This window comes from Pagrus major, chromosome 24, assembly GCF_040436345.1.
Source record: "Pagrus major chromosome 24, Pma_NU_1.0".
Lineage (NCBI taxonomy): Eukaryota > Metazoa > Chordata > Actinopteri > Spariformes > Sparidae > Pagrus > Pagrus major.
In genome coordinates, this window is record NC_133238.1 from 6,822,058 (window position 1) to 7,105,295 (window position 283,238).

General features: G+C 42.9%; 16 protein-coding genes and 1 long non-coding RNA gene across 31 annotated transcripts; 5 read left to right on the plus strand and 12 right to left on the minus strand.

Moving 5' to 3' along the window:
- Window positions 1–4,893: 4,893 nt before the first annotated feature.
- Window positions 4,894–48,236, minus strand: LOC141020451 (mitogen-activated protein kinase kinase kinase kinase 4-like). 9 transcript variants are annotated; one of them, XM_073495532.1, is made up of 32 exons: window positions 47,998–48,236; window positions 47,591–47,656; window positions 31,243–31,299; window positions 26,130–26,255; window positions 25,765–25,875; window positions 25,577–25,667; window positions 24,834–24,964; window positions 24,630–24,684; window positions 24,472–24,550; window positions 23,452–23,627; window positions 23,260–23,332; window positions 22,951–23,161; window positions 22,683–22,844; window positions 22,255–22,341; window positions 21,069–21,521; window positions 19,718–19,870; window positions 17,664–17,930; window positions 16,854–16,954; window positions 16,429–16,568; window positions 16,120–16,214; window positions 14,938–15,116; window positions 13,792–13,900; window positions 13,109–13,411; window positions 11,253–11,370; window positions 10,418–10,588; window positions 10,126–10,269; window positions 9,625–9,759; window positions 9,402–9,502; window positions 9,149–9,298; window positions 8,903–9,062; window positions 8,645–8,784; window positions 4,894–7,536 (listed from the first exon to the last, which is right to left on the minus strand). In XM_073495532.1, exons 1-32 carry the CDS (start codon window positions 48,052–48,054, stop codon window positions 7,453–7,455), a joined length of 4,485 nt encoding a protein of 1,494 aa, XP_073351633.1. In that variant the 5' UTR covers window positions 48,055–48,236; the 3' UTR covers window positions 4,894–7,452. The 9 variants fall into 9 exon arrangements, with proteins under 9 accessions (XP_073351633.1, XP_073351634.1, XP_073351637.1 ...); XM_073495533.1 differs by lacking the exon at window positions 21,069–21,521 and having other exon boundaries at window positions 16,441–16,568; XM_073495536.1 differs by lacking the exon at window positions 21,069–21,521 and having other exon boundaries at window positions 10,418–10,585; window positions 13,792–13,921; window positions 16,441–16,568.
- Window positions 48,237–51,896: 3,660 nt separating this feature from the next.
- On the minus strand, window positions 51,897–55,926 carry chst10 (carbohydrate sulfotransferase 10). Its single transcript, XM_073462269.1, has 6 exons — window positions 55,814–55,926; window positions 55,213–55,356; window positions 55,016–55,125; window positions 54,659–54,884; window positions 54,338–54,443; window positions 51,897–53,689 (listed from the first exon to the last, which is right to left on the minus strand). Exons 2-6 carry the CDS (start codon window positions 55,316–55,318, stop codon window positions 53,137–53,139), a joined length of 1,101 nt encoding a protein of 366 aa, XP_073318370.1. The 5' UTR covers window positions 55,319–55,356; window positions 55,814–55,926; the 3' UTR covers window positions 51,897–53,136.
- A 969-nt stretch (window positions 55,927–56,895) lies between these two features.
- rpl31 (ribosomal protein L31) lies at window positions 56,896–59,856 on the minus strand. The gene is made up of 5 exons (XM_073462460.1): window positions 59,776–59,856; window positions 59,141–59,244; window positions 58,598–58,723; window positions 57,055–57,167; window positions 56,896–56,967 (listed from the first exon to the last, which is right to left on the minus strand). The coding sequence occupies exons 2-5, from the start codon at window positions 59,242–59,244 to the stop codon at window positions 56,936–56,938; spliced, it is 375 nt and encodes a 124-aa protein (XP_073318561.1). The 5' UTR covers window positions 59,776–59,856; the 3' UTR covers window positions 56,896–56,935.
- Window positions 59,857–62,667: 2,811 nt separating this feature from the next.
- Window positions 62,668–73,770, minus strand: zc3h13 (zinc finger CCCH-type containing 13). Its single transcript, XM_073462561.1, has 20 exons — window positions 73,654–73,770; window positions 72,851–73,024; window positions 72,664–72,767; window positions 72,383–72,497; window positions 72,020–72,131; window positions 71,722–71,888; window positions 71,468–71,616; window positions 70,818–71,018; window positions 70,476–70,643; window positions 70,048–70,391; window positions 69,436–69,924; window positions 69,085–69,333; window positions 68,417–68,939; window positions 67,429–67,625; window positions 65,717–66,976; window positions 64,944–65,597; window positions 64,706–64,849; window positions 64,265–64,465; window positions 63,429–63,592; window positions 62,668–63,299 (listed from the first exon to the last, which is right to left on the minus strand). The coding sequence occupies exons 2-20, from the start codon at window positions 73,013–73,015 to the stop codon at window positions 63,075–63,077; spliced, it is 5,631 nt and encodes a 1,876-aa protein (XP_073318662.1). The 5' UTR covers window positions 73,016–73,024; window positions 73,654–73,770; the 3' UTR covers window positions 62,668–63,074.
- A 615-nt stretch (window positions 73,771–74,385) lies between these two features.
- Window positions 74,386–78,990, minus strand: cpb2 (carboxypeptidase B2 (plasma)). The gene is made up of 11 exons (XM_073462565.1): window positions 78,873–78,990; window positions 78,473–78,548; window positions 78,256–78,380; window positions 77,483–77,591; window positions 77,233–77,334; window positions 77,021–77,125; window positions 76,795–76,905; window positions 76,604–76,694; window positions 75,632–75,834; window positions 75,427–75,511; window positions 74,386–75,350 (listed from the first exon to the last, which is right to left on the minus strand). Exons 1-11 carry the CDS (start codon window positions 78,947–78,949, stop codon window positions 75,136–75,138), a joined length of 1,299 nt encoding a protein of 432 aa, XP_073318666.1. The 5' UTR covers window positions 78,950–78,990; the 3' UTR covers window positions 74,386–75,135.
- A 120-nt stretch (window positions 78,991–79,110) lies between these two features.
- alg11 (ALG11 alpha-1,2-mannosyltransferase) lies at window positions 79,111–82,936 on the plus strand. 2 transcript variants are annotated; one of them, XM_073462563.1, is made up of 5 exons: window positions 79,111–79,198; window positions 80,132–80,353; window positions 80,674–81,045; window positions 81,232–81,797; window positions 81,976–82,936. In XM_073462563.1, coding segments are annotated over exons 1-5 (1,446 nt in total). In that variant the 5' UTR covers window positions 79,111–79,196; the 3' UTR covers window positions 82,260–82,936. The 2 variants fall into 2 exon arrangements, with proteins under 2 accessions (XP_073318664.1, XP_073318663.1); XM_073462562.1 differs by lacking the exon at window positions 79,111–79,198 and adding an exon at window positions 79,307–79,387.
- A 390-nt stretch (window positions 82,937–83,326) lies between these two features.
- On the plus strand, window positions 83,327–86,157 carry spp2 (secreted phosphoprotein 2). Its single transcript, XM_073462152.1, has 6 exons — window positions 83,327–83,446; window positions 83,528–83,655; window positions 83,801–83,923; window positions 84,923–85,033; window positions 85,718–85,766; window positions 85,984–86,157. Exons 1-6 carry the CDS (start codon window positions 83,395–83,397, stop codon window positions 86,091–86,093), a joined length of 573 nt encoding a protein of 190 aa, XP_073318253.1. The 5' UTR covers window positions 83,327–83,394; the 3' UTR covers window positions 86,094–86,157.
- Window positions 86,158–86,555: 398 nt separating this feature from the next.
- raph1b (Ras association (RalGDS/AF-6) and pleckstrin homology domains 1b) lies at window positions 86,556–134,719 on the minus strand. Of its 6 annotated transcripts, none has more exons than XM_073462146.1 (18): window positions 134,478–134,719; window positions 120,191–120,274; window positions 107,284–107,403; window positions 106,845–106,950; window positions 106,494–106,688; window positions 104,969–105,402; window positions 104,124–104,195; window positions 102,350–102,424; window positions 98,171–98,248; window positions 95,549–95,708; window positions 95,068–95,189; window positions 94,662–94,727; window positions 94,420–94,563; window positions 93,652–93,762; window positions 92,346–92,444; window positions 92,101–92,221; window positions 91,642–91,778; window positions 86,556–91,271 (listed from the first exon to the last, which is right to left on the minus strand). In XM_073462146.1, exons 3-18 carry the CDS (start codon window positions 107,401–107,403, stop codon window positions 88,473–88,475), a joined length of 4,839 nt encoding a protein of 1,612 aa, XP_073318247.1. In that variant the 5' UTR covers window positions 120,191–120,274; window positions 134,478–134,719; the 3' UTR covers window positions 86,556–88,472. The 6 variants fall into 6 exon arrangements, with proteins under 6 accessions (XP_073318247.1, XP_073318249.1, XP_073318248.1 ...); XM_073462148.1 differs by lacking the exon at window positions 134,478–134,719 and adding an exon at window positions 134,065–134,137; XM_073462147.1 differs by lacking the exon at window positions 134,478–134,719 and adding an exon at window positions 133,803–133,870.
- LOC140991972 (uncharacterized) lies at window positions 94,446–101,600 on the plus strand. Its single transcript, XR_012177986.1, has 2 exons — window positions 94,446–94,532; window positions 95,515–101,600. It is a non-coding gene; the product is annotated as an uncharacterized lncRNA (long non-coding RNA).
- Window positions 134,720–136,625: 1,906 nt separating the features above from the next.
- Window positions 136,626–140,233, plus strand: LOC140992040 (uncharacterized). The gene is made up of 4 exons (XM_073462261.1): window positions 136,626–136,934; window positions 138,130–138,459; window positions 138,562–138,701; window positions 139,932–140,233. Exons 1-4 carry the CDS (start codon window positions 136,688–136,690, stop codon window positions 140,043–140,045), a joined length of 831 nt encoding a protein of 276 aa, XP_073318362.1. The 5' UTR covers window positions 136,626–136,687; the 3' UTR covers window positions 140,046–140,233.
- Window positions 140,234–140,958: 725 nt separating this feature from the next.
- Window positions 140,959–148,992, minus strand: fastkd2 (FAST kinase domains 2). The gene is made up of 12 exons (XM_073462625.1): window positions 148,851–148,992; window positions 147,881–148,499; window positions 147,679–147,785; window positions 147,420–147,528; window positions 146,285–146,408; window positions 145,934–146,073; window positions 145,574–145,746; window positions 144,374–144,537; window positions 143,922–144,158; window positions 143,640–143,730; window positions 141,810–141,921; window positions 140,959–141,232 (listed from the first exon to the last, which is right to left on the minus strand). The coding sequence occupies exons 2-12, from the start codon at window positions 148,493–148,495 to the stop codon at window positions 141,110–141,112; spliced, it is 1,995 nt and encodes a 664-aa protein (XP_073318726.1). The 5' UTR covers window positions 148,496–148,499; window positions 148,851–148,992; the 3' UTR covers window positions 140,959–141,109.
- A 260-nt stretch (window positions 148,993–149,252) lies between these two features.
- Window positions 149,253–152,072, plus strand: mdh1b (malate dehydrogenase 1B, NAD (soluble)). Its single transcript, XM_073462626.1, has 10 exons — window positions 149,253–149,274; window positions 149,366–149,478; window positions 149,552–149,686; window positions 149,763–149,905; window positions 149,996–150,164; window positions 150,248–150,596; window positions 150,734–150,875; window positions 151,448–151,623; window positions 151,732–151,871; window positions 152,003–152,072. The coding sequence occupies exons 1-10, from the start codon at window positions 149,253–149,255 to the stop codon at window positions 152,021–152,023; spliced, it is 1,410 nt and encodes a 469-aa protein (XP_073318727.1). The 3' UTR covers window positions 152,024–152,072.
- A 397-nt stretch (window positions 152,073–152,469) lies between these two features.
- On the minus strand, window positions 152,470–162,395 carry retreg2 (reticulophagy regulator family member 2). The gene is made up of 9 exons (XM_073462509.1): window positions 162,058–162,395; window positions 161,475–161,578; window positions 160,864–160,894; window positions 160,343–160,472; window positions 158,094–158,178; window positions 157,652–157,789; window positions 157,149–157,237; window positions 156,479–156,614; window positions 152,470–155,457 (listed from the first exon to the last, which is right to left on the minus strand). The coding sequence occupies exons 1-9, from the start codon at window positions 162,309–162,311 to the stop codon at window positions 154,673–154,675; spliced, it is 1,752 nt and encodes a 583-aa protein (XP_073318610.1). The 5' UTR covers window positions 162,312–162,395; the 3' UTR covers window positions 152,470–154,672.
- Window positions 162,396–163,506: 1,111 nt separating this feature from the next.
- On the minus strand, window positions 163,507–167,296 carry prkag3a (protein kinase, AMP-activated, gamma 3a non-catalytic subunit). Its single transcript, XM_073462511.1, has 13 exons — window positions 166,814–167,296; window positions 166,631–166,670; window positions 166,402–166,502; window positions 166,212–166,293; window positions 165,994–166,052; window positions 165,830–165,875; window positions 165,672–165,726; window positions 165,428–165,554; window positions 165,167–165,332; window positions 164,750–164,787; window positions 164,462–164,608; window positions 164,175–164,367; window positions 163,507–163,764 (listed from the first exon to the last, which is right to left on the minus strand). The coding sequence occupies exons 1-12, from the start codon at window positions 166,829–166,831 to the stop codon at window positions 164,251–164,253; spliced, it is 996 nt and encodes a 331-aa protein (XP_073318612.1). The 5' UTR covers window positions 166,832–167,296; the 3' UTR covers window positions 163,507–163,764; window positions 164,175–164,250.
- Window positions 167,297–167,370: 74 nt separating this feature from the next.
- cnppd1 (cyclin Pas1/PHO80 domain containing 1) lies at window positions 167,371–171,389 on the minus strand. The gene is made up of 8 exons (XM_073462510.1): window positions 171,215–171,389; window positions 170,528–170,630; window positions 170,264–170,345; window positions 170,056–170,176; window positions 169,816–169,944; window positions 169,675–169,736; window positions 169,464–169,581; window positions 167,371–169,366 (listed from the first exon to the last, which is right to left on the minus strand). Exons 1-8 carry the CDS (start codon window positions 171,275–171,277, stop codon window positions 168,719–168,721), a joined length of 1,326 nt encoding a protein of 441 aa, XP_073318611.1. The 5' UTR covers window positions 171,278–171,389; the 3' UTR covers window positions 167,371–168,718.
- A 389-nt stretch (window positions 171,390–171,778) lies between these two features.
- On the minus strand, window positions 171,779–181,329 carry abcb6a (ATP binding cassette subfamily B member 6 (LAN blood group) a). Its single transcript, XM_073462585.1, has 20 exons — window positions 181,046–181,329; window positions 180,065–180,588; window positions 178,434–178,574; window positions 178,107–178,296; window positions 177,558–177,650; window positions 177,195–177,387; window positions 176,972–177,093; window positions 176,752–176,861; window positions 176,569–176,634; window positions 175,603–175,728; window positions 174,995–175,071; window positions 174,753–174,816; window positions 174,572–174,657; window positions 174,408–174,465; window positions 174,183–174,287; window positions 173,578–173,752; window positions 173,274–173,386; window positions 173,076–173,170; window positions 172,886–172,954; window positions 171,779–172,795 (listed from the first exon to the last, which is right to left on the minus strand). The coding sequence occupies exons 2-20, from the start codon at window positions 180,578–180,580 to the stop codon at window positions 172,636–172,638; spliced, it is 2,559 nt and encodes an 852-aa protein (XP_073318686.1). The 5' UTR covers window positions 180,581–180,588; window positions 181,046–181,329; the 3' UTR covers window positions 171,779–172,635.
- A 16,732-nt stretch (window positions 181,330–198,061) lies between these two features.
- Window positions 198,062–262,541, minus strand: nrp2a (neuropilin 2a). The gene is made up of 18 exons (XM_073462428.1): window positions 261,745–262,541; window positions 252,788–252,965; window positions 241,344–241,525; window positions 233,391–233,621; window positions 231,760–231,915; window positions 230,988–231,157; window positions 229,789–229,944; window positions 222,669–222,813; window positions 220,089–220,264; window positions 219,187–219,366; window positions 218,951–219,095; window positions 212,906–212,986; window positions 212,586–212,690; window positions 208,780–209,045; window positions 208,059–208,155; window positions 206,331–206,363; window positions 201,216–201,284; window positions 198,062–200,445 (listed from the first exon to the last, which is right to left on the minus strand). The coding sequence occupies exons 1-18, from the start codon at window positions 261,818–261,820 to the stop codon at window positions 200,141–200,143; spliced, it is 2,751 nt and encodes a 916-aa protein (XP_073318529.1). The 5' UTR covers window positions 261,821–262,541; the 3' UTR covers window positions 198,062–200,140.
- Window positions 262,542–283,238: the final 20,697 nt, after the last annotated feature.

Below are 283,238 nucleotides of genomic sequence, written 5' to 3' on the forward strand. Positions count from 1 at the left end.
TTATTGATCCCCCAGAGGTGAAACTGGGACGTTACAGCAGCATCGATCAACAGATTATTATCGAATCATTGTTGGAGCTGTAATTTAAAGCAGCTACAAGGAACTTTGAATGTGTTTGTTGATTCTGGTGGTCCCCGTGGACAAAAGCAGCATGAGCACCACTGCCTGGTGTCTAAAGATCTTGATCTGGCTAGCACGTGCATTTGTTTTGAAAGTGAATGAAAGAAAGGATCAATGCATTTGATGCAAATGCAAAACAATTAATCAGTTATTAAAAAATCTAGATTAATCAACAGTGGAAATAATAGTTAGTTACAGGCAGTATACAATACAACACTGTGGCTACAGAGCAACCTCCACACCAGCGAACAGCCCAGTGTGATCCAGCCCCTAAGTTTGAAAAACCACCGGAGGGCAACATGTCTGCCAAGAGAAATATCCATTCAGAGAGATAAGGCTCAACATCCAGCAGAATGTATCTTGGCAGCCAGAAGTTAGCATGTAATCAAAAGCAACTAAAAGCAGCCCATGGTGTCAGTGTGTCTTTAGTGCGCGCTCTCTGTCGCCTCGCCAAATAAAATAACTATTCCTTCAGCTCGGCGGCTCGACAGGAAAACAACTGCCTGATTAAATAAGAATGTGCCCTGAGTCAGCTTGCAGAGTCAGATAAGGGTGATGAGGGGAGATACAACAGCTGACCAACTGCACAGTATCCAAACACACAGACAGAGGAGCGCTCTGTAGGCCATCTGTCCGAACAAACAGGTGTGTGTGCTGCTCCCGACAACTGCAGCGGCAACAGGATGATCGTTTTTCTCTGCAGACACAGATAAGGCCGAGCTGCAGGCTGCAATAATGGAGAGATTTGGAGGGGGGGGACAGCAGAGACGTACAAGATGTGTTTGTTGGGAATTCTTTGCAGCGTTGTTTTGATATCCTCCAGAGCTGCAACTATAAGTCCACTCGAAAACTTATATTCTGATTTAAGTCACAAATATCAACATTTGCTGGTACTGGCTTCTTATATATAAGGATGTGCTGCTTTTCTTAGTGATTTATGATTGTAAATGAAGAGTCTTTGGGCTTTTTTTTTGACATTTTAGAGACTTAAAAATGTATTTGTGAAAATAATTGGCACATTAATCAATAATGAATTATCGACCGATATGGACATATCACAGACAATTCACTAAAATTGTCACTCATAGCACAATCACAATATATGTCAAAATAAATGATAGATTTTAAAAAAAAAATGTTTGCATATCATTCAGCCACGCGGTTAAATCTACTCCGCACAAGTTCCTCAAACTCACGCCGGCCTGTTGAAATTGCTTGCTTTACTTGAACAACAGTCCAAAACCCAAAAATATTCAGTTTACCATCAGTTAAAACAAACAAAAACAAAAGAATGTACTCAAAATTGAAAGGCAACATTTGGGATATATTTTGCTTTAAAAATTGATATTTATGTGGATTTTATGTTTTTTAGCATTTAACCCATCTGGCAGGCTAAAACAAATGCTAAAAATGATTTGCATACATTATCCGACCCAGGTCTATGCAACAGAAGGAGACCTGCTGCCCTCATGACCTCTCTGACCTGTCCTCTGACCTCTGACCCCTGCGTTTCCACCGAACGCTGAAGAACAAACGAAAAAAAAGCCAGTATAGATTAATGTTGATGAAGGTGCTGTATCGAAGACTTGTTTCAGTTTGTTGAAGACGTTTCACCTCTCATGAACTCTGTGTGGGAGTGTCCTTACAGAGATGTTAAGGACACGTGCGAGCTCTGAGTTTCAGAGTCGTTAGGGCAAAGGCAACGGTTACAGTAATATATTACTTTTAGCGGTAACAGAATTATATAACTAATAATATTTCAGTAATATATTACTACATTTATGTCACGTTACGCGTTACAATCCACATTACTGACCGAAGTGAAGAGTTTATTGTTGTTTTTTTAAGAATCCATCCGCACCAACATGACCATATTAATATAGGCTGTGTGTTTAATACAGCCGAGCCTGTAAATTCTTTGTTCAGTCTCTGTGTGACTGAAATGAGCCTAATGATGAAGCCTGATCCTCCGAGTGAACTTTAATTTACATTCTTGAATCACATATGCCCATGTGTTCCTTGTTCTGTGGACTAAAATAAAAAATAATTTATCTTGTCATGTCATTATAGGCTACATTTTAGAAGGTATAGGTCTATTGTGTTTCACATGACTGAGCCTACAATTAAAAATATTTATTCCTATCTCATAATATATCAGACTGTGATCTTTTGTCTGCCTGCTGATCCCTGTGTCCAAGGACATTTGTTTATTTCAAAAGATCTCAGCTATTTAATTGTTCTATAGAGGTTATTTGGGCTTTTTTTTTAAGTAACTAAAAGTAGTTTAATAAGTAATTTACTACTCTAGCAGACAGTGATATTGTAACATATTACTTTAAAATAAAGGTAACAAGTAAGCATTTTGAAAGTAACTCATCATCTCATGGCAACACTCACCAGCTCGGTGTGCCTGCTGCACGTGTCATTCAAATCAATACTTATATATAATAGTGTGGAAAACTGAGCATACAGTATGTGTGGAGAGCTCAGCCAGATCATTAAAACCACAATAAATCGAAGAGTGACTTCTGATTTGTGCAAGTGAACTTTGCGACTGATAAAACTATGGGATGTGAGCCAGATGCAGAGGGGTTGCCTGAATTAGTTCAGCCCTAGGGCCCTTTTTTCAAAGTGATGGCAGCAGCCACATCTTCAGCCCACATTTTTCAAAGTTGATGGACAGAAGTTAAAGGAGAGGATGGAATAAGAGACAGCTGCTGCTGCTGCTGCTCACTCCTCCTCCCCCCCTGCCCATCATAAAGCCCTGAACCCCAGCCTGGACTGCTGCTGGTCTGATCCTCCTACACTATATACGCTGTCAGAGAGATGAACAGCAGACAGGTGGAACACACACAGACGGATCATCAGAGAACAGACAAACACTGGAAGCGTGTGTTTTTTTCTCTCAGGCCTCCTCCACTCCACAGCACGCAAACTCCATCCCCCCTCCTCTAAACACACCTTCACCTGTACTCAGAGTCAAACAGGTGATGAACAACACAGCAGCAGCCTCCGCCTGTTGAAGAGGGCTACCATCTACACAAACTATATTATGGATGTCGTGGGAGCGCGCAGGGGCGTGCACGGTCACTGCAAACCAACACCGTCACGACCTCTCTGCAGCTGTCACCCACACCAACCTGCAGCTCCTCCAGCTAACGGGTCCGCTCGGCCCGACGCCGCGCGGCGGTACTCACCCGGTCAGGTCCGCCGCTCGAGCCGCACGATTCGCCTTGTGATAAAAAATGAGCGAATGTTCCCCCATCACATACTGGCGACGCAAAACATCCGGCTGGATTGCAGCGTGACCCAGCCAAACTGCGTCAAGGCAGAGAGAGGAGCGAGGCGACTTCCGCTCGCAGCGTGTTTCAAAATAAAAGACAGCGAGTTACGGATAAAGAAATCCAGGTGGAACAGGACGGCGGCCTGCTTATGGGAGCTGCATTAAAAAATGACAGGAGGGTGTCCCTTAAAATACATTTCCTGTTTGAAAATGCATCATATATGTTTAATTAAGTTGAAGTTGATGCTTGTGACCCGTTGTTACACGTTTTACAAGTACGTTTTTGGCGTTAACCGGAAACTGTGTTGTGACGTATTAAGGCTAGTTTTACTGAACTGCTAATATTTGGGAGCGGGGTGGTAAATTAAGGTGCGCAATGGCGCCATCTTGTGGTGAAAAATATATGTTTTTGCTGCGTTTAAGTACAGATTTAATGATGTCGGAGGGGCACTGTGTCCACACTTTATTTATTTATTTATTTGTTTTTGTATTTATGTATTAACTTACTTCACTACTGAATGTGACTCAAAGTTGAAAAGCTCTATAATCTGAAATTAAGACCATTTATATTCGGTACAATGTTGTTAGAGGATTATAATTCAAACAAGGCAGTGTACCTAATGTAAAATTAAATAAATAATTAAATGATTATTTTACTGGAAATGTAAAATAATAAAATATGTATTTGTGCCCAAATAACTTGCCTTACTTATATCACTGAAACAGGTGCTTTGGAAGAAGAGAGTCCAGTTTGTCCAGTGAATGATTTAGTGGAAACTGAAAATTAGTATTGTTTTGTTTCATTTTGTCTCCTTTCATTGTAGTATTTAGTTTAATTATATAAAGGACGTGGTTGAGATCATGGATATGAATGTTTTCATTCCATCTGCTTTCATTCCATTATCATCACCCACTCATTGATCAGTAATGAGTGGAGATAATGATTTATTCATGTATCTATTTTTATATTCTGTCTTTCCCCCCGCCCACTGATTATGTGAATTTATGTGACTAGCCTGCTGGAAGTAGCAAGGAAACTGGTGTATCAATGTAAAGTTGACGAGCCACAAATGGATTGACACTTTCTTTCATTGAATTCAATTCATGCTCAGATACTGTACAATTTTGAGGTACTTGTACTTTACAAGTACTATTTCCATATCATGGCACAAAAAAATAAGTTATTAGCTTGTTAATAATAGACAGAGTAAAATGCTTCTTACACATACCGTTACAAAGTTCCTTATATTTTGATACTCTAAGTAGATTTAGCCAATAATAAGTAGCATTGCAAACACAGGACTTTTACTTGTTTTTCATTTTCCTTTACTTTTCAGTATATTTGCCTTCCAGACTTTTTACTGTCTCATGCAACTCCCAAAGTATTTAAAAACCTGAAACTTTTATATTCTCTTTATGCATAGTTGATTCAGACACTTGAAGGTATGCAAATGTCTTTAAAAAACTATTGCAAAGAATGACACCACACAGTAAATTACTTCTGATTTTATTCAATGGAAAAAAAGACCTTCAGGAAAATACAGTAATTCCCATAGTACACACAGAGAGGACATAAATTAGAGAGGCATGGCAGAGAGACGTTTGAGGGGAAACATGTCACCTGGCACCTGGGTGGTAGAAAACATTTGATCCACGCTGCCACACAGCCAGGGGCACACTGTGCACTATGCAGGATGTAGAGGATTCAGTGAAATGCCACACTAGAGACTTTGTGTAATTCGTAATGTGAGCAAAAGTTGATTATTCCTGTACACAAACGTCTAAATGATAGTACAAAAAGGGAATAATACAAAATACAAAACAGGGAAAAAACTGCCCTCAAAATAAACCATAAATATTTCATATCGATGCACATTGGTTTAACAAAACAATTGCTTCTTGTAAACATTTTCAACAAAAGGTGTGCATTACAATTTAAAAACCACTGCAGTCTCATACTTATCTGAAGGGTTACATAATAAAAATTGCAGAAACAAGACTAAAAACTAAGTCAGAGTTAAAAAATATGCCGCTTAGTTCATGCCGTCTGAAGTGGTTTTGTAACACTGCTATTAGAACGTGTGACTAGTTTTTTTTTTCTTTTCTGCCTTCATTGTGTTTCACAGATGATCAGACAGCGAAGGCGTCTCGTTGCCATATTCTGCAGCTCTGAGCGGGTCCCACCTCGGACAGTGAAGGTACGAACCTTACAGAGAGCAGAACTGGAGAGACGAATTTCATAGACACACAGGCGCAGGATGGATTCTACATTTTAACAGTGGAATGAGTCTAACATGAAGTGACAAACTAGTCTTGCCTTGTCAAGGAAGAAAAGTAAAAATGAAGACATAAAGTTCATATCCGGGATGGAATAATGATCCAGTTCGTGTTGTGTATTTGTCTTTTCAGTGAGTAAAAACTTACTGCCTGTCTGAAGCCCAAAACGGCAAAAAAGAGAGGTCCAATATTGAATCGTGTGGCTGGTTCAGATTCTTCCTACGGTATGCAAAATCCAAACTTCTTCACTTTTAACCTTCAGAGGATTTTGAGCAGCTTTAATCAGCTGGAGACCCTTCTAAGCAACCATTTAGCTAAATATTAAGCCACCGTCTCGTTTGAAATACAGAGTTGGATGATCGTACATGTCAGAGATGAGGCCGATTTCCTCCCCTTCGTGGAGTGTGATGTTCAAGGCTTCTTCTCAGCCCTCCAGCTCTATGCACACTTCATTCCCTTACCGTCACTTCTGCCCCCTGGCCTCCATGCTACCTTGATGGCCGACTGCTATTTCTGCATGTCTAATTCACAGTTTATCCTAGCCCTACTTATGACTGATGTTAAAGGAAAAATCCACCTGTATCTCACATTTCTGGGTCCATTTTGTAGTTGTGTTTTTATATTTCAAGTAGAACGACAGAATATGCAGAATTTGAGCCAGTGACAATGGGAAAAATGAGCATACACAAAGCCAGTTGACCAGAGACATTGCAACACTACATCACGATATGGAAAGCCCTAAAAAAATGACAGATTGATGGTAATCAGGTGGATTTTTCCTTTAAAACTCATCTATGGGTGTGTCCTGCATTCTTATGCTTTATTTATGTGCAGCAAATCACATAGAAAATATACAGTGTATGAAAAAACTGGGGCTAATTGTGTCATGCTGTCATAAACAGGGCTACTTCTGTCCGACATAACCTACATTAAGTGAGGCAATGTGGTAAGAAAGTGTCTGTAAAACCTGGGAGAGTTTGAAGCCCACAAGGTGGATGTAGTTAGTATGTACAAGGTGATATCCAGTACCCTGTATTTAATGGATATATTGAGAAGGTCCCTTAAAAAATCTTCACTTCAAGGAGGAGAAGGCAAAAAAGTGAAGACACAGAGGCAGATTTACAAGTCAAGCTTATGAGAGGGAAACTGTGGCGGTGAACTAGTGTTAAATGACATGCTTGACGTGAAAACCTACTGTGGTGGGAATAGGAGTTAGTTTTACCTGAACGGGACCCTGGACTAAACACAGCTACGGACAGCTACACTCGAGGTGTGGCACATACAGTATTCTTTGATACAGCAAATGGCCGCGTTTAAGCCCCCCCCCCCCAACATCCCGTCATTCACATGCTCAGTGTTTCCTCCGTTCACACAAGTACACGATGCAAAGTTTTACTATGACACATAAAGATTTAACCATCAACAGGCGACAGATCCCACGTCCTGGAGAGGAAGAGGAGGACGGGATCGGCTCAAAGTTTGGTCAGCGGGGGTGGGGGTGGGGGGTTGGGTTGAGACAAACTTGGAGGCTGGTGGAGGGTTTATGAATATACCTCCCCTGCCCCCAAAACACACACCGGCCCCTCGCTTCTTTTCGTGATTACAGTCCAATCCATTGTTTGTTTGCCTAAGCAGGTGAGAGGAGGCTGTTCTACCGTCGAGACGCTTCTCCAGCTCAGGCTCAAGGCTCGCCTCTTAATCATCGTTGTCAGTCATAGTCACAATCGTAATCTGTTGGTCTTGTCGCGTTGGCTGGTGCGGTGGGATGTCAACTACCAGCTCATAAGTGAAGTGCGTCCCAGGGTCATGAAATACACCTGGCTGGCACCTCCTTGGCGCACAGAGGCGAAGAAGACCTGACGGACAAGGGACAAAGGCAAAGATACATAACATAAATGGTGTTTGGTGGCGTTTCTGGTGCAGAGGGTTGTACACAAGGGGCCAAGATGGAGGCATTCAATAAAGGTTATAAGCCAGATGGTAGTGTCTAGGGTCTGCAGCGGGTCCCTCCAACATTTGTGGAATATACCTCGAATTTTAATTGACATACCAACAACAGCTCAGCCAGTGGTTAGCTTGTGTGTTTTGTTTGTTTTTTCTTATTGTTCAGCAACTCAGACAGCAACTTGTGCCTCTCTGCAGGTTGTCCTAGGCTCCTTGACAACTCAAAAATGGAGACTTTCAGATTCTTGTGCTTGGTATTCAAGGGTTGTAGCAGTGATTTACAGGAGCAGCTGCTCATGTTTCTAGTGAATAGGTTGCTAACACTGCAAAATCATCAATGTGTTGGAGGAATAAGATCAAAATGATAATCATAAGACAAACAACACAGCTGAAAACCAGCTGATATAGAGAGAAACCAAAGGAGGGAAGCAAGAAAGGAGGGGAGGAGGAAAGGAAAGAAGCAAGGATGTATGTATAGAGGGAAGTAGGGAAGCAAGGAGGGAAGGGGGAGGGGAAAATGAGGGAAGAAGAAGGGCAGGAAGCAAGAAAGGAAGCAGTTGGGATGATAAGAAGGATGGAAGGTAGGACGGAAGGAGGGAAGGAAGAAAAAAGGAAGGAAGGATGGAAGGAGGGAGGGAGGGAAAGGGGAGTGGAGCAAGAAAAAAAAGGATTGAGAAAAAGACGATTTAGGGAAGAAAGGGAGGCAGCATGGAGGGATGAAAGGAAGGCTGGAGAAGAGAAGGAAGGAGGAGAGAAGGGAGGAAAAGAAAGAAAGGAAGAAAGGCAGGGAAGAAAGGGAGGGGCAGGGACAGAAGAAAGGGAGGAAGGCAGGCAGGAAGGAGGGAGAGACCAGAGGAAGGAAGGAGGGAGGAAAGAAAGGAAGGAAGGAGGGAAAGAAAGAAGGGGGAGGGGAGAAAGGAAGAAAAGATAGAGGGAAAAAAGGGAAGGAAAAAGCAAGGAAGCAAGAAAGAAAGAAGGAAAGAAATAAAGAAGTTGAAGAAAGTTCTTCTGTGTTCTCACCTTGTCATTCCTCTCACAAAGGAACTTGAGTCTCTGGGCTCTCTTGTGCATGAAGACGCCGTCCAGGTGACCCGTCTCCACTGAGCGGATCTCTATGGCCTTCTCACCCCAGCCCATGATCTGGTTTGACCTAATGTAGGCTGCTCACACACAGGGGGGGGGACATAAGCGCATTAATAGAGATTCATTAGATAATAGACAAACTGAGCCGTTTGCTGGAATGAGTTCTACTGTCTTGTTTTTAATGGTGCCACTTACCCACTGAAGTTGGCATTTCTCCCCACTGCAGCACCACATCCTTGGTGATGCGTCCGTAGGTGTTGACGTAGACACCCTCGTCTTCGTAACACACCAGCAGCTCAATTCCATCAGTGTTGGGCAAGATGATGATGGCATGGCACTGAATGTGGGTCTGGATCTAAGGGAGAAAACAGAGAAATAGTTAAGAGAAGAAAGCAAGGTAAGGTAAAAACAAGGTAACATCAGACTGCACTAAGTACTTACATGCGTGGGCAGGTAGATGTCGTAGACGGCACCAGAGTCCACATCCACTGCGTGGAAGCCTGAGCAGGAGCCGTAGATGACCTTTAACCTCTGCCCTTCCTCCACCGTCAGGTCGACCAGCAGGGGCTTGTGCACCAGGTCACCGAAAGACTGAGACCAACCATAAACAAATAAGCTTATAGGGTCGACAAACACAGAAGTGAAACAAAAACAATCTGGTGGGTGTAACTCTACAACCTGAGACCATGCTTACCTTAAAGGCCATGAATTTGTGGTAGGGTTTGGGTGCCCAGGCGTACACCTCCACAGCATTCTTCAAGGCCAGCACCAAGAACTTAATCCTCTCGTACTTCACTGGAATAAAAAGTGAGTCATTCGTGAGTGATAGTAATGCTTAAATCAAAATCTGGTCAAGTTTAACCCTGTCTGTGTGTATTATTCATTTTCGGGAATCTTTGACAGACAAGACAACGTACCGACTTTGTAGTGGACGCAGCCCTCCAGGTCGCCCACGTTAACCCAACCCTGCTTCTTCTCCACCTCAGGGTCATTGTGCAAAATCTTGTTTCTCAGCCACGACAGGTAATATACTCGCAGCTTGTTCTTTTTACCTGCAGGAGGTGGAGATTGATTGAGAGAAAGCAGAAGAATGAAACATGGTTTTCACAGCTATATAGTCACAAATTATACCCTGTGGATTGCATATAAAATGAAAGTTTATAGCTGTCAGCGTTGCAAGTGTTTACAATTATGCATCAGTTTTCTGTCCCTCCTCAAAGATGAGTCAGACTGTGGTAACTGTCAGAAAATTAAAGATGAAGATGACAGATGTGACAGCAGCTCTCAATAGTCCAACGAATGAATCCACCCACCTATCATCCAAACCTTCGTCATTACTTCTGCATGATAAAGAATTTCTCAAAAAAAAAAAAAACAATGTTCGTGTTCAGCAACCAAAGGCAGCACGTGTACCGTACCTGATATGGTGACTAAAACATTGAGTCCCTCCAGGACATCCATCTGCTGGATGCGACGTCTATTGATCAGAGGGTAGACCTTCCCCTGACCGCTTCGGTCCAGTAGCATCAGACCGCTCTCTGTTCCCACCAGCAGATTCACTCCTGGGAAAGTCGTGCACAAAGAAATGAAACAGTCATATTTCAATTATTATAGCTGTTATTATTGTTGTGGTACATCTCCATGTATCCTCTATCTTTAAATCCATCAAAGCACTACTGATTCCTAACCAGACTGTTCAGATACACTTACCCCAGAGTGCAGCACACAGGATCTCAGAGTTGAACCTCTTCTTGTACTTGCGAATCTCTGGCGTGTCGCTTGGCGGGCGCGTGTTCACTGGGTTGACGTTGACCACCGAGCCTTTACGGGACGGGTCGGCCCTCAGCGGGTCTGCCAGCCGTCCGTCCTGCCCAAATCCTGCTAGAAGGGGCAGAGAGGTGGTCGGGGGTCAGGCTGGATGCTACCAAGTCATTAAATTATCTTCAACCATTTATAAAGGTCCCATATTATGCTCATTTTCAGTTTCATACTTTTATTTTGGGTGTCTACTAGAAATTGTTTACATGTTTTAATGTTCAAAAAACACATTATTTTTCTCATACTGTGCACTGTTGCAGTACCTCTATTCACCCTCTGTCTGAAGGCTCTGTTAGTGCCTGTCTTTTGAAGGCTCTCCCTGTGGCATCACAACTATTTAGTCCTGACATCTCATCAGAAGGCAGTGTATTGTGTGTTCTGATATTTTCTCAATATGTATTAATAACCTAGACGTGCTTTATAATCAAAAAAAGACATGGAAACCTAACTTTCTACAATATGAGACCTTCAACATCACTCTAATATATCCAACTACCCTGCAAATTCCCTTTGCATAACGCTGTAATATAACTATTTAAAACTTGACGCATCACCTTAGCTCATATGTTTCAACATTTTTTTTTCTTCACCAGTGCTGAAAAATATTTTAAATATGTGCGTGGGGAGGAGCCATTCTTAAAAAAAAGCATCCTTCTGTCACTGGGGAAATGAAACAGGCTACACTCAGGATTTTTTACTTATCGAGCTTGGTTAGTTGGTGACCTACCCATGTTGTTGAGGGAGCTGCCGCTGGATGGAGAGATCTGGAGAAGACGGGGGTCGATGAAGGGAGTGAAGGAGGAGGAAGACTTGTGTTTGGACATGGAGTTGCTTTCTGACTGGGACTGAGAGAGATATAAGACATTTAGAGTACAGAGCTTTTCAACTTGTACTTAACCGGCATAAAAAGCAATGGTTTCTCATTATCATTTGGCCCTAAGCATGACAAAGATTCATTATGTTGTAATTTATAAAACTCACTGTGACTGTTTTAATTACGACAGCAACAGGCTCCCTCAGTTTTGAACCTCTACCTCTGGGGGCTCATAAAACAGCATTTAGCTTATCTGAGTTCAATAAAACTACATTTTTACGACACAAACAACTGGGAATACATAGTTGGCACTGCCATTTAAGTTTATTACAAATCAAATGAAAAAGATGGCGTGCAGTTGTGTTAGTTGTTTTGAAGCCAACGAGGACAGAGATGTTAGAGAGAAAAACAACATGTGTAACAAGAATGAAATGTGTTGAGGGAAATGAGAAATGATCCAAACACCGGCTGCTGGGAAGTGTTAGATGAAAAAGCTGTTCCTAATAAAGCACAGAAGACGAAAGCAATTCCACCACCCAAGATGCATGTTGTTTACAACTCAGTCAAACTGCAAAAGAGGTATTAATCTAAATTAATCAACATGTAAAATAAATGTGATTTCTTCTCTTTAAGTAGGTCATGTGTGCTTGAGGACTTGCAGCGCATCCTGAATTTGGCACACTAAAAATTTTAATATATTATCACCTCTACCATCACACCATGCATGCCATCACCCAACACTGCTAAGACTACTCAAAGTGGTTCTAATGAGAGATGCTTGTTTGTAGTTCACCCCAAGAAGCTCCAGTTTAGCTTCGACCATGCCATGAACACGTTCTACCACCTGGAGGCGCCAGTGTTAGCAGCGACACAGTGCAGTGCAGTGAGGAAGGGAAGGGATGGAGGTTGCAGCCCAAACCAGGTGTGAGCCAAGCCAGAAGGGGGCAGAGGAGAGCCAGAGTGAAGCCAGATGGACACAGAGGGGGCAGGATAGGGCGTAGAAAGGCTCCGACCAACAATCAAGAATGGATGCCGAGTTTGTACAGGCTTAGAGATGGAGTTGTGTTGACTACAGAGATGGAATTACCCAATCCATCTTTATCTTTTATCTTTATCTTTTTATCTAAATAGCAGCTATTAACTTTAGTTTAATTATCTATAAATCTACCATTTATTAATAATGATTATCATAAATGTTACCATATTTTACCTTGCTTCACATCCAGAGGGTGGTGACGTAAACATTTATCAGTGACACTTCATCATACTTCCCTACAGTGGACAGCTTAAAGGGTAAGTTCACCCAAAAAAATTTAGTCATTATTTATTCACCCCCACAAAACATTTCTGCAGCCCCACAGAGAAAATGTTGCAGATTTACTAAACAACTGAAGTAGATGGGGACTTATATCAAAACGTAACATATTCCAAGTCTCTTTAAGCACCATGATCCCAAATTGATTTGAGAAGACATCATGGATTTGGGATCTCTGGGCTTCTGGAGACTTGGATTAGCCCTCTACTTCAGTTGTTCAGGTGAATGCTGCAACAAGACTTTCCTTTGGCATGGAGGTGAGTAGATATTGACTGAATTTATATTTTTGAGTGAACTGTTCCTTTAAGCAGTAAATCTTTTACCATCTTGGACTCAAACTAGATAAAGGACACCTGCTATTTGACTCCAATCTGTTCACCGCATGTCTAAGCCTGTACACTATGCAACAGTCCATTCCTCCATTGTTTGTCCGGGTGGTGTGAGGGCGACATACCTCGATGGCAGTGTACTTGTCCATGGGGTTCTGTGGGGACATGGCAGGACTGGCATGGCTAGATGATGAGGGGAAGGAGGAAGAGGAAGAGGAGGAGGAGGAAGGGATGGTTGTGGAAGAGGAAGGGGAGTGATGGCTCTGCTGGATAAGGTCTGGTAGGTGGTGTATGCGACCGGCAAAGCCGTTTTTCTCTGCCAGGCCGTGGCCAGGGTGTTGGGGCTGGCCGTGGCTGTGACCAGGGCCAGGCGAGGAAGAGGGGGATGAGGATGAGAGATTGACCAACCGCTTTATGTCAACCGTGCTCTGGAAGCAAGAACAGGCACACTTGGGCTCGAGCAAGCAGGTGGAGAGGAGGAGGAGATGTATGTTTGGCTGCTAACATGATTCCCATTTCAAAAACTGATCCTCTTATCCCAACAGCACACATGAGATTTTTTAACTCATCTTTGAAGACCGTATTGGCTAAATGCAATCTATAACTCACTGACGTACTAGATGAGAAATGTTAAATGAGAAGCATCAGGTCTATAATGAGAATAACATTAAAAAGGCTCAGTAATATACAAGAAGACAGAAGAAATGGTTGAGAATGAGTGGATAAACAACATGGACACTGGACAAATGATACTTCTATCAACTAGCTGAATATGCCTTCCATCAAATTCCCATCTCTTCCTCTTTACCTGTCTGATGACCAGTGTGCCATCCTTGCAGGGCGTAGAGGCTTGGTCGCTCTCCGAGTCCTCAACCAGCATGGTCTTGGCAGACTCCGTCTCCCCGTTACTCAGCCTCCTGCAGAAGCCATGAGGATATCTGATGTCCATAACCAAACCAGTGTTAACAGTCATGCAGAAAAGCCATGCAACATTGATGCCACAGACAATGCACAACATCTTAACATGTTTGAAGTTTAAATATGAAACTGAGGAGAAGTGACTGATTTATTAGAAAACAAAAGCAATCCAGTCACTCCAGATATGAGAAAATGCATCAAAAGAGGAGGGAAACATTAAAACCCTTTATTATAGTGGCTAAACTATTAAAAGACCAGTCATTCAAGCCAACATGTTTCTAGCTTTTTTTAAATGGCTGGTCTTTTAATGATGTAGCCACGATAATAAAGGGTTTTTAATATTTCCTTGCTTGTTTCATTATTTATTTTATTTGGAGCGCCTGAATTGCCTGTGGCTTTTGAAGAAGTATTCTTTTTCCCTTTTCAAAGACCCGACAGAATTTTTAGAGTAACCAGTCAGCAGACATTTCCTTTTTCCTGACTAATTATTTCTCAGAATGAAACATAAATAACAGACCTGGCAAAGGTTTGCATATGAACCGTAACTCATATGTGCCTATTAATATTTTGGGAGGACAGAATTGTCCCTACCATGATGTTTGGAGTGACAAGATAATTCCGATGTATGTCATGTGTATGGGCCATCAGTCCATTCCCCAAACATGGGTGAAAATATAGTCTTTCAAATGACTTACTGCCTTTCCTTATTGTCTGCACGGCACAGCACACATAGCGTACTTTTACACATACCAACACATTCCGTGTTTTATAAATAGCATGCATCATGCCAACAAAAAAGAGAATGGACACCAGGAGCTTTTTCACCATAAAGAGCAGTAAACTGTAGCCAGTAGCCACATAGATTTAAAATGAAAGCCATCTAGCTACCTAACATCACAGGCCTTTCCACTGAGGAAAATAATGTCAACTGTTGTTATTTAATCATGTTAACTAGCATTAACTTGCAAGCTAACCCTGACCCTTGCAACAGACTGTAGGTCCAACACTGAAACAGCATCATCACAGTTGTACCTACCCAGCCCTGGAATCCTCAGCTCCAGAAGTGGACTCCTCTCCCGCCTCCTGGTCCACCTCCTCGTCATCTTCTTCATCGGTGGTGCCCGACTCCTCGCTTGAGGAGGAGTAGTCGGTGACCTTGTGGGGAGGCCTCACGTCATCTACTGCGCGAAGCTCCTTGGCCAGAGCAGTCAGGTCCTAAGAAGAAAAGTAAGGAAGTGTTAGAGATGCTCCAGTCTTATACTTTTGGCAAAACTCAGGTTGTCTAGAATGATGCTTATTATGCACCAAAATTGGTGCATCAGTTAGATATAAATTAATTCTCCAAGAAATAATATCACCTAAGTGAATCATTGCATGACAGGCTCTCGTTTCTAGACAACCTGTAAAAAGCCTTGAAGTAATCCCTCCTCACTTCATATAAGATATACCTGCAGTGTCAGTTTGAAGAGCCCTGGGATAAAAACTAGGATTCGGTTAAGTGGCGTATTATTACGAAAATCAGGGAATAGTTGAATTGTTTTCTACTTTCTATTGTTTTTTCCCTTGCACAATCTCAATAATGCAGCCTTGTTAGGTCAGTCACGAGCAAAAAAGAGAGGAGGGATGCTTTCCTGACATGCTCAGCAAAGTGAATGGACCACATTTTATCCAACAACAAAGTCAGGTGAGATTAGGAGCAATTCTGGCAAGTACAAGGAAACAGAAGGTGTGTGTTTGCATTCAAATGTGCTTGCATTCAAATCCAGGCTCAGGAAGCTGCTGCACAGGGTTAACCCTTCTTGTGCCATCGATGACAAGCAATAAGGTAAGAAAGAACTGTGCAGGAGCAGGGAAAGATGCCAGCAGGAGGCGATCACATCACAGGCAGAAAGACGGAACTAAAAAGAATTACTGCATCAATCCTCACAAGGGAGAAACAGTTCTTTCATCACAAACCTTTATTGTATAATGCAATGAGTAGGGCAATGGTGCAAGCATAGCATAGGTGTGATTAAGTAATCTCATTTAATAGGCTTACCGCATCACCCTAAGAGGTTCCCCAACAATCAGGAACCATTGGATTCATGAGAAGTTGGACACACCAGGTGGTTGAATAATACGAGTAGTAGAAAATAGAGAAAGTGGAAATAAAGAAAACATGTTTCACCTATTCAGCATCAAACAAGATTAAGTGGCACTTTAGTGACAGTGGACTTACAGCTGGTCGACTAGGCCTGGCAAGGTTCTTTTCATCTTGTTTTTTGGAAACGTTTTCAGGCCGCTGGAGAGGCGACCCTTCGGATTTGGAGGAAGCTTTGGGGGAACAAAAGGAAGTAGCGTTAGCAAGGGGAAACAGAAGGAGACAGTTGGCTCTTCAATCTCGAATTGCCTGTGTAAAAACAGCAGAAATCCTACCACAGCATGAGCAGATAACACGGTAATGAGTAAAGAAGGTGTTACTGTAGTAATAATGATGACGTACTAATAAGCAGTTAGTAGGGTTAGTAAAATGTAGCCAGTACAGTACCAGGGGACTCACAGCGTGGCCTGAAGCGGTCACCAGGACTAGCCTGGGAGCCGGAGTTGGATGAGCCGGAAGAGCTGCCGCTGCCCGGCCGAGGCTGCAGTTTCTCCACTCGGTCCCACAGCGGGCGCTGCTCCACGTTACTGTTGTAACGAACAATGCTCCATTAACAAGGACAGTGAAAACACTATTCACTATAGAATTTTTTTGCCAATATTTGCTAAATGTATTACTTCTATATCAATATATTTAGATATATGCCAATATAACGTTTCTGGTATAATCTTACCAACCTGGATTGAATTGAATATTATCTGTAACAACTCAGAAATCTTGGGCCATGCATTTAAAAAAAAAAAAAACATAGCCCTAATATGCTGTTGTACAAAAACTACATAATCGAAACTAAAAATACATTTTTCACATACCTGCCAGCGTTCCTCTGTCCGCCCTGGTTGCCAGGCTGGGATGGCAGAGGGGACTCTCGGCGTGACAGCACTGGAGACCTGGATGTTGTCCTTACTGGGACCTGGAGGAGACAGATTTAAAGATCTTCACACATTGGCAGGTACGTGTGTGTCAAATAAACATAATCGACATCGACTGTACCTCATTAAAAAAAATAAATCAACAATAAAGGGGATAGAAATGTTTTAATTTGTTTTGATCATGATTGTTTCATGCTGGTGGGTGGAAAATCAAGCATTTTTTCAAGGAGGATTTTCAAATTTCAACAGTCACAATTAAGCATTTTCCAAACTTTCATGACTGTGTGCGAACCCTGAAAGAAAAATATACCTCTGCATGATTAAGCATTAGCTCCAATGGGAATGCCAGTGGAAATGACAAAAAGACTCAGTGACGGAAGAACATCTCCGACATCAGCACACGCAACACGCTAAGAACCAATTTAGGCCTGAGAATGTGGTTTTTTTTATTAATATTGTGCTAAATCATTACCGAGTTTTGAAATATGCAATGTTCAGAACCTTTTAATGTAATTTGTAGACCTAGAAATGCAAAGTTTCCTGGTTGAATTTTAATATAAACTAATAGTTGCACAACGATGTTCAATGGTAATGTTCAAGAAATGAGACCAAACACAACACAGCAGACACAAAAAGACAGGTTGTGGTTGAGCAGTATGATAAGTTAAGTGATTGGCATGAAAGGAAGTGAATGAGGGAGAGACAAGGTCGGGAAAGGAACGGGGTAGGGGGCCCTCATCAGCTCCTTACCTTGGGAGGTATCTCCTCGCTGCTGGCCTGGTGTTGGGCCTGAGGGTGGTGGAGGGGAGGTTGGGGCTGGGGGTCAGTGCGTGCGGGCGATGGGTGGTGGTGGTGGTGATGATGGGGGTCCTGGGAACGCAGGTGGAGTTGTGCAAAGCTAGAGGTCACGCCGCTGGGCTCGCTGAAGGACTGGGAGCGAGAGACCACGGGCGGAGGAGGAGGAGAGGGGGCGGCGCTGTTGCTGCTCTTTAGAGCAGCCAGGTGGGACCACTGGACCTTTTAGGGGGTGAGGGAGGGGGGAGCACAGAAGGAGGAGGAGGAGGAGGAGGAGTAGTAGGAGGAGGAGGAGGAGGGGGGAGGTGAAACAAGCAGACAACACAGTGAGACATGAGGGAAGATGTGTGTGGCTTTCACATACATGTGCTTAGATTGATACACATGCATACAGCAGACAGAGCACAACATGATATGATGATGTGTTTGAATTCGGATTCATTGTCTGGACTTCAGATTGATGTAAATGCTTAAAGGAATAGTTGAACATTTGGTTTTGATTTTGTACAAATGAAAAAAACAAGATACGATGTGTTTATTAGCAAGCTTTTGAGGTGCTCTTGGGCAGGTTTTGTTACCTTTGCACAAAACCAGGCAACCTGCCTCGCCCCGTTTTCAGTCTTTATGCTAAGCTAAGCTAACTAACGGCTCCAGTCTTATATTTGGCAGTGAGACATGAGCGTATCTCCCAGAATGTCAAACTATTCCTTTAACAATATTTGATTTTATTTATTTTTTTAGAAAAAGACATTGTGTAGTTAAACGTAAGTAATTCAACTGTATTAGTAGTTATTACTTTGCAAACCTATCATATGATTTAAGTGCCATAAAGTGGAAATGTCATTGATACATTTTAAACTGTTCAATGATGACCCTCAATGGTGGCCATTTTAAAACACCCAGCTCTAAATTCATATGGGCTTCCCTGTAGAGTTTAAAAAACAATTCACTCAGACTGGTCCCAGGCAACACAACAGAGATGTTTTCCGTTTTATATGCAAAAAGGGTTGCACATCTAGTGTACTAGTGATCGAGTGTGCACTTGGTATTTGCCTATAGAAAGAAAAATGTCAGGGGAAATGGAGGGAGTAGGGTTGGAATGGATCTTAAATGCTTTTGACACCTGATATTAACATGCATTTTTGTGAGTGTCAGTGGATTTCCTGCACACGTTACAAAGACGAAGATTATATCGGTAACTGTTTACCGTCGATAAAATGTTTAATAAATGTTGCGTAAATGTCGAAATCAGTTGAAACAGTATGTTTAAACAGCTCCTTAATATTGGCAGGTAACTTTTAGACATGGAAACAGACTGACAGTTTGTACAAGGAAAGAAAGAACTTAACCTTAATGCTGAATTTACAAGAAGACGCGTGATTTAGAATTTGCCACAGCTTTTTCTGCAAAGTTTGTTTCGTTTCTCCTCCCTCAACAACTCTCAAAACTGTGCTTTTTGTTGAGAGAGTGAGAGGATATTGTGGTTGCTAGTTCAGAGATGAAAATCAGTTGAAACAGACATCTGCTGCTAAACACCTGCTCGTTGGCAGATACGACAGCTCAAACACATCATTTGCATTACAGTGAACCAAATGGAAATCAAACATTGTGTTTTGTGTATATGAGAATCCTGTTGTGGCTTCTGCTTCTTCTTGCTTACCTAGATGTGAGTTGAGGAGGTGGCCTTTTAATGTGGCCGAGGATACATTGCTAAAAGAATGTGTTCTTACAGTACACGCATATCCCTGAGTGATTTAGCTACAATTTACAGATGCAATTATCTCTTTCCAAATATGTCATTAAGACATTGTTATAAACATTTTCATTGCTTAACTTTTTCGCCATCTAATTCTAGAAAGAAAGAAGATATCAGGGCTCAAATAAATTCCCTCTACAGCCCTCTGTTGCTAAGCTGTTTCACAAAACCCACAAGTACACAAATCCAACAGTGAGGGACAGAGAGAGCGTCAGGAGACAGAGGAAGAGGCAAGGGAGGAGGAAGGAGTTACCTGAGGCTCCATGGGCCGGTGCATGGCGGAGGCCTCAGAGGAGGAGCTGCCGTTGGAGAATGGTTCAGAGGAGCGGGGAGGCAGAGGGGGCTGCTTGGGAGGAGGGGCAGTCTGAGGGGAGCCCTGAATGTTCTTACGGTACCGCTCGTCGGCCTGGGATTAGGGGAATGGCACAGGATAGAGATGGAATGAGTGTCAGGTGAAACATTTAAATGACTGAAATAAAGTAGATAAAGGTCAAGTAGAAGGGAACCACTTCTGAGGGATTTTTAAGCCAGAATTAACTGCTTTCTCTTCTGATTCAAAATGGTTCCCATCTCCTTGTTTTTTCTAACATTACTGTCCCTTAGGAGTCTTTTATCATACTCAAAAACCTTCATATTTGACTGACAAAGACATCTGGTGACAGTGATACTAAACATGCTTGAAGCCCATTCAAGGCAGCCGTACAGACAAGTATATGTGCACAGACAAAGGTATAGACAGGACTTTTTAAAACACATTTGAGTGCTAAACGGAGGAAAAAAACATTGTTAATGACACGGAACAGCTCAGTCGATGACAGGAGAAACTGCTTTCGCATCCTGCATGTTAGTCTGGGCCTCAGCCGTCGTCATGCAATGGCCCAATCCACACACATCGATAGTCAGAACAGCCTAATTGAAGAATATTATAGGTAGGCCATTCAAGATCAAGAGAAATTCCTAGAAACTGTGGTTCTGTATTGTTCTGAGGAGAAAAACCTCTACGAGACAATGACTAAAGAGACAATTGACTTTTGTTTCTTCTGATAAGTCAGTGGATACAAGAATAAATATAGAATATTTTAATGGGGACACACAAATAAAAGATTTGAAAATGGAGCATAGAAATAGGTAATTTTGCTTATTTTTTCACTTTCTCCCAAACCTACAAATGTATTATTTCTCTTTCTCTTGCTCAGCCTGTTTAGAGTGACAGTTGAGACGATGGTTTTAGTAGTCGAGGAGACTAGCAACACTGCAAGTGAGAGCGAGCGCCAAGAAAGAGTGGAGGAGAACAGCCCGGTTTTATTCAGGACATAAAAAGGCTGGTTGCTGGTGGCTGCGAGTCTGTGGGTTTCCTTTCTCCACCATACCCCCTATTTGTTTCACCAAAGGGGTCTGGCTGAGAGGGCCTGCATGGTAACAAATGAGGTACTGCTTTGAATAACACAATAACAGAAAACGCCAAATTAAATTCATCTATTTTGGCTAAAAAGAAAAGCATTATTTGCTGCTCGCACCACCTCTATCATCATGGTCGCTGAGGCTGTTTGAAAACAAGCAAGAAGAAGCTGGAAAGAGCAGGCAGAGCCAAGGAGGAGGTTCACCTCTCTGATAGGCTGAGGGGGATGACTGACAGGCTCTGCGGACCTATCAGGCTCCAAACTTTCTGCCTGGGGAGGTTCAGAGTCAGTGGGGGTTTCAGTCTGAGGGGGGGTGGGGCTGGGACAGGCCTCATCAGAGTCAGTCGTCTCTGGCACCGCTGCCTGGGTTATTTCCGAGGGGACTGTCTGAAGGGCTCTGGAGGACTCATGAGCACCTTTTGCTACAGAAACAGCACTGTCGAGGACATGAGCTTGAGGGGTTGTGGGGAGGACTCTGTCAGGGGGAAGGGTGGAGGTCTGTGGAGGTTTGCTATGGTCTGAGGAGAGTTTGGTCTTATCGCCAGGCTGCTGTTTGGATTCGTGCTGGAGCGACAGCAGGTAGGCCTGCTCCTGCTGCAGGCGCTTATGGAGTCGCTCGGCCTTGCGTTGCTCCTCGAGCTCCCGCCACTTGAACTCCTATTGCAGAGTGTGGGGTTGATTCAAGGTGGTGAGAAGAGACGGAGCCTGACAATCTTAGGCTGATTAAAAATCAGTGCTCAATCTTTCAAATCCTTCTCTAAAAACACACTTATACAGACAGACTTTGGCAGCATTTGTCTGCTTTATAGTCCACTTACTCCATTTTATTTATATGCAATACTTTTTAATAGTATCTCTGGCGGTTGACTCTGAAGGTAACCTGACCTGTCTAATTAATGTTATGTAAAAAAATATTGCTTTTACTCCTTATGACAAGAATAATACAGGATACAGACTGAATGAAATTGACACACATTTTGGATTTGGTTCAAATAATACAGGATGTGATTTAAAATATGAAAAAAGATGCGCTGACCAAATGTAATGCAATGGTTTGTAATACAAGTGATTCAACAATTTGAGAATCTGAAGATGACTCTGATTTGCCCAGTTTTAAAATCAAACATGAACTCTCATAGTTAACTATGTTAAGTCCTTTACTGTGATGCCATCAATGATTTGTATGAAAAGTTTACATAAAAAAACTAAATCAAACTCCAGGAACACTAAAGCTAATTAATAACCACACTACTGAAATTAATCCTTAAGGAGAACATCAGGGATCATTTGCAATCCTGAACTATGTCTTAAGTGACTATAACAGGCAGCTATGGCAGAAGTAAACGTTAATAATATTCTTGATGCAGTATGTGGTGTCTGTGTGACTGACCAGCAGCATGGCCTGTTCACGGAGCAGCTGCTCCTGCAGCATCTCCAGGTGTCTCTGCTCCTCCTCCAGCTGACGTCTGATGTACTCCTGTCAATCACAGCAAAGCAAAGCAGCCAATGTTGTCAGTGGGCATCCAAAGAGACCAAATCATGAGTAGGAATACAATGCTGAGCTATACATCCCATTGCCGTTTCTGATGTTTTTGCCTTACATTTCTTGAGTGTCTCATTCGAATAACAATTTGTAAGTCTCACAGGAGACGTTAAAGGCAGCAGTGCACCACAGTCAACATTGTGGCAGGTGTGCAACCTGACTCCCCGACTGCAGAAGGATCTAACAAGGACACTATTTTTTTCCGCCACTGCACAGTTCAGCCCTTAGTGCATCCTTGCTTGATACATCAAAAAGTATATATATTTACAGCTGACCTGTTCACGATCATTCCTTCTCTTCTCATCCTCAGCACGCCGGCGTTCCTCCTCTTCTTTGCGTCGACGATCCATCTCTTCAATACGCCTCTTCTCCTCTTGCTCACGGCGACGCTGCTCACGCTCCTGTTGCCTCCTCATCTCCCGTTCACGTCGCTGTTGCTGCAGGGGGCACAAGACAAGAATGGTCAAAATTTCTCGACAAAAAAACAGATTTTAAGCAGTCTGGTCACATCTTTTGAAAGCTCCATGGTGAAAAAAAACCTACCTCCTCCAGCCTCCTCCTCTGCTCCTTCTGTTGCTCAATACGTTTCTGCCTTTCAGCCAGTAGTTGGCGCTTGTACTCCTCCTGCTCCCGGAGCTGCTGCTCCTGGAGGAGCTGCTGGCGACGGAGCGCCTCTGATCGCTCCTTGTTCTCCTGCTGCAGACGGATGAAGTCACGCCGCAGAGTCGACTCGCCTGGCACGTTGACAATGGAGCTGAATGATGGGAGGAAATGGGACAGAGCATTAGGTTAGATATAAGAGAGACTTTAGATACACTCATTTTAAGAAGTGCTGTCACTAATGGACCATACCTGGGCTCTCCCTCCTGCTCTGGGGGATCCTCTTCCTCCTCCTCACTGCCACTGTACTCATACTCTGTCTCATCTGTTTAAGAAATAAGAATCACTCTGAGTCAAAGAACTTCAGAAGAACACAAATTTGAAGGTTTCCAGGTTTTCTGTTATAATAAAACAAAAAAGAGAAGCACAGAGAGACATACGCACCCTTCTCTCCCCTCTTCTTCTTGGTACGGTCGATGTGGTCTTTGAGCTGAATGCGGACTTGCCTCTCGTTGGGCTGGTCTCGGATGAAGGGGTGCTTCAGGAGCTGCTCCGTCGGGGGGCGCTGCGTGTAGTTCTTCACCAGACAGCCCTCGATGAAACTAAAAAACTTTTTGGACCTGTGGGGATTGCAGAGGAAGAGCAAGGAGTCAACAGAGAAAAACAGTGCGTGGCAGGGAGGGTGACATATAAAAAGAGACAGCGGGTGCCAGACAAATATTTCAGCCATGGAAAGCTAGAGCACATCCAAGGATCCTAAGTAAAACGGACATTTCTGCAAACAAGCTCTGAGTCCAAATTAACAACAGTCCCTCCCTTCATGTCTCTGCAACACTCCAGAGGACAACAGACTCTGGTTTCTCTGTGTTCATTGAGGTTTATACATTTGGACAGGCAGCATTGAATCTTTCATCACATGTATACCATGAAAACTCTGAAATATGGGGCACAGTACAATGACATTATCGTCACAATTGCACCTGCTGCCATTAAGGTGTGGGTTCATTTCAATTTTGATTTAAAAAATGAAACAATCGAACAGCAAATAATCAATTTAATGCAAGATAATAATCTATCCATCTATAATAAAGTTGAAGCCGATCCATAACACAACTTAGGAACTAAACCATCTTAGCTCCGCCAGCTAAAAAATGTTAGAAGTTGTTTTTTTCTGCTGTGTGTGCCAGGAGAGGCTGAGCCTGCCAGAGCAGGTGTACCACAGATGTTCAGTTCAGCAGCAAAGCACAGAGGAAAGGTCAACCAAGCTCTGATTCAAGTCTCTGTAGCTGCCTTGCCTGGTGTCAGAGATAACTTCAAAATGCACAAGCGCACAGAAAGAGGCCAATCTATAGAAACAATATCTTAATATCCTGTGTTACGATTCATTAGGGTGTAAAGAGGATTGGAAAGGATAGAAATACTCACACATGTATGAAAACCACATCCTTTGTGGGTGGTACTCACCATTTTTTTGACTTGAGCCTGGGAGGAGGATTTCTTGGAATGAGGAAAAGCGCACGCATGGGGTGCATGTCACAAAGCGCTGGAAGAAGACACATACAAATCAATAAGAATTTAGAGACTAGTCAAACACACTAATATTAAGAAAAACTGCTACTCACGTGGTGCTCCTTCAGCCATTTCAATAGCTGTGATACCACAAGACCACAGATCACTCTGTGAAAGAAGAGGACGCTCATTAACCAAAGCCACACCAAGTACACATGCCCAGACAAATCAAGGTGCTCACAGGAATGATGCACCTGTTTAACACAAAAACATCATGTCAGGTTTTGAGTGCCTGAGACTTCTGCAGAGGCTCTTACCCTGTAGTCATATGTGGCATCTGGGTTCTCGTCACAAGCGATGACCTCAGGGGCCATCCAATAAGGGGTCCCGATGAAGGTGTTTCTCCTACCTACTGTCCGGTCCAGCTGAGCACTCACACCAAAGTCAACTAGAGAGAGTGATTAGAGTGACCATAGTCAGACATTTGCACCACTCTCATATTATGAAAATGAACTGAAAAAAGTCAACAACAGAATTTTGGTCACCAAAGCTTTAAAAGCCCATTTAAAAGCACATTTGTCTCCCTGTTTCTTTTTTCTTACAGCTTATAAGTGGATGGGGCTTAGTTGGGAAAACATGATATCACGTAAATCCTTGCTCCAATCAGAGTTTATGGAAATTTGGATCAAAATGTAAAGACAGTTGTGGGGTTGATTGCTTTTATTGTTGCCACTGTCACTCAAATCTAATCAAACCACACCCACACATAACTGAGCAAACTCTTTATATAATACCTAAATATTTTTTTCTTAGATTTTTGATAACTTAGTCATGAATACATAGAATATGAACAGGATTTGTCTCATCCCACAATCAAGTCACGAACACGGTTTCTGATTGACAACCAAAAATTTCACCAGGCTTCTCTAGAAGTTGTATACTTTCCTTAGGGATAGACCAAAATTGCACAATGAAACTGACAATGGATCCTCAGCAGCATGACAACTGTGATCTGACAAAAAGTTAGCAAACAACGGGAAAAATATGCGTTGCCACTCACCAAGTTTGACTTCGGCATTCTCTGTCAACAGGACGTTCTGGCCTTTGATGTCACGGTGGATGACGTGGTGGGCATGTAGGTGGGCAAGACCCTGAGGGGAAGGAGAGAGAAGGGAAGAAAGACACAGGACATGAGTAAGGCGAGGTGAGGCAAGGCGAGGCAAGGAGAGGAGAGGAGATAAGGCTCACCCTGAGGATCTCTCTGGAAATGTAGGCTATCCAGTCTTCCTTGAGCTGGTTCCCTTTGGTGTTCTTCACCAGGTCTGTGATCGAACCAGCTCCACAGAACTCCATCACCAACTAAAAAACCAGGTACAAAATATGAATGATCAGGAGAGAAGCCCATGATATCTGACCAAACAATAATAATCTTAATACAAAATATAAGGAGACCACAGTGGTATTAAAAAAAGAAGAAAATACTAGAGGGTTAGGGAGAAAAGAAAAATTGGAAATTGCATACAGCTTAAGATAACTGAAAAAGTAAAGTGGTTGGAAGAAATAATCATTGCAGCTAGTCATCCTCAATTTCTGGAATGGATTTGAGGGCTTACCCATAGCTGGTCGTCGTGCCCCGGGGGGCTCTTCTTAATGAAAGCACCATAGTAGGTGGCTATGTTTCGGTGGTGGGAATACTTCTTTAGCATATTGATCTCAAGTTTAATTTCCTCCTCTTCATCCTGGACACAAACAAACACAAACACATATGTTACAGAGGTACAAAAACACAAGTGGGTGTTTATGTTTTATGGTGAAAAATAATAATCGCTGTATGGGCATCATTGGTCATCATTTGGCCTCGATTGACATTTTATTTCAGATTAAAATCAATTCGCTTCCATACTTATGGGCATGGCAAGTGTCAAGCTGTGTGACAACGCCCTGGTGTTTTCATTTCAATCTGACCAGGCCTCATTCATGGAGCGTCTTGGACTCAGCTATATAACAATGCAGCAGGAGTCATCCATCTACTGGCAAATGATTCCTTTGTTTAGGGATTAATGATGCATGAGTGAGTCTCATTGCGACTTGATGTGTACAGTAGCCATTATCAGTAATCCCTTGTAAGGAAAACTAAATATACATTAGATCGATGGCAAATCCCCCACAGATATACATTAGTGTCGGGCTGACATTATCATAAATGGAGTTAAAGAGTCCAGCCCTGACTTACCTACAAAAACACAGTAAATATCATGTATACTGGGGAGTAGAATCACTTAATGAAAGTGTAATAAATCACCAGGAAATGGATGGCTTTAAAAATAAGCAACCTAAAAAATAGAAATGATAACCAAAGAAGGCCCTGAATGTACAGGGAAATCAGTGAGTTTAAAAGCTAAATCAATGCAGTGTTTAGCGTCTGTTGAAAATGGCCTCTAGTGCAAGCACAAGAAGTAAACCTGTCCAGTATCACATCTTGATAAAAAGGTCAAAGCTAGCTGCAGCGCTTGCTCCCTGCTTGCACCCAATAGCAACTTGACAATGATTAACAGTGACATACTAATTGAACACATGCAGGGATCAGCCCGCGAGTGGTTTGCTTTATGGTTACACAGCTTCTCCTATAGAAAGTACAGTGGGAGGAGGGGGATGGAAACCAAAGGTGGGGGTGGTTGAAGAGCATTATCACTGCAGACTACAATGTGTTGGGTTAACAGATTTTATTTCACTTATCATAAAACCACACAGAAAAACTGTGGTAAAATGAAAAGAAAGGTGATAATGCCATGTGTATGCATCACCAATAGCAAAATGGCAGTTGGCTGTCTATGCAGGCAGCCATACTGCTGCTGCATGACTCGTTTGAGTTGACGTAAGCCTTTCTGTTGTGCGCACCCCCAACTCCAGCCCTCCCCCTCTCTGCTGTGCAGCTGTTGGATTATCACACTCCCCGGCAGTGAAAGCCTCGCTGCCACAGGTCAGGTGGGGAGGTGAGGGAGAGAATGACACACTCATATGGTGATGTGTGTCAGAGAGAGAGAGACAGAGAGGAGGAGGAGGAGGTGTGGAGATTTGTCCACTGACAACACTGAGGATATGAAGGAAAACAATGTGTCAATGTACAATATACAATTATTAATCCGTGGTACTGGATCTCTACCACACTGTCGAGAGGTCTGGCAGCTACATAAGAACAAAGCCACTATCAGCACAAATCGTCCAGTCACCTTTGCACCAGAGGATTGGAGATGATTTTAATATAAAACATAATAGAGCCTAAGTACAAACGGCATCCATTTTTAGCTTCAGGGCTAAATGGCAGCACAGAGGAGGAGTGGAGGAGTGTTCGGATTTGGGAATGTGGAGCAGGGATGAGAATGTGGGTCAGAGTGACACTGGACAGGCAAGCGTGCCTGTAGATGAGCTCTACAGCCAGGACAGACGAGGAAGTGCATCATGGCTTACGAAACCTCAGTGACGATGATAATAAAATGTGGAAAACTACTTGGGTGTGATTAAGATACAATGAAGCCTTAATGGGCTGGCCCCACATGTTTTAGCACTATACACCAACTTTGAACATTAAAGCAGCTACAAGAAACTTTAATGTTGTGTTGATTCTAAGGGCCCCTGTGGACAAAAGTGGTAACGCATCACTACCTTGTGTCTTAAGATCTTTATCTGACTAGCACGTACATTTGTTTCAGAAGCAAGTGAAAGAAAGAAGCAACGTATTCTATTATTTGTATGCATTTGTATACTATTTTTCATTCTTAAACATAGCTGTTGATGAGGTACAGTATCTAATTCGGGCTATGCAAGATAACAATAACTGTAACATGATGGGGGTGAAACAAGAACTGTGTTTTAGTGCCGTACCACCAGACTACAGACTACTAAAAATAAATTTAAATTAATTAAATATCTGTAAAATTAGATTCTCCACGTACCTGTGCTTCCTTTTAATGACTACTAACAATCATTTTAATTACTGATGAGTCTGACTATTACTTTCATGAATAAATGATTGTAATATATTACATCAGAACATAGTGAAAAATTCAAAGGACAATTTCTCCAATTAAAAAGTTTCACAGTCTATACTACCGAATCACAATGTATGTTTACATAAAGGGTAAAAAAAAAAATGTGTTTTTACAATTACAATTTGTCTTTTTGTAATGATGTTCTTTGAAAGTGTATACATCCAATTCATCTAAAATGCATGTTCAATGCTGTCATAGCTTATCAATAACAACACTTTAACTAACATTAGATTGTAGACCTAATTTTCATGTGGGGCCACAGACTACGGAAAATGACAGCTTAAGTTAACTGAAATTAGCAGTTAGATATGACACTCTAGCAAAGCAACTCAACATAATATATGTATATATACACACATATATATATATACACACATATATATATATACACACATATATATACATATATACACACACATATACATATATACACACACATATACATATATACACACACACATATATACATATATACACACACACATATATACATATATACACACACACATATATACATATATATACACACATACATATATACATATATATATACATATATACATATATACATATATATACATATATACATATATATACATATATATACATATATACACATATATACATATATATACATATATATACATATATACACATATATATACATATATACATATATATACATATATATACATATATATATATATATAGATATAGATATAGATATATATCTTTAAATGTTGCAGTACAGCTTAAAATGGCAACACAAATAAACATAAACAAGTTTGCCATTTTCACATACATTTTCTACATGGATGTAACAGTTGTTGTTACCGTGATGTCACAGTGATTTGGTCTATAACCTCTGATAGTGCAGTTTAATGCAAATGTAATCAAAGTCAAACTGACTTTAGAAACACAGAGCGCCTTATCGGTTTATTGGTGGAGAAAACAATGATTCATTCAATGTTGTGCAGGTAATAAACATCTGGCTTACGATAGCTGGCTCTAGCCCTAGCGACTGTTAAAGGCACACACCAAATAATTATATACAGTGCTAAATAGAGTCAGCTCTGTAGGTGGTTGCAAAGCCACTGAAGATGCAGATAGGTGACAAATGACAGGAAATGATCATGAAGCGTCTCTGTGAGGTGTTGGGCCACCAAGAGCCTCCAGCGGAGCTTCAGTGCACCAGTGCAATGATTCTACAAATCTCTGAACTTCTACTTTGATTGACATCATTTTCACACTCATTAATTCAATCAGTGAGCCTGAAATAATTTTCATTTATTTTGTTTTTCAACAAATTTATTGACCTTTAATTTTAAATTAAAGGTCAATAAATAGTCTTAAATACTAAACAGTGGACTATTTCACTTTAAAATGAGAAACTACTGCAGAACTCATTTTCTAACGTATGGTAAAACCGGTTAAGCCTCAGTCTGTACCTGCTCCTATTGACACATGATTCCCATTAAACAGAAGCATTGTTGGTAATGGGTTACTACATGTCGAGAAGGCACACCTACAGCAGTATATTGTCACGCAGAAGAGGAAGCGGTTGGGCAACATTTTATTCGCAGGTTACACATGATAACGAATCAGACAAGTGTGTCAGTGTGACTCATCATGACGTAGCTTTATGTGAGGAGTGGCAGCAGGTGAGCAAGTTGGGGCATACGGCTTTCTGCTGTTGCGTCAGTAGCCTCTTTTAGCCTTCTCAGGGTTGTGTTGATCACAGTACCAGTGTATGGTGGTAAATGTGTCCTTATAAGGGTTGTGAGGCAGGGTTGAAATTTAACTGATGACTTTATATTTTGCTCCTCCAGGGAGATGAACTCCAGGCCGTGAGTGCAACCAGAATTCACTAGAAAAGCGCACGTTGTGTACAGACACACCCATATTCCTCCATCATTATTATGGCTGTGTGGGTGGGTTGGCCCTGCTGGCCTTCACTGCCACTCTGAAACCTTCTGCTTTGTGTTTCTGCACATGTGCACTGCGTGGTTGTGTGCGTCCTCTCGTCTGCAGACAGGACCTCCCACAGCTGAGGGCAGCCTGCTGGCCGCTAAATGACGCACTTCACTCAATAAGCATCCTGTTGCCTCTACCCTGCTGTTTATTATGGGGGGTGGGGGGTGGGGGGTGGGGGGGGGGGGTGTCATTACAGAGCATGGCATTTTCTCCTCTGTAAGCTTAAAAACATTTAGACGTCAGATCCAATGGAATGTCTACTAATTTTAATATCAACCAGACAAAGACCCAATTTATGATAGAATGAGGGGTGGGGGGTGGGAAACAACTCCTAACAAACAATAACACCCTAGCAACTAGCTCATAACTTCATGTATTTGAGTTGCAACAAAAAACTCAACAAACACCTGATGTTAATGATCTGTAAATAGAAAGACACAACGTACCAGTATATTTTTGGGGCCCATGTCATATGTGAAGCTAGTAACCAAAATGTGATTGAAAACAGGCTAAATTTGATAATTTCTCAGATGGGTAATTCTGATTGTCTTCGTCATTAGTGATGACAAGTTATCAAGCACTAATATTGTAATACAGCATATTATGGTGTGCCTTATTTGTCACTCATTGTACCCTTTGCACAGTGACTGCCATTCATTCTTACATTGTGACTTCAAGCTGAAATAATATTGTTTATCCTTACCTCCGTGACATCCATGACTTTGATGGCAGCCAGCTGTCCAGTCTTGACATGACGTCCCTGTGAAGAGACAAAAACAGAGGTGAGCGTTCACTCAGCTTGAAAAACTCATAGTAATCTTATTAACTGTCAAATGGGTAGAATGACCTGGGGAAATGTGTGCAATGTAACACAGAATGTAAAAGCATTTCAGTGCATTTCCTTGTAAGTAAAAAAAAAAACATAACTTTCTAAGTTATCAATTTGTATTTTTTGCATATGTAGGTCTGCACCTCACAATTAATCTGCACATTATTTTCTAAATCAATTATCTGTTTTCTCTCTGTTTATGACAGAAAATAATGGAGAATGTGCACCAATTTCCCAGAGCCAAGTGTCTTAAAATGTTTTTGTTTTGACTGATCACGTATCCAAAATAGGGTTGCAGCTTATACCGGTTTCAAGGTATACTGTAGTATATAAAAATGACGGTTCATGTACCGTGTACAGTTGCTTATATAGTATTGAATTCTACTGTATTAGTGTAATAAGTAAAAATAAATATATATTTAAAGTTTATGTTGACAATCATGTCTATCAGGACATATTATTTTGTGAAATTATAATAAAGTGCTTGGTCAACCAACAAACAAACCATCAAATTTAAAATGTTTTGCTTTTTTCTTTGACAAGAAATCATTTTAATCAATTATCACATTAGCTGAATTTTCTGTCAACTGACTAACAACTAATCACCTAATCGTTTCAGCTTTAAATAATATAAAAAAATGGTTAGCTGCATAGAGCTGAAACAATTAGCCGATTAATCAATCAGTCAATCAATAAAAAAACATCATCAATTTTGTTGTTAGATGTTGTTTGAAACATTGATCTTAAATCAGCTGCAGGGTGCCGCCAAGATTAATCTCACTTGTGAGATTGGGTGTAGCAGTGTCATCTGGAGGTCAAATCAATGAATCACTGATCACGGAGCATATTGGTAGCAGAATGGTAACTGCGCATGCCACCGCAATGTTGCCGTGTGAGTTCGAGCCAGGACCTTTGATGCATGTCATAACCTCATCTCTCTCTCCACATCTCCTCTAGGGATCTTAGCTATCACATTGGCAAAAACGGCCAACAAACCCACCCAAAATTCGGTGTTTTCAACTCCCAATATGTGAAGATTGGCTGCTTCTTTCTGCTATATGTCACTGTACACTAAATATCTTAGGGTTCAAGACTGTTGGCCAGATAACACAATCTATGTGAAAATGCCATTAATTTATATTTGATGATTTTTTACAATTCATTGACATTTTCTAAACAAAATCAAAAAAGAATCAAGAAAATAATTGACAAATTAACTGATAAAGAACATCATTTTTAGATGCTGCCATAACTGCATTAACTGATTTTGCTCATGCAAGAAAATTCAGATTATAATTCACAATTCACAATTAATTAACTGAAATCAATTGTTTAATTGTTTCCATCATCAAAGCGTACAATCTATATCCCACGGTTTAAGTAATCCTATTATTACAGTACATTCCACAGATGAGTATATTATTCCCAAGCTATAAAGTCGCAACATTCCCAGACTCCTCTGCTCTCCTAACACCATACTGCCACTCCTTACATAAACAAAGGACCGAAATAGAGGCCTCTACTCTACATCCATTCCTCCCATCCCCTACCCTGAGACATAAAACATGGGACATATTTGGGAGCTGGCCCCACTTGGTACGGGTATTCCCCTTCTGACGCTTTAAGACAACACTGCAGTGATAACGCTGCTGTGTCTCTGCTGGTCACTGCAGCAACTGTATCAGGGACACATACATCAATACCCTGCACAGACCTCGTGCACGGCTGCGGAAGGAAGAGGCATGCAAATGCACAGTCATACCGACTCAGACTCACATATGAACACCCCCACCAACACCATCATCTTAGCCAATGCATTCCATAGTCAATTGAAACTGTATGGATTATGACAATAAAAGCTATGCAGGCTTAGGGGCCCTCTCTTTTTACCGGGCAGGAGAGGGGGATGACAGAGACACTTTACAATGCCTTTAATCCTCTCCACTTTGATCCCATGGGTCGCCACTACAAAAACAACACTGAAACTGACATTATGACTGTCAGCTCCCCAGCTACTAGCGCCGATGCAGGCCGCACTACTAGGTTACTCGTCATGGGTGTTACACGAGGAACTCAGTAGTCAACCTCACTCAACACTTGCCTTAAGTGCAATTGGACTGTTTGTCAGTTGAAAACATGTAGAGACAGGATTTATTAATTAAACTATAGCTGCAACAATTGATCAATTAGTTGCTAACTATTGAATCTATTGCCAACTGATCTGATCGATTAATTGGTTTGAGGAATTTTTTTCTTTAAGAAAATATGGCAAGATTCCCTGATTTCAGCTTCTTAGATCTGGTTTGTTTCTGATGTCTTTCCTCCTCTGTTGAACTGAATATCTTTGGGTTGTGGAAAAATAAGGGAACGGGTCCTCGACTTGCCTTATCTATGGACTCAACTTGACTTACTTAACACAATCTGGGACTTGACTTGCCCAAGAAAAAATGACTTGGGACTTACTTGAACAAATGATCAAGTCAGTTGGTCCTAGTCTCAATGACTTGCTCTGAAGATGAAAACAGTCATGCGATGAGATCTCTTAAAATCTTATTTGTGAATAATATTGTGACGCCACAATGTTTGACTGAACATGTGATTGTAATTTTCCAGTAACTATTATTGACCTAAAACAATTAGTCAATTAATTAATCAATTAGCCTCCTAGTAAACGTATCAACAATGAAACAACCATGTACACAAGTTTTTGTATTACTATGTCAAAAGGAGGAGCGTCTTAAAAAAACTAATAAAAAGTTATTAACACGTTATTGCATGAATCACCATTTCACTTGTAGCTATAAAACCACAAATTATGAGTAAACACCACTGACTAATTGCCACCAGTTTTTCTCTTTTCTATTATGCCAGGAATCAATGATGATTACCACCCTCCGGCACACACTTACCACCAGGTGTAAACACCACACCTTCAGAAGTGAAATGGTCTTCATCATAAAAATGGGCCAAAAGGAGAGATCAGGAACCTAGGAATTCAGACACTATTTCTTCTCTGATCTCTAGCATCCCTCCGCTATTAGTACTGAATCTAATTCTGAAATGAATACTTTTTTGAGACAAAGCTTGCTTTGATCCAAGGACATATTCACATGGAGGCCATCCAGGTATTTGTGGGATACAGCTTACTCACTAATAGTGCCATTAATCTCTCGTTTTGGCTGTTAATAAACTAAAGCTGTTAATTCTTACAATTCTAGAGTTGACAGTGCCTGGATAAATGTAAAACCTTTGACAGCAACAAATGCCTGTCTACATTAATTCTATTGATGATTTATAGACCCAGGGGTTGGAATAGATACCAGGAGGTGAGGATATGAATGTGCCAACAGTTTTTTGCTATGATTTCCTTCTCTTTGAGCCTGAAGGATTTATGGTCGTATAAACCCAAACGTCTCTCAGCTTCTGGGTGGAGATAGGGTTATCTAGACCACAAGGTTATTGCATTTTGATACCACAAAACAACTGGGTTACACAACATTAGGACATGAGTAATGAAATGAGAGTCTGGATAATACATAAGTTTCTTGAGATGCTTTATCCCCCCCACACATCCATCCATTGTCACTGAAATGAGGAAAACACTGAGCTCCTGCTTTGGAGTTGACACAGTACCATACAAGTAATTACAAATGATGTGAATATGTATATTTTCAACAGAGTATGGAGAATAATGCCCATCATGTCATCTTTAAATAGATTGTTTTACCCAATCATAATAGTCTGAAACCTTTATTGTCACATATGACAAAGAAAAGCAGATACTCCTCACAACTGAGAGGCTTTATAATGGCTAGGTAATGTCATTTTAGCATGGCGAATAGCTGTGGCTGTAAATGTAGTTTTTCTGTGCCTTAAATCTTGACTAACTCTCTTTCATTACGTATCCTCTTACCAAATATTTGTTTACAATGTACTACAGCCTAGCTGACTGTACATTTTTAAGGTCAATATTGGGGCTGCATGACATGGTCAAAAAAATCATATTGTGATTACTTTGATGGATATTGTGATTGCAATATGATTCACAATGTGTGGAAATGGTCATCATCAGCATCACTGATTTTCATTTTCACTAAAAAAACTATTAAATCATGATGATGTGTCATTAGTTGGGGTCTTTACCAAACAAACATCTTTTCTAACATCTGGAGAACAAGATTTGTAGGGCAACTTTCGATTATACGTTGATCAGTTGTGCAACCTTAGTCAATAAAGTAGTTACTTATCTGCTGACATGTACACATCAACATTGGATTTTTGAACCCAATATCAATATTGAAATTAAATTTAAAAGAATCTGTTGCCAAAATATATCATTCAATATTCTTTTTTTAATTCACAACCCCACAGTTCCACCAGGCACTGAAACCATGCTCCTGACCTGAGTTTCAACATGGATCTGGCACTCCTTGGCTTTGGTAGGGAGGGGCTGGTTTCTACAATGACTACACTATTATTAACTTATTACAGATATTGGTGACCACATGCAGCCCTCTGAGCCATAAATTATGCCCTTCTCAATCATAAGGATGTTTAATCATCGAGCCCAACAGCTCATACAGGAAGACTTGCAGCATCCAATGACTGACTTAAGGAAAGAATAGAAGCATCTGACATATTGATGTGATGATCCTGCAGGGAACAAAATTCTTTGCCTGTCATAGTTGGCAAGAATAGTGACTGACCAGATATTTGCCTGTGACAGTGTGTTTTGATGCAATATAATGATGCAAATTGTTAGTATTCAAATCATTTGGCATTATTGTAAATAAAGACACTGGTTTATTCAGATCTGATCTCAGCGACAGTTACTGAACAAAAATCTTTCAAATGGAAAGTGATATATGGTAATATCTGTGCTAACTTGCCTCATGTAATCAAATCAGAACTGACTGACAACTTGACAACATCTTCTGCTCTCTGCATTCTAAAAGCCAAGTGTCCTATATATGGATAAAGCTTATGATTATTTTCATCATTGATTTAGATTATTTTTTAAATTTACTGATCAATTGTTCAATTGAGTCTAAAAATGTCAAAAAATAGAAAGAAAATTACCAGTTCAAAGAGCCATCAGTCAATTTTTCAAATGTCTTGTTTTGACTGACCAACAGTCAAAAACACAATCATTTTCAGTTACGACAATATTAGAGAGAGCTGTAAATCCTAACATTTTTTGAAGCAGGAAAAAGCAAATACATACCACTGACTAAAAGGATAACCTAACCCTTCAAACAGGCTTGGGTTGATCACAGGAGGGGCTGTAGCGAGGCCCTGAAGGGCCCCCTCGAAGCAGTGAGTGCTAGGCGTGGCTGTGGAGGGGTTATCTGAGGCACTGAGCTATCACTCAGCCCTCCCTGGCCTCCATCTCCACTCCTCCCATCACAGCTCCTCTTAACCATGGCCAGATGTGCTGCTGGCCTCTCTCCAGCTCAGCACTAAACCACTGACTGACTTATTGCCTTTAGAGTCAGGGACATTAAGTTAAAATCTACCCTAAAACTAAATGCACTATTCTATGAGAGCTCAATTAACAATGCTGTGAGAAGAAATCTCACTCAACACTAGAAACTCAATGTGAGGCTCTAAAAGGCTGCTCTATTAAACTAAGTGCTGACATAAGGGATTTGTAGAATTTGAACGTCCCCATTTAATGCACATTATTTCAAGAGCATGTATAAACCAGAAACTGTGCCTGTTAAAACACTGTAGGTGCTTTCATAATAGCTGCATTTTACTTTTACCTTTCGTGAACTAAAAAAGGTTCCTTCCGTTGTTGTCTACATTTCCATCGCGGTGTAGCAATTGAAATTTTAAGAAATTTCTTAAATCAATAGTGGATTAATCATTAATAATATATGAATATATGTTGGACATTTTTCCTTTAACAAACTGTTTTAACCACTGACATGATATATTGTTGATGTAAAATCAGAGTTGGCTACATTAGGAGATAAAAGAACAGATAAAGTAAACAAAGTTACTTGAATTTTAAATGAAATAACACAAAATAATGATTAATCATTAACGTCCCTATCGTGGTGTAAAGACCCGTGAAGATGAGGCAAATTAGTCCACTCATGTTATGAAAAAAAGACAGCTGTTTTTACAATCAATTTTTTCGCGTGACTATACAACAACAAAATCAACCTGGAAGTTGTCGCTGGTTCATTTTGTCGGATGCTTTCTTCAGTAACATCATGTTGATGTGTTGAAGCACTATGAACAAAAAAACAACTGGTTTGCGGCTGTAGATTTTAAAAAATGGTGGCTGAAATTAAATTGTGTGAGTACTCAACTTATTAAAAATGTTTTGCAACGCAAACCCCACTCCAAAGATTATGTACTTTTGGAAAGCACTAACCAGCTAGCAGGGACTTTTTTGGAGGTGAATAACGTCCGGGAACTTAATACAGACCCTGGTCCCTGCTATGGAAACGTTCCTTCAAAGTTTCCTAATCCCTGAGGAAAGTTCCTGCAGCGGAAACGCTGCTCATGTACACAATGCTTCACTATTCTGACTAGGAAAGGGACAAAATCTTGATACGGCAGTATATCATATTGCTTCCTCTTCTAAAATGATCATCGATTTTAATGAGCCATAGTTGAATCCTGCCTTTAAACATTATTCTGGCAGTCCGGCCTTTGGCCAGTTTATGGCCATTTTGTTGGACAGGACTCCATAAACTTTTTAATACGTTGTTCCATTTCAGTTCATGTCAACTTCATAGAAACTGACACCACAATGCAGTAAATGCATAAATAATTCCTGCACATTGCCTTTTTACTGGTATTTTGTATTCTTCAATTACACAGATCGCTACATCACTGTTATCATGGGCAACGTATGGTAAATCATATCATATAGTGAATTACTCTTTGATTCCCAGCTCTTTTACTAATTAAATTACTATTTATGTTTTAGTGTGGATTTTCACTTAACAGAAGTGAGCAGTAATGCTCAGCAGTAATGTTAGTAGTCTGCCCGCAGAGACGGTGTGGACAAAGGGGGAAGGACTGTTTCCCATACGGTTTTCCACATGGCTCGTATCTGCATTCACATTGACCAGAACACAAAGAACCTCTCTCTCCTTGCATCCTGCACATTAATGTAAGATCAATCACGTTGTTCACCAACAAGACTCTGGGCTCATGACGCCAATGACTGGACAACACGGTGCTGAAAATGAGCAACACGCTTTCTAACTAGCCATGTAGGTGCAAAACAAACTCTGTGTCATGTTATTAGTTCACACAGTGCGGGAGGGACAGACCTGCTGGCTGCCATGGTTTGGTTCTTTGAAAGGTCACTGGTGAGAGCGTGTGTGTGTGTTATGGGTTGTTAGCTGCTAGTGAAGCTGTGGTAATGAGGGCTGGATGACTGGCACAGGGTCATGCGTAGATCTGAGGTGACATTTGATCTGGCAGAATGAGTGGGTGGGTGGACAGAAGGTGATAAACAGGATAGTCACAACCTCCATCTACCTTGGGAAGCAGATGCAGCTAGTATGGACCTACACCTCTCACTACACACATCAGAAAGAAATGATCAATCAGCAGTAAGCAGCAGCACATGACATCCAGGGCTGTGCCTTGCCCCATGTCTCTCCAGGCTTTACCACTTTATACTGCTGCTGCATACCAGCACACTGACCCAGTTCTCACACAAGCACACACACACAACCTAAGCACTGTTGTCTTTGCTCCGGCACTCCCCAGAGAAGTAAGGATGGAAGTGGCAAAGACAAAGACAGAAACGGAGATGAGACTGGACAGAGAATAAGAGACAGAGAGTGAACGGAGAGATGAGGGGGGAAGCTGGGAAGTGGGAAGGACGACAACGCAGTGACAATGCACACGGAAAGCTGAATAAGAGTCTCAAACAGGAGGCCAGCTGATGTGGCTGTACGTCTATTGATCACAGTGCAGTAGTTGGCTGCTGTAAGGGATCAGAGATGCATGACAGGACTAGACAGGAATTTAAACATTTCAACAACATTTTGAAGGTTTAAAAATAAAACTCAGCTAGTTACCAAATGTGGCAAATTATGGCCGAAACATATAGGTACTAAGCATGCTTTTTGTTAACCATGACAGGGATACAAGCAAGCTGAGGAGTGGCTCGTAGGGTTCTGACACACCAATGTCGGGGCCGCACAGTGAGCAACTGCAGCCCTAGTTTTTCCAGTGTGTCCCACATCGTTGAGTGGGGTATCTCTGCAGACTGGATACTTTGAATGAGCGGGGCAACTGTCAATCATTTTTTGTCCAATCTTACAAGGCTTACAATCATCTGTCATTCAAAATGTATTTTCATGTATACGTCACCCAAACCAGCTATAAATCATTCTATAGAAGATAGATAAGCCACATTCATATGCCGTTCAACTCTGGCTAATGTAAAATTAGCTAATGTCCATTATAAGATAGGACTGGCTAACAGTTGCATGTAGCATTAACACAAATGGACATATCATTTGATTAACACAAGCTGGACAACATATCTTGATCTCTTTGAGTCTATGTAATAAGTTGGTATTTTTATTTATTGATGTATTTAATATGCATCTTGTAAAAAATTACAACAGCGTTTAGCCTGGCAGTTGCTCTTCCTCCCCATTCACCTATGAGGAAGATGGTTAGCTGAATTAAACCATGATTGATAGCTGGTTCAGGTGGCATATTGGTGAAATTCAGTTTTGATTGACAGGTGATTGTACGTCTCTGATTGGCCGAATAAAAAGATTGACAGTTGCCCTGCCCATTTAAAGTCTGATCTGCAGAGACACAAAGTTGAAATCGCTGGAACTGGTTGGCCCTTGCAGACTGTGCAAGTAGAATCGGCGGCCAAACCAGTCGTTGAGAGAAATCACTGATTTCACACTGAATCAGTGCACGAGTAGAGAAACAGAAAAAAGAAAAAGAAAGGGAAAAAAGAAAGGGGAAAATAGGGTGGGCTTGTAGCTGTAGCATGACTTCACCCATTTAGCGTAAATTTCTGATTTTTTCCACTCTGCCTCTACAAGAGTGCCATTTGCAACTTTTTAATCAGACATAGGGGGCTATCTTAGTGAAAGCGAAAGTTTCCCTGTGGAGAATAACGAATACAGACTACCGACATGTGGTGGTATGAAGAGTTATTACCTCTAACGCAGCTGTAGAACATACAAGTCAATCTGGACGTCGGCTATAGACTTTGCAGTGTGTTCAAGTGCGGCTTTTTGGCCGAGACACAGGTGACGCAAAAGTCAGTCTTCGTCGCCACTAGTTCTTTGATGTTGGTTAGGTGTGTCTGAGCCCTTAAAGAGAAGGAGAATTTCCTCCTGAGAAAACCCATCCCTTGATTTGGATTGAGGTGTTACATGAGGGATCTATTGGTCCCTGCGTATTAGCACATTAAAACAAGACATTTCTTTAGAAAATGTGATCTTGAGGAGAGAAGAGCTGTCAAGTAGACGCACTGAAGAAAGACAGGCAAGAGGCTGTCTCGGCTGCCAGCGCCTTTGTGTCTCATCTCAACGCCACTCGGGTAATGAGGTGGCTCAATGAGCTACACACAGACAGCGGCGTGAACGCACACACAGACACACACGGACCGACAGACACAGAGAGTTTTGTTCGGGCAGCGTGGCCAGTCAGGGGACGTTGTGGGTCTTGTGACACCCATTAGGGAGAGGGTCACTGTGAGGGACAAAAGAGATGCACACTGTGTTGGCCGGGGAGGCTGCAGAGTGAAGAGTGTGTGCTTGCGTGTGATATTTGCCGCTTTAACTTGAGCTTGAAATGTTTCACACATGCCTTTCAGCTATTTAAAAAGAGCACAAAACGAATGTAGTTGCTCGCCTGTGTGCTAACGCAGCGTGTGGATAATAGAAACAGAGAGTGACTGTGGGACAATATGGGACCGTGGCCCCTGCTGCAGCGTGGGTGACACATTCAACAGCCCCTGATTCTGACCTAAAATCCACACAGCCAATCAGCAACCAGGCTCCCAGGACCTTTACCAATGGGCCCTATACACGGGTCTTTCATGAGGAAAGTAGGCAAGTACTCAAGGTCCAGCAATGTCATCTAATCCAATGAACCAAGTCATTAGCTAATACGTTCATTACACTTAATGTGACTGGCAAAATAGTCAAAGGCCTACATTCCTACATATTAAATGGTAATCACAAGAATTCTGCTAGCAATCATTACAATTTGAGAGTAATTTCTATATTAATTCCATCCACATTTTCAATTAAGGTGGTCAGTGCAGATTAAATATTTTCAATACTATAGCAATACCAAAATGTTGCATTTAATTTCATGTAGAAACAAAACCAGTTATGTGTAATTCACACATAGTCCCAGCCCACCGCCTTTAATTATAGAAAAAAAATACGAAGTAGGTGAGAAATGTTTCAGTTCAGCACGGCTGCTCCCACACTGTCTGATGCTTCCTCTTCATTTACAACAAAAATACAGAAACCTCAAGTCTGTTGAAATATGTATGCAAATAAAGTAAGGCTGAGAGATTTATTTCCAGTTACCATTTTGGCTTCCAACGATTATGTAAACAACACGACTGAGATAAAACAATTATTGTGACGTTTTTCATTTCACAATGATGCTTTTGTTTAGCGCCAGTTCACCCCTATCTGAGTGGGAAATCAGCATCGGCCACCAGCCAAATGCTGGTAAATTATGAAATTGGTCAACACAAAACAATGATTTACTATTTAGTGGCTGGTAACTTTGATTTATTGGTCAATGGCTGGTAGATGTTCACATATTTATATATAAAAAAGCCCAAACTTGCTCTCAGCCAGGCTGTCCCAAAATTTCACCATTTTCTGACATGTTATAGACCAAGCAACTAATCGATTAATTGAGAAAATAAATGACAGAACAGTCAAAGATGAAAACTATCGTTGCTGCCCTGGACAAGTGATTATATATACATATTATACATTATATGCTGCATTATTGGTATAAGACAATTATCATTTTTATTTTTTTCCCAGTTGAATTATATTAAGTTCAATGAAATCCACAATTAAAACAAGTTTTTTCAATAAATGCATGATGTTTCTAAGTCAATGAGTAATTGTGTTAAATAATTATGGGATTATGATTTTTGCCATAATCAAGCAGCCCTAATTCAATGTGTTACCAAGTGGATCTGATTTACTGTTACTGTCAAATTTAATAAAAAGTTAATCGTCCAAGTGTAAAATATCTGCCACATTTCAGGAATCCCTGCCAAAATTCTTTGCTATGTGAGCATGTTAAAAATGAACAGTAGCCAAATTAGGAAAAAGATTGGTAATATTGCTGTACTTCAAATATTGATACTGACTGACCGATCCTGGTTCATTAACAGTGAAGGCTTAATAATTCAGCCCTGCTCTGTTTCAGGACTGAGGCTGGATACCCTACAGGCAGTGGCACAGGGGTCGATGAGGATTAAACTGTAGTCAGACATCACCTCCCACCCCCTCTATGGTGAGCTGATACATGGCATCGCCGAATTCAAATACAACCTGGAGCATCATTCACTTGTTAACAAACTGCATAAAGATTTCAGCACAAGCTTATTTTATAAAACCCACAATCCTCAGTTTCTTAATTTCTGAACAAACATTCAAAGCACCTTGCTTCTTTGATCACTGGTAACCACTGCCCTGAGGTAAGCACCAGTCTCACCCAGCGCCATATGGCACCGGTGGGCATTAAACAGATTGTATGATAGGTTCTGCTCCCTTCTCAGCAGCAGCCTACACCCCTTGAGCCCGTCAGGCATCACTGCTAGCCCCCCTGAGGACAGAGCTTCTTGTCCTGAGGGCAGGGGCGAGGCTGCCCCTATAGTTGGGGGAGAAAACAAAGGAAGGAGATGGAAGACGGTGCTGCTGAGCTACAGAAAGATACTCTAAGGTTCTCTTGTATTAGCTTGCTGACGGATATTTGTCTTATTACTGTAAGTGCAGTGCATGTGCACATAAAATATGAATCATCTTTCCATTTGGTGCTCGTGCTTTGGGGAGTATTCAGCCACATGACCCTGCTGGTGATTGCACCAAATACAGCCCCCAGTCTATTCACCATAGATTTTAATCCATTGAATAAACACACATGCATGCTCAATGAAACATAGGGACATGAGACGGTATGAAAATACTGGTGGGCAAAGCCATGGCACACCCCATGGATGCAAAGCAGGCGGGGAGGCAGGTCAGCAGGGCCCCTGGTGCCTCAGGCCTGACTATATATGGCAATTCTGTAGAGCAGAGGGGATCTTCCCTGCATACCACAAACAATTTCAGGAATTATGTCTTTTTCTAAGTTATCATTACTCTCCTCTTTTTTTTTAAATTCCTATATCCACAGTGCACCTGAGATAGTGTGCTGAGCCAGCTGGTTCAGTGCCAGCTGATAAAGAGGGAAGAGAAACTCAGAGAATCACTTTGTGCAGCACATGAGCAGTCCATTCAAAAAATGTGGCTATAAATGCATCGACCTTCATCTGAATGATCTATTGAAAAATATAAATCTTTTTAATACATTCCTTTTTCCGTGGATGCATGGAGAGTCAAAAATATTTCCATTTGGCAAGTAAATCTCTGCAGGCGATCTGCCACACTGACGGATAAATGTTTGTACCAAAACAGTCATGTAATTAAAAACTATGCTGAGAGTCTCAGACCATTTTGCTGTCATTTAGACAATTTAGAGTTTACCACACGCACGCACGCACACACACACACACATTCTTATTTTCCTTTGTTGAAATACATCAACCTACATCGGTCATTACTTTCTTGTTTTTTTAATACAGCATTTTTAATAATTAGATGCTCAAATGATATCAACATCCCCTTCATTTCTCCATAGAATTTAATTTTTTATGTAAACATTTACATTTTTACCTTCGCCAAAGAGGTTATGTTTTCACCCGTGTCTGTTTTTTTGGTTGGTTTGTCAGCAGGATTACACAAAAACTACTGAACGGATTTCAACGAAACTTAAAAGGAGGATGGGTCTTGGCCCAGAATGGACCCCATTAATTTGTGCAGGAATTTCTTCATACATTTTTTAAAACTGTGAGATCTATGAGTGAGTATCAATTTGATGCTATTGATGCTATTGAATCAAATCTGAAAATCAAACTGGAACTATGTTATTGGAATTGTATTGATTTAGGCAATACCCATTTCTAGTAATACGTCCACCGAATAATTATTTACAACAAACATGGAGGCCAATATATCAACATGAATCATCTTCTGGTTTATAGCACTGTTCTTGTGAGCCATTTTAAACATAAGTGAGGAATATGGCTGCAGATGCGATTTGAGAAATTCAGTTTGGTTCTTAATTCAAGAATGCAACTGCACTTTACTGGTAAAAAAAAAAATGTAAATGACGTGGTTAAAATGCTAGTATTGTAATAAATTGCAATAAATTCTTATTATGGCCTAGTTTTCAGAACAAGCATACAGCTACAGTACCTTTAAAATTGATAGATCACTTATGTTGATAAGACTGTACACCAGTGCATTCAATCTGTAAATAGATCCAAGCGTCCATTCTGTTTAGCTGGCTGCCCAAAGCAAAATAAAGTGATTTAAAAAGGGATTTTTTTTTTTATACCCATAACGTAATTTTCATTATGGCCGTCAGTCAGAATCTGCTGTGCTGTGTTTTCAGAAGTTGACTGTAATCTGGCACCTCTCCAGGGGCAACGGCTGCCCTCTTGGCAGAGAGTCCAGCTGGAGAGCCAGCAACACAGCATGACACACAAGAACCTTGACACGGCTTTTTGGGTCTTAGAGAACAGCTTGGTTCTTTAATTTTCTGCGGAAAGCTGCAAGTAGTGCAACACAGCAGAGATGCATAAACAGATTTTGGTGGAATCTGATCCTAGGCCAGCGGTGATAGGTCTTAATCAGGTCTATAGCTGCATGTTTTTTGAAATATATTAATACTGTGGCTGAAATTGGAGCAAATTTGTTTTTCTACCAACTCTATTTAACAAAAGTATCCAAAGTTCAGCTGTTCGAGAAGATGTTCTGATAAAATAGGGTCCACAATAGTCAAAATTGTGACTTAAATCAGGAGCTCTGACTCAAGGGATAAGTGAACAAGATTAGAGATCTGACCAGACATTTTAAACAGGCAGCTATGAACCAAAAAAGCTATTCTACATAGTGTCATAGAGAGGTTTTTATGATATCATCTGACATTAATTGATCAATACATTATAATTAGCTAACTGGGAAAGGCAAAAAGCTACAAACTAAATGAAAAAAACTGCACTTATACACTTGCAATTGTTGTGAAAACTAACTTTAAACTCAATATGTATCTAGATTAGACATTCTACTCCCCATAGTCCACCTTAAATGACAAAAAAGTCAAAGGAAAATGCCTCAAAGGAATCAAAAGTCACCACAAATCAAAGAGTAAAGAACGTTGGTCACATTGTGTTTTCTAAAAGGGCCTTGCAGTCTGTGACCAAGTGCTTGACAAAGCAGAAAAAAAGCCCTCAGAGGGAAAAGAAACTCCACCCCGTTTTCAGTTGGGGGGCTGTTGTGATTATTCAGTCGGTTGGCGTTTTGAAACCCCATGGACAAACTCCTCCTTTCTGTGGATCCGACTGACTGACGGACTGAGAGAGACCCAAAGAAACGAAGAGACAAACTCAGCTTTGTGAGAGTGGTGGGGCAGGTTCTGTCTGGAACTGGACAGCTGCTCTTCTACCAGTTGCAGCCACCCCCCCTCCCTCCCTCCACCACCACACTCCCACTGCACATGCTCACAGGCCACATGCTCATTCAACTGGTTAACATGACAGTCAATGCACCGATCGAAAAGAGGCTACTGCAGCACTGGGCTCCACTTTTGCTATAGACAGTTTGGCTTATCTCATGCGGACTGTTTACGACCGTGTCTTTGTGTCAACTGCAGGCTAATCTGACAGGCCCTCTCTTGTACGAGCTCCATTCCCACACAGCAGCACTGGCAAATAGAATTAGCATTGGACAGTGAATGGAGCGAGAGATTAAACTGGACAAAAAGAGGGGAGAAGCAGTAATTCTCTGTCCCATACGCCCGGCTCAAAACCATCTGGTGGGAAGATAGCACGCAAGCATCACACTTCCTAATGACAATCATCCGCTCCTTCTCTCCATGAGGCCTCGTTTCAGGTGGGGTGATCATATGAGCTCGCGCACGCACACAGATGGGTTCGCTCTGGGAATTGAGGCACAGGAGGAGGGGGGGAACCTGGAAGTTCACTGCACTTGGGGATTGAATGCAGGTCACTGGAGCACTGTGGGCTGTCAGAATTAAATACTCAGCTTAGCTTGCTGCTTAGTGCACAAGCAAATTGATGTTTTTTTTTTTTTGGCTAGCCTATTAACAGTCCGCGCCTTGGGAAACTAGATGTCTGCTTAACGTATAGGTATGTGGTTAAATGTCATTAAGGAGTGTGGCAGCAGGCAACAAAATGGAGCCTCCACTGACTAGCTAGCTGCAGCAATAACAACACAAGGAGGCCCATTACAACATTAATAGGCTGGGAAGGATGTCTCTCTAATCCAAGGCCATTCCCTTTAAACAGACTGACCACATCTTCCACTTCTACATTCGCCGTCTTTCTCTCTCTCCTTGGCAATGTCTTTCAACAGCCGCAATGTTAATTTTCTACAGAGAAATGTGACACCGAGAGCAGATGGCCCGGAGATGTGGGATTCCCATCCACTGAACTGAGAGAGTCCTGATTTGAACAGGATAGGAAATTAGGTTTTGTTAAAGAAGAAAAAAAAAAGAAGAATGAGCTGCAGACAGATACACTAGGCCAGCAGGATTATGACAGATATTGTTTCTCCATCCTCGCCTCCTTACCTACTTTTCAGTAAGGCAGGTGATGCAAGATCGGTGATGCATCAGACTGTAGACTGTCTGATTCACTCTTTACACACACCTCCCAGCTGAATAACACCCTGATCAGACTGATATACCAAAACAAGCTACTATTACCAGAAACACCATTACATCTCCCTATTTCCTTTTACTTGTGATGTGGTCTGATGGCAGCATTTTTGAGAGACGTGTCTTTTTCACTGTCACTTCCATTGTTCCCAGGCTTGATAAGGGGAGCAAAAAACACTGAGCACTGTGAATACAGGACAGGCCATGCACTGCGCCTCCAACCAACCTTGTATACTTGTCCATAGGTGCCATTTCCAACTACCTCCACCAATTCAAATATCCCAGCTGGATCCTGAAAAGACAAAGACAGAAGGACGATTCAGGGTAAATAAATAGCAGTGTTAATATTTTGTCTTTTTACACACAACATTGTCCAGTGTGAGCCAGCTGTTGCGCCCTGGTCTACCCTACATGCCAAATGCATCTCGAACAAAGGAAAACCAGACACTGGCAACACCTCGCTATGGCTCAGCGGTCATTTTCAATACTTCGGCTGTAACAAGAAGGGACACTGGAGAGCAGGTTAAAACTCGCCAATGCTAGTCTGACCGAAGGACGTGTGTTTAGTCGAGCAACGTGAAAATAAAAGATAGCAACGAGCAAAAAACATAGGCTCGGTTCGGCAGCACTCACCCGCAATGAAGCCAAGTCTATGTCTACTAGACTTTTAGCTGGAGAGTCGTTCGCCATCTTTCAAATAAAAAGCCGAGCTTTCCTTTGCGTGAACAAAAAATAGCGGCCGCTGTATCATTGGAGGGGACCTCGGCGTGTGAATGAGACAGAGGCCGTCGCGTATTCCTCTCTGTGGGCTCTGCTTGTTAGCAGCAAACGCTGGGATCTCTCTACTCCATGTTGAGGTGGCAGCAGCGGGCTCCCTGTCCGCTCTCTCCCAGCTCGTGCCACTGGCGTCAAGCTCGACCCAAGACGTCAACTTCCGCCTAGGCGTTTCAACATAAAAGCCTCGTTTTCAAAAACACTGACATGCATAATATCCTTAAACAAATACAGCAATTGTTCTTCTATGCATAGCCATATAATGTCTCATCAAAGTGTGCCTTCATTAACCAGTAGTGGAAGAAGTACTCAGATCTTTAACTTAAGTTGAGATAAAAGAAGAAGAAAATAGCAAAATTACACTTATTAATAATTATTCAACAAAATATACTTAAATGACCTAAAGTAAAAGTACTCAGTATGCACAATAGCCAATTGGCTTGGTGGTTTGTATGTTATATTACTGAATTACAATTGACGATGTATTTACATGTAAACATTGCTTACTGGTATATCAATTTTTAATTGTATTTAGTGCAACCAACCTGAATCTGTAAATCAATGAGGAATTAAAGATCTAGGATAAATGTAGTGGAGTATAAAGTAGCTATAATTATATACAAGTGCCTCAAAATTGTATTTAAGTACAATACTGAAATGTAAGACTACAATTACGTGTAGTTGGCCTTTGACAATTCTCAATTATAGCATATTGTTATGCATAAAAACACAATGAACGCACATGTTTGGGATGACTCTCGTGAAATTTGTGTCAGCCACCTTTCCTAATAAAAGGAATTGCAGTTGATGTTAAATGTTTTTTCATATAGTTTGTTGTTTTGAGGGCCTACAGGTCAAATCTTCCTTCCAAGTATATTTTATGTTGAAAGTACACCAGCTTGATTTCCGCTTTCCTCCTGCCCTCTCCGCTCTGACTTGACGCAGCCTCGATTGAGAACCGCACAAACACAGGAAGCCGGTCGGCTTCACGCAGAAAGAAAAGGGCTGGGCCTCGAAGCATAAAGCGTGGACACGGAGGTGATCTGTGATGCACCCTGCACACAGACTCTCCTCACCACCTGCACACCGCCCTGCGTGTTTTTATATATACAGTCACACCAGCAGGAGGGCCGCCGAGACAAATACAGGCAGACAGGAGGATAGGACCCCCCCCCTCCTCTCCCCTCCGCACAGCATCCTCATGGACATGCGCATGTTCGACTTCACTGTCAATATTGGTAATCATGGGTGTGGCAAGTGAGCAATCTGAGAAGTGATGTTGGGTATGTTAGTGCACTGGTTTCCTAAAGTGGAGTCTAGGGAGCAGCATGGCACAGAAGGAACAAATAAAATCACTTCATTATACTGGCTTATGATGTGAGAGGTTTCACTGTGTGCCCTCTTCAAATAGTGTTAAAAAGATCCAAACGTGTTTCTAGTTTCAGTGTTTTGCCTGGGATGTTTTGCATCACTCTCTGTGAAGATTTTTGATAATTACCTCCTTCATAATATTAAATTGGTTGGAGCTTAGTCCAAGCAGACTAGTCTCCAGCCTCAGCTTTCCACCAATGTATAGGATGCTGAATTCTTAAGGGAACCCAAAAATTTAAATTGAGTCATTATCTATTCACCACCATCCCGATGGAAGTTGTGGAAGTGTGAAGTTTTCGTGGTCCACAAAACCTTTTTGGAGCCTCACAGCCAGACAGTGTTGTAGCAACAAAAGGAGATGGGGGCTTGTTTTAAAACGTCTCTGGAAGCCCTGAGATCACAAATGATTTGACTTTTTTAAGCCTAAATCTTATTGTAGCTGCAAAGCTATTAAGTGTCCCCGTCTGAGAGCTTGACCATGAATCAAGGGTGTAAATAACGCATTTTCAAATCAATTGGGGATCTCAGGGCTTAGTTTAGCAGCTACGATAAGACATTAGCTTAAAAAGGAGTGTATATGATGTCTTTTCAATCAATTGCTTCTGGGGACTTGGATTACGCTGGATGAGCTGTATTTCATGTTTTTTTTAAGATTCAAAACGAGTCCCCATCTACTTCAGTTGTTTAGAAGAATACTGCAACACCGCTACTGTGAAGCTCCAGAAATGTTTTGTGGACTATGAAACTTCACCCAGCTTTCCATCAGCATGGGGATGAGTAGATAATGACTGAATTTTAATTTTTTAATGAACTTACCCTTTAAAGTCAGTAGTGCACCCAATGGTGCCACTTAAATCCACAGTCACCTCATTGATTCTGCACTTTCTTTTGGTATCGTTGAATACCATGTTTATGAATTAGTATATGGTGGAAATGCACTATATTCTGCAGTGGTCACATAAACAGAGGGCTTTTTGAAACCCAGTTACTCCCCAGCGTCATACAGCCGTGGAGGATATATGTTCAGCTGCAGTGTTTCTGTTATTTATCACCACTCTCAAACAGAAAGAGCTAATCTTTTGCTTAAACAAACTTCTACCCAACATTCAAACGACAGGACAGGACGAACCAGTCAGACAGGATGAGAGGTAACCTGGCAGAGGGCAGACAGATGCACACACACACACGAGCATCCAACACAAAGCCTTACTTGGGGCACTAAGTGTAATACTTGAGACACTTAACTAACGCTTAAGCTCTGTTAATCAACTTAAATCCATCCGCCATAATGTAAGCTTATACAGATGACCCTGATAATGTAATTCCTGGTCCACCCCGCACTGTCTTGAGATGTTTGTTGCCGACACGTGGCTGTGAAGTCATTATTTTGCCCTTATTCATATGGTTCAAGTGTCAATTGTGATGACATTTATCAGCTAGTTCCACAGGGAGTGTTGCCTCATCACTAAGCAGGGGTATTTTGAATGTTTTACTGCCACCTTGTGGATATTTGATATTATTGCAGCATCATACACAGCACATTTAAGCTGATCACAACAGGATGTGACATACAGTAGGTTTGCTGCACCTTTTCAGCACTCACATCGATTTGTTTGGGCTGCTTTTTTTATTGTCTATTCATCTGTTAACTATTTTCTTAATCTATTAGCTGTTTGGTGTATAAAATGTCAGGAAATGGTGCAAAATGTATGTTTCCCAAACCCTAAGAAGATGCCCTCAAATGCCTTGTTTTGTCCATAAAGCCAAGATATTCATTTTACTGTCATAGAGGAGGAAAGAAACCAGATAATGTTCACCTTTAAAAAGCTGGAATCAGAGAATATTGACTTTTTGTCCTTAAAAAATAACTCAAACCGATTATTGAGTTATATCATTGCTAATAGTTGGGCGATATATCGATATTATATCATTTTCATTATACTGTTCTTATTCTCTTACTTGCCTTTATCCACTTAGTCATTATATCCACGTTACTGATTATTTGTCAAAAATCTCATTGCGTTGATATTTTGTTTTAGTATAGTCATCCCTACAAAATTTTTACAACATCGATATTGATATATATATATATTATGTATCGTGACATAGTCATAAAATAATAGCCCTATGTTCAGCTTCTCAATTGTGACTCATTTTATATTTCTTTTTTAGCACTGCTCATTTTTGTTCCATCAAAATAAATATCGTAATAATTAAAAATATAGTATATAAATACCCAGCCCTAATCGACAGCTAATCAAGCAGTTGGTGCAGCTCTAGTGCAAACTCACACATATACACCAACACTTTTCTACTAGCAAAGATGAAAGATTGAAGCCTTTATGAGTCATGTATTCTCTCTAACAAAAGCAGCAAATTAAGAGCACTTTTTTTTCACATGAAACTTTATTACTAACTAGCGTTGCTCTTGTATTATGACCACCTGTCCAAAAGGTCACCAGGTGGGTGCATGGAGGCAGTACCGTCTTACAATTGAGACACTGTTCGCACCACCAGTCAGCAGGTTAATATTATAAATAGCAACATGTAATACAAATGTTGAGTCGCAAGTCATGTTAAGAACATTTACACAGTACGTCTCTGATAGAAAAATGACCCTTCAAAATACAGTGCCAGTTTCCTTCATTGTCCCAGTGCAGTGAACAGCTAAATAAATGCATTCAAAAGCATTTGATACCTTTTGTCAGTTTAAGTAAAGGCAGAGCAACCGGAACAATGGCTACAATATGGATCGGGGCATGACCAAGGGTGTCGTTTCAGTTTTCATTTTTGATGCTATTTCATGACATTTGAAGAGTAATTTACTGTCTTACGAGACATTAATATGTCTTGCATAAAGCCAAAATGTTAAAAAATGTAAAAAGTTACCACTGATGTGTAGCTCGTAAAAACATCAATGAAAACAATCATTTTCCAATCAGTTCCTATTATATTCATCTTCTTTACTCTCCTTGTCCAAAAAATTGAGCATCCCTGATACAGATGGTCCTCGCCTACATCTAGTGTGACAGCAAGGAGTACAGAAAAGACACGACATGTCGAAACGTGTAGCATTGTCCACAGCCTTCCTCGACAGGATGAATCATTAAACTGACGATCCATACAGTGCAGTATAATAGCTACATTACAGGTTAATGGGCCTGTATCCCTGGCGTTATGGAGTATACCTCGGACATACGAGGATAATTAAGTCATAAACATTAAATATAAAGATGACAAATGTGTCTCAATTTGAAGTGTACCTGTATTCGATCTTTATATTGACCTTTTTGCCCACACAAAATGGTAAACTGCTGCTTTTATCACCGCTGAATCTCATTATGCGACTGTGTGGCCTGCACTGACGTACCATCTTTTTGCAGCAACATTTTCAGTCTCCTTTCAGCATATTGTGACACTATAGATTTGCTAACTGCACGCTTACAGCTCCTCTTTTATAAATAGTGTTAATAGGCAGCGCCTTTCAGTCAAATACATAACAGTGAGCAATCTACTGCATACCAGCCTTTTAGGGCATTTCAGTCAGCTACGATACACCTCTGTGTCAGTCAAAGATGTTGAGAGGATTTTATATGAAAACAGGTCTTTTAGTCAGTGTTAATCATTTTAGTTCAGTAGAAAGTCTGGGCTCGGGTAACCAAACAGGTGGAAGTCGCCCTGGTAGCGTGCGTAGAGACGCCTGATGTCCCGCTTGCTGATGCCTGAGAAGTAGTGCTCCACCTTGGTCCTGTTGTAGCGGGTGATGCCTGGAGGAATGGCCGGGTACGACACCAGCCGATCGATGCCGGCTGCTTTGAGGATGTACGGGGCGTCCTGCTCCAGTGTTTCATGGTGGCCCACCGCGCTGTAGTGTATCTCGCATGGTGCGCACAAGTCCGCGTAAGTCACCCAGTGAATGATGTGCTCGCCGAATTGCCGGTCCAGGCGGCGACGCCCTTCCACGTCGCCCAAGTAACGGACAAAGTCTTCAAAGTGCAGGCCCGAGGCGGAGTGGTCGCTGTCACGATGGCTCTTTCGATACTTACGGATGATGGCTGGAGCGATGTCGTGCTTGTACCACGGCTCAAAGCGCGGGTTCTTCACAAACTTGTCCTTGAATGCAGAAATCAGGCGCTCAAAGGGATCTCTCACGATGAAGAACTTGAAGTAAGTGCTTAATCTGTTGGGACACAAAAGTTTATGAGAAAACAGTTGTAAAGGATGAAGATGTTGTCTTGCAATAGAGCTGCAAGGATTAGTCAGTCAGTTGAACGAAAATTAGTTTAAGGCACTGGAAAAAGTAAAGTCAGATTATGTGTAATGATATTGTGGAGTATTAACTTTGTACATTGACAGAATGGATGTTAAATAGTCCACTTTAGAGGGACATAAACAGACATTAAAACACAATGATGGAAAAGAAAGAGAGAAAAATGGCAGCTGACAATGTTTTAATAAAATGGTATTATCCAGATGGATTCTGTGAAGAGCTGTCACATTTCACTGCCTCATCATTTTATTAGAAAATCTGCTTCTTGTTTACACCGGCACATGCATGCCCAGTTTACGTGAATGGCTATGTGATGTTTTTTCAGGTGTGTTGGTATGGACAGAGATTATTTCTGAAACAGTGCTAAAACGCTCATCTGGACGGGGATCGTTTGTTTTAAACCCCTGCTTTCAAAAATATCTGTGTACATGTGGGATTAGGCCCATTTGAAAATGAAAATAATCATTATTTGCAGCCCTGCCAGCCAAAAGTTGTTGCTTTATCAGCAATTGTCATCCAGCCAACAGTCTACATTTATCAGAGCAACTCTATACCAACCTGTGAGTAATTTCCTGCGGCGTAAGTGAGGAGAGCCGGGGCAGGCCATTCTTCTCATGATCATGAACAAGGTTTTCTGGGATCTCCTCCACTGTGGGGAATGCTCCTGCCAATGTTAATAACAGAAGTCATCAACTGAGTTTACTAATTAAACAAAAAGAAGATGAGTCAATATTACAACATCATGTTTCACAAAGGTTTCATTAGATAATTAGAAGACTGATGTCATGCTTGGCCTGTGTGAGTATGGCCGAATCACAAATGGTATTTATCAGCTACTCCTTATCAGTACAGTCAACATGTGCAATGTCCCACACTTACCATTGAGCACAATGAGGACCTTCTTCCACTGTGTGTTTCCCACCTTAGGCGTCTGGCAGAACAAGATCTTGTGTTTGTCGCAGACAAATATGCGGTCCAGGACAAACTTGCTGATGGAAACGTGAGTCAAGTTCCTGAGGCTGCTGTTCTTGCATACAGTCGAGAGCAAGTCGATTCGCCTCTCAGCAACAGACTGCCAGTCTGACACTGTTGGTACGACTGAAGGCTGAAACACACACACACACAACACTAGTGTGACTGATAGCTTAGTTTTTCATCTGACTGTACAGAAAAAATTGAAGGTTTTAATGTTGAGTCAGGTGTGGAGGACATCTAGTAATAAACTGCATTAGTCACCTGATCAGATGGCTTTGGAGCTGGTTTTCCTGGGTTGGAAACCGAAATGGGTTTAACCACCTTGGTTCCTGGCACTGTCCAACTCTGACCACCAGCCCTCTCGCCATAGTCTGCAAATACATATTAAGAGTGGGCTGATCACATGAACCCCTACAACTGTCCGCCTTTTTCTAACAACATGAGAACTGACAGCTTACCATCCACAGCTCTGAAGCTGATGAACTTGCTGACGAACATCAGGATGAGCAGCACCCAGCCGCAAGCCCCAAGGAGCAGCCAGTGGTGCCGCATCGCTTCGCCCATCAGCCGACGGCCATGGAAACAGTGTGCGGCGCTCCCACCTGGACACACAGACAGCTGACTGAAGACTGTACTGGACGAGCTAGCTGTTAGCTTAAATATTTGCTGACTACACTGTATCTAACATCAACTACCGTGTTACGTTGATTACAAAAGCAAAATATCACCTAGCTAAATTACTGTAATACCTAACCAAGCTAGCGTGTTAAGTTTATATAGCGTTATGAGTTAGCTGGAGAGGTGTCATTGATTAGCTACTAAGTGGATGTTGTATATGGATAGCTACCAACAACTAGCATTAACGTATCCAAATAACTGTAATAAGCTAGCTAGCTAGCTGGTCAGTTAGTTAGCCAACCAGCTAGCCACACCTGTGTCCACCAGACAGTGAGTAGCCATGAAGAAGACAACTTCAGCAGTGCTAACGTTAATATTTCTAGTTGAAGTCAATTCAATACGTGGCAACCCGCACAGCACCAGAGCAGCTCCGTGTCTTACCTTGTTGTTTAGTTACAGCTAATTTACAGCTGGACAAACTCTGGAGGAAATGTTGGACGATGCCATCGCGTCTATCCTGCTGCTGCCTCCCTGTTCCTCACAACATCCGACTGCTCATAAATACGTAGCGCCCCCTGGTGACAGCACTGCAGCAACGCATGTTTACAGGGACACCCACCATAACAGTTTGTATTGGGCCTCTCCAGCTGTTTTAATTAATAGTGATGATACCATCAAAAAACAGATTATAAAGATGCTCCGTGCAGCCAGGATACTTCAGACTGCAGAAATACTCATTCTAATAAGAAAGATGGCCATATTTTCATTTTAATTAGTCAATCCCACACAGGTTTGAGTTTTAGTCATGTAAATGTCAGTTGTTTGTGGGCTGCAACATTAAAAGCATTATAACTGCACTTCTTTTCTTTCCATTTAACTAATGTGCTTGAGGATCAGATGCAATCCTTTCATTTTGTAATCATAATTTCAACAGCATATCCAGATAAAATGGGTCAAATGCAACTCATGCTTGTTGTGGTGCAACCGAGTATCATCTATTACTAAATCTTACAATTTTCCACATTATTGTAATATTTTAAATGAGCTGGCAAAGCTGCCATCCCATTTGTGTAAAAAAAAGTAATCAAAAAAACACCCTCTACTGTTACAGGGATAGGACGCAGACAATAATTAGGTACCAAGATAGCACCATCACAGTCAGAGAGAACATTCTAACACAGGATTTATTTGCCATAGAAAGAGACAAGGTCTGCCTGCCTTCCTGAAACACTTCCACCTTGAAATGGTAGAAGCAGTAAAATTAGTCTCAAAAAGCATGTCATTACAAACAATATCTGTTTGCAGGGAATGTGGCTACATTTAGAATTAATCAGACTGATGAAGAGCAAGTTTTCTCCAAACATCAATAGTTAACGAATTTAGGCATTGGAGCCCTGCAGTGTGCAACCTGTGTTTCATATACAAGCCTCTGCAATTATTATAAACATGAATCTAAAGTCAAGATGAGTAAAATATGACATTCAGTTAAGTGCAGAAAGAGAAATAAAGACACAAGACGGAGGTCATTTTATTTCATTTATTCCACTCGCAGAGGGAACAAATTTAGTTTTCATCAACATTGACTGTCTGCAGACCTGTAGGAGAAAGAGAGGGAAAGAATTAGTGAAATGTCTTTATTGCTTCAGTGGATGAATGACAACGTGAGTGAGTGCCGCATCTACCTTTGCAAGTGGTGACAGGAACGTATGTGACCAGGGTGTACAGTTTGTTGGGAGAGTCCTCGTCCTCATTACGCTTCCTTGACAGGCGTACGCGCATCCTGTATGGCACGTTCCTGCACAACAGATAACGTCATGGTTACCATTTTTACTAAATGCAAGCCATTGGATATGGTTCCACATCTGTGCACTGACCAGCAGATTTGTCATGGCTCCGACTTTATGTACATGTTGGAGTTTGTGTCAAAATATTTATACACGTTAATAGAGCTGCAATGAGTCGTCTATCAACTGGTTGATCAAGAAGCGAGAAATGAATTAATCCCCGACTATTTTGATCATCAATTAATTGTCTCAGTCATTTGTCCACACAAAAATGTCAAGCATTTGCTGGCTCCAGCTTCTTAAGTTTAAGGATTTGCTGCTTTTGTTTGTCATTTTCTTAGTAAATGAAGAGTCTTTGGGTTCTGAACCATCGGTTAGACAAAAGAAGCAACTTGAAGACATCACTTTCGGCTCTGGGAAATTGTCACAAATCAGTTCACATTTTAAAGACTAGGCAACTAATCGAAAAATCAGTAGATTGATTATGATAATATAGTTGCAGCCTTACATATCCTATTTTCAGAGTAAAGTAATGAAAATAGGATATCCAGTATATGCAGACAGCTGGGTACCACTGTTATTTCTCATCTTTTTTCCTTTGTGACGGTACTAAAACAGAATTAAGTGCTTACAACAGCTCACTCATAGTAAAAGGATCTGTCACTTAGTCCTTCGACCATCAGCACAGAATTCACAATAGTCACCAAGGATTTAGAAATTAATTCTAAGCATATGGTTACAAATGGTTTGTTTCTCAGTTACTTTTTTTTGTTTTGTACAAGCTGAGGGTAGAATTTCTCAAACCACATGTTGGAGCTTCATGTGGCACAGACATTACTATAGCACAGTCACTGCTTAAATCAGATTGTCTACTGCTACACTTGGAGAGGCGGGTTAATGTAGGAATATGGATTAGATAGAATAAGGTTAATCTACATTTTTGTCAACGGATTATGTGACAGTATTTAGTGAAAAACAAAACAGTATTAGGCTTCAAGACTTTATCAAGATGTGGACTTTCACACAGAAGAACTTGACTCATCTTATTACATTTTAAAAGAATCAGTTTTAAAGACCTTAAGTACCAGCATACAACCTTAAAAATCATTTGATTCTAACTGACAGTGCTACACACTTTAAGCAGCAGCTTACATCGTGTATAAAAGGGAAAAACTATAGTTCAATCAATGACTACTACAAAAAAAGGCACATTTTTGCTGTATTATGTCATCTCACAGAAACTCTGCACAAGCCATGCCCTTTCCACTGTCAAAGTAGCACAAGCAGGACAGCGTGCAGTCATTACTTTGGTTTGATAAAATGTAAATAAAAAAATAAGCTAACTATTATAGAATTTTATGACTTGATCAAGATCACCACTCAGTCCATGTTAGTTGTGCGCTTTTCCTCATGTGTGCGTACTAACAGTGCATCATCTCACCTGACACCCTTGCTCCACACTGCCTTGTTGAGGCGAGTGTCAATGCGGACATCAGGAGTTCCCATCTCCTTCACGGCGAACTTGCGGATCTCCTTGATGGCGCGGGGAGCCCTTTTCTTGAAACCACTGCAGGGGGGGGAGACAATGCCATTAATGATACAGAATGCAACAACTCCAAAACTGATAATTGTTTTGCCATTCATCACACAATACTGAAAACTTGTTGGTATTAGCTTTATGCACATTAAAGTGTATACTACTCTTCCCCTTAAGGGACTACTCATGTTGCTGTGAAACACTATTAACTTATGATACCAACTATGCTAGCAGCACTGCTAGCAACACTTTAGCATTGAAAACACTTATAAAAACCATCATATACCCACATAAGTCAGGTATGCAACTTAATTAGAAGGCATGAGATAGAATAACGGAACAAGAGTTAATTAAAAGCCTATAACGCCGTCTTTAAATAAAACAGTTGTGCACCAATGTCCCTGAATCAAGCATGTCCAGAGCAGTCAGTGTCCGTGCAGTACTTACATGCCATGGATGCGCTTGTGGATGTTGATGGTGTACTCTCTGGTCACAACCTCGTTGATGGCTGAACGCCCCTTCTTTTTCTCTCCTTTCTTGTTGGGGGCCATCTAATAACAACAAACGTGCATTACTGCTTGAGCATATTTTTTATCGTTACATAACCACTTCACCTGTTAACTTCGGAAAAACAACACCACCAGCTGCTTTGCTAGCAGGAACCAGGCACATTTTCTGATACACTCACGCCTAACGTTAGCACAAAGCTGGCTTGCTGTAACATAATTCAACGCAAGCTAACCTGCGGACTAAACGGTAGGATAAACTGAACTTACGTTAAAACAGCACTTCAGTCTAGTGCTAGTGCTTTAGGTTATAAGCTATGTCACAGTATGTCTTTCTCGCTCAGGCAAAATGTGAGCACTTAACAGCCGGGCAATATGCAGCCCATCGCTTGAGTCAACGCTACCATTCACCGCTTTTAACTATCTTTAAAGATGTTCAAACACATCAAAAACCTCAGATTAACGACAATGGAACACTATTATAAATGTATTGGTCATGTATGGTGTCAATTGTGGCTTTAATATCGCGGGATGGCGTTAGATTGTAGAAATATAATTCCCGTAAAAAATACTCACTTCGGCTCGTAGTTGAGACGGAAGTCGGAAGGACGGATCTAAAGCACAGGATTGTGGGTAAAGGAAACCGGTCCGTTTTATATGATGTTCGTCAACAACAAATATACGACTACTGGTTCCTCTTGTTATTACCTTGCCTTGTTCAACACACTCGCACTGTTATTATGTGTACTGATGAAGAGGACAGTGCGTGAGCTGAAAGAAATGTAAAATGAAATACACTCCCGACAAACTGGCTATTTAATATAATTTAGTGTACTTTTAGAACGATTATGATATGATGGGGACTCAGTGAGATGTATGCCTCTGTCAGTTTCTTTTGTTTAACATTATGTACTATGTAGTAATTAGTTTTTCTTTTGATCGAGTATGTCAGCTGCCTAAAATGTGGTATTTTTGTGATTAAGATAATATGTAGGATGGGGCACTGCACTTGTACAACATATGAAAAATATATTAACTCTTCGAACCAGTGTAGGACAGAACACAAGAGACATCCACCATTCACAGTATATGTATTTTTTTATTTTGTGTATTAGACTCAAGAGATGGTGTTCAACCTGCAATCAGACACCTAGGGCCTCATTTATAAAACAGACTTACAATGACTTGAACAGAAAACCATGTTTAAATAGTTATTTATAAAACCTTACTTTAACTTGGAAATGATCTTAACCCTAAGTAAAGTCTAGACTTGACTTAATAGATCTTCCTGCTGGTTATGTAGGGATATATGGGACACATATGCATCCAAGCCCGTGGTAGACTTTGAATGAGCTTTATTAAAAAAATATGCACACTCCCAAGAAGCGTGTGTAGCTTTGTTTTTCAACCTCAGTTCAGTCCACAGAAACATACGTGTTGTCTAGCAGTCTCCTCTACCATTGCTGTGATCTCGACTTCCAAAAAGTTACATTTTCTCTTTGGGTACATGCCTATTACTGGCGCTATATAAGAGGAAGTTGATTTGAGATTTATAGATCACAGGTGTGTAAGTTACAAACGGGTTTCTTAGAACCTGCTGAAGTGAGGTTTTTTGTTTCATGTATCGAACTTAAGAACACTGCTGGAAATAGTCTTGAGGCTAAGTATAAGTAAAATTCTGAGAACATTTTTATAAATGAGGCCCCTGCTCTATTTTTTGTAAGTCTTTCTCAAACAATATCTACAGCAGTGTATTGCTGCCATGCCAGAAAAACAAAGCACTGTCATGTTATAACGTAAAGTTTGTTATAACAAGATGTTTTTATGTTATTAGATATTTACATATGATTACATCATAAAACTTATTGTTTATAAAACATCTTATGTTATAACCTGATAACATATTGTTATAACAGAAAGGTGTCACGTTATAACATAACTTATATTGTCAAAACATGAAACGTTTCACGTTATATCACATGAAAATACCTTTTTGATGTGAATGTATGTTATGTGAATCACTGTCATAAGTTATCAAGATGAAACTTTCAGTGCTATAACAAGATAAATATCATATTGTACAATTATATTTCGTAATAATGTGAAAACATCTTGTTATAACAAACTTTTCACTTTGTAACGTGATACTGATCATTTTTTCTCTTTCTGACATGGCAGCAATAAGCTTCCGCAGCCATCAACCCTTAAAAAAGAATGCTCGATAGCTTACACTTTAAAAATGTTATTTTAAAGTTATTTTTGACAAATTTGCTGGACGTAGCACCATAATAATTCTTAATGAAGATTCATTAATAACAGGTAACAACCCTAAAATGGGTGTGGTTCTGTGTCATCACTTAACCTCAAAATGCAAAAGAGTGGCTATCGTCATAGATCTTGTTAATTTAATATGATAATCTAGCGCTACATTTGAACTCCTCCAGATTCCAAGTCGTCCTTATTTGACAAAATGCCTTTTCTTTTTAAAAATGTCATTCTAAATTTATTTTACAGTAAAAAAAACAAAATAAAAATACAGCGTTAAACCAGATATCATTATTTGCACATCTCAAAATTGAGTTGGAAAAAATAAATATGTAGTAAGAAAAGTGTTTTCCAACAACATAGAGTTGTGGTCTGACTTAAAGATGGCGGCTACATCAGAGCCCAATCTCTTCTTGTCTGTAATGTCACTTAGATTTCAAGTCACAGTTGCATGGGTGGGAGGAGGCATCATGTTGAATCCAGGGCTCTAAGATAACAGCCTTCCCCATTCTTATTAAGTTCTTTAAACTGGTCAGTGCATCACTGACGCTGGTTTGTCCATTGATTTTGTGTCCGAGCACAATCTGCTCTTTTCAAGTGTCAACTGCTGGACTAAGAGTGTTGATATAACCACATCCCAGAGGTTCAGTTTATCCACTTGTACCAGTCTTTTATTGTGACTCTGGACGGTCAACCACTGGAACACAAACGTGATGTGAGGTTGAAATTAATTATCTTTTCAGGCATTTTTTATCTAAGCAGCCTAGTGTCTTTTCCTATTGCGAACATTTTGGCTCCTTTTTGGATGGTGTTGGCTGGGGAGTTCCACATGGCAGTGTTGGAGATCTGGTACTCTGCAGTCTATAGTGTGCTCTGCACTCACTTCAGTTCATTTCAGAGAGACATTGCCAAACCATTCAAAACAAATACATCAAGCAATAATGTTTCCAATGACTGACAGATGTAACAAATTACATTCAATAAAGGAATAGTTTGGCAGTGCTTATTCATGAGAAACATTCAAGTCCCTGCAGGATGTTTCAGTGTCGTTGGTCAGTAACACTCAGCCGCAAATGCTACAGATTTGCTCAGCAGATATTCTGTGATATGGTGTAAACAAAACGATATTAATATCATCAAGAGTCACGTTATCAGAAGGCTGAATAGTCACTTCATACAAAGCAAAAGACCCGTTACAAAAAGTAACATCTAACCATTTAATGCACAGTTGTAGAAACCAAATGCACAATATATGAAAACAAAACATTAAACTTGGTTAGGCAGGTGAAACAGACAATTAAAAGCTGCTCTAAAACATTGTAATGCAGAAAAAAAAACATGAAGTCATTTTAGTTGCGTTTGAAGTTTCTTGTACATGGTTCATTACATACCTCCATAGGCTAGAATGTCCAGTAGTCTATGGCACAGCACTTGCAGATCCAAAATATGTAAAGCATCACTGAGTAAGATTCACAATGTTGCCGTTTTTCTTTATTCTCATGACTAAAAAGGCTAGGTATGTAATGACATGGGACAGAGTCTGGGGAAGAAGAAGGAAGGGCTTAGAAGTGTTCACTTTCATGTGTTTTGTCTGAATAAACCCATTTCTTTCAGGACACACACACCTCAGGCTGTGCAGTGCTGAGCTTACTACTACTACTACTACTACTACTACTACTACCAGCTGCAGCCACGTCGGCTGCTGGTGCTGACCCACCGTCAGACCTTTCTGGGCCTGAGGCCTGACCGGCCATGGTCCTTCTGAAGAGACGCATGCTCATCTGTAGCAGCTCGTTGTCTACCACAGGCGGAACGGGGTACTGCTTGGTGAGGCCCTGAGGAAGGAGAAGTAGATTTAAACCTCTCTCTTTCACATCTAAATGATGTCCAGAGAAAGCCAAGATTGGCAAAAAGTAATTGCAGTATTCAATTCATCGTCCTGACAGTGATTAAACGACATCTACCTTGTCATTTTTTAGCAGCTGCCGGCGTATGGCGAAGTCTCTACGGGCACACAGGGCCTTGCAGCAGGGCCCAAGGTTGCTCAGTAACCCTGCCCTCTCCACCCGCCTGTTGAGGGCTGCCATATTTAGAGCTCCCAGATCATGCTCAAACAGCTTTTCAGCATCTGGCAGGAGAGAGTAGACAGTATTTAAGGATAGATCACACAAAACAGACTTAACTCAACAACAAACTGTACAGTAATGGCAGGTATCATGATCCCCATTATGTTCAAAATGACTTGTTTTGCTGATTCAAACAATGTTATCATGTTACCAATTTAAAATAAATGAAAGAAAAAAGGGCAAGCGTTGATGTTATAAAGGCCACAAAGAAAAAAATCAATACTTTTAAAGTACAGTGAGTGAATTGCAAATGTTTGTGACAAATACAAGTCCAGGTTTCAGACAGCTTTTCAAAGCGCTTTCAAGTAACCTAAACCATCTTTATCATCACTTCTACATTGTAACTATAACTGCAATTGCCAAATTGCTGTCATGTATGTTGTCACTTTGTTTATTTTACCAGCTGTTTATATTAACTTTGATTGTATGTTATGATCGTGGTTATTTTGACACCAAGTAAACAAATATGTTTAAAATATTAGAATATTTTTGGTTTACATGAGTGATTGTGCTGATGACACATCATGATGGAAAACAAACATTTTGTAAGTATATATCAGAATTCAAGCATATTCCTCACCCTGAAAACATTATGGTTATAATTAAGCAAACTTTCAAGACTTCGCACAAACCCTGAATCAAAAATTTTAGGGTTCCATGATGTCAAAATTCACCTTTGGGGTCATCCAGCTCAGACTTGCACACCTCTTTGACCTGCTCCAGGAGCTCAGGCCCAGCAAGTCGCTTGGAGATGCCCGCCCTGAGAAGCACGGCCCCCGGGGTGAACCGGAGCAATGCTGCCCCTGCTGCCCGCGGTTCCTGCTTCTGCTTGGGCATCAGGCTGGACCAGTCCACATCAATCACATCCAGAGGTCCTGTCAGCACATAGATTAGGGGGTTAATTTTAAAAGGAAACACCTGTTTCTTAACAATCTTTCTGATTGTTTTCTTTTTTATATACATTTTAACATTTTCTGACAAGATTAAGCAGCTTTGGAATGAAACAATCAATCCTTCAATATATCATTCTTCAAATTAAAAAGAAAGGAATACAGAAATTAACTCGCATATAATTTCTATATGAATATTCTCCATAAAGAGGCATTTCCTCTTACCTGTGATTTTCTCATCATCTTGCTGATCCTCTTTTTTCTGGCTGTCAGCCAGAATTTCATCAAGCTCATCATCACTGATCGGTTCATACTCCTCTCCAACAGATGCAACAGACTGCCCATCGTCTTCTTTCCCATCATCATCTCCTGAGAACACAAAAGTTTTGTTTATATTAATATTGGAGATTTTGAAAGAAAAATGAAACACACGAAAAATGCATACAAGTTTTCATCTTCCTACCGTCGATGCTGTCCGTCTTCTCCAGCTCCCGCGGCTCTCCCATTAGATGGTGACTGTTGCTCGGTTTCTCCGGCTCTGGAGGGCTGAAGGCTTCTCTTGGCAGCAGAGGCTCATAGTCACCCCTGTCCTGTCTCATCATATCCCCTCGCAGGTCTCTCAGTTCCCCTCGTCCTGGAGCCCTGGGGTCGCCGTGGGGTGGTAGGTCCATCATCATCATCCTCTCCCTCTCTCGATCGCTGCCTCTGTCACCTCGGCTGTCTCTCTCCCGCTCCCTCTCTCGCTCTCTTTCCCGCTCTCGTTCATGCTGCTGGATGAGTCCTTCGGGGAGTAAGCGTTCCCTGTCCCTGATATCCCGCTCCCTCAGGAGAGGCTCGCGGCCAGGACGCATCAGTAGAGGCTCCCGTCCCCTGCTAGGCCAGTCCCTAGGTTCGGGCTCCCAGTCTCTCTGCTGTTGTAGGGGCTGTTGGAGGAGGAGTGGCTGCTGCTGCTGTTGCTGCTGCTGTGGCCTGAGGTCCTTTCGGTCTCGCTCCCGCTCAAAAGGCTCCCTATCTCTCTCCCGTTCTCGGCTGTCGTAGGAGCCGGCGCGGGACCTGGCCTGCCTCTCAGAGTCAGGAGAGCTGCGTCTGGAGCTGTGGCTGCGGGAATCCTGACGGTCTGCAAGACAACAGTAACAGATATGAGTCAGGCTCGGAGCAGTTTACAAAATGTTAATGGTTTTGTGTTGATAGATGTTCATATAAAGCAATTTAGCGTCGAAATATGTGTTTATCTACCTGAGGAGGTGCTGCGGCTGGGCTCTCCTCTCCTCAACTGGTCAATTCGAGACTTCCTCTCGGCCCCTGGTGGTTCATTCACGACCGCCCTTTCTCTCTCCCGCTCTCTCTCTCGCTCTCTTTCTCTCTCCCGCTCCCTTTCTCTCTCACGTTCACGGTCACGAGAGTTGGTGCCCTGCAGTCGGCCCCGACGGGATCGCGGACCTTGGGGGTCTTCTCTGTGGGCGGACTCGTTGGAGGGCGAACGCAGGCGTCTGGATGATGCACGGCTCTGGTTGCTTCCCATGCTGCTACTGCGTGCCTGCTCCGGTGGAGGTTTGCGGAGCAGAGGCTGGGACATGAGGGGCTGTGGAGTGAGAGTCTGTAGCAGCATCGGAGGATCCTGGGGGATTAGAGGGGCAATGGCAGGGGGGTTGCACCGGTCCCTGTCCCTGCCCGCCCTGGGACCTGCTCTCCTTAGAGGCTCAGCAGGAGCCCTCTCAGCAGGAGCCAGGGGAGCTTGTGTTTCAATTGGTGCTGGTCGGTCTGTGACCTCCTCATCTGACCAGTCACTGAAGTTGTCCATTTTGGACAGTGGAGACGGCTCTGTGTTGACTCCAGTTCCGCGGTTATCAGGCCTCATTGAGGGTGGCGGTGTCCGTGGGCCTCTCTTTCTCTTACTATGCGGCTGATGAGCTGATGAATCCTCGTCAGACACATCAGATTCTCCTCCTCGTGATCGTTTCCTCTTTCGTTCAAGTGCCTTCTTCTTGGCTCCTTTCCTGGGGGAGTATAAGGGTGGAGGTCCATCTGTAGAACTGCCAGTTGGCGGCTCGGGGTTGAAACGATCTCCTGCACCAGCCAAGGTGTTGACAGCGGCAACTTCCTCGTCTTTGCGACCCTTCTTTAAGCCCTTCCTCTGCGACTTGGTCTTCTTTTTGCCCTCCTCATGGGACTGGGAGCCAACGGTGTCTCTGTCTTCACTGGCAGTGACAGGAGGCGGAGGTGGCGTGGACTCTCGCTGGTCTCTGCCTCTGCTACGGGAGTCAGCGGAGGCGTCTGCAAGGTGCTCTCCACGCCTTTCGCCCCCTCTGCTGCGTTCCACGCGTGACTCCAGTTCCTCAAGGCGGTTGCGTACTTCCCTCTTGTCCCCGGCTCCTCTGCGCTCCTCATCCTTCCAGTGACCGGGCTTGTCATCAGATGAAAGAGTTCTTGGTGGAGAACGTAGCAAGGGCTCCTGGGGGCGCACCACCTGGCTCAGCAGACGATGCTTGTCACTACCTGCACATACACACAAAACAGTCACATAACCAGACTTTTAAAGCGTAAAAGCTCCTGGACTAACAGATGAGGCTCTTTTTGGAGGCATTTGCAATTATTAATGTGAAAGCAAAATATTATGAAAAGCAGCCCTTTGATACAATTGTCCTTAAATTTAAGACAAAGCTAATCTGGCAGGTCCAATGAAGAAAAAAACAATCCTTTCAACTAGGGTAAGAGTGCTGTGCCAAAAGGGTGAAAAAGAAAGTGCTTTTTATTTTAGTGTGCATTGTTCTAAAAATTATTTGACTTTAGTCTATTTCGTTTATTGGAATGCATGCAACCAAAAGACAAGAAATCAAGGTGAATTAATACCAAAGAGAAATAAAACCTAAAATGATTAACAGTGCAGTATATGAGATGCATTCCCCGTTTAATTAGGGGTGTGTCCTTTTCAGAAAGAATTTCCCTACTGTCAGATGGAGGCGGACACACTGGGCTGGGGAGGAGGGGCTGTGGGTGGAGCTTGGCCTGCCCTCGGCCAATCGGGCGCTCACTTTTGTCCTCTCCACTGTTGTAGCCATCGCTGTCTGCTGGACTGAGGTCTCGCGTCGCTCGCTTGGGCGAGGGTCGGGGGCTCGGGCTGCTCTCCACCCTGGTCCTCTTACGACTAAAGGGAGAGGGGAGGAGAATTATAACAAAAAAAATGTAGAAATATCATTGTTATTATTACTACAAACAAAAATGCCTATATTTAGCATTTTTTCTGATTATTGGAATCTGTGTTGTTTTAAATCTGTATTCTGATAAAACTACTTTGGCTCTCACGTAGCATGCAAAGTAACCTGTAACTAAAGTGATCGAATAAATGTAGTGGAGTAATTAATTATATATAAATATATATAGTACAATATTAGCCTTCATAATGTAGTGGAATGGAAGTATGAAGTAGCACAATATGGAAATATGCAAGTAAAGTACAAGAACCTCAAAACTGTAGTTAAAGGTGCAATACTTTAGAGATGTCCACCTGCTGAATTCATACTACAAATAGAGGGCAGCATATCACTGGAGTGACTGCTAGCTGCTGCGAACTGTAACTGCCATTAGCTATTTAGCTCAGTTAGCAGTGCAGCTAGCAGTCTGGACTGTGAGCTCAGAGCACCAGGGGAATGTTGGTGTTTAGCATGCTAACTTCTCTGCAACACAATACATAGAAGGTGATTACATCAAAAATAATTAAATAATTTTTGAATGTTTTCAACTAAAAATCTTACAGATTGCACCTTTAAGTACAGCCCTGCAGTAAATGTACTTACTTAGCCCTTAGCCATGAGCAGTGATGGAATATAACTATTAGTTCTTTGGCCAACGCATCAAAATCTCTTGCATTACTGGATAAAGCTAACAAGGAAGTAATATCTTGAAAGGAATAGTAGGTAGGTCAAATAAAATACATGCCTCAGCTTGCGGTCGTCCCGGTTGTCTCGAACGGACCGGTCGTCCCTGGTGTCCTCTCTCCTCTCCCGCCTCTCCTCTCGTCCTCTCTCTCGCTCCTCCCACTCCCGCTGCCTCTCCCGCTCCCGCTGCTCCCTCTCTCTCTCCCTCTCCCTCTCCCGCTCCTTCCTCTCCCTCTCTCGTTCCCTCTCTCGTTCCCTCTCCCGCTCCTCCCTCTCTCTCTCCCGCTCCTCGCGCTCCCTTTCCCTCTCTCGCTCTCTCTCCCTCTCCCGCTCTCTCTCCCTGGCACGCTCCCTCTCGGCCTCCCTCTCCTTCTCTCGCTCCTTTTCCTTCTCCCTCTCTCGCTCCCTGTCCTTCTCCCTTTCCCTCTCTCTGTCCCTCTCCCTTTCCCTCTCTCGCTCCCGGTCGCGGGCCCTGTCATCTCGTCTGTCTTCTGTTCTATCGTTCCTACGATCCTCCCTCCTCTCCTCCCTCTCAGACTCCTCGGATCTTCCCTGGTGTCTGTTGGGAGAGGCTGCTCTTTGATCTGGAAAAACAAAAAAATTAAAACGCGATAATAAGTAACTATAATACAACCGATATTTGTTTTTGATTGGCTGTGGATTCTTTTGATACATGTGCATTTTTGGTCTCAGTTCAGTTTTCAAAATGAAGCAATCCCTTCGGCCCACCTCTCTCTCGGTTGTCTCTGCGATCCCGCTCTCCGTGCCCTCCTCTCCTGTCGTAGGAGGAGTCTCTGGCCGGCTCTCCTCTCCTTTCAACCTCGTAGCGGTCTCGGTCTAAACCCCTCTCCGAGCTTCTCTCAGTGGCGCTGCGGTCCGTGCTCCTCTCGGCGCTCCGTTCACGCACCCCACTGCTCCGTGACTCCCAGTTGTCATGGCTGCTTTCCAGTTGGGAGCCCCGGGAGTTTCTGTTTGAGCCTGGTAGAAGAACAAACGAGAGAAAGGATGACATGACTGAAGAAAGGTACAGTGGTGGTATATAAGCTATAGGGCAAGTTTATATGTAATGTCAGTTCTTGCCTTTATCAGACGTTTCATTGGCACGCCCTCTCCCTCGTCCATTCCTCTCAGTTCTGTCCGTCCTGTTCTCCGTTCTTCCTTCAGCTCTCCCTCCATCTTCCCTTCCATGACCTCTTCCATAACTCCTATCCTCCTGAGCCGGTTCCTCCTTCCTGTGGGTGTCTGTCCTCTCCCTTTCCCTCTCCTTTTCCCGCTCCCTTTCCCTCTCCTTCTCCCGCTCCCTCTCTCTTTCCCGTTCACGGTCACGAATCTCCAGCGACTCTCGACTGGAGCGGGTCTCTGTCCTGCTCTCTCTGGAGTCCTTCACGTCCCTGTTGTCTCTGTGGTCACGAGAGTCTCTGGTTGTTTCCCTTCCTCGTTCACGAGCATCCCGTCGCTCGCGGGCCTCTCTGGTCTCTCTGTCATCGCGGGCGTCCCGTGAAGAGACCTGTTCGGAGTCGTAGTCCCGGTCGTCGCGGATGCTGTCCTTCTCTCGCTTGCTGCGGCTTTCTGTTAAAAAGAGAAACACAAAGCTTAAAAACCGATGCAAATAATTATATAAAATTTAATTAACAGAACAAAGAAACAAACAAGAGAAAAACACAAACAAATACAGTGATTACACAAAGTTACCATCTCTGCGCTCATGTCTACGCTCCTGGGCAGGCGGACTCCGCTCTCTTTCACCACGGCTCCTCTCGCGGCCCCTCGAGTGCCGCCGGCTAGGGCTCGACCGGTCAGATCGGCGGTGGGGCGAGGAGGCTTCGTGGGAGGCAGGAGGTGATCGGGAGCGCCGGGAGCTCGGAGGGGAGGGGGCGGAGGCCTGGGCTGCTGTGCTCCGGTGATAGGCGGGAGAGGAAGAACGACGCCGACGAGGAGACGGAGAGTGCCGCTGGGCAGAGGAACCCGAGTGGGATGAAGGGGAGTGGTGCCGGGGTGGCGTGGGGGTGCGCTGGCGCCGTGGGGGAGAGGGAGACCTGCAGTGACAAAGGAGGGTTATTATCCTGTATTCTCTGATTAAACTCTACTGATATGAGGAGGCATCATGCACATGTGCTAACCTGCGAGGAGGGGAGGCCAGTGCAGGGGCCTTATGGGACAAAGCTTTAGGCGAGGTGGATTTCTTCCTAGCTGAGGGAGAAGCGCCCCTAGAAGGTGATGACACGCTACCAGAACGCTCCTCTGAGGTGACTGACCGCTTGGCCTTGTGTGAACTGTCTGATCGGTCCCTATAAACAACACACGTTCAAAAGGATGAGCGTTAAAGACTGAAGAGAAATGATAAGCGTTGTCAGATACACCATTAGGACTGTCATCATAATGGCGATAACTCATGTACACATATTGTGCGATATTGTTATCTAGACAGTAAATTTTCAACCCACGTTACGTCCACACTGTACCTGCGTTTTTCCTTCTTCTCTTTGTGCTTTTCTGTATCTCGCCCCCGATCTTTCCCCTCCTTCTGCTTCTCCTCAGACTTCTCCTTGTTTTTGTGCTTGCCTTTGTGTTTCTTCCCCATCACAGGAAGGTCCAGAGGGACTGGCGGAGGAGGACTGGGGGTACGGGGCCCCTTCTTCTTACTGTGGCCCCCTTTAGAAGACCTGGTTAGATGAGGAAAGAAAACATCTGTTGATACATATATTAATAATAATAATATAATTCTAAGACTCTGTTTTACTGTAGATGTGCTATGATTGCATCATAACGTCAGTTCAATTAATTTTGTTTCAGAGACACTGCACAACTGCACATTGCCACCCAATGAACTGCCATTTTCGATAGAGGGAACTTATGTAAAAAATAGCCATGAATTTAGAAAAAAGACAACATCTTTTTCCTCCAGGTTCATCAAAACATGTTATGTATCAACTTTGGGGAAATGTGTTAAAAAAATGGCAGAAAAAGGTGTTTTGAACTAAGGGATCCAAGAAAAAAGTGCATATAATATATAGACATGTTGTGTTTCCTGCACACAATCAGTTCTAACTTTCCACCAGATGTCACTTTAGTCTAATGAGATTAAAAAACAAGCCCAGTCCCAGACTCCTACCTGGCAGATTCTGAAACAGGTGAGGACACGACCGCCTTCTTCTCTTTCTTCCCAGAGCCTGGGCCTTTGGTTGCACTTTTGTGTTTTGGGGATCCACTTGACTTCCTGGATGCGGGTGAATCTTTACTGCTTAACTCCTCTGGGGAGGCCTGAGGGACAGAAGATGACAGATCAGACTTAAATTCAAGTCAGATGCTAAAAACAGCTACTTGAGCAAAGGTAGCGGTGGCACAAATACTAAACTAGTGACTAACCTTTGACATGGCAGTGGCTCTTGTTTTGATGGGGGCCTCATCTTTCTTAATAACAATTTCCTCCCTCTTTTCCAAGTTCTCTTGCTCCAGTTTCATCAGCTCGCGTTGAATCTTCTGGCGCTTCATCTCTAAGGATAACTCGTAGTCGTAGTCACCGATATCTGAGTCTTAAAGTCAAACAAACAAAAATTTGTCAAGTCAATATTAATGTTCTTTAGTTCATTTCAAATAACATGAAATGGAGACAATCTGTAGCATGAAAAAATCCTTTAAACTTGAACAAAAGGAGCTATTGAACCTTCACGATTGGCTTCCCACTCTGTGGGCTCTTCTTCACTGGCTGGGGTGCGCTCTTTTGTGATCTTTATATCCTCCTTTTCCCTGCGTCGGCCTCTGGAGGAATCTCTCGGCTGTAGATGGACACACACACACACACACACACACACACACACACACAAGTTAGAAATATACCCACATTGAGCTTCTGCTTATTCAATCCATGCCGTTCCAGGTTTAAGAAATATTAATTCAGATTATACGTCAAAATTAGCTTCAGATTCAGGGTCAGCGGTGCCACCAAAGTCTTTATTTTAAAAAAAATCAGCCATCATTTATGACTATTACTTTAAACATGTAGAGACTAAAGGAGCAGATAACTCACTCTCACTGTGGGGGATGTGGGCTCGTCTAGGTCTCGCTTCAGGTTTTCTGGGTCAACATCCTGTCTTTTATTCTTCATCCTCTCCCGCAGATCACCTGTGGGTCTCTCGGCTGACCTGCTCCGTTAAGACGTTCAGAGATACACACAAGAAGCAACGTGTCAATAAAGAAAAACAGCAGTAGCGTTTTAAAGGAATCATGTGTCCCAAAACTGGAATGTCATACCTAAAATATCACACAGAAACTCTGATTCCCAAACTAAATTAAAGCAAGCCATCTTACCGACTAAAGCTAAATCCTTTGCCTCGTGGCTGAGTTCCATGTGTGTAGCGACAAGTGTTGCCGTAACTGCAATTACCTGTCTTCAGCCAGTTTCTACAATGACTCTGAAAGACACAAACATACAAGTCCGATCAGATGAAGGCACATCCAGTAAAGAGACCATATGAGCATTTTAGGTCATACATACATCAGCAGCATTACTCCCAGTACTGGGGCCGAGTCTTTCGAATACACTGGGCCGGCGGGAGGGGGCGGCGGGGTTGCTGGTGCTGCTGGTCGTGGTGCTGCTGCTGCTGCTGTCAGATATGGTTTTTGAATTCTCCACTGTTACCTTCCGCCTGATCTTGGACATTCTGCAGGACTGGACATATGACAGAGAATGCTTAGTTAAATATCTGTGAGTTATCATTTGTATCAATACAAATACACACACTAAGACTTGAGTTGAAATGTAAATTAAGTACTGATCAGAACTTTCTCCTCAGTTGTATGACTACACTGCATTCATTCATTCCATTCCATTGGGTCTGATCATTATAATATAGCAACTTTTCTGCAAGTTTTTAATTTCTACACTCGCCTGCCAGCAGGTTTAGCTCTCCTCTGGGTAGAGACACATCCAAAACATAGATGCATGCAATCGGCCTGTTGTTATCCGTGCAGCTGCTCGGCGCTTACTTCTAGCGAGCAGTCTTGCATGCTAGCTTGAGGCTAGCTAAAGTTCCGAGCCAACTTCGCGACTTTAAAGCCATTATTTAAGTATTTTGCATTCACAGGCGTGTATATGAGATTCAAATGTCAAATCGGTCATTGGCTGGCGTCAATTATTTTGTGCATGCCTCATGCTGGAAACAACAAGCGAACGGAGGCTAATGCTAAAGTTAGTTAACCAAAGAGCTAATGACTTCATGTTGTATCTTAGCGCGGGGCCTTCAAGACATCTTCACCGGCGTGCCTGCTAGTTAATGTGAACACAAAGAGACGTCTTACCCAAGATATAAATTCGGCGTCGCATCTACTTTAGTCCAGTGAGTGGATTCAGCACTTGTAGAAATAACAAGGCTTATTCTATAAAATCAAAGGCAGAAACTGCCCGGAGTGCCTTCATATTGGCGGAGGGGTGCGCATCATATGCCGTGTTCTTCTTCTCTGGTTTATTAAGGCGGTTTGTACTCCACTGCCATCTACCGGACATCTGCTGCACGCTTTTATTTTCCAGTGCCTCTCGTGCTGTAGCTAACAACCAAAACTTATTGATTAAAAGCCCTTTATCTGTAGATGGCAAATGAATAGTCGTGTTGGTAGTGATAACAGTGTTCGGTATTTATTTGGTTGTTTGAAAATGTATTGGCTCGCCAGGCGCTATATTGAAAGTTTAAACCGGAAGTGTCATTATTCTATTGTGTCTGCCTTGATACGGGCTTTTCACGCTGCATAGTCTCAGCCCAGGCTATCATTAGCTCTGAGTGCAGTGAGAAAAGCCCTGTAGTTTAACAAAGGGTTGCTTCTCACTTGCCTCCAGTATGCGGGTTTACAGTGAACAGGATACTACAGTGCACGTAAGCGATCTAACTGTGTAGTGTTGTAGTTGATCTTGTTGCCACCGGAGGGCGACAAATCCCACGATGATGATGGTAAATCGATTTCCGGGGAAACTCCTACAAAATAAAATTCCCCAAGTGGAAAAAACAACATAAGGTAAACAAACATAGCAAGGTAACATTTTTTCATTTTTATAACGCAGAGGTGTTTTATTAGATTTCATTACATTGTATATGCTTTGACAATATGGCGATAACCAAATGTATATTAGGACTACATCACTGTGATATACTCGCATGTAGTTCTCATATCAACACAGTATTAACACCACAAATAACACCACTATAACCTTAATATATTGCCAATATTAATAATTCACAGTGATGTAGTTCTCATTGGAACCACTTTCTACTTAAGTGTAGAAAGAATGGTAAATGGACTTGCATTTCTATAGCACTTTTTCCAGTCTACTGATTGCTCAAAGCAATACTTTACACACACTGATGGAGAGATTTGGGGTTCAGTATCTTGAGTAAGGATACTTTTATATGCAGCCGGGGATTCGAACCAGCGACCCTCTGATTACTGGACAACCGCTCTACCTCCTGAGTCACAGCCACCCCAAGTGTGCTACAGCACTACTATATGAACTCACTGGGTGATTTTTTACAGTTTCTTTTATAGTTTTTAGTCCACAAAGCTTAATCAATTAATAAATTGCAGATACTTTTCCATGCCATTTATATACTTATGTATGCATACACTCATGTTAAAGGAATGCTACAAAAACATCTCCTTAAAGCAAAAAATACCTTGAATAACTATCAGATTATACTTAAAGCAGTGATTAAAGGCTAGCTGATCTGATAGTGGTACAACAAAGTCTTTGTTAACAGGCATCACTTCAACTTTAATGTCAGGTGTGACTGCTTATAGAGTTCGAGGAGGACTTGTTGGCGCCTGTGTTTTCTCTATAACCTTGAGAGCGATGGTCTTCACAGCAGTCAGAGCTTCATTGCAGGCCTTGGGAATGTGAGACGGTGGCAGTAGAAAGCCATACCGGCCGCGATCCTGGAGCTCGAATGTGAAGGCGTATTTGATGCCGAGGTTGTATGCCCAGTCATCAGAACCACCAGGAGCCAAGTCTGGAGAGAATTACATCAATATATTTTGACTGATTCAAGTAAAGGTATTTTTTCTTTCAAAACAAGTCTCACTTACATATTGTCTTTGCTCCAGAACCATATCGATAGTTGTTCCTATAATATCTTCTAATTTTCTGGGCAGCTTCTTGGACCATCTCATACTTTAAAAAGAGAACATTTACACAAACATCCAGAAAGAGTTAAGAGTCTGTGTTTTATCTCAAGTTACAGGAATTGACACGTTGAGTTGGATGCTTGTTCCGTCCACTCAGACCACTCACCAGGTCTCTGTGGTTCTCTGCTTCCTCTAAGGTGCAGGAGTATGGGAAGAGCAGCATCTGAGAATAGGAGTGGATAGTGAGGTAAAGCTGAACTGTGTCCTTGTTCTTGCGCAGGAAGTCGGCCACAGCCTGGGTCTCTGGTTCTGACTCTGGGAATTCACCGCAGTAGATCTCAGTGCAAGGCTCATCAGAGGCCCCCTCCGCTGGAAGGAACACATCTCTGTATCTTATAGATGTTATGACACTCTCATATATGATAATGTGTATATTAATTTCTTTTGAAACTAAAGTATGGCAATACTTTACACTAAAGGACCTCAAAATAACCTCAATAACGACTTAATATCGCTACAAAATTTTCTTATTATTTCGAGATACCAAGACATCTTTTTGAGAAAGTTCCACATTTTGAGATTATAAATCAATATTTTGATATTATAAGTCATTATTTTCAGGAAAGTTGTATTCTTTTTGAGATACTAAGTCATTATTTTGAGACTCTTAGTAACTATTTTGAGATAAGTCATTATTTTGAGAAAGGTTCTCATTATTTGGGAATTCTAAGACATTATTTATAGACAAGTAAGTCACTATTTTGAGATACTTATTCATTATTTGTAAAATACTATGTCATTATTTTGAGATTATAAATCATGATTTTGAGATACTAGGTCATTTTTTTTCAGATACTAAGACATTACTCCGAGATGGGTAGGTCATTATTTCTGTAAGTTTCACTGTCTTTGAGATACTTAATATTTGAAAAATAATGAAACTTCCTCAAATAATTACTAAGTCATTATTTTGAGATTATATGACATTAATTTGAGAAAGTTTCACTGTGTTTGAGATAGTAAGCCATTACTTTGAGAAAGTTACTCATTATAAAAACTTACAGGATCTTTTTTTCTCCAATACATTGGAGGAAATGGGCTTCCATACACCGGACAGTAATGTGGGAGGAAGACTTACTGCACCAGTTGGCATCAAAGTTTCTGTTGAGGTCAACTCCGATGCAGCCGCTTCTCTTGCTGACGGAGCGGTTCTTCCTCCACATCCTGTTCTGAAACAAAAAAACAAAAATACAACAGGGACAGGTCATGAGTCCAGCTGAAATTCCTTCCTTTAGCACAGAATACCAGTTCTGTTTCATGCATTCTTACTGTTGTCCATGTGTACTCGTATCCATCAGGGTTCATAACAGGCAGGACATAGACATCCATGTTGTCCAGGATGTGAGTAATGTCTTGGTTTTGCCTGTAAAATGACAAAGACTGTGGGAGAAAGGAGGTTGATTTTAGTGTTAGACAACAGTGAAACTGACCTGATAGGAAACAAACACAAAAAAAGACATCTCCGGCCTGTTTATAACAGATTAAATGTACTCACGTGGCGTACAAACCATAAGCAGAAAGCAGGGGAGACCCACTCTCTGGCATGGATCCCACAGTCGATCCACATTGCTTTTTTGTTCGGCCTGTTATTCATAGACAACTGAGAAGGCAAGGGACGTCAGCATGCGGAGGGTATTATAGAATTCATGTCACAAGTCAGCTAAAACAAATAATTTGTGCAGCTTATCATGTGATGTGTGAGTGCACCTTCAGAACGTAGAGTGGTCGCTTCTCACTTGAGGAGCCAATGAGAATGACTTCGACTGTGCTGGGGTTGTCCTGTTGGGTCCTGTTTATCCAGTAATAGATCTACAATGGAGACAATGTACTTAAATGCAGTACTTCATGACATTCCAAAGCAATCCAGTCCTGTAATTAACCCTGTTAGTGAAGCTCAAAATTGGCCGTGAGAAGGAGTATTATCAATAAAAGCTGAATGTAATAAGGAAAAGCATACATCCTCCAGACTGTGATATCTCTCGTAGAAAGTTGCGCTGCTTCTTGGGTCGCCGGAGTCGTTCCTCGTCTGCATTTCAATCAACTCATTGGCGTTGGCCAGTAACACCCTAAAATAAAATCACAAAATGTCTATAAAGAATTGTACGCCTGCCATGAAATGCAATATAAAGCTCTGCAAGGAATACATGTATGTTTTCTGTATGTTTGAAAGTATAATAGTATAATTTGAAAAGTTTATTGTTATAACAAGATGTTTTTACAATGTTACAAAATAAAAACTGATCACATAACAAGAAACATTTCTTTTTATAACAATATACTATTTATCTTGTTATAACTGAAAACTTTTTACAGTTTAACTTATTTTTGTAACATAAAATGTTTCATGTTGTAATGCGATAACTTGTGTAGTTTTAGGCTTTTCTTGTTAAAACATTTGACTGTTTATGTTGTTATAATGTGAGACGTTTCATGTTATAAAGTAATAATAACATGTAAATAATAACAAAAATGTTTTTGTGAGAATATCTTGTCATAACCTGAAACATTCAATGTTAACACATTATAACGTGGAACATTTCACATCATAACAAGGTAAATATCATATTAACATAACAGTAAGTTAAGTAACATTAATATAAGTTTCTTGTTATAACATGAAAACATCTTGTTATAAAAATAAACTTTTCACATTAAAATACTACTGATCCATTTTTCTTTTTCTAAGTGTGGCAGCATTAAGCTTCCGTAGTTTTCATGCCACTAACATACTCATGAGTGATGGCGTGTGTCTGCAGCAGATCTCTGACGGTCTCTGAGCTGTTAGCAGGGACAAACAGGTGGACCTCGGTCTCTTCTTTGATGTACTGAGGTGCAGCCGGCTGCCATAAGGCTGTCTGGGAGAAAACATGTCAAATAATGATTCGTAGGAGGCCAAAAAAAACCCACAAAAACCAGAGCGACTTAATCACTGATAAAGATCTCCCACCTCATATTGTGTGGACACATTCTTCAAGATGTCCACTTGTTCTTGTGTTGTTGGCGTGATTGTTAGAATCTGGTCACTGAATAAAAAGAAAAGACATCAGCAAAAGGCATTGTCCTCCATGAATGATGCAGACACCTCTGGACCAATCAGACACACATTTGTCACACTGTTTTCACTATATTATCGACAGTGACAGACTGCAAAGGTGAAGTGTGTCATTCTTTGTGGTTGAGGTTTTGTTAAAATTGTGTCTGTTAAATAAGTGCCTTTGTTCAGATACCACAACATTCATGGTATACAAGCTTGTGTTTGCATAAGTGTGTCAGAAGATAGTTTCTTTGTGGACAACAGCAGATAACAAATCACTACAATTCCATTAAAATTTCACAAGTCAACTTACCGTGTTTCTGTGCAGTGTCCTGGCCTCAGGAGTTTGTCCAAATTCATCAAAACAAACAAAATCAAAAGAGTCTTCATGATGTCAGACTCACGACTATTAAAGACTGAGGTTTGTTCAGAATGTGGGGATAGGGAGACATTATTGATTCAAACAGTGTTTATTTAGAGTTAAACATTACTTTTTTTTGAAAGACGAGGGCATAGATCAGCCATCATAGCTGAGAGGGAACAGGCAGGTGGCTTGTGTTGCTTCAGCTATAAAATCAGTAACTTCAGTCATAGTATTTGTATAATTTACACAGGTCTGAATTAAGCAAGATTTTTCATGTGAGTATTCATCAACACAAGCTGTAAAAGTGAGTGCAGTAATACCTCCTCGCCGCTACGTGGCGCATGTAAATGTACCAGTAGCTGTAAAACAGAGCAGGAAACTTGAAAGGTGATGTGTTGTTACATTTCATTTGGCAAGATGTCGGGCCACGATCAGCTGGTCCACTGTTTGTGTGAAATAACAAGGTACAATATATTATATTTTATTATATTATACAGTTAGCTTGTTTTGTTTCATTAACGCTACATATTAGGTGCTGCTCGGGTAGTAGCTTTTACCAGACGTCAATATAGTGGTAACATTATAAAGAAAAACTTAGCTTACCTAGCAAACTTAGCTAACATTAAGCTAATTCGTTGCTTGTAGTCCTGTAGATAAATAAAAGGCTAATATGTTCCAGTTCCTTACTAAGAATAACAAGCTCTTTACTGTATGACTCAAATGTAGGCAAGTCTTTGTTTCTTAAACCTCGAAGGAACTATTCCTATAAATGTGAGCTTTTTATAGTGACTAAATTGATGTGTTATGTACATGTGTGATGCTAGTGATAAGCCATGTCACAATAATTTTCCTAACATACTTGGTTAGAGCTGGGGTTTTGCTATAATGTTTTCCTTTGATCATAAGAGTATTTCTAAGTATAATCTTTTAATTCTGACTCCAGAGCAGCCCTCCTCAAAGTCTCAGAAGCCAATCAATCTGTAACACATCTCACAAGCATTTATTTGTTTTTGTGTTTTTTGGCTTTCTCTAGGTTTCATATGAGTTATTTTGTGGGTTGCTTGCCTTTATTCTCTCCTCTGTCTCTTATCTCCCTCTTCCTACTTTTATTTTTCCATATAATCCCTCTGAAACCTTTTGTTTTTTATTAAATAAAATGTGCTTGCTGTTTCCTATAACTCACTGTGTTGTTCCTCTGCGTGTTCCAGGTTGCTGTGGAAGTTGCTGCTGCCCCTGGTGTTTCTGTGTGTGCTGCTGATCGCTGTCCTGGTCCTGCTGGTGCTGGCAGTGCGCCTCTGGCTTCAGAGCAGCAGGAACGCTCGGCGGGCAAGGGATGGCCGTCCCACGGTGGCCTTCTTCCACCCCTACTGCAATGCTGGTGGTGGGGGAGAAAGGGTGCTCTGGTGTGCGATCAGGGCTCTACAGAACAGGTAAAGCTGATGAATTCATTTTGATGACGTTTTTTTAGTTTATAGTTTGGTGTGTCCACTTTCCCTCACAGGTTACTGATTTACTGCATTTTCCAGTATTCTGTCACACAGTCTATTCAAACCTGGCTCTTTAGTAAAGTTAGTAAAGTTATTATAAACTTATTGGGTAATAATATTATAGCTAAATAATTCATAATAACAGATTCAAATAGAGTAGAGAGGAAAAATCAGTCAGGAATACAACCAAAACAATGTGTAGCACATAATACTTAATGGCATCAAAATACCCTGTTGCTTAAACTTAACCCACATCTGCACAGGTATGTGGACATCAACTTTGTGGTGTACACGGGGGACCTGGGTGTGACGGGCCAGCAGATTCTGGAAGGGGCGCGACGCCGTTTCAACATCGTGCTTCCCAGGCCCATTCAGTTTGTTTTCCTGAGGCACCGACTGCTCGTGGAGCCCGGCCTGTTTCCTCACTTCACCCTGCTGGGACAGAGCGTGGGCTCCATCTTCTTGGGATGGGAGGCGCTGACAGAGTTTGTCCCAGACCTGTACATCGACTCCATGGGCTACGCCTTCACTCTGCCCCTGTTTCGCTACTTGGGAGGCTGCAGCGTGGGTAGTTACGTTCACTATCCCACTATCAGCACTGACATGCTGTCTGTAGTGAGAGAAAGGAACCCCAGGTAATAGCTGCGTGTCTTAACGAATCCAAGTTGTCTAATATGGCTGTGTTAAAGAAAAAGTTGTGTGTGTTATGTGTTAAGACGTTTTAAGGCCCTCAGTTTCAGATATAGAACTGATAATGGGATTGATAACTAAAACCTGCTGCTAGCTAACCCCTCAAATAACACTAACTGCTGATGTCCTAGGTTCAACAACCCCGACTACGTCTCCAACAGTCTGTTCCTGAGTGCCTTCAAGGTGGTCTACTACTGCCTGTTCGCCCTGCTCTACGGCATGGCCGGCTCCTGCAGTGATCTCATCATGGTCAACTCCTCCTGGACTCTCGATCACATCCTGTCACTGTGGCGTGCTCCCAACCGCACCAGCGTGGTCTACCCACCCTGTGACGTCAGTGCGTTCCTGGACGTGCCGCTGGAGGAGGACGGGGACAGGAAGTGCCACTCAATCGTCTCCATCGGGCAGTTCAGGCCAGAGAAGGACCACCGGCTGCAGATCAAAGCTTTCAAGAAGGTGTTGGACAGGAGGAGGGAGGGGTTGGGGGGCAGGGAGGCGCTGAAGTTGGTTCTGATTGGTGGGTGCAGGGACCAGCAGGATGAAGACAGGGTGCTCATGTTGAGGGGGCTGTGCCAGGAGCTGGGTTTGGCTGACAGGGTGGAGTTTAAACTGAACATATCCTTCGAGGAACTAAAGAGAGAGATGGGGGAAGCCACAATCGGACTGCACACCATGTGGAACGAACACTTTGGAATAGGTAATTAATCAGTCTGACATACTGTCTAATTTTAAATTCCCATTTCTTCATCTCTTTTTGATTATAAAGCAGGTCTAGGTGCTATATAAATGCTGTGAAAGTATCAAATCGCTCAATCCACAGAGAAAAACCTTTATGATGATCCTTAAAGTGCATTTTCACTTCTTTCCCACTCTAGGCGTTGTGGAGTGTATGGCAGCAGGGAAGGTCATGCTGGCGCACAAGTCTGGCGGTCCCAAGTTGGACATCGTGGTACCTTTCGAGGGCGGCCAGACTGGCTTCCTGGCTGATGACGAGGAAAGTTACGCAGAGGCCATAGACAGGATCCTAGCGCTGCCGCCCGCCATGCGGCTGCAGATCAGGCGCAACGCACGTCAGTCTGTGGCTCGCTTCTCAGATCAGGAGTTTGAAGCATGCTTCCTCGCTGCTATGGAGCCTCTGATGGGAACACTTGAACGATGAGAGGGGGACTCATTGTTTGTGTATGTGTGTGTGTGTATAGTTATGGTGGATAGTTACTTTGAGCACCTTTTCTTTGATGCACTTAGGGCTGCATTCACACTGTACGACTGGGATTATATTGATGCACTTACTGCTCTCATGCTCACACAGGACGGTTGAAATTGTCCACACATGCTGACACCAAGCATAGTGTACATGAATTTGTTCTAAAAGCAGAAAAATTTAAAAACTCCCAAATAAGAAGACATAGTACATCACCGTAATCCGCTATAGGATGTTTTGAGTAAATGCTTTTCTTCTTTTTACTTTCTTATCATTCTTATAAAAACCCGTGCACAGTTGAGGTACATGGCCCCTATCAGAAACAATCTTTTAGAGGTGAATGCTAATCTGGTACGAATAGAATCTAATTCTGTCTATGGAGTAATGAATGCAGCTGCAGAAAACTGTGTAGTTGTGTTACACATGTATCTGTACATACTAGATTATCCTGTGAAATGACAGTTCAAGCTCTTGCGACATTTTTTTTTACAGGACACATTCCTTTGTCAGTAGTGTCAGTTTAATTAAAGAGATTATATTATATTTAATGTGGTGGTAACGCGACTAAATGTCATGTTCAAAATGTGAAGTATTTTTTATATCGATGATGAATGTAATAAAGATATGACGAGTAAGGGGTTGTTGTGTTGATATATGATATTTATTGATCTTGGAAAAAAAAACTTTAATCATCAAATCTGGGCAGAAATAATGAAACTAAAACCAGTGAATGCTTTGTATCTTTGTTGAATTGATTATCAAAATTGTTCCAGATTATTTTTGTCAGATGACCAATCAGTTAACTGACTAATTGTTTAAGCTCTCAGCATTCTAAACATTGAGAACCTAAAAAAATGTGGTTGCTGGTGATTCAGTGTCCCACATTTTTAATTCACCCTGGAATCAATAGTGCTGAACAAAGGTTAACAGCTATTGCGTGAAGGAAGCAGGACAGACAGCAGGGAGGGAGGGAGGTTTTTTTTAGGGGTTATTGAGGACATGAGGCGGTGCAAAGGGGTCAGGACGAAAGCTGAACATATTTAGAGAGGGGTAAAGGAAGAACTGAAGCTACTGAGGTTTGGTGCTATTCAAGATGAAGTCCTACGTGATTCTCTTGGCTCTTCTGCAGACTCTGGGCTGCTCAGGTGAGTGGTTCTCTGCGGATCACCTCATAGATAGATCCAGCAACTGGCTGACTTTTTTTTTTTACACATCCTTGTCCTTAGGAGTCCCATTGTACAACTCTGAACTGGAGTCCATGGCAAACAGGGGTCTTGGTGCAGCTCTGGCACAGGTTAACTCTGTGTATGCTGTCAGCCATCTTTACCGGGTCACTCGAGGCTCTGTCAGCAGGGTGAGTGCACATAAGATTTATTAACTTACATGTGTGTTATTTTGTAGCTAAACCTATTTTCCATTTTTTTAAACTGCCTTTTAAATGTAGCAGTCTTAGGGACGTGTTATTTGTGGGATTATGGCATATATCACATGTATTCCAGGTTGTTCCCATGGGCCTGAACACTGTTGACCTGCTCATGACATTTGGCATTAAAGAGACGGATTGTCTGAAGGCTTCCACGAGCGACCCCCAGACGTGTGCCTTCAAACCGGGCTTCTTTGTGGTGAGACACTTCAGGGTGGAAAAAATGAATTTAATCTGATGATGGTTTGTGTTACTTTGGTGCCACAGAGGTATAACACATGAAGAGAATGCAACGAACAGCATAAAGCTTAAAGAAAATCAGCTGAAGTACCTGAACACTTCTCTGAGAGGCAGTAGTGGAAGAAGTATTCAAATCCTCCACTTAGATGAAGGTGCTATTACCACAATGTGAAAATACTACACTGTAAGTGAAAGTCCTCTTAAAAGTGCATTCAAAACCTTACTTAAGTAAAAGTATTTAAGTATAATCAGCAAAATATACTTAAAGTATTAAAATCAAATGTACTTTTAGGATTAACATTATTAGTGCATTAATGTGTACACTGTAGATGTTTAAGATTGAGCTCAGTTTAACTATTTGATATACAGTTGGGTAGTTTAATCCACAGCAATTAATAATATTCTATCTGATCATCATGTGTTTGTAGCGTTGCTGTCCTGACGGTGCATTTTCCAGCTAATCCAAGACAGTTTTTAATAGTTGAGGAAGGAGACTTTTCTCAACACATAAAGGAACCAGTCATCCTTCAGTGTATCAGAAAAAATGTGATCCAACTAAAGCTGTCAGAGGAGGAATGTAGGAGTAAAAGTACAATATTTGCCTCTGAGATTTGGTGAAGTAGAAGTATAAAGTATTACAAAATAAATAATACTCAAGTACAGTACTTGAGTAAATGTACTTTATGACGCTCCCACACTGCTGTAAAAGGCCTGATATCCTAGTTGTGGGCAGGACACATGTTGACACAATGATGCAGCCCACTGTTTGCATTGGCACGAATCGACGGGAACAGAGTGTGTCGATCAAATCTGTTTTTCCAAGATGCAGTGACGTGACAGTGACGTGACAGTGACGTGTGATCCTAGTAAAACTAAATAAGCTGTAACAGATATTTACTTTATGCAAAATATAGAAAAAGCACCGCCCTCTCCCTTTTGCCCTCTTTCACTTCTCCAGCCAACGTTTTCCTGCGTCAGCCGGGTCCGAATGTTGGACACCTCAGCTCAGGTGGTTTCTCTCAGATGCGGCCGTGACAGTAGCTCCAGCTCCAGTGAGTCCAGTGAGGAGGTAAGGGCACATGAGGAAACTCATTTTTTTTTCATTTTCTGTTTTGAGACTCAGTATTAATAGTAATTATATTTGCTATTTTTATTTTTTTTTAAAGCTGCTAGTTACCAAACATTAACTTGAATTAAGACATTCATTTGGGAGTTTTCCAATAATCCTCACATTTGATTAGTTCACACTAACCATAATAAATAAACCCATACCATAAATTAGGACTGGGCAATATTGCTTTAAAATAATGCTATATACATATATACATGATAGCATGTATCATGATATATATACAGACGAGGACTAGACAACAAAATTAAATATAATATTTTTGACCAAATATCATGATATGGCTACTGTAGGGATGACTTTTAGTACTTTTTCACAAATAGTCATCAGTGATGTGGATGTCATGACTAAATGGGTAATAGCAGGTATTAGAACAAGTAGAACAGTCTGGTAAATTCAGAAAAATTACATCACTTTACTGTAATGTAGCCTTTAAAACCAGGAAAAGACCAAATTTATCGTTAACGTGATATGAGACTATGTCATCTTAGATTTTGGGTATCATTATATAACATCAATATATTGCCTTGCCCTAATGAAGGTAAAATGCTAAGCTTTCCAATGAATTTCAGTGTCCTGAGCTATATGGTGCATATGAATAATGTCAAGACTTTGATTCCACAGATATTCTCAAGAGGGAGACACCAGTTAACCATCCCATTTGCAAATAGAGGTAAATGCATGTTTTAACTAGTGATGGCACGATCGGTTACTTAAGTGTTTAACTCCTTGAGACTTTGAGACATGCTTTAGACCAAACTGCAACTTAAAAATTCACCAGGTATTTCTGTACTAAAGATAATGCTAATGATTTTTAAATAATCACAGGGCTTGCCTTTAGTTTTTTAGCATACATCCACTGCATGTCACTGACCAATGGCTTTCAACAGTTCCGGCTCCTCCTGCACCTCCTCCATCTGTCCAGCCTGGTCGGTCCCTCCACAGCCAGACAGTGGAAGTCCAGCCCAGAGGAGACACTTTCAGCAACTACCTGGTGTGAAGGTTCAACTTCAACATTCAGGTGCTAATCAGTTGACAAATTTGAATTAAAAACGTACTTTGCACATGATGTCTTTTTGTCTTTTTTTGTATTTAATTGGTTAAATGACAGAGCTGCTGGCAGATCAGTGAACCACATAAGAAAAACATTCTAATGATTCATGTTTTTTTGGAGTTCGTGTTTCAATCCCCATTATTTAAGTATTCTATCTGGCTACAAAAGACTCCAAAATGCTGTGTTACTCAGTGCTTAAGTTTTTTTTTTTTAAATGTAGGGCTGGATAAGACCACTAGAGGGAGTATAAGGTTCACTGACCAAACAAATATGATCCCATTTTAATCATTTGTGCTTAGACTGTGATGCTTTAAAGGCGTAACAATGAGTGTATTAGCTATAATGATCTTCCCAGCTACACCTCACCCAAACCATTTGAACAAATGAGGACTCTGAGACAGATTGAGGTCTGGTTTGAACATTTATATTGTGATTTTTCAGTTTAAATGCAAGAGGACACATTTACTCATCTGCAACCACTTTTCTTCATTTCACCTGGCCCCACATGTTCACATCAGCACATCAATAACTTACATACTGTACTGTAGTAAACATCCTGTTAAGGACAATGATATTCAGTTATAAGAAATGGTGGAGATCTCACCACCGTAGCTGAGTAGGACAAAAGAATAGCATGTTAAACTTGGCTCGTGTGGAAACGACCAATACCAGCCTCATGATAAGCTCAGTGAACCTGTGGATATAATGGTCATGTCAACCATTTTCACGACATTTCCACACTAGAACCAATTTGAAATATTAATGATATGTCATCCTGGCACACAAGGACGTGTTGAGATTGAGTTCCTTGAAGGACAGCACTAGCACCCTAAAAATTAAGGCATTGCTGCTAGAAATTAAAACCCTTCATGATCCACTCTGTAGGTACAAAATCAAGAGATAATCTCCGTGCACCACGGGTCGAAGCAGTAATGGCACCATAAAGAAACAACATACAACAGACACACGAAGTTGAAAACATTCAGTCTAATGCCAGTCAGATGATTTCTGTTATTGACTACATGATTCGATGCTCTGTACATTAACCAGACAAATGTATCTTTTTCAAACTGGGTATACTTCACATGACTGAATCCAATCTGTACATTCTACTTCCTGATTTGTAACACCATGTGACTTTAAGAAGGCGGCGGGGGGGGGGGGAACCGACAGTTAACGGAGTAGCAGCTGCGACTGTACAGACACAAACTGAAGGATAAGGTCCAAAAATCAAGCCAACGCACGGGGAAACTCACACACTCCACGAAGATACACCATCACAGGCCCTCCCCTCTTCATTTACAGAAGTCCATTAAATAAAAAGTGGATTTTATTTCCAGTTGCACAGTCCAGACTCCGCTGAACCTTTGGAAGAAATCTCCTTTCTGCTTTGACCTCTGTGCAAGACTTTGGGAATAAGGCTTCCTCATAGTGGTGAAACAGTCTAGAAATGTTTGAGATTTGAAAGTTTTTTTATTGTATTTTTTTTTATTACTGAATCATTGCCTTCATGTGTGTAATTCACGTTTTCAAATATGCCTTCCTCTATACATTCCATTGTGCCCTAATATCGTGTTCCTCTGTAGACTTTGTTGACCAGCTGTTAAAAGACAGACTCATAAAAAAATCCTTCCATTTATCAATCATTAAATAATTTTATATAAAAGCAAACCGAACCGTCCCCGCTCCACGAAGGCCTTCCCTAACTACTTCACCACCATATAATCATACATACATGCATGCACACGATGCATGTATGCATACGCAGTCTCTCTTTCTCACTCATGCACACACCAGCTTGTCCTTACATGAGGTCCATGCAGTACCAAAGCAGAAAGATCCTGATGTGTTTTTGTCTTGTTTTTTTTTTTTTGTCTCCAGTACGTGGCACAAACTTATGGCAAAGCGGATACATGGTTTGGCTCAGACCTGGATCCAGTAATATTTGCACAATTCTTATTAATGTTTATTTAAATCTGCTTGGTGTACCAGATGGGTGAGGTTTACCATACAGGATAATACAATGTCTTCCAGAGAGTTTAGACAATCACAGAAACTTTTCTGTGACCTCAAACTTACCTGCTCCAGTCTTAATTGTCCCAGTATTGTAGACCCCACAGACCCAGAATGCCAAGCATGATAAAAATAAGTAGCAAACACTAATTGATCATGGTCTGGTTTGGGTTTTAGTATATACACAGTCATCCATTTATCATTATGATCCCAAGAGGACAGAAGAATTCAGGAATTCGCTTATGAATGTTTGCTTCCATATATTCACTCATTGTCTATTCATCCATCTTTAACGTGTCCGGATCTCCAAGTTCAACACTCTCCAGTAAGTTTGGTGGTGTCCCCCCGTTTGGGTGGTGCAGGTGGGGGTCCTCTTCGTAGCGTTGCATAGCCTGAGATGTTTCCGGACATATAGCCGCCGTTTCCCCCGTTGCTTTGCTTTCCTTGGTCCAGCAGCAGCTCAGGGGGTGGTGGAGGCAGTGCCATGTCGTCCATAGTCCCCACAGGGTCCAACTTGCCCGTGAGACCGGCTGAGTTGAGAGAACCTTGGCGACCCACTGACTTTCGCTTCAGTGTCCGGTTGAGATCCTCCAAGAAATTTGGCTGGCCAGAGCTGCCCTTTGGGGAGGTTGGTGGAGGTGGTGAGAGTGGAGGGGGCTCTGGGGTGGTGTTACTGCGCCTCACGAGTGTGGGTGGAGGAGTCTTTTTCAGTGAGCTCTTCCCCCATGTTGAGTTGCTTACAAGGGAGACAGGCGGAGGAGGAGGAGGAGCCTGGGGCTGGGGGTTGACCACGGCTACCCTCGGAGGTCCCCCGCTGGGGGCATCACTACCAGGTGGCGGAGGAGGGGGGAAGAGCTCTGAGGCTGGCGGAGGAGGTGGGAAGTAGGCGCAATCAGGTGGTGGGGAGGGGAATTCTCCACTGGATTGCTTTACTTGGCTCACCTTGGCCTGGAGCGCCATGGGCAGGTTGGCCAGGTTGAGCTTGCCTGGTTTTGGGGGAGCAGGGGGTCCAGTTGAGGGGTCTTTGGAAGGGGATCCAGTAGAGGAGGAGCTGGGACATGGGGAGGAGGGAGGGGTGCCCTTTTGTGGGGCAAACTTGCTGAGCAAGTTTCTCCTGGATTCCTCGTAGGAAGCTGAGGAGTTGAACTTTACACTGGAGTTCCTCTGAGGAGTGGGAGGAGGTTTCTTGCCTCCTAAATTGAAGGAGGGGGAACTCCTCGTGGGGGAGCCCAGGTTTCCAGGAGGGAGGGGAGGAGGAGGTGGAGTTGGGCCCGTGACAGGAGCTGGGGGAGGTGGCGGAGGAGGAGGAGGAGGAGCAGGGAAGCCTGCATTGCTGTCTGGAGGAGGAGGAGGGAACTCTGGAGACTGCAGCTGTTGGCCACCTCCAGGCTGCCATTTTGGTTTAGTCTTGACTGCAGGTGGGGAGAGAGGGGCTTTGGGGCTTTCTGTGTTATTGGCTACTTGGGATGAGGCTCCTGGAAACTGACTTGCCAGTTGTTTCACCAAAGACATGGTCGGAGCCCCTCCCGTGGAGATGGATGTCGGCTTTGACAGGCTGTGCTGCTTGGGCAGAGTTGGAGGTGGATGACTGGAGGTGTGGCCTGCCTGGAGGCTAAACTGCTTCTTGAAGGGTGCAGGTGGAGGAGGGGGTGGAGGTGGTGGCGGGGTCGGGCCACCCAGGACAGCAGGAGGTGGGGCAGGAGGGAATGGGGAGACAGGTGACACTGGTTTAGGAGCAGTATGAGGGACAAAGCCTGGGGTGAAAGTTTTGGGTGGTGCTGGTGGCGGTGCAGGAGGGGGCGGGAACTGGGATGGCACTGGGAACTGCTGAGGAGGAGGAGGAGGTGGTGGCGGAGGTGGGGGTGGAGGAGGTGGAGGTGGTGGAGCGGGGGCAGGTGGTGGAGACTCCTCAAGGCCTCCGTTAGGAGAGAGGAGGTCCCGTGGTGGGCTGGGAAACCTTTCCTTCAGCACCTGCTTCAGCCCGTTAGTGTAAACGGGCTGGATCATGGGAGCAGGTTCAGGAGGGGGTGGAGGGGGAGGAGGGGGAGGAAATGCTACTCCGTTGGCCTGTGGAGCAAGTAGAGGTGCTGGGGGTGGAGGAATGAAGGCAGGGGGAAGTGCAGCTGGGCTGGGAGGTCCCAGCCGCAACACAGCCATAGCTGACCCAGGGGTTGGCATGGATGGTGGAGGGGGAGGAGGAGGTGGCGGTGGAGGCGGGACATTAGTCCTTGCCGCAATGTGATTCACATTGATTGGTTTCACCTGTGCTGCAGGTGGTGTTGGAGCCGGGGGGAGAACTTGCTGAGCTGTTGCATGGAGGTGAAGGGGAAGCTTGTGATTGCCACCCGGGAACGCCTTCTGGTTCTGCAGCCTGGTGATGGTGCTGTACTTGTACATGGTTGGAGCCGGTGAGTGGTGTGACACCATCTGAACTGGTGGTGGTGGAGGAGGGGGAGGCGGCGGAGGAGGAGGTGGGGGTGGAGGTGCCAGCTGTTCCTGCTGCGGGGGCATGTGGATGTAGTTGCTGCTGGTCTGTGACTGTTGTGGAGACTGTGGTGTTGGCTGAGGGCGCTGAGGCGGAGGCTGTGGGGCTTGTTGAGGAGACTGAGGCTGAGGAGGCATGTGCTGGAGTTGTGGCTGGGTCGGTGTCTGGGGGTGTGTTGACTGGTGCACAGGCTGTGGTGGGTACTGTTGGTAGTGCTGAGGCTGTGGTGGGTACTGTTGGTGGTGCTGAGGCTGTGGTGGGTGCTGTTGGTGGTGCTGAGGCTGTGGTGGGTGCTGTTGGTGGTACTGAGGCTGTGGTGGGTGCTGTTGGTGGTACTGAGGCTGTGGTGGGTGCTGTTGGTGGTACTGAGGCTGTGGTGGGTGCTGTTGGTGTGGCTGGGGCTGGGGCTGGGGCTGCTGCTGCTGCTGCGGTTGGGGCTGGGGCTGGGGCTGGTGCTGCAGCTGTTGCGGCGGCTGTTGCTGCGGCTGTTGCTGGGGCGGGGGCTGCACCTGAGGTTGGGGAGGTGGCGTCAGGGCTGGGTGATCAACTGAATGCTGGCTGTGATGTCGGTGACTGTGGGAGCCATGCGGCAGGGTGCCCGATCTGGATGCCTCCATCCTCATATGCTAGAAAGAGACCGTGTGTTAGATTAGTGGAGTCAAATTATTCTGTTTAAACCAGGTATTTTGCACACAGATTGGGCTACACTCACATTATTAGTGTTCTACTCTTAGTAGAATTAGATTCCACTGGTGGCTGTTTGGAATTGTTTTCAACTTGTGTGATCCAAACATTTCACACCACAGTGTTGTAAAATCAAAATTTGGAAAAAGATCGATATAATCATTTCCAAAATTCACAAAATGTTTTTATCTCACAAAATATTATGCTTCAATCCCTACTGGAATTAGTGAACATTTTCACTGAACCTCAGTAGATGCTTTGAATGTAAAAAAAGGACATTCTGTACAGCCCTACTTTGAAAGAAAGCCATACCTTGGTGTTTTCTTCAATCTGGGTACCTCTCTTCCAGGCCTCAGAAAAAATGGAGCTCACCACACTCTGGGACCGGCCATGAGATGAGCCTGTGTCCACCCCACTGTCAGAATGGCCTGAATGATTTGATTGGGACTCTGGAAGTGCACACAAATGACAGGAAGACATTCTGAGCAAAGTATAATTTATGTCAAGTATGAAATTATAGTTGTAAGTTCTTGAATTGAAACAGAAGAGCAGTATACTTTTATTTGAGGGAAGTCTAACACATGAGCTTTAAAGAAATAAAGATCAGGTCATTCTGTTTTTAACGTGTCTTTTTAAAAAGCCTCCATACTTAGTGGAATATTACCTGCTGGATGATCCCTTTTACATATGTAAATGTAAATAATCATGAACTAGATGCTCTATTCAAAATCTATTACACTTATTCTCTGCCTCATAAGACAATGAACTAACCAGGTATGCTGGCAGAACTGGAGCCTGATCGGATGCTGGAGGTAGAGAGCGAGGACCAATCGTAGGCCGCCTCTGTCCTCTTCATGGCCTCCTGGTAGTTCATATATAGTTGTTTCCCATACTACAAAGAAAACATACACAAGAATAGAATGTAGAAATGAACAAACACAGTTTCTCTTAGAAGTGTTAGAGAATTATTTTTGCAGACTAAACAACCCACAGCAGAACCTCGGGTCTAGACGCACCTTGGCGATGCGAATTCCGTTCACCCATTGGTGCAGGGTCCTGACATCATCACAGCACAGATACTTGATATACTGTGACTTCTTCTGGATTTGTGGATGCTGAAAAAAGAAGTAAATATGTATATTACCTTCCACCAATTCCTCACATCAGTGTTTTCTCTGTAATTGTTTTATAGCGGTGGTAGCAGGGGGTCATTTTTGGTATTTGTTCCACATCCATCCCTGTTGGTCTTAGTTTTGGTTCTAGTGCTTTAAGTGGTTGCAGCACTAATACTGTTCATATTTAGTTACTTGATCATGATTATAGAGCTACTTCTACACACCATGCCTTATGCTTTTTTGTTTGTTATTTCCGTCCTATTAAGCTGTGCTGATAATGTTCTTATGGTAAGTGTCCACAGGATCCATCATTTCCACGTTCCCATTCATTGTAAGCAGCCGTGCAATGCAATCTGGCAGTGTTGCATTACGTTTTGAGAGATGGGCATCACGTTGCCCGCTCCTTGTCTAGGCTGTTGTATGCAAATTAGGGCTCGCTGCCTCCGGAAAAATTTGAAAAACTATTGTGGAGTTAACAGCTTTGGCAACTAAATAGCTTATTTCTTGCATAAATGTCTTCAGAAACATATTTTAGTGAGCTATTTTGGGAATTTAAGAGAAAGTTTCCAAACGAGCTGCCATGTTGGTCCGGTTTGAAATACCAGACCAGGTGCAGCCAGGAGTGTTTGCAAGCCCAATGCCCTGGCGGACACGTACCATTACTGTGGTTGACCACCACTCCTAACTGAATGTGGAGGAACGGCCTCACATATCCACTTAAAAATGATTAAAGAATTATATGTGGTATGTAAGTAGCTGCAAGTTTTTGGGCATTAAGGCATCTTTTAAACAAAAGAGATTCCACTTATTAAATGGCAATCAACCTAAACAATTCTAAGTTGACTTTTTTGAAAGCAATTATGTGAAGTGGTTTTATGTTGTATAATGTTGCACTAGCTGTGAAAACAGATCTCCCTTTGAGACAATAAAATCTAGGTAGGTATTTTCTAATGGAAGGCTAATGGCAATAAATGCATTGAGAATGCCCGTTTGCTCTAGTAAGTCTCTGGGGACCATAAGAATAATTTCACATGTTCACACCGCTATTTCTAATCCATACATAGGGCGAGAAATTCACACTCCGTCAGTGTGCGTATTAACAGGCTACATATTTGTTGCCGTGAAAACACTTCCATGACATTTGCAGACAGATTTTAGGACAGAGAACACAACATTTCTCCACTAAGATATAGGAACAGTGCTTCACCTTCAGGGCCAGGCAGTAGTCGGTAGGAGCCTTGTATTTGCTGCGGTAGTCCTGGCCATAATACACGTTAACGTGGTCCAACTGGAGGAAGCACACAAGATCTCTAGATGCCTGCAGGGAGGGAGACAGAGGAGGATGGACTGAAACATGGTTGACTTTAAAAAGGGACTGAATGAAGCTGCTGCTCTGTACAAGGTGTTGAAGTCGTGTCTGTTTGAATTGACTAGATGTATAGAAACATGCAATGCAGTGGTTTAAACTACATATTAATGGTCTAAAAGTGTTTTTAGGACAAATGCTGTTTTTGTGATCGAATGAAATGGCTCTAAATGGGCTTTAAATATGTTATAATGTTTTAGAGGGTGATACACAGATCTAAATTAAATGTATAATGCTTTATTCACAGCCTGAGCTGGCACTGTAATGTATTGTAGGACGCAACCTACTTTTTAGCTTACACAAGACTGCAGGATTTAAATAAGGCAAGAAAGTAATGCAGCTACTGAATGCTAATGTGGTGGTACTGAAGACTGTGCAGAAAGTGTTACAGTTTGAAAATGACTTTGGAGGATGATGGTGCTAAAAATAGGGCACATGTGCACAACAAATCGTGCTGTTTCTGTTGTGTTCAAAGCAACCCGGCGCTATACAGGAAATACCATAGAGCAGACTGTGTGAATCTGGTTCTCATAACCCCAACCCAGATTTCTGTTCTCCATCTTCATTTCGTCGGAGTACCATGACTAGTGTGCCTAAAGCCTCACTGACCTTGGCTTTGCCTTTGGGGACGTAGTAGATTCCTGACGCCCTGAGGAGGAAGTAACGTTTCTTCCACGACTTCTTCCCATCCTCTTTCAGCCACAGGACACCCTCTATCTCTGGTACCGACACTGAGCCGCCACAGAAACACTCCTGATACACACACATGCACAGAAATTGACGTTAAAGTTTACCTTCTGAGTCCTGATTTGCATGAATGTTAGGAAAGTCAGTAGTTTACATAATCTTACCTCTAATAAAGCCTCCTTATTCCTGTCAGCCATTTCAGATGTCTCCTTCCGCCCCAACAAATAGTTCTGGAGATGATTGAGAGCAACAGTAAATAGAGGACAGGGATAGGAGGGAGGGGGGGAAGTGTTAAATCGGTGGCTCACCTCGTCTTATGTTAAATAAATTATTCACCTTTACTCGCTTTAGAGCTTTGACCTACTTCCATCCCTCCTACACAAACACACTCCCTTGTTCACTCTCTGGGCTGTGCAGGCACTAAGCATGCATAAACAATGTGTTTGTGTGTATAGCATATGCTTTCAGCATTTATACGCTGAATGCAGAGCGGCTACAGTGGGTATTGAGAAGATGATCCATCCTCGATCACCTGTAGTCTATGTGTGTATTGAGGTGTAAGACAGTCACCTGAGGGTTCTTGAAAAGAGCGTATTTCTCAATGCGCTCGATGAACATTAGCTTGTTGTGGCTGTCTCGGGTCCAGTTTAAAAGGTTCTCCACCAAGTTCTCGTGATCTTCAAAAATACGCTCTGAGAGAGAGAGACAAAGAGAAGGAGAGAGACGAGGGAGAAATGAAGATGAGATGCAGGATATGCACTTCTTTTGCTGATGTGCAAATATGCACTTAATTTCCTCCCTCCAGGGAGTTGTTTTTTGGGTGGGGCAGAACCTTTAACTGTGAGCCTGGTAATTAGCTTGAAGCCACAAACAGACACTAAGATCACAGATAATGATAACAGAGTACAGGTTTGTCACCCACATTGTTTACATTACTGTGCATTCAACCTTGTGCAAACCCTCCCATCTATTAGCCACCGGTGCAGAATAACCATAAACAATGTTTATTTGACTCAGGTGTGGTGGAAACAATCTGCAGCTGCTCCCTTACCCATCTGTAGCTCGTTGATGGTTTCCACAAGAGACCAGTCAGGGCTGTAGCCACAGTGGGACTTATCCAGCAGGCTGTCCAGCACCTGCCTGACTGTCTGCCGCTCATCCACCATCATGGTCTTGGAGCTCTCGTCTGACATGTGGACCCTGATCACCAGCTGAGGAAGAGGAGAAAGAGGAAGGAGAGTGTTTTTTTTTTTACAGTTCGGCTTGTTGTTTGTTTACCCATTTAAATTACATGCGGACATAATTTGCACTCCTGATCAAATGTTGCTTTATAAAAGAACCGGTATCGATTACGAATGTCAACAATGTGGGTAAACTGTTGCGTTAACCCTATGAAATTCTGTTGTAATAATCAGACACATTTCTTATAGAGTTTTGTTCAACATGTTATTCGTCAACTCTTATTTGGTGAGTTGTTGTAATGTTTAGTAGGATAATATTCATAGTGCACGGTGCAAATTTCCACACATTTAAGCAGCATTCAAAATACTATTTGGTTATTGAAGAATGTGATTAACGGTGTCCAACAGCTCTTCTATAATTGCAATATTTTTCAGACAATATTTAACCTTATGGGTTTGAGTAAACCAGTAGTTTTTATTTTTTAGACTTGTGGACTAATGTAAGTTTAAACTCCAGTTTAAATGTCTGGGAAATTAGTTGTAACAGCTAAGGATGTTCCTAACAAGGTAAAATGCATCATTTTGACATAATAATGGCATATGGATGGGCAATATATTGATATTATATCGTTATTGTGATATGACACTATATACTATCTTAGAATTTGGATGTTGATGTAATGTGATGTAGCGTAAGTGTTGTCTTTTGCTGGTTTCAAGGGCTGCATTAAGGTTAAGTGATGTAATTTTCGAAACTAACCAGACTTTGGGTATATGCAAGTATTAGAACGAAAGTACAAGTTAGTCATTATATCTACATTATTGCTGATTATTTATCAAAAATCTCGTCGTTAATATTTAGTAAAAGTACAAATAGTCATCCCTACAATACTGTCGCAATATTGATGTTGAGATATATGGTCAGTAATAGAGTAATATTTAATTTCTCCTAGCATTTTTTAAATGCTTTGGGGAGATTTCAAAAGATCATGTATGGTGTATATCACCATACATGATGTATATAATATCACTTAGCATACTGCAGCATGAAGCAGGAATCTCTGGAGACAAATGGGTGATTATTTTCACTCATTTCTTTGGAGGAAGCATACCCAAACGAACAAAACCCCCCAAAATTCATGTAATTCCTTAAAGGCCTCTGGAGCACAATTCACTTGGAACATTTGGCAATCGGCTAATTTTATATGGACATATTTCAAGGCACAATATTTTCCAGGAACAGTCCAACTCAAATCAAGCCACAATCTGGTTCGGAGTACTGAAGGGATGAAATCTGATCTTGTGCTTGTAAGTCTTGTTTTAAATACTTGGGGTCAGTACAGTCACAATGTTGCATATACACTAAATACTAAAATCTAATAATCTGGCAAAAGTTTTGCATCCATAGCCAACAAAGTCTCCCATAACAAGCAAGCTTAAACTAAGCTGTATAAGGCAAACACACACGTGCCAAATCCAGCCTCACACAACTGCAGCCCACATAAGACTTGTCCTGGTGTGAAACCAAATAAAGCCTTAAATTCCTTGACCTCCTGTTTGTGCCCTCCCACTAGGAGCCTGACACCCAATCAGCATGTGGGTACAGTTTACTGAACGGAAACTTGGACCAATGAGAATGCTGGGGGAGCTGTGAGACTAAGACATGGGGAGTCTGACCTACATTTCTCACAGGAGAGACCCCACAAACCCCCTCGTCTGGCAGCAAAAAAGTTTAATCAAACCAAAAATCCCACTGCTTGAAAAAAACTATGCCTCTGAAGCTTTTCACTAATTAAACTGTTTCAATGTCAAGAATCCAAAATATAGTAAAATGTTTGGCTGTGTAGACTGCTGACACAGACAGGACTAATAATTTAGCACATCACAGCATTCTGCTATGCTGGACAAAGATCTTTAATGTCCCAGCTGTACCAGCACTCTTTATCCTGTCGTATTGTATTCACTTGGAAGAGTGAAGTCGAGCCCTGTCCGTCGAAACACTATTGGGTCTCAACTATTCATTGCTTTCAAAAGGCCACCATTCTGTTGCTCTCATTCACAGAGACAGTTCATTCACTGCCGGAAACACTGGCAAAAAATGGCCTGCCTGTGGAGTCCCATGCCATCTTCCCAATGGACACGTCATGGCTTTCAATGGAGCAGGACGCCCCAGTTGTTCACCAAAATCCAGCACTCCTTTGGTTGGAATGGGTAAATAAGATGTTTTGTTTAGAATGTGTCTGCATTGTCTCGCAGACTCCCTTTCTGATTTCTTGCTCCCTCCCCGCTAGATACACACACATAATCAAACACTGCAATGACCTATTTTCTCCGCGCTTCACCGCCTCGCTGTGAATGAAGTTCACAAAGAAATGCAGTGTGCAGTGAATATGACAAGACAGCGATTATTATGAGTCAGAATGGTCTTTTAAAGGAGAAACTGAGTCAGTGAGTGAAAGCCTACGCGTACAAAAGGAAAAAGGTGGTCCTACCTTTTTGACCTGTGCCTCTTTGATTTTTTCGAGGGCGACTCGTATCCTCTCTGCCTTCAGTTTGGCAGCCTGCTCCTCCTAGATGGACAGACAGGAAAATGGTTAATATAGCTGTCAAACAATAAAAAAAAACACACATACACAGAAACCCTGACAACAACTAAGAAAGCTTTTCTGGTTTCATAACCTTGCCTCATCCTCTTCACGCATGTCTTTCATTACTCTCTGGCAGGAATAAGACATCATGCGCACACACAACTTCATTAAATAGTAAGCAGCCGTCTCAACCATTTAAATGCACAAGCCTCTGGCATGATGGCGCATGGTGTCATGTGCAAAACCTAATCCAATTCTTCCATGCTTTGGGTCGCTTACCTGCCCCCGCCAACAAGATGCCATCACCTCCATTCCGCAGGTTGCTTCCACGTGTGTACAGTGGGTGTGTTTTATCACTTTTGTGTGAATATTGGATCAATCCCTAATAAACACTGTGATAGCCAATGCTGCTATTGCGACATCGCTCCGGTGTTCCCTCAAATATGGCGCTCCATTTGCCGTCTATGGTTCCATATTGGATTCATATGGAGCTGCAGCGGCTTCCTTTGATCTCGCTATACAGCAGAAGGGAAACAATAGTAGAAGATCCCCGAAGGGCGAGAGGCTGCGGATGAGTGTGGGATCAGTTCAGAAAGCCTCTATGCCCTCCACTCAAAGATGCAACGATCTCCTGCAAAGATCATAGTCACATCTCAAGGGCAAAGATGAGAAAAATATCCAGATTCGTCCATAGTTAAAGACAAAAATGACATCTTTTTCAGTCGTCTTAACATAGCAAGATTTAGAAAAACAAAAAGAAAAAAAAATGTGTCCGCTTTCCACCGTTCACAGTGAGCTACTGGCATTTAAAAAAGCAGATAAGCTAGCCGAGACTTAGCTGTGACTTTGTGACAGCCCAGGTTCACAGACTTGCAGACATGTGCGCCCGAGACGAGCAGAACTTGACTAAAAACCCCAAGTGAGACAGTGGGGAGAACGCCCCTCCCCCTTCTACCATCCCACCCTCTCTTCCTGCTTCTCTCTCTCCCCCTTCTCCATCACTCTCTTCCTTCCTCTCTCTATACATCAGATGCAGGGGTCTGGGAGCGTGCCCAATCGATGGAGCATAATCCCCACGAAAATAGTAGAACAGGGGGGTCAGCCAACCAGCGAGCCCCGACTGCAAGACCCTGCTACCCTTTTGTCCAATCAGGACAAGGTGGGAGACTGTGACCGACACTGGCCCCTGAGCTAAACTACAGTGACAAGGACGGAGAGTGGAATTTGGGTGAATGAGAATCTGAGGTGCTGAATATTTGAAGTCATGTGCGTGTATACACAAGCATGTGTGTTAAAGTAGAGGGGGTGAGGGGTATTAACAACCCCAAGCCTCTTATCTCGAGAACCCCCATCCCCTCTCCTTGACCCAGACTACCTTTTCCACATGACCAGCTACAAGGCACATGCACATTAATACAATGAAGCCAACACTCTGTTTGGCCAACACATAGTGGCAGGCTTTTAGTCAGCAGAGTGTGTGTGACGGGGGAAGAGGTCACGGGGGTTGGGCAGATTACAGTCCAGAGTCAATCTGAGTCACACTGTAGGTTTTGCCCCATAATTGTCAGCATAGCCCCTCTCCCCTCCATTATTTCCTCACCACATGACACCTACACCCTGCTTTTTATTAGACATTAGTCTGATTCCTATTCCACAGGCGTTTTCCCTTCCACTTTCACACTGAGCCACACCAGAGCCAATTTTAAAAGGCTCTTCTGCCTAGCCTGGAAAAAAAATCTTGGCATCCTCTCCCTTTGATGTCTTTCCACCCTCTCTCTCTCCCTCTCTCCTCGCTTGTTCCCAAACATCCTGCACTCATTCAGTATTCTGATTTGCGAGCGAGGAGAGGGAGAGAATTTGTGAGTCCATGCGATCGCGGCTCCCTCGCTCCTATTCTCTGGTGAAAAGTGTAACACTAACGCATAAACTCCCTCACAGCCTGTACGCCGCCGGCAATCTATCCTCTCCCCGCATTTAAAAAACGCTCAAATGCTCTCTGTATACACAGACAGACTGAGAGCCGATATGCCAGAAACCAATAGCCTTGAAAGTTGAATTCATTCCATTGTTTTTGTAATACAAAGAGAAAGTAAGAAACTGCCCCTCCAAGATTTTTGGCTGTAAAATTTTCATGGACAGATGAATTGTGTGGATATTACTGTGAGAGTCAGCCAGCTAAATGTTGGCTTCTATCATATTCAAATAAATGGAGATCACGGAAAGAGTTTTGGAAGGAAATCTGCAATTTAATGCCAATGATCTCTCATGAGGATCTTTCAGTTTACTTTCACATGAATAGCACAAGACTAAAGTCTTTAACCTGGAAGGAGACCTGAAAATAATCAAAATCATTCTCCAGAATCTCCCACACCCATGCTTAAACGATTTGCATCATTTGTGCTTTGTTACATATTCAGCAAATGCTGGTTTTAAATCTCAATAGGACGTAAGGAACTGTGACCTGCATCATCCACCTCTATTGGAATCTCCCGCATTGCACTTGGAAAGCACTCTGTGCTGTGTAGCGACTACAATAAATCACAATCAACAGTGGCCAACTTTAAAACATAAACCGACACGCACATCTGATCAGCATAAGCTTTGCACGAGAGCCAAGGCTGCAACCAGCGCTTTTGCAGGGACAACTGACTGCTGCAGAGAGGTTTGAGGAAGTGTTGAGGAACTAACACATGATGGAGAAACAGATGTGACTGATACTGTATATTAAACAGCTGAACACAGAGGGCTCACATTCCAAATGTTTAATGTACATTTAATGCATCAAATAGCAAAGCGAATGCATTGACATTCCCCCTTAAAAGGAATAATTCACCCAAAAAAGTCATTATTATCTACTCATCACCATGCTGATGGAAAGTCAGGTTTCATAGTCCAAACAAAGACATGCAATGGCTCCATACAGCTCGTCCAGTGTAATCCAAGTCTCTGGAAGCCCCAAAATCCCAAACTGACTTGAAAAGAGGTTATTTACACTGTTTTTTAAGGCAAAAATCTTTGGTGTTGTTGCTAAGCTAAAAGCATTAGCATGCACTCCGTCTTAAGTGGATGCACGAGCTCAACCACGAGTCGATGGGGTTAAAGAAGAAAGAAGTTATTTTCTAATCAATTTGGTATCTCTGGGCTTCCGCAGACATTAATTACATCAGACAAGCGGTAAAGAGCCATTTTAAGGTTTTTTTGTTGTTTTACAAGATTGTAAAACAAGTTCACAGCTACTTCAGTTGTTTAGAAGAGAATGCTGCAACACTGTTTTGCTGTGAAGCTCCGGCAATGTTTTGTTTTATTTAACCACCCATTAAAAAACCCAAAGATATTTGATTTCTGATATCGATCAATATTGTTGTAGATTCATTCTCTTTTGACTAAGTAATTGATTAATCAACTAATCATTGCAGTTCTAATAACATAACTTCATAAAAAGTTGCTGTTCCCTGCACAAGCTTTCCTTTCTAAATGAAGATAGAGTGCAAATCAAAAGCAAACTGCAAGGAGAAAGAGAGGAAAATGTATGAAATGGAGACTAACTGGCAAAAGACTGCCTGCAAATCAGAAAGAAATGCTGAAGCAAATAGGACACAAACAATCAGCCTATATGCGTGGTACAGTATGTATAGGGTGGGTGTTGAAAAATAATACAGGGGCAAAATCCATTCTGATACGCTGTTGTGTTATAGTCTTGTAATTCAATTTTTTGGCATGTCAAATTTCTCTCAAATTGCCTCATTTATTTCTCTTAATTGTGCATTACTACATTTCCAAGAATTCTAATACAGCTCTCATTATAGGCCTGATCCTGTTGGAGAGGGTAACAGAGCTCTTCCAGTTGAGAAAAGCCAACGTCCCCTTTATTGGCTGAGAAGTTATTTTTCTGCCTCTTTTTTTTTATTAAGTAAACAAATAAATTGATATTCTGCAGCTGTTTTCTGACAGTCACTGAAGCATGGATTTTTCCACTTATACACATGCAAAGCAGAAGAGAGGCGCAGTGTGCACGGACATGAGATATCTGAAGAAGAAGAAGAAGAAGAAAAAGAAGAAGAAGCGAGTGTATGAGGAAGTCACCTTGGTCAGGAGGTGAGAAGGCTTTCCAGCTATGCTTTTCAGAATGAGCGAGGTTTCTCGGTCCAGATAGGAGTGCTTGGGTGAAGAGAGAAGAGGGGGATAAAAAGGGAGAGCAGAGGAACAGACAAAATGTAGAAAGGTCAGTGCCAGATGATTCTTGGAGGTTTATTAATTGCAGGTATTTTGATCTTTTTGTGTATAAAAGAAGCGTGGCAGAGAAGTTTCCATAAATGGAGTGCTCAGCATTTGTGGTTGTCATTAGCTGCAGCTGTGGGTAAAGAAGCAATGATTGTGAGAAGTACTGTAGATATGTACAGAGCAAACATGACTGTAATAGACTGGAATGTTCGAATACATAGTATACTGTGCATTCAGCTAACCTATAGTCTACAGCTACCTTCACAAACACACACGCAATCTCCCCTCCACACCAACCACACCTTTATGCTTATTGTGCATGCATTATACACAAACCAAAGGCTGCACACTATAGCTACCATCTCAATTATGATATTCCACCCATTAAAATGTAGTTAAAATTCTGTTGTAATTATTAGAGGCCCTGTTCAGACCTGTTATAATCATGTGTCCTGAGTGATCTGATCACAAGTGGGAAGCTCTTAGCACAGGCATAAATGCACCAAGAGATACAATCACTCCTGACCATGTCAGAGGTGGTCTGGGCCGCATGAGACCACATTCTTTTAGCAGTGAGTAAGCGAATGTGTCCGTGGCAACATAAAAGGATCGCCTACTCAACTGATGTCACCGGCGTAACAACAACGAGAAGCCACAACAACAGGCAGATTTAGCAACACGCTGTCAGATTGCCACATGGTTCACTAGAAACGGCAATGTCTCCAAACTCCCTTAAAAATCATTCAATTTTGAGTGTTGTTGAGTCAGGAGAAGCTTAAAAAAAATGCAAACAGCTACAGCAAATTCACTCTTGTCAGTCTTGGCAGTTTGGCATTAGATGCAATAGATGAGGTTGTTCCTTTCTTGTAAAAAGTATCAGTTTGTCGTGACGGCCCTGTACCAGCCCATCTGCTTCTGTGTCTAAGGTGCGTCTTATCCGCCAACATTTAGCAGCTGTTTGAAGACACCGTTTCAGATGATTTCACCATTTACACTGGAATTATAATAGAAGACTATCGTTATTATTGATGGTAAATGTGTTGAATTTTTAAACATAGAGTAACCAATTAGTGACCAATATAGGCTACATCTTTATCATCCCTGGAGAAGGACACCAGACTGCTGTAAAAAAGTGCACAATTTTGTGAGTTGTAGAGTTAGGAAAAACTTTTTGTTAAAAGCTCACCATAACAAAATCATAATTATTTGGGCCTTCTTTTAAATTTGGCAAATTTGATACATTAAGTTCTTTCTTTCTTTGTGTAAAAAACACTGGCCTTTTGTTCCAGAGATGCAAAGTCATATGAAGCACAGAAGTGAGATCTGATCATGTGGTCACTTGAGATGCAAGTTCAGATGTGTCAGGTGTGAACTGCTGACTGTCCAATTGTGGTTGGATCACTCAGGACAGATGTTAATACCAGGTTTGAACAGGGCCTTATTGACCTCTCATTTCAGCATTAATAGGCAACCTAAGGAAATCAAAATGATTTAAAAGTGACAATATTTCACATCTGTTTGAAGGTGGAAATGAACATTTCCTCAATACATGATTGCACTCCAAATGATTAACCTGCAGCCTTAAATGTGCAAAACGCACACATGCACACATACAATCTCACACTCTTGCACTTACAGTGGTCTGATCCATTTCACCCTCTCGTGAGGTGAAGTTAAGATGCCGTCTGGCCCGTCGCAGTGTAACATGCTGGGGGAATGTCAGGAGGTGCAGGCAAGGTGTGCGTGGACAGAGACCACAGGTATAGGAAAGGATGCAGACACAGATAATATGATCACATGCGGGGGGGACAGGGGACATGCAAGATACTGTGTTTAGGTGTCAACTTCTTCAGTCTTAACTGAAATACTATCTCACTTTCATGGTTTTACTTTCGTCTTCTTCTTTCTCTCGACTTTAGCTCTCCTAAAAGTTACCTAAACACACATATCTGTCATATTTACACACAGTAAATTGGTTAAGATCTTTGTCTCACAAAACAAAACTCTCAAATGCACCTTTGAGGACGCTTTGCTTTTGTTAGAGAATCAAGATGCTTGGGGAGTGAACAAAGGAATTTAGAAGTGGTAGATGTTAACATTGTAATCCACAGTTAGGAGCCTTATAGGAGATTACAATGTTTTCTTGAACACACCATCCAATGCAAAATACACGGGCAGTATTGTGCATCAACACATTTCAGGCATGCAATTTTGTTCAAATGGCATGCTCTGTGGTTAAACATGCAGGACCAGAGCCAGACTGAGGTCAATTCAGGGTTACTGAGATTTTCTTAGAAAATCGCCCCCCATAAAAGTTAATAATGCACAGCAGATTCACATTTTACTTACCTTTACATGGGAAATGTACACACAGTCTTTCGTACTGCGACTCACACACACTTTCTCATTAGCTGATAATACTAGGTCTACCTCTTGGACATCCTTGTTGTGTGGGTTTCCGTGTGTATTTCAGTGTCATACCTCTGTGCTGGTCTGGCTCTGTCCTTGCGTGCTCGGGCTGCTCTGGCCCTCCACCTCTCCACCCGCTGTCACTTTATCGATGTCCAGCGAGTCCATGCTGGATGCTGAGGCACATGCTGAGTTTACACTGGACCGCTGGGAAGGAGCTTCCTGCTCGCTGACTGCACCCACTGAGCCCGTCCTCCGGTGCTGTCCTCCGCTGCCGGACGATCCGGAAGAGGGCCGCCGCAGTGTGGTGGAGGAGAAAGAAGAGGAGGAGGAGGAGGAAGAAGAGGAAGAAGTCTGACGTGCCGCTTCATCCATGCTCAGAGAGGCCTTCTCCAGCTGAGAGGTAATGTCAGCCAGGGAGATGTTGGAGGCTGCAGGGCGGGTGCTGCTGCTGTTGCTTCGTACGGTGTTGGCTGGGGATGCCCGGGTACTGCTACTGGCACTTCCTGTTGGGGGGTTCGAAGTTTAAACACAGCTCAGATGGAAGAAGAAATGAATAGTAGATGGACAACATTTTAAACTACAACCCCGATTTAAGAAATGTTGGGATGCTGTGTAAAAACCAAACAAACTGTGTTCACTGAGAATAGTTTTAAAAAGAGTTCCTGAGCCCATTTAGCAATATCGTTTATACAATCATGTGTCTCACAAAGCAGTGGACCTTGCACCGTCTTTGCTTGTAAATTCACATTTCCATTAATTCTTCAGCCTTTCGTTGATGCCCCTTTCATACCCAATCATTATATTATCACCTGTTACCAGTTAACCCATACCTAACTGGTATGTTCTGAACAGGTGAGCATTCCACAACTTTCCCAGTCTTTCGTTGCCCCTGTGGCAACTTGTTTTAAACTTGTTGCTGACATCAAATTCAGAATACGCATATATTTACAAAAATCAATCAAGTATATATATTGTCTTTGTACTGTCTTCAATTGAGTTTTTGTGAAAAGGTGATAATAACATAATGTTTGTTTACACAGCATCCCAACATTTTCTGGAATCAGGGTTGTATATGTGATCATAAGATGTTTTTTTAGATTGACAAATTCTTAACATTACACTGCATTCATGACACACACACAGGCGATGGCAAAAAAAACAAAAAACTAGCCAAAGTGGTATAGTCATCGATCATGTATGCTAAAGACTACATTTTCCTGCTGAAAACAGGACGCTGCTAATTGTCTCCCCTCCTTCCTCCTCTGTATTATTACCCTGCATGTGTTTATTTTGTCTTTGGCTTTAGTGAAACATGTTGGAAGGGATTTTTCCCCCAATCAGCATTCTTCAACCATTGGAAACATGAGAAGAAGAGTGACATCTTCCTGTTTTATTCCAGAAAGCATTCCTCCTTTGTGTTCCATGTCCAACTATTATCCACTTATATGGAAAAAAGTAGAGTATGGCTGAAGATTCTACACAAAAGCCTTATTTGTTTACAATGAAAATATGAATGTTTAGTAATTGGTGGACTAATTGTTTTATTGTTAAAGTACAACAAGAAGCACCATCCAAAAAGCACATTATTCATTACCTCCACTGCTTCCCCCTCCACTGGTGCCTGTGTGCTTCGTACTGGCACTGCGCCCCCCAGGGGCCCGCTGCTGGCCTTTGCTTTGGCCACGAGATGTGGAATTTGGTTTGGAAATGGTATTGAGCTCCTGCTCGATGGAGCACAGGTCAGCCATCAGGGCGTCCAGGTCCACTGTGTCACCCTGGTTTAACGCCTCTGCAGGGAGCAACAGATCAGGCATAGAGGAAGAACAGAGAGCAGGCAGAGGGAAAGGGGCAAGGGATTAAAGATTTCATTTGTCTGATCTTTTTTGGATCTGTGCTGTTATTATACTGATCTGGACCACTGTCAATGAGACGAGAGAGGTCTCACCGTTTATGTTGTACATTGAGAAGCGGTAGGAGAAGTTGGCCATGTTTGTCTCCTGTCTGAGAGGAGGCTTCTGCAGCGCCTTCTGGGGCCTGCCATCATCCAGACTCTACAGAACACACACAGACACATACAATCAAAACATGAGGTGCACATATGCAAAACCCTCATTCTGATGTTACAGTCAATGTAGAGGATCTAAGCAACCATGTCTTCCTGCTAGACTCCTTGGTCACACACACTAGTGCAGACCTGCACAAATGCAAAATGTAAAGTGGTGGTGGGAGAGGAGTTGCTAGGATACAGTATAGGGAGACAGGATTAGCAGTGTTAAGGTTGCTATGGATACAGCCCCTTCCTTTCTGTCTGCTCTTCTACCTGTGTGAGTCTACATGTGCGTGTAACCAACCGCCCCCTCTTTTTTTTATGTGTGTGTTTTAACCTGTGTGAGCTTGTCCAGCTCGCCCAGCCAGGCTCCAAACATCTTGTCCAGGTCCTGGTCCTCCTTGTCGCTATCCTCCTCTGCTCCATGGTCCAGCTCATCATCTGACACCTGCTCCATCTACAAATACACACACACACACAGAAATAGAGGGAAGGGATTAGGAAATTGTCAGATGATTCTACACGTGTACACAAATTCACACGCCATCACATCACACCCACATAGCAGGAATGATCAAAAAGGAGGAAAAAAAAAAACCTTCAGCTCAGCTCATGCCAACCTCACTGCCTGTTACCATGACAACCGCTCATGGACCCCTAGCGGGCACCCTGCTCAGTGTAATCGTGGCCTGTAGTGTCTTGTGTGCTTGCTCACCGCTGACACACCCATCGTCTCCACCGCCAGCTAAATCTGAGAGAGAAGGACGCTGATGGACGTCAGGAGGTGCAGAACACCAATCAATATCGCCTAAACTGATGTACTTTCGGGATCTATAAATCTGTAGTAAATCACTACACCAGCAGCGTACCCGTGGAGAAGATATCAATCTAAGCACAGTGAACAGCACTAGCAGGTGGTATTGATGGCTGTATGAAAGATTTCCTCTGGCTATAAGGGGGTCAGTGTAGGGAGGCACAGCAAGCTGGTTATGAGAGCCCAGCTGTGTGCTGTCAAAGGTGATGACAGAGCTCCCTCTACTGGCCACATAGGAAAGTGATGTAACTGCAAGATACAGCTGTGCGCCTGGTTGACTGGATACAAGCAATCTAGTGATGCAACTGAACAGCTGATTGTCTCCAATACCAGTCAATTAATGAATTAGTCAAAAGAAAAATGATTGCCAACTAATAATGGCAACTATTTTGATAATCCATTAATTGTTTCAGTCACTTTTAAATCAAAAAATGTTAAACATTTGCCGGTTCAAGCTTCTTAAATGTTAGGATTTGTTGTTTTTCTTTGTCATTTGATAGCAAATAAAGAGTCTCTGGGTTTTGGGCTGTTGGTTGTACAAAAGCAACTATTTAAACATGTCACTTTTTCACAATTTTGACATTTTATAGACTAAACAATGAATCATGAAAATAATGAACAGATTTATCAATAATGAAAATAATCGTTCGTTGCAGCCCTACTTAATATTGACATTTTACATAGGTAGAAGAATTGAATTCTTATGGATATATATCAAATGATTAGGAATGACCAAACATCAGATATTCATGGATCTTTAGGAAGGTTTGCTTGCTTTCATTAAACAGACAAATAAAAAACTTTATAACTAATCCTATAGCACATTCAAACATGACAAGACACTGCAGATATAAATCAGTGTCAAGCCATCTAGTATAAAGTTAAAAAGCAATGAAAGAAAGAAAACTACCAGACCCTTTTCAGTCTATTCAAGGACACGCTTCAGTACAGACAAAGCACTAAATCCAAACATGAACATGGAGAAAACGGAGCAGACTTCAAGAACAGTGCAAAAACTAGTCTATTATACAATGTGTGTGACAATGTGTTGTGTCAGTGTGTGCTGACGTCCCTCCCCGTTTCTTCACAGTATTAAATTCTAGGTCAGCTAAACTGTTTTAGACAACCTGATATTAAACCAAGTGTGTCACACGGTCAACTTTTTATCTACTGTTTAATCAGCACCAGAGTGCATGGATCAACTGTACTTTTCCCCTAAGAGCGCTTCCATCTTGGTACACGCCAGTGCCCCCCCAATACAGTCCACTCAGATGGAATATTCCCGGGTAATCCCATTGATGTTTTCAGGGGGTGTCATTCCCACCCATTCACCACGCTCTATGGTGTCAGTCACTAGTGGGGACTGTACCAAACCAGGATTAACCCCCGTGGTGACCCCTGTTCTTTTGATCCAGCAAACTGTGTACGTGTGGCTTGATGTGTATATGTGTGGCTTTGTGTGTCTAAGCCTTTACTTACTTGAATACTTGAGAGCAATGTTGAGTCATGCTTTGTTGTTAGAGGGTGATAAAAGGCAGGTAATAAAGCAGGCAGTAGGTGAAAGGCAATAAAACAGGCTGCGTTTGGCAAAGTAAACAGCTATATGATAGTAAAAGCATTACAAATCAGTCAGCTGAGGACAAACGCACACACAGCAGCTGAGGGACGCTTGTTTCAGACCACAAGCAGTCATATTCCAGATAGTACATGTGCTCAGCTCCTTAGATTTAAGAAATATAATCTCGCAATGTCCCATCCCATCCCATCCTTTATGTCTCTACAACTGCTATTTCAAGCTACAGCTGCCACTCTTGTGTGTGTGTGTGTGTGTGTGTGTGTGTGTGATGGAGAGTTTTTACTGTTTTGGCATGCATATCAAACAGATGAGGAACATGGACTTGTCATCTTGTGGAGGAAGATGGAGTATGTAAACAAAAACAAGTCAACCGAATGTGCGTGTGGGCATGTGTGTGTGTGTGAAATTATATCCATGCAATCATGTGTGGGAGTCAGAGCAGGAAATGGCCAGGATGTGCAGAATTCCTAATTTCCCTCATGGCCTGTTCCTTGGCAGGAAACTCCAGCTGTCCTTCGGTTTATCCGTGCCACTTTACTGTGGAGGGGAGGGACTTGTGGGTGAGAGGAGGGTCCTTTAGGTTGACCCTGTGGTTTACCAGAAAATGAAAAAAGTATATAGTTTTTCATCACTGAAATTACATGGTGCCATATTACCGCCACAGAATTATTTGTCTGTTTTGCTACCCTCAAACGTGGCTCCATATGGGGCCCTTCGGTCACAGACATATCCATTTGGGGGTTCCCCAGCATGAAAAGGGTTGAGTGTCCTTGCTATAAGGCATGACATCATGCCTGGCTGGAGGCAGACAGGAAGAGGATATGGCTAAAATCAAATGAGCTTGCATTGTGTTTGCCAACACTCTCTGAGGTGCTTCCATATGTAAATACACCAGCCAGAAATGAGTCCAACTGCAGGACACTTTTAACAGCTGTGTTTAAACATCAACAAGCCTGCGGCCTTTCCCAAAAGTTAAACACACACACACTTTGCGAGTAGGTGCATACAGAAATGTGTATATGCTGAAGGTGCATATACAATGTAACTGCAAGAAGAATAAAAATGAAGCAAACTCACGAAAACAAAAAGCTCTTTGAAAATAGCCCTGCTGCTGTCATTCTAATGGAATCACAGCCTTGAAGGCAGATGATGCTGCAGGTTTAAGTGAATTACCACCTGAGGCCCTGCTTTTAAGCTTATGGAGCATGACCTGAGAGAGACACAGGGGTGTGTGTGTGTGTGTGTGTGTGTGTGTGTGTGTGTGTGTGTGTGTGTGTGTGTGTGTGTGTGTGTGTGTGTGTGTTTTCACAAATGGACTGCGACAGGGATCATCGCAAACCAAACGGCAGCCTTGGCCTTTTCCCCCCCTGATACTGCACGACCCCTCTCTGTTGTCTGAGCATGACCAGCACTCATCGGTCTCCTGTGACTGCCGGCTGGCACAGAGGTCTAGAGTGAAATGTTACAAGGTCAAAGGTCTTTCCGATGGAGTCTCTCATGCAGTTCCTGCTGATGCTGCAGTGCTGGCAAAAGGAGATGAGGAGTCAATGGAAGGGAAAGGAAGATGAAAAGTGTGTTCTGGGAAGACAAATCTTTCTAAATCTTAGAGAAAGCACAGTGGGCTTCTGGTGCTGAGGAAGATGAAGATGAAGTGCTGGAGGAGAAAGAGGAGGAGGACACGTCTATCTTTAGACTAAGTCGTTCATATCAGAGTGTCAAGAGGATTGGAAAAGGGAGTGGTATGAAGACTAGATGTTAAGTCGCTGAGAAGAAAAGTGTCGAATAGTCCTCTATAGTTCCTACTCCAAACAATGAACTCTGAGACAAATGGTATCCTGCTGAATATTAACTAAAATTAGGCTGTATGTCAACTCACAGGCTACAGATGTATTTGATCTGAATTATGCAAACTAATTATACTACTAATTTATAAAAAAATAAAGAGTACCATCACTTAAGGCAAGAAAACACAACCTTGTTGGTTTAAAAATGAACCCAGTGACTTCTTGTCACATGTTAGGTCACACCTCTTGGAATGAATGAATGCTGCCCGAGTGCTATTTTCACCCCACATGTGACAAACATATGTTGTCCCTCCAAGAGACGTTTTAAGCTCATTCACAGCATATTTATCCTCTTTGGAAGCACATTTTCAGCAGTTGATCCATCTCAAATATTAAGGACCAATAGACTTGTCCCAATAATAACATTATTGATTTATTGTACACATCTTTCTCATGAACTCATCAATACATGCACATGAACGATAATTTTTCGGACCTTCATATTGCACATTGTGTTTACATGCATTTTTGTTAACATAGCCCAGGAGTCCATTTTAATTATTGTTTTGGTTGTGATGTTTTATTTTATTTGATGTCTTATTTAATAGGATATTTTTATATTTATGTCACACCCCAATTCCAATGTCTGAATATTCTTAAAAATGTTAAATGTATTGCTCTTTGAAAGGGTACTTGATATCATTTATTGCAATTCTTTCTGGGACAATATATCATCAAACAAAAGTAGTTACCATGAAAGGCCTAGGGACCAACTTCAAATGCCTCTGTCACAGGCATTGGCTAGGGTATTCCCAAAATGTCTGTGGGTTGAGAGGAAACTCGAGCAACCAACAATTACACAAACTCCACACAAAACAAAGTGTGAGGCAACAGTGCTCACCAATAAAAAGAAAAGAGAAAGAAGTAGAGAGAGAGAGAGAGAGGCCCTGAGGAAAGGGAGAAAGACACGCAAATATCTGGGTGTGACGGAAAGATTAAGGGAGAGTGCTACATGACATCATAGGTCAGATTAGGTCACCATGGCTCGCTCCCTAATTCAGTTTGCATGATGGGAACAGAGCACAGTTGTTCATTTGGTTCACATTAAGTTGAAATCTGGCATGGACAACCACAACTTGGGTGATTCACCACACTCACTTAAGTAGCTGTACTCATGTTTTGGGTAGTTTGTGTATTGGTTAATACTGCAACTCACTTACTTTCCAGTCACTGTAGTCACAGTAGTGGGAAAGTGTATTCAAGAGAGTGCGTCACTTCCTGTGTGATTTGGCTTTCAGCCAGGTTGAGGGCTAAAAGACTTAGGTAATGTTTGGAAATGTCATATTTATATTTCGACGATTCATATGAAAGAATGATCATTATGAAAGAAAGTCCTGTTTATTGGACTGAATTTTAATTACCTTTGCGAAAATATATAAAAAAACATCTAAGTGAATGCATATAAGAGACAGGAAAACAGGCCCCCTCTATAATGCTGAAGCCATTCAGTGACTCTTTCAGCACCTCCTGCCTTGTTCCCAGCTGACATTCAAATGATGAATTGCTTCTGACATTAAATAAAATCCTTTCATATTTAAGTCACACAGGAAATAGGAGGGCTGGGTTGTGGAATATGACCTTAGCTGTGTAAACACTATTGTGGCCAGATACTCCTGCTGCGATGATGACTGAGTGGATGTTTCCATCAAGAACTTCAAAATAGACTATTTTGGGACCAAATACGACACATTTTGTGTGTGTGTGTGTGTGTGTGTGTGTGTGTGTGTGTGTGTGTGTGTGTGTGTGTGTGTGTGGGTGTTTTAGTGTGGTACTGTTGCAATGAGGATTGTGGAGGTTGATGGAACTGGGCGCTGGTCCTTTGGCTCTCATCATCTCCACCTTGGAAAAATGGTGAATTACACACAAACATCCAAAGCCACCTTGTCCTGCAAGCTATTTTCTTTTTCCCTTTACAAAAATAACTTGCAAATGTCTGACACCTCTCTCTAAAAATATTCCTGACACATCATACCATCAAATGAAAGCAAGCCAAAACAGAGATTGTTCAGGACTGGATATGGAGCTATAAAACAGCTTGGCAATTACAGAAACTCAGTGAACCATTATGAGGCCTGTGTAGAGCGTCATAGTGCAAATGTAGCGTGGGAATTCTTGAGAGTTTTGTGGGACACAAATGCTCACACTGACAGGAGTTGCCGGGGGCAGATGCAGACAGACAAAGCGCAAACAGAAAACATTTAGCATACCAACATGACTAGAAATAGCTCAAAACACAGTCATTCACCAGGTCAACGAGAGACAATTCAATTCATGTAATAATGCTCTGAGTGGGAAACTCTACCAGGCACACCGTAGCTACATAATATCTTTTAATAGCAAGCAAAGCCGCCGTTGTGTATAGACATATGTAAATACAAACACACAAATATTTTCATGTAAGTTCCCTGGTGAAAAATTTCCTGGGTAAAAACCAAGCATTTGTTGTGCCTGAAACTGCTGCTAATTTGAACATTTTTAATGACATGATTTCAAATAAAAAGAAAACTACATGTTAAGTTGCTGGGCTTGATTTACATAATGTTTTACATCACAGAGAACTTGGATTGCATTCTGACCTTGAAACATCATAATTAGCATGGTTCCTGTACGGCCCAAGACATAAAGGCTCTGCATCAACTCTGATTAAAACGGAACAGAACATCATTGGTACCCATCTATTGAGCATCAGCGATATTGGTGAGTTGAGGTGTATAAACATAGTCCAAAGGGTACAAAAAAACAACCCCCACCCAAGACACAGTCTGTTCACCCTCTGCTTTGCTCTCAAATACATAAAACGCACACATTTTCACCTCCTCTCTACTCCTGACCTCCTTTCCTTCTCTTTCTCATGTCAACCCATCATCTGGTACGAAACTGTGCTTCGAGCCTGACAGACTATGAATCACCTCTTACACATACTTGTGTCTGATTGTCATCATAAACCCGCAAGGTCTATAAACTCAAGCCATAAAACACACACTGAAATGCCAAGTGTCAAGCTATCGTAAGGATGTTCTGTGTCATAGCGAGGCCGTTTAAAGCCATTATACACTTAGGAGCTTGTCATGTGATCTGGTGTGCGGCTAGACAGCGAAAAGAAGGCGTCTGTCACGAATGAACATTTATTGCTGCTCTCACATGTTTAGTTTCACTGCCTTTGACACAAAAAACAGATACAATTTCATTGTAAATGTGCGGGCATGTAATAACGGTTATTTCCAGGCTCATGTTTTCAGCAAAGCCTGTGGTTATTCGCTCATTTCCGCTCCCATCCCTTTTTACCCCTCTTGCCTTGCCTTTTTTCCTGGTCAACTCCCTTCATGTATAGATGTTACACTGGGAGGGGAGCAATGGAGACCAGGAACTGACGTCAGTGTGTCAAATAGACATTTATGCAAGTCGAAAGACGAAACTGGCTAAAAGCTTGAGCTAGCGGCGCCAGTAAAAGAACTCTTTGAAGGGAGCAACTAGTCGGCTGCTGTCCAAAGTCTGACAGGGCGGGGCAGTCCACCTCAACTGACCTGTAGTGACCACTGATGTCTGACACAAAAAATTACATAATTCTGTGTGTGTGTGTGTGTGTGTGTGTGTGTGTGTGTGTGTGTGTGTGTGTCCTCCATGAGTGAGAGATGTGGGATGGATCCTTAAAGGTTAATAAAAAACAAGCTTGAGACAAGAAGAGCGGAGGTTTAAATTAGGGAGAAGGAAACAGGGAAGGGGGCAGGGAGCTTAAAGCTAAAAAAATACCCATATACACTACAAACCATCAATGGATGATTTTCAGAGACACACATGCTACACACTGTGTCTGCATTAGATTATTGTCAATTGAGGCTTGTGTCAGGTACTTCTCCGGGTATATTCACCAAATGCCAGAGCTAAATAATAAAGGCTGACCAATATATCTGTTGGCTGATATTATATATATCAGTCAATATTGGTCGATCACAGATATAAAAGTTGTAAAAGATGCTTGGTGTAATTTACAATTATTAAATTCACAGTGAGTTGTGCACTGATGGCATTTTAGACAATATAGTTTATTGTGAACTGTAAGATATCCAGCCTCCATTACTTATCATAATGTAACATTTCTTTTTTCTGTGCAGCTAGATTAGGCAATGATTACAGGATATTCACAGTGAATGTCAAATTGCACTAGTTTGGTCCCAAACACTGTAATTTAAATATTTTGTCAAAAGCCAACACAAAGTTGTTGTTATGCATGTTCTCTGAGGAGACTACATCTAAAAGCCTGTTCCCCCTCAAAGTAAAAGTCCCAAATTGGAGTTGAGCTGCAATAATTAATCAATTAATAGATTAGTTGTCAACTATTAAATTAATAGCTAACTATTTTAATAATCAATTCATTTCAATTCATAAAAACTTCTTCCAGCTTCTTAAATGTGAATATTTTCTGGTGTCTTTACTCCTCTATGACAGTAAACTGAATACACTGATCGACATTTATCACCATTTTATGACATTTTATAGACCAAACAACCAATCAAATAATCAAGTAAATAATCAACAGATTAACCTACAATGAAAATAATTGTTAGTTGCAGCCCTAGAAGTTTTCCTTGATAGTATCTATATTATTTTACAGCAGCAAAAAGCACTGCATCAAAATGAAAGTAAAAATGCTGCCAGCTCTGCTGTGGAGGGGATTCGTCAGCACTCGCACAAAAAAAAACATCAGATAGCAGCCATCTTCTGCAGACTACTACAACCATGGACGTGTGATTCTACAATGCTGCAATCAATGCAAGTCCCTATTTCATGATATCATCATTAACATTGTTATCAAAAAAATCCCCCTTAGTATCTTTGTTTTTAGATAATATCACCCACCCCCTAGTCAGTGTGCACTAATGTCGATACATTTTGTCCCAAAGAAGTCAAAAACAAAACATTAAAAAACTAGACACACGATGCATAAAAGAAGAAGAGAGCACTGAGGGGGAAGAGAGATGAGATGGGTAACAAAAAGGCCAGTGAGTAAGCAGGGGGACTGATGGAGGGAATGATGGATAGGTACAATAATGGCAGGGAGGGAGCCAGCTATTAGGTTGTGAATAAAGGAAAGGGCCTGATGGCCTAAACAACTGCTCCGGTGTCATTACTCAAGCGCGACCAACAGCCTGTGAGCAGCGGACGAACTCACACACAAACACACACATATGGTTCCACAGACACATACGAACTCACTCAAGCACAGCGTGACACAGAGATCCTCTCTGGCTTATACAGCCAATTAGGAAGGAGGGGCAGAGAAAAGGATGGGGGACAGAGAGAGGGGAGAAAGATGAGGAGGATGTCAGAGAGAGACAGATGGAGAGGGAGTCAGGGAGGGCGGGGGGAGGAAGCGGAGAGGGGAAGAGCAGCCAAAAACTGAGACGAGGGAAGAGAGTGAAAATGCATGGTCACACTGGTGGGCGGTAGGTGTGAGGACTCGCCATCTCACCAGCATCAGAGTGAGCCAAACTTCAGCTGCCCTGTATCTAGTTGAACAGTCATCGCCATGGCAACACACATGCACATCTTCACGTTGACAGCTGTGGACTGACATGAGGCTATCGCAAGGCTTCAGTGTGAGCTATGCCTGTATCCTCACTAATAACATTACCATAACATAATGATGTGATGTTTCCACATCCCTGCCTGCAGGGTGTCCATCTGCTTGTTCACAGAACCAAAGAGCAATCAGTTTGCATGGAATTCCAAAATTTCCCAATACTTCATGAGAATGGGAAAAAAATCAGAGGCGGTTGCTGGGCAAAATGGCCGACTACAATATAAAAGCAGGCTAGAAATCAAGCAGCACACAAGTTGGCATGTCTCCGTTCTTGTCTTATTTGTATCTCTCTCTCTGTTTCTGACCGTCCCCCTCCCTCCCCCTCACTTGCATGCAGACACAGAGAGGATGTGTCAGCTTCCCTGCTTCTCTGCAGGGCAGCAGTCCAAATGTGAAATCAATAGTCTTGTCCCTGCCCTCAGGAGATCGGGTTACATCCACACACGTACGTAGGTATATACACCCACACACATAAAGGGGCTCAGGTGGTCTGCTGCAGTGGCCTCACACACGCACACAGACAGAGTTTTAAACATGATGCAGCACTGCAGCAGCCGACAACAGAGGCTGACTGCTGAGAGGAACTCGCTACACATTAGAAACAGGCACTGCTTAAAAAAGATGAGAGGCCTGCTGCTCTGGTAAAAACATCAAGTTATAAAAAGAGCTTCAATGCTGAAGTATGTGAAATAAATGTACGTAAATTCTCAACTGATGGTTACTTTTTGTCGAATTGAAGTTTGTTGCATCGTCATGCAAGCCTTCACTTTGTACTCACCTGGTCAGGAATAAATGTGTGTGAATAAATATGTAGCCCTAAAACATGAAGAACCTGCTGGAACTTGTCGGGATAAATCGTTTGTGGTTGAAAAATAAACAGGAAGTAGCCATGGATTGTAAATTCTTAGGTATCAGTGTCACTTTAGATAAGGGCAACTGCATAGTTCATGTAGATAACTAAATTTCACAATCGTACCAATTGGAGAGACGATGTGACCTAGAATAATCCATTACTATTTCAGAGTTTTCATTACTTAAATGCTGTATATAGCAACAATTCTTTTTTGGACTTTTTCCAATGTCTTTTAAGAATTTTTAAGACCTTCAGATACCCTGCAAATAATTTCAGATTATTCATCTTTTAAACATATCTTTCACTCTTGAGTGAGAATCTAAGCATGATTTTTATATAGCTCATCTTCTGTCATCCTCTACTGTAAATAAATGAAATCATTATGCTGCCAACAGAATTTTCTCATCCTTTTGTGCTCGGTCTAGCGGAGCAGGAGTTTTACATCTGCCACCTGTCAGGGAATACAAAGTACAGTAGGTATAACATTCTGCACAAGGCAACACGTGCCCAAATACACACACACATGAATAACCCATGCATGAACAACACATTCTTACTGCAACAGGCCAACCGTGTGCTATGTGCTATACCTAAAGGCAAAGAGAAATACGCACACGTCTGCACACATGCCACTAGCAGCTGGGAAAGTCTTCCTCTGTTAGCGTACTACGTTTCTCATCTCCACCATTTGCTCAGTCCTTCGCCCCATAGCCCCTGCAGCTGGCTACTGATTGGCTTCTGCTGAAAAGCTTCTTGTTATCTATATTCAAAGCAACTGTCTGGGTGTGTGTTTGTGTCTCCCATCAAACAGACAAAAAACATGCCAGTCTGTTTCCTGCCACACCACCTCTAGCATTCCTGCTGTCCCAATACACTGCCATCCTGCCAACTTTTGGTTGCGCACACACACATAATTAAGTTTTTCTATAATTTCCCAAAAGGCCTTTGTGGTTGCAACTTGCAACAGTGTGCATGTCTTTGGGAGCAGCGTGGGAGATCGTTTCAAGGACAGTCCGTTTTAAGGATGCTCAATGCATTGATGAAACAGTTGCCATGACACCACATCACAGAACAATGACATGTGACCCGTAGCTCTGCACATGTGATGTACATGCTGAACAATATTGACGGCAAGTGTCAACGTTGGTAAGCATCTCCGCATGACAGATCCCTCCTTAACACACATGACACTGACACACACACACACACACACATCCAGCAACAAACCATTATAAACCTCTCTGACTGACACACAAGCATCAGTACTTCCTGGAACAGTTTAAGTCCAGGGGAGCAGGCTTCCTCCTCTCAGCCTCCGGCTTCCATCACCGCTGGGGTCCCAGTTTAAAACCCGGCTTCCTTCCTTCCACATCCCCACTGCTGGGCTTTTTACGCATCACTGATTTGTTTCCAAAGATGAAAATATCACAGTGTGTGTCTGGGCCTTTGTCCATTCACATTGTCACCCCATTAGTGTTTTCTCAAAATGTTTTGTTCAGACGTTCCTTTTCTAGTTGACAAGCTCTGCTTTACACCACTGCAAGCAGAGTGCACCTAACTGCCTCCAGATCATCTGAATTAATAACAAACATACATGATAGAAAACTAGTAGGCCAGTAGGCCATTTTATTAATTGAGTTTAGTTTATAAGGTGTTTACAAGGTTGCAATTTTAAGTTCTGGTTTCTTGCATTTTCTGTTGTTCTACCCCGAGGCTCTTACTACCTATGGCCATTATGATGCACTTTTTATTTCTATTTCCTCTAATTTGGAAGTTCAGAATGAAATTATCGGTCAAAATCTGACACTGACTGTGTTTACTGAGCGAAGGCTAAATATTAATGAGAAAAAAAATCTCATCTTTCCCTGCGAGTAGTCAATCTAAAATTGTGTATAGTATGTAATTAGTTAAAAAAGAAGTTGCTATCCCTTGGATGAATACAAGTGGAAACACTGAGACTCTTGGTTGCAAATTCAACACAGATCTGTGATGGTGAGAGAATAAAGGCTCACTGTGAGGAGCATCTCTTAGCTACAGACCACAGCCACGGTTCGCCCTCACATGGTTCTACTTTAGTCAGGAATTATCTCCTTCGGCGAGGAAGAGTCTCCCCTGACAAGATCCTCAGAGGCTCGACTCCCCTTTCATTTGGCTTTGATTTACAAGGCCTTCTGACGGAGGCTTTTGGTGGGGGGTGAAGCCTTTCCTCTCTGCTGTGGATTTACCCCTTTTTACTACAAACAACAAACACATAGATCCACACTGTCAACTGGAGATTCCACTTTCTGAAAAATGTGCAGCAGTGACATGACAGATGATAGCTTGTTGGAGCACATGATGCCTCAGACATGCGGGTCAGAGGCGCAGCAAAAAAAAAAAAAAGAGACCACCTTAAATAGAACATGTCTGGCAGCTTGCAACAGCACTTGTGTCAAAATAATAATCTTTGTGGCATTTGTTCATGGAAGGTTTTGCAAAGCCTCCTGGCAGCAACATTTTTCCTCTGCTCCAAATTTATTACCCACAGAAAGTAGCAATGGCACCATTAACTCATTCCAGTTTACAGGAACTCTTACCTCTGAAGTGGCTTTCCCTTCTTCCTACTGAGGTTAAAGGTCAGATGAAACCACCACTCCGGTCTGTGACTGGGCTCTTATCCCCTGGAAATGAAAAAAAGGGAGAACAAAATGATTCAGTCAGTGTCTATTTTTGTGATTATAGTAGCAGAAAACAATCCCTGTTTTGGCCACCTCATCCAAGGCCATTAGTCAGTGAAATAGCAAACTTATGGATCGCGTGTGCTCGTGTTCACCGCACTGCAGGGGCAGAATTCAGAGACTTGGCAGCTGGAGGAGAGCAGACCGATTTCACTGTCACAAGAATGCAGAGGATTAACTATGGAGGGTGCTTCAGCGAGAGACTTGACTACACACAGACAAAACTGACATGTACAGCCAGAAAGAAACTTATCGCAAAGCTCTGAAAGCAATCAAGCGCGGTTCTCCCCCTTCATTATAAACTCTCTTCATCATTACAGCAAGATTAAGAACGTGACATTTGAGCTGCAGAGGCCTTCTTCATTTTACTACAGAGCCTTTCAGATCCACACGCAAACTCACACACAGGCAGCTAGCATGGTAACCACCACAGGATAATAATTTCACAACATGAGTCAGAGCAGAAACTCAAACCTTGTCAAAACTCTTACTCGTGTATTCACTGTGACTCAACAATGCTGACCGGCATTAAACATTTCAGCAAATCATCAACTCATACACAACAGTGCTGACTCATACTGGCCTAACCTTGTTTTATCTAAAACAATCTGGATGCTGATTCATAGTCTGGTAATTAAACATAATTTGGGCATGTCACACACACAGGTTGGTTGTAGGTTACAACATGCTGAGCTGGCAGGTAAATATCAAAGCTACAATTTGGTCATAAGTGTGTACTGTGTGTGTGTGTGTGTGTAGGCAGCTGATGTTGTGGCTAACTACTAGGAAGCATTTCCCGCTGGCCTCAGCTGTTCCATCGTTTTTCTACATACCAACTGTTGTTCAGCCACAGCATGTGGCTCCTCTCTCGTGTGTGTGTGTGTGTTTTCACAGCAAACAGACTTCTTGTAACAGGGAGAGAGTGTCAGGAAGAGTAGTACTTTGTGTGTCATCCATATATGTGTCAAAAACACACAATTGCCTACTCAGATAACAGTTCACCGCGCCCCACCTCCCTCCCCATCTCTCTGGTGTAATTTGCACACAGTTAACGTGTGATATCACTCAGTCAACACAAGGCCATTGAACAGGTGTGGCTGTGACACATGGATCTGTGCAGCTGCAGCGAACACATTTGCTCCAGTCACAACAGCGCCAGGAGCCAGTGGGCAGCTGCTCCTGTGCTGAAAACAAAGGCAGGGCTGCGGCACATGCACAGACAAACATAACCAACATATAGATCTCCTCCACACAAGAAAAGGCTCTACTTCTTAAGAAAACTTAAGAAGGCTGAATTATTGTGCCTAGTTCTTGTCAACTTTTACAGAACAGCAATAGAAAGCATTCTGACTGGAAACATCACAGCCACAGTCTGTTCACCCTGCCTCCAGCTAGCAAAAAAATAGAGCAGTATCCGACGCCGCCCCACCAGACTACACTGCAGCTTCTTTCCTCAGGCTGTGAGACTCCTGAACTCATCATCAACACTTCACCATGAATAGTTTACTTTTGTGACTTGATTATTACTTATTCATAGATCAGCTTGCATAGTTTTCATTTGTTGTGTATGTAGCTTAAGGAAACAGAGACATCATTATACAATCTTGTGTTGAATAATGACAATTAGATTGATCTTAAATTTTGATTACAAATCCTTAAAATGGCACCCACTCCTCCCTCATTAATGTCTCCCACCTCACTGTATGTGCACTGAAGGCTTCATATTACCACATCACACTTGTGTATGCTGAATATTGGACCACGACTGGCTTCTAAACTATTTGTGATGTCACAAATCATGCTTTTTCAGTGAGCAAGGAAAACTTTCAATTTCAGCAATGAATGTGAAAACAGCCTTCCAGTGTCAAACTCATCACATACGTCATTCTACACAATGAAGCTCAATCATTCAACTCTAGGAACAAGACGAAAAACACATTTTTGAAACGGGTTGATGAAGTTGAATAATTATGCCAAAAGTAGTCAACACACCAATGCTTGTAGCCAATAGTGGCATTATTGCCTTTTGGAATATTCAGATTTTCCTGCAGCAACATTAGTTGTTGCATACAAATTGCATGGGTATGAGAAGAATAATTGCTTGCACAGTGAGAACACACAACTGCCCAAAAACATGCCCTGTGTATCACCGCCTTCAGAACACTTTCTGTTTCAACAGACTTTTTATGCGGCCTAGATTGGTGCCCCACTTCAACAACAGACCAAGGGGAAACACAGGCTCCTGTGTAGTGGACACAGGTGTGTCCTTGTCCACCCGCGCTTCCCCCATTTACAGCAATCCTTCAGCGCAACTCATTTCCTGTCGGGGCAGGAAGTGGGAAGGAGGGCAGGGCAGTGGGTGAGCAGGGGTGATGATGATGTCACAGCAGGAAAAGAAAGACAGGATTGTTGTAGGGGGAAGCACGTAATGAGTAAGCAGGCGTCAGGCAGAGCTAAACACACGATACAAGTGTACAAATCCCAAATATGTGGCTTTTTTCTACTAATCATAGTGTGAGAAGAACTTCCTGTGCTAGACTAATCATCCATCTATAAAAAGACACATACTGTAATATGGGTTTTACATGACCACATAACAGACTTGTCCCAAACTGACATTAAAGAACGGCAAAAATGACACACGATTCCCTACAAAGTTTCCTTGTTGCTCAGCATGACACACCAAATAAACTGGGTAGATTAGTGTACATTATGCCCCTCAGGCACTTGTGTCAGCCACATTCAAAGAAAATATACCTTTCATACTGATATTCGGTTATGTTTTTCATTCACATGGATTCCAGGTTTGGAAAAAGATTATACTGTAATCATCTGTTTGCCTTTTAATATGGTTTGACTTCCAGGAGAGAAATCTTTATTTTAAATTTCTATACTCATCATACCAGAAACATCTAATCTACTGTAAAATAAGATTACAAAATAAACTGTATCATTCTGATTCTCTAGTTTTGCTTAGTGATGCCAAATCTGATATAGTCGATGGGTATGAGCAATAATATACACCATAATAAATAGATTGAGTATTGGCCATATGTGCCCAATTCAAATTAAAAACATTTTCGTAGTCATTCTACACCGATATAATCAACATAAATGATGGCCAAAAACAAAGCTGACCTGGTTGGCCATTTTGACTAAAGCGTGACAGATATATTGGTTGGCCCATTTTATCAGCCTATATTGGCCTATTACAGAAATATCAGTATCGGCTAATATGTTGCACATTTAAAGTGTTTGATACCCACATTTGAGGGATCAGTGCAAAAAATGTGTTTATATCGGCTGATATATCGATATCAGAATATTTACTTCCTCATATCGGTATCGGCCCCAAAAATCCAGTATTGTCAGGCTCTAATTTAGACAATGGATCATGCTGATTATGTACTGTCTACCTACAGTATAGATATCACTAATCACTGCGCTACAGCAGCAGGCTACGGTCTGTGGGCTCTGAGAAGAGCGTGGATTTATAAAATCATTTATGATAAATGTTTATTTAGAAAGCTTTAGGAGGCCCACACAAGACCCATTGATTAGAACAACCAGAATTATAAGAGTAATACCTAGGTTGAAAAATAAGGGAATTTAGCTGTTCATTTGTACAAACAGTGGAAAATGTATTTAATTTTTGATGCAGATTGTACAGATTTTATGATTTTTTGTGTATACTGTGAAGATGTTTGAATTTCAATAGCTGTGTTTCTAAACTTGTGTCACACTTGGAAGGGACAACCTATCTGAACAGAAAAACATGAACATCTTTGCAGAATACAATTCAGTACAACACCTTACAAATGACTGCAACTACAGTTGAATTAAGGCATCTCTTCACATAATCTATCAGGTTACTGGAAATGGATTGCATTGAATGGTAGAAATGTATCTACACCCTTCGTAATCTCTATGGATTTGCATTGTGAATGTATTATTTGAATATGCCTCTAGACATTTTGGAAACACCAGGCAATCTGTAATGTTATGAGATCATAAAACTATTTACAATTTAACATTAAAATAACAGCCACCTCATAAAACACAGAGGGCAGTCTGCTATTAACCATGCATGCTCAAAATAGCAAAAACACTGTCATGGCGACGCAATACAGATAAATGATTAAAGATGCATTCCACTCATTCTTGTGTCACATGATAAGATAGCGTCTGGAAATGTGATATACTTCTACACTGTGTTTTAAGAGGAAATTACCAGTCAGCGCTATAAACTGGTGATCAACTCTGATTCACAACACATAATAGATATACTCCCTAAATCACCAATGATCTGTAGAACAATGGCTTGAGATTTATTGATCAGAAACACCCAACAGCTTCTTAATCTGGTTCAAGAACAAGATAAGGCCTTAGCAGTGACCCTGAGCGTTCTTGTAAGGGCATTGAGGTAAAGCATCAGTCATCTGATTGATGGTTCGCTACAAAGCAGATTCTCACTGAACAGGTGCATTAGTAATGATCAGTGCACTGCTTTTATACCAAGTCGAGTGCAACTCACAGTAGAAACAGCTTCTACCGGTACACAGTGGACTGCTACCTCTTTGGTGGTTCAGTGAAAATCAAAACAAAAGCTGTCTGAAAGGGCCTCGCTCAAAGTCTGTAACAAATTCAAGTTACACGTCACTTCATGGTTACACAAGAAACGTTGAACAATAAAGTCGTATCTAATCATTTCACATTCATGAATTTAAATATAGCTAGACATGGCTGTCTCCGCCACTGCGTGGTATAGCACGGCTCAACCTGACTCACATTCGGTACCAGGTACTGTTCTCGATTTAATTTTTCTGAGCAGACAGTGTGAGCGGGATCTTAATGATGCTGTGTGAAAGCTGCCGTGACATCATCTTCAACGCAACACAAACACAGGAACAATGGAGGATATTGAAGGGATGGTGTTCTTGATTGCTGGTACGTGGCTGTTTGTCACAGCAAGGAGACAAACTTTGTTTCAGAAAAGGCTGAAGATGTCAGGACCAAGAATGCTGAAAAAAAGAGAATTTGGGAAATTCTACATCAGAGCACAGACAGGATGACTCTGGTTGGTCCATGTCGCAAAACTGATGATTCTCTCTGACCAGTTTGTGGTCTGCAGTGTTGTCACTCCACCATTTAGCATTAGCTCAGCTTGCTTGGGACCTCGACCAAGGTGATGCCAAAAAAATACCAGGTACCATCCACATTAAAAAAAAAAAAAAAGGAAAACCAAAAAAAGGATACACCTGAACGAGTTGAGTCGAGTTGAGTCAAGACATATGATGCAAGGGAAAGGAGGCATCAGGAGGTGCTTTCCTGACAAATACTGGATTACACTTTAAGTGACTCACCCATGACTAATTTGAACACAACCACCCATATTGGCACTTAATTTCAATCAGCGTACTCAATGCATACAGACACCAAAGAGCAGCTTGGTCACCTGACAAGTAAGTCTCGTACAAAGGCTAAACAAACAACCTGCTCTTTATGAGCTTTACCCCACGGTGAAGGTGTTGTTGAACTGACCCTCCACTATCGTTTATCAAGTTTTCTATTCCTTGGAACAAAGTGAAGTCTGGTTGCGATTACAAGGAGCTGATCTCCTCTCCTTGGTGGGATTCTCCACGGTCTGTGCAGTGAGCGCCGGGCTCTGGAAAAACCACACATGGTGGGAATTATGGAATAATGCTGTGTCAGGAATGTTCCCACGATGGCCAGCAGGATCTGATGGAGGTCCCAGTGGCTGGCTTGTGGGGTTTATGGGTAATGTAACACACACATACAGAGTTACATGATCAAATGTCTCTTGTGTTAGTCTACGTTTGGACCTCCTCTTGTGTTGGATCAAAATAGTCCTTTGTGTGCGCACTGGTTTCATTTAACTGCTAAAGAAATCAACTCTCAAATCTCATCATTAGCACAGCTTGCTCACAGCTGATCAGCTTAAAGACTGAAATCTCACCTCTCATTTACACTGCTTCGCTCCAATAATCTCCCGTCGGGGACTATCTACAGCAGCGCAGGGTGAGGGGTCAAGCTGAGTGACCACAAATGTGCCCAGTGAAACCTCCCCATTGCCTAAAAGTCGGTCATGTTGCCAAACTCATGGGCAGATCTCAATTCGGTCACTGAGAGTGAAGTTGCGTGTGTGGCACGTGGGACGAAATAATCAGGAATCACTCGACAGTAAAGATCAGTGGAGCAGAGCGAGATTAGCAAGCTTCTCAGCCACTAACTTAACCCAGAGACTCAGTCAATAGAGGCTCGGGCTCCCTCACAGAGCTGCCAGGGTATTAGTCAATGAGATTTGGCAAGAGCAGCCACACAGGCACACACACTGTGCTATTTTGTGAGATTAAGCCTGCAGGTTTGAGTGACTGTCAAGGGATTCTCTGGCAAAAAAATGTGTCAATCTACTTCTACTGCGGCTGCTTTCACTTGTATTCTCTGTGTTGTAGGTCACAGAAACTCCAGATCCCTTCAGTGTCCTACATGAACCCTGATGTAAAAAAGGAAAAATGAAGCAGCCTGCCAACATCGGTCTGTACAGTAAATGCAGAGTGCTAGCTTGAAGCCAAGCATTGTGAGAAAAGTGCGACTACCAGACATTGGCAGAGGACGCAAGGAAACGAAGAATGACCTCAGTGTTTCCAAGCTGTCGTATTTCACATGACATCAGCTGCTCTGAAGAACATTTTATTGGTTCTCATAAACCTCTCTCTTCTGTCCTCTCCCCCCTTCAGCCAATACTTCTTTCCTCTCACCATTTCACATTTTTCACCCTCCTCCTCACAGGTGTTCTTTCACTTCCCCCAAGTCTTTGTTGTCAGCCAAGCTCTAGTGTGGGGTCACTACTGACATGGCGATGTGTGGTGACCCTTGTGGCTCTTGGCTTTCGATGTTATGAATGGGCAATGGGACAAGGGCAGGCTGCTTTTTGATCCCATCTCATTTCCCTTTCTTGAGGTTTCACTGCACGCTTAAGTACCGCCTTAATAGTGTAGCTACTTGAGCTGGGGTAACTTTCATGATTATGGGTGAGGGTGTAGTTAAAAGTCTGACGGGGGGAAAAGTAGGCTACAGTGCATATTTAATAGCAAAACAAGCCATTCCAGCCCCAGTTTCTGGTGTACTGCTAGTTTGTGGCTTGAACTGAACACAGAAACACTTGAAACAGTTGGAACATTTAAATAATGTAAGAGTGAGCCTGTTTTCGTCTTCATGCAGTGTAGCAGAGACCCTTCAATTGCTGCGATTCAGGAGGATGACAAATTCCAGTGTAGTAGGTTTGTGGAAGCCTTAGCTAATATATGCAAAAAATCGTACATTTTCCTATAAATAAATATGCAATTTCATATAATTTTGGCCAATTATTATCACCATAAATGTGTGCAAAAACTGGATAAGCTTAATGATAAAACTAGCTAAAGAACTCAACTCAGGACCAACTATGACCATTAGGTCCTGACCAAAACTTTACAGACAACGCCGGTGTTTCTTCCTCTTTGGATTAGGCATACAAGAAGCTGCAATGGCATATTTCTGTCCCAATGGCTTGGGTGCTGAGCCTAAACCCTTTAATGGTCGAGAAAAACCCTTCCTATAATCCAGCGCACGCTCAGGTCTGGAATTCATTTTCTATGCGTGGCAAGATATGGGTTTGTTCCAACAATACAGATACTGCCTTTGTAACCACACACACAAACAAGACACCCCCGACACAATACGATGCTAACCTCCTAAAAGAGACACCAGAAAAGAACACTGTAATCACTGCATCCTCGACTTTCTCTGATAGTCTTGTTATGCCACCATTGTTAGTGTATTCTAACCCTCGGTGGGTTTGACTGGAATGCAATATGGAGGTCAATGGTTGGAAAGCAACTGTACAAGCATAAACTCATCTAAACAGAGGCCATCTAAACATTTTGGGCCAAGAGGGAGGCATTTCACAGTGGGGTGAGGGAAAACATTTCACTTGGTTTGCATGTGTGTGTGTGTGTGTGTGTGTGTGTGTGTGTGTGCGTGTGTGTGTGTGTGCGTGCGTGCGTGTGTGTCTCAACGCCTTTGAATGATGGACTGCAAGTGTTACCAGAGACTGCAAAAAAAAGGCAAACAAACGCCATCAATCCTACACACACATAAACACACAGACACGCAAACTGCTGTTATGGTTCCATGAGAACTAGCTGAACTCTGCACAGTGCAGCGAGGACACAGGAAGTGGCTGTGCTGATGTTTATGCCTGGCTGTAATCCATTGCATGATCCGGCCATTTAATTTAATTTAATTCAATTAAGGACACAAAATAGCCCACATGAAAGCAATACAGAGAGTAGGAAATAAATCCACTTTCTCTTTCCATAACTACGCCTTACACCAGACGGATCATACATCACCCAGTCAATAGTGTATATTCTTTATACAGCAGCCGCACAAGCCAGACAGCACATGTATATTTCCTATGAGTTTGCACTTTCTGTGCTCTTAAAACTACCCTGTCTGAAGCACTCCTGCTTGCCTTAAGCATCTTGTGTTCATGTCAAAGACGCATTATCCATGGCTCGGCAATAAAGGCTGTCCATCCACGCAGACAGGCCGCCCCATCCATCAAGCCGTCCTGTGGGCTGTTGCGGTGGAGCTTTAGCTGGACTTTGCAGTGGATTACATAGGCAGGTGGGGTAGAGAAAGAAACATGACACCATAAATCACCTCCTCCACTGCTTGCTCTGCATTCTACTCACAGATACCTGATGCAGCTGCTGGAATTCAAACTGAGAATTCCCACTGGGATGAGATTCCCTTTTCCAACCTTGGGTACTAAGATCAGTTTCAAGGTGATTACCCAACTGTGTGTAACTTAACTTTAAAATAGGCGCGTAAAAACCAGCAATGAGCCTCAAGGCTTTGTGACAGTCACAGGTGTTGATCATTCTGTGACTGCATGATCAACGTGTGACAGAGAGTAGCAAGACAGGGCCCCCCATTTCCTGTCACGTGTGCTGTTAGGTTAACAAAGACTGATCCCCTACAACAGTGAATGGAACAGACCATCTGTAATACAGAAGGGGGGGGGGGGGGGGGGGGGGGGTGAGAATCAGCCACCTGCCATTGTCAAAGTCACACTGATTAATAGCTGCCTAAGCTGCTTACACAAAATGTACAGTGAAAGAGGTAGCAAACAAAAGGGACAATTAATGAATGAACAATACAGCTGGCTGCACATGTATCATAGCATAGCAGATCAGATCAAATATAGTAAAATAGGTCATGGAAAAGCTGCGTGTGGAGATAAAGACTGACAGACTAAGGTGGTTATGTAGCTTAATAGATGGATCAAGACCCTATTAATGACATTTGATGGATAAAATATCTCCTTGAAAAAATGCTTATAAAAGCTAAAACAGATCATGTTAAACTTTGGTGTCTGTGTCCCACAGTTTTCTACAGACACAAAACAATTTTAAAGAGAGAACAAACATCTCAAAGTAGCAGAGGCTACACTATACTAGTATAGTAGCACCAGTATATACCAGTATGCATTACTGCCACAACAAGAAAACATATCAGACAAGGAGTGCAACCATCACTTTTTCGCCACTTTAAGACTTGCACCTCATTCTCTCCACCTGCAAATTATAACCCACAACTAGATGCAACAAGTGCAGACCAGTTCCCTGACAGTTGTTAAAAGGTAATGTGGGAAATGTAGAATGGTAGACAAGACTGTTTGAGGGAAAATTACATTTCATCATAAATAACATGTTCAAAACTAGGGTTTGGCCAATAAACGATGCCATCGTCCATCTCTGATGGCTGGCAGTCAACCTTTGAGCCCTCTACCTTTGGAACATCGTGATCTTAAAAGCCTGCCAGGCTTTTGTTGCCGTCGATGCACTTCGTCTCCATGTACCGTTTATAATTTTCTTATAAACCTGTCTTTAAAAGTTACACAAACTTAAAATGCTCAGTTAGACTGGTGGCAGCAGTGTTTCTTTTAATTGTGCTGACGTTATTTGCACTATTGTCTTCTTAACTTAACTTACTCAGTGTTGCAGCGCTGATGGTGGTAACCAGTCATTGGAGGATGCTGTCAGAGCGACAATGGCAATCTGTGGTGACTATGGTGGTTAACTGATGAGGATTCTCCCTCCTCGCTTAAGCAAGTGGGCTTTTCTCCTATGGGACAGCCTTTCTGATACATTCAAAAATAGAAATTAGCCAACCACAAAAATCATCGCCCATGTTTCATTGTGGACATCGTCATATCCTAATTTGTTAGACATTGCCTAACCCTACTGAAAACAATGAATCAATAACTTCCAGCAATGTTGAAGCATCTAAGAGTGGCCTCTTCCTTTCAGAGTGTAAATCCCACCAGAACTGGCCTGTACTAAAAATGCATACACTCGTGATACTGCAAAGTGCTCCGGGAGAAACCGCTCACCCAATGGCACAGATATGAAAACTAACATAGGAAAGACATTCAATTGTAGGTCAATCTTTGCCATTTGTGTCTCTACTTGTCTTTATATAGCAGTGTGTGTGCGCCTGTGCGCTTCAGTGCACCTGCTGAACAAGGACCCAGATTGCCCTGAAAGGAGAGGAGGGTGCCCTCCTTCTGCCTACTTCGATCAGCAGCCAGAGGGTAGAGGCTGGGTTGTCCATATATCAGTGCTGTAGGATGATATGATGCACCTTCACATCTCTAGATCTTCATACATTTCATGATGGTGAGTACATACTGGATATACATGAGAGTTAAAGTCCATGTTTTTTTAATCCTTACTTCCTTACTTTAATCCTTAAATCAATCATCACAAAAGAAAACACTGTTTGTGGATCTCAAACAATTGATTTCCTGCCATATAGGGCACTGATATGAGTCTCACAGTATGCATGAAAAGGCTAACAGGAAGAGCAACACTCTGAAACAGTAGAGGTTTTGCAGGCTACAGGCGGGCTTGGTTAGCCCATTTGTCTTTGTTTCCAAATGGCAGGGGCAGCTGCCACCAAAGGTCAGCAAAATGTTACCAGAACAAGGCCCTATAGTGGCTGCGACCACGTGCCGGTGAGAAAAGAGTTGGGGACACACCCAAGTGGAATGACACAGAAGCTTTTTCTCTCGTTTTCACTCGTGCACACAACACACCCATAATGTGGCGTCTTGTTTGGCATCAAGGAGCCTGATGGAGCCTGTAGGCCTTTCTTTTTTAAGAGTTTACCCTCCACTCCCAAACCCAAAGCCAAGGTACCTCCTATCAATGGAAATATCAGGTTACACTCTACCCTCCGGCTCTCCATCAGGTAGTGTTGAAGGCTGCGTTTGAAGTGCCATCTTCCCCCTACCCTCCTTTACCCACCTACACCCCCCGGCTGTAACACAACCTGGGTAAACTTACACCATCGCCACCCCCAGACTTGTCTCGGTCTAGAACTTTTGTGCAGGAAAGTCTCGTGCCCAAGGACATGGGTGGATGGATGGATAGATGGGTGGATGTCAGACATGGCCCTGGCAACTCGCACGGCAGAGCCAGAAAAGTGCTGACAGACAGACAGAACATCACGCAGGACATGCTAATACGCAAACCAAGAATAGATTTCAAATCTCTCTTCTCTAATGCACACGGTCTTTGGGGATCATTCCCCAAGCCAGAATTTTTCTGACAACTGTTTTTCTCATCTGATCAACTACATCCCAAGGAAATCAAGCATACAAAAAAAGGATGAAAGGGAGCAGAGGGATGGAGGGAGGAAAGCAGAAGGGGTTTATTTCTTCCTTTCCTCTTTTGGCAAAACAAGACAGAGTGGGTGAATGAGAAAACCACGTTTCTGGTTATGTGTTTTGAACTGATGCTTTCTTCCAAAATATATTCCCCCTCTCTCCCTAGGTTCTCTCCTCAATAGCCTCAAGAAAGAAAGCTGGCAGTGAGGAACTCCTTACATGCGCTTTTAAACAGAGGTAGTGAAATGACACGCTCTTTTCTAACATATGTTTTACCTCCGTGGCTGGAAATTTAATCCATGACTGAGCTTTTTATGACTGAGCTGTACTGTCTGAAAGCAATGACTTCAGGACTATTAAGTCTACTGAGTGAATGTCTTGTATGACCCCGTTACATGATGTCCACTGTTTCCTTTTGAGTTGTTTGGGTGTTTGCATCAATGCCATCACAACATCTTCTTGTCCTTGGCATATTTACAGTACGTTTGTTATGAATGAGAGCGAATCAAACAGGTACTCGTTGAACTTAATTTCTGTGATATTGCTACAGCTACGACGACAATAATCCTGTTGGAATTCAACCACAGGGCAAAAATAAGCCTGAGAAAGTAGCCTCAAACTTCAAAAACAGACCAATCCCTCCATTTTCCCAACCAGATGATAATGAAGTTCTTACGAAACACATTCATAATGGAACACAGCACAGGAAACAGACGCAATGAAAATGCCCAAAAGGAACAAACACAAAATATCACTGGGTTTTCCAGATGTGCTTGTGGCATCACTCATGACAATAAGTACCAGTAAGACAGTGAAGTGAAATCTGACTCCACAGTCTTGCCATTTTTCCCTTTGCAAGACACATGACAAGCTTTAAGGCATGTGCCTGAGGGGAAGCGACCAGAAGGCCAGTAGTTATTTTCGACCCATTAACTGCACTGTAAGCGAATGGGTAGCATTGTTGTGGCACTGTCTCCATGCCCAGAATAATGTGCTCCTAGTCTATTGCTTTGAGGATGCAAATCAAGCGTGCCTTAAGGACACAGACGGTCTATTATAATGCCACTGTGGGGAATAAAGGCCGGGCCAAGTGGCTTCTTAGTGGCCTTTTTTTGAGCGAATACAGTTTGTTTTGTGTAGTCACCCCTTAATGGAAGTGTTGCCGTTAAAAAGCTGTCCGAGCCTGGCCGTCATAGTGTAAATAACACAGGCACAGGGAATGTTTACTGGGTGAAAACCTGGGCCCATATGGTAATCTGCCAGACAGTGGCATGGTGTGCAGCCCCTCTACAAATGACCTTTGAACCCCACTGTCAGTGAAGGGCCATTATCTTTCCAGTGTTAACGTCTGACTGCAAGCAAAGTCTGCATGGGGAGGAGTGTTCAAGCAATTTACAATCTTTCGGCTGTTTGTGAACCTCTAATTAGTCATTTGCGCCAGTAAAGCAGCAGCAGAATAAAAACACAATATGTCTTTGAGCTTTAACTTATCCACAAGGCTTAGCTTGGACAAAACAAAGCGAAAACGCGTCATAGTTTTTTGGGGGGGACATGTGCTAATTGTACGAGCTAAAGAGGATGCTAGCCTTAAATTGGGAATAGCCACTGGTCAAGCTGGCTACATGTTATCCGGCGGCGTCACCCAACAAAGGGAATTAAAACAGTGTTGCAGTGAACGAGGTGGCGAATAATGAACTCAACCCAACCACACTTAAGTACATCACCACCTACCTTATGGGCTCTTAATCACATAAAATGTGGCATTTAAAGAAATTCCCGGTGGGATATAAACATTAGCGCGAGCAAACCATCGGCCATTAAGCTGATAGCCTCCTCCCGTTAAACAGGGTGGAGACTATACATCTCTCTCTGTTCAGTTGGGCGCAGGGGAGGAAAATAAAGGTTGAAAAAATACCTCCAACCGGCTACGACACAGTCCAAACGCTAGGGTTTGGCAACATAACTAACAAATACATCATAACAATAGGCTCACGTTCAGTTGCCTCTCCCGTGAAGCTGCGGCTCTTTTTCCAAGTCGGCCCGAACGCTGCACGCCCTTTCTCCCCAAGAAAGGGATTGTTCAATGGCCGCATAGGGGGGACACAAGCCCCCCACTGACACAGCCACCACACCACAGACACCGCTTCTAACAGACAGCACAGTCACATCAGGCTGTTTCTTCATAACTGGCTGTCCTTTTCTTTAGGAAGTATGGTAAACATGCAGTACAGCTACTCCTGCGTCTCCTTTCCAGAGGACACAATCTAGGATGGGCTGCCTGTGTATGGCATACTGAACTGTATTCATGACTGACATTTTAAGTCTCTGAGTGTGCCTTCCCAAGAAAGGGAAAGGGGGCGTTAGAGAATTAAAACATGTCGGAATAGTAAAGAAGAATCTACTTACAGCCAAATGGGATTCACAAAGCGGGTCCTCTTTTCTCCTGTGTTCTCCAATGGCAGCCAGATATCCCTGTCCTCAGGGGGGGGGGGGAGGAAGGAAAACTCCTGATGTGATATGTGTAATTATCTGTTTCAAATAGGAATAAAGCTAAAAACTGTCCCTTGTCATGTTTTCACACGCTGCCTCGTCTAGATACACATTCCCAGTCTCTTTCCCATTCTTCTCTCCCTCCCGGAGCTGAGGAGGAGACACGCTGCGCGTCTCCGTCGTTTCCTGTCCAGCCCAGATCCCAAAGCTGCCTTCACTGCCTGTCGAAAATATCACATATTAGAAATGGTAACAGAGAAGAGGAAAGATCTCGGTAAATGTTAGATATCGGTTGGAAAGATAGAAGATGCCTCGTTGCCCGAGTTAATCAACTGACACATATTAGCGCAATATTTTGCTGATTAATCGGTACAAATGCCAATTGAATGCCCTATTTCGCCTGTTTATTTTGTCGTTTCAATGCAAACCTGACAAAATCGGAGTTTTGGAGGAGCAGTGAAGGCAGCATCAGCATCCAGTAGTTATTCCCTGTAGTCACTGGTAGTAGATTATTATTATTAATAATAATAACAATACTACTACTACAAATAATAATAATAATAATAAGTATGCTAAAAAATGCTAAAAAAAGATAATTTAAAAATGAAGGTAAAATATGTAATAAAAATAATAATAATAATAATCATAAAAAGATAAATAAATAAATGAATAAAACCTAGTAAGATGAGTGAAGCTGCACATTAACCACACTGGAGCTCTGCATGGATTCTTGCTGATGCTCACTTAAAGCCATCACCACAACCACCGCCAGACAAATGGGACTTCTTCCAGATTAGGAGATTACGTGTCATCCATATGGACACATGGAATTACTAACCCGTCAATCCCCCTCATCCATTTTTCTGAGTTAGAATTTACAAACATTTTTTGAAATGCTTTAATCCTCACTTCACAATCCCATGAATCTGTCACCATGTGTTGCCACACAAAGTAAATATTTTCTAGCCTTTCATGGTCTCTAATCCCTGCTCTAGGCTGTTAAAACTGCATACAACAGGACAGGGCATTGAGGCAAAATTAAATAATGTTGCAATTAGAGGACTGTAGCCAGTAGTTTTCTTCCTTTCCTGTAGCAGAATAACATGTTATCAACAGGCTGAACAAAATAAAGTGCTTTGTTGCCATCTAGTGGAATGAGAAAGCTAATGGTTAATCCACTCAACCCCATTTTGTGGCTGCAGACGTGGGTTTTTAAGTCAAAAATCAAAGATTCAGAACTTATGTCTCACTACACCATGGAAAGGAATTACCTTCTCTTACAGCACAAACACAGTACTGTTTTCTCTCACCTACATATATTAGTGTGTGAGTGTGACACACTCAGTGACTCATACAGTATAGATAGTTTCTTTAGCACATCTCCTTGACATGTTCTCTCTGCCTGTCAGCCTTTGGGCTACCTCTGTCTTTTTGTGAGGCAATGACACTTTCGCAGTCACACAAATGTCATTAATGTCTATTCGGTGCTCTTCATTGTGTCTAGTAAACCTTTCCACATGGCACACTGGGTCATTGCACTTCTGGTCACTCACTCCACCTCCAGCTGTGGTTGCAACATTATTCTTCACATGCTGCTCAAACACATACCATATCCCAGCAGAAAATACAAACATTTATGGCATGTATATTTTCTATAATCTAACTTGCAGTGCTCATTTGCACTTAATGTTAGTATTACAGCTTTTAACATCTGTGCACTATTCCTTCTGTGACCAAGGTCTTTGCTTTCATGCAAAAAAAATTGATTCTGGCAAAAACATTAACAAGTATTTACAAGCAAACAATACACATTTTTGTCTCTACATACAGACACAGTATAAAACACTACATTGAATATACAGCAGCTTCCAAAATACTCGACAGGAGCAGAACTGTCCTGCAATGACCTTTAAGTCTAAATAAATACATGAACCTGGTTTACAGTAACACAACTTCAGACCTCAAATGTCACAAAACTCTGGGACAGAATGGAAACTTCACAGGAGGAGGAGTCTATGTCACAGGATGTTTTCCTTCAAGAGAGGATGTGTAAGGTTCAGTCATTGCAGCACCGTGGGAGTGCTTCAATCAGAGGCAGATATGATGCATTACAGTCAGAAGAACGCATGCACGGAACCAGGGCTGATGATATCGGGGTGACAGATCAGATTTGTCTGCAGCGTACATTTAGTCTGAGGAACTTGAAGTTTTTAGGTGATGAGGAAAAGCCTCGAGGGCATCATTCTGCTGCTGGAGGCAAGTTCACACTCTCTGTGCAAAAGATCAAGATGAGTGCTCGCTGGGTGTTCATGATCCTTGTGTGCTGCAGATTGTCTCATGCCAGTCAGCCTCAGGGCGACCGCGGCTGCTTTGGTAAGTTCTACTGGAACACACAAATTCTTGCTTTTAGTGATTCATATGCTTGTTGTCAGTAGGCAATTTATTAATTTCAAACAAGGGCCACAGATTCTAACATCCGCAAACCTCAGTCAGATAAAGGATCATTGAGTCAGGCCGACTACAGGCTAAAATACTCAAATAAACAACCTCTCTGTCTCTGCACTTTCTCTACTAATAGTGAATGGAGAGTGGGGATGACAGGTTAACAAGGGGGATTGCATCATTTTGAAATGGCTTGTTTAAAATTAAAAAAAAAAACTACCTACTTACTCCAACTTTACCAAGCATATGTGGTTTCATATTCAGTGGGTTTTAACACTCTTGAGGTTAGCACCCTCAAAAGTAATGTAGTAAAACTTGAATAATAATGTGGGTGGATTATATAATAACTGTAGTGGTACTAGTAGATGTTCAGGGTGGGTATTGTCTTCTTGGGTTGACAGCTTTGGTTAGTTTAGGTACCTAAAATATGGAAAGTTGAGTCATAAGGACGAAAAATGTGTTCGTTTGTAGGGTATAGTGAAAATATTCTGATGCTATACACTTGATGCTGACTGAATATGTGTATTAACTGCTAGAGAAACATGTTTAATTTGTAAAAATACAAAAACAATTTTGGTTTATAGTGCAGAAGGCCTTCATTCAGACACGTATTCCGCGCAACAAATAGCACTAAATCACCTAAACCACAACCTTTTGAGTGACTCAAGTATGCCACTCACTCACATGGCAAATGCCTGCTTTTCAGGTGAAATGTGAGGCTGCTTAAAAGAGGTAAATGTGCTCAAGATGTGCTATTATTTAACAAATTCCAGTGGGGGTGGAGTTGCTGTGAAATGACAAGTTTGAGTTTCGAAGGCTGAATTCAAAGATAGTGGGATTAAATGCAAATAAATCAATCTTTGCTGGAGCTGTAGCCGTGACAAGCCATTTCCTTTGCAAAGGTGTTTGGTTATAGACATCCTGACTCAACTCACTGCAACAAGAAAACACTATCTTTCTCTAATTCAAAGTTTTGAAAAGTCACATTGGCGGTATATTTGCAAGCCTTTGTTCATAACAAATATTGAGAGATAGTAGATTTGAATGTGTGTGTGGAAGAGACATCCACTATCAGAAATCAGAATAAAATTGCAACCTGAATCATTTTCACATCTTTTCTCTCCAGAAAACCTGAGAACTGTCTGCGTATCTGCCGGAGTAAATGTATCCGTGCCATGTCCAAAGTTTAAAGCAGAAGAAGAAATGGTGACATACAAACTTCTTCAAAACGAAAAACTGATTTACAACGGTACATGCAACCATGGTGCACAAAACTGTGATGCACCGTACTTTGAGAATGTGGAACTGCATCACAACACAGATGACAAATCGGTCAGTTTCTTGCTCACTCAAGTGAATGCCAGCGACCATGGCCTCTACAGGTGTAAGAGGAAAGTCTCGTTCCCTCCTCCCTTTATAACAGAAGGAAGTGATTTGATCCTCGTACTTGTGAAAGGTAACTATTCCTTAAAACAAGTGCCATTCAGGGGCACATCTATAACTTTGTGTACACATTCAGTCCAGTCCACTGAATCCTTTCTGAATATGTTTCTTCCAGGACACCAATGCAATATAATCCCTGAGACTCCTTCAGCACAGAGAGAACAAAACTTTGGATTGCAATGGATTTTGATTTTGATTCTTGTAATTGTCAGCGTCTACAGCATAATTGTCACCGTAATCGCTATCTTCACCTGGGTAAGTTATTCTTCAAACACAAAAAAGCCTGAAATTTTGAGTTTGAAACTTACTTACTTAACACACAGTATTTAAACAGCACAGCAAACTTCATTTCAAATAAATTCTTTGACCTTTTGGATGTAGGAAACAGAGATATGGAATTGAGTCAGTGATTTGATGACTTTCATCTTGACTTGACAGAAAATAGATGACTTGATTGTCAGCTTGGAATTTAAAGACTTGTGATTTAACTTGAGATGTGGTGACTCCAGTGACTTGTCTGTGTTCATTTGATGTTTAATGTATTCTTTTTGTCTCGCCGTCAGTGAAACAGGGAGCAAATATTTTTTTGATTAAGAGGGAAATTAAAATATAAATACATTTGTATAAAGTTATTTGTGTACATACTCTCATATTGCATGAAGATCAATAACACATATCGTCAGATTGCCAAGAAACAAATCCAAATGATCTCTTATGCAAGACATTTTTGCATTAGGGCGGCACAGTAGTGGTTAGCACTGTAGCCTCACAGTGAAAGGGTGCTCGGATTGATTCTGTGTGGAGTTGTCATGCTCTCCCCCATGTCTGTGTGGGGTCCCTCCGGGTAGTCCAGCATCCTCCAATAGTCCACAGACATGCAGGTTAGGTTAGTTGGTGACTCTAAATTGCCCATAGGTGTGAGTGATTACTTTTCCTCTGTCAGAACTGGCAACCTGTCCATGGTGTAAACCGCCTCTTGTCCAGTGTCAGCTGAGTTCAGCTCCGACCCCTGCGACCCTGTAAATGTGCCCGTGCAGACAATAGATGGATGGATTGATCTATGCAGTAAATTTAGTGACAGTCTTGAAAGATGGTCACTTATGAATTTTGTTTTCCCCGTTTAATTTATACAGCTGGCTTTAATTTCTTTGATTCATTCAAAAATATTTAGAAAATTATCCATGTATGTATCCGTATCCATGTTTTCTAGAGCTGCAATGATATGAGATTTTAGTGGTACAATAACCATCTCAGATAATATCATGGTTCCACTGTATAAGGTTTTAGGCACTTGTTATTATTATTATTATTATTATTATTATTATTATTAACTGTCAATTTCCATACCACAGTATACCTTAAAACCAGTTTACCTTATTGTAAATATTTATTTCTCTTGGCCTTAAAATACTCAGTCAAGCCTAAAAATGTTGGTATTCTGAAATGTAAGCTTCACTTGTTTAACAGTCTTCACGTGTGTCACAGCTCAAGTTGAGGAAGACAGATTCCCAGAGTGACTACATGAACACCAAACCCAAACCAGCGAGGGACCGCAAGAAGAATCGAGGGATTCAAAATCCATTCCCACGACACTTCTGATTACCTGAGCATCATGGGATTACTTGCACACCTCTCATCATTACTTTATAGAAACATGGAGGGATCCCTGTCATATTTGCCCTAAATGGAACATTGTGCCTGAGGCTGTCTGCCAGTAATTTCAACAGAAGTAGCAAACCTTTTACAGTTGTATAGAAAAAAACAATAAAAAAAAAAAAAACATCTCAGCCAACAGTTTTGGTTTGCTCATTTCCTGTTTCACCTACTCACTGTCTCTGCCTGTCAAACACAATAAACTGTAGTTGGAACCCCTGCTTTTGTGGTCGAAACAGAAGGTGGTGTTGAAATGAGGGGATTCAACCACATGTAAAGAGTTCTCTCGCGCTGTAAACCTGTGTGATTGATTTGATCATGATAAAGAGAGACCACATTTTCAGAATGGAAAAAGAGCCGTTACAGGTTCAATCTCAAATGACCGATTAACATCACACTTCTCTCTTCAGTATGCACGCTCTTATTTCTAAGAAATCAGACTGTGTTCTCGGATAGTTACCATCACCGAGGATGATCAGAACCAGATATACAAGAGGGAGAGGCACGCTTCAAACAATAACAATCTGCACCGTTTCCTGTCTTCCTCCCTCTACTTCTTCTCCCTTCCTCATGCTTTCTGCAGATGTGGCTGGTTCAAAGGGTTTCTACGTTTACCTTGCTCACCTTGCAGTTTCTGTGCAGTTACTGCAAGTGCGCACACTGGTTTTATGAGTGTAATACAGCAGCCTGATCTTACTCATCAACTACCACAAGCATCAGCAAGATTAACATATTGTTTCTGTTAAGTTTTTCAAGCCGTTTTAGGGTCAGATGATTAAAAGCAAAAAGGCTCACGATAGCAGATTTTTCCCCTTTCTATAAAGTGACTCTTCCAGTGAAGAAAGACTCTTTCACAAACTTTACAAAACATACACATTCATTCAAATAATTAAATAAATTCATCCCTTCAAAGCTTCAACATGCACAACAAGATCATGACATTTGCACAGGTTGAGAGTCTACTGAGCCTGGTTTGGCTCTTGGCATCCATTAAACACTGACATCTGTCCTCAAGATCCCAGTTGCTCCATTTCTGGTTGTGTGTCTGATCTATGGCGTTCTGGAAAAATCTGTCTACTGAGCAACTCCATCCTCTTTTCCTCAGACATGGCGTGCATCACATGCTCCACTACCTGGAGAACAGGAGTAGAAATGTCAGTGAGTTATTGTCATGGAAGAACAAAATAATGGAAAAATAAATATTAATATTCTGAAGAAATGAGTGCATTGTTCATTGCAGCGGTCATCAAACCTGAAAATAACATGTGGCTGTATTATAAAGTTATGGAACGACTTTATAATAACCATCATTAAATAACAGTACATTAACAGTTAATTAAACTTTAGTTGATAGTTATTTCACGGTTAACAAATAATTAAATGCTTTATAAAACATTTATTAAGCAATAGTTTATTGAGTTGCAACTGATGTATAATAATTTGTAAATTGTTCATAAATAATGTGTAGTTCATCTATAAACATTATTCAGATGGCCATTATATGGTTGTAACTGATGTCTATAAATCTTTATATTGTATAAGAAATGGTTTACAAAGCATTCACTGTTTGTTAACAGTCAAATAACCATGAACTAGTTTAACTATAATTTTACCATTTATTGATGATGGTCATTATAAAGAGTTACCAACAACATCAGCATAACAGATTTTTTAATGTAGAAATATTAAATTATGATCTCTGAGTCTCACCAATACATTGTCATATCCCAGGCTGTTCAGATGACGAGTCATAGCAGCCAGAGGACCACGAGGGTGAGACGTACCATGGCAAAAAGGGTGTGGCGTGCAAATAACTGCAATTCTAGGACACCGAGACAAGGGTTTCTCATCTTAAAAAGGTCAAGGTTTGAATTAAGGTGCAGGTATGACAGCATGAAAGTTGAGGTTTCGTTATAAGAATGTCAAAAAATGTGAAACCTGAGCCGGAGACTCAGACTTGTGGCTTTCTTTTCACTGAGACAGTGCTGCGTTTGTAGTTTTGACTTCCTTTGACGCACACTTAGCGACAATCTGTACTCATAATTAAAATTTCAGTCACAGTTAAGAACACGCATTGTGCAACACAAACAACAAACTATTGAAATGTATTTCTACTATTTTTTTTGTTCGCCTCAGACTATCAGAACCATTTTGGTTGGAGTTGCACAGGCAAAATGCACCAGCAGACTGAATAACTGATTTAAAACAGAATATTTAACTAAACCCAGACTAAAGATCTAAGTGCAGAAATGAGAAAGACAGAGAAAGAAAGGTGAGTATGTACATGCTTTCTGGTCTTTCTGAGAGCAAGACTGGTGACTAAGGACGATCCGGCTCGGGTCACGAAACTCTGCAACGACTTAAACGCTACATTTGCTGAATGTGTCACTTCTTTTAAATCTCTTCCTAAAACAATCTTTTGTAAAAAAAACACAAACTTTTATCTCTATTTAAATCTTATTCTATAACTATTTATCTATATTTTATTTTTACTGTGTTATTGTAATTTATGTTTTGTGAAGCACTTTGTAAAATTGTCAAGGAAAGTGCTCTATGAATCAAGTGTATTGCTATTTTTATTTTTACATGAAATTAAATGGCTACTGAGGAGAATCTCTGTGAAGAGTTACACACCAATTAGCAAATTATCAACACATATTAATTCTGAATATTTAAAACATATACATCGCTGTAGTGCCCACATAGGCACATCGCCTCATGAAGTAACTTAAAGTAGAGGCTTTTGTGCTTAACACAGTACACAAGCCTTGTTTTATCTATCTTTTAATAAAAATCTAAAATTTTATGCCCTCAATGTCATGTCATTTTTTCCTTCAGGTATCCAACATGATATGAAACAGATAGTTTCGATATTGAGGCTAGAAATTCCAGTATCTTAACGACACACACAAATACATACAAAAGGACACCAAGAAGAAGACTTTTGTGCAATAAAGTACATATATTAACAAAAATCAAAATGGTAAAAACAGTAAATGCAAAGTTATATTCAAACTATTCCAAAGGTTGTTAATAAACTCAGTTAATATTTATTACATTTTATAACTTAAGTAAAAGTGGATAAACTTTTTATTTTTAATTTTTTGCACAAAATTTGAAAACAGAAAACAAATTTCTGTTTATGATTTTTTTAACACCTATTTTTCAACCTTGCTGCTCAGTAAAAGCAAGTGACTGATTTCTCAGCTCATCATTTAAAATAGTTCAAAATGGTATTCAAACTCTGTAGTACCAGTTATCAGTGTGGTGATCAATATAAGTGACAAACAGCCCTGCTTCTGCAGCACTATTTTATTTCATCTATTTAATCTGATTATATTTGGACACTCTTTATCATAACCACAGTATGCTGCATGACGACGTATACGATCATGGTGTGCGTCAATGCCCGACACTGACAGCGCAGAATGCCCAAACATCCTCCCCACCTTCTCTTACCAAACATGACATAAGCACAATAAATCAGAAAAAGAACGTGCTAGTAACATACCACTGCTGAAGCCGCTGCTGATAACTTACCTTTGACTGCTCTCTGCTGGAGAGCAAGCTTCTCCTGCACTCGCTTCAGTCACAGAGGGTTGGTTTGTCAGAGGTTTGGTGATCACACCATCTAAGAGTCAACACACACAAAGACGGGGCTAGCATCACAGTTTCCAAGACAGCCATTTTCTTTAAGTGAAAGATATTAGGGTCATCATCACAATGGGAAGAAAATAATTAGCCGCCTGTCTTGGCTTTTTTAACGAAGACTCATAAACATGACTCCAACTAAATTTCTGTCTTCCAAGATTCTGTCTTTACCTATGAGGTAAGAGTTCTCCACCACCACCATTTCCTCAAGAACTGTGTCTGCCTGGTCCCGCAAGACACTCCGCAGGCTCTGCAAGAGCCACGGCTTGTCTGATGGACTGCTGGGGGTGGGGTCGCCCAGGACAAACGGGGGGACAGTCAGGTGCTGAGGGAGCTGAGGACGGTCGAGACGGAGGCATATGTCCACCGTTCGAAACATTCTCTCATGGTTACTGAGATACCTGGGCACTGTAGCGAAACAGAGAAAGTTCAGATAGATGAAATTTGAACAGAAGATGAAACAAAAAGACAAAGACAAAAAGGTTTTGCCTATTTTTAACTCAGCTTCACTTCACATGAGCAGTCAAAAGAAAAAAGATGGAGGATAATAAGTCACAAAGAAGAAGAAGAAGACAGAATAGATTGGCAGGACCGTTCATGTGTGAGTGAGTCCACTATCTTGCCTGTAGTCTTAAAGTTCTCCAGTGTGCTGCTCTGCAGGAGTTGCTCCAGTGGTGCAGAGGGGAAGTGGCCCAGTAGACACAGGTGGTACACGGTCTTTAACAACTCAAACCCAGACATCCTGGGCAGATAGGAGACCAGAGCCCCAGTGAGACTATCCAGGAACCTGGAACAGCAACATGAGCGACAGACATGGAAATTATGCAACATCGACTGTTTGAAGAAAAAAATGATTACAGAGAAAAATTAGAAAAACTTTCAGAAACCAACAACCTGACAGTTCTACCTGCTTTCTGCATTGATTGGCCTTGAAATTCTTTTCTACACATCCTACTGCCTGACAAACTGCACTGCCAGGCTCTGTTTTGAAAATATATGGGACAATTGTGCATGTTGTTGTTCTCCCTTTTATCTCGATCGCGTGTCTTTAAACCATAGTAGAAGCAGAGTAGGGGTTTCACCATCTTCCAGGGTGCACAGAGAAAGGATGAAAATTTAAAGTTGAAACTCCAGCATAAAGAACTACTGTTTTTTCAGACTAAGGGTTTCAGCTTTTGGCGCCCTCATAGTTATCATGAAACACCTTACCATCATGATGATACTGATAAAGATCACACGCCACAATGCCTTGATCTATTGTATATAAAAGTTGTTTTCTCTGGGTTTTCCCCTCTTTCAACTGAATTGTACCAAACACTGCCTTTGCTTTATAATCCCCCATCTAAGGCCTTGTTCAGACTGCCAACCCAAATCTATTTAATTTGGGGATATCCAGATTGTTTTTAGATAGCCTGGATGGCAAACACAACCACATGATATGCGATTTGTCCAAATCCAAGACACATTTTGAGGTGGTTAACAATAAAATCCAACTGGGATTCAGATAAGTCTCAGTTTGAAAGCTGTGGCCGCTCAAATATATCACACAAACACATCGTCAAATCCAGAGTGACCGAAGTGCACCAGAGTGGCTGAGCTGCTACAACCAAAGTGGCATGCAAGGCTGGGAAAGCTGGTGATGATAGCTGGACACACAAATCTCATCTCCCAATCTGAACAAAGACGTAAGTAAGTTGAAAGACAGCAAATACAGCAGATTTAAAAACAGATGATGGCTTTATTGAGTTAACTTTATGCAAACTTGTGCATTAAGGGCCTGTGTATGAGTAGGATTTTCAGATGGAGACATATGAGCAACCTACTGTTGTCTTTGGTGCCGCAGATCATAGTTAAGAGAGGCGTACGCCTTGAGAACAGAGAGGAGGTCTCTCAGTGTCAGGGAGTCTGGATTGGCGATCACCTTCTCAGCAAACGCCTCCATAAAGGCAGTGGGACAGAAGAAAAGGTTCTCGAACGCAGATAGAAGGATGAGCAACTGAACGGAGAGGAGGAAAAGGGCATTAGCTGTCCAGAAACGAAGGCAAATATGACCTATATTATTACATAGAACAAATGCTTGTATGATATGATTACAGGCATGAAAGAGCAGTAAAATGTAAATTATGACTTCATATTTAACATTTCAGAAAAAGGGGTGAGAAAACAGTTGTCAGTTGCAGCACCTGTTTGTTGGACCATATGTCCATCATAGATGCGGCGTAGTCTGACATTTCAGTGAGCAGATCCATGTCTCTGTACAGCAGTTGCTTACAGGACAGCAGAAGTCTATATTGTCCGCCGAAGGGGATTACATTGAGGTTTTCTACCAGAGAGAACAGATGTGGAAGAGGAACAGAAGAGGGATAGCAGGTTGGTAGAGCTATAACACAAGACTATAACACAAAAGTTTAAAAGTTAATCTAACTGGATAACCACACACTCCTGCAAGCTCTGCAAAATACGGCAAGATGTTTTCCAATTTCTTGACGTCATTATAATTCATACAATTTTTATCTTGTCAGAAAATATTTTACCTTTGATCGTCTTACTGCAGACATCCAGTAGGGGTCTGGAATAAAAACCAATTGTGGCCATGGTGGAGATCATGTACAGGGTGTTGGGGAGGGTGAACTGGTCTGTCATTGATAAAGCTTTTCCCTGGAGGAAGCAGAGTGTAGAATGAATGCCAATGTGGAAATACATACAGTCAGCGATTTGTTAACTTTTAACAGTCCCCTATTTCCTAAAACCTAAATCCCCAAAGTCAAAGGTCCAGAACAGCTTAATTTCTAACTTGCATTATGATTCAGTGCCACATAAAATGTTTTATTTCCTGTGCCTTCACTTTGGCGCTTCACATTGCCCCTTTTGATAATAACCATGGTTTCAGATATATGACATACTGTTTCTGAAGAGTCCATTCTTGATAAGCAGCTTGTTTTCGCTGTCTATTTTCTCCACTTGTTGTGTCTCATCTTGTCTGTCGTGTGACTCAAATCATAATGCTTAACAAAATACACAGATTTGACTGGCTGAGAAGCATCTTGTGAGATTATTTAGAATGCAAGCAATTGGTGTGAGAGTTTCCTAGGCCACTAGTCCTGTAAAGGCTAAAAATGCTGCGCCGGTTGAAATACAAATGCTCCCTAAAAATGTAATAATCCTCAACAATCAATTAAAGGTCTGGTCTGGACAGGATGGTGTTTGGGTCTGGACCTGGACAGCAGTCCGCCTATAAGTGTTCTTCGGGGGGATGGAGAGGGATAATCCAATATTGTTATTGTTATGGTCATGACCCGAAGTTAAAAAGTACTGCAAAGTTATAATATAGCAAAATATAAATCACTGCTATGGGGTCACCACAGTGTTGAAGTGTTCTTATGCAAGATAATGAACCACAATTTGCTCCCAGTGGCTCCATTGGTGTGTGACTGCGCAAGAATAGTTATTGATGGCACCTTGCATGGTAGCCTCTGCCACCAGTGTATGGATGTGTGTGAATCGGTGAATGCTGACATGTGTTGTAAAGCACTTTGAGTGGCTGCTAAGACTAGAAAAGCACTATATAAATACACAAGAGTAAGCAATCATAATCCCGGATGATGTTAGAATCACATACACAGGGATTTGAACACCTAATATCGTCACAAACACGACTCATAAACCAACCTCTAGTTTGTGTTTGAGCTTCAGTGGGGCATCTTTCCCCATGACGCGCATCATGGTCTGGAGAAGCACAACATTCTTGATCCTGGGAAGACGGGCCTCGACTACCAGCCTGGGAAACAGCCACAACAAACAGCAATGCAAATCAGTCTGAAGAAGTGGTGATAAAAATTTAGTGATTCACAACAAAAAAAGGCCTCAAGTGTGTCAGATGATGCATTGCTTGCTTATTTTTGGCTAACGATCATTTAATCATCCTGACCTCATGCCTTTCTTGAGTGCAGCAACATTGGGGGTGCTCTCCTCTATATGATCCAGACAGGTGGCTAAGATGGAAAGGCCCTTCTCATCAAAGTCATTCAGTTTCTCCTGATAGAGGACAATAAAAACAACACAAAACGTTAAAAGATAATGCCGATTTTAAAACATGTTTGCTTGCTGTTAGACAATCTTTTACTGCCTACCTGGCTGGCTCGGAGGAAAGTATGGACCACACGGCTACGTTGGGGAACACCCAGTTTGACCATACATAGGAGAGAATGAGCAATGTCCTCGCTGCTCATGTAGCGCACACTCTTCATGGCCAGTTGCAGCAGCTTCTCAAATGCAGGATGTTCAAACATCAGCTGCAGCTCAAGGCGAGCCTGCTCGTTGGAGATCTTCTTGGTGGTGGACCGCATGTGGGTGAGGCAGTTGCTGACCTGTCTAAATGTGGGTGCGTACTGACAGGTGAGGTCTAACACCTCCGATGGGGAGCCACAGCGCATCAAGCGGTCATTGAAAGCGGACGACCACTGTCCTTGCCTTGTGGCATCAATTTGGCTCTCAGCGGGCTCCCTCTCTTCGAAGACCTCACTGTGATGACTATCGTGGGAGTAAAACCTCGCTGAACTGATAAGACTCCTAGCCAGGCATGTCTGACTTTGCCCTGTGCGCCAAATGTGTGCCAGCTGTTGACTGGAGGCAGACGCATCTGTGATTGACGGTGTCAACGGGAATCTGCCAAGATGCCAAAGAAACCTGCGGCTGCAAAAGTGCAGGCTCCGTCTCATGACCTCTTCTGTCACCCTGAGAGACATTGTTCTGTAATAAAAGGGTGAACATAACACGCTACGACGTCATTAATGTCAGCACGTCTCCTGTGTGGAGCAAATAGCTGCTAGCTAGCAAAACAAAGACGTCAGGTGTTAAGCTAATTAAAGTAATAGCAACTATTACTATTACTTTCACTATCCGACTGTCTCCACTTTACATTCCTGGCCGCATACACTGTTAAAATACCTAAGTAGTTAGTACAAATGATGTATAACAGAGTGCTACAACCAGGCTTCCAACAAGGTCAACAGACATCCTCCTTCAAGTTAAGAAAAAAATGACTAGCTTACATTAGCTAATGTCAGCCAACTAGCCTCCTACCTTATTTATTGTACTAACCGCGAGAGTAAATAGAAACAATTGTCCCAAAGTAACGCATAGTACCGACGGGACCATGTGATATTTGGCAGAAACAGCTGAGACACAGAGCTACATCAGATACATTACATGTTAGCTAGCGAGCACCACACGCTGCAGCTTTATGCTGTGTGCGTCGCCATATTCAGTCCCCCTGTCAACTTGACACAGCACGTACTTTCAAAATGTAATAAATAATGTTTTTTGCTAATATAAAATGTCTCAAAAATAATGTTTATGTTACGCTTAATAAAACCAACCTGTGACCTTTATCAATGATAGGTCTCACAGTCATCATAGCGGGTCCTGATGTTTTTTTAGTTTGGTGTTTCCTACACGGATTCAAATTAGCGCAACACACCCCGTTTCCTAGCAACAGACGCAATGGCAAAATTTGTGCTTGCTGGTGAAGTTTGACTTTACTTCTTTATCTTGTAGCATTTAACTGCATATGAAAACATCACATTTATGACTTTCTATGATTTCAACCTCTTTAGGGAAAGCAGACTGCCCACATTATGCGAAAGCGGAACTATTAGCAGACACTTTACATCGATCTCTGCCAAACTTCAGGGTCCATAAGATCTCCATCCTCCCAGATGAGTGGAAGGTAAGATTTTGTGCACTTTTTCTTATACTTATTTGTCATCTAATTCATGTGACATCTCACTGGTGTCTGTTAGGAATGGCTGGAGGCCACCTGCAACAGAAATGGCTGGAAACACGAGGAGTCTCCTTTGGTTTGGAGGGAACTGGTGGACCAAGGAGGGAAAGGGATGCTCCTAGGGGGGTTCAATGACTTCCTAGAGCATTGTCAGGTAGGCATACATTAGGTTTTCACTTCTTACCTTATACTTCCAAATGTGACAATTTCTTATATCAATGGTTGTGCAGGACTACTACAACATCACGTCAGACATGCCTACAGATATAATGCTGAGTGTTGCAGCAGAGAATCTTGAAACCAAGATGAAACTTATTGTAGAGGAGCAGCATCGTCTGAGTCTTATCAAACCCCTTCACATATGGATCAGCAGGTGGGTTGGTCAGAAAAACTTGAAACCAAAGAAAAAGAGGAATTTATGGGAAGGTTCCAAGTGTGTCAGCATTTTTCCAAACTTTTCCAGTGCTCTCAGCCCAGCCTGCCACTTCCTGATCCCAAATCTGCTCTCGGCTGAGGTGTTTCCCCATGTTTCTACAATCAGCCTCCACCTATTGGACCTGGACAGGAATGAGGAGGAATTGCAGCAGCTGAGGATGGAGACAGAGGACCTGGCACTACATCTGCTCCATCAAGTATAGGATTTTTAGTATTTTTTCCCCCTTTTTTTTAACTTCATCATAAGGAAAATAAAGCCATCTGATTTATTTATTAACAGGTTACCATTCACACAGACCTGGGACAGGCCTTCCAAGAAGCAGATGTCATTCTACTGCTGGATGAGTGTTGGTCTGATGGTACAAAGAATGAGAATGAGGAGGAAAAGAAGAAGAAAACGGTGAAGGGGATTTCAGACAGGTACAGAGAGTATGGACGACTCATCGACACAAGGGCCAACAAGGAGGTGAAGGTGATTGTGTCTGGTGACTCATTCGTCAACCTGAGATGCTCACTCCTTTTGGACAGCGCACGCTCCATCGACAGCCACCAGTTTGTCACCATGGCAACACAGCTGGAGAATGAAGCCAGAGCCATCATTGCAAAGAAGCTGAAAGTGAAGACATCAGGTAGCTTTTATAAACTCTCTCTCTCTCTCTCTGTCTCTCTCTCTGGTGAAACTGATTTACCTACTGTACATTCCCACTGCAGTTATGCATGATCACTTTCAGTGCAAGACAAATCATTTCTCCCTTTCCTGCTCTAGATGTGACAAATGTCCTTGTGTGGGGAAACATCAGTGGTAGTTTCTATGTTGACCTGCAGAGGGCGAAGGTTTTCAACTATGATGGGGCAATCAAAGGACCGGCTTTCTTCTCCCAACCCGTCGAAAAGATTCTTCATGAAAGGTTTGTAATAACCAGGGGTGTAAGAAATGATCAGGTCCTTTCTGAAGTAAAAATACAAATATATTATGTATATATATATTCACCCCAAGTTCACCAACATAAAAATAAAGGCTCCATACAGCCAGCTGTCAGATAAATGTAGTGGAGTAAAATGTACAATATGTTCCTCTGAGATGTAGTGAAGTAGAAGTATGAAGTTCCATTAAATGGAAATACTCAAGAAAGTAGTGCTTCAGATTCCTGGTTCAAAAGTATAGGTGGTTATTAGTATGCTTTATACACTGGACTCATATAGGCTTATCTCGTTGTGTTTACTTTTCTGCATGCTATTTACCGGTCAACTCCACCCACCGGGCACTTTGGCAGGCTAAACAAACAGAACATGATAAGCTCTGGCACTCATCTACCATCAAATTACAAAACTGCCTACCAAACTGCACCCTGCTGTGACTCAGCTCTGTGCCAGTGTTGATTGCACAATACATCTGACCAAGCAGTTTGACTGCTCTGATCAAGAGCATCCTGTGCTGGGATATGCCAAAAAAGCCAATAATCCTCCTTCTCTCTTCCAGGAAATGGTTGGAAACAGACTTTCAAGACTTGGTACGCTGTCAGCGTGCAGCTGTGGCTTCAAAGACCTGCCGTGCAGCTGACATGTCGCTTGCCAATGGGATTGTCACTGTCCTAAAAGCTTGGAATGGCATTTGTGGTCCAGATGAGGTCTTCTCTATGGGTGTACTCTGCCCAGGTGAAGATGCAGCCAAGCACAATGTGTGACAAAACTTTCAAATTCTAGCTGTGACTTTGACTGATCTAGCTAGAGTTGGAATGTAATAGTCTTTGGCTACTTGTGTAGGGTACTACGATCTCCCAGATGGCACCGTCCTCTCAGTTCCAGTCACCTTCATGGACGGCAAATGGTCCGTGCTATTTGATGTGACTGTTGGCGAGGAGTTGAAGGAGAGACTTCATCTTTCTGCAAGTGAACTCAGGCAGGTACGTAACAAGAATAACGAGGGATATTGTAGCATACATTTTCATAGCTACAATATGTTGTTACTACTTGAACATATGGTCTTTTCAAAAATGCCTCTAAAAAAGGTACAAAGCTGTGTTTTTTTCCCCAGGAAAAAGAACTTGGATCATAAAATTGCAGGAACCTTATGAATAAAGAAGACAGTTGATAGTCATTTAAAAGTGATGTGTTTTGTCGTAATTTTTTCTGTAAACCTAAATGAAATCACTTAAAACATAAACATAAACACAGGTTAGAAATTGATCAGCAGTTCCATTTGTAGAAAGTTAGATCTCCATATCTTCTTGATCAGGTATAGGAGCTATATAAATACTGTGAAAATATCAAAATGCTTAATGCTTACGAGTCATCAGGATTAGGAAAAAAAAGAAGCTGTCCCAGTGGAATGGACAGCAAAGGACAGTATAAGAAAAACAATGTGTTTTTTGAACATTAACATTTCTAATAAATATATGAATTACATGAAATAAAAATATAAACCTAGAAATAAGCATTATTTGGGACCTTTAAAACGATCAAAGTAAATAGTCCAGATAAATTTCAGTGCCACATCTCAAGTTTGTTTCAGTTTGTTCTTTTATTCTCTTACTTTCAACATGTGGAGTTGCAGTTTTATTTGACCAGTTTCATGTTAATATATCTTTTTCCCGCTCTGTGAAACTCATCCATAGCCGTTATATTTCTAGATGTAAAAGATCAAACTGAGTACTTTATGGAAAAAGGAGAAATTAGAAAATATATTCCTTTTTTTAAAATTGTACAGTTCAGTAAGTGCCTTTTTTATAGTTCAAGAAGCAATATTTTGAGCATATAACACACTACTACCATACACAAACTAGTCTGTTAATATCCTTCTCTAAATCTGCTGTCATCACTTGCCATTTACAGTTGGGCAGTCTCTAAAATTTGGACACATCAAAACTCGTATTCCCCTGGTTGGTAATTAAATATTAAACAAACTGAATTTAATGGGCTCGTTTAACCTGAAAACATTCAATTTTTTTTCTCACAAATTGTGCAGTACTTTGTCAGCTGACAAGGAGAACTTGAACAGAGTGCTGTTTTTACATGCAGAATATACACGTTCTTTTTAAGCATTTCTACACTATACACAAGGAGGCATTGACTGAAAAAAGTAAAGGTTAGTACAAATACAATGCACTACGACAAGTCGGGAAATGGACACATACTCTGCAATGCTATATTCAATTTGTACAACCCACCCCTGAGATTTGGATGCTGAGTGGTTTACAAAAGCAAAAGTGGCCTCTTTATACAGTCGAGCATAGTGCTAATTTCTTTCATGTCATGTCAACAATTTCCCCCAGCAGCGGCCAGATACAGCCCGTGTAATTTAACGATTTTCCTCCAAAAACGGAATAAAAATCTGCTCCAGTAAAAGTAACACTCTTTTGAAATCTGACCTCAAATATTGATCATGGTAAATACATGCGTGATGCATGGCATGCATGGACTTGTCGCGGCACATAGGAGGTTATTTGGTAAATATACATATCCCAGTGATGACTGTACATGTACAAATAGCTGTCTCCCAAGAAGCCTGTGTTTCTCAACAAAGATCAAGAATAAATTCAATTACATACGGACCAATTATATACGGATGTGTGAAATTAAATCCTATTCACAAATATGAGTAAAAACGAGGCATCAATCATAGAGGAAATTCAGGAAAACATTTCTTTTTATCTTGCCACATCAAAGTCACTTATGTGTATGGGTAAAGATCTACTACACGTCAACATCCAACAATGTCAAAAGTTTCCAATTCCAGGCAACAAGTGAAAGACCACTAATGACTGAATGCTTCTGTCCAAACTGGAACCTTAGAGACCTTGCAGGTAAGGATAAAGTGAAGGATAATACTATTGTTTTACTAACGCTAACTCTGGGAATACGTAACTACATTTCCAACTTGCACGTCCATGGTGTTGTCATTAAAACAATTATACAATCATTATGGGCAACAGAAAGGATTAAATTTACTTTTAACTCCCCCCTTGGCTGAACAATAAAGTTTCATCGACTGACTGTTAAATTAAATAATTTATAGCATATATTAATAATTATATAATCCAACATTTCAACTCTTCATAAGACCATCTAGATAAACATCTGCTTCTGAACGAAAACAAGGTGGAAGGTGAGCCAAGGTAGAAAATAAAGGCATCATTATTGTGACATCAGACTGAACGAGGAGAGATATTTCACTCCGCAGTGAGAAAATTTGCTTGCCAATTTATCAAACAAATAGATGATCGTGTAAAACCAGACATACACAATGACGTCTCTGTTGACCCAATCCAGTTCTGCCCTGAACCTGCTCTCACTGAACATGATGCTATCAGGCTAACAGGCAGAATAACACCACACAAACACTCTACCGTAAAAGCATTATTGATGATTTCATTATTGATGGGTGAATTTAAGTGTATAAATCAAAGCTGTGTCTTTGTGGATGCCACCTGGTAGTAGCTGATGATCCCGCTAATGTGATGGTCCTGGACTAGAAACAACTCAGGTACCGAGGCTGAACGCACCCTTGTAATGGTGAGGCTATGAAAGCAAAAACGCACCAAGTAATCTCAACCATCTGCCACACAATCATCGACCAACAGAATTAAACGCCAGACTCTTTGATAAATGTTTTGTATATAGCAGTATGTATGGATATAATGTAGTTCTAATGTACAAATAAAAACAAAACAGTTGGAGGTGGGGGCATGGGGAGGCAACAGGGAAGCTATGAGTGTGGTTGATGCTGAGGAGATGCAGGTGTCTCTGAAGCTCCTCCCACCACCTGTCTGTCAGAGCTGAGGTCCAGCTCCTCGTCCACCAGCTCCAGTTCACTTTGGTCCAGAAGCTCAAAGTCCTCTTCCTCGGTCGGAACTAGTGTGTCGTCGGGCATCTCCTCTTTCGTAATCTCCTCATCCAGGTCCTCGTCAGCTCCCAGCGCTCCTACTGTAGCAATTGTAGTGTTAGCAGTGACATCGGTGGGTTGGGTGGAGGTCTCCAGAACACCTGGTGGGGTTTCGGTGGGAAGGAACTCAGCCAAGGAGGGCTCCTCGCTGGCCTCGCTGGAGCGCAGCAGGGCTGACAGAGTGTTCTGCACCACAGTGGAGATCGCTGTGCTTACTATTTCCTCGCTCAAGGCTTCCAAGGAGCGCTGTGCACCCTGGGCTACTGCTCCCTCCTTCTCCTCTACCTCTTGCCTCCCCGCTTCCTCACCTGCAGCCGGCATGGGCAACATGCCCTCCTCACCCCCAGGTGGTCGTCCATGTCCGTTGAAGTGCGTGTTCACAAAGTGGAGCGGAGATGCTAGGTGCTGGATGAGGAGGCTGGCGGGGCTCAGTGGTTCTCCCTCTGATTGAGCACCAGCCTGGGCTCCGTCAGCCTGGCCGGGGCCTCGTAGAGGGAAGTGGAGCAGGTTATGCTCGATGGACGGAAACTCCTCAACTGAGGGAAACTCAGGGAGATCCCGCATGTATGGCTCCTCTGGGTCACTGTGTAAACTCTGCTGGTCCAGATCTGTAGTCGAGAAGAGACAGCAAATAAAATCTTACAGGCTGGCCACACAAGATGTTGTTTAGTGGCTGCATTTCTGAGCTGCTGCTGCTGCTGCTGCTGCCACTGCAGACATTAAAACTGTATTGAAACGCTGGTATGATGTCCATATGACTCTCTACAGGTCGTTTTCAGGTCTATTTTTGCTGTGAACCATGTGCGAGTTGAAACTGGCTAGACTCCGAATCTCTAGATGAAGCGACGCAGCAGCCACGCTTGACACGCGAGTGAGAAGGGCGACTCATGCATCCAGTGTGGCCAGTCAAACCTGTTAACATGGACGCCGAAATGAGAGGTAACGCCACACAGCAGCGTTGAACACACATCCAGTGTGTCCAGCCTGTAACTCAACTGGCTCAAGTATCTTAGCCAAATATAATAAACAAAACATTATACAAAGAACTTCAACGACTAGTAGATTAATCAAATAAAATTACAAAATTAATTGCCTGTTGGTTTCATAATTGATTAATCGTTTCGTCGTTTTTCAAGTTATAATGTCACACTTTATGCTTTGAGTCTTTGGGTTGTTGACTGTTGGTTGGACAAAAGAAGCAATTTGAAGATGCCACTCGGAGCTCTGGGAAATAGTTTTTTTGGCCTTTTATAGACTAAAAGATTAATACTGATACATCCAAACAAACCAAATGGTTTCTGGTGTTAAAAACAAGACAAAAAGCTGACAAGATGAACAGGTAAATATACCAGGAGGAAAGGGCAAATTATACAAGAGAGGAGGTAACTGCAGTAAATATTTCTTGTTTCATTTACTTGAGTGCAGACTTGAGCTGAAATTACTCACTTAAAAGAAGATCACTGATACATAGAACCAGTGAGGCATGAAAAGGGGAGAAGAACATCTGCATTCACAGACAAGAGCACTCTGTTATGAATACCTACTGGCTCCAGAGCTGAACTGACCCTGAAAAACAAATTCTGTATGAGCATAACATCAAGTGTGACTATGATACGTGTAATCATTTACCTTCAGACAAGTCAGTGAGCTGAGGAGTGGTGGCTCTGGACACTGAGAACCCTCCACTCTCCAAGATGGACGCCTCCTCGTCAGACAACTCTGAGTCTGTGATGGCCATCGCCAGAGCTGTGGTCTTCACATCCACCTGACCGACAAAACCGCAGCGTTATATCACTGCTAAAACACTAATGTATCATAATGGTTTTCATAATCGCTCTTATTTGAGCCTTGAGGCATCAAAATTTCATTATACACATATATCAACAGGCATGAACACACTGGACAATGGACTGTGACCTTCAAGGACTGAGGTTGACAGCAGTAAAGCAGTCTGGTGAAGTACGCTTTAGCTTACATTGTGCTCTGCAGGTCCTAATTCATTCCACAGACAAAGCACAGTGACCGAGGACCTGGCATGACATCAAAATTGGCAATTGTACTCATATAGCTATTTACTCACTACAGTTGCACTAATGGAATGTGGTAGTACTTGAAATATATTCCTTGAAGCCATTTACTACACCACACAGAGCACCCCTCCCATTCCAGCTAAAATAATAAAGCCAACACATTCTTTGCTATCCACTCTACGGCTGCTTCCTCTGCAATACACACACTCATAAAAGTCTACCTTATGTGTCAGTGTAATCTGGGTTTACTTTCAAGTGTGTGACTGTACCGTTGGGGCGAAACAGGACAGCTCCTCCTCGCTCTCACTCTCCGTTTCAGCTCTTGGCTCATCTCCCTCCTCCATCTCCTTCTTCACCTCTGTTAAAACACACATACATGCTTTTAAAATGTCATCCTAGAGAAGGAAAAGTATGAGAACTTAACAAGACGACACAACAGCAACAAATGACTAAGGATGGATACAAAGGCAGATGAAATCTAGGTACTAATAAAACCAAAAGAACTTATAATCACACTTGATATTCAGCACTGCTTTATTTGCATAATTATGTAACATGTCGCTATTCTTCCTGTGTTTGCATGGTTTTGTGTCTCAGTAAGAGGGAAAAGAAAGGTCATCGACACCCATTTAAAACTCAAGCTCCTTGTGGAACCCTTTCGTCTCTTGTGCCAGAGTCCTGGATCAATGTTACAAACACAAGCATGAATTTGATCTATTGCACACAAGTTAGGGCGATATCTATATCCCCAAGGTGTCACAGTAGCACTCACTCCTCTTGTCATGCTTGCGGTGCTCGGTGTCTCCCTTCATGCTGTAGTCCAATTTCATGAGGATTGGCTCCAAGCCCGTGTACATCCTCTGGATCAGTTCATGGTACACCACCAGCGGCCACAGCAGCACGCTCAGGACTGAACAGGTGCACAAACAGAACATTGACAACTTTACACTGCCCTGATTCTTCACAGTTGGCAAAGCACGATGTTGCAAATTTACACAGAGTCTATGTGATCTATGGAAGAGGTATGAGGAAATAGGGTTTAACAGGTGACGTAAAAATGGAATCCACCTGCTACAAAATATTATAATCCAAGCATGACCTATTAGCTAGACAATAAAATGTAATTACACCATTGACTGCTATAACTACCTATAATCACACACTGTTTGTCGCGACATGCACACTTTATGACAATTATTATGCAAGAGACTCACCTATAATATAGGAGATCATGATTCCTGGTACATAATGTCCCACCACGGCCAGTACAAAACAGCCACTGCACATCATCACACAGAACTAGGAGACAGAACGAGTAAGCAAAATTAGACAACTACACCTTCAAGCTGCAAATGGAAAAAAGGTGGTATCTGTGCAGGTGTGTGGTGCGTTTGTGTACAATAGATGGGAATGTCTGAATGAGATCTGGAAACTGCAGCACCTGCTGAGATCAGACAGTTTGCATCGTGCGTTGTAGAATCTGATACTTAGACTTACGTTTTTAGTCATTTGTTGTTCATTCAGCCATATTGTTAGAAATGCTGACTTTTACATTTTGTATTTAGCTGTGTATGCTTTCAGTGACCGGACGGGTGTACTACGAAAGAACTTTTGATGTAGCCAGACTATTTTTGCATGACCTGGCTCGACAAGCATCGTGACGGTAGTAATCAGCTTTCTTTGTTGATACAGTTTTTCTTCTTCATGTGCCTGTTCCCATGAAAAGGGGCATTCAGTGTGTCATTTGACTCTTCTTCCGCACAAAACGGACTGATCACGTTCGCCTGCTTCAGTCTGAGGAACAGGTTGTTATGAAGAGTATATAACAACAGCAACAGCGCTGACAAAACTTCGCCAATCGTGTAAATTCATAAATTAATATATTTATTTCAACACTCAATTGACTCTCACTGCCTGACAACTGCACATTCTCAATCCTCTTAAACTTTAAACCTGATACAGCATATTTAAATATTATACTCAAAAACTGCATTTAGGTCCGACACAGTCACACAATTTTCTAATCAGTTCTTTCAGCTGCAGTACCACGGACTAGGCAGCTAATCAGAAAATGAAACTTTGAATTAAATTTAACCATTACCTGAAGCAAATGGGGGGCAGAAAACGCTTTATGCATGGCTAACTGAATGCATGGAGGTCCCCATGGCAAAACATAACCTGATACATTCAGCTTGTGCTGCTGTAATTACACAGCATAATGCATTTCCTCAGCTGAGAATCTGTATCCACTCGGGTTGTAGTGCAGCAAAAATTACTATGTTGATCTAGCAGATTGAAAGAGACATCTTTCAGACATTGAAAACTCTGCCTTTAGCCTCTACATACCTTGCTAACCCATTAATCTTCCTTCGTAGTACAACCCTAAAGCACAAGCTGATTATAAATAAAGACACCAGATAGTCCAGACTGCATAAACCCATGCTTTACAGAGTTACACTTAAGAGACGAGGGATCAGATATCTGAACGGGGCACAAGCACTCCCTTAAAGATCTACAAGCACTCTCTTAAAGATCTTCATTCAGTGATGGCCACATGTGTTGACTGACTTGTTCTTTATTTTCTCTAGATTAACAGTGAATTTACAAGTACACTCTTTAGCCAAAAATACACATCTTTAGATTTATAGATTCTTTTCCATTGACCAGATTTGACATCAAAATACAAGTAGCTAGATGTTAACTGTTTAAATTAATGGCTTTAAAATCAAACTGTTAACCAGTATGTTACATTCTCAGTATGTATGCTTTTGAGTTGCCAAATAATTGCCAGAAGATTGTAGCTAGGTACTGTAGCTCATACAAATCAATTGACACCAAACCATGGAAACAATGATAAATGCAGTCATAATGGAATGGCTTCCTTATGCAGAAAAGTGGCCATTTACTTTTCTGTTATCTGCATAACTCATAAATGCATATACAAGCTGGATATTTGTCATTTATATGTGTAATCAAAGATATTGCCACATGTTCTTTCAAACTAATTTAGTTGCAAATGTCTGGATTTGGAAAATTATAAGACCCTTGGGGCAGAGGTGTGACTTCCAGAGGTAGAGGCAGCTCTGTGTAGGAGTGTGCGTTCAGTTGCACGCCATACTTCTTGCCTGACTTTCAACAACATCAAGTTTGCTCTGGCCTGCTCTCTCTCACAAAGAGTTTTACTTTTCTGCTGCGCTGGCTGCCTGCTCCAATCGCCATGAAAAAACCCTAAGCTTGCATTATCAATTTATTTATTTTTTAAAGGAATTCAGTTTCTAAAATTTTAGAAAAGCAGTATCCGGAAACACATATTTTTCCATTTTCTCTGTTTTTCTTTCTTCCATGCTTATCTAGACCTGGAAATCAGTGAAATCAAATTCCATACTGCATAGGAACCCTGCTGTTCATAATTCTTGTACATATCTTTCCTTGTGTTTCAGTGGGAAGAGACAAAGCACTGTACCTTGCCATGGTTTTGGTGTTTGTACTGTAACATCTCCTGCAGGTACAGGCAGCAAGTCAGGTAGCTCTCAGCCAGGTGGTGGCTGAGCTCAGGAATGCTGAGCAGACGCTGCTCCGTGCTCATTGTTTCACTGTATGTAAAAAAAACAACAAAAAAACCCACAAACAATCACGGGAAGACAGTGACAGAATCAGCACTTGTAAAGAACGGAAATCAGTACCTAAAAGTGCTTCAGACTGCACTTAAAGGATTGCAGGTGGATTTTGTGGTCATGTAATGACAGTGGAGTGAGGGAGACACACACAGACGAACACAAATACAACAGACTAAACTCGAGCGGAAGCCTGCAATTAGTTCTGATGATACTGTGTGACATGTGCAAGAAAATGCCATAAACATAAAGACAGGATGGATTTAACAGCTGCTCTTATTTTGAATTGCAACAGGATATGACGTCACAAGAATAATGACATTACTTCACAATATTAGGTAATCTTGTTTATCATGTACACACTACACACCTTTCTACAGGGTGAGCATCTGCATGTTGAACTGCAATGGAAGAGAAAAACACAATTAGCAGCACATCATGAAGCAATATTTTTTTATTAAACAAATGAAATCACAAGGTTTTCATTACCACAGGAGTGTATTTTGCCACATCTTACATGGTGGATATAATGCAGTGTGTTTTATTAAATGTTTATAGAATAATCAAGCAAATGTGGGATCTCGGAGCTTCTGTAGACTTGGATACAAGTTGTATGGAGCCATTTTTATTTTTGCTTGTTGTTTTTGTTTTAAAATAAGCCTTAAGTTTTCATTTTAGGGTGAGCTTTTCCTTTAATTGCAACAGGGTATTGGCATATTAGTGTGCCAATATAGCAATATCTGAATTTTTTTGAAAACTAATATCGGTATCGGCCCCAGTGGATCATGATCCACTCGATGTCTTCACTGGAAACCAAACCCCCTACCAGGATGGCGTTAAGGCAAGTTGAATAAAGTACTTAAGCAGACAAACAAACTGTGTAAACCTACAAAGGTGCTTTTTTTTTTTTTAATTTTTAGAGATTTCTTGTGTGACAAAGCCTGAAGACAAGATACAAACTACACAAAGGCCTGGGCTTACCAGTAATGATGGGCAGTTTGGGCTTCCATCTTTCCAGTAGCATAAGTCCCAGCAGGGACACACTCAACAGGAACAGAGGCCGCAGGGAGGTGGATGACAGGAGCCTGTGGAGACAGTTGGCTCATGTTCAACATATAAACATATGATATAACAAACATATATATGATGTCACGAAACTCACTTCCACATAAGACTCGATGAATACACCCACACAGCAGCTATGTTTACTGACAGCTGGTTAACGAGGCCTGGGCCACACAGCATGACATGAGTGTTTGTTAGGATTAAGCTGACCTAAAGCTAACAAGTGGAGCATGTCACGATGACTCTGGTTGTCCATTCGGTCAGCGCATTAATGTTTTTCCCAACAGTGTTAAATACATGACGCCAAATCTGTCGTGCTGAAAATTAAGTTTTGACTTGCTTACAAGCTGCGTTAGCATCGAGCTAAAGACGTGGGATTAGCTAGCTTATCCGTACATTCACTCGTAATAGCCTAGCCGACGTTAGCCAGCTGGCTAACGGTGTTCAATGCAACCTTATCGAGCTGTCAAAAAGGTGGAACACGTGATTCGACGTTTACCAGAATAAAGTGTTGAGTGTCAGGGCGACAGAGATGCTGTACAACGGCCTCTCCCAGACCAGCAGCCTCTGCACCCACAGCAGCAGGGGCTCATACTGCGATAGCCAGCCCTGAAGACGCTCACGCAGCCGGACGAGCTCCGGGTTTAGGTCCCCGCAAGCCTGCTCCGAGGTTCCTGCAGGGAACAGAGACTCCAGGCCGACCGAAGACGAGGTAACCGAGGGGCGTCTTCTGGCCTCCTCTCCGCTCGCCATGTTTCCCCCACTTTGTTATGTTGTTTTGGCTATCACGGGGTATATGGAAAGATCAGCGTCAAGCGTGACAGGCTTTAAAAAACCCAAACTTCCGGTTGCGACTGTCAAAATAAAATTGATTCCGTTTAGTGCAAGTACACAAGGTACCGGAGTGAAAAAGATGACTAGAGATTTATTTGGTGATTGGTTATATACGTTTTGGAAACTGAAATGGCAATTATGGAACCACAGATGTAAAGCCAAAACGGTCAAAAAAGGTTGTAGTTGTTTTTATGTTGTTTTGATAGTAGATAAATCAATATTTAGCATACATATTGTCATGGTTAATTAAACTAATGACTTATTTTACAAATAAGTTAATATTATGTAAAGATTAACATGATTAATAATTTAATTTGATTTGTTTGTTTTTTTACAAATATATATTTTTTAGGTTCTTAATCGTACTTTATTTTGAAGGCGATACAATTTCCGCCCTTTTTCTTAATAATTTCTGTAAACTTGATGTACCAATGACACAGATGGGCGGACGGATCTCGAGGCCCGTCACGGATGAGAAAAAAAAAAATATAGTCACGTGTTTCCTTGTTTACTGTATAGAGGGAATGGGGCTGAAGCCCAAGTGTACCACCGTGTGGCTGAGCATCCTGCTGCATGCATGAGATGCTGCATAAAACACTTAAGACTTGAAAATGAAAGCTCTCCAACATGTATGACCTCCCTTCACCAGTAACTACCATTACTGATCATTTATATTCTATATTTTGCTGTGTGTTGAGGTTTTATTCTTATTTTGTAATCTCTTCTGTATAAAAACTCGTAAAGGGACAGTTCATCTCTAAATCAAAAACACATCTCCTCTTACCTCTTGTGCTATTTATTCATCAAGACTGTTTTGCAGTGTAGAGAGGTCTGCCTTCCCTCAAATATAATGGAATTAGATGGCACTTGGCTTGTGGTGCTCAAAGCACCAAAAAACACATTTGAAAAACTTAACAGCAATGTCTGTTTTCAGAAATCATGACCCAGTTACCCACACTATTAATGTTAACATTTTGAGTAACTGGGTCATGTTTTCTGGAAAGAAACATTGCTGTTGATGTACATATACTTTTGATTTTGGGGTGAACTTTCCCTTTAAGCCATAGTCCACATTCTGTATTTCTCCAGGAACTGTACACTGAGCAGACCAGCAAGCTTTCATACAAATGTTTAATACAGAAACAAACAGTATTAAGAAAACATATATTGATCAATTTGATCAAATGTAGCCAATATGGACATTGTGCCGGAGACCTTTAAAGAGTCATTACAGTATCGCGGTCAGCTCACTGTCCATTATCGTGACATGAACACAGCGCATAGATCAGAGAGGACATTTCAATGTAAACAGCAGCACAGCCAGTGAACTCTCATCCCTTTCTGATCTCTCACTTCCCTGGCAGGTTGATTTCTGAAAGGCATAAACAGAAGATACTTAGCAACTATGATGAGCATCATGGGAAAATGTAGATGAAGCCAAGCAGCACATGCATGTCTGTGTGTTAGTGTGCTGGATTCATTTGCGCATAAGAGTGAAGCAATGTGAGAGCAGCATAAGTTAAAAAAAAAGACTAGTGAGGTTAAAGGAATAGTTCATCCAAAAGTGAAAATGCAGTCATTATCTGCTCAGCCGTGCCAATGGAAAGTCGGGAGATGTTTTGTGGTCCCAATCAGCATGGGGCTGAGTGGATAATGACTGAATATTCAATTTTGGGAGAACTTTTCCATAAAGCCCTCTGGGTGCTGGTAACTACTTAACAGGGAGGGTTGTTGTGGGGGAGATGGGGGCAGTTGGGGATGGAAAGAGGCTCTGGGGCCTACCTGGCTGGATACATGACCAGGACTCAAGCCTACACAGGTGGTAAAGGAGAGTAGGGGAACCCTCTGTCTCCTGGTGCTAGGACAAAAGGGCATCAATACCTGCAGGGGTTAAGACCATGGCCTGCAGCAGGTCAGACAGAGAGATGATGCCCTTCACCACGTCAGCCCTGTCCACCAGGACCAGCCGATGGACCTGTGATAAGCAGGAAAAGGACAGATAAAGAATGCTCACCTCTTATTCTCTGATGTTAGAAACAAATTGAAACTCTTTGGAAGAAAATATCTACCTCAGCTTTGACAATACGGTCTATGATGGTTTCCAAGGTTTCATCAGGGTAGCACTTGATTACTCCCTCAACATAACACATGCGCCTGTGAGCGGCTTCCTGCATAGTCATGTCCAGATTGTTGTAAGTCTTCTGGGCTGCTACATTCTGCCATGGAGCAAACACAGGTAGATACCTCAGTTTCTGAGCAGGTGTCAGCAAATAATGCTTCTATATGCAAGGATAATAAAATGAGTCCCACAAAGAAGCGTTAAGATGTTAGATTTCTTGTTTCTCTGCAGTACTTACAATCACATCGAATCTTGAGTAGAGTGACACCACTTTGCCTGTGAAAAGAAATTGTAGGATGCTGTAATATCTGTTTGAACACTTTTAATATTGATTAGATATTTTCTTCAATGTATTTAATTTGTAAACTGTAATACCCATCAATACTAATAAAGACAGCTCTATAATGTCTAAATGTCTACCTGTAGATTACCTGTCAACCGGTCACAATTTTGATAATCGATAAGTTTAAGTCATTTTTTAAGAAAGAAAACTCAAAATTCTTTGATTCCAGCTTCTTAAATGTGAATATTTTCTGGTTTATTTACTCCTGTATGATAGTAAACTGAATATCTTATTGGTTTGCTAGACCAAGCAACAAACTGGATGAGCAGATTAATGGACAATGAAAATAATCCTTTGTTGCAGGGCTTATACCTTGTTCGTCCACCACAGGTAAGGCCGACACCCGCCTTTCCACAAATATGGAGAGGGCGTCGTAGAGCGTTGCTGTTTGCTGAACAGTGGCGATGTTCCTGAACGTTCCAATCCCCAGCTCCTGGATCTGCTTCCCAAGGAACGCAGGCTTGGGAACTTTCTTCCCCTGAAAACACCCAAACACCACAGCAGAAGAACACTGATGCCACAGCCCCTTTTTGATGATGTCAGGTTGAATGAATGAGTGAAAAGCTCGCTCACAAATATGTGGAGGAACTTGAGGATTCGTTTGTGGGTCAGAATGTGCAGGACATTTCCAGACTGTGGATCGATGACCGGCAGCCTGTGGATCTTGTGTTTAAGTAAGGAATAGATGGCATCAAAGAGGCTGAGAGACGAGACAACAAAGGGATTTACTGTCTGGCAGGCTAGACAGGTTGAGTGGAATGTTACAGAGATAAAACGGCTTTAAAGATTTCATTTGAGCGTGTTGTGTTGCACTCACCTCGCCTCTGGAGAAATACTAATGAGGAAGTGATTGGAACACTGCAAGTAGACATCTAGATAGAGGAAGACAGACAGCTCTGATGGTAATCCACAGAGATGCACGCGCAAAGATACTATCATAGGTCTGTATTGTTCTTTTACTTTGAAATGAGTCACCTCTCCATGTCTCAATCTTGTGGCTCTCCAGCTCGTACATTTGAACCTTTAAAATGGAAATGTCAAGTTATGACAATAATTGCAGAAGAAGGAAAGATCAGATCAGTTATATAAATATTAATGTATGCATTAAACAGCTTGAACCGGAGTGTATTCATGCTCACCAGAGGGGACTTGTAATAGCAGTGGAGGATGTTGATGAAATCTGTAATAGTCAGCATTCCTGTGAGAGAAAAAGATGGATCCCTACATTTATTAATTTTTTTAATATTGTTTTTGTTGCATGTAATGGCTTATTAATGATTTTATTGAGCCATTTATTCATTTTGATTTTGGCAGTTTTAGTCCTCCACACGTCTCTGCTATTAATCGCTCGTCTTACCCACAAATCTCTGCAGCTTGCTGTCCCACAGAGGCGCAGCCCTCAAGCCATTTGCCACCAGTGCAAAAAAGGCTTTTTTCACCTTTCGGAAGTCATAAATTCACAGAGTGCAGGTTTACAAGCAAAAGATACACACACACATTCATCTGTTATATTTCCCATAGCAGATAGAGGAAGTATGAAGTCTTACTTGTAATGTGGTATCAAATATGACCAGTTTACAGCTGGTTGGAATGGCTTCGTAGCAGCAGTGGCTTTTCATGAAATTCATGTAGATGGTGGCATCAGCCTCTGTGAGAGAATCACGTTATTAAAATCTGGGTACTTCCTTCACCTCTGCGTACACGTGTTCACACAGCTCTGTTATTTCCAAAGACAGACCAAAACACACACACACACGCCAATTTTTCTAATCGTACCTTTGTCCTGTATTTCCTGCTTCTTTACTGGGAATGACACCTACGACACAGCCAAGCCAGACAGTCTTTACTTGACATTGTCACAATCATTTAAAAATCTACAAGACGTATCACTTCCACGGCTCCGGTAACACTTTAAACTCTTTCCCCCACTTATATATTCATTCTAAAGTAACAGTTCACCTGTGAGAGAGGCTCCATGATTCTCTTGTGTGTCCATGAAAAAGTCGTTTGCAAAGCAGCAAACTCAAACTCTTGGCGACTCTGCGTGGTTTGTTACCCTTTCCTACAAAGCAGTTGGGTCTATATTAGGAACTCTCCAGTGGTATGTGACGGGGAGGGGTAGAAGACGCTGGCGCAGGGCCCAGGGGGAGGGACACGCCACATTCTGCCAAAACCAGGCATCTGCTTCCTGTCTGTATCACACAACCATCATCACAATGCATTCATGGAGGTTTGAAGGAATGCGTTCAGGATGCATTCCCAATCTGTGTTACTGTCACTGCTGATCACAGTCATCTGCCACTATTTATTGGCTGCAGCGCACAAAGTGGACTTCTGTGGTAGAATTAACTCTTGGTCTATATGGAGTAAATGTCAAGGCTGCATACAGTCAAGGTCTTTACGAGAGGCTACACACACGAAGCATAGCGTCTGCTGTTAACATATGACGGCGGTGTGTTTTAATTCTCTCGGCTTCACGCGAGGTCGTTAACACAGACAATGATTAACAAACGTCATAAACAAATGCAGTCTTTATTCGCTCCTTTTCTACAGATTTGCATTTTTATTTTACACCATGTACAAAATTTTAAGGACTTTCGTGCTTCAAAGTGTATCAAATTCAAACGCTCAGAGCAATTCGTCAAAGGTTCAGTTACAAAGTAAACGTCCCGTGGACCGCGTGTAGCCGTGTACATAAAAAGTCATCGGTTCTTTTACGTTTTCCTCTGGTGACCTCGCAGCGATGATGGAGTGAAACAGTCCTGTAGCAATGGAAGTGGAGCCAGGTGTGCAAAATTCCAGACAAAGAAACACTGCTGTTAGCTTTCGACATGTTACACGTTATCTTAAAAAACTTCAAAAACACCAACCAGAGACTGACTGAACCCCCAGGAACACATCATTTTTATACAGACCTTCTTCCCCTCGGAGAACTTCTAGATTAATCTCTTAAATTTGGCTACACATTACCCTGTTACACAAGTGGCTTTGAGGTTATGTGACAGTCCACATAAAAACTGATGAATTCAGACTGTAAAAAAGAAGCAGCAGCTATAAAAAGAGAAGTTTCTTTTTGTCATTTCCGTGTGGTTGATAAGTTACACTGAGGTACGGAGATGGTGTCTGCGTTCAAACGGGTTCCTTTCTTGGAGGTTGACAAGGACAGGAGACGGCTCGTTTCACAAACAGTAACAAAAACTATCCGGTGTACAAAATCAGTGCTTGCTGCTCGCGTGTGACCGACGTAAAGCTCCTTGTGCGTGAAAGAAAAAATACATGGTAACAGTGAGCAAATGTGTTAAAGCCAAAATGTAGCAGGCGTGGTAAACTGGTTTAGTTCATTCTTCTCAACTTACTGCGAAACACTCAACTTCCAGATATGTTGTGAAACTCTCATACACTTTCATCAACCTGCCAAGTAGCTAACAGCTTTAATATAACGACAACTCAACACGCTCAACACAAGGGCCCTTCGTCACCATCTCACACGGCTGAATTTCTGAGCAAAGGTGGTAACAAAACGATTTGGTTTGCAGCCAAAAAGAAAAAAAAATTAAATAAAAAGAGAAACAAATCAAATTATTCTCGAATCCCTTCAGATCTTCCCTCTGCAGCAAAAACAAAGCAGGGCGTTAACTGAACACTATGGCATTGCAATTATGGCAAATGTATTCTGCGGGACTATAAGTGCATTCCCATCCTGTCAAAATGTTGCCTAGTAACTCTCGCCTTTGCACCTGTATTCTACATCTGGAAAAGTAAGAAAACATGACACAAAGCAGTTGATGAGTGATGAATTCAACGCTGGTTTAACTTCAAGAGTCCAGAACTACAGGTTGACAGCAGGGGGGGAGTCTGCAGTCTCTAGCCGGGCATGAGCAGAGCTTGGGCTTTGTCGACAGGTAATATAGACTCTGGATGGCAGGGTCCGAGCTGCACAGGGGGGAACACCCCCAGGCGAGAGTTCAGACTTGGTTCGGCCCCTCCAAGGAGGCTGGAGGCCAGCCATGGTGCGTGACGCTGATGGTTATCGAGAGGACCTTGCGTGCAAAGTGCTGAGGTGTTTCTGAGCCCACACTGAAGAGGAGGGAGGGTTGCAAGACAGCCAGGACAGAAGAAGGAGGCAGGAGACCAAGTCTGGGGAGCTTCCATGTCAGGATTAGTTTCAGGATGTGTGTGACCCATCGAGGCCAGGAGGGAGCCCCAGAGACACAACAACGATGTCTGTGAGGAAGCCGGCGGGGGGCTTTGTGCGTGGTGCTGGTCGGCTCCAAGCGCTCCGGTCTGGCGGTTCAGACTCTCGTTGGCCAGGATGCAACGGGGGACGTGCTGGGCTTCAGACGGGGCTGCGGGGTTTAGGTTGGAGGTCTGAATGTGGGCCGGGCTAATCTCTGGTTGAGGTGGAAGCAGGGACTGGCCGCTTCTGGAGAGACTGAGCTGGTGCAGCACAGCGCTGGTGGCAATGAGGCCAGCCACACTGGTGAGATAGACCAGGCCGAGCATACAGGATACCTGGAAACAGAATGAGGTTGAATCCGATTATGGAAGCCAATGTGATTACAAATCAAACATCCATTAGCACATAAAGATCTTCTCATATCCTCCTCACCTTAGTAAAGTGCTGGTAGATGGCTGTGAGGGCTTGACTCCACGCCGACTGCTCCAGTAGAACACAGAGGTCAGTGTAGGTGAACCAGCCGCGTTTCATCCCCTGCCGCTCCGCGATGCTGCAGAAGGAAGTACCCAGCATGCTTTGTCAAATTAAAGTCTTACGGACGTTATTTCAGCATGATGAAAGTTTAACACAGCTGACCACCTACCTGGTTTCCAGTTGACTTAGTATATCAAATAAGTCGTTTGGCTCCGTGAAGAGGCTCCACTCCTACAAGACACGACATGGGGGTTAGAACAGAGGCCATGAACCACACACACACACCCCGCGCAAACATGCACACACTCACAATGGCGTTCAAGAAGTTCATCTCCAGGTTATTGACAGTCTTGACGTCCAGCTTGCCCGCCGCTCCCCACTCGTCGTTGAACACCTCTTCTTCCTCTCCTTCGTCGTACAGGTACTTGCTGGCAACCATCTAAGGACACAAATATGTAACAATTACGAGCATCCATTCTAAAGCGAGCAGAGAACACGCTAGAAATAACACTGAGGCATTAAAGATGACCTTTGAACCGAACACACATACCATGGAGATCAGGAAGAGGTCAGAGGAGGAGATCTTTTGGAGGTATTCAGGGTTTCTATGTCGGAGCCTTTCTATGTAAACTAGAGCCAGCATCATGGCACACGGAGAGATGCAAGCCTCCCTGGAGACAAGAATAGATTTGTTTTTAAAGTGTTGTGACTGGCGGTGCCATGTTTCGATCTGTGCATACATAATACGAAGTACAAACCTGGAGACATGAGCAGCATACTTCTTCTGAAGCTTTCGGATCGGGCTTGGGGCAGACTTCTGGAAGATTTCGACAGCAATATCTGGAAGGGAGAAAGACAAAAGTGAACTCAAGTGATTATCCATTATCTAAAATCTCCTGACTGGCAGCAAGTCAGAAAGAAGGGCATGGACATCCGGTATTTCTTCTGAAGGAGCATCAGAGAGGAGCTTAGTTCTTGCTACTATTTAACTAACCCAGTTTGAAAGCTAAACTTTAACTCACCTGTAACAGGGCAAGATAGGGCATCTAGAGAAACGTCTTTGTCCAGGCCATAGTACAGTCGCTTCCTCACTCGTTCAGTCAACTTCTGGTGTGCAGGAAGAAACTGTACAAAACAATAACATAAGCTTCCTGATTAGCTGTAGCATTAGGGAACTAAGCTAGGTCAAGTCAGTTGGACAGCAATAAGCCAACCTAGCTGATTAACGTCGGCTGAAACGCTAACGTCACCAATATACTCAGCATTAACTTTATTTACAAAATGCTTCTATCAACATTAGTTACATGAGTTTGTCATTTAAATCCACTGTAACTCATACACTCTACTACACAACTTTAGCTAAGCTAACGTCGTGCCCGTAGCTGGTGAACGACGAAGTGAGTGTAGCTAACAGTTTAGCTAACAAACTACAAGCGTCAGCTAGTTATGCGAGTTAGTTCCGCTTTTTATTTTTCCCCCATCTAAAATATTTTAACGACACGTTGTTTAGTTTGAGTTAAAACACTTATCAACGTGACGTTAACTTAGCCAACACCAGACCGTAGCTAGGTAGTGTCCTGGGACATCATGTTCAAACAAGGGTACTGGCTAGCTGACATTGCTAAACACATCTACTTAGCTAACGTAATGCGCCTAGCGCTAGCTTCCGTGTTGTGTTGACCTAGCGTGGCCTTAACTCAAGAACATACCGTGAACTCCTGGAAGTCTGAAAACCGAAAGGTCTTCTCGTTAAATAAAGCGTCGAAATCCATATCTTCTATAGATCCAACATAAGTCAACCGTGTGTTTAAAAGGGCGACTGCTCGGCCTGGCTGCCCCGCCTGGCTAGTAGTGCTCAGCTAACAACACGCCCTGACCGCGACTGTCAGTCAGCTGTTTGCCTCTTTTTTTTCTCCAGACCAATACAGATGCTGGGGCCGGGAGGGGGCGCGCTGCAGGGCTGTTACACAACAGTTGTAAACTCCCATTGGCCAAAGGAGACAGTTATTTTTATCTCCCTGGTGGTGTCTATGAGTGGAAACTAGCTGTACTACACATATGCATGCTTTAATAATCCTGTCTGGATTAAAGTTAGCCACACGTTAACCAGGCTGCTGTCACTGGGGCCTGCTGATGCTGCATCTCTTCTCCTACATCAGTGATCATGAATGGAAACACTGTTGATTATGACAGAAGGTCCAGTTTAGTTTAGTGCTGTCTTAACATGATCTATCAGAACTGGACTGGAAACTGACCAAACTGGAACACAAGAGGAAGAAAAACCCCTTTATTTGCATCTTTCTATACAAGACAACAGAACATTTACAAAATGTAATAATCATGGACAACACCTGTGATGAGGTAGAAATAGACATCCAGCAAATTCATAGTCAGACACTGTGTATATGACTGCTTATAATTACATATTACAGTTAGTGAGAATAATGGTGGGTAGGCTGTTATGACTGCGTGGGCCATTAAATTTGATGGGATGCCTTTTTCCATGTTTTTCTATTGTCTTTAACTGCCGACGACAGGCAGACGGTGATCGTACGACCTTATGTAAATGTAAATCAATCGAAAACTGTTTTAAAAAACACGATTGCCAAGTAGTGTATTTCATTAGTCTTTCGACAGAAATGTAGAAAACACAATGATCTGACAAGCAGCACACCCGGCTTTACCTAAGTGATCAAAAGTATACAGAGGCTTACACGTTTATATAAAAAACATCACTTTAAATAACAGCAGAGCTCAGAAATCAACTACCAGAAACATAAAAAACAACAAAGCTGAATGAAATCCCTGACAGCTTTACACCAACCTGATGTCAGTCATGTGGTATTATTCAGTGGGCGACAGAATTCAACAAGATGCAGTGTTGAGGCTGTGATTAGATTATAAAAACTAATGTCTTTTGACGCAGTTGGACACTTATTAGTTTGTACCTTATTATCTTTACAAGCACCTTCCCTTATCTCCACGACTCGCCATTGCACATTCAGTTTGAAATTCCTTAAAATAAATAAAATGTTCACCTTAATGAGTGTTCCTCCACCTACTTCATTACAATAAAGAGGGGAATCAAAATGTAGAGTTCTCTTTTAAAACGAAGCACAAAGAAATACATTCAGTGGCCGTGGTGGCCCGAGGACGTGGACGGTGGCTGCAGCTTCTCAGACTTGCGGTCTTTGGACTCGGACTCCGACGAGGAGTCCGAGTCCTGGGCCTGCTGTTGGTTCATCCACATGTCTGCGTACAAGCCTCCCTTGAGTAGCAGTTCATCGTGTCTTTGGATGGAGAGAAAGTGAATCACTTGGTGTTCAGTTAAAAAAAAAAGAGGATTGACTGTATGACACTGGTGAAGAGGTCACACTTACCGTCCTCGCTCAGCAATCCGGCCCTCACTAATAACCAGAATCTGGTCTGCTCCGATTATGGTGGACAATCTTTTATATTAAAAAAAGGTTCAAACAACACTTTAGACAAAACCACTGATATCCTAAAACAAAGGGAATAGAAAAGAGAAACCTTTCAGAAATAAAAGCCTTTAGTAAATGCATCTCTTACCTGTGAGCTACAACAACTGTCGTACGATTGGCGCAGACTTTAGCCAATGAGGCCTGGATGTTGCGCTCCGTCTGTGTGTCTAGTGCAGATGTGGCCTGCAGAGAGACAGTTCATCAAGACAAGTTCAGACAAGTTCATCCAAATGTAAATCCAGTCCAGCTTCTGTCTGTACACAACCTCTCCTTTTTGTAATCTCACCTCATCCAGCAGGATGATCTGTGGTGCTTTCAGGATAGTTCGGGCGATAGCCACTCGTTGCTTCTCTCCTCCACTTAGCTTCAGACCTCTTTCACCCACCTGTGTATCATAACCTGCCAGAGATAAATACAGGTAAAAAAGGTTTGTGCGTTATAGAAGATCTTACAGATGCTCTGCCATTTGAGAGGACTTACATTTCATCAAATTATTTTGAACATACACAATATAGAGAATATAGCAAAACAAAAAAAATCCCTCTAAGTCATCGCTGCGACTCAAAAAATCACAATCATCTACAGCTTACCCTCAGGGAAGGTCATGATCTTATCATGTATATCAGCAGCTATAGCAGCCTCCTCCACCTCCTGGTCACTGGCAGAGATGCGGCCGTAGCGAATGTTGTTCTGGATGGTGTCGTTGAAAAGCACGGTGTCCTGGGGAACCACGCCGATATGAGCTCGCAGAGATACCTGCTTCACCTGAGGAGAGACGACAAAGGCGTAGTAATTACTCGTCCTGAGCGTGCCTGTAAACACACACAGCAGCATACAGCTATATTAAAGACATTGTAACTCGTGCTTTTATTGCTTTTGGTAATCTCTAGGGCAACATAACAAGGTGCTAATTTATGCTTCTAGTTGTTACATGACTTCATTTGCACATGGAATGATGTACAATGGCTTCTAAGGCATATGAGACCTTGCTAATTAGTTCTGGTGGCACTATGTAAAGCTTTCATTCTATGTTACTAATAGCTGTTATTACTGCATATGTATGCGGCTGCCAGTAGCTTCCAAAAACGGTGCTACATCTTTGTTTTAATTTGTTATCTTTCAGCCTTTTGTAGCGAAGCGTGTATCGTCTTGAACCTTGTCATCTCATGTACGAGTTCTGGAGGCAGACATTTACTTTTGATATATCCTGGCCATCGATGCGAATGCAGCCTCCCTGAACATCATAGAAACGGAAGATGAGTCGGATGATGGTGCTCTTTCCAGAGCCCGATGGTCCCACCTGGGGAGACGAAGAGAAACTTAAGATTGTAAAGTCCCAACAGAACACAGGCAGCTCAACTGTATGAGTGAGTAGAGGGCGAAATCTATCTTTTGAATTTAAATGGTTCCTTAGACTTACCAGGGCAACCGTCTGTCCTGGAAGTACAGTGAAGGAAACATCGTTGAGAATCTCCTTCCTGCAAAACAGTAAGACTTGTAAAATAAATGTGTCTACATAAATCGAGGTAACAACGTCACACAAGTCTGGTTCCAACCAGGCTAGATGATCAATAGTGAACCGACCCGTTTGTGTAGCTGAAGTAAACATTCTCAAACTCCACTTTTCCCAGTTTGTAGAGAAGATTTCCTGCATTTACTTCATCTTTCACCTGCACAAGAGAAAAAATACAGACAATATTAAGAAAAGTGACGATAAAACAGCACTTAAAGTTAAAGACCAAAGATTGGCAAGTTTTAAAAGTACCTCTTCGTCTTCTTCAAAAAGCTTGAACATGCTTTCCATGTCAATGAAAGAGTTCTGGATCATCCTGCAAAAAAATTGAGCCGACAGGGTAAAAGAATTAATCAGAAGCAAAGGAACAAAGTCAAATAATGACGCTCTGGGATTGTAGGACGGCTCGGATGCCATCCCAAAGCATCACTACTGTATTTTACTATGCTATCATCCATCTTAATGCATTTCAAGATGTTTCTACCTCTTCTTACCTGTAGTAGGTTCCAAACCAGTTGAGGGGGGTGTACAGCTGGATGATGTAGGTGCCAAAGAGAACAAAATCTCCAACCTAGAAAACACAAGCGGGCATCAGTGACAAAATCAGCTTGAGAGTGTCCTAACTGGCCGTGAGTAATGCTGCAGCATTTAGTTCATGAAGTTGAAGGGAGGAATTTTCAACACAATACCGTCTCCTTTTATTACAAAAACCTAAATAAGGTGCCAGCTGGCTTGAGGGCCACCAGGCAGTTTCTGGTAAGAAGACACAGCATCTCTACTTGCTGTTGGCTGTGATGTGTGTCATTTTCCAGTTGACAAACATCTAAATATCACAGAATAAAATGTGTGTTTTCTGCTTAAAAAGTAAAAACTTAGCAAGACAGGCTATCTTAGCAAACTCACCCATCTTATCCTAGTGTGGTTAAGTCTCCAGTTTGAGCGCACAGCAGATAGTTACATGGTTTGTTTACACGACGTAACAGAATGCATATTTAACGGATTGAATGTGGACAGCCAGCGTTGACACTGCGTCCCAACAGACGCTCGCATGCAGGGTTAGCATTGTTCAGAGTTATAAAAGGGATTTCAAAGTGACCCGTACCTGAAACCTTCCTTCCGTCACAAAGTAGGCACAGAGCAGGGAGCCGGCCAGCAGGCCTGATCCGATGATGAGGTTCTGTGTTTGGTTGAGGAAGGCCAGGGACGCCTGGGTCTTCCACTCTGACACCTAAAAACGGGAGGAGAAACATACAACTACTGATTTCTTTGTATAATAACAACATAGAGAGTGATATTGGGAGCCACAACAGAAGGCGAACTTCTTCACTACTCCTTCTGTAAATGCAGATTTGATAACGCCGAGAGCTGGACACTGACCTGTGATAGCACATGCCATCTTTTAAAAAGTGTGTTCTATCTTAAAACAACTGTGTGACATTAAACTTTTTCTTTTTCATGTTTTGAAACATAAATAATCATATCTCCTGGAGGGTTTAGCCATCTGCTGTGAGCAGATTGCTTCCACGCAGCACCTTGTGCAGCTTGCTGATGCTATCAATAACTAGACACAGACAGGAGCGAGCGATCCTCGAGGTTTGTTTTGACTTCTGTCAAGATGAGCAGATATTCTCCTCAAGGCAAAGATTATCTTCAGTATTCTGCTAAACTCAAACAGAAGAGGAAGTTGGGGACATTGTTGAGGCTGGGTTTCTTAGCACTGATTTGTTAAGTAGTTTTGTTAATCCGTTTTCAAGCAGGTCAATGATAAATGATCCAGGTTGTTAATAACAATTATTATCTACAGACAAGGTGTTTCAAGATACTGCTTCAAAGTGCTGATGACTGCAGAAGCTTGCTGCACTTTACTTAAAAAAATCAATTGCTAAACCAGCTGTTATCAGAATATTAACATTATGTTAGAATTGTAGTCTAACTAGGGCTGCAAAGAACAATTATTTTGACAATAAATTACTACTCATTGCAACTCTAAATCTAAGTAGTTGACTCGTCTCTGCGCAGAACAAAAAGAGGGTCAAAACAGACACTTGTCTCAATAACTCTTACTTACCTGATATTTCAAGATGGCATCCTCAAAACGGCCGACCTCGTAGTTCTCTGCATTGTAGTATTTCACCTATGGGACAGACAAAAGCAAAGAAAAAGATAAGTCCAACAATATTTGACATCTTGGATTAAATGAAACTTCTCGATGAACCAAAACGGCAGACGGGCAACAACATTTTTGACGTACCGTCTCGAAGTTTAACAACGAGTCCACAGCCTTCGACTTGGCGTTGTTGTCCTGCAGATTCATGTCTCGTCTGTACTTGGCTCTCCATTCAGTGATGATAATGGTCAGAGCTAGAGGAAATATTATCAGGCAATCAGAAATCTTTATGCTCGACTAATCATTTTATTTAACATTATGAAATAAATGAATAGAGCTCTGGATAGCTGTGGTTACTACTCACTGAGGTATAAGGCCATGCAGACGAAGACAATAAGGCCAAACCAGGCATTGAAATAAGTGACGAAGTAGATGATGGAGATGACGATATCAGCGATGGTTGGGAAGATGCTGAACACTATGTAGCTGTGGGGGGAAAAGGGACAATTGAGACAATTACTACTACATATCAGGAATATTCTGCTGAAATGCTGAATGTTCATATAAATATAACATTGCCATCCTACCTGAGCAGGCTGTTAATGGACGAGGTGCCGCGGTCGATGCTCCTCAGCACATCGCCGGTTTTGCGGCCCAGGTGCCAGCGCAGGGAGAGGGAGTGGAGGTGGGAAAAGAGGCGCACTTGAACCACGCGGTTAGTGTACTGTTGCACCCGGATCCACAGGAAGGAGCGCATGTTACTGACAAACCCTGAGGCACCTGGGAAGAGGAGCAGATAATGGTGAAAGTGGCAGATGAGCCACTCATGTGAAATGTGATATGAAACAGAAAATCAATGTGCTGGACTGCTTGTAGAGTATTTGTCTGTCGGTCTGTGAAAAGCAGACTCTCTAAATTACGCATCCACAACATGAATGAGATGGTCCTACCTGCCCCGCCGCCCTGCAAAAACTTGAGCAGGACATAAATACACACTGTGGTAGCCAGAGTTTTCCAGCTGCTGCCATCAGTCAGTTCATTCACTGAGGGAGGGACAAACACATAAAGTTAAATGAGAACAAAGGCTTGAAGGCTTTCTTGAATTGAAGATAAGGTGGATAAACAAGACGATAAACGAGACACGGAAAATTTGGAAGGTGTTGCCTGACGCCTGGGTGTTTTCTATTCGTCTGTCTGGCCCTCTGGCAGCATTACTATCAGGAGAAGGATGTCTTAGTTTTATCACATTGCACATCCCGAGGAACAGTATGCGTTTAATTTGTTGAATCTGTCTACAAGCTTCTCGGTGTGTATTCAAGCTTACGTGTCGCCGTGTTTTTATCTGGCTCTTGAGGCTTTTCAACCTGTGGCTCAAATTGAGCGAGTGAAAACCACTATTAGCTTGTGGCTCTGGCGTGTAGTTGCAGAAACAGGCCATTTAGCTCTGAAATAAATAAAACACTTGAGTCTACAGGGTTTGTTAAAAACAGGTCGCTCACCAATATTCTTGTAGTAAATGGGCACAAAGACATTAATGGCTCTCTCGACTCCGAGCAGCCCCAAACAGAAAACGACCAGGAGCTGGAGGACGATGTTGCTCCGGGGCCACATGTAGGGAACCAGGAGACGGACTTTCTTCCTGAAACCCTGCCAGGTGGACGGGTTCTCTTCTGTTCTGCCCAAAAGGCTCTGAGACGGAGACAATCGATAAGTACCAAACACACAGTAGCATAGTGTATAATAGTGGAATAGAGGGCATGTCTGAGGTGGTTAAACTTTTAAATATTGTTGGGAAATAAAAGTGTCACAGGTTTTAACTCCACTACCTGCCCACTGTTCTCCACGTCCCGCTCATCTTCATTTATCAGCAGCATGTATGGTCTCCGTGGCAACCCTGGAGCTTTGAGACCAATGAAGAAAAGCAGCCCGGTGCCAATGTAGCGCATCAGCCACAGAGCAAACTGGACCTGAGGGGTTCATAGGTAGAGAATATGAAACGAATTTGCAGTTAATCAGCATGTGACAGTGGAGGCATGTACATGTATGCTCATGAAACAACTGTGCATGAGGCAGTGACTCAGCTGATGACTGCATTAGATGAGTCATTAATTATTCAGTGGCCAAGCCTCTGAGTAAGTCCTATCAATATATCACCATACAAGTTACTGTTATATAATACACAATATTCACTCTATGCTCCTTTCAAAAGGGAACTTTAGACTGGGAGACTTATAACCAATATTTGGAACCAATATACATTGTATGTATTGATATTATGTTGTTACCATGATATAAGACTAAATATTGTCTTGGATTTTACATTTCGTTATATCATGATATGACATGATTGTTGTCTTTTCCTGGTTTAAAAGGCTGCATTACAGTAAAGAGATGTTATTTTCTGAACCTACCACACTTTTCTACTTGTTCTAACTCTTGTCTTTACCCACTTAGTTATTATATCCACATTACTATTGCGTATTAATCAAAAATCTCATTGTGCCAGATCTGCATCTTATACCCTTAGGGCCCCCCATGGATCATTGCAAAAACCATATACTGATATTTTCCTGTTTTCTTCTAGGTCACCATGGTGTAGAGGAGGTCTTGTATTCCTGGTGTTTATTTTATAAATGTATCTTTAACATTTCATAGTTTTGTTGTTGTATTTTTTTTAGTCCTGTATAGTTATATCTATTGTTATTAATGTTCATCTGTGTTGTTTCAATTGTGCTACATGAGTCACTGGTTTGTATGAAATGTGCTATGAAAATAAAGCCCAGTTGAAATAAGCTAAGTTGATTATTGACTCATCCCTTCATAACACTGAAAATGATGACTCACACTGAGTTAAATGCAGGATAAACAGTTAGAGGAGCACTACTGCATTATTACAAAACAAGTTAAGGACAGACCAAAATATACAAAGAACCCTGGAACACACAAACGTCAAGTCATGCTTACGTTTGTATAACCACAGAGTTGAGACTACTGCAACTGACTCAGCATGGGAGGGGCAAGATTTCTTGTCTCTTTTGATTGGTTAACAGAGTCACTTGAGGGATCTGAAAGTCAGACCGGGCAATGACTCGGCAAAAAAAAAAAGGCATGAGTGACATTGCTGTTGTTTTGCATTCCAGCCTGTCTCCCTCTGACAGCTGGGTGCGTAGTTTGTCATACTAGGAACCGGACCGGCTGCACTGCTTTGAGTTCAGTGAGTCAGAAGACACACCCAATTAATAGATAAGTAACCTTTGGCTGACTGGACTGTGAAAACCCACATCAACATCATAAAACACTGTATCCTTTTTGAGCTTAGGGGCACACTATCATTCTTAAATCAACATCAGATAAAGTTACTGAACTTAATCCTGAATAGATAAGAAGGGAGATTACCTGTATGACATGAGCTTCATGCTGGCATAGGGGAAAATACATGTACATCAATCATTCCTACCTGTTGTTGAGTGTTCTCTAAGCTCCACCACCAGTGAGGACTATACCAGGAGACGAAGGCCAAGTTCTCAGCTGAGAAAGCCACAGCCCAGAACAGCAGCAGGGCCGCGCTATGGCCCCTCGTTCGGTCCATCAGCAGGACCCTTCGTCTTTCCACCCGGAGCAGGGCTATGGCCCAGGCCCAGCCCCCGGCGGAGAACAGGCCATACAACACCACATAGCCTGGGAGCTCTCCTCCGCTGGCAGCCCGCCACACCATCCCACCTAGAGACTGGACCAGGAGAAGGATGGAGATGGCATGCTGGAAGCCGTAGAAGCGGGAGCGTGGGATGAACTTGGGCTCCATTGCCGTGCCATATTTCTGATAGAATATGCAGTGGATGGTGCCAAGGAAGAAGGCGATAGTGAGCAGGATGGTGGGGACCAGTGTGAAGTAGAAGCAAGGGGAGATGCCTTCATCCACCCAGGTGTGGGAGATGGAGGAATTGGCTTCACAGTAGCTCTGCATGAACACCATGGCTGCAGCTGGGGAAGGACAGATATGATTTATTTAGATACAATGCAATAACTGTGCAAGATCACATTTAACTACTTGTACTATGACTTACTATGACTGTAAACCAAGACAAACACAGTCTCAGATAAGAGCAGGTGAACCTTTCTTTTACAGCCTCTGCACCAACTGAGCTGGCTGCTTGGCTCTGCTATATTAGGCTGTGAACTTCAGTGACATCTTTAGTTGCTGGCTCATGGTTCACCATTGCACCTGTTTCAGCTGGTGGTTATAAATGACATTTGCCACACATTACCACAATGTCTGCCAAAAGGAGTGGGCAGAGCAGATACAGAGACATACCTGGAGATAGCTCAAATATCACACAGGGAGGCAAAAGGAAATTAACACTATTATTAACACTATTATAACATGTATTTCAGAGGCTCCAGACATAAAGTAACACACTGTTCTTATTTGAAACATTACCTTCTTTGCCGGGTGGTTTTTGTCAACTTCACAGGTATCTCCACAATGCACAGCCTCCACTTGTCAGCAACAGAGGTTACTCAGGAGAAGCTAGCAAGTCCAATAAACACTATTAGGTAGCTGTAAGCTAGCTTAGTCGGCTAAAGCTACACACAGCTTTCACATAAACGACAGATTAAAAACGTGACCGACTGGTGAGAGTATGCGCTAGCCTACATAGTTATCTAGGTGTCGGTCATTGCTGCTATCAACTGTGTGCGCATGCCGCTGCTGCTGTTGTCCTTGTTGCGCGCATGTTAAACAACGGATCGATGACTCGGCAATCGACGCTTTACACAACAGTGTTCGACTGCATGACCTGGCAGTCAGCGCCCCCTAGTGGATGGAAAGGGAAATGACATCCAAGACAGGAAGTTATGAGTGTGATCATTTATTTAGGTAAAAGCAATGACGTTACATTTAAATGTAAAAGTAACACCACAGTGTAAAAATAGTCCATCACAGATAAAGGTCTGCATTCACAATTTTACACTTTAAGTTGCTATTTCAAACAAAATATAGCCTCAGTGCTCATTATGCAGAATAGCTCACTCCACAGTGTTATGATTGTCATATATATGATATTTTAATATTTCTACTGATTCATTAACATGGAGCTAGCAATTTTAATGATGCCAAGGTGGAACTCATTTTTACTAGTCTCATAACTGTAGAAGTTTGGGTATGGAGTCACTGGAGTGCCGTAAAAATATAGGAAAATAAATAAATAGTATATAAAGATTGTCTTAAATGATTCACATTCATTTTCCCACATTCATTAATTTTTTTATGTCTCATTTATTATATTCCTCCTTTTATTTCCACATGCATTTTTTAAAATTTATTTTACAAAATTATTCTCTTACTTCCTTTTTTGGTACAAATGACTCCATAATTGGGTAGTGTATTCCATAATAATGCTTTCTGATCATGTGTTTTGAATAAAAGTTTTAACTTGTAAACATTTCTGTCAGGTAGTCTAATGGAGTAAAAAGAAAAGGACTGTATTTTCCTCTGAAATTGCCTTAGAGTCACATAAAATTGATAATTAATAGTAGGCCTTCCAAGGAAATTGTAAGTACATTACTTGAGCAAATGCACTTAGTTACATTTTACCACTGGAAATGAAATACGGTCAAGTCACAGTTTAATGAGCCATGCTAAAGCCATATGATCCAGTATAGCTTTAGTGGCACTGTTATTAAGCCAATTTATGTCACTTCCAATACTGTGCCACTTATTTTCAGGTCAAATGGCACTGACTAGGCATAGAAGAGCATCAACACTGGTACATCAGGGAGAGAGAGCCTGCAATTTTACAAGATGATCAGTAGATGGCACTAAATACTAAGGTATAGTCAGAGGAAACCACTGTAGAGAACAGACTCATGCACGAACAATAGTTAATAAAGAAAACCCCATGACTGTACAGACAGGTGGTGAGAAAAAACGACCCTGGAGATTGTACATAATAACAATGTAATCTAATGGCACGATATTAAGTGCGAGCAGTTTGTAATTTTACTGCTATATTAAGGCCAATGACTGAGTGATTAATGAATATAGCACTGAACCAAGCAACACAGCCCAAGTGTGCCTCCTCGACTGAAAAGAGTAATTTTCAAGTCAAAGGAACATAAAAAGAACACTGTCTTCCAGTGACGAGAGGCTTTAAGTTAAGAGCTTTTCCCGTCGAACTGTAAATTCAGGGTTTGGTACAAAGGCGGGAAGTGACTCAAAAGCCAGCTGTCGCATCTGTCCTTCCTATGAGGATGAATAAAAGACTCTTCAGAAAATGTGTATGTGTACCTGTATGTGAGGGAAGAAAAAATGGGAAGCATATCCTCATGGAGCGTTCATAAAGGAAGCGAATGAGCTTGTGATGTCTTGTGCGAGCATACACCCACACACACAGACACGTGCACGTACACACACACACACACACACACACACACAGGAATCAGGCTGGGATGGAAAAGGGGGCAAATCTTATCATTTAGAGCCTTCACAATGGGCATAAAGAGCTGCTAATCTGCTTCATCTCCCCGGCTCTTTTGTGTGAGTGGAAATGGACCTTCTGTCCATCGGTTGCTTGTCACCCCGCTCCTTTGTCTCACAGTGGATGTGATGGCCTGCCCATCACAACCCTCATTTCTCTCCCCTTTTGTGGGCGTCCCTACCTCAGCGCACAGACTCAGCTGGAGCCCTATAAGTCCTTTAGGTGGGTCTTTTCTTGTATTCAATCCCACCTTTCCTTTCACTCTCATTTATGCTTCTTTGTTCGCTTGAGGCTGCCGGACACATATGTATGGAGCAGGCAGGGATAAGACGGATGTGCATGCCAATCTAATCCCTTGATTCGGTGAGCAAAGAATATCGGTGGTGTTAGGAGTGCTACGTCCAATCTCATTAGTAGTAAGGGCGATCAATAAAGCTTTTGGTTTTGCTGAATGTAGTATTCACTGAAGGATCAGGCTTTGTGAATTCAGTTCTTAGCACAGGCTCACTGGCAGATGACCTTTGCAATGCCTTTAATACTCACAAATCACCCATGATCTATTGTGTGGAAGAGTTGCTACCAAGTGTGCAGACAAGCTGCTCATATAGAGAATACGGGCTGGCAGGCATCTACCTTTGTGTGTCTGTATAGCTTATCTGCCAGAACCAACCCACAGTTAAAATCGCAAACGCAATTTCCTGGAAAAAATGAGCGCCAAGTTCTTGGTTTAGACATCTGGTCTAGACTCTTCCTTTGGCCCACGTGCTGATGGCTGTCTGCAAAGGAAAAAGGAATACGCCATTCATGAAGTTTTCAACCCTGTTTCATCATTGTGGTCCTTGAGTGAATGGGGCACCTACAGATTTTGTAAGGAGGTACACACAACTAACAGATTTTCTGTTAAAGGTCCCGCGGAGTGGAAGATAACATGTCTTTTTGGACTGTCTGGGTGCTAAATAGACACTGAGAAAGTATCAAAATGCTCAAAGCGTTTATTCAGGAATTGTGCCTGTAATTGAGCTGTTAGGGTTTTCCTAAGATTGTGACACAACTATATAGTCATGGTGGCTGGTGCCTGCTCAGGCGTGTGAGGGCAGACCAATCAGAGCAGACTAGGTTTTTAAATGGGAGCCTTAAAGAGATGGAGCACTGAGACAGAGGTGCTGCAATAATGGACAGTGTGAGAAATAACGTATGACCCTGAATATTAGCACACTATGGGACCTATAAGGGACAGTAAAGAAGGAGATGCTCTTACGTTTTCACAATCTAAAGCCTTTGAAAGGGCGACAAGCTTCTCAGAACATGGGGTCGATGACCTCTAGCTTAAGAGATGTTTGAAAGAGCTTTTCACTCGGAAGGACTTTCCACTTGGCCCGCTGAGCTTGACATTGTATCTCTGAATTTGAACTTGAACTGTCCAACCCTGGCAGCCCACTGAGAGTAGTTCAGCCACATTTTTCCTGCTGTAAAGAGAACAGCACAGGGGGATAAGATCTCCTGTGAAACTGCTCTTTGCAAACACAAAGGGGGTCCCTCTACCGCTACCGCTGAACTGTACCCTTGCCACAGTCTTCTATATGTAGACAGACAGAGAGGCAGAGGGAGGTCGGAAGACAGAAGGTGTGTGAGAGGTAGTAGAGACGGACAAGTGAGGAGAGGGGGAGCGTGTGTGTGTGTGTGTGTGTGTGAGAGATAACATGTTCTAGAGAAAACCAGATTGACGCCCCGGTGCCGTCACTGTGTGGGCGAATCTGTCACAGATACAGAGGCAGATAGGCTGAGGCAGAGCGGTATTGTTAGAGAGGACACAGAGCCCCAGACTAACCCATCTACACACTTCAGGCACAATGGACTGGAAAACTAGCAGCACTAGCCTTTCTCTTGCATGCCATACACACATGGAAACACACACACCTTGCACGGATGGAATATAAATATGTGGATTTGGTCTTATGAACTACAAACTCTAGTTACTTTCATTTCTGTGTATAAAAGCAGTGATTTAAATGCCAAACCTGTTACGTCCTGAGTGGCACCTCTCTAAAATCTTCTTACAAAATCCCGCTTTGACCACTAGGGGCATTCCCACACCATAATAATGCCCGTGGCTCCAGATGAACAGAAAACTAATGGAACAAAAGTGGGTTAGTGTGTATCTGACGCAGTCAAAATTGATGGCAGACCTGTGCTTATACCGCACTAAACATTAGAATGATGGGTAAACATAAATATGAACTGGGAAGGAAGCACTTTAGATTGACTGCTATGCTGCACCAGTGACCATAGTATATCCATACTGGCTAAAACTCATGCTCTATGGATGGGAAAGCAAGCAACACACTTCTCCTGCACTGTACTCCTGCACTGAAATAAAAGTGGAGTAAAGGGAGTGTAAAGATGAATGGATATGACGTCTGTTTTAACATTCTTATGAGGAGAATGGGTTTGAAAACTCATTGATTATCATATAAAATAGTAATTGTATAAGCTTTTAATCCTCTGAATAATTTAGAGATGTACTATTACATTAATTGAAAGATTGTTAAGGGCAGGCATTCATTTATAATGAAGTCGATTAACAGTTTAAAATGACATAAAGGATACAAACATATTGAGAGATACAACAATTCAAACCACTGATCAAAACAAGTATATAAATACAGTTAATTCAAGATACAAGATACAAAAACAGGTTCAAACAGCAGCTGAATGGTTTATAATCATGGATTTGAATTCGCCGAATTGTATCAATTAATGTTAATTTTAAGGGTGCTTTGTAAACAGCACAGTCGGGGCACGGAGACTTAAAGCAGATCTTCCAATTTCACGACAAAGCGGAGGGATTTGCAGTGAAAGCCAGTCATTAGACAAAGTTCAATAAGGACCAGAGGACAAATGAAGCAGAGCAAATAAACACAATGGCAACTTTCCCAAAAGGGGACTTAGTAAAATTTCACAACACATTTCTATCACATCTCACAGACAGAGACAACCACCCAACTTTTATAAGCATTGCCAGAACTAAACCTAAGAGCAGAATGATAAATAGCATCCAGGAAGAAGAACACGTAGAATATTCTGGTTCTCCATAATGGGTGCAATGATAGGCCATTGTGACTGTTTTTCGAAAACCTGGCACCTATATTACCCACAATGCAACTTAGCCACTGAGTGTGACATCACTGGAGGCAATTTATCAGATTACACAAGTTTCCTCTGGAGCCACAAAAACCGTAATACTACTTTTTTCACATATGCAGTAGTACTAACACTTGTAAACACTATTTTAATGTGTGAAATTGTTTCCCTTTAAGGGTGGAGGCAGATGAATGCCTATAAATCACATCACCACAATCCATAACAGAGAGAAAGACAGATTTTATCTTATGACTGTAAATTCCTTGTTTCCTTTAACAGTGGAGATAAAAAAGTTATTGCTGTCATCATTTTTGTCTGCATTCGGAGCAAGTTTAAGATCATTGAGGGCAATTTTGAGAAAGTTAAAGGAGCGCAGCAGATTTTCTACAGCTAGGTGAGCAGAGTCGGCAATATAATACAAAATTCTATCATCCATCATCATTTTAAGGATGCCAGGAATATCACAGACATATCAAGATGTGCACAAATGCAGGATTGTTTCATCAAAAGCCAAAAAATAAACATAATTTACTACTGAAGTCACCTAAAAATAAACATGAAGTAAAGAAACTGCGTCATTTTACTGAGGCGTATTCTGAGTTGGTCCAATCTCCACAGCACAGGTTAAACAGTCGTCTGTTGCCCCCTCTTTACAGACACAGATTTGTGGATGTGGGGGTTGACACCACCATCAGTGACGGAGGCTTTGATGAGTGAATCCAGCTCCTCATGGCCTCCAATGGCCTGCTGCAAATGTCGTGAGGTTGATGCGTCTGACCTTCAGATACTTTGATGAAACTTCTGCCAAATCCTCAACCCTAGAGCGAGCCACACTGGATTCAGCACGACCATGGCTGCTTCTGGACGTCACAGGTCTGTCAGAACTGCATCCTCAGTAAAAACTCTTGTTTGGTAGGTTAGGGCTACTTCTGCAGAAACTAAAACTGACTTCTTTGAGGAGCTAATTGCAACTTTTAACACATAGCTGGTCCGGGCTCAGTAAAACCGCTGCACTGTGTAACCCCAACAGAGACAATCATCTCTGGCCAAGATCCTGAACACAAAAAAGGGCAAAATAATGAAGCTGTGAGCAGATGAAAGAACAAAGAAATCAGATCAGATGGTTCGCTTGGTGCCTGACTTACACCACTGTGCAACAACAAAGAGAGGGGACTGCTACTTAGCCAACATCACAATTAGAAACTGAACAAAACACAATTCTTCTTAAACCTAAGGGATTAAACCAAAATGATCAACTCATAATAATGATACAATTTAAGCCCTGGGTCAGAACGAAAAACACGAAGCTGGAAAAATAAATATCTTAAATGAATGTTGATGTGAGGAGACGCTGCCTCTGAGAGGACGTGGAAGGGGAACATTTTTTTTGCCACTGGTTGGACGGGAGCAGCTGATTGTAATGAGGCCTCCTGAAAAAAGGAATAAGAGCATGCAGACACCCAGACACTACAGGGTTGGGAGGGTTATACGTTAAGTTAAAAAATATGCAGCATGTGTAAGAATAACTGAGTACAAGCTATGTGTGACATATGAAATAATAACAAGAAATGGATACATGTAAATAATCCAAAACACTGGTGAAAGTAATGGTTCTATCCAGGGTGATCTTGCCTTTTACCAATTTGTTTTTGTCAATATTATTTAGAATGTATTATTATTAGTTCACTACTGGGACTGGCGTGCTGTGTGGTCTGGCTGTAACTGATCTCCAGGGGAAAAAACATCCAGGTTGTTTGTTTTTCTTTAAACCAATCATATTAGTCTTGAGCAGCGCTAAACCAGGGAATCAGCGACGGTGTCACTGCAAAATATCATAAGGGAGAACCTGATTTCCACCAGGGGAGGCGAGGTTTAAATCTCAACAAGAGAAAAGGTAACATCCAGGTTAGTGTTAGGATTTCTGGCACAGAGGTTGTTGTTTCCCACTGGGACCTGGATTTTACCATACCAACAGTGTCATCCGGTGAGTCAGACTGTGCTCGTAGTATTCCCAGAATACTTGATTTTCACACTCATACACAAGTTGCTTGTGTCATTTCCATGTCCTTCCTCCCTTCCTTGTTGCAAAATCCCAAATAAGTCCAGATGTTTGCTCTAAACACAGATGGGACATTTCTGAGTTATTTCTCTGACGTCTCTGTCGTTGTTTTGACCAACTTCCTACCAATCCCACTGACTGTGACCTCTGCTGACCTCACCAGAAAACAAAACTCACCAATATCTGGTGGACTGAAGCGACTGTTGTCATCATTCTGGTACCAGAGTTAAAATACCTTTTTGTTGAACCCACCACGTTATCTGTGACTTTGCTTCATGAGACATCTCTTCGGTGTAACTTGCTAACCCACAGTCACCTATTATTTCTTTCTTTCTTTTAGCATTTCTGCTTTAAACCACGAAGTTGGCTGTGAGAGACCTAAAATGATTCTGTTCTGCAAAAAGGCCTGGCGCCTGATTCATCGCACAACGCAAGAGAGAAAGAGTACACAACTGCTACACATGCCTACTGTGATTCATCCTTAACGACTCTGAATAATGGAGTATGGAGTGAGAAGTATTAAATGAACTGCAAGTGCTCCTATGATCCCCCACCCAAGACAAGATTAAGAGGAGGCACCTTCCTGCATGAGTAGCTCCGCAGCCGGGCTGACTTCCACATGGGCTTTGCCGGGGACGCTGCCACGGAGCGGAGTGTCAATTTTAAAAGAGCATCTCTTTCCTCTGGGCTGGAGGGTGACAGATAATGCTTTTGTGCATTACCGAGTGGGGAAGGCCATCCATCACGTGGATGTGTTGGTCCGTGTATGTGTGTGCGTGTACAGTACGCGCATGTGCTGATTGTATGCAGGTGGCGTTGCTCTCCTCAAGGCTTTAGTGTGGTTATGGAAGGGGAGGGGGGGAGCAGGAGGCCTTGCGAGTAGATGCAATGCAGGCAAAGCATCTGGAGACAAGGACTCTCACTGGTGTCAAGCGGGGGCGGGTTATTTATTTGGCTGGGGGTCGTGGGAATAATGGAAGCATCTTATTGCTGATGAAGAACTGATCCCTGTAGACACATTGCAGTGCTGGTGGCGGCGGTGGTGGTGTGTTTTGTGACAGAGGCTACTTTTTCAACACCAAGCAATGGGGCTGAGTGGTGGTGAGGAAGGAGACACAGCAATACAGTTAGAAACATGCACACTTATGTATATACTGTGCCAACACACAGAGAAGATATTCATCCATATTCATGAGTTACAGGAGCGGTTTTTTAACGGCAACATTTTTGACAGTGGCACCAGTCAAAACTCAGCAGGGGACAAGAGTGTGCAGCAGGCAGGCTCACGTTCTCTGAGACTCGTTTGCAGGGAAAATATCAGGTAAAAAAAAAACAGATCATATTTTGGACACAAATGGCTGGAAAATACAGGTGAAAAGCAGTGAGTTTATATGCGCATAATTTGCAAAACCTTTTGTATTTTCACTTCTAAATCTGGGAGACGATCCACTCAGTACAGTATACTTCTTATTTTGCCAGGTGCTGAGAGGGAGATAGTTTGACCTGCTGAACTTGGTCTGCTTAGCATGCCGTGCTCTGTGGGGCTAACATACGACGCCGATGCTAATGCTGTTCCTGCCTCTTGTTTCCATAACAACTAAATGAGAAGGAGACAGGCCTCAAACCAAAAAAACATGGGGACTAAACACATGGGGACTAAACACACACAGACAGTTAATGTAAAACAGGTCCATACATGCGAACAAAAATACAAACATCCACGCAGGTGCAGTTCTAATTTCACACATCCATACGGGAGCAATCCACCAGTCCACCTACTCATGTTGTTTTCCCACCCCATGTGTGCACAGAGGATGGGGCAGGTGGTGATTGCTCCCCCGGCTCCATCCTCTGAGAGTTATTACTGTTACAAATAATCCCATGATGACGCCGAGTACAAACAGTTTCAAAAATAAAGACGGGATATTGATTTGATATTTGCAGAAGGGGGTTCGTGAGCAGGTTCGGTTGCTTGTTTGTTGTTCTTCCCAGTGTATATATGGAAACTGCAGCGCTGCGTCTTTGTGTGTGGCCTTGGTCATGGGAGGAAGGCCTTTGTGTAGCTTGCTTATACTACTACGATGTGTTTACTCGACTCCCTGCTTGTGCCCCAGTGGCCTGATGCTGTTATGTCTCCAAGGGCCAAAAGTGTAGCTTGAGAGGGACTGATAAGCTAATTGAGCAGGCCCCCTTTCCTCCTTGCTCTGTTTGGATACACGCAGAACGATTGTTTCATTTGTGTACAATGTATTTTCTCCGTTTTACTGCCTTCTCTCTCCGTTTCCTCTCTAAATCAGTGCACTTTTTTATGAATATTTCGGTGGGCTAAAGCGTGTGGGAGCATGGGGGGGTTTTCTGAGCCCGTGCAACTGTGAGATTCACCTCTGCGATATAATAATTCAGGTGAAAAACAATAACGCGGAAAAATGAGAGGAATGCGCGGAGATAAATCTCCAGAACACTCTGCAAATGTCCCATGAATCTACCCGCCATGACATCATTCAGCGAGAGCCTCTGTTTGTTGTTATGAAGAAGGGTGTTTGCGTGTGTCTGTGTGTGTGTGATGAGATAGAGAGAAAGGGAGAGGGATTGCTAAGTTGGCGGTTTGAATGATGTTTAACTGGAGCTCAGCACAGTTGAATGAGGCTGTAAATCCGCTTTCTCCTGGGTGCAGTTACTCAGAGCGCCATGGTACAGAACTATCAGAGAGAGAGGGATGTCACCACATTACTGTCGCATGCACGCACACACACGCACACACGCACACACACACACACACTCTGTCTACCTCCTACAAGGCATAAAATATAACCCGTACCATCAACAGCAACCCACTCAGAGGATTGAGGATATAAACAGAGCTCAGAGCTCCATCCCACATTAACCAAACACAGAGAGCTCTCCTCTCTTGAGGCTTCACATCTACACTGGCCTCTCTGGCACGTAATCTCGCTCTGCCACATCACTCTTCCTCACAGCTTACACCCCTGATAATCAATTCATGAAAACAACAAGACTGACAGCTACACTTTCATGCCATAATGGAAATCAGCGTGGATAAATAAAATGGAGGGGATAGTTTTTATAAGGTCAATGATTTTCTTCTGCTATAATAAAATCAATCCAATCCCAATACACCCCCTGCCCTTACAACTTAGCCCCACCCCTCCGTTTTGTGTGTTCCCTGAGGGGAAGGGTCTCCTGATTGTTGTTGGGATAGAGGTTGAAGACGAAGTGTTAGGGCTCCATGGACCTCCAAACCGAGGTTTTTCCGCACACTTTTTTGCACGACCCGCCCTCTGATTGCCTTGCATCTATCGTTTTCATGTGACTTCACATGACGGATGCAATTTACTGCTTAATCACACCACAAATGAGACACCAAAAATATGCTAGCTAGCGTACTATATCCTAACTGTATGTGTTTGTCTGGTGTTCATGGATTGTATCTGCGTTTTTCTCATGGTTGGTTTGTAAAACTACTGGCCATCAGCGGAGTTGATACAGCGGATTGTGAGCTGTAGTTTCCCCGATAAACACACTGACTGGCTCTTGCAGCTGCAGTGTCTTTGAGCTCGCTAGCCGACCAGCGGCAGGGCAGCCCTGCAGACACCCGACCTGTCCGCTCTGCCTAGCCCAGAGACACTCTGGCGGTGAAGAGGTGTTTACCGGGGATGCTATGGCTCATAATTCACCGTATCAGAAACGCAAGAAAAACAGACATAACCGCGCAACACGATGAGTTAACAGTTATAGAGTCAAGCTTGGAGAACGCAACCAATGAAGGCAACAAATCAGAGGTGGAGTAGGGTGGGTCTTGCAAGAAGACCAGTGGGATGTGCATAACAGTCTCTCATGTTGACATATTTAAAAGTTGTTGCACTTGGTACAGCTCCTCTGATATCAGTGCAGACTGGCAGGAACAGCATGGGTTTACTAATTTTAGCCTATAAAGCACAGCTAGTGGCCAGGTATTGAAGCAGTGTTCTTTTTTTATATGATGACTTGATTGTTAGTGTGAAGTTGTGAATGAACTGCAAGTGTCTCTTCTTTCTCCATCAGATAAATGGTAAATGGCATCGTGATAATCGCAGGGTTGCCACAGTAACACAAGAGAAATCACCACAGCTAAAGACGGTACATTGGAAATGTCCGGTCGCGTGTGTGTACATGAACGGCATCGGCGACCACTGATAACATATGAGGGTCTCGAAGGGTTGTCTCATTTCACAGGGGAGATCACATTTATCATAGCAAGTAGCACCAAAAAAACATTCCTTGCACTGTTTATTTACTGCTGAATTTCTGCCAACATTGTGACGCAGTGTCCAACCTTGTCAAAGAGGAAATGTGGCGGGTGTTCATACAAAAGCTGCTCCGTAAACACACGTTACTTGTGAAAGCTAATTTGATTCAGATGAGGAGATTTATGTGCAGAGCCGAGGAGACTCGGGAGGTTGTTTTTTTGAAGGGTAGAATCGTCAATTATTTTGGAACAGATGGGTCTCAAAGTGCAATTGAATTTGATTATCGTCTCAATGGAATACATAATGAAAGAGCCCTAATTTGGAGAGAAAGTTATGAGAAGGCCATTTCAATTACTCCACATGCTAAACTTGGGTACCAGCCTCACACAACAGACTCAGGCATTCAGATGATTTTCTGTTCCTTATTCTCTTTCTTTCTTCCCCTTTAATGACAGCGAGAGTGAATCATGATGAGCGCAGCTGTTTATTTGCTTGTTTCTGAAATCTGCCCCAGCTGCATTCTTGAAAGCGCGTCGCTTTTGTCATTGTTAATTGATTAGCACTTTTCATGAAATACAACTTTGTTTTTCATTCTATTATCGACACGCTTGTTCAAATAATGACACGCTTGGCAACTCAACTCTGCCGAAATCTTTTGACAGATTCGGAGTAAAGGATTGTCTTCTGTGCCAGCATTGAACAGATTATTACAGAAGCTTTGAGATGTTTTTGTCCAAGAACATTCAAATCCTGACAACCTGTCAAGTGTGATTGCTGCACTAACAGCTTTCCTTTACTTAACTTGTGATTGACAGATATATTTTAAGCTAATTTTTTTCCCACTCAGGTTCAAAAGTTCATATTGATTAAGGTTTCTGATCTGTTTTTAGAATTGGGTTGTGTTAAAGTATTTGAGAATCATCCGTGTATCACTCTTTTCCTCCTAAATACCATCAAAAAGATTGCTCATAGGTGGACTTTATGTTTAAGAACAGATTCTGACAAAATAGGAAAAGGTTATGAGAAGGTTTATTTGTATTTGAGGTAACTTCACAAAACTTTTAAATCTCAGCACGGAGTTTTGATGTGACTTCCTATCCTACATTAAAGGGCAACTCAATTTTAGACATCAAAGTCTGTTTACAGGTGTTGGAGAGTATTACTGCAATATGTGAAATAAGTTGTGTAAAGCTGAGCAGACTGCTCCTCATCTCTGCTTGAGGCTAAACACTCGAGGTTTCATTAGGTGTTCCCCGCAAAACACGTTGGAGTCTCTGACGGTTGGAGTTGAATTGTGGGTAATGTGTGCATCTATTCTCCATGAGTCGATTGGGATCTGTCAGTGGTATAGAAGTGAAATGCTAAATTGTTGGCGTGCTCACATACAATGACATAAAAAGAGCTTTTATTTAATTGAACATATACTCAGTGGCCGCTTTATTAGGCACACCTGGACAACAACAACTCTGCAATAATATCCATCTTTTCAGGTTTGTACTGTTCACCCTAATATCAAAATATTACATTATGAATGTTTTTCCTCTTGCAGTGCTATTTATCCATTGGCTGTACAGATGTCTGCCTTCTCTCTTATATAATGGAACTAGAAGGCACTTGGCTTGTGGTGCTCAAAGCACAAAAAAATACATTTGAAAAAACCCAACAACAATGTCTCGTGACCCGGTCACTCAAGATAATCCACAGACCTGCTTTCATGTCAGAACTATTTTCTCTCTCTCTCGAACTGCACCCGCCAACCATATCACCGCGCAGAAGGAAGCATGCGTGTACTCACGAGAGGCTAATGCTCACGACAGGCCGGGATGTGAGCTTTGCCAGTAGCTAGCTGCAGATGCAGGCTTCCTTCTGTGCGATGATACAGGGAAAGAATAGTTCTGACATGAAACTTCTCACTTTGAGTAACCGGGTCATGATTTCTGGAAAGAGACATTGCTGTTCAGTTTTTCAAAGGTCTTTTTTTTGGCACTTTGAGCACCAGAAGCTGAGTACCATCCACTTTCATTATGATCAAGAGAAGGTAGACATCTCTATGAATGATATCTCGAGAACCTGGAGACTCACACCAGAACAATCTAGATGGTTAAGCAGCATTACAGGTAAGATTTTGGGGCTGAGCTCTCCCTTTAAATGTGATATTGTACTGAACTACATTATATCATATACATGAGGGTAGCAAACACCTCTGAATATAATGCAGTTCAACCACCACCATTAAATAAGACCTCTATGCAAAAACATATCATTTAAAGGTCCCATATTGGAGAGGGTAAGGTAAGGTTATTAATCATAGAGATGGTCTAGGTGCTGTCTAAATACTGTGAAAATATCAAAACACAGTCACCGCCCTCAGCCAAGCCACAGCTGATGTGTAAACATGATGCGCAGTGCCTACTCAGGCCTGTGAGAGTTGACCAATCAGGCAGACTGGGCTATTTCAGGGGTCTTTTTTTTAAAGAGACAGGCGCAAAACAGAGTGCTCAGACCAAGGGTGAATAGAGGTGCTGCAGCAATGGACAGTATGACAAAAATGCATTTTCTAGTAGACACCCAAAATAAAAGTATAAACCTCAAAATTAGCATACCATGGGACCTTTAATTAACTTGTCTATGACAGTGATAAAAAAACCCCACAGGCATCACAATGTAGACTTTATGATGGAGCAGTTGTTTGGGATTGCGTTAGATTGTATAGATGTACCAAATAAAGTGAGAGTGTAGTATCAGTGGCGTAAAAGGTTTCCTTGGGAAATGTTAACATTTTAATTGAATATTCAAATCAGACTAACAGGTCTACAACACTTCAGATCTGAAGATACCTCTTTATAAACTCTACAATACAATTAAATAATATAGCAATCATTTCTCAAGCAGTACTTCTACTGAACAATTCTACTCTCTGACGTCAAACATTTGAACTGCAACACCTTCACTCAAACTCAACCACAAACACTTCAGACAGATGGTTCGAACCCACTGCGAGAAGCCTCCCACCATGCCTGATAACAAGTTTCTTGCGCTATATAGGGCAAGCGTGACTGTATCACAGCAGCCCCAAGTGGAGCGGACAGGTGGCCTACCACATAGGACCACTGGTCACGCTGCGTGTCCACGTCAAAAGTTCAGTTATGAAGAACCGGTCAAGTCTTTTCCACTGCTCTGTGCCATATGATGGCATTAAATATGAGATGCTTCTGTGAAAACAAGTCCAGGGCTCTGCACCCCAGACGTGCTGCTGAGCCTCCCAGCATGAGGCTTTAGCTTCAGTCTAGTAACATCCAAAAGCATCAAATCACCCTCAGTATCTTTTTATCAAGTTAATTTCCTCTGTGCTGCTTGACAATGGCGAGAAAAGCTGGCCTAGTTTGGAGCTCTGAATGCAGCTTTTCTCATTCCAATCTTTTCCTCCATGTATTTGTTTTCCGAGGCAGTATCCTCTGGTGGTGGGGAGATGATAATGTCACGGAGGAAGGAAAGTGATGGTCTGCCTGGTGTTTATACAAGACTTTGGCATTTGTTGTCATTGGGTCTGGCGTCATTGGCAGGCATGTTGCCACAGAGCCCCTCTCCATCCTCCATCCTCCATCCTCCACGCACACACACACTCCCCACTCTGACCCATATAGGTGCTTTGAACCGCTGGCAGGCCCGACAAGATTATCTGGGCCCCCTTCCCAGGAAGACCACTGGGATGTGGGTGCGTGGTGGTGTGTGTGCATGTATGAATCAGTCGGTCTCTGCATGTGCATGTGTATATGCAACGCCGCTGCAGCTTGCGACAGCACTTTGGATGCTGTTGAAAGAGATGTAAGGTTTAGTCTCCAGGTGGATCTCTTCTTCAGACTGTCACTGAAGGTGCAAGGAGGAGGATATGGAGGATTTCAGAATTCTTGATTTCTCAATCTCTCCTGGGTAGATATAATTCTATTTTAATAAAATTCTGCATGACTGCATTCCAAGCTATTTCCAATACCTTGATAGACCATGCTTCACCATGCTAGCTAACTGTGTGGAGCCTAACTGTGTAGTCATTTAAAGGAAGTACTAAGTGATAAAGTTAGAAAAGCAAACAAACTTTCCCCTTCCTAACTGTGATGACTAACGTGCTGCTTGTTTGCCCTCTCTTCCATCTTGATTACATAATCCCCCAGATTAATTAGCTGTGCGTTTCAGTCACTTCCTGTGGCGCGACCCTCAAATCGGCTCCCTCCGCAATCTGGCCTATCGACTTACAGGGTGCCAGAGCTTTTTCTTTGAAGGCCGCCTCGGCTTCAGAGGCAAAAGAACTCTCTGATCTGACGGCTAAAGGAAAGGGCCCCTGCAGTGTGCCGTTACAGACTGATAAAAACCTAGAAAAACAACATTTGGGTACCACACACACTCCCAGGGAAGGAAAAAAAGAAAATTAAGAATAATTTGGTTGTGAAAACAAGAGGTGGTATGGAACAATGACAATCTGGCTCCTTTGGTAATTTCCTGTCGGCGTTCATTCGTGTGATGTGGTCGTGACTGTTCTGCCGGGATCAATCAAACCTGCGAGCAGATGGCATCGCACTCCTCCGGCAGACTGGGGATTGTCTGTGTTTTTTTTTTCAGAGGCGGTAATTGGCCCGCTATGTCACGGACCGGAGCATGCTAACAGCCACTGCCACCGCCGCTGTGCAGCGACAACACGTGTCGTTCTGCTTTATATGGCCCATAATGTGGTACCTGTGCTACAGGCTCCGTTTCGTATCAACTCAAAGTTGTGTTAAACGTTGCTTTAATTAATAAGCTATGATGACAGTCCTCTTCAGCGAGGAAAAACACATTTCAGAAGTGCATAGAAGCGAAGAAATGCAACATTAACTTTGGCTCTATCATTAATCTTCCAAGTTGCGACTGCAACAGCCATCATAAGTCGAGGAGACCCCAAAGAGTCAAAGATATCACATTCTGGATCAGAAACTCTGCATTTGCTAACAGGGGTTTGCGTTTAGGTGAGGGAGGCTTATGTGGGTAAATGGAACCGTGTGTGGGAGACTCAGCAAGCTGTATAAAAGAGAAGCAGAGTAATTGCATGTGCACTGTACGAGCGTGTGTGTGTGTGTGTGTGTGGCTGAGACGGCGGGCACTTCAAAGCTTTGATGTTGAAGCTCCTAAATGAGGGCCACCAGAGGTCCAGACTAATGGGACATCATGGGGAGATTAGAGGCCAAGTGTAGCTGGCTGACAACACAACATTATGTATGTATGTGTATGTGACAGAGAAAGAAAGCGGGAACATGAGCTTGTGTGTGTGTGTGTGTGTGTGTGTGTGTGTGTGTGTGTGTGTGATACCCCGTGTGTATTCTTTTTGCAATTAAAAGTGAAAGTTTGGCTCAAAGTCTCGGATGGAGTTTGTGGGTAATTGGACAGGAAGTGTTTAGTTGTGTCCACAACTGTTGCGGGAATGTCAAGAAAACAGTGCATCATTCAAACTTTTTTTGTTCCTTTACACATTTTAAGAAACTCTTTGCCATCTTTTTCCAGTATGGTATAAATCCTTTATTAAATAATCATAACAATAATTATAATAACAATCATAAAAAGAGCATTTCTGTACAAAGACCCCTTTAAAACAACAACAACAGCAGTCCGAGCAGTGCGAACGGGGGGATCCTGTCCTTTTTTAACGTTGTTTGGTCCTCCCAGGCAGAAGGGGGGCGCTGTGACTGTCACTGTCACTGTCAGTGTCAAATCACGGTATCTGATACTGGCTCCAAAGGCAAGCTGGATCCCCGAGGCTCCAAGGCACTTTGAAGAGAGTCAGTGGGGTCCAGAGAATCGGGCCTCTGAGGAGAGGGACGGCTTGTGTGTTTTTAGTGTGTGCATGGCGACGGTACATGGGATGAAATGTTGTGTGCATGTGTGTGTGTGTGTGTGTGTGTGTGTGTGTGTGTGTAGTAGCTTCTCAGCAGCATACATTGTTCCCTTCATTTTTCGAGTGCCTCTCGGTATATGTGTGTCCAAAGTTTCATGTGTTTAGCCAGAGAGGGCGTGTATTCATGTTCTGTATACACATTCGTATATACAAGTGATGTCATGTGTGTATGTGCATGTGCATGGGAGGGAGACTATTTCTCTCACCCTCTCCTTCTCATGGCTTATGAGTCCATTTCAGAGACTTTCTGATTGGTTCAAAACCATCCCTTAGAATGCCCACCTTGCCAACATAAAGAAAAACAAAAAAAATACTTCAGAAAATAGGCGACAATAAGCCAGCAGGATGAGGTGAGGGTGTGTGAGTGTGTATGTGTGAGTTGGGGGGGGAGTAGGTCCTTTAAATCATGGCTTTTTGAGGTCCACATGTAAAAAGAGAGAGATTGATACCTCCTCTCTTGTCTTGCAGTCGCCTCAACGTTCCTTTTTTTCCAAGAACAGTTCGCTTTTAAGGCTTATTGTGTGTCCGGGCACACAGTCAGTCGATTGAGAAGAGCTGTTTCTGGCTGCGCGCTCGCATTTGTTTTTTTGTGTCCTCGCGAAAAAGCACAGGGAGAACACTGCCCCGGTGAGAGAGAGAGAGAGAGAGCGAGAGAGAGGGTCAGGGGAATTTTTAGTGCTCTGTCAGTCATAGTCTCTCTCTCACTCTGTCTTTGTTTCTCTTTCTTCAGTGGTTTTCAGTCTCTGCCCTTAACAGCAATCCATAGGTTGCACCGACCAAAGCACCTTGACCTTTCACCATTAACCACAATGTAAACATGACCTTCTCTTTGACAGGAACCAGCAACAACTAAATCTAACAATAACTCTCTCTTTCGTTTGAAAAGAATGTGTTAAAATGCCCCCCCTCCCCTCCCCACCTCTACGCACACATACACTTTCTTTGCATCTTTTTTTTTTCTAACTTATCTTCCATCACAGACTGGCAATAGGCCAGAACGAAAACATTAAACAGAAAGAGAGTGACGGAAAGACAAGCTTGATGGACGTTGTCGGTGACTAAAAATACCGCAGACTGTCAGGAACTAAGAGGATAACTGAGGCTGATAGGTAGCAGGAGTCTACGACGGAACAAAAAAAAAAAAAAAAAGCCACAGGCCACACAAAGGAGCTAATTTCTAGGCCACTGTGTTCACATGTGATCAAAAAAGACGCTCTCTAAGCACGTTCCTAACCTACCACCTTTCCAACACAATGTGTTCTGACTCAGTATGTGTAGCGTACAGTATCCAGTTTCAAAAGTAGACCTCTTACAAATCTATGATGCATTTATAAACACTTCTCTTTTGGTGGAGCAGGAATCTGTAATTGATATGTGTAGATTATAGTATTTTTTTGAGGCCTGACATCCCCACAATGGAACAATCCATCTGGGAATCCCCAGTCTTTCTCTCATCGGTTCTTTCACCACAAAAACTACCAACACAGGACTGTGCCACGTCTTCCAAGCAGGAAAAGTTCTCATTTGAGCTAAAAAGTGGCATTCTTGTTGTCCGTGTGTCCGGAGATCTGCACCAACGAGTAAGTAAACTGACACTAAAGTGAACTGGAGGAAATGAAGAAAATAGTGAGAGGTTTTCACAAAATGGCTGTATCTCTCGCTCTGTCTCCTTTTTGTGTTTCCTCTCCCCTCACGCCTCGGTGCAGCAGCGCTGTTGGTTCAGTTTGACCTTGTGCTTGAGGCCGTCGTACAGTTCGAAGTTGTAGTTCTCCAGGGTGGTGGAGGAGCGTGATGACAGGCCGCTGTAGGAGCAGGTGCAGTACAGGAGGAGGCCGGCGCAGACCGCCCCGAGAAGGACGCCCAGGGAGCTCATGACGATGATGGTGACCAGGATGGGGTCCAGGGTGTAAAGCCACGAGTTGTCCTTCTCTGAGACACGCGTCACAGGAGGCTCAGATGATGGAGATGGCGTGTTCCACTCAGGGAATTGTAAAACTGTGAGGAAAGTGCAAAAGCAGATGAGAAAAGTTAGTTTTATGATGGCAAGTGGTGACTGTATTGAGTAGTCCCTCCAGCAATGCATAGAATGCCTGATTTCACTCAGCTTTTCTAAAAAATTATGATTGAAAATTACTAAAAATGTTTTTAGTAGTGTTGTCAAATAAACACTGATACATATCTACTCTGAATATTTGAAAATAGTTTCAATACTCATTTTCCACAGTATCAGTACACCAGTACCGGCTGCGCTACGAAACTTGGCCTGACTTTCCATTAGCATTGGGTTGAGTAGATAATGACTGAAGTTTCATTTTTGGGTGACCTCATCCTTTAACCCTGGGGTAATTTGCAGTAGTGTTGTCAATCATTGACTTTTTTTGAGTTCCATCACAATTTTGAATGTTTCTTCAATTTTTGCTGGTAATCGTGAGACGTTTGTGTCCCGTCTGTGTCCTCACAACCAGAAACAAGAATGAGTTTGGTGAGGTACATGGCACGGGGGACTGCTATGATTGGTCGAAATTGCAAGGTTCTCATCCAAGCACTTAGAATTACTATGACCTGGATGACTGAGAACCTTCATCAACATCAGTACTTTTTCTTCAATAATGAAACAATATAACAGAAATGCACAGTATAGAAAAGTCAGACACTCGAAGAAATGTATAGAGAATGGGGGAATGACTTTGAGGGTGTTCAGTGGGGCGACGAGTGAAAACTTTTTGAATTAGCTCTAGGGATCGAAGGGTGTTATAGTGCCTTACCTCCACCCAGTTGGTCTCTGCCACTGAAAAGTCGCCCATCTCCAAATTCATTGGGTCTCTTAACTGTTTCTAGAGAGAAACACAGGGAACACGGCCTTTGAGCATCAAGCAAATTCTACACATAATATGATTGACATAGCACAGGAGGTGCACCTTTTGCAATTCTTAAATCAGCAATAACAGGTGGTACTGGTGATGAGATTGCAGGATATTACAAATCATGTTTACTTTGCTACACACACACACAAGTCTTGGAATAATAGAAAAATATGACTTTATTAATAGAGAAAGATCATTAAGATACATTCCTTTCAAACACACAGTCATCACATAGCATACTGATGGTATAAGACTGTTCATTCCACGTGAATACAGATGAAAACATGTCATCATCAAATAATTACCCATCATTATCACCATTAAAATCATTGACATTGTTGCAGTCAAGTTTAAGAGTGGTGTATAAGATGATTAAAGAAAAAAAACAACAACATATAAGTAGTGCTTGTGATGGTCTTGCTTCCCACTCGGTGAAACTAACAGCACTGCCAGGCGGTGTGAACTGAAAATTGATATGTGAGTGTCTGAATTGGAAGATTACAAGTGTGGTAAAAGTAGCAATGGCTGCAGCACTTTAGCTGAGCCCAATAGCTTGAGTGTACTTATACTTTAGATTGGAGTTTTCTTTTCACTTTTTGTGTGTGTGTGTGTGTGTGTGTGTGTGTGTGTGCGTGCAGTAGTGTGAGTGTGTGCTTGCTGCTCTTGGCAAGCATGCAGGAGTGGGAGTAACTGCTTGGCAAAGGCACACGTCTAGATCTGGAGGTCTTTGATGGCCAATGGCGTTATTAATGCTGTTTCCAGGGCAACTGAATTTGGCAGCGGATTGGGCGACGGAGGTGCGGTAGATGGGAGGGAAAAGTGCTTACCGCAGCCTTAATAAATGTTATCCGTCCATTAACTAATTACAACTATCAGAGGCTTGGAGCGTAACGGTGTTGAGATGGACCGGTAAGGGTGTCCAATCCCCTCCTCCCCAGGTTGATTTAAAAGCACATAGTGAGAGAGTGCCAAAACACACGCTTTTTTTTAACAACGGAGAGAAAAGTTCAGCTACTAAATTGCGGTGACAAATGGAGGCGCATTCTGCTGAGCTGTTGCCTAGTGGGTGATGGATATCTGCTGGTGTGACAGATCACGAAAGCACAGCCCATTAAGCGACAGAGTGAAGACCTCAATTTCATTCAGTCCAGGGTGTAAGACCGAGCTAATGTCAAATCTTACCACTCCTGTACTGACTGATGAGGGAGAAATTGGTGCCAATTTGTCTATCAAGGCTTTGAGAAATTTCACAATAAAATAGGCCTTTAGATCCCAGATATGTTAAACATTAGTAAGAAGTGTCATGTTTTATGTTAAGAACCATTCATGGCGTCGTATGGCACTACACGAAGAAACCATCAATAGCTGGAGCTATTGCTCTGGTTCTCATAATGTCTTGGATGCTTCTCAAGGGTGTACATATACAGCAAAACACCGCACTTATGGCTCCCAGCTGGTCCGGCGGCATTGTGGGATTTGTAGGAGTTATAAATCAAGAAAGAAGTGGTGATGGCAGACAGCTGTGTCTATTTACAACCCTAAAAACAACAAGCACACATTCCCACTGAAAACACAACAAGGCTCGGCTCGGCGTGGCTTTCATCTGGGCAGCTCAAAGACACGGCGAACAACGGGAGTGGGTGGTATGGAGCAGAAATGGGAGTGGAACAACGTGCTTTATTACGCCAGGGAATCAAGATGGAACACTAAACACTGAAGACGGCTGCATCCATCACTGACTGATGCCTTTATCAGGAGAAGACAAGATGTTCAATCAAACGAGCTGGTTATCTCCATTTGTGATGCGGGACTTAAAGTATGATGGATTTGCATTCCTTTGTTTTAAATGTGCACATGCTCTGTTGAAAAGGACAATGGGAGGCTTTTTTTTCCTCCTCCGTTACAACACCCTCACTACTGGTACAACTCATATCACAGCTATCTCGTGTTTTTATTACAGAGATACCAAGAGCTTTATTTTCTGGGGCTTGCCAGATAATTTCTACAGCGAGCACTCTGAATGCCTCTCAGCCTAACAGTTTTCTCCTCTCTCGCTCAGCACTGCAGAGCTCCTCGTGTCTCTGGGGTCTTGTTTTAGCCTGTGGTTTGGCAGCTCTGGCTGGCTCTTGCAGCGGAACTGGCTCGACCCCCTCCTCTATCCAGCCCACACATGTCTGTGTGTATGTCCATGCTGGGGTCATTTCAGGAGGACCGTTGGGGTTATGAGGAGCCAGACGGCGCTCAATGGTCCGAAACAAGCTGTTCAGATAAATAACTTACTCAGACTTGAGTCCTCTCATCAGGAGCAGCATAGTGTGAAATGTCAACAACAAACTCCTCAATGGAACAAAGAAGAAAACAGCAACCGAAGCTACATCCATTAGAGACAGAGAGAGAGCACAGTGTTTCTTTGCAAATTTTCACTTGGCAGTTTAGGACAATGTCTGTGTCACCCTTGCAACTGTAAACTAAATGAGGAAGGGGTTCGTCCAGTTGTGTCAGTCTTGCGGCATCTACAACACTGATGCCGCTGACATGACAAGTTGGTGTCCTGCTCTGCCAAACACAACACAGCTAAGTGTTTCCTTTCAGCAGAGGGTACGGTGTCGGTCCCGGCTGTCCAACCTCACTGTCAGGACTGGCTCCACCCCTGGGGTGGCCATACTGGAGGACCAGTTAGAATACTGGAAGCACTGCGAGGAGCTGTGATAGGCCACTGACAGTTGGCTCTTCTTGGTGGCCAGATGTTGTCGGCAGCAACAGAGGGCTCTGACCAAGATGGCCACCGCCAGGAGAAGGAGGGCACCTCCGGCGGCCATAATGTAATACCAGTGGATGGGCAAGGGAGGCACAGGAACGCCTCCCCCTGGTGGAGAGATACAGAATAATTGGCCAGCGGGAAAAAGAGAGGAGTGGCACTTGTTTATTTTCTACATTTAATCCTTTTTCTATCCCTATTGGTCTTCATCATACGAACAGCAGGCGTGCACCTCATGTGAGCATGCACAAGCATGCCAGTTGCAAAAAAATAAAATACATCTCCAAGGCCAAAAAAAAAAGAAAAATCCAAATGCATCCTTGGACTACAAGTTTTCACACCAAGATCATCAAGAGATTTGGTTTGAAATCAGTCCAATGGGTGATCCAATCAAATGCTATGCAATTAATTTTTTTTTCAAAGCTCCAATGAACTGACTTGGTGTGAAACAAAAGCCAAAATAATTAGTTATAAAAGCACCCACACACATTGAATTAAGGAGCTTCCTCTTCCTGTTTCGCACTGGCACAGGAAGTCTCAAACAGCCCCCTGATAAAGTCTCAGAACCATGCAAAAAATCAGTCGGACACCACATGGGAATCCAATGTTCCAGCGCTCTCTCGGAGCTGATGCTGGATTGGGATTTGTTATTTAGCTGGCTCGAGTTGGCAGATTTGTTTTGAGTACATAATTTATCCTGTTCTCTGTTCTTGGGTTTTCATTTTTCCCTTTTTTCATGCATCAGCCTCCTGGCCAGTCCACTCCTCCTCAAGCCAAGCTCTGTCTCCTTGGAGACTATCTCCAAAGATCCTCTACACTGCTGCCCCTGGCTTGAACCCCCTCCTCAAATTCTTGGTAAGAGCCGACTAACCACCCTCCAAGAAGCCACTACTCGACTATCCAAGTCTGCTATGCAAAAATGAACCCCTGAGGACAGTGACAAACTAAAAAATGAAGCCGACATGTACCATCCAGAGCTGATGTGGAGAGCTGTACGACCAAGAGAATGTCAAATTGAACTAGGGAAAGTGAAGCAGAGCCGAATACATCCTGATTTTTGGACCGTGTCACATAATTACAGTGGGAAATGGTGCGTGCTCCTGCTACTTCACACTGCACACACTCATTAGACAGAGCTGAGTTAGGGAGAGGAGAGCGAGACACCCGTGCTTGCCGCTGCTCAGTCACTCTATCTGATTGCTTTCCACTGGGGACACTGGTGTGTATGTGCGCCGCGATATTAATGTGTGTGTTTGTGCATGTTTGTCAAGGGTTACAGACTCCGCGTGAGTGTGTGTGAAGGCGCAGGAGGTGGAAAAGCCGAAGAAGTGCACACACATCACATTGAAACCGCCAAGCTCTTATCTTATTGGAAGACATTATGAGATGCCAAAACACTAACATCAATCTCATAGAGTCCCCCAGGATGCTCTAAATATTTTTCATGAGGCAGACAGTTATTTAAAACCCTTCAGGCTGTGTCAGGCAGCCTAGAACTGAGAATCTGTAGCTCTTTTCAAATATCCGACTCCATGAGGTGTGCTTGATTTAGCTTGCCTTGCACGCAGAGTTTGCTCTTTTGAGACTAATCCTTTGTTTCCACTGAGACTGACAAGGTAAAACTAATGCACAGCAACACATTACTGGAATCATCTATTTTTCCAACTAGGTTAGAGTTTGGGGAAAATTCAAATTTAATAATTTAGATTTTAGCAAGGGGTTTCGTATTTGTTTGGTGATGTCTACATGCTGGTGATGATGAGATGAATCCGGCCCGTGCTCACTCCCAACATGTCAGATACAGCAGCCTGGTTCAGTGGCCCGAGGCTTCTTGTAGTAAGCCCTCTAGCGTCACTTCTTGAAATGCCCCTGTGGGTCATACACAGGACTTTCCCCCCTGAAAACCAACATTTGTCTAAGTCTAATTTGGAGCCCTTCACGTGCAAAACTGAGCATCATATTTTGAAGCACAAGGCCACTGACCAAGCTGCTGTATTAAATGATTTGGGAGTGAGAAAGTGTGTATGAATCACTAGTATGAATATAGTTCCATTAAAACTGCTTCATAACCTGTCAAAAGTTCCTAGCAGTACGGTTAATCTGGGATCACACAGCTCCAGCAGCCTCTGTGTCGTCAGTTTGGACTGATTGTTTTGGACAACTTAGTGCCACCAAGCAAAAAACCCCAGGCTAGTGCATACCAACGGGCAGGAAGCAAGACCAGAGAGGAAGTGACATCATACCAAAGTGAGACTCACCTGGATTTTCGGGAGGAAAGGCTGCGAAGGGTTCTGCGAGGACAGAGAGAGAGTCGGGCAGACATGGAGAGACAGGAACAGAAAGACAGAGGGAGAGAGAGCTGTTAGATAACTTTAAATACGAGGGAAAAGTCAGCCAAATGTCACACAAATGTCACAAGACTATCAAACTCCTCCTGAGGAAATTTAACTTAATTCCTCAGATAACTCACATGAATTATGGCATTTACTCGGCTCCTTTGCTAGAACGCAATTTCAAACAGAGTACATTGTGGGAGCTGGGAATTTGAGATGGCCGTGCTGCGAGTCTATAGGCTACGTGTGTGTGTGTGTTCGCAAAGTTCACACATTTCAAGTTGTTTATCTGCTGAGCCCAGTTAAACTGGAGCGGGGAGGGAGGTTTTTGGCTTGCTGCAAATGCACAGAGCAGAACCTTCACTTTGATTGCCTGGAATGCAAACACAAAGAACCGGTGTGTGTTTCTGTGTGTGTTAGATGGTGTATGTCTATGTGTGTGTGTGTCAGGGGGTGGGTGAAAAAGAAAGAAAGACGGAAACCGGCTTGGGAACTGGCGCCTTTTGGCGGGAACGCTGTGAAAAACTCAACTGCATCGGGTGATAAGCGACATCCCAGAATGCTCTGGGAGCGGGGAAGGAGAGGAGGGAAGGTAGGGAAGGAGGAAGCACAGCAGCACAGAGGCAGGAGAGAGGCTGGGCTGTCATCTTTGCCTTTGAAAGCTCGAGACTCTCGTGTCACAAACACACACACACACACACACACACACACACAAATGACTGACAAACATGACCAAACACACAATGTGTGTGCCCTAAGCTAGGGACACTTAACACACACGCATGCATGCTTCCCCTCAATTACACTGTGCCTGCTCCCCGCTGTGGTCCGGTTCCAAAGCACACTGGACGTCAGTCAGAAGCGATGACGGCAGGTTTTTGGCTCTGAACCCTGGGCTCGGTCTCTGATCTGTTTAAGACCCTCTCCAGAGCCCCTGCCCGGGCCAGATTAAGGAGGCTGCGCCGGCGCTCGGCTCACACCAGGCACCCAGAAAACTTGCTGGGGAAACAGCCTGTCTAGTAATTCCCTTTGACGGCTCGGGAAAAAGCTCTGTTTACAAATACGACAGAGGAGTGAGCGCTCGAGAGAGAGAGGGAGAGGAGAGAAAGAGAAGAAGAGAAATCTAATGAAACATAGATTAGCATCGGAGGGGCCCACGGGGCGTTTATGGCCTACTTTTCCTATTCTTCTTCTTTTCATTTTTTTTTTTTTTTGCGGAGGAATAAACGCTGTCCCTCCCTCTCCTTCCTCCTTTCATCTCTGCATTTGGTGGGCTCTTTGGAGGAGAGGCTGTCTCCAAAACTGGGATGGGAGTGCGAGGGGGTGGAGGGAGGATTGGGAGGGGTGGAGGGTGTTTATCGCTCCATGTGTGTCACTTTTTAAGGACCTTAAGGCTAGAAGTGGAGGGGGTGGAAGGGAAATAGAAGGAATGGCAGATTGATGGAGGGCGAGATAATGATGAGAGGCGATGGTAAAGTTGACAGCGGATAAGAGGGAGCTGGTGGGTCCCGCTCATCTATTTTTTTCAATATTCATCTGGATGGAAAATATTTTGGCAAAGTGATGCCAAAAAGATAAATAAATAAAAAATACAGTTGATCCCTGTCTTCCTTGAGAATGTGAGGACCCAAAGTGTGTCTGTGTGTAACTTACGTGTACACTCTTTCAGTGGGATGCTGGAGCTCATGTGGATGTTGTCGATCCAGATGTGTCCTCTGGTGCCGTGCACAAAGAAACCCTCCATCACAACCTACCGCAGCCAAAACAGGGGAGGAAGAGGAAGAGGAAGAGGAGGAGGAGGAGGAGGAGGAGGTAGGAGTTGAGAAAGAAGAGGAGGAAGAGGAAGACGGAGACAGGATGAAGGCAACGGGGGAGCAGAGGGGGAGGCAAATCGAGAACGGGGACAAGCGGGAGGAGGAGGAGGAGAAAGAGGATAAAAACTTAATACGGTGCCTGTGATTTCAAAGTTGCACTCAACACTCGCAATCATCCTCCCTTTCTCTGCAAGCGTCTCCAACTTACTTTTTTATGAGAACATTAACTGCTTGTGATGTCTCTGACAAATGCATCGCAATCCCCAAACAGTCACACAGCCAATAGAGACAATATGGCTTACTTTAGCTGCTTTTGAAGTCAAACCTGGCCTAAGGTGACAGAGAGGTTAAAAGTGATGCTTTCATACGCTCGGAGATGTATCCCTCTCTAAGCGACCCTGATTTAGACATTAAAGACACGTTTCTTTTTCTGGGGAGACATAAAATAGAAGGTCTGACCCACATGCCGGTTTATCAAGCAGACAGACTTTAATATAGCGCTCTGATATTTGCCTGAAGTCTGATGCTTTCATAGCGTTGCTGTTATGACTTTTTCATACCTGAAAGTCTTTAGGGGAGCGCGGCAGGATAGTGCGACCCTCCTTCCAGACGGGGCCCTGATCGTCTTTCAGCGTCCACACGACGGTCTCCTCGTTGTGGCCGTCACGCAGCAGGACCTTCAGGTGGCCCTGGGCCTCGCCCCACAGCTGGTAGGAAAAGAGGAGGCAGAGGGGCCCGGTGTCGGCCGCCACCACGGGGCTCACGAGGCGGGCTTGCTGCTGCTCCGTCTTTAGGCTGGCGTCCATGTACAGGTAGCTGTTGAGCTCTGGAGCAGATATGATGGGGTAAGATGAGAAATTGATTAGTCTTACTATAAGTGTGTACATTTTCTTACTTCACATGACCATGTCCTGGCTGGAGCTAGATCCAGATGTCCTGTGGTTGTACAGACTTACTTTGTGATTTTTATATTCAAGCTTTAATTACCAGCTTTGAAAGTCCTTAGACCTTCAGAAACCTTTGTCAGACCCCAACTGGATAAACTCAGGAATACATAGAATCAAGTGGAACATAAAAAACGTTGACATTGGAGAATTTCTCAGCAACAATACGCAACCAAGCTGCTTTCGTATTTTTAACACATTGCCAGAAATGAGCAGAGCTTTGTTTTAACCTTGAGTTTGCTGGTTGCTACAGTCAAACGAAAGTGAAAGAAAGCCTGATTTAATGGATTTTCATTTCAGCCCTCGAGGCGATAAAAACTGGGAAATTTGAAAAGGCTGTGTAGACTTTTGAGATCCACTGTGAATGGATGCTGCCGGAATGAGCCTGTGGAGTACACATGGAGCACATTCACATAATGTGCATGTATACAGTCACACAGTTATAGTCATTAATCATCACTGTTTTCACACAGAGGAAGACGCATATAGATCCATGTGCACCTATGGACAGTACGTGTTTTCACACAATTACAGCTATCTCCAACAAACAAAAAAGAAACTAATCACCAGTTGCTAACAGGAACGGAATCACCACCACACAATTGTCGCACCAAACAATAGGGATATGACAAATATAAACACACAGAAGAATAGAGCCAGTGAGAGCGTCACTCGCACATGGAGCGCTACCAGAACCTCCAGCCAAAAAGACCCTTGGGGCCTATTTCTCTTCATTCCCTTCCAGGTAAATGACTTAAACAACGGAAAAGTCCAACAAAAACGCACGCCACTCCATTTGTTTACACCAGAGGATGTTTAGTTTGCAAATTGGATGCCGACATGAATTCCATTGTGAGAGAGTAAGATTGGTGAGCCCGCAGTACGAATGAGAGTGTGCGCTTCTGCCCGAGTGTGTGAGAGAGTGACTCAATGAGGCGTCTGGTGAAGAATTTCTTAAGTGGGCCCTGTGGGAAAATGTCCAGTATCAACAATCTGCAGATTAAATCACCTGCTTTATCATGAACAACTGTGTGTGTGTGCATGTGCGCTGTGTGTGTGTGTCCTCGCTGTCTTACAAGCAAGGAAAAAGTAGTCCGGGCCAAACCAGGGAGCATTCAGGTATTTCCAGAATATGTGTGAGTGTGCGTTTGTTTTAGTTTTTGTTTCCTGGTAACACCACAAGGCTTTTTTTTTCTTTAACACAGCATCTGCTTTTCATCCAAAGCACCTTACAGTGGCATCCAGCGAGGGTGTATGTTTTTAGCGCAGCCATGCTCAAGCTATTGAGTGACTGGGTCGATAACCTTTCGCTGTGTGTGGGTGTGCGCGCGCGCTCTCTCCAGCAGATCCGACAAGCAGTATCTGGAGGGACAAATCTTCCTCCGACTTGACAGCTCCCCTCTGCCCGCCATACGCCCAGACTCGCCTGTGTGTGACACTTCAGACAGTGAGTGTGACAGTGTGTCCCTTGGCCCTTCGCAGCCCTGGATATCAGCGTGTGTGTGCGCGCCACTGTGTGCTCTCCCCTCATTGTGCATGAAACACTTTTTTTGTGTGTGTACATGCCTAGAGAGGATGTGCGAGCGAAACATATTTGTGACTCCGCGAGGCGTTTTATCACTCATTTTAATACGCGCACCAAAGCCTCTTCCATCGTCTGTGCCTTGTGTCGGATGCGCGGCGTCGTGCAGCGAGCCCCCCATTGTTGTGCCTCTTGTTCGCCAGACAGCTCATAATCGAGACTGCCTCTCCATACGCAGCACAACAGAGCATTATTAATCCATTTCACAGCGGTCTCCTGCAGCGAGAAGCAAACAAGGATTCAATCTATGAAGCCTAGTTAGCACACTTTTACTAGCGGGGGTATATTACGCCAAATAATACAGTACAGGGTGGCTAATTCCACCTCTGTGCCTAATTACAGGTTTTGTGACTGAGGTCAAGAGGTGAGGATATCATGGTTTCTGGCTCACATGAGAAAAAGGAACCCCATGGAGGATTTAACGGTGATTCGATAGCAGTGAAATAATGATCTTGCAGTTGGCTGGGATTTTGACCTTTGCCATCTGCAGGAAAAATCAAAGGCCAGCCTGGCACGTCAAAACGGCTGGAAATGATACTCCATACATGAAAGCCACAACCTGACTAATCTAAGCAACCCCCTTTCCCAATCCGACCGTGATGAAAGAAGTCGCTTTGAAGCCCCCCGTCAGAGATGGTTTTGACCTAAATGGGTCACGCTTCAGGAACATTTCTGCCTTTGCTGTGAGATCTGTTGGCCCGCCGAACATGACCCAGGTGACATCACAAATTTGACGAAAATAAAGAAAAAAAAGGGAAGGGAGGCATGCTGAACCTCTTGTTTAATTCTCTCCAGCTGGAGAGATGCTGAATCTTTCATGGAGACTTGCTCAAAAGCAATGAATTTTAAAACACGGTTTTGGATAACAATCCCTTACCCTGCCTATGAAAAATTATAAATAGCGCCATAAAAAAAACTCCCTAAGCCCAGCAGGAGACGTCTTCTGTAGTTTTTAATAACACGCCAAAAGCTGCACTTTTGATCCACGGGTATGTATAAAGGGAAAATGAATAATTATTTCTTCAAGGAGTGTCTAAGTAGATGGAAGTCTACACAGCATCATCTGGGATGTGCCTGAGGTAATGGAGGGGCAGTAACGGACGGCTGGGAATAACTGCTCGTCTTTGGAATCTCCTGCTCTGAACTTAATTGGAGCTACTGGGTCTTAACCCCTTCCTGCAGAGACTTCATGCGTTTTGACACACGGAGGCGATGCGAGGCGAGCGGAGAGCTGGTGTATGTCGCGTGTGACACATGTGGGGCCGTATGAGCCTGACACTGCAGCGCCGGCTTCTCTTTACCTCTGATTCCCTCAATTCATTTCCATTCTCATTCGCTCGGAAAAAGAGCAGCGCGGCTGGCAGACAATGTTGCTGCTAAATTAGACTGGTTTCAATTTAAGGAATTATTTTAATCAAATTGAAAAGGGACTCAATGAAGATACACAAGGAGAATGACTCCATTTAATTATAGAAAACAGTGCCTTGTCTAGACCCACTGAAGTTGATAAAATAAACTTAATGCATTTGTGCTTGTGCAATTTTCTGTGGCCAAATGAAATTGCAGCTGCATACATAAAAGCTCTGCAGCAAACAGTCGACAGAGGCTGGTACAAGAAACCTGTGTAACACCGAAATAAAAACTTGAGATGTCAGCCTGAGCAGCTAACTGCATTGTTTTGTAAAATCACCCAGATTTAAAGCAAACCCTGCAGGTGAATGTCCATCAAACACTCGCTGCACAGAGAAAAAGCTCCCCGGAGCAGCTCTGAGCCGTTCTGCTAACCAGACAGCGGCGGTGAGTCATGCACAATCTTCCCATGACTGATGAGGAGACTCACCGTGGCTGTGCAGGGACCAGAGGAGAGGGGCGTTGGGGTCGTGCGTCCACCCACACAGGCCGTGGTCAAAGTCACACACGCTGTCGGATGGAGGAGAGGTGGCTGCTGCAGCGGCGAGGAAGGAAAGGAGGGAGGAAGAGCGAGAGCCAAGGGGCACAAAGGCATGAGGAATCATTTCAGATAAAGAAGCATTCACAGCTGCTCTACATAATGTCATACAGCCATTAAAAGGCTTTCATCTTTGTTATTACCGCTTCCTAATAACACTATTAATCCAGCATTTCTTTTGCTTTCATGTAAAACACTCTGCATGGTCTCACCTATGGTTGTGACGGGGACTGTGGTGGTTTCAATGTCGGCAGGCAGGGTTGGCGTGACGGTGTCGGCTGGCGTGGTGGTTTCTGCAGACACAAACGGAACCAGGGTCAAAGGTGGTTGTAAGGAACAATTCTCAGACATTATAATGCTGTAAAGAGGACACATTAATCACCCAGTGTTTGCTTAAGAGTGTATTTATGCGGAGTTTCTCCTATGTGAGGGAGTGCCAGGAAATCCATACAGATGTGAGAGGAAGTGATAAGCAACAAAGGCAGAAAGAACAAGAATGCAGAGAGGTATAGCGTCTTTATACACCTTTAATAGCTCTCCACTCTGCCTATATTTCCAGTTTAAAGAAGAGTTTTAAAGGAAGATAATGAGTTTTTCCACAAACAGAGAACAACCTGTCACCTTTGGTCATGAGTCGAGAATCAGATTCATAGGGGGATGGCAAATCACAGATATAGGCAGGAACCGGACCATTCAAGGTTTTAAAAACAAGCAGTAAAATCTTACAATCACTTATAAAACTCACAGGTAACCTATGAGGGCAGCAAGGATTGGTGTGATGTGGGTGCTTCTATGGATAATACGCCTGCAAATTCTAAAATAAAGGGCATTGCAATAGTCGAAAAGGAAGCTTTTTAGCAGCAAAGTAAGCTACTTGGAAGTTTTCAATGCTTAATTAGTTCACTTTTCTGAGAGTAAGATGAAGAAGACTGACACCACTGTCATGTTTGTACACTAAATATGAAGCTACAGCCGACATAAAGCCTGGAAACGAGCTCAACGGCAAGCATTGCTCTGTCGAAAGGTAAAAAAAGTACCAGGTCTTAAACTCACCATAACACTTAATGAGGGTCGCTTGACAGACATGCAAGCTTTTCGACAAAAAAGCTCGAAAAAGTCTACCCCGACACTTTCGATGTCATATTTTGATGTGCAATGTGAAGATACTGTCTGTTTACCAAAAGTGTTGAGTGCTCTGGCATAAATCTTAAAGCATAAAACTTTATACCAGGCTATTTCTGGGCTGTGTTTTCACTGCAACATGTAGAACAGGGCCATAAAGTTTTTCCCATGCGTTCCCCTGCAAATGATGTCTTTTTGCAAGAACAGTTCAGGTTTAGTTTATTAGCCATTTAATGACATTTTAAACAGGAAACTAATGACTTATACTATCCTACTGCCATAATTCAGCACATAAACAGCATGTCCAAGTCTCCTGTATATTCAGAGTGAGTTAAAGCACACATCATAATCGAGAGAGACTATCTCTATCCTTCATTTCCTGTCTCCATTTGGCCATCCAAGCCAGAGTGTCAGAGACAAGCGGAGGCAGGCACAGATAGCCATAAGGCACCCAAAGGGGGCCCTGGTCATGTTATGTCTGGGTGCTCTGGCGTCAGTGTGCGACTGACTCAAATATGCAGACGCACAGATAGACAGGCCAACATGTCCACATGCTAATACACACACAGAGATGCAGAGTCACACACATTACGCTGATGGATGGACGTGTCTGACCAACTCCCCTCGACCTTGGACAGGATGATCACGCTCTGGGACCACTCACTGGCTGTCAGGGAGGAGACACAGCACACACACACACTCCATCCCGCGCTCTGTTTTCTTACGCATGTGTGAGCTATCGTGTGCGTTACCCTCACTCTATAACTCACAGGCGCTCAGAAGAAGGCAGAGCGAACACAAAAGTGAAATGTACGATTATCTCTCTGCCATTACCGTCGATTTAAGCGCACATATATCACCAAGAGAGACAAACAACATACTGTGGCATTAATAAGCCAGCAATTGGCTCATTAAAACACATCACATGTGCGCACAAACAGACACATGTTGAGCAGGCCGCAGTTGGAATGCGGAGGGGGAGAAAACACTGTGTTATTGGGAGCAGATGGGTCAACCCTGGTGTGTTATGGGGGTTTACACGGAGGTTTGGGTCACAAGGATCCACATTTATCATGTGAATAAACCATGTAAGCTGCTCTTCCCTCAATTTCTGTCAGTATAACCACTGCAAAAAGTCATTAACAACACATGTTTACACAGCGACTTGTTCGACTAGATTCAGTGTTTTGGAAACACAGATGTATGACCCTGGCTTCTTTTTCTCATTTAATTGACATTAATGAAAACTGAAGACGGTAAGTGAATTCTTAAGCATATCATATTTCAGAATGCTTTGTTAGCTCTCCATGACATGTCTCGTTTAAGCCTATCCCGACAGCTTTGAGGCTTGGATGCCTGGGGATCTCATGAGAAAAAGCTCATCAGTTGGAAAAGAAACGCATGCAAACATTTCTAAAAAAAAATAATTAAAAAAAGGTCAAATGGATTCATTACCACATTTAACTTTGCTTAACGCCTGCTAGTAGTCATGCTGGAGCCTCCTACTGGTCTTCCTGCATGACTACTGTTATCATTTAAAGACTATGAAAGGCACTAAGGGCAACAAACACGGCGTGATACGCAATTGATCCGCTTAGAGGGACTTCCTGTGGAAATGAGCGCGACGGCGCCCCAGCTGGAGAAATGGCACACATGAAAGGGCCGGCCACAGCTGGCGACGGCTTCTGACATTAACCCAGCGTTAATGTCATGTCCTTTATGCCTGTCATTAACTACCTAATGAGACTCTTATCGCTTCCAGCCCACCGGGAAGGTAAAGGCGAGGAAAGCGACCCTCTTCCTCAAACGGCTCTTCCTCCTGAGCTTCAAATGCGACACCATTCCTGTCTCTTGTGCTCGGACTTCTTCTTTGCTTTTGCTTTTTTGAGTTTACCTTTTTACTCTAGTCCAGCCTTTGTGTCCCCTGGTAAAGTCTCGGGACCAGGCGTCAAAATAAACCGAGCTCCGACACATTACCTGAACACACGAGCACACACACACTCCCATGTGTGGATACGACTAAACACACATAAACACAAGACCATTAAGATTCTCCCCAGCTCCTGAGCACTCTATGCTTTCAAAGGTCAGGCCTTGTCACAGTGTAAATGCGCTGACCTTTCCAGGGTGTGACAGGAGTGTCGAGGGCAATGGGAATGGGACCGACTTGTGCGTTTGTGTGGGTCTGTGTGTTTATGTGAGAACGTGAGAGAGAGAGTGTGTGAATGTATGTGACCTGCCCACCTTGCCCCAAGCCCTGTCCTTGATGTGTGCGAGGACTATGTCACAGAGCTGCACGAGGAGGCCCGAGTGTGCGCAGGCAGGCCTTCTGTACATGCGCAGCAGAGGGCCTTGTAATGCAGGAAAAGTCCCTCTGCAGCGGGGTGTTGTCTTACATAATGTGTCTACTGCTGCAGGTGATGATGCAAGTCATCATCATGCATGGGATGAGACACCAACACTTAGAACCGGACCCAGGGGAACTGCTGGCATAGATAATGGAGATGCACGCTCGCACGTACAAATACACACTACAGCTGCACATGCTCACAAAAATACTCACAGACACACAAAGATACGGCTTTTTTTCAACACACACAGACACCAAAAACACACACATACACAGGGCCAGCCCTCTCTGTATAAAAGACATCGCTCACTCCCCAAAAATCTGACTCAGCAATATGTCAGAGAAGAGAAAAAAAATCTTCAATTATGTAGAAAGCCTTTCTGTAAATCTCTGCTTGGCAGTCCTAAGCACACGCACACACACACACACACGTACACACACACCAATTTATGGATGCGCATGCACGCACGTTCACACACGTACACCCAAAAAGATCGTGATGGAAAAGATGGGAAGCCATTGTTTGATATTCTGCTGGGCGGGGTTAAGTGTGCAGATCAAGGGCCATAACTGATTAACTGTCAACTATTAAATTAATTGCCAACTATTTGAATAATTGATTAATTGGTTTGAGTTCATTTAAGAGAAAATACTCTGATTCCAGCTTTTAAACATGAATATTTTCTGGTTTCTTTCCTCCACTGTGACTGCAAACTGAATATCTTTGGGCTGGGGACAAAAACAGACACACTGAACGATATATTTTTCACATCTTATAGACCAAACTACTCAATCAATCGAGAAAATAATCCACAGTTAATAAGTGTTAGTTGCAGTCCTTACCCACACACACACTCTCACACATTAAAGCTTTTCATAGAGGATAGGCTGCTGTGAAGAAAGTGACATAAAGAGCTTATATGAAGAGCCAAAATAAGTACGGGACCATTTTGAAGGAGCCAGAAAGCCAGTGTGACACCTGAGGTTTTATATTACAGGTGTGTATGTGCATGTGTGTGTGTGAGCTCTACAGTATAGTGCTCTGAAAACCAAAATGATCCTCCCTGGAAAAAGGCAGAGATGATATTTAGCATTTTTTTTTTTACAGATCAGTCTGTAAAATTTCCTTCCTGAGCTCATGCATTTTTCATTTATCGGAGCACATATACTAGAAAAAAACCTGCTGAGGTTGTGTGTGTGCAAGACAGCTGTACGTCAGCCACAGGACAGAAGGAGTCAGGACCAACAGCAGTGAGCATGGAAAAGAGGTGTGAGGAGTGATGAGTAACAGAGGAGGAGGAGATGGGAGGAGGAGGAGGCATGGTAACGAACAAAAAGAACAAAAACATTTATGGACCCACGCACTGAGCCTCGGGGTGGGAAACGAAAGAACTGCAACCATGTGTAGGAACGGGGTGAGAGACCTTGTTCTGCCTCACTGTGGTAGCTGCCGCCATGCTCAAACTGCACCAGGCAAGATTTGGGGTAAAAACAAAACAAAGCAGAGCCGTTACTTCAGCCCGAATCATATACATAAAAGATATTCAGAAGAGGGCTTAACTGAAGACAGAACAGAGGGAAGAGAATAGTCTGTGTGTAAAGGGAAGTGAATGATTTACTGGATGTCAGCAGTAGTCCACTATTCCTGCTGAGTTTTGGAGGCCTGTGAACAATGTGTGACCCTCAACAGCAGATTTCTGTGCCACGTCCCCCGCCCCCCCCACACACTTCATAAGATAAAGGAAAAAGTGTTAAACCCTGAACCTGAGGTCTCTTGTTTTTTCATTTTGTTTCCAGCTTTGTGGTTACTGTTCATTGCTGTTTGTGCACTGCACTTCCCACAGGCCACGTGTCAATCAAACAGTAAATACAGAAAAAGTGGTGGAAGAAGTATTCAGATCCTTTACTTACTCACTTCGAGTGAAAGTACGCATTCAAAACCTACTTAAGTAAAAAATATTTAAGTATTATCAGATAAATGTACTGTAAGTATAAAGGTAAAAGTACTAATTGTGATAGTATTGATAAAGATGATACACTCTTCTCTTTTCAACCAGAGAACGGTGCACACACACATCACCTCAATGAAGGCATAGCCTAACTTGTATTTATAGTGTTGTGTGTGGGCGTGTGAATGTTATACATGTCTCTCTTTCTGTGGTTTATCTTGTGTGTGTGTGTACATGTATGTGGGCCTGCACTTGTATATGTGTGCTGAGCGTGTTGCGCTATACAGCCCAGCCATCCTGTCAAGGCACAGAGGGAGTGGTAAATAGTGAGGGTCCATATGTGCGCGAGTGCCGGTGTGTTTCTCCAGCACTGCCTCACATCTGGATAACAGACCCACGTTGGAGAGCGAACAAAACCAATGCGCTCTCTCCCTCTCCGGGGACGCATTCCTAAAACCAAGCCCTGTCCACTCCCCGCTGATGCTGACTCTTGTTGTAGCAACTCACAGAGAAGCTAACTCATAATTTCCAGGTGAAACACGTCAGAACTCGCGACCTCTGAGGATCAAGCTTTCACTGTGCTATCACTTTCCCTTTCTCGACCAACTCTGGGTGCCTCTTTTCACCTCTGGCACACTCTAATGACTCTCATGCATATCTAATGTGAGCCTCACTTTTCTGGTGAGCCACCTTCCTCAAGGTCCATTCAGTTCTGGTTAGATCACTCGAGTTCATTACAGTGCTAGGGCAAATAATTCAGCCTGGAATAGTGCAGGCAGCAAATTATCATATATGAAATGAGTCCCTGACGTGAAAGCAACAGAAGAACGTCCTACCTGGAAGGTCACAGCCCAGTATCTCCACTCTCATCCCAATTCCTGCCGGAGACCACCTCTCTGGATAGAGCCTGATGTACTGAGCAATGGTCTCCTCGAAGTGACGCAGCTCCGGGGTGTCGTAGTGTGTGTTCCCCTCAAAGATCTGTCCACAAATACAAAAGTTCAATGTCAGCTCGATGGTTTGCAAACATTCAGGGACATCATTTCATCATCTGTCTCCCTCCCTCACCCACCTTGGGCAGGCTAGTCTTGCTGTCCATGATGAAATTCCAATCTTTTGCATTCACGCTGTGTGCCACTTTGTACTTCCTGACAAACGCCCGGTTATCTGTGGTTGCTCCACTTCCTGCATCGCCGCCCCGCGCTCCCTGGGTGATCACTCCACGCACAGTCTTAGGCACTCCTAGGTCCACCTGTGGAGATTACATTTAGATAAATGCACAGTGATTGTGTACTCTACACAAAACAAACATGGCTATGTTTAAAGGTCCTATATTGTAGAAAGTGATATTTCCTATATAACGTATCAAAATGCTCAATCGAGAGAAAAATGCTCTCAGTCTGTATTTAGAAACTTGGCGAAATGAGCCACAGTGATGGGCAGTATAAGAAAAATAATGTTTGTGAACTTTAAAGCATGTAAACATTTAAAGACACCTAAAATAAAAGTATAAACCTGAAAATGACCATAATATGGGACCTTTAATTGCAGGTTTGCTTCTTATTTTAGCTCATTTGGCAGCTGGAATGGCAATATGTGGAAGCCGGTCATTAAAGCTACATTTAAGTTTGTTGCACATATAAACATGACATTTCCACCCTTGGTATTACCCCTATACCACCACAACCGAACCGTTGCTAGCTTTTGCCTTGCATATTTAACACTAAACATGACCCCATGACACCAAATATAAAATGCACTACAGGTACAAGTGGATGCATTTATTATTTTTTATCCCCAGTATCCACAAACCGAGTGTGATCTAGTTCCATTAAATTCATTAGCTTCTTTAACATAATGAAAAAACATAATCTGCAAGGGGCAGACAAGTATTACTATGATATTTTATTGTTAGTGCTTATATGGAAATATACAGTCAAATGTACAATAAATGCATTCAAAATCCTCTTATACCTGAAGCCATTCCTCTCCAGCCAGAGGTTGTGCAGGCGCAGGGAACCAGCCAGAGCGACTGGCCACCAGTCGTGCGGTCCCGGGACTCCACACGATGTCCCTGCTGGAGGAGGCTGAGATCTGGGCGTCGGGGAGCAGGCCGGACAGCAGGCCCTGCAGGTCTGAACACGGGGCATCTGGAGCGGAGAAGCAGAGATGGCAGAGATAACTTTAACCTTCACCTCGGGGGTAGGGTTGACAGAGAAGTCTCAGCGACGACCTAACATACGCTCACGCTGTTGCACACATTCCCACCTGGGAGCTGTTAAGCTTCACCGCAGGATTGCACTACTGGCCACTAAGCATTAAGAGTTTAGACTGGAGCAATCAGGAGAGGGTGAGATGAGAGACTGAGACATGTGGAGCAACACTATTCATGTTAAATATGCAATTAGAGAGATAAAAGCATACGTTAAGGCTGCTTTTGAATAGATACACATCCCTGCTGTGCATTCAATACGTTGTTTGCCTGCATTGTGTCTTTGTATTCTGTACAATAGCTCGTCTGCTCACTGTGCTGCACACATTCTACTGTACGTGCATTCACTGACTGAGAGAAAGTTCCACGTACATGCAAAAGCACTTGGAAATGGAACTCATTCAGATATGGATGAGCGAGTAGCATTGAAAGTAACTTGCCGAGGGAGTATGCGAGAGGGAGGAATGAGGATTAGGGGGATAAGAAAGGTATAATACGAGGAGTCTGGTGGCAGAGAAGTAGAGAGCGGAAAGAGTAAAGAAAAAAAAAAGAAAAGCAAGAGACAGAGAGCTGAAGTCAATGGCTTGGGGAAACCGGGAGGAGGGCAAGATGTAGAGATGAGACTCCTGCAGAGACAAACAGTGGGAGAGGGAGGGATGGAGGGAGGAAGAGGGAGACACAAGGGGTAGCGATGAGCGTGGAGGGAGGTGGGAGGTAGAGAGAGCCTCAGGAAGAGAAGGAAGAGAGAGAGGGCAGGCGAAAGGGAGATGGGATGAGATGTTACTTGTGCTGACGGTTTAAGAGAACACAGATCAAAGTTTCATGCTGTTATGTCACTGCAAAAGCAGGAGATGTAAATAATGAATAAAAGGAACAGGAAGTGTACGTGTGTGTGTGTGCATGTGTGTATAATGTCTGTGTACATCTCCAAGGGGCGTGCCTGCTTTTGAGGTCATGTGCTATATTTAGAAAAACCGCCTGTGTGTGTGGATGTACCTGTACTGTAAGAGCTAATAGTTATTTCAATAGCAGCTGTTGAGGCTGAAGCGAATCACAGTTTCTGATGTAAGAGCGAACAGGGAGCCATGAATGATTGATCGGTACTCGTTTTCTAGATATGGAGGAGCTCACAGAGCAAAGAGGACACATCAAAAAAGTATCTAAAACCATGAGAGGGAGAAGAGGCGGCGCTGGGGGAGCTGGAGACAGAAAGCGAGCGCGGAGGAAAAGCAGGAGAGGGAGGGAGAAGACACTGGTGGTGCCTCTGGAAGGGAGAATAGAGCAAAAGTTTCCTTTAATTAGCCAGAGGCTTCCTATTTTTAAAAGATAGAAGTGGGAGTGTGGGAGAGAGCCTGAATACACATGGGCTGTATGTGTGTGTCCCAGGTTTTTAAGGTTTAGGAAGTTACTTTTTGCTGATGTATATTTAAAGTTGATCTGTTTTTGGAATTGCATTGAGGGATCTTTGTAAATTGAGATGCTGACAAAACTAAAACGATGCAGTGATGATGGTGCGTATCAGCATGAGTTTTAACTTAACATTACATCGAGTGTCTGACAAACAAATCTCAGGGTAAAGCTGGTTCTCTCTCGCTGGTGCAAGGAAAACATTAATTCAAGAAACGTTTTAATCAGCAGTTGATTATGGTGCTGTTTTATATATGCATGCAAATTAATCTCTCATTACGTGTACCATGCTGCATTGAGATTTGTCTCTGATTCAGCTTTTTTTGCACACATAATTGCTGTTTATATGAGGGCTGGCTTGTCTTCCTCACACAACTATAGATGGGAGCATTGGTGCATTTTAATTTGAAAGACGAAATTGCACAAACTGCCTCCTTATTTGTGTTCTACTCCGCTATTCCTCGAACCTGCATTAACTTTGGCGAAAGTGCTTTAACTTTACAAATACGCCCTAAACTCATATATATAGAGGTTTATAAAAATAGGATTAAGGACTATTGACCACTGAATGCACATAAAATTCATCGTCTTGATGTAATTTGTCTGTTAAAAAGTCTGTTGCTTGTTCTTTTATGTGAAAAGTATAGTATAGTATACTGTTGTCTGGGCCAGGACTCTCTTGTAAAAGAGATTTTGTAATATCAATTTGAAAATTCCTTGAAAATAAAGGTTAGATTAAAAGAAATTTGAGTTAAAAACTGCTGTTTTATGGCAAGACATGAGCATGACATTGCAGGTTGGAATCCCTAAATCACGAAAAGTGATCACAAAGGTGTAGCAGCAAAAAAGAAAAAAAAAAGAAAAATCCTGGAAAACGTCACTTTCTCTGGGAAAAAAACAGGTGAGAAAAATATAACTTTGTGACACACACACACCTGTAATTTGGCACCCGTAGAGCTCGAAACGTAGGGCAATGCCATTCCTCCAGGTCTGTGGTCGGATCCGAACGAACCGGGCCAGAACTGGCTGCGGGACCCGGTTCAGAACCACCTCGGCTGGGTCTGTGTTGGCGTGGAAAATCTGGTAGAACAAAGACAAACAAAGGTGGGTTACTGACAGAAGGAGATGTACCCTTCATGTCTTATCTCTGTCTTTCTCACACACACCCCTACCTCTCCACACCCACCCACAGTGCACGGTTTCGCTTGGCTACACACAAACACACACACAGTGGCAGGCCGGACAAAGCAGAGACAACCCAAACACGGATCCAATGTCACCATCCCAGCTGTCGATGTGTTTTGGGGTCAAGGGTTCGGCGCTGGGAGGCTGGGAAAGCCGGCGATGGATGAGGGTTTCTCTCTTCTCTCTCTCTCTCACACACACACACACACACACACACACACACTGCTCACTCATTCACCAACTTCCACACACCTCCACGCTGGTGGCCGTGGGACGCTGTAGGAGACGTGACCCGACACAAGCAAACATGATTGGCCGTCAGACGCAGGATGTCTGTCCAGGTGGGCAGGATGTGAGTGAAATTAACTTCCTGAGGCGTCCCACCATAAGCATCAACATTCACTTCTTCTCTACGGGGCACTCCCTTCCTTCCATTTGCTCTTAAGCGGCAGGGAGGGGCAGCAGGGGTCGGAGGGCAAATATAACCGGGGGTGGTCAAGTTACTTCCTGTTTTGGGCAGAGAAGCGCCCAGTGATGCTTCAGGGCGTTGGATGGGGACATTCAATGACAGACATGAGTCTTCCTTTTCTTTCCTTTATGTGTGTTCTCCAAACCATAACTCCCTGTTTGTAATTACTGCTCCTCCTCAACTACCTCCTTCCTCCACAGCCCTCTGATTACCTCCATTTTCTCCTTCCACTTCGTCTCTTAAACCATACACTTGATATCTCTCCACACATCCTCTCTCACCCCGGTTGCCTGTCTTTGCTCTTGTTGGTGGCTACAAACTAAAAACCACACACAGGAAACCGCAGGAACCCACACACACACACACATACAGACTCAGATAAGCAAAGGAAGTGTCTTTTAACTGACTGAGTGACTGTTAAGTGTCATCCACTCTATCTGTCTGTGGTTGACCGGGCCGGCTGTTGATTGACAGAAAACCACATTGACTAACATCACAGCAGCTGCACACAATGGGAGAACGGAAATACGACTGCTACAAGCAGCCGAATTAAAGATTAAAGACTTCATTTCTAAAAAAAAAGAAAAAAAAAAGGGCCGTACATGATTTCTCTTTTACTCTAATCCAAGCACGGGATGATCAAACCTCAAGGCGGCACCCATAGCCTAAAATATTTGATTCCCTCTTGTTTTGATAATGTTGCTTTTCATTAGAAGTGATAAACAGTCTGGTCTCGGTTAGTGTTTAAAAATATTACCCAGCCATATTGGTATAAAGTGACCCATTTTGTAAAATTCCCTGTCTGGCACATTCCTCCAAATTGATACAATATTCCAGAAATTCCATAACCAGTGGGAATATGAGCGATACGACTTCAAAAATCCGACTCGAGGGGTTTTATTTGATTTTGGCATGGCCTGATTTAATCAAGTGGAGCTGACACTGGTAATACAAAGCAGCGTGAGTGTTTGAACAGATAAGCGGGTCTATCTGCTCTGTATCTGCCGCTGGATCGAGGATAGACAGCCGTTATGTTTACCTAAGAGGCCAAACAGTGGATGTGGGCTCTTATGGGGGTTATGTAAACACCCACGCACGCTCACACAAAAGAGGGCTCGCCTCACACACAACCGACCCATCTTCGCCGCTCCCAGATATTCTGTCTGAGAAACAAAGAGCAGCGGGGAGAGGGAAAACAGAAAAATGACTGCGGGGAGGGAGAGTCCTCAGAAGAATAGTTAAAAACAGATGAAGGGAAGGGTGGAGGCGGGTGAGAGAGCGAGAGAGAGGAGAGAGGAAAGAGAAGAGGTTGAATGGAGGGCAGCAGATATAACTGAATGAGGAATATCAACAGAGGAATGTGGAAGAGGAGTAAGGGAGTGGTGGCGAGTAGGAAGGAAAGCACAACGGAGAGATTCATCACTGAAGCAGGAAATGTCTCATAACGAGGCTCAACAGCAAACTGACACCTCAATATTACATCCGATGTAAATAATACTAACACTTTGACTTGCTTTGTTGTTTTGTTTTGTTTTTAAAGACCAAATCATGTTGACTTTTGTAATAATTTATCCACTACAGGCTTTTTAAATGTACTTGGTTACGTTCACCACTGCATCCTATACATTCTGATATAAAATATGTGATAAAAACTGTGATAAAGATACATTATGTGGTGAAAAAGTGATTAGATCCAACAGTTTGGTTTCAAACGTGGAAAATTGAGAAATGTCTGGAAAATATCCATCTGCTCCAACTTCCTATAAATGTCTTGTTCCAGTCGCATGAGATGCCCGCCATGACTAAAAGGCCATTATCTGGTGCATTACCGTCCTGCCAGCTGCTTTTTTTCATCTTTGGATAAAAGCAGAGAATATGGCCAACATTACTGACACAAAAAGAACAATTTGTTCAATAAGACTCCGCTTTCAATTTTACTTTTGGACGTGAGTGGAGAGAACTGAGACAGGAGAAAGAGAAGGAAAAAGACAATGAGGAGCTGTCAGTCGGCTCAACTTCCTCCCATCTATTGTCACGGTACCTGAAGGGTCGTCCATTTGACCCCTTACTCATTACTTCCAAGGTTAAAGGTCAACAGCCTTAGGAAGCAGATGGTTGGTCATTGACCAGCTTGTTGATGACATGGTTACTTTTTGACTCGCTAGGAATTTCCATGGGACATGAATGGAAATGTACGTTCGTATGTTCCAGACGGGCAAGGCTGGCAGTCTGCTGTCTAGACCACCTCTGTAATCTGCCTGACGACTGGCATGTTATTCTTTTGCTTGTGTATGTCTGTGTCTATGTGAGCCCCCCTACCCACACGTGACGCGCAGCGCTGAATAATTAACATTGTCATGTTGTGTCTCCTGGTGTGGAGAGTCATGAAAATATAACGAAGCGCTGCTTGTAGTCTGAACACACACACACACACACACACACATAGCAGCATGCGACGGTCAGACTTATGTGTGTGGACATTGGCGGGACGCAGGCACCATGGGTATTTAACAATTGATGACCTCTCCGGAGAATGAGGTCACTGTGAAAGATGTGTGTTTGCTTTATAGTAAACACCCTCTCTACAGATCTAACCAGCAAATAGAGTGAAATAAAGCCCCCTAAAGAGACTAAATTTCCCTTGTTGAAGCGAAGAACATTTCTTCTCTGGAAAAATGAGGCGTGGATAGATGTATGCACCCTAGCTTGATTCATTTACCATCTCTCTCTTTCTCCCTCCATTCTGTGTTTTTGGCACACGTCTCCTTCCGCTGCCAGTGTTTTCCTTCAAGCTGATGGCACCACAGGGAGACGCGGCGAGCTCTGTGCAAAACATTATCCGTTTTCCCCGGTTATTCCCTCAATCCCAGTCTCCTTCTCTGTCCATTACACTCGTCATCCCTGTCTTTTTGGTCTAGTTGTTCCCTCTGTCTCTCTCTCATTCTTTCTAGCCATCAAGCATAACCCCCTCCACCCCGCCTTTGCCCTCTCCCTCCCCTCATTCTGGGTATGAAGATGTTGACAGTTGGAACTGGTTCCAGCTGGCCGCTCTCCTCTACTAGCTCTGAGGGCTAGTGGTGTGTGTGTGTGGGTGTGTGTGCAGAGGTTGAAGCGGTGATCCTCAGAGACGGACTTACACCACCTTCTATTGAAGTCTTCCACTTTTTACTAGCGTTACCGGTTGCGTTTGATTGCCAGCCTGCATGTTTATGTGTGTGTGTGTGTGTGGATCTTTATCTTTGTTAACATATGCAGAATTATGCTTGTATTAGCTTGAAAAATGAATATGTGAAAAACAAAGCTTGTGTGTGTGTGTTTTTATGTGTGTGTGTGACATGGTGTGATGGAGGAGCAGGCAGAAATGCTGCGTGGGCTGTTTTTTCCCCTCCCAGGTTACTTGTGTGTGTGTGTGTGTGTGTGTGTGTGTGTGTTGGATAGCCTCAGCCTCACAGTGTGTTTTTTCGGTAACACAGTGCTTGCATAGCACTGGGGCTGATGGGATTTTCCTCACAGACGGATGACAGAGTGTGTCTTTAATGTTAATTTGTCTGGGTGCACATGTGTGTGTTAAAAAATCACTGTGTGTTTGTATCTATGTGTGTGTGTGTGTGTGTATGAGAGAGAGAGATATGCAATCCCTAAGTGTGCTAGCGTCTCATCAAGTAATGAGGCGCATATGTGAGTAGTGTGATTTAGAATTAACAAGTCACATGGGTGTCAAAGTGAAAATGTGTTGGCATGCAGAAAAAGAGTCAGAAAGATCACACACACGTGCGCACGCGCAAACACACACACACACTATGCACAAAGCCTGTTTGCTGGTGTGACTGAGGTGATTGCAATCTGCAGCGCTGGTGTTTTTCTCTTCCTACACCACACAAAAAAAGCGCTATTTCCCACAATGCCTTCCCCTTGCCTTTCCAGCTTCTCCCCCTCCCTCCTCAGCTGCCTCTCTTTCTGTCAAATAATCTTTATTGGCATTAAATCCTTCGCTCTTTGTTAACACAGCAAATAAGGGGCACAAATCTTGACAATAAATGGCAACGCGCTCTCTCCCAATAACAAACACAGCGAGGTACGAACTGCCAAGCCAATCCTTTTATTCATGGGTGATTCATATCTGATGCACAGACACACTCATGGCTCAACCTTCCACAAACACACACATGCTGCACACGCCCGATGCGCGCACTCCTCCAAAAGCCACATTAGCTTCAAGCTCACTGTTAAATGACAATTAAAAGAACCAAATCCCAGTCATTACAGAACCCCCTGACGAGAATTGAGCTTCAACCACTTAAGGGCTCTTTGGGGGGCTTAGGACGGGCTAACTGGGAGTTTGTAAGACATGACTGGTGGATTAGCAGTCACGGAAGATTCAACAGCCCACCGGGACCAGACGCGAACCTGACTGACAGGGAGAGTGAGGAGTGCAGGAAAACTCTAAAGTCGGACAAGGCTGAAATCGTGACTGCAAAACTGAGCTTTCAGAGCGCAATTTGTCAAAAAACATTATTCCTGAATTGAATCCCATCCATTACAAAAAATACAAAGAGAAAGTTTTATCCGAGGTAATCTAAGCTGCCTCGCCGCTTTATTATACATCAGAGAACGTGAATGCACAATAAATCCTTGAGGATTTTCAGCAGGAATAAATGTTTCATCTTTTCTTCACGATCATCAAAAACAGATGGATACTTGAGGATATCTATATTTTATGCAGAAAATGTAATGCTCCATTAGTAGAAGTATCAGGCTTGGTTTCCTGGTTTCAACTTGAGGAATATTCACAAACTCTTTGGTTGGCTTTGAGCTGAACGTGTGGATTCAGTGTTAGCCATCAAAAAGCACCGCGCTGGATATCTTCCACTCCAATACACCAGTCTCTCCTTGGAAATCAGACCATTACGCGGATCTGCTATCTTTTATTGATCTTTCATCCTCCTGCTGGACTTTGTGCATTCTAAAAGCTGAAAACATAACCGCTTTTTGAAAGCAACCGCTCGTAATACAAGCGGTATCTCTCCCAAATGCATGTTGATGCATCTGTCTGAGTCCATGTCTGAAAGTGTCTTTGCACAGACAGATTAGTGGAGTCAGATTACACGGTGCAGACAGACAGGAACACATCATATACATATGCGCACACACGGGCAGATCCGCAGAAAGAGAGATCAGCCAGAGGTTATTTAAAGGGGGGAGTCTGTGGATTTTGCATGTGTGTGTATGTGGGAAGAGTGGGGAGGCATCTGGGGGGGGGGTTCTAATAAATTGCACAGATGTTGACTTTTTAAGTCAAATCCACGTTTCACTCAATAATCTCCACATCAAATACCCCCCACTGGCCCCACCCAAACCAATCACTGGCACACGCAGAAGGGGGCCCCCAGTCAGCGTGGGTAAATGTGTGTGGATTAACCCTCCACATACACCCCCCCACCCACCACCCTTTCCACTCTCCATTTTTCTGCTTGAAATCCTCTGTGACCTTAACCCAGATATGAGGGACAGAGTTCAATTCCCCTGGAGACGGGCTTACTGTAAGGTCGAAGCGTGACAACAACAACCTGCGCTGTATATGCATCCATACACACCGCCTGTGTATGAACCCAACCCCCCCTACCTAACACGCGAGCAGGGATACAACAAGGCTCAATCGAAGCACTACACACCACCAATCTCAAAAGATGATGTTGCTATGATCCTCTTAAACACAAACCTGCTCCGTTCACACCTGGTATGACTCCATGGGTTTCACAACCCCAGGTGTGTGTTTATGTGTGTGTGCGTAGGGAGAGATGATGAATTGCAAAAGCCCAGATAAGGGCACATAGAGGACTCCATTGTTCTTGTTTGTCAGCTTCTCCTGCTCTCTCTATCTCCATCTCTTCCTCGCTCCTATTGCCTCTCCTTCTCTACCTCATGACTGGGGTCATGACTCAGGTTCATAAACAGCCCTGGAAGGGGAACGGCTCCTCCAGGAATGCTGCATCCATTGATGCGGACGCACACAACAGCCTCTGTTGTTGGGGAACTTATCTTGATGGTAGTAAAAGGTTAGAGAAAGCGGGCCTTGTACCTACAAGTTCAAATTCTGGTCATGGAGGCTGACTTTTGTAATCTTGTGGAGCCCATTTTTTCATCACTGGGCTCTCACAAAAAATAAACAAAATTTAAAGGGTAAATAAAGTCAGAAAAATGAACTATTCAAGGCGGTGTGTTGAGGAGGAGCTCAGGAGTCTCACAGCCTGAGGAAAGCGAATACTTCTGTAACGGCAGCAGGGTGAACAGACTGTGGCTGGGTGGGTGTTGTCTTTTAGTATCCTTTGGGGCCCTGTCCAGACACCTCACTTCACTGATTTTCACTGATGGGTACCAGTGATGGGCGGTTTTAATCCTACCTTGTGGTTCTTGCCGTGCCGGTAGACCATCCAGTCCTCCCCGTTGGTGCTGACCTCCAGTTTGAAGGTGGTGACATAGTAGGACTTTTGCGTCTCCTTGGAAACGGCACCCTGTGTTGCGATACCCGTCAAAACCTTCAGGAAGTGGAGGTCAACCTGGAAAAAAGAGCAAACAAATGTAATAATTAATAACAGAATAGACAAGATTAGAAAAGAATAGAATATGAATAGCTTGGTGAAGGGATTTATGGTGGTCAGGGCTGATGTAGATAACAGAGAGAGACCAGCTGCCGTGTCTATCTGTCACACAGACAGCAGGGGACGGACGCCGACTGTGGCCTGCTGCTGACGGAGCTTAGGTGCTGTCTATGTGTGTGTGTGTGTGTGTGTGTGTGTGTGTGTACCCTTGCATTGTCGTGTGCGAGTGTGTGAAGGGAGGAAGGCTGGAGGCAAAGATCAATGGCGCAGTGTTCGGATGCATTCCTGTAGAGCACCTTCATCAATCACGGGGGCTTCTCGCCGCTCTCCTCGAGCACTCGCGTCTGTGTGTGTGTGTGTGTGTGTCAATGCATGCATGCATACGCGTGGGTCTGAGACAGGAAAGATTGAGAGCGCAAAAGCACTTCCTTATCATCAGTTCACAGTTCCTCTATTTCCTTTCAGCGTGTGCGTGTGTCCTGGTGTAAGTTCTCACTGTATATGAGATGCTGCTGGGCCCTGAATCTTCTCCTCTGGACTACTGTAGTATCACTGAGACAAAATTCTCTACGTGTATTGTCCTCAACGAGTTACACTCATGCTGATTCAGATTTTTTTACTTTGTGTGGTCATCTTAGCTGATAAAATTTCCCAATTTTTATATCTGATGTGTGTGATTTTGCTGCGTTGTGCTTGGAAATTGCCTCTTTCCTTTAGGAAGATGCCCAAAAAAGATTTGAAATATGCTGTATCACTTGTGAAAATGACAATTTCACATGCCAGTTGAGTATTTTCAAATGTGATTGGCTCTTTTCCCCATGTGGATTAGAATTTCCACATGTGGAAACAGTTAATGTACACTGAATTTCTTTAAATTTCCTATTTTCTATTGTCACACAGTGATTAAACCAACTATATTTAAAGGTCAGGACTTCTTCAGCATATCCAGGTAGAAAGTCAAATACAAAATATACTTAGTACCAAATATGTTGTGTCCTGACCTGTATATACTCCTTGTTGCTGTCCTCTGAAGGCGTCCAGGCATTGTCGTCGTTGTTGAGGCGAGCCTGGCGCGGCAACCAGCGGTTGTCGTAGAACGTCGTGGAAGCGCTGATCTGATCGTCGCTGATCTTCCCCGACTCCATACCGAGCGCCATGCTACAGTGGAACGCTGATGGGAGAAAGCATAGCGTTAACCGTATACTTGTTGATGTGGCTTTACAGAGGAGATGAGAAAAGAGCTGTAGAGAAGAAAGGAGGAAAAGCAGAAGGAAGGAAAGTTAAATAGAACAGGTGACAGATGCAAGAAAATGTATTAAAGAGACTGAAAGGGGAGATCTGAGTGGCATATTATAGAGCTTCAAGACAGAAAAGAAAAGGTAAATCCAGACAGAGAAAGGGCAAAAGGAGACAGAAAGCAGTCCAACAGGTGAGCGGAGGTAAATTGAGGTGAAGTTAATTTATATTCTAAAAGAAAATAGTATGAGTCTACTTCTGAGAAATCACGCTCTCTTAGGGGAGAGCAAAATAGGCTGAGAGGGGTGAGAGAGACAGTCAAGATTGAAATAGCATTACAGTCAGCAAAGCTAAAAAGATCGAGAGGGTAAGGAGAGTGAAAGAGGAAGAAAGAAAGATGAGTGTCAGCAGAGATGACGGAGAAGAAAGAGACAAAATAAAGGTGTGAATAAAGACAGGTAAACAAATCTGCAGAGAGCATTCACACACACAAACACACACACACACACACTTTGCTTAAAGTTATCTTGCACTCACAGTCGCTGACTTCTTTGTGTGTCATGTTGTATCGGGCGGAGAAGCCGTCTTTGGCCACGGCCATGTCAGTGTGGAAGGAGAGGGACAGCAGGCCGGAGGACGACTGGATCTCCGGAGGGATCTTTGTCCCGCAGTACCGGCCGATCAGAGGAGCCACTGCAGACACATGAATCAAATTGATGCAAAGATGATGTACTGAATGTGGTTAATAATTTAAATACTTAACAGCGTGAGCAGATAATGACTAAGACATTTGGTTTATATGAATGATTGTGTTGAAAATGTTATGTTAGCATATTTATAACATTACAGACAAAACTGTTAAAACTGAGCATGTTCTATGTGCTATAAGAAAAAATATAAATATATTGTCTTGCAGCATCTTTGTGAATCTTCTATTTAAAATGAATAAAGGAATCCGACACTGCAAAGACATGTTTCCAGTGGCCACGCTGCTTCAGTAAGTGTTGTCTAATGAGTCGCAGCACGCCCCCCCCCCCCCCCTTCCTATCATTCCTCTCTCTCCCTTTTCTCTCCTGTCCATCCCTCCATCTGCCATGTGTGTCTCAGCCAGGGCCCAGCAGGGGGATTTGGAATCCCTGCCTTAATGCAAGCTGCACTGGGATCAGCTGCAGACACACACACACACACATACGAGCGAGGATTACAATAGTCTCAAGAGTAGCTCCCTCACCAGACACCAAATTCTTCACCCTCTCTGTCTTGTCTCCCATCCCTCTTTCATGCCCGAGGACTCAGCTCCCTGGAACTGGGTTACACTTTAATTTCCTCCTAATTCTCAACTTTAAATGGTATAAATTGTTTTCAGCTATCAAAGCCCCTAAATTCAAGGCTATAATTGGAATTTTAAATCCACTTGGATCCCTTTTTAGCAACTGAAAATAGAATAATTAGAGCAAATCCTCAGTTCTCTGCTTTATATTTTTAAAAAAGGGGGGAAGAGAAAAAGAAGGAAAGTCAGCGAGAGCAAGGTGGGAAGTGAAGCACTCACCACTGCTAATGCGGTTTTCATCGGCACTACAGCAACTAACATGGCCCCTGTGGCGGTCACTATCAAAGCCCTTGATAACATCCTCAAATGTTTGCCTCGCCACTTCCTGATCTCGGCTGAAAGGCCACTTTCGCAAACACTCATCACCTCCTATTGGACGCAAACAGATACTCATCGTGGCCGTCACTCTCGCTCGCCTAGGGGAGGAAGGAAGCGCTAGGTGATAAGGAGGGAGGACAGGGAGCATAGGAAGGGGTTGATGAAGGGTGTTATTATGGAGAGGGAAAAGGGGCATGGGAAAGGGCTGCTCCTTAGGGGGGTGTCGAGGCACTTACAGCTCCCTGTGTGAAATAATGTTTCCTCTATGTAATGTGAAGGAATGTAAGGCAAGGGCTGCTTACATCAAAGAGAGTGTTGGCTGCTCAGGAAATTGAAGACTGGTATGTAAATTTTTGGGGGAGAATGTGGGGGGACTGCCTAGATTTGTGTGAGTTCTGAATGTTGTTATGGAGTGTGTGTGTGTTCTCCCCAAAACCAAAAACATCGATTTTCCAAGCATATGTGTTTCCATGCAACTCGACCTGTGCGCTTTGTCATTCGTGTGTGTGTGCGACCTCACCTTGCGGCAGACCATCCCACACGTCCAGCCAGTCGTACTTGCAGTCGCCCTCCCCCACCAGCAGGGGGTCGTTCTCCAGGTCAAAGGTCAGGAACGTTAGGGTGATGTCCATGTGGGGCGGGGCGATGATCATGTAGGAGCACTCCAGATTGTGAGGGTATTTATCCGGGAAGCCCGGGGACTCGATCATGCCGGAGGGGCTGGTGAAATTGCGGAAGCAGAATTCCGACCCTGTGCGGATACAAGGATAAGAGGATATTCAGAATGGAATAAGCAATCGGTCATATTAGGAGGAGATACGGGCGAGAGCAATCGATCAGGCGGAGATATCTCATCTGACTTGCAGAGGGTGTTTCAGAGAGTCGTTCATCACTGACAGCAAGCTGGAATATACAGTAGTTGTGGTGCTGAGCCACACAAACACACACGGTTTATGATTACCGATGGAGGAGAAAATACACAGTGAGCAACATTGCATTAGGCAGGCAAATAGCTCTGTTTGTGAGTCGCAGGGTCAACTCAGTGACACCACTTTTTGGCACAAAGTTCCAACATTTTCAAACATCTCTGAGTTCAAAAAGAATAAACAAAGATTAATTACACTTTCAGAACAGAAGGGTTATATCAAAAGGATCCAGGATCGATTCGAAAAGATGTTATTAACACCCTTGATGCGCAGTGGGAGCTCGCTGCAGACAGGATGTGAGCTAAAGCTCTTAGCTTAGCAGCTACAGTGAACATTTTGGCTTAAAAGGGTGTCAATAATGTCATTTCAATCAATTTGGGATTGTGGGGCTTCCGGAGACTTGGATTACACCATTCTTTGGTGTAAAAAAAACAAAAAAAACAACATAAAAGGGCTCCATACAGCTCAATTGATTTGAAAAGATGTTATTTACACCCTTGATGTGCAGTCCGATAATGCCAGAACTTTCCTTTTTGGGTGAACTGTTCCTTTAAGGGCTTTATTGTGCCTTTAATAGACCCTGTCCTCGTACATTTGAGGTTACATAATATGACATATTCAATGATGCACATTTATTCAGGGCTAAAGAGAGGGAGCAGTCTGACCCCTGCTCTGTTTTATACATTCAACACAAATATTCTCAAACACTCTCTCTTCCCCTCTCGTCTTCTTTGCACCCCCTCTTTCTCTGTGTGAGTCCCTCTATCTCTCACACACACACTCACACACACCACAAACGTTGTGTAATGGTTCTAAGTGGGCCCTCTGCGGCGGCTCCTCATTAGCCATGCAGATTTATGCGCCCTGGGCGGCTCACCTTGAGCGGCGGCAGCTGTGTGGCTCAGATCATCTACCCATCAGCCACTGCTCGGCGGGCCCACTGGGGAGCCTGAGTCACGGCCGAGTGTTTATGGACCGGCACATCAATGAGGATGGCAGGAGGAGCTGGCGGTCCAGCTCGCACACACACACACACACACACACAGAATAGACACGGGTCTCTGCACAAATGTCACACACACAGTTTCATTCACAAACCTTGGCCATTTTCTAAGTCTGTCCATTCGCCTTGAACATTTATATCTTTATATGAACTCTATAAACAGTCCGGTCTGTTTAGATCCGAGTCATCCTGTGTCTCTGTCTATTTTTATGCATGCCAGAAGGGCAAATATCTTCATGTGATAATGTTGCTAAGAGACTGGAGGATTCTCATTAGATCTTTGTTTAACTGCACATGTCAGAAATGCCTGCGGTTGTGACCTTTCTAAACCAACTGATGGTGCTTAAATCACTGCTCTTCTTGTGGCTATTTACAAGTGCACTTGCAGCAGACGTTCCTGTTTAACAACCTCTTCGTCTTGCTTCTTCAACTTCCTCAGCCACGAACAGTTTTCACTTTAAATCGCACTTAATAATGACTGAATTTTATTTTTTGGGTGAACTGTTCCTTTAATCTACAGGATTCACTTTGGTTGAGGTAAGGGAAAGATCCTGATTTCGGTTCTATGTTAATAATAAGCTGTTTGTGAAATACCGAAGAATTTGTGTACGTGGACACACATTTTTCTATTTTTTACTCATGCTGAATGCCACGAAAATAATGAAAGAGTCATGTCCGTGCACACAATTCCTAAAGATTAAATTTCATCAGTATTTCACAAGCTGCCGTGGTTCTGGGAGGCCGGCTGAAATTACTTGTGCAAGATCTGCGACACATCTTACGTTTTCCTTTGCCAAGAAGCTCCCAACTGTCAAGCGCATAACTAGCATAAGGAAAACGAGTCTGTTCTTGTAGTATTTTCCCATCATTAAGTGTGTTGGAAAGCAGATAGGGAGGTCAGGTTGAAGAGACTCAGGGGAGAAGCCTCAAACCTGGGAAAGTGGATCCAGCAGCACTGCACTGTGTCAGAAAACTGCCAGGTTGGTTTGATAACCAGATACATATTCATAAAAGCAGTGTTCAGGAGCGCAGACATGTTAACAGCACATTCCTTCTGCAGCATTCCTCCAAGGCACCAGTCCTTATTATCAGGCAGCCCTATAAAAGCAGAGGGTCGACTGGCTGCTCCGGCCCTCCCCTGTCTACACTTGGTTAATGGCAGAGAACTGACCCCAATCAGCACGGAGAGAGGAGGGGAGAAAACTCAGGAGACACGCACTGTCTCTCGCTTTGTTTTTCCCTGTTCTCTGAAGCTTCCGCTTGTCTGTTTTTTTCTTGCTTTTCCCTCCTTTGTTCGTCTCCATCTGTGACGCCAATTATCTTACATTTTCTCGCTCCTTGTGTTGCGCATGTACCTGTCAATCTATCTGCTCTGCGCGCACGCTGTGCCGAAAACACTGATGCAAATATACAAATTCCGCCCCCCACATGTTAAAAAGCAACACTCGACCTCTTGTGTCGACTCCCACACACACGCGGCAACATCAAAACACTCGTGTATCATCGGGCTTCATGCTTGGAGCCTGGCTGCCTACACACACACACACACACACACACACACACACACACACACACACACACACACACAGAACTAGGCATGTTGAAATATGACGGTAATTTACAGCAAGGTACCGGCGCTATCTCCCCTCTCCACTCAACTACTGACCTCACGTCTCTGCGTTAAGCGTGTTTTTGTATGTGTGCGTGTCCACAGTTACTATGTGTGTACACATGAATGCTGTGAATCCATTAAAGCAGTCAGATGCATGTGACTGTAATGTGCTTACAATGGAACTGTAAATGAACTATGCAGTATGCATGAGCCACATGCCCAGTGAGGGTACGCCTTTTATTAAGCTCCTCACACGCGTATGCTTTGCTGCCGGCCTGCCTGTCTCTCCGTATGAACCTCCCGTGTGTGCGTCCGTGTCTGAAGGTGTGTGTGATAGCTTCACAGTATGTGTGAGACCCAGTAACACACTGGCCTTGTTTCTTACTGGGTCACAGTGCAGCAGTCTGGAGTCCTACTGCAGAAAAACTTCAATCTGAGCACAGCTTGACTCCATCGCCTCCAAACACACCACTCTGTGTTTTGAACTGTGTGTTTTACACTTGCCGTGCACGACATACGTCTGCGCGTGCGTGCGTGCCCTTAGCGGTGTTTTCGCGTATGCATGAGTACCTCCTCTTTTCGTCAGCGCTCATTAGTTCACAGTATATGAACACGCCAAAAACAAGTTCCCCTCACTACCTCCCTCCGTCACCCCTCTGCCCATGCCTGAAACACGCACATAACACACACTCGCACATGCTTCGCCGTACGCCTGCCCCCGGTTGGTGCTTGCATCGCACCATGAGCTGCCATTTGGCAGAGCTGTGTGCTGGCAAAGATGGGGAGGTCATGGTGTGAGTGTGTATGTGTGAGTGTGTGACGGAAGGGGGGCGAGAGGGTGAGTTGCTGGGTAGAAACCACTCGACTCTTGCACATGAGTGCCTGATGTAGTAGCAGCTCCACATGTTGTGTCAGGGCAACCCCCTCCTCCTCGTCCTCCTCCTCCTCGTCCTCCTCCTCCACTCTTCTTCTCGCTCGTTTCCTGTCTTCTCAGCAGCGACATGCAGGGTCTGTGTTCATTCACTCTTTTAACTCTGCCTCGTCTGGCGTCGTCTTGCTCCTCCCGTCTTCGGCACGCAACTCTCGCTGAGGGCTCACCTCTGCGTTTTCGCAAGCGTCTGCCGCACATCAAAACCGGCTCACCCCTACCTGCCCGTCTCCGTCTGACACACATCTACTCCTCGCACGCAGACACACGTGGATCTCTCATGTAACCCTGCTTGAGCTCGGTGCAGGGTTTCATTGAAGAAAAACCCTCCTGAGGCATCCGAGGAGATGTGTGCGTATCCGTGCGCGAATGTGCGGCAGAAGGGGCGTGCTACACATGGGGGTTGGGGTGGAAAAAAAATCCACAATAACAACAACAACAAGATTGCGAACAAGAGGAAGACCCAGCAAAAGAAAAACAACATTCTTGGCGTGCCACGGCTCAACACTTTTATAGACCCAGAGAGACATCCTCCATTAGTCTGAAGCAGCTTTATATAGAGAGGAATGCTCCTTCTAAGTCACGTTTCATGCTGATGCCTCGGTGTTGTGAAATGGAACGCCACCATCACGTTTTTTTTAATCTTGAGCACAAAAAGAGCAAAAAAGCCTCCTACTGTGCCAGTTCTCGATTTCGTGCTGATCATCCCTTCCTCGGTGATCACTTTTAAACACTCTCCATGCTCATCCGGTTTATTTATTCATGAATTTAATTTACCCATCGCCAGTTAATTACTTGTGTGTAATTTTAGCATTGGGCTGGATCGGGATGTTTCAGGAATAAACACCACATGGCAATCAGCCATATAGTAACAGCCGTCACTGACTCGAGGGGTCGACATCCAATCAACGCGATAGCATCAGAAATACGCACAGGGCCAATGTTATGACTGGCACTTGGGCGGGGGGTCCTGCCTTGGGCTGTGCTCCCGCCGTGACCCCACAGATGCCACGGCAGCGGTCATGGAGGGGACCCAACGCCCCTGGGGTAGTCTCGGCCATGTCTTAACTCTGGATTGGCTGCGCTGCTATGCGGTCCAGCCGTGCCAGTGGTGGGCTCCTGGGGGACTGGGTAAAAGGGGGCTTCGCTGGCAAGTCTTCCCCCTGTAGCCGTGGTAACAGCGTCAGTGGCACGTGACGTAAGTGGAAGTGTATGAGGGATTTGCAGGGGCGTGGGGGGGTGGTGGTAGTCGGGGCTGAATAAAGGGTTAAGCACGCATGAGTAGGAGCAAAGTAGGCCACAACAATAACGGGGAGGAGGGGGGGTCATGCACTTTCACTGTACAACAGGATTAAGGCATACGTGTGTATGGGTGGGTGAGGTGGGTGGAAGGATGTTGTTTTTTTGGGGGCAAACCTTGGTCCCCTCAGGAGGCGTACAGAAGGGTGGAGGGGTATAAGGACTGGATGTAGAGTCAAAGGTTGACTCCTGCTCCTCCTTGCTGGAAATAATTAGCTTTCGCTGCACTGTACCCAATTACACACACACACACACACACACACACACTGACACAAATACACACACGTTGACACAAACAGATTGCCTGTCCAATTCAAAATCCCCTAGAGTTGTTACAGTCATCGCTTATGTAATAGGCTTGAATGAACAAAACAAAAACAAGCTGCGATATCATTAGTTCATACGAGGGAAAAAAAACAGGCCAAGATACGCCTCTCTCTCTCTCTCTCTCTCTCTCTCTCACACACACACACACAAACACACACACAGCCCAAACAGACAGTCTGACTTCTAGACACAGTCTGGCGGGGTCAGCCTGGACCGTGAGCTGTGATGTCTGTTTAAGATGGGAAGGAAGCTGAGCGCACACATCTCCCAGCTGTGTGCAGAGATTTCTATCTCTGCAGGGACGCACCCTTTAAAAACACATACGCACCCATAAACACAAACCCACACACTGTACACACATTGTACCAAAAATATCTGCGACCGCTCTCACACTGCCCTACAGCTTTCAAACTGATTTCAAAATACTGTCTTCCAAAGTCGCTTAGAAATTACCTACACCAAAAATGCAACTAAAGCCCATTAACGATAAAAGTAACAGCAGTGTGATTACTTCCACTCCGGTAAATAAACACATCTCAGCCGGGATCGCTGCGTTCCCGTCAGAAGTTGCGAGCTGCGTTTAGTGGGAACCCATGGCCCTGGCCTGGCACGGTAAGACAAACAGCCATGATGAGAGAGCGTGCAGGCGCTGCGAACGCCGTAATTAACACATGGCCTCAATCACGCATCCTGAATACATTTTCACTCTCTGACTCACTCCTCCTTTGTCGGCCTGTCTCCCTTCACCCCAATCATTTTCCCAGTGTGTCTGTCTCCGTTTGTCTGTCTCTCTGCCTCTCCCTCTCTCTCAAAAACACACCAACACACACACACACACGTGCATGTATCATTCCGCCTCCACATACATACAGACAGACAGGATCTCACACAACAAGCTGAGTGGAACCACCCACACATGCAGCGAGCAGACACCTACATGTGCTCTCACAGTGACACAATCTCTTATACCCCCTGAATTTACACCAGGATCTTGTTAAAGCCATGGCAACCGCATCCCCCATCCACCAGCCTTCAATCCATCCAGTGTGTGTGTGTGCATGTGTGTGTGACAGATGCAATCTACACTATTACAATGTCAGGGTTCGAGCTGGTGGCCTTGGTAACCGAGTTGAACGTCAAAATCTGGGTCACATTCTTTTGACACAAAAGCAGAGATATTTTCTAAAAGGTAGGAGGTCATAACTCAATGCATTCTTTCTGGTGGATGCTCAGTTTTTGTGCTCCATAAACCTTTAACTTGAACCCTCCTTCAATTGAAACACTCTTTAAGTTTCTTGTTTTTTAATCGTGATACATTTTGAGACCTAAAAGCCGAAATTAAATGAATGGTGGCCTGCTGTAGAATGACACAAAAGGTTACAAATGCTGCAAAGACAATCAGCTGGTAACTCACTTGAACATAAATCTCCTTGCTGCCTGAAGGCCACCTGCCCATTTCACCTCTCCGTCTGCTATACACACACACACCTCACCACCACCGCCAAAGCAAATATACTTTCCACTACAACCTCACCTGCAACGCGCACTTCACCTCAAGCACCTCGACGACCTCGAGAAAATTCCATTTCGGCACACACTCATCCCCCATCAATCTCCTCGCCTCCGCCTCTACCCATAAACCTTTAACCTTAAGTCCAACTTCCAAGTTGCCTCGGAGCTCTCTCCATCATCCCACCACCGCCTCCCACACCGAGCCCGCCTCGTCTCCCCAGAGGAAGTGGATCCTGCTCCAATTAAGCAAGCATTCCTCACATGTTTTCAGGCGGCTTGAAAGTAGTTTGGTATTTTTTCTTCTCCCCTCTCTCTAACTTTTGTTTACATGCCCGGCTGCCTCTGCTGATGTAAATTGCTGTGAGAGTGTTGGTGTGAACGATCACAGGTTTCGGGCCATTAACATGGGGCACCAGGACAAAATCATTAACTTAATGTACAGCGGAGCCTTATGTCGGGTTCAGAGTGTGAAAGCTGTTATCTGGAACTCATGTTTCCCACAAAGATCTCAAAACTTTTAGACATTGAGATAGATTACATGCAACGAGCTGTAGACCCGGGCCCACGGTGGTAACGAACACGGTCAGTGACTGAGTAGCTGTAGCACTTTCAGTGAGTTTTTTGTTCCATATTCCAGCATTTCATTGGTTGTTAACTGTGAAATAACTTACGTCTAATTAACTATAACTAGAATAAACTATAAAAACTAAAAAGACAAAAACCATCTTTGAAATTTATTCGACTTCAAATGATAAATCGTGTTGCAGTTTTGATCAAAGTACATCGCCAAACAGCATTATGAACACAGACCCAACTAACCAATCCAAATAACTTTCCCATTCTAAGCTGCCAATCATGTCCCTCACCTGTCTTGAAGATCTCATAGCGCAGAGAGAAGCCCGCCCCCTGGTGGGCGTAGTCTGAGACGAATCTGATCTGCAGGGAGGGGCCGGATGAAATGATCGGCGCTGGGGCGATGTTGCTGCAGTGTCGACCCAGGACGTCAGCGTTTTCTGAAGTCCCATCGCGGATCTCGATGAAGTCATACCTGAGTCACAAAAAAAAAGAGAAAAAACAAAGGAAGAGATTATTTCCTGTTGCTTTACGATGTTTTTCTACAGGCATCCTTCGGAATATGATCTTAACATTCAGCTTACATTGCGGTTAATGCCGCAGGAAAGGATTAAGAGAAATAAAATAGATAAAAGGGGGCGGCGGAGGGTGGATAAACATAGATAGATAGTTATGGGGTTATGCAACCAGCTAAGCTAATAAAAACCAGACAGGTGTGGGCCTATTTACCATCAGAGCTCAGCCTCCGGACAGAACACACAGTGTCCAAGCAAAGCATTTAGGAACACAACACAACATTAAGACATGAGGAAATAGATCTCTCACAGTCTTGGCTCCACCTTACTTTTGCTCTTTCCCCTCAGCTGCATTCAATAAATTTAGCGCTTACGACCCAGTTTTTCTCAGGACAACAAACTCAGATCCCTTTTACATCAGCTCGAGGCAAGCCAATCCCCAAATCATCGAATCCTGGATCACAGGAAGGAAAATGGAGGGAGGGCTGCGTTTGAAACAGAACATACTTGAGGGGGAAGATGCAGGCAAATAGACAGCTGGATGGATTCATTAATAAGAAGCATAAAAATAGACAGAGAAGCTCATGAAAAAATAAAGAGGTGAGGGCTTGGGGAGAGGAAAGGTGAGGACGTTAGCAGCACGGCGGGTGGGTTGAGAGAGAAATCAGATAAATAAATGCAAAGACGCCTGGCTTCTTAGCGTCCACATGCTTGAGCTCTAAGCTCATCTTGACCTCTGACTAGCCAACTGACCCTGAATAATAGAAGCAAATTCTTAACTGTCAGGTCAGTGTGTGCTTGTGTGTATTTATGTGTGTGTGAGAGGGAGAAACAAGAGAGAGCCCACCTGGCTGATCCAGAATTAGCTCATAACCCTGTGTGTCATTCCTCGAACATTTATAGACACACGAAGCAGCCAGAGTCGCAGACAGAGGCGTCGCTCACTGAACTGTCAGTCAGTCGCAGAAAATGTAAAACGCAAAAAAAGTGTCTTCACGGATAACAAGTAATCATGGTTCCAGTCTGCTGTGTATTTTTGCTTGTTCATATGCAAAACATGGTGTTGTTGCCATGTCAGAAATAGGCCTCTATACCCATATAAAGTAGATACTAAGAGGAAACAGGTAACAGGTCATGCACTTGTCAGCTTTTAGATTTTGGGCTGTTTTGTGTCATCAGACAGGTTAAAGAAAATGTCCAAAATACACATTTAGGTGTTCAGGGTTCGAGTTATGTTGGAGCCAGTGGGAGTCCCATAAGGAGGAGGTCTGAGCTTCTGTTAGAGCAGTTAAATCACACATCTGTGGGGGTCGTGACATAACAAACCGTAATTCTGATTACAAATAATGCACTTTTCAACGTAATGAGAATTATTTAAGTCAGTGACACAAATACGCTATAAGAAACATGTTTTCCACAGAAATGCACTTTGCCACTGGACCTTACGTTGCTACAAAGTCTTACTCTCGAGGCTATTATTTATTAATTCATCTAAAAGTTGGTTATTTTCGAGGCCCCCACAAAGCTCAGATGAAAACATAAACCCTGTGTTTATTTCGGTTTCTTGAAATGTATGCAAATGAGTGCATTCTTAATCAGACGGCGTCTCATTTGCATATTTAAACAGAACACTTCGTAAAACTTGTAATGCAAAAAATAATTGTCTTAATGTAATTAATCAACTGGGGAACTTTCACGGTGATGATTATAAGTTAAAAATTGTACCATATTATGATTTTCTCCCCCTTTAGAGAGAATAAACACCTCAGTGTGAGAGAGTAGAGTGTGACTAATGAATGATAGTTTTATTCAAAAGTTAAAGCACCCTTGCATCACTGTCAGTATGTATAAAATGCATCTACACTCCCTGCATGTGTGCCAAAGCCATCTGCTGCTCCACATGCTAATCCCAAAGAAAGTTTCAATCCCTCCGTTTATTTGATATATTGAGGCTGCAGACAGGTGAGTAAAAACTGTTATTCACCATGAAACACAGTTCTTCTATGCATTGCCTTTGTTGATATGATTAAGAAAGGGCCTCTCACGCCTGGCAGCTGACAGTGAACCACTAGGTTTAAAGGTAGCAATTTGGGGTTGGGACAATATTTGAAGGTGTGGAAAACTCCATAATTTCTGTTTGTTGCTATCTCAGAGTTTAAGTGTTGTTTTCTGTACGTTACACTGAATTTTTTCTTGAGTAATGTAATGTTCTTCCTAAACGGGCAATCATCCTAAAAGTAGGCTTCACTTTTCTCCCTCTTTTTGTAAGCATGTGTTTGTGTTGCTGCTCTACGTGTGTGCATCTGCATTTTCCCGCTAAACTGTGAATAATTTCCTTGTAATTCCGTCTCCATACTATTCATCCCTGATTCTCTCTCTCTCCTCACCTCGCTTATTGTGATTCCTTGCGTAACTAACTGCATCGCAGCAGGATCCCTGCAGCTACGTTGAGGACACCCTCCCGACACACACACACTCAAACACACTCTTCTCAATTAGTCCGTATGACGAAGCTGTCAGAAACAACAACGGGGCCGCTGTTGTCTCACTAATTACTGTGATGGGCTCTTTGATGCTGAAAAGCCATCACAGACGTCTCTGGGTTTTTGAGTCACTAACGCAGCATCTTGCTAATATTCCAAACAGAAAACTGTCTGTTTTTTTTTGCTCACTACTTCCTCAAACTTAAAAAGTATTAAGTAAAGCCGAGGGGTACGAATCAACGGCAGGCTGTGTTTCTCGGTGCCGTCTAAGCACTAAGACTGCTTTTGTAGTGCAGCTTGGAATTAAACCTGGATTAAGTAGAGTCACTAAGCCTCTTTTTTTGGTCTATCTCATTCCTGCAATGTATTGATTCCTATACAGAGCATTCAAGCTGAGACTGCTGATGGAGGGATAATCCCGACCACATTAATCTGGGTGAGAATGGCACGCGCACAGGTGAGGATCAAAGTGTGAAAATGATGCAGTGAGCCTGTAATGTCACCACATCTTTGTTGGTATCGTGAAAACATGACCACATGTAGGAAGTGGCCTCTTCCACTAAACTGAAAATGTATAGAATTTGAGAAAATGGCACGATCAGACCTACTTGGGGACTACAATTCTTGAGGTGCGCCCTTGTGTGGCATGGAGTTTTAAAGATGACAGTGTTTATCAGGGATGGAGGAGTCTAATCAAAGGTGGGATCAAGTTGGATTGTGGGAGCTGCAGTGTTTTCTGGCTAAAAGTGAGCATTGATCTGCCTCTGCTGCGGTAGTTTTGACTCCGTCTGTCTCTCTCGAGCCCCTCAGCTGTAAGTGCAACACTGACTCTCTTGAGTGCTCTTTCATCAATTCACATTATATCTGTGCACCAGGATGGAAGAACACATGTGAATTATTCAAAAACGGATCCCCTCTTAAGCAATCCATACAGTCAGACTTTGTCCCATGACACTGGCAAAAAGACATACTAATGAGTTTGAGCGTCCCGCTACATACTTGTAATGTGCTACAGTTAAAAGGACGGTTCAACCCCAAATCAAAAATACATGTATGTTTTTCAAATGTGTGTTTTTCGGCAGTTTGAGCACCACAAGCCGAGTGCCATCTAGTTCCATTATATTCGAGAGAGGGCAGACATCTGCACCAAAACAATCTAGATGGATAAACAGCACTACAGGTAAGAGGGAAAACATGTACTTTTGGTTTTGGGGTGAACTGGCCCTTTAAAAAAATGTGATGGTTGGAGCTGAAGCAAATCAGCTCAAAAGTAGGCCTGAAGAGCACTTGAGCTAGTGAGTAAAGAAGTTGCTGTCCAATTCTCTTATACATGTCTTGGTTGTAATCCTGCATTACAGAGGCGATCGTAGAGGCTTTAGCAAGGCAAGCTCCCACGGTGAGCCGGTAAGAGCCACGGCTATCCCTAAGTACGCCTGCTTAGGGCTGTAACTGACACATGCTTAGGGAAAACACACACTCGAGCATGTGCCAACGAACGCACACACACTCATGCAAAAAGACAGACGCACAAGCACACTCAGATGTAGACAAACACGGGCGTGCGCGCACACACTCGACGCCGTATCGCCAACACCAAGGATAAAAGGCCCGCGAAAGAGCTGAGAGCCTAATTAGGTTTTAATTGATTTTGGAGTGGGTCTCTATCCCTCTCTCTCTCTCGCTCTTTCTGTCTCGCTCGCTCCTCCTGTCGTGGATTAGCGTCAGTGAGTGAGTGTTCCTCAGATGTGATTATTGACCTGTTCGCTTCAGCCTCTCCCCAGGCTCTGATGAATACATGCATGAGGGCCTGACGTGTGAGAGCCCGCTGTCTGTCTCTCTCCAACGCACGCATTCCACGACACTGCGCACACACACACACACACACACTCGCACAAATCATCCGCACAGAAAAACCTGCACCCATGAAGACACGCATTAACATCGCATACCACTCACAAATACATTCCAGCATCCACGCTGCCCCCATCCTGATCCAGATTCCATTAGGGAGGTTGTTTTGATCCAAAACCCCGCCTATGTCTGACACAATCAGTTCCCCCCTTCCCAGTTTTCTGTCTGTCTAGCAGTCTGTCTGGGTCCGCATGACTGGCCGTGTGTTAAGGGAGCCATTACGGGGCACCAGTTTCACCCCTCCCTCATTTCTCCCATAGAGAATAGCAGGAGCGGAGGGAGAGGGGTAAAGGAAACTGAAAACCCTTAAGGGCCGGTAATTCTGCACCAGTCCAGACATGTCCTCTCTTCCTCTGCTCTCATATATCACTCCACCCCCTCCGCCAAAACAACTAATTGCCTTTCACACCTTTGCTGTTTGTTGGGGACCGGGGACATTTCCTGCAGGCATCGGCACCTAACCACAGAGAAACATAGCTGCGGTGTGTATACACTGAATGGATGTATATTTATAGGGCTCTCAACTAGCCTCCGTGGCCTTCGGGGCTCGGCAGATCAGTAAAACCCTGTCGCTGCTCCTTCTTTTATCTTTTGTGAAATCAGCAAAGGAGTTCTCATTTAACCACCTGCCTGTCTGCATTTAACGACTCGTCTGAGAAATAACCAGCCTGGGAGGTTGTGTTTCATTTAGTTTAATCTAAATGCCTGCAAAAATACATAAAGCCTTCATTGGGAATGTCGCAATTACACAATAGATTAACATGTAATTTGCTGTGGGTGCGTCATGGTCCGTCTGATTTATTTTGTTTGTGACAATAAAAGAGCAACAGCTGTTGGAGAATATCAGCAAACCAAACTTGGCTGCACTAAGGCACTTGAGGCCTTCGGTTGAAATGAGTTTCCCTCCTGCTCCATTGTGTTTTTTTTCTTCCCGGTCTCAGAGCGCAGAAACCCACAAGATCCCGATCCGGTAAACAATGAACAACTGCCTGTCGCTTCTTTCTTCTCCCTCTTGATGATGTACAGAAGCAGAAATTAAGTAAGGCGGGGGGTATGCAGTAGACACACGCCCAGATGCACAAGCATCCACATACACACACAAACTCCCACCCACTCCTCCCACCCTCGATGGGGACTCTAATAAACCATAAGTGCCTCTGAAATATTAACTAGATTCTGCAAGCAAAATCCCTGCAGATCACCAGGGCCTGCCAGCTTCAATCTAGCCCAAAAACAAATAGCACTCCCCTTCCTCATCTCCTCATGCCTCACCTCCCTACTCTGCTGTCCATCACAGATTCATACTTACAGATGACCGGGGCCAAACCGCTGACCACAGGCAGTCTGGGCTCGGCCCCAGACCTTCTAGTGCGCCATCGATCTGAAACATCAGACTGTAACTGCTGTCTGAGCTGAAGCCGTGACCCCGCTGCCCCCGCTGGATGCATTTTAATCGACCTATATCAACATATATTTGCGATGGTGATTTTCCTCACTGTGTTGCAGTTCAGCCAGACACTTGCTCCAGTGGACTGCAGAGATTCACGTAGAGAGGAAAACAGTGCTGCATGAGCCTACGCTTACAGCTCTGATGCACTCGGCCCGTTTGAGATGAGCCAGGCCAGCGCAGAATCGATCGCTGACGATTTGTGTTGTGTGGCTGATGGTGACGTTCAGTGGTCTGAGATAAATACATTCACATAAACTGCATAAAATACGATAATTATAACATCAGACTGATATCGGTCCCAATCGTCCACCTATTTTGCTTTGTGACTCAGTTTGTCCTTTGAATATAAGCCACATGCTGGTTTCAGATTGGCGACTGCACTCCTGACACCTCATTTGACCCAATAGGAGCTTCTATGCCCTGCCTGGAACCTACAACAGCCAACAGGTGTTTAACAGGTTTTCTAAGGCCTAAACTATTTAAAAATGTACGTACATTTCCAGAAATGGTAAAAGGCTGATTATCAAAGTGTTTAGTAACACAAAAAAATTCCATTAAGTGGGATGTGGGGATTCTTAAAATCACATCTGTACAGATGTGAAGCCCTGGCATTGTAAATATCTGACAGATCAATAGTGAAAGCTGTTGACTTGTACATCTTTCTTCAGCGTTTGACTATTAATGTTTATTTATGTAGCTTGAGAGGGACGTGTCTGCTCGGCTGATTTATATACAGCAGCAAACTGATATGATGCTGATTTACATAAGAATTCATGTAAAATGCAACAGAAATCACAGGCAGCATTTTAATAGGCTTACCTGTCATAATTAAAACAATTGGAGACCGCACACAAACTAACATATGGGTTAAATTTTTTATAAATTGGAATCGGATCTATCAGGAGTGTGACTTCTGCAACTTCCTGTGTAGACTGGCGGTTGCTGGAAATGACTTCACAACTTAAATGTCTCTGCTAGGCGAGAGCAATTGATCAAAGAAAGCATTCAAATGGTTGATAACACTGCCTTTTATATTTAATCATACCTTTTACTTATTATATCATCATTAGGGCAAGCGTTACAGTCGTGACCGCTGGCTGTGATGACTGTGATCTTGACCTAAACGCCGGCCATGAGCCAGATATTGACAGATTGGAAACTGAACAACTCCCTTTAGTCATGACCTCTGGCAGATCATCTATCTCTCCTTTCATCCTCAGCCATCACCCTCCACCTTCTCTTCACCTCCTTCGCTTTCTCCCTCCGGCCATTGCTGATCATCTATCGACTTCCCATTACGGGCGGAATACAGACATTGATCCCACACCTCTCCTCTCCCCCTTTGGGTATTAGTAAGAGGGTGATATCATGCACACACACACAAGCACACACACACATACATGAAAACACAGGAGATGTGTGTCTGTGTGTGTGTGTGTCTGTAAAGTTATAAAGTTATATCATCAGCCCTCCCACCTCAGGCTGCATTCAATAACAAATAAAAGCGAGAAAATAAAAACCACAAAGGTGGAAGAAATGGATCTTCCTGAATGCTTACAGTTTTATGGCGTGTGTGTGCGTGCGTGTTTGTGAGGGCGTCTCTATGTGATTCTGCCCGTTCCAATGTTTAATTCAAGTGTGTAAAAATAAAACACTTCCTCCTCGGGCTAGAGCAGAGGGAGAATGAAAGAACAAAGGGAGGAAAGAGATAGATCAAGAAAGGGAGGGAGGAAGATGAAGAGAGAGAGAGCGAGAGAGCTGGAGAGAAACAGAAAAGGAGACTCCTTTCCCTCTCTCCTCCTCCTCCTCTTCCTCCTCAGCTCCTGGTATATCACTAGGTAGCATCCTGGGGCTCAGTGATGGCAGATTGCATTAGAGATATGGGCCTGATATTTCATCTAGCCTTTATTACATTTAGTTCACATCAATTGGCTGGCAACCGGGAGGTAAGAGCCATTTGGCACGCGGCCGGACTCCCCCTGAAATGAAATCCTGAATTAAAGTGCCACCTCAGACATGGAGCGCCTGCATAAGGCTGCCGATTTGATTGCTGCAGTAGAGCCGCGGTTTGGCTACGTTACATCGTCCGTGTACTGACTGTTTGAACCCACTGAGGGAAAATCAGCAGCTGGACGGGGATATTAGCCAGAGTTCAGACCCCTTGCTTGGCTGACCAAGCACTTTTCTCAATTTTATAAGGGCCTAAAGTGCCCAAGGGGGGGTGTGATGGCTGATGAGCGTTTTTTACGCTGACAGGTTGCATGCTTAAGTGTGTACGTGCATGCGTTTTTAAGCGTATCCACTGAAAACACATGTCCTTTTACAATCTTTATGACCATGTCATCGTCTATATATTTTTTTCTTCATCGTGTGATTCAACGATCAGCAGTCTAGACCACATAGCTCTGCGTCTTTCAGGTAACACACAGCTCCGGTTTTCTCTGCTGCCGTCTCTGTAATCCCTGCTGTCACGCAGATTTCCAGCCTTGACCGAGATGGTGAGCCCTCCACCTCTGCAGCCCTCCGGCTCCCCCTCGCCCTAACCTTCGCGGAGGACCGTGAAAACATGCAAAAATCTACTCTCTGCTCGCTCACACTGCCGTGCCTAATCATACAGGCAAAAAAGGAAGCTACCCATAACGGCGCTACAGGGCTCGGATCAATCCGGGTAAAAAGCATAGCACAGGACGGAGAGAGCAGGAATATCGAGCTGTGCTTTGGCTTTTCCCTACTTATTTCTGCTGCTGTTTCTGTGCCCCAAAGGAAAAAGCATCCTCCACGAAAGACAGAAGGGCAAACACATTAGCGTTAGAGGTTATGCATAAATAAATGCTGGCATGATCCGCTATTTTTCTAATGGGAATCTAAAGTGGGGGATATCACTGGGAGGATGGCTGGATGGATGGATGGATGGAGGGGAAAAGGGAAGCGGCTAGTCTTACAAACTAACACTCACTCGCATGCTTGTGGAGTTACTCATATGTTTTTCCCACCCACGCTCACAGACTCTCTTTCTCACACACACACACACACACACACATGCATACATACAGGATGAAGGGAGATGGAGTGGGAGTGTGTGTTAGAGGGCAGGCCAAGGCCTCCATCCCTCCAGGCGAGCGTAAAAAAAAAATAACCCCCATCTCAATAAAACCCTCAGCGGAGAGGAGGAAAGAGGAGGCATTTCAGTTTTCTCTTCCTCCTCCCTTGGCCTCCTCCTGCCCTGCACGCCTTGGGCTGTGAGAAACTGCTTGACACACTGCTTATCAACAGCTGAGCCATTCCTCTCTGTACCACTACAGCGGGGAAGTCCAGTGCGCTACAGGGCTGACACTGTGACGCCGGTGCAAAAAGCGCTATTGCCGAGAAAACATATTGCGAGGGAGATAATTATGCAACATTCCGCCTCTGACAAAAGCGACAGAAACCTGGAGACATGAAGCCGAGACATCAAAACAGCATTTCCAGTTCACTGCGACGTGACACAGCCGCGTGAATAGAGCCGACAATCATTGCGAAAAGCCTTTCACCAAAGCAGCCATTGATGTCCTCATGAAAGTTACATTTTTTCTCCTGGCCAGACAAAGTGCTTTGTCAGTTAACAATGCAAAAAACATCTAGGATTATTAATTCTTCAATTTACAAAGAAAAGGGAGGGCTGGAGCGAGGAAGTAAATAAAACGAGCGTAATTACAGAGAATACACTGATAAACCTTTTTTAAAACAGACCATACGGACAATGAAATGTCTTAAAATGGTCGATGTGTGTAACAATCTCTCTGACTCAGCTGTATAAAAGTGGATTAAACAGTGGAAACCGTGACTTCTTTCTCCTTCCTCTGAGGTCGAAGACAATAGAAGACCATATGATTTGGATTATTCAAGTCTCTGAGAAAGGAAACTGACCGTACGCAGTCATATCCACACAAACAGCTGGGCCTCATTCTCTTCTTATTCTTCTCCTTCCATCCCCTGTTTATTCTCTCTCTCTCTCCATTTCCCCCCCACAGACTTCAAACTACATCATGATTCTTTTTTTGTTCATCCAATCTGTTTGGCCTTTCCCACACACTATCTGCCCTCCCTGTCCAAACACACACATACAGATTTTCAAATGCTGCTTGGCATTTGATTATCAGATGGAGGGGGATTACAGCTGGACAGTCCTGATAATGTCAGATAGGTTGTTGGACACGGACGCATACACAGACATGATTCTCAAAATGTATCTAAACTTGCTGATTGTGGTTTAGAAATAAATGTATGATACAACACGATACCATAGGATAGGATATGATATGATAGGATAGGGTAGGATAGGATAGGGTAGGATAGGATAGGATAGGGTAGGATAGGATAGGATAGGATAGGTTATGATACGATATACTTTATTTTCCCCATTGGTATATTTTGTCTTGGACTTAAATGCTGTGCACATAAAACTGCCTCCATAGTAGTAATAATAAAAAACAACAACATACAGACAAGCAGCACATACCCTCGCAATGTGTTTTCCTTCATCATGTAAAAAACTTCAATCACCTCGCTCCAAGCTGAACGAAACAAAACTATCTCTCAGCAATTTTGACCTGCATCATCAGTTTAACCAGTGGAAGAAACACATGTATTCATTATGGGCCATTTGAATCATTTTTTCCATTCCGTCTTTACTGTGACCTACTCTGTCTATATCCACCATCGTGCGAGCGAGACCCAAAATTTGGGATGCGGAAAACAAAATGAGGGACATTTTCTACCCTCTGAACTGCTGAGGTTGCGTGCAGTTGACGTGCCCTTGAGCAAAGAATTCAACCCAGTAATTGCTCCAGAGAAGGCTAATAAAAGGCCGATAGTGAAAGTCTGTGGTTGCACTGGGCAGCATCCGGGATATAATGTGTGTAATGGTGTGAATGCAAGAAAAAAGGACGGCGCTGAAAGGAGTCTTATGCTCGCAGTTCTCTCAATAAATAATTATTTCACAAGAAGAAAACCGCAGTCCACTTAATGGTCTGCGTTTTTGCAGTTAAAGCTTGTATCTACAATTAAAATTTCCTTCGCGATTGACCTGTTGTGGTCAAAATGCGGAAAAATGTTCCAGCAACTTGGGATCAGGCCAAACCGCCAGCAGTGAATTATAATAGTATGTAAAAATCAGTGTGCTTGAACAGGAAATTACTTATTTGAGATACAAATGCTTTTGCAGCATACTAATGAAAATGTCAACACAAATCATCACTCAGCCAGAATAATAACACGCAATGAAGTCTTACTGGTCAGAGTAGTTTTACAGAAAAGAGTGATTTATAGACTATTATGACATGACTCCGCCTTTTCCAAAAAGCTGCCATTCTCCTGTTTTGCCCCCTCTCCCGTCTTACTTGCAGTCCAGCCTCTCGATCTCAAAGTGTGGGTTGAAGTTGAGGACGATGCGCTGCGAGGGCTCCGGCGCCGTGATGATCCAGTGACAGTTCTGGTGAGGCGGGTACTCCAGAGGATAACCGGGGGAGGTGATGTAACCGGCCTCGCTGGCATCCAAGACGCCTCCACATTCTGCCGCTGTGATAGAGACAGAGAGGGGGAGACAGAAGGGTGAGGCAAAGCAGGAGTTAATGGTTATTGATTGGAAATTAGACAAAATACTGTAAACATGGTTGCATTTCTACATCTGTCATTTGAATGGGAGGTTGCCGTCAAGCCATATAAATCCCCAGTAAATGGCACACTTCCTAGAAGAATGACTCAGAGGACGCTCCTCCATTTACCTTGTTGTCTCTGTATGAAGATGTGATGAGCAACAAATGAACAGTAAAACAAAGAAAGCAATTTAGGCCGTCAGTTAGGAGGAAATTGGAAAAACTTCTCCATTGTGGATTCTCAATGCGAGTGGGACCACATGGGTAAGCTATTAAAACAATAAAAGATCATCACTTCTGCATTTGGCGCACACACACATACACACACACACATAAACACAGAGAAACACACAGGGCCTTTTTCACCCTCTTCCACACCCAGGCTCTTATCTCTCTAGTTCCCCGTGGGGAGTGTTCTCCAAGTGTAATTGTTGCTCCGGCAAGCCAATCTGCAAACATTAGGACACATTCCCTGATCCTATCACGCTCTCCCAGGAACAATAGCCTGCCAATGGCATCGCTCGGCCGGCTTAGACAGGAAGTGACACACAGACGGCCTGTCTAGCGGGGTTCTGGGGGTCACCCCGACTCTGTAATGAGAAGCTAACGCGGCGACAAAGACCCTATTCTCTGCTTACACCCCGACAGCTAAGGCGGCTCTCGCGCGTCGCGTTATCTCCCATAAACACGCTGAACACATAAACTCACATGCACATACAAAAGGAACATGTATATGGGTATTCTGCATGCACACACACCCAATGGGAGATCACACACACACACACACGGCACTGTGCACAACGGTTCTTTTATTACTCTTGCATCGCAATAGATTTGGAGGCATTATTATTCTTTATGGAGGCAAAGGCGAAACATGTTCTCCATGACAACAGTGGGGGGTGGTTTAGCTACCTACCTCTGTATATATATTTCTCTTTGTGTGTGTACGTGTGGCTGCTGATGCACCAGGGGGATCTCTAAATGTAATGAACTTCATGATATTGAACTCAAGGAGGGACGGATGTTGTCTTAATATTGTAGCTGGTATATGTCAGCCGTATAAGGAAAACATCACACAGAGGAAGGAAAACTGCTACATCAGGACACAAACTAAAGATTATGGTACACTGCCATTAACAATGCACCACCAAATGGTGCGCTTAATCACTCAGCCGCTGAGCTGAATCTATTCTTGACATAAATGGGTTGATATTCCTGCCTGTATTTTCCTACAAATTTCTGTGAAAGCATCAATAAAGAAAGCGGAAAGAGGAAAAAAAAAAGAAGAGCAGCACCAAAGGCTTGAAGTGTAATAGACCCTTCAAGTGATGACATTTCCACCGCCTATTGTGCTTAAAAGGCACACTTAAGATTCTCTGACATTTGATAGAGCTGCGATGGCTTCCTTACTTTGTTACTGGAGAGGAGCGATGCCCACGCTCGCGCAGCAGGCACACACAGCTGCCGGTGATTTCATGTGAGTGCACGACACCAGCCGCCCACACGCACAGAAACACGTACGAGCTGTTACACAAACGCACAACACACACAAGTTCAGCTACACGTGCACACATGACGGCACGTACCGGGGTGAATGCTTAAACACACTCCCACGCATCCGTGCGCACACACAATCACACACACACACACAACCGCTGCTCCATGTTCAAACGGCCACCCACGCACGCACACATCCAAATACAAACAGAGGGCCTGTCAATCACCGGGGCTGACAGAAGTGGGGAAAAAATAGCTAACTGAAAAATTTCAAAAAGATAGCTGGGATGGCAAAGAATGACAGACAGAAAGCCACACACACAGACATACACATACGTATACACAGACATCTCTTTATCTGCTGCGGCTGTGCAGACAGACAGTCATTGTTGGGAAGCCTATGGAGGGAACGGTGTGCAGGAGGCTATCAGCACGCAGAGCCCCGGCAGATTAAGCCGTTTGGGGGAGAATCCTGCAGCCTCGACACTTTTTCCCTGAGCTGCCCATTCAGTGGCCCCCAAGGAGGATGAAGAGGAGTGGGGGGGTGGAGGAGGAGAGGGGAGAGAGGGAGTGGGAAGGGAAAGGAGGGGGGATTACAGTGGGAAGGAGGAGAGGAAGGGAGGGAGGATGAAAGCAAAGAGCGAGAGGAGAACAGAAGGAGAGACGGCGAGGCGATGGATAAAAGATGGATTGAGGAAGAAGGGGAGAAGATTGATCAGAAGGGGAGGGGGGGTGAAGGCGGTGGGTGTGGTTGATGTACGATAGGTGGGAAGAGTGACAGGGAGGAGGAGGTGACAAAAGGTGATGAGGAAGGAGAAATGCAGAGGGTGAGGAAGAGAGATGCAGTGAGAGAAGAGATGGAGTTAAGGGGACTGTGTGAGTGTGTGTTTGTGTGTGTGCGTGCGTACGTATGTGTGTGTGTGCTGCGCAGAGAGCCTGACGAGCCTCATTAAGACATGCCTGCTATCCAGCGGCTCCCTGTAGACACTGACCCCACTGGGAAACCTCTGCCAGTCAGCTCACACACACACACACACATACATGCTGCCACACAGAGTTAGTGTGTGTGCAGCAGCAGCAATGTATCTATGCTAAATGAATCGCTGTGAGAAGATTCTGGTGACAGATATTTTTTCCCGATTGATAAATTAGTTCGCAGCAAACATTTATATTTGGATGTGTGTGTTTGAGTGAGTGCGTGTGAATGAAGGGTGGAGGCGGCAGCAAAAAGCAACACTGTGTGAAGATTCCAATGACAGATGTGTGTATTTTTTTTCCTAATTGGTTAAACGTCCTTAACAATTAGTTAGCACACAATACGCGTATACGAACGTGTGTGTGTGTATGTGTGTGTGTGTTCCACTGTCATGTTTTGGTGAGAGCAGAACTTGTTGGATGAGTAACACAGGGGGAAGCACTCAGGAGCTGCCAGCGAGCTTCATGAATTACACTGTCTCTTCTACTAGAGGAGCCAATCTGTCTACACACACGTGCACACACACACAGACACACACAAGTGGCACATTTGTTTCTCCCATGCAGAGACAAAATGTATGTTACATGAAAACATGTGTGTGTGTGTGTGCACTGTATGTAAGAGTGTATTTACAGAAGTGTGTTTTCTTTATTATTCTGCAGCAGAAATACTATAAATGTATATTTGCATCTGCAGTACATGCAGCCATACCTTTTTTTAAGCATAGATTGTGTCAGTGAAATGAATGTTAAGTAAAATCACTCTGCGTGTGTGTGTGTGTGCACTTTTCAGTTGCTCCAGATCAAGTCAAACCCACAGACGTCTTTGTACCCGCTGTGAGTGCCTTTATCTTCATTATCTTGGGAAAATGTGCATATGTCTGCATGTCTCCGCTCACGTTCTGTAATGTGTGTGTGTGTGTGTGTGTGTGTGTTGCCCGCGCTCTCATTTCTATTAGCCGCCTTATCGGGGCAAGTATGGCGTCACGCTCTGGGATAAGCTCCGAGTGTGAGGAGAGGCGCAGATAAATCCCTCCATCATTCCTAGTGTCTCTCGCCCCCCTCCCTCGCTCGCTCTTTTCCCCCCCACCTTAATTAAAAAGTGCTATCGCCCAGAGTGAGGGAATGAGAGGGGAGAGTGGGCAGCACTCATCCATTCAGTCAAGAGCAGAGGGGTTGTCTCTCCGACTGCTTTTAATCTCACCCCATTCCACACTAGACTGGACCCAAGGAGAGGGAGAGGGTGAGGAGGAGGAGGAGAGGGGTGAAGAAAAGAGATTCACTCTGTCGTCGCCCCTGTGCTTTAAGCACCTTTATGCAGAGGTAGAATGACAGTGGCAGTGGTATGAGCAGCTTTAGGAGCCATGAGTGTGTGTGAGAGAATTTAAAATGAATGGGAAATCCACTCTTAACAGTTAAAATCAAGATTGTAAGCGCAAAACGAGACAGAAAAGGGATCTGTCATGTATTCATTAATGATCTAGTGCTTCAATGTATCATAGTTTGTGTCTTGTATCGTCCTGCTGAGGTCTGAGTTTAGTGCTCTTAATGAACATGGTTGAGTTTGTGTTTTTGACAAGCATTGCAAACAGTTTAGGCTATAAATGACGTGGTGTGTGTATCTGGTTTATGTCCCTTTTAGGCCTGTCAAGATTTACCGGTATTGATGATAGCTGTGATATTTAAAAAAAAAGAAGTGTTGACATCATGCTAACTATACACATGTTGCAAACATACTGGTGGCAGATGTTTGAAGCTTTTGTTAGTCAGTTCATCTGGCGGCCTTATCGTGATTCATAAAGTGAAAGTTTCTTTTGCAGAGTTATGGTTACAGACTCTAACCGCCTCCCTACATTCATATTTTGAGTGTAATTCATTGACAAGAGAAGAAACAAAACATACACAACAAAGTCCACACCCATAACTCTTTCCTCCTACTCCAATTTTGAATATTGATTGTTATCTAATCTGTTAAAAATGAAAAAATAAAATTGTATTTTGGAAAAGTGGAAATTTACATGTGAAAAGTTTAAGTCCCCCTATTCTGCAGCAAAAAAGTGACCAGAACACACACAAACAAAAGCTTCTTGTTTAACACTGTTACAAGTGTTTAAGGGGGGATTTTTTTTCTTTCTAAGAAGTAACAAAAGCTGCATCAAAGGCAGATGATATCCCCAAATCCTCTTTTCCTCTCTCTCAGCCTCCTTTTCTTTCTCTCTTTCTACCCCTCCCTCCCTAACAGGATAAGTGCCCCATGCTAATCAGCTAAATGCACACTGCTGGCCATCGTGATCAATGGTTCAATGGATCAATCGGGTAAACAGATGGTTGCTGGTGGCTTCAGGGAGAGTAATGGTGTGGAGCCTAGTCCTAAACACTACCTGACTACAGTATCATGTCTCCTTCTCCCCTGGTGCGCTCTTTTGTCTCCGTGCGGCGGAATCAAACCTGCACCGTGGAGCACTTTTCACAAAAGATCCCCCTGCCTTAAGAGTGGAAACAGCCGAGCCTGCATCAGCAAGAGGGAGCTGTGAGGAATTGAGCTCTGCTGCACGAGCCTTTGGTGATTTGTTGCCACTTTCCACCCCCCACCTAACAGAATGTTACCTTTCAGTGGAACCGACTGCTTAAAAACCCTTTTCTGGAAGAATTGCAGCTCTTACAAAAGCAGCTTTTTCTTTAAATCCACACCCGTAACTCTTCCCTCATGTACCCTCTCCTCTTTAACCCTGCTTGTGAATTACAATAAATTTAAAAAGCTTCGCCTCTTGACAATGCTAACCCCCTCCAGCTCCTATCTAAACCCGTCCCCAAGCGCCAGTTAAGACCCCCCTGTGCGGCTAATGCGACAGAGTGAAAGACCCAGCTCTGTTTTATTTATGGGGGTCTTGTTTTTAATTTCACCCCAAGTGCGGTGGGGCTGTACCTGGGCTTTGCGGGAGCCTGTGACTCTCATACCTGACTGGTATTGAACGGGCCGCTCAGTTTGTCTTTGGCTATGAATGCTAATAGGTGACCTTGTTTTCGCAGCTGATACCTCTGAGGCTGGGGCAGATTAAAACACAGAGAAAATGCAAAGAATTGAAGGGCGGGCGGTAGAGGAGGGGAGGAGGAGAGAAAAAACAAATAGAGAAGGGCAAAAAAGGCCGACAAAGAGAATAAAAATGAGAAAGTCCGTTCACCCAGGAGCTAACATTTGGAAAAGAAATGATTAAATGAGTGGAAATCCAACTCTGGGAGAAGTCGATACCATAGGTGGAGAGGATGCACAGCCGCCCACTCAATAAACATGCAAATGAGCTGCTTAATGGCCTGAATATTAATGCTTGTGGTAAGGAGTAATTGATGTACATGTCAGCGAGTCAAACTATTGTGATTACAGTACAAGTGGAGTGGAATTTTCTACTTTGGATAGAAAGATTGCAGCAAAATAGGCTGTGAGACATAAAAATGGAATACTTTTCGAACCCAGCTGAGAACAGCAGGCCACAGCTTGAAATGTCTGTGCACCGGTTTGTTCCAAAGCATTATATTTTTATGGAAAGCCTTTTTGCTACTGGAAACGGAGTCTGTGATCGAACGCAGGAACTCTTTGGAAACCTTTAATGTGACTCTCTTGTGCTTAACTTTCATGGGAGCATCACTTTGTAACAGAGTGTCTGTTTCTTTTATGGTAGACACACTTCACTTCTTTTATTTTCCACCCCTCTGCGGAGCCCCGGCTGTGACTTTACCCCACTTTGGCTGTGTCACACCCCGGACGATGGTGTCACTTCATAAACCCTTAATGCGATCTGTTCCCTCTAAAGTCCAGTGCCATTTTAACTCTGTGACCCCGGCACGCTTTGATGTTGCCCTTTCCTCTCACACTCTGATGCACAACGCTCCCCCTCCTCCTCCTCCGTCAGACTATCCTCCAACTCTTCCTTGTTCCTTTCTGTTCCTCCGTGTTATAGCCCTTGCTCCCTTTTCTATGCTGTGGCTTTGCATCTGCCTTCCATTCTCCTTACTGTCCCCTCACATCTCTCTCCCCCTCGGTGCACTCTCTATTTCTCCCCTGCCTCTCTGAACCTCCCTGTTCTGTCTCCGTTCTGGTCCCCTTTCAGCCTCTCTTTCCTCTGGCATCTGTGTGTAATGTGGCTCTTGAGGGGGAGCATGGAGGCAGGGACATGCGGTGCAGTGTCTTGGCAGGGGAAAGAGAGAGAGAGAGAGAGAGAGAGAGAGAGAGAGAGAGAGGGGAGAGAGTGGAGGGGGATCTTGCTGCCTGATGGCTGCCAAGAGGCCCACATCTGTCTCTGATCAACGGGTACACAGGCAGCCAGTAAAACACACACAAACGCACGCACACACAGCAACACAGAGGGATGGCTGGGATGACTGTCCTATTTAAAACAAGAAGCCTAAACAAGAGGGAGAGCACATATGAAGTGAGAGCTCAACTGCCTTATGAGGCGGACCAGTGGGTGGTGTTGTAAAGGCCCAACAGTCATCATGGGATCGTGAACAGCTCGTCACCCGCCTACTTCTGGTAACCACACTCCAGCCGCATGTGGACTACTATGCACACAGCATCAAAACTATACATCTTATTCGGAATACTCAGTGTATTAGCTGTGATGGGAGAAGTAAGATGTGTGATTTAGCATTATAAAGTACAACAGACACACAACATGCAGAGAAATTATAAATAGTATTGCCCTTTTTGCGCAAAAATCCCACCTGGCGACGTGCGGCAAAAAACGCACACATCCACATGAAATCCAAAAGGACAACAATGCTGGAGTAGGTGAGCGTGCGAGAGGTCATGTGTCAACACACCAGTGGTGTCACTTCTCCGTATGTTAAGCCCCTACACGCGACCCTCTCCTAACCAGCACCTCCAGACCTGTCCACATGCGCATTTCTTATGACGCAATGACACAACAACTAATGACGAGTTCGTTATTATTATACAATTATTATTATTTCATAATCACTGTGCAAGTCACCAGATGGGAACCCGGTGCTCCCCGATGTTAAATCCACATTTAACGAGGCTTCTAAACAAATGTGGCGCTGTCACGGACTCAATTGCCACAGCGCCGTCTCCGCACTTTACAGCGAGAATCAGCCCTGCTCAAGTGCCTTAAAGCAAGGCTACGGACCTCTACCAGCTGCGGGGCTGCTATTCAGCGGCTCACCCCGCACTATAATCTCCCAGTTTATTGTTATTTGATTGCTGAGAGTGCAGGAGGTGACGGTGCGCCGCCGCCTGGAGCTGCCGGCGCTCAGCCACCACCAGCAGCAGCAGCCCTGCACAGCCAACCCCGAGGAGCACGAGGAGGAGATAATGAAGGAGACTCGTGGCGGCTGATGAAGATAATGATTATAATGGTAATGATTACAGTCATATTAGTGGAACCCGACGATGACAGTGTAGCTTTTACGCACGGGTTCGTGGACACGGGCGGATTTGTAAAATAGCGGGTTACAGCCAAGCCTACGCCTAAAACCCGTTTTCAGCCTGATGTGAAATAGCATTTTAATTAGGAGCGGGTTTGTTTATTTCCCTTGATGAATAATTAAATGAAAGAAAAACAACAGGCAACTCGGAGGTAAACAATGTGTGTGAATTTTCAGAAGCTTCATGCATATAATGAGCTCATTCACAGTCCAGTGAGCTGACGGTGGGTTCTCTCCTGCTCCCAGTCTAGCTGGGACAGATAACTGTTTCCGAGCTTATCAATATTTGATGAGAGCATCTAAGTTCTTTAGTTTTATATGTGTAACAGCCGGCTTGGCACAGGGATGAATTAGTCACTGACTCAATTTAAAAAAAGTCATGATGAAACACAACATTAGGTCATCCATCTATCCATCTATATCTAACTATATATATATATATATATATATATATATATATATATATATATATATATATATATATATATATATATATGAGGAAAATATCCATGGGACGCATGGATTTGGTAATCAAACAACAGCTTTATGTGCCAGACGCTGATGTTTGCTGAAATAATATGAAGCACATGACATGGAGCTTTTGAAAAAACGATTTTAAAATGGGTAGAGTGACTGTAATGTATAGCCCCAGCAGCTTGAACTAAATGTGACGTTTAGACTACATTCAAGCTTCTGTGATTTAGAGTTTCCTTTTTCCCCAGTTTGGCGTGTTTTGGTTGAGGCGGACCATGCGTGCGTCAAAATCAAAAGAAGTAACTAAAACTCACCGTCTTCTCCCCTGACTCTCAACGCCAGATGACACATTGCCATTAAAAATCCAATCAGCGATGACACAAAATCCATCTTGGATGACTCAGAAACTCGAGGAGAGCTTTAAGTTTCTGTTGTTTCCACCTCGTAAATATATTTCTGCTGCTCCTCCAAAAAAAAAAAACCTCGCCGCCTTCGGACCAGAAACCGCTGGCAGCAGTCAAAACTGGACCAGTTCAGTAATAATCCCACGGCGTTTATTAAACCATTGGTGGAGAAAGCTATGCCAACTACATGTCAGTGAAGAAATTCGTAGATTTTATGATTTGCGCAGCCCTTTCAGCCTTTTAAGTCTGTTCATTTGCGGTGCCACTGAGCCTCATCCAAAAAATGAGTGAAGAAACAAACTCCTTGATCAATAATACTGCGTGCGCTCCGCAGCTGGGAGGATTCGGGCGATATCTGCGCTCCGGAGGGTCTGGACAGCGGCTCCAGGGTGCGTCAGGTTCCGACTGAGAGGCTCCCAGTCCCCCGTCTCTCCCTCTCTGCGTCCCCGCGTATTTTGCGCGCACGAGGGTGTCGCTTCTCCTGTAAGGGGCTCGGCAGCAGCACGCTAAAGTCCACAGCAGCCTCAGTCCGAGTGTCACAAGCTGCTTTGTGATGCAAAGTCACAGATTGATGAATAAGAAAAAGTGTTCCCAAAAAACACAGCTCATGTCATGCCACCTCCTGCGGCACCGCTACTCTCTCCTGTGTGTGTGTCTCTCTCTCTGGTAGCGGCTCCGTACTGCCTGCGCTCCGCTCCGACACCGGCGTGTGTCCTGTGTGCGCGTCTGGGAGGTGTGTGTGGAGTATGTGTGTGAGTGATCGCGCTTTTTGAGCCGAGCAGCTATCGCGTTACAGTCACGGCGCCTCGGCTCCGCCCCCTCCCGTCGCTCGCTGATTATAGGGAGGGAGAGAGAGCGCACGTGCACGCGCTCCCGCTTTCTCCCCCTTTTCTCTCTTTCTCTCTCTCACACTCTCACTCACTCACACACACACACACAGACGCATCCCCCTTCAGAAGATACCACAGATATGAGCTCCTCCACAGATAAGACCTAGATAAGACATATTGTAATGGTAAAGCAAGGGAGCAGAACTTCTCCTGGGGCTGTTTGCAAAGGAGCAGAGAGGAGAGATGAGGAATTAAAAGAAAAAATCCCAGGAAGAGTGAGACAGCGGGGAGTGTCTGTGACTGGGGTAGGGGTGGATGCACAGCAAACGGGGCACAAGGCCGCCCTTCGCCACAGAACACATCAAACAGTGCTGAGCCAGTGTCAAAGCCCTCAACTCAATCAAGGGAGAGCCCACCTCAGCCCTGCCCAAATCTCAGCCCTACAATCAACAGGCCTAAATACAGAGCGGGAGGCCGTATAATGACACAGTAGTGAGCCCAAAATAATCTGCTGAGAAAGGCCTCCGCAGCGTCCAGCCCATGTGCCCTGCCTATGGCTTGTATTACCGTGTAATGTAATGGACTGGCTGAGGCCTGGCTGTATAATGAGGTACAGTATGTAGCCTCGCTGGCATCTTTATTTGGAACGGCTAGGTGCATTCCTAAAGGTCAGGACACATGGGGAGCTTTTTGGGGCAATGCAACATACTATACACCTTCCTGCAGGAATTTATGCCCCATATAGTTATGTATAGGTGCATACTTTTTTAAAAGGGGAATTCAAACTAGCAGTAGGAATGTTGGTGCCTTGTAGAAGAGTCAACATCTTGCCTTTATTCTCCCTGGATCATGACAGTCACAAGCTGTAAACAATGTCAACAAAAGACCCCAACGCCCTTGACAGAAGGTTGTATGACAGGTCTGAGTGTCACTGCCTGACTGTCTGTCTGTCTGTCACCTCAGTCAACCGTCATCCCCTGCTGTTCCACACCCCCCAGGTTGACTAGATGCCATCGACTTGCAGCTTTCTTGCAGCCTGTCAGTCATGTTTTAAGCCCACCTCTAGCTCCGGGGCACTGGCGGCTGTCAGACGTCTCTGTGATTGGCTAATCTGAGCCTCTGGGGTCGTAGGGGGGTCCATGCTGGCATAAACCAGTTTGACACGTGCTGTATTGTGGAGTTGTTTTAATGCTCGGTAACACTTTATATCAACCATTGTTAATAAGTGGTGAATTTAAAGTGAATTAAATGTGTGTTAATACATATTCCACTGTTACCAAACCATGGAATGCATTATAAACCAGTTTTAAGCAATTGTTAAGGTTTATAAACATCAGATACTAAATTTACCATTTATTGACTATAAAGTGTTGCCACATGTTTTTGTCTGTGCCGCCCGTGTGCTGCATGCATGTATTTATCAATGAGAAAGCATTGATTAAACTCTTTGATGGGGGGTAATCTACGCTTAACCCCCCAGAATGACCCTCTCACAGAGATAGAGAGAGATAAAGAGAGAAAACACCAGCCAGTGTAAAACCTTCAAGCAACACTGGGTCACTTTCTGCTCTGCTCCCCCCTCCCAGTCCCCAGGGGTCATTTGATACTCCTCTCTCCCATTTGTCAACATCTCGGCCCCCACCATCAGCTTTCAACCCCCCAAAATATTGGGTCAACGCATGGCTAATGGAGGGCAACAGTCCACAAGAGAACCCGAGGAAGATAGAGATACAGAGAGAATGTCGTGGGCGGAATGTGTTTGTATTTATCCCACGGGGGAATACATACACTGTAGCCTCCCTGTATATGATTCTTGGCTGTAAATGCATTGGCATTTGTGTTTTGGCAACACGTTAAATGCTATGGTGCACTTCCTGGAGACCACCTGTCAATCAAGCTATGGATGACACTGTTTTTTTCTTAGATTTTCCATTGATCGAATATGAGAACCTGTAGGTGACGCACATTCAGCCATGTGGCCTATCACTATTCAAACAGACTACCCATTGCGTCTTCCTAATGCTAAGTAAGTACCAAAGAGTCATACTTGAGTCAAAGTAAAGATATTGTGTAAAAATGTTACTATTAGCATGTGCTGTAAAATAAAAAAAAAGATGCTCTCATGCAGCCAGCCCATCCTCATCAGAAGAACAACCATCTAGGTTAACTATGAAAGCCGGCTAATACAACTCAAATTTATTCTTCTTGTTAGGTAGCGTCCTCCAACTGCTGTAGTAATTACTACGGCTGCAAAGGAGGAAGTCAGGCAAAGTTGTATTAAGAGCAAAAACGTAAACGTAACGTAGGAATTTGAACCCAAACAGCAATGTTTTCCTAAACCTAACCAAGTAGTTTTCTTGCCTTAACTGAAACAAACTGCGACCACACAGTGCAACAGTTGGGGGCGATGATATGTCGTTTTGGGAGTCGCTGGCAATGAGGATATGTTGGATGTAGCTTGCAATCTGCAAAATAAAGTTTTCTATGGAGTAAGTATAAAGTGGAAGTATAAAGCAGCAGAAAATGAAAATACTCAATTAAAGTACAATTACCTCAAAAGCCCCCAATCATACAGTACAGTGTACAAGTAAGTACAGTACTTGAGTAAATGTACTTTGTTACATTCCCTGGTAACAATATATAAAACCATCATTAATAAATGGTGAAATTAAAGCTATCTAAACTTGAGTTAATAGTTATTTCACTGTCAACAAGGAAATGCTTTATAAACTGTTTACTGAGCAATTGTAACGTTTTATGAACATCAGTTGCAACTTTATATATATTTAAAGATACATATATGTATAAAAAAGCTGAAATGGAGAGGAGGAACATGGACATTTATCACAGAGTAATGGGGAGATATGCTGCATATGACTTAAACGAAACCTTGCAAGCACATGGCATGCAATAGTATGAGCCCCGGCTTAAAAAAGCCACAGGACACTGCATGTCTCAGTGTCACAGGCAGTTTAAGTACCAGGGCAGTGAAATCAAACACTTAACCTGCAGCTGCAATATGTGAACCCTCTTTTCCTGATGTATTTTTCCCCAGGTCCCACCATCTGTATTCCCTCCCTGCCCCAGAATACAGTCGACAAATGGCTGCCACACAGTCCAACTCCTCACCCCGGCACACCTGCGCTGTGTTCACTCATGGGCGGCAGAGGGGAACACAACAGGGTCTTTCTCCCCCCCTTTATGTGTGTGTGTGAGGGAGAGACAGAAGAGGGGAGAGATAGATACCAACCGCTGCCATACTGCCTCTCTTATCACAACCTGCCCCGGAGACTGACAGCATGACTGATAACTCTCCCTCTCTTTCTCTTTCTCTCCCCCCGTCTCCGTCACACACAAACACACACCTCTCTACCTCTTCCACTCTTTCAACACCTCTCCTCCCGCCCGCTCTCCCATCAGCGTGTTTCGCCAGTCAGCCAGTTGTGTGGGTTCAAGGAGGAAACTGTGTGAAAGTCTTCTTGTGATCCCGGTCGAGGCCTTCAGCTTTCTTCTCTTCGTCACCGACAGACGCGGCTTCAGATCTAATGGTGGGGGGAGATAAGCCAGAGATAGCCTTGAGTTGACCCTATCGGCATCTCCAGTGTGTGTGTGTGCGTGTGTGTGTGGGAGGGGTCCTGGGCATTGTAAGCACATCAAGAATTGAGGGTCAATGAGGGGATCCCCTTTGATATACATTGGGGTGACACCTCGAGCAATAACAGAGCTTTCCGACCATTTTTAGGGATGATACCTGCATAATGACACAGTGACAACTGTTATACACACACATACTAATGCTCAGGTTGGCGGCAGCTCTTTCAAAGCCTATAGGATCTGCATCTGTAATCTTCAAAATGTTCTGTTCGTTGCGTTTTTTTTCCTCACCCTTTTCTTTGCTGCTGCTCTGACCCAATTTCCCCTTGGGATCATTAAAGTTTCATCTGATCTTTATCTTATAATCGCATCTGCCTGCACACACACACACACACACACACATACACACACTCTCATCCGCCCTGTGATATTCTCAAATATTCTCACACCAGTTCCTCCAGTGAGAAGCATCGCCTCCTTTTGCACCAGGAGGCACAAATCACAAATCTCTCACATCTGGTGCTATTTCTAGACTGTCAAATTCCTGATGGGCCACCCAGGCTATGGGCAAGCCCTGGCCAGGACAATAATTACACACACACACTTCAACCTACTGTACGGCATACACTAATCTTCCTGCTATGCTGGCTGCTTGGTTGGATTGTATGGAAACATCTGGTGTCTGTCTGCCGTCTTACCGCTCCTCCTCCTCCTTCCCTTCCTCCTCCTCCTCCTCTCTGTGTGAGCTTCTGTAGGCGCTTACCTTCACCACCAAAAACAGCTCAATCATCAAAACACTTTCAGCTGCAGTTAGAAACAGCACACGCACCAGACAGGAAGGAAAACCTCAAAGTAGAGCTGTGCAGAAATGCAGTGTTTTGATTTCAGGAGACGCCCAGAAAAACACAAGATTTCATGATCTCGCTCTTCAGGTTTTTTTTGTCCATCAGTGTTGTTGTACGCTCCAACGTACTTAATCTGACATCTTGTGGTTGCTAAGATCAGTTTGTCACCCGTTCGCTCAAAAGAGATGACAAAACAGTGACTGTAGTGTGGAGTCATATCCACTGACTGCTGCTCAGAGCCCGTTTGAGTGCAGGATGATTCGTTTGCAGTACACGACTCGGCCTAATGGGGGCAGGCAACTGCATCAAGCTAAGGTGGTGGAGAGAACCAGGCTCCAGGCAACCTTTAGGAACATGCTATACATGTAAACAAACTTGATGTTAGATTAGGCATTAAAATGATTAAGATATTAAGACCAGCATGCAGGCACTTGTGACAGCTATCTAGACACATCTGCTTAATCGTCGGCACATCCAAAGCATCTTAAAGCGCAGACAGAGTACGGCAGAATTTATAAATCATTCAGTAAATATTTCACACTGGATGATTTGCCAAATGCCCTATTTTGATGAATGGTAATTTATTAACCGGCTCCAAATATGAGCTCGTTTCACACACACAAGATGGCCACGCTACTGTGTATCTACCCCATAGCTGCTGTCAGCTCGGTTCATAAAATGTTGTTTGCTCACTTTAATTGCAAGATGCCTGCTCTATTCCCTGGCCACCTCTTGTTTGTGATACAGCATCATTATCCTCTGTATGTTGCAGAGGTAGAAGAGAGGATGCATCTCCTCTCCCTTTGCTCCTCCACCAGGATCTATTTTACTTCTGCTCTGTCTCTTTCATCTCTTTCCACTGGCCTGCTGTGCGTCTTTATAGTCACATCAAAGTGACCTTCGCCACCCTGTTCCCTCCAAAACCCCCACCCCTCCTTTTAGTCTAGAAGACCAGAGAGAGACACACAGAGAGGGGTGGGGGGGTTATTACACATATTTTCCAGACAGCAGTATAATACCTGTCATGTTGAGCACTTTTCCTTGAACAATAGAATACAATTGCATAAAAACTTCAATGCAGATGTTACCGCTAATCTTTTTATGCTTGACATAAAAACTGTTGTTGAGGGCAGAAAAAGTGAGAGAAATCCACTTCAGATCGTATTTGCGCATGTAAATTTATATATTTGAGTGCGTCTCTGTCCTGTTTGCAAAGCGGTGTGTGTATAGGAGTGTGTACAGTAGTGATCCCCTCCCTCACATGGGGGTTTGTACGCTCCGACCCCGCTCCATCACGGCATGGAACGAGTGCAGCATTAGGAGGCAATAATAAAAAGACAAGAGGCCATTCTCCACGCCTTGTTTACTGCGCGGGGCCTTTATCACTCGGCCTCCGAAGGAAAGATCAGCGCCTTGACAAAACGGGGAGAGAAAACACTGGAGGACAAGTGCATGCTAATGAGAGAGAGGGAGAGAGAGTTTAGTTGGAGGGAGATAAAAGTGCAGCAAGTCTAGAAGCTACAGCTTCGTCTGTGAAGCAGAAGCAGAAGAATCACGTCTTTATCGTATGATGTCAGGAGCTTAAACATTATGTATGCATGTTGTAACTGTGACCAAAGACATGCTGTAATATTACATCATCTATGGGTAATTTTGATATAGATTTACCTATTTATAGTGTGCATCGACTACATGTACTACCTTTCTGCAAGTATCTTCCTCAAAGGATTAAACTGCCATTATTATATAACCTTATAGGGTTAGGCCCAAACTAAGAATGAATTTAGTCTCTCAGTGCAATTATTTCACCACCCTGTCTGTGGCACTCGTTCCCACAATTTCAAACACGAGTAAATAATGCATCGGGGACTATTTTCAGCCGTGGATTAATACACATTTGGTGGTGTAGTGTGTATTTTCAGCGTGTCAGGCAGCGCATGTGAGATTAACTCAAAATAAAATGCAGTGTCTGTGTTGATTTTGCTGAAAGGACACGTCACTCAGTGCAACAGTGTGGCTCCCTGGTGTGTTTTATGTAGTTTCTGGACAACAATGGAGCTCTATGGCATAAGTACTGTATATCAAATTGTGGCTACTAGGGATAATGTCGCGATTATGTTCGATTCATCAATTAGTCTAGGGTTCAAAAAGTAATATCGCGATTGTTTTTAACACATATTCCGATTGGGATATGATCCACGATTTGTGTGAATGATAATTCTTGCATCACAATTTTCAATTTCACTGGAAAAACGATTAAATGTGACATTTTGGGGGTCTGTACCAAACAAACATGCTTTCATACATCTATACATCTATACATACTGCAGTACTACAACTTAGCACTAATGCTATTTTGTCACACATTTTAGCTTTATAAAAAAATGTAACAGAGCCTAAAGTGACGTCATCAAATTGTTTCTTTTGTTCAACTAAACAGCCAGAAACCCAAAGACTCTTCATTTACTATCATGACAAAGAAAAGCAGCAAATGCCTACATTTAACAAGCCGGAACCAGCAAATGTTGAACATTTTTGCTTGCAAAATGACAAGCTGTTGCTCTTTTATTTCCTCCTTAATTTATCCACTTTCTATTTCTCCTCTCTGCTTTGACAACAGATGAAAAGGTTGATACAGAAAGGGAAGAGGAGAAAAGAGAGAATGTGGAGTTTGACTCTATAAAGTGTTGGGTCTGAAACATTTTGTCTGCGCCTCTGAAGAAAAGTCATGCCACTGTGTAAAAGAGAAAGTCGGAGACGAGGAGGAGACAGATGGGCTGAGGAAGGAAGTTTGAGATTTGCTGTGCATCTGCTAAGGGAGAGAGAGGATGGAGGAAGAGGCAGCGAAGGGCACACAAAAGAAGAAAAGTCCCATTAACAGAAAGAGGCAGAGAGAGCAGCAGAGCATGGCACTTAGGATAAGATGGCTGACAATTTAAAAAAAAGCGAAGATCTTTGTGAAAGGCGGCTCCCTTAATGCGGTTTAACCCTGGTGCATTCACATTACCATGGTAATCTTATCAATATCGTGTGTGCGTGTGTGTTCGTGTGCATGTTGGACGCAGCTAAGCACTCGGCCCCATTAGCCAAACCTAATTGACTTACAGCCTTCTGACCACAAAGGTAACATCTGTGTCAGTCGTGTAAGTGAATGCCCCGTGTCACCTCATACACACACACACAAAGACACACAGTCTTAAATGGCATTTGCTTCATTGTGCATCCCCTTGCCACTGATTGACCTTGATATGCACCAGTGGATGCAATATGGACCATATCTTTGTCTCCTTGAGATGAGATGGAGTGGCAAATAGGGGCAAGAGAGAGACACAGACACACACTAGAAATTGTAGAACTGTATGTGTAAATACAGGCATTTAACCCGTTTATACATAAAGCCAGACATATCATGCGCATCATTGTATATACATTCAATCTGACGTTTCTGGTCATTTTGGCACCTTTAGGATCTTCTCAAGAATTTAACCCTTTGATCGTCTTCCCATCCATTTGGCAGAGCACATTTTGAGCTGTGATATCTTAAAAATGTTAAAAACACCCAGAATGCGCTGTGGTTTTCAGTACCGGATCTTTTCAGACGGCTTTCCTCCAGGAAGTTAGGAGAAGATTAATCATTTTTGATCGTTTTTAATAGGTAATTATATCCATTGTTTTGGTGTAGTTTAGTTTTAGAATGCTTACTGAACATTTCATTATATATGTGATATATCAGTGGGATTTTTCAGACTTTTTCAAATGTTTTAAATGCAAATATAGTCACTCATTAGATACATTCAAGGTGGTGATGATAGTATTACCACCTTGGTAGTAAACCATAAAAAAAAGGATCCATCACCCAAAAGATTGTTGTGCTGGTCGTCCCACCATACAGATGAGCAGGCTGATGTGGTTCCACAGTGACTGAATATTATTCAGCCTTCTGTTATATGTAAAAATGTTCACTTTACATGTAAGACCTCATTGACTCGGTGCAGGTTAGTGAGGTTTTAGAGGTTAAAGGGGTTCTATCACACTCCGGTAGAGTTGGGGTACTTGCAAGATACACACTAGAACAAGGATGATCAAAATCGCAAAAGGGTCAATGTCTTGGTTCATGGTCTAAAAACACTAGATCTTAACTAAGTGTTTAAGCCCAAGCCATGAACCCACCGTCATGATATCATCAGTGGTTATTATCTTTGTTCAGAAATCTCCCTCCAAGGCCACAGAAGACACCATATGACTCACAAGATAGGTCGTATATTCCCCAAGTGCAAAGAGATTTTTCCTGTGTGAAATTAATGGTTCGCTCCCTTAATTTTAGGATGAAAGACTCAAGTCTCTCAGAGAAATAGACAGGCAGGAAGAAAGACAGGCACAGCAACAGAGATGGAGAAAGAAGGAAAAGGCCGATGAGGTGAACAAGACAAGCCCAAGGATCCATCATTATTTAGCCATGGATATAGAATATCAAATGGGGGACAGGAGACGCCTCCATATCAGCCTGCTATTATTGAAAATGACTAATATATTCTGAAGAGAGAAATAGAGAGAGAGAAAGAAAGATGGATGAGATATGGAATCCGATGGAGACTGACACTCAATCTTTCTGAATAGTAATCCAATAACGTCTCCTGAGTTTCCTTATGGCTAATCAATTGTGCCGCAGCGCAGAAACAAATCACCATATCGCCGAGTCAATAACCGTCAGTCATGGAAATACCTCGCCTCAACTGTCAGTGTTTATCAAGCTTGGCTGAGTCTCTCACTAACGGCGGGGAGAAGGGCGACACAACGGGTATGTTTGGTATGCACGCCCGCAGCTCCGTAAGGTGGCCCGCGCTAGTTGTAATTTAGATAGAGATAAGAAGGAGATAGCGAGGTGTTATCAAACACGCCCTGACCTCAAGTGAAGCCATGCTCGACCAAAGTCAAGATGGATGATGATATATGGCTGACAAGGCAAACACAACAAAGACGTTTATCAGGAAAGGGGAATAGGTCATGTCACACCTTTATAACACACAAGATTATACGTGCTCCAACATCGGACATGTTTTCAAGAAACTCCAAGTTTACCTTCAGCATTGTTGCAGCTCATTTCCCCCTCCCTGACTGGTCCCAGAATAGTTTATGCAAATGGCATGTTTAATCAATGAGCCTCACTTCACTACACATCGCAAAACAAATACATGCAAACAAAGATCTCTCACAGTGCTGGCTTCCTTTGTGCCTGAACTGCATTAGCCTGTCAGCACTGGTTCTGTATCCTGATCTTCACTAAGAATGTCATCATCAGGAACAGGATCTTAGCTAAGGATAAAGATTCATAGAAAAAAAGGAAGCTTTAGCTCCTCATATCTGACAACTAAATATGTTGATTGTCAGTGATTCCCAAAACAAAATGTTTGTCCCTTTCTCAAAACAATCCGAACACTGTGATGTCTGTTGGAGGGTACCAGTCACAAGCGGATCAGACAGGACATGGCTGTCAGGCTGTTAATATTTGGGACCATTTGGGAATGGTTGCAGTTTTGTGAGGTTTAGGCACAAAAACTACGTGATTAGATTTAGCTAATAAAACTATTTAGTAAGTTTAGCAAACAAAAGTACTTGTTAGGTTTAGGCACAAAAACTACTTGGTTAGGGTTAGCTAACAAAACCACTTGGCTAGGTTAAGCTAACCAAACTTATTGGTTAGGTTTAGCTAACAAAAGTACTTGTTAGGTTTATGCACAAAAACTACTTGGTCAGGTTCAGGCACAAAACCTATTAGGCTTTGGAAAAGATCATGGCTTGGGTTATAATAAGTAAAAAGTATATTGCATATGTGATGTAGTTTAACTGCGTTACATAAGTTAAGAGAACTCACTGATAATTTGGGGTTTGTTTCGGACACAAACAGCGGTACAAACACTTTGTAGTGGTTTGTATCAACCACTAACTCCGTCTTCCTCCTTGCGTGGACTTTTTCGATCTTATACTTTGTCACCTGAAGTCCTCCTTTGCATCCCTCATAATTGTTATGGCCACTAGAGGTCGAAGCCTTACAATAGACATAGAAAAGCAGTTTTTTTCACCTCATTGTGGACCGCTTGCTAATGTCAGGCTTCGTGTGAATAGGCAACTGTTAGCCTACAAATTCACTATATCAACCTAAAAGCCGATAAAATGTCAGTGCTGTGATCACAGCTTGTTCCTGCTGCCTCTAAGCTGCCAAAAAATCAGTCATTGCAGGTTTAAGGTGTTTTCATAGTACAGTATTTAAATGATAAATTCACATTTCAGGTCATCAGCAAGCCTCTGTTAACTACATGTTTTGTTACTGCAGTCTTCCTCTATGCTATCAACAGCCAGGTGCTAAAAGATACTGTTGATATGCCTGTGTTTAAACTGCATTGTCACTAATTAGCACACAGTGGGCTAATTAAGTCTCAGCAACAAACAGACTATTTGGCAAAAAACAAGCCAGTCAAATTAATTTGTGCTTTTACCTTCACAGTTGTAGCTGGAGACAGCGTCTGGTCTTCTGTTCCAAATAAATGCGATAAAATATTTGGATCCTCGAAACTTTGCGGCAAATCCAAACCAAATGCCTGTGAGTGGACATCACTCAATCCAAGGTCAGAGAGAGGTGCCATCCCTGGCACTGCAGCTGCATCGGCTTCTAAGGCCTCGGCCCAAGTGAGACTGAATCTTAGAGAGAAAGGTTTTTAATGAGTATTAGCCAGGAAATGTCCCGTTTAAGTGTCTGCTCAATTAAATACACCTGTGTCTGTAACTCACCTGCATGGTTCACTGTTCTTTATAATTGAGTTAACCTCTGTCGGGGCAGAAACGTGTGTTTGTTAGTAGCATTTCAGTATAAGGGCCAAGCATCTCCACCCAACATGCAGCATGCAGCATGTTTAAATCTGGCAAACACCCAAACTTGTAAGACTCATTTCACCTTCAGGGAAAATTTGATTTGGTGTCCACAAAAAGAATATGATAAGACTTAAAATTTACAGTTGGCATAGAGAGACGGCAACTTTATCTTCCCAATTCACCACCCACGTCAGGATTAATACCATTACACTAACTCTGTTAACAAGTATAACTCGACAACACATCAAGAAAGATCATCGTATGTGACACGGACAGACTGGACAGTTTGAGACTGCCAGCCAAATGTGGCCTGGTGCTTCTGGCTCATTGAGGTGACCTCATGTGCTCATTGCAGCTACATGGTTATGGTTTTATACCATATCAATTATAGTGAGGCGAAACTGTCAAGGGTTTACCGCCATGATGATGAATGAAACATGTGACTGCTGTCTCTGCCAAAACCAGACTTGACTCATGTTTGGCTCTGACCTAGATAAGCTGATTCTTGGTGTGGCGTATTTTAAATTTCTGTCTGAAGGCATGGCACATTAATATAGACAAATACTAGAAGACAGTTTCTTGTTTTTAGGGAAACCTTTTCATAATCTGTCCTCACTGAGAAGAGGAAAAAAACACCTTAAAGCGGTGGCCCAGTGACTCTACATTTCAATTAAATGAATACCTTACAGAAGTATGGGTGCATATGAATGTATATTTAAAAAAAAACTCAAATCCTCTTTATAATTCCTGATTTAACACCATTATTCCTTTTGAATGTACTTGAATTTGAGGAAAGTGTCAAAAAGAAAATGTCTGACTTGTATTTCTAAAGTGGGGCTTTGTTAAGTAACAAGAAAAGCTTCAGAAGAGACGTTCTTTTGTAACCAGATTAGCAGAATCCTCGTCTGCCTTAATATTACAATGTCTGCACAGCCTTTAATTATAAAATATAATTAAGAGAGCTCAACTTTCTAACCTGTCATTATTTCTTTTAACGATGTATAAATCCCATCTAAATAAGGAGAGTATGTGTGATGTTATTACTGTTATATGTATAAGGGAGATCTCCCTATCAGTATAATCAGCACAATAATACAAATCTGATCATTATACCTAATGATGGACATTCCTCCGTGGCTCCATGGCGATACTCATTAATTTAATTATTCAGGCATGTTTCGTAAGTTGTTCCTACATTTCAAGGTCTAATGGTGTTTGCTCTGTATTATTAACTGTATTAAATGCTGTTCTACTCTGGAAGACACAAGATTGATTAATAAACACCACAGGCTGTATTAAATATGGTCGGGGCTTCTGGGTCTGACAAGTGAAGCCAGTGCAGGAGTGCCTGGGGCAGCACGGAGCGACTCCACTGGTTTCAAAAAGAAGTCCATTTGTACGTAAGCTTATGAAAAAATGACCCTACTTCTCATTTGATTTATTACCTCAATAAACAGTTTTCCATAAGGGTTTATGGTCTTAAACTCTAGTTTCAAGTTGTCTTCAATACAGCCTGATGTTCATTTAGTAATTTATGCTCCCATTTATAATTAAATAGACAGTAAAGCAGGATATGCTTTAGGCGTTGATACCTTGTGATTGACAAGTCGTCACCATGGGTTCTTAGTCAGATCCACACTAGACTAGATAGAACTAGATCTTACAATATTGTTTTCATGTAACCCTACATAGATGTAATAATATACTTGGATCCGACTTGATGTGTACCCACCTCTGCATGTAAGCAGGGATGTCACCCTCGAGCACACTGAAGTACCCTTTGGGGCATATTTCACTCCCAGCAGCTCTGCTTAGTCTACAGCTGTGAGTGTCACAAAACAGATCACTTAAAAAACAGATGATGCTTACACTAGAACACAAATCATGGCTGTGAAAAAAAAAAGTTTTGATTATAACTACACAGAAACCATGACCCAGTCTAAATTTAAGACGATGTGAAAACAGGGGAAGTTCTTGGGAAATATCGACAGAAAAAGAACTTTAGGACCAGAGGTGGATAGAGGAGCAGTGCTGGCTTATTGTGTTTGTGTAGCTTTCTCTGTGTTAACTGTTGCTGTGCTCTATACTTTAAGTGTTCTACTTTGGTATATTATATGTTCATGTATCTCCTGCCAATAATGAACTCTGATCGGGGCTAAATCTGGGGAGACGTTAAAATAAAGCTCCTGTGGTGCAAAATTGACATAATGGGAATCCACCCTGAGGTCAAAAGTCTCGTGAAATAATAGTATTTATTTCTTAATGAATTATCAATTAATTAGTAAATTATTGAGTCTCCTCGGGCAGCGTTCACTGATTGGCTGACCTAATATTCACTTTGCTGATCTTTAAAGCCGACGTATTGAAAGAAGATGAGATACTATCAGTTGAGTTTGACTTTATGTTAGTCAAGGTGAAATGCTTTTGTATGCCTTTATTCGCATCACTGCTATTTTTACTACCACCACCAGCACTACTACAATTCAAAAATTGTAGAATACAATTTATTTGAACAGTATTTCTAATACAAAGATCTTTGAATCATCAATTTCCCCCTAAACACTTCCTGTCTAATTGCGGCGACGCTCCTACACCGCAGACCCACAGTTTCCCATTAACGTTCTCATTAGTGAAAAGCTGCTAAGTATACACTTTAAATCCTGTGAGAGGAGTCTGATATGTGTCAGTGTTCACTTTGGATACTCTTGAGATGAATTCCGCATCAGAGTTGTGAGTTGGAAGCGTCGCTGTTGGATTGGCTGGGTTTCACTGGCTCATGTGTGTCTGAGTGTGTGTGTGTGTGTGCACCATCTGTAAGTGAACAGTGTGCGGTTTTATGGTTACAAGCCCAGTTGAGAGTCAGATGTGGTTCAGTAGCTGCTAAGCCAGCGGCCATCTTTGAAGGAGATAATGTCATTGGAGTGAAGAAAGTTCTTTAAAAAAGTTGATTTAATTTGGAAACAGAGGAACTGTCAGCTAATTAACTGAGTATTTTAACTGCTTTAAAAAATATGATTGATTAGGAGCCAAGAGAAGACTAAGTGACTTTGATTTTTTATTGCAGTGTGTGTGTGTCTGTGTGTGTGTGTGTGTGAGTGAGTGAGTGAGAGAGAGAGAGAGAAAGGGACAGTGCTAGATTAAGAGCGGTTATGTAAAGACATGATCTTCCTTTCCCTTTCTTTCTCTTTCTCCGCCTCTCACCTCTGTTTCTTTTGAAGAGGGAACAACAATGGCACCATTAAGTGTCTGAGGGGGGTCTTTGATGCGAACGGACCCTAAATGGTCCTTTCAACAGCCAGTGAGGAGAGGGAGGGGGGAGGAGGAGGGGAGGAGGGGCCATCGGGGGTGAGGAGAGGGGAGTCAAGTAGTTGTAGTGAAGGCCAACTTTGCTTCACTGCAGTATTTTCATATGGTGTGTCTTAATGGAACCCTCCAGAAAAGTATATTAAATCTTAGCATACTTAAGTATACTTCATCATAACACTTCAAGTATGTTAGTGATTAGTCAACTTAAAGGTTATTTATTTTAGTTGTAATTAAATTGTAGAAAAGCACAATTAGAAGTGTATTTTTATATGACAAAGTGGAACAACTTCAAGTAAACTTTGTACTCCTTAAGTATATTGCTATGTATGTACTAATATATTTCCTTGATTAGTCTGATTGATCTTATTTGTGTTTCAAGTACATTAAGAAAATTGTATTAATATTTTAATTGGGGCCCCTTGCTCTGCTAAATCATGCAGGGCAAGGGGCCCCAATTAACAGGATTGAAAAACACTAACTTACATTATCCCAAATGTTTCCAAGAATGTTCAAACCCCCGAAAAATGTGTAATTTACTCAAGGTAGCAGCTTCATTTGATCGCCTGTTGCTATAACTTCAGAGACGGAGAGTGAGGAGGTAGGCGAACAAGACAAAATGTAACTTGAATCACGCTTTAAAACATTAACTCGTCAGTGGACATTTTTGTCACATCACTATATTTTACCATTAGAAACTTCCATCTATATTGTAACTTGAAAATAGTTTTATACTTGCAAAACAACGCTGACAATCATTTTGATTGATATATGCTAAACACTAAAACTTCACTCCCTCCGCCCTTGTCTCCCCATTAAGTATCATTTCCCAAGTGCAAATCCATCTCCTGTATTTTGTCAAACCGTGTCACAATCGCCCCAAGTCACCCGCCAACAAGCAAAGAGCACTCAATATAAACTGAGTAAGCTGTCAATCATTCGGCTGCACAGCCCATCAAACACAACTGGCAGACATTGTGTTCCAAAAATGCAGACTACAGTGATGTATGCAGTATATCACAACACTGCTTTTTGGGACACACTGAGTGGGAACTCATAAGCCATTAGCCTGAGAGGTTGGGGCATCCAACAGGGAGCTTCATCAACCAGAGCAGGAAACCCTATGTTGGACAAATCTGGGTATTTTCTCTCCACTGTCTGTGCTTCAAAGGGAACAATCCACCACAGGAGGCAGGCTTGGAGGCGATGGGACCTCACAAGCCAGTGGGCTGAGAGATATCTCAACTGCAAAAGCTGCTTCCTGCAGAGAAGAGAAGCAGTGCAAATGGATACATCTTCCCTGGCTGAATTGCTTCTTTGGATCAAACCCTCTTTAAGACAGTTCAGCGTTAATTGAACTTTTTAACTTTGGCAAGGCTATTGGGCTGGAATGCATTAGCTCCGACGTCCACTTCCCCTTGAAAGGCTTAGGTAAGGTAAACATTATGGTTCAGATTAAGGTGAATGGAAGGCAAACTCTCAACTCCTGCAGCCAGACGTGCACCTATCCACCAACCTCACCTTCACACAAGCTGCGGTTCTCATTATCAAGCAATTTGAAGCAACCTTTTTAAATGTCTCAGAAAAGAAAAAAAAAGCAAATTAGGCACCTTTCCATTAATTGGTTTGGAGGGAATAAACTGAGCTACACATGCTTTGTTTTGTCAGAAATTGGTGGTATAGGCTACGTGGCTGCAATAAACAGAGAAGAATTAGTAAGGGTTGCCAACCGGAAACAAAGCCAACTGCCAAAATACCTCAGACAAAAAGAAGAAGAACAAAGAGAAATGAAACCAGTCGCCTTGGCCTCTTTTGAGATAAAATTGGAGAGCTTCTTCTTCTTTTTCTGAGCAGAAACAGCTCAGTCACATGAGTTAAATATGTCAGGACTTATTTAGAAAAGTTGTTTCCATCTCCCATTATGCATACATTTTTTTGAATGAGGCATAAACCACCTCAAGGAAGCATACAATTACGGAAGTTTCTTCTGAATTTTCATCCTGCAAAGTGCATAAAAATAAGTCATTAAGCACACGACTTCCTGTATCTGCACTGGAATGTAAAATATGAAGTGCATAATTGTTTAATACACCACCATCTCTTACCCAACATGCACAGGAATGGCCTCCGAGCCCCCCATAGCCCTGCATGGCACAAGTGGGTATAGATAATGGATAAGTAGCTTTATCATGCTAGATAGATCTGTTTTCAACACTGGAATAAATTAAATTGGGATCCAAACTGAATACAGAGCAAAAGTAGGATCCGATGTGTAGAATTAGGATCAGCCCAGACAGGAAAAAAACGTATCTCTTGCTTGCCAAAATATGAACTGAAGTAGCCACCCTGCAGCTCTCCTCAGGCAAGTGCCATCGTGCGGACCCAGGCCTTTTCACAGAAAGTAAAAACCAAAAATGAATATATATTGTTTTTTGACTTATGGTGATAATTTGTATCACCGGGTGTGAATGAGAAGGGACCTGAAATAACGAAAAGGGAGGCGGGCGATAAGAAATAAAGAAAAAAAGACATAAAGGGAAAGAAGGAAGAGAAGAAAAAAATCATAATGCAAGGAGGGCAGGAAGAAGGAGAGAGAAACTGTCATATCTCCGCTGTAATAGGGGAAAGGGAGCCTTTGCTGATTGGAGTTGCCATGGCAATGGTTGGCACCTAGTGTATGTGCGTGTGTCTCTGTGCATGATTGTATTTGTGTGTGGAGGGTTTTGTGTATGTGAATGTGCCTCTGAGCATCTGGAAGTGTTTGTTAGTGTGTGCCCGTGTGTGTGTGTGTGTGTGTGTGTGTGTGTGTGTGTGTGTGTGTGTAGGTGGGGGAATGAATGGGGGATCTTGTTGGGGGATTATCAGTGTTGTCAAAGGCAAATGAGGAAGGGGACCAGAGAGGCACAACAAAGCGCTACTAGCCTGCTCTGTGGATGGCAAGCACACTGTAAACACACAACCAGGAGAGAGAGACAGGGAACGAGTGTGTGTGTGTGTGTGTGTGTGTGTGTGTGTGTGTGTGTTTGTTTGAGCGACACAGAGACAGACAAAGAGGGAGAGACGTTGATCTTTTAAACTGATGCATTGGCAACATTGTTCGTAACTTTCACGCAGCTAGGCATTTCACACTGATCGAATTTGAAATGGGATGATAGAAAGAGGCAGAGAAAGACGAGAGCCAGAAAGAAAGAAGACTTGGATGCCCACATGTAGGACTAAATGTTTGTCCAAATCTTCATACACTAACACAGTTGCCTGCTCGGACGCAAGCTTCCTCCTGCCAGGGTCTTGCTGACATTAGCCAAGTTGGAGAGAACTTAAAATTCAGTAAATTCTGGAAGCACAAAAACCAGATACACAGTCCGGAATCAAATTTGCACACATGTGTGTGAAGGGTACTGTGCAGGAAGTTACCCTCCGACATCAAAACAATACAACACTGTGTGGGCTGTCAATGCAACTTTTTGACAGCAAAACACAGAAATTGTGCACCACATCGAGCGTATCTGTAATCCGATTGCTCTCTGACAGCAGTGCACACACAGCCCACACGCCTCCACTACAGGTAATGACTGCGGCCAGACTCATTATTTTCAATCCCAGGTTCCAGGGTGGTTCGCATATAAAGGTCATGACAATAGCCTCTAATTGTTTTTGGGGGTCACAGACCTGTTTGTCAAAATGTCTGAGCCAGCACCTCGTGTGTCATGCTCATTATTAATAATGGTCACAGTGCTGCGGCGAGTCACGCCCTGCTTGGGGTCAATACACTTTCAATCCGAGCGAGTCGGACTTTAGAACCGGAGACGGTTTGGAAGCAGGCTTGATGACATGCTGCTCAAACCCACACAGCGACAGATTAGGGGTGTTTTGAGTCCATTGGCCAGAATATGTCTTGAACTGTGCATCTGCAGTTTATCTAAAACGATTCATCTTTGACATTTTTGTTTTTTTACTTATTGATGTGTCCCTGCTATGCACTACCCACAGATCAGCTGTCAGTCAAACAGTGTGGGCAGCACAAAGTCTTTGGATGTTCTGTTGACAAACTTTGGATTTTTGTGGCCGGCACTCACTTTTGTACGTCTTGTCAGCGTTGGTGGGTAATACTGCTCATGCTAACAAAACAGTTCTTCTGTTTAACGTTCAATGCATCACTTGCAGTGTGCCTAAGGACCTCCCAAGAAAACAGCCACCAGTTGGGGCTAAGCCACTAATCTGTGATAGACAGATGCCTTGTGAACATTTATTTATAGGCAAGGCAAAGCAAGTTTAGACACGTTGTACACAGACATGAATTAAGAAGTACTGCATAAGATATTAATAAACAAGAAAAACATTTAAAAAGTTAAAATGATAAATACGAAAAATAGATCAGATGTATCCTCTGGCATTTTTTCCCAGCACTGTGGAGTATAAAAACAAAATACTGGTTCTCTATGTTTAGGAGAGGGTTTATATGTTAAAAGACAGACATATTTTTATCCCAAACCATTGAAAGATTTATAGACAGACAGTAGTAAACTTTTTCAAAGTTTATCTCAAACTGAAAGCCAATGCAAAAGACCTGAAATAGATTAAATTAGGTAGCGCCAAAACTATAGGGTGCAGCATTACTGCTATCTGCTCACTTTACTCATTGCTGTTGTTATCCTTGGTTGTAGCGACTATCTGTAGCTCAGTTAGCTCAGTTAATAAGCGGCCCTATTAGAAAAGTCCTTTTAGACGAGCGTGCCACTTGGCAGCCATCTTGGCAGTGCCCTCGGGCAGTTACTTGGGGCTAACAAGACCAGCTGCCTATATAAATGAATGGGAAGAAAACCAGAACTTCACTTTCAATGATCATCAGCACATTCAAACTGCATGTATAGATTCACCAGTCAAATCTGATAAAAAGTCTGGTGACTTTGCCCCTAAATACGTGCGTGTGCACAGTTTTGCAACAACACCAACTTCTTTAACAGCTCAATACAGAGTGCCGCGATATGACGTCATCAGCTCATCCCACCAAAACTGGCTTTTGGGGGAAGACCTTTCTATTCAAAATGCTGTAAGTGATTTGTCCCTCTCTGCGACCTTGGATGATGGGGGGAGTCACCACAGGCAACAGGGCTCAGTTCAGTTAAAGTGAGAAACTTCAATTCAGATGGTGTACGGTTGTATTTTTCTGTTCAGTAAGGAAAATGGGTGTAAAATTATCTCCTTTTCTTGACATTTTGTGATTTATTTTGTTTACTTGGGAGACCACATAGCGAACTTGCCAGTGGTGTAAATTTCCCAGTTGAATCTATGCGGCTATCAGACTATCAAGTCTTGATGTAAACTAAGTGGTATTGACAGGATGTGCCGGGGCCAACTGGTAGCAAACTTTAGTAGATATCTCTGCAGCACTGTTGTTTCTTCACATTCTGTTGAATATGTTAGTTCATTTTCTGACCGTTTTAAACAAAAATTCAGGGGGTTGCAGGCACAGAAGCCACAACAGTAATAACAGCTTTACTAATTGAGATATGAATATTAATAATACTAAAGTATAATAATAATAACAATAATAATAATAATGATGATGATAATGAAGACAGTAGGACCCAAGCAGGAGCAACAGCAGGTCCACCATCCATGGGAACCTGTGAGACGAGAGAGCAGAGAGACTCCGGGGAAGAAGCCAAGTCAGTAACATGCATTAATGAGACATGAATATGTACAGATAGAGAGAAAGAGAGAGGTGCTCAGTGCATCATGGGAAATCCCCCGGCAGTCTAAACCTATTGCATTATATCTAAGAGCCTGTGCAGGCCCTACCTATAAGCTTTATCAGAAAGTAAAGTTTTAAGCCTACTCTTAAACATAGAGAGGGTGTCTGCCTCCAGAACCGACACTGGAAGATAATTCCACAGGAGAGGAGCCTGATGGCTGAAGGCTCTGCCTCCCATTCTACTTTTGGAGACTCTAGGGACAACATGTG

What these genes read in the sequence shown, in the direction of transcription:
- mdh1b (XM_073462626.1), top strand. Translation starts at nt 149,253, where the DNA reads ATGGCAAAATTTGTGCTTGCTG. An exon ending in GGCAAAATTTGTGCTTGCTG is followed by an intron (nt 149,275 to 149,365) that starts GTGAAGTTTGAC and finishes CAACCTCTTTAG; the next exon opens with GGAAAGCAGACTGCCCACAT. An exon ending in GAAAAGATTCTTCATGAAAG is followed by an intron (nt 150,876 to 151,447) that starts GTTTGTAATAAC and finishes TCTCTCTTCCAG; the next exon opens with GAAATGGTTGGAAACAGACT.
- chst10 (XM_073462269.1), bottom strand. Translation starts at nt 55,318, where the DNA reads ATGGGCGAAGCGATGCGGCACCACTGGCTGCTCCTTGGGGCTTGCGGC. An exon ending in CTCCAAAGCCATCTGATCAG is followed by an intron (nt 54,885 to 55,015) that starts GTGACTAATGCA and finishes TGTGTGTTTCAG; the next exon opens with CCTTCAGTCGTACCAACAGT. An exon ending in CCGCAGGAAATTACTCACAG is followed by an intron (nt 53,690 to 54,337) that starts GTTGGTATAGAG and finishes GTGTCCCAACAG; the next exon opens with ATTAAGCACTTACTTCAAGT.
- LOC140992040 (XM_073462261.1), top strand. Translation starts at nt 136,688, where the DNA reads ATGCACGGAACCAGGGCTGATGATATCGGGGTGACAGATCAGATTTGT. An exon ending in GATCCTCGTACTTGTGAAAG is followed by an intron (nt 138,460 to 138,561) that starts GTAACTATTCCT and finishes TGTTTCTTCCAG; the next exon opens with GACACCAATGCAATATAATC. An exon ending in TAATCGCTATCTTCACCTGG is followed by an intron (nt 138,702 to 139,931) that starts GTAAGTTATTCT and finishes CGTGTGTCACAG; the next exon opens with CTCAAGTTGAGGAAGACAGA.
- alg11 (XM_073462562.1), top strand. Translation starts at nt 79,314, where the DNA reads ATGTGTTGTTACATTTCATTTGGCAAGATGTCGGGCCACGATCAGCTG. An exon ending in ATCAGGGCTCTACAGAACAG is followed by an intron (nt 80,354 to 80,673) that starts GTAAAGCTGATG and finishes ACATCTGCACAG; the next exon opens with GTATGTGGACATCAACTTTG. An exon ending in GTGAGAGAAAGGAACCCCAG is followed by an intron (nt 81,046 to 81,231) that starts GTAATAGCTGCG and finishes CTGATGTCCTAG; the next exon opens with GTTCAACAACCCCGACTACG.
- prkag3a (XM_073462511.1), bottom strand. An exon ending in AGTATTTCTCCAGAGGCGAG is followed by an intron (nt 165,555 to 165,671) that starts GTGAGTGCAACA and finishes CTCGTCTCTCAG; the next exon opens with CCTCTTTGATGCCATCTATT. An exon ending in TCAAGTTCCTCCACATATTT is followed by an intron (nt 165,333 to 165,427) that starts GTGAGCGAGCTT and finishes GGGTGTTTTCAG; the next exon opens with GGGAAGAAAGTTCCCAAGCC.
- rpl31 (XM_073462460.1), bottom strand. Translation starts at nt 59,244, where the DNA reads ATGGCCCCCAACAAGAAAGGAGAGAAAAAGAAGGGGCGTTCAGCCATC. An exon ending in CACAAGCGCATCCATGGCAT is followed by an intron (nt 58,724 to 59,140) that starts GTAAGTACTGCA and finishes CCCCCCCTGCAG; the next exon opens with TGGTTTCAAGAAAAGGGCTC. An exon ending in GTGTGGAGCAAGGGTGTCAG is followed by an intron (nt 57,168 to 58,597) that starts GTGAGATGATGC and finishes TCTGTTGTGCAG; the next exon opens with GAACGTGCCATACAGGATGC.
- fastkd2 (XM_073462625.1), bottom strand. Translation starts at nt 148,495, where the DNA reads ATGTCTCTCAGGGTGACAGAAGAGGTCATGAGACGGAGCCTGCACTTT. An exon ending in GCACTCAAGAAAGGCATGAG is followed by an intron (nt 147,529 to 147,678) that starts GTCAGGATGATT and finishes GCTGTTTCCCAG; the next exon opens with GCTGGTAGTCGAGGCCCGTC. An exon ending in TGGGATATGACAATGTATTG is followed by an intron (nt 141,233 to 141,809) that starts GTGAGACTCAGA and finishes CCTGTTCTCCAG; the next exon opens with GTAGTGGAGCATGTGATGCA.
- abcb6a (XM_073462585.1), bottom strand. Translation starts at nt 180,580, where the DNA reads ATGGTGTTCATGCAGAGCTACTGTGAAGCCAATTCCTCCATCTCCCAC. An exon ending in TCCATTAACAGCCTGCTCAG is followed by an intron (nt 177,094 to 177,194) that starts GTAGGATGGCAA and finishes TTCCCCCCACAG; the next exon opens with CTACATAGTGTTCAGCATCT. An exon ending in CTGCATGGCCTTATACCTCA is followed by an intron (nt 176,862 to 176,971) that starts GTGAGTAGTAAC and finishes TATTTCCTCTAG; the next exon opens with CTCTGACCATTATCATCACT.
- retreg2 (XM_073462509.1), bottom strand. Translation starts at nt 162,311, where the DNA reads ATGGCGAGCGGAGAGGAGGCCAGAAGACGCCCCTCGGTTACCTCGTCT. An exon ending in CAAACTGCCCATCATTACTG is followed by an intron (nt 160,895 to 161,474) that starts GTAAGCCCAGGC and finishes CTTCCATTGCAG; the next exon opens with TTCAACATGCAGATGCTCAC. An exon ending in CATGATCTCCTATATTATAG is followed by an intron (nt 157,790 to 158,093) that starts GTGAGTCTCTTG and finishes GCACCTGTTCAG; the next exon opens with TCCTGAGCGTGCTGCTGTGG.
- raph1b (XM_073462146.1), bottom strand. Translation starts at nt 107,403, where the DNA reads ATGGAGCAGGTGTCAGATGATGAGCTGGACCATGGAGCAGAGGAGGAT. An exon ending in CTCAATGTACAACATAAACG is followed by an intron (nt 106,689 to 106,844) that starts GTGAGACCTCTC and finishes TGCTCCCTGCAG; the next exon opens with AGGCGTTAAACCAGGGTGAC. An exon ending in TCCCCAAAGGCAAAGCCAAG is followed by an intron (nt 93,763 to 94,419) that starts GTCAGTGAGGCT and finishes CCCTCCCTGCAG; the next exon opens with GCATCTAGAGATCTTGTGTG.
- spp2 (XM_073462152.1), top strand. Translation starts at nt 83,395, where the DNA reads ATGAAGTCCTACGTGATTCTCTTGGCTCTTCTGCAGACTCTGGGCTGC. An exon ending in CTCGAGGCTCTGTCAGCAGG is followed by an intron (nt 83,656 to 83,800) that starts GTGAGTGCACAT and finishes CATGTATTCCAG; the next exon opens with GTTGTTCCCATGGGCCTGAA. An exon ending in TCAAACCGGGCTTCTTTGTG is followed by an intron (nt 83,924 to 84,922) that starts GTGAGACACTTC and finishes TCACTTCTCCAG; the next exon opens with CCAACGTTTTCCTGCGTCAG.
- cpb2 (XM_073462565.1), bottom strand. Translation starts at nt 78,949, where the DNA reads ATGAAGACTCTTTTGATTTTGTTTGTTTTGATGAATTTGGACAAACTC. An exon ending in ATGTGTCCACACAATATGAG is followed by an intron (nt 78,381 to 78,472) that starts GTGGGAGATCTT and finishes GTTTTCTCCCAG; the next exon opens with ACAGCCTTATGGCAGCCGGC. An exon ending in GCTTATGGTTTGTACGCCAC is followed by an intron (nt 76,906 to 77,020) that starts GTGAGTACATTT and finishes TTTCTCCCACAG; the next exon opens with TCTTTGTCATTTTACAGGCA.
- LOC141020451 (XM_073495532.1), bottom strand. Translation starts at nt 48,054, where the DNA reads ATGGCGAACGACTCTCCAGCTAAAAGTCTAGTAGACATAGACTTGGCT. An exon ending in TTTCCAGAGAGATCCTCAGG is followed by an intron (nt 25,668 to 25,764) that starts GTGAGCCTTATC and finishes CCTTCCCCTCAG; the next exon opens with GGTCTTGCCCACCTACATGC. An exon ending in AATGGCTGAAGGAGCACCAC is followed by an intron (nt 24,551 to 24,629) that starts GTGAGTAGCAGT and finishes GTCTTCTTCCAG; the next exon opens with CGCTTTGTGACATGCACCCC.
- zc3h13 (XM_073462561.1), bottom strand. Translation starts at nt 73,015, where the DNA reads ATGTCCAAGATCAGGCGGAAGGTAACAGTGGAGAATTCAAAAACCATA. An exon ending in GAGAAGAAGGAAAAACGCAG is followed by an intron (nt 70,644 to 70,817) that starts GTACAGTGTGGA and finishes TGTTGTTTATAG; the next exon opens with GGACCGATCAGACAGTTCAC. An exon ending in TGAGCTGGATGACCCCAAAG is followed by an intron (nt 63,593 to 64,264) that starts GTGAATTTTGAC and finishes CTCTCCTGCCAG; the next exon opens with ATGCTGAAAAGCTGTTTGAG.
- nrp2a (XM_073462428.1), bottom strand. Translation starts at nt 261,820, where the DNA reads ATGGATTTTGTGTCATCGCTGATTGGATTTTTAATGGCAATGTGTCAT. An exon ending in GCTCCCCTAAAGACTTTCAG is followed by an intron (nt 208,156 to 208,779) that starts GTATGAAAAAGT and finishes TGGCTGCGGTAG; the next exon opens with GTTGTGATGGAGGGTTTCTT. An exon ending in CAGAGACCAACTGGGTGGAG is followed by an intron (nt 200,446 to 201,215) that starts GTAAGGCACTAT and finishes CTTTCCTCACAG; the next exon opens with TTTTACAATTCCCTGAGTGG.
- cnppd1 (XM_073462510.1), bottom strand. Translation starts at nt 171,277, where the DNA reads ATGGATTTCGACGCTTTATTTAACGAGAAGACCTTTCGGTTTTCAGAC. An exon ending in ACCTCTTCCTGATCTCCATG is followed by an intron (nt 169,945 to 170,055) that starts GTATGTGTGTTC and finishes TTGTGTCCTTAG; the next exon opens with ATGGTTGCCAGCAAGTACCT. An exon ending in TCTACCAGCACTTTACTAAG is followed by an intron (nt 169,367 to 169,463) that starts GTGAGGAGGATA and finishes TTCTGTTTCCAG; the next exon opens with GTATCCTGTATGCTCGGCCT.